The sequence below is a fragment of the Sinohyriopsis cumingii genome, chromosome 14 (assembly GCF_028554795.1).
Source record: "Sinohyriopsis cumingii isolate HCF-2022 chromosome 14, ASM2855479v2, whole genome shotgun sequence".
In the NCBI taxonomy this organism is placed as follows: domain Eukaryota; kingdom Metazoa; phylum Mollusca; class Bivalvia; order Unionida; family Unionidae; genus Sinohyriopsis; species Sinohyriopsis cumingii.
In genome coordinates this window covers 90429024-90658146 of record NC_142974.1, presented here as the reverse complement: position 1 = coordinate 90658146, position 229123 = coordinate 90429024, and the positions used below count along the sequence as shown (strand labels likewise).

Below are 229123 nucleotides of genomic sequence, written 5' to 3'. Positions count from 1 at the left end.
ATCTTGTTATCACTACTTCACCTGAATGGAAAGTCACATTGACAGGTGGTTTTTCACTGGAAGACCTTATGATGACTAGTTGGTCCTAAATGAAAATGGTATTAGTTGTGTGTCCAATATGGCTGCCATGATTGCTGTCCTGAAATCTGTTGTAATTACTTCCCTGAAGGGATGATGATTGTAACATGAGATTGTCAGCAAGTCTTTCCATGGTGTCTATTTTGTCCTTGATGAAAATGGTGCCAATCTGACATCCAATATGTCCACTACAGTCTCTAATTTGAAAATCTTATTATTACTGAAAAAATATCAGAGTTTCAACACTCTGCAGATAAAAAGAAGAAATGGTGTTATGTTGAATTCTTGTAAATTCATTTCCATCAGTAGAAGGTCAGTTCCTTTGAGGGACTCTTATTTACATTTTGCCATGGTTGTAAATTTATTTTAACAAGAACTGAATGTGCATAATGAATGAGACTAAAAAGTTGTTTGGTGTATTTGATAGGTATGACTTAAGATTTAGATGTGAAAATGGGATTTTAATAAGTTTTCTTTAAAACAAAACAAACAGTTCATTATGTACCACATCTAGTATTACATTGTTGCTACACAGTTATTTTAATTTGGTGCACAAATTTTATTAATCTGAGATCATGTCCACATAATTAGGAGAAAGCTCAGGTTTGGGTCTGCACAAAGATGTCTTGCTTTTAGCAAGGAGTCAGAATCTTCTATTTTAAAGAGAAATGAACCCATATAACATAAATTATTGTTCTCTTCCTACATAAAAGCAAACCATACACGTAAATGTACACTTGCTCAACAATGATTTTTGTTTGTCTGGGCTGGTTGGGAATGGTCATCCTCTGTCAGGTTGTAGTCATTATTGTTAATTTTGCTGGTATTGTACATACAGATTCAGTTTGGAAGTGCTTCAGTATTTACAGTTACAGTTTAAGGAGCTGATCAAATTCATCATTTATATTGCACTGACAGTGTAATTATTGCTCTTTTCTACACACTAAATAATGTACATACGTTGTGTAGGTATAGATATAAGATATACAGCAAAGTTTTTGTATATCTTTATTTAAAAACGTTCTGCTCGTCTAGTCTGGTTCCACCAGTAGTGGAAATAAATTTCTGTCATATTTTTATGAAAAATTGCTCTTGTACTTATAAGCAAGTCAACTACAAGTTCTCTTTAACTGATAAAGGGGTCAGTGGGACTCAAGATTCGTTCTTGGCAAAATGAAGCAGAGAAATATAAGATCATCCCCTTCTTCCATTTGCATATGTTACATCCCCATTGTGAACATTGTTGTACCATAACTAATTATTCTGAGAGTTAATTTATTGGTGGTCAGTGGGAATCATTTATAGTGGAACAAAACAGGTTAATTTGCTTTTAATGGTTTGTTGCAAATATTTTAAACCATTTCAAAATGATTTTAAATTGTAGCTTATAAATGTTAACTTTTATTTGGTTGTTATGAACATTTTTCACTTACTTTGCAGTTTTTTGTGTTTTTGCTTTTTTCTGGGTTTGCTTTTCTTGTTATCATGTGTACAACATGTAGATTAGGATGTCTCGAGTAGCAATTACACAAGATTTTCAGAATTCTGTATTGTGGTTGGATATGTCATTTTATTTGTTCATTGGCTAACTTTAGGTCTAAAACAAAATTGTTAATACATTAACAGTTAATTATACTACTAAATCTGTTTTGCTGCATTATTTAATATAGTTACCTGATCATGGTTTTATTTAATTGGGTTGCCTGGCCATGGTACTATTCAATCTAATTGCCTGATCACAATATTACTTAATCTAATTGTCTGATCATGGTATCATTTAATCTAATTTCCTGAGCATGGTATCACTTAATCTAATTGCCTGAGCATGGTATCACTTAATCTAATTGCCTGATCACAGTATTATTTAATCTAGTTGCCTGATCATGGCATTATTTAATCTAATTGCCTGATCATGGTATTATTTAATCTAATTGTCTGAGAATGGTATCATTTTATCTAATTGACTGATCATGGTATCATTTTATCGAATTGCCTGATCATGGTATTATTTAATCTAATTGCCTGAGCATAGTATCATTTTATCTAATGGTCTGATCACAGTGTTATTTAGTTCAATTGCCTGATCATGGTATTATTTAATCTAATTGCCTGATAATGGTATTATTTAATTTAATTGCCTGAGCATGGTATTATTTAATCTAATTGCCTGATCACAGCATTATTTAAACTAGTTACCTGATCGAGGTATTATTTAATTTCATTGCCTGATCATGGTATTATTTAATCTAATTGCCTGATCAGTGTTATTTAGTTTAATTGCCTGATCATGGTATTATTTAATCTAATTGCCTGATCATGGTATTGTTTAATTTAATTACTGAGCATGGTATCATTTAGTCTAATTGCCTTATCATGGTATTATTTAATCTAATTGCCTGATCATGGTATTGTTTAATTTAATTACTGAGCATGGTATCATTTAGTCTAATTGCCTGATCATGGTATTATTTAATCTAATTGCCTGATCATGGTATTGTTTAATTTAATTACCTGAGCATGGTATCATTTAGTCTAATTGCCTGATCACGGTATTATTTAATCTAATTGCCTGATCACAGTATTATTTCATCTACATACCTGATCAAGGAATTATTTATCCACTTACCTACCTGATCAAGGTATTATTTAATCTAATTATCTGTTCATGGTATTATTTAATCTAATTGGGGGCCCCCGAGTGGTTTAAAGCGCTCTCCGTTATGGATCACTGCCATCTTTAATCTAATTGCCTGATCATAGTATCATTTTATCTAATTGCCTGAGTATGGTATCATTTTATCTAATTGCCTGATCATGGTATTATTTAATTTAATTTCCTGATAATGGTATTATTTAATCTAATTGCCTGAGCATGGTATCATTTTTTATCTAATTGCCTGATCATGGTATTATTTAATCTAGTTACCTGATCGAGGTTTTATTGCATCTACTTACCTGATCAAGGAACTATTTATCAATTTATATCATTAAGGTATTATTTAATCTAATTACCTGATCATGGTACTGTATTATTTAATCTAGTTACTGATCAAGGTGTTATTTAATGTATTTACCTGATCATGGTATAATTTAATCTAGTTGCCCAATCATTGTTTCATTTAATATATTTACCTGATCAAGGTATTATTTAATCTAGTTGCCTTATCATGGTATTATTCACCCTGGTTGTATGATCATGGTTTTATTTAATCAAGTTGCCTGATAGCCAAATCATGTCAACAAAAATATAGTTTCATCAGAAGATAAAGAGGTCTTTACAAATACCAGTATGTTCTGAGTACATTCTGAAGGTCTTTACCAGTACTGATATTTATTCAATCAGATGTTTTACATTGGTGAGTATGTGTATGTCTTTGTTTCAGTTTGACAACTCCATGCATCACAAGATGTACGGATATTCAGATGAATGATATTGACAGTGTTAAATTATAATGCAAGATGGAAGTGTTTGAGAGAGAGATTGGGAAAATCATGTTATATCTATTTTATTATGACAAGTAATGTACATGCTTTTAATAAAGATTTTGTAACACTTCATTTTCAATCAGTTATTTATACTGTATAATATGTGTTACCAGAGTATGCCATCTTTTTGATCATATCTGATTTTAGAGCCCTGAATAATGAAATATTTTTTGTAAGATGCCTGTGGTCAACTTAAAAGTAATTTTAGCTTTTTTACTGGAAAAAACATTATTTCAAAAGCAAAATATTGATATGTCACTAGTCAGCATTGTTTAAAATATTTATGTCGCATACTTTCTTGGGGTTACACTACAGGTAAACCACCAATTTTTCTGTACCCATGGTTCCAAAGCCTTACTGGTATAACAGTTTTACCATACCAACAGAGGTCATGCATCACCAAAATAATGCAGTTTCATATGCATTTTACACCTGCTCAGGACTCGGGTGCTCATCAACTACGAGCTTCTGAAATTTGTCCACATACTCGGCAGCTCCTTTGTGGTCTGCAGACCGTTTTTCTCCACACACTTTATGCATGGAAATTCTATGAGGCTTCTTGAAACTTTGAAGCCATCCTTCACTAGAGTCACAATGATGTTCTACTTTAAGTTCTTTATGAAACAACTGAGCTGGTCCATTACTACCCTGCCCTACAAGTTCATTCCGTCACTCCAACGTTGCTGAAACCATTCCACAAATCACTTGGTCATGCTCAGTACTCTTACCATCTTTCATTGTTTTTCTAATGTTCATTCACTTCTTGGAATCACTGTCTGAATAGAATTTCAATATTTTGTCCCTCTGCTTCTTTATATCATAAACAATTGATGAACCAATACCATATGTGTCACACAGCTTTCTTATGGAAACATCAAGGTCCAGTTTTTTCAATAGTTCTACTTTATCTTGTATTGAAATTGACTGGTATTTATGCTTGACACCATGACTGACACTTATATCTTTCTTAGAAGCCATAGCTAGGGTTACATGTAAGTCAAATAAGCTAAGAATTGCACAAAATTCAAGTATAACCACCAACAACTGCAGTGTAAACAATCCAAGTGAGTGCACGCCCAGTAAACTAATTTGGCGGTGCCCTCTCATAATTTTGTCCTGATTAAAAGATGTGCTGGACCATCCGTTCCTGGAAAATCAGTGGTTTACCTGTAATTGAAAACTTGTGTCAACCAAATTAATTTCAGTGACATCAAGATACTTGTGATTCTAAAGCTCGAGTTGTAAGTGCATCACATTATCTAACTGCTGAAAGCCGCTTAGTATTGTTGCTGTGTATTTGCAGAATTCTTTGACCTTCTCCTGTGTGTCTCTGACACCTGTAGAAATTAAGAATATAAGTATGATTGTGTCTTCCAGTGAGTAACACAAGTGCAGGATAGTTCTATCCTACATCACATGTGACCTTTGTCTTGACTCGTGAACTATTTTGACTGTCTACAGCAAGCAAGTGCACACAAAGTAGCCAACAAATCATCACTTGAACATTCTTTCACAGTAATGGAGAAAAACATTATTTGCAACACAATTAGCACTATAGTGTGCAGTTAAATGCCCCATAAAACAGGCTGTTTTGTGCCACTCAACCTAGATGCATCTGCAGGTTCTTTAGTGTAATTTTGAGTAATAAAAGTTGCTCTAATTGTTAATTTTAAAGACTTTTACGTCATTTTTCTTTCTGAAGGGTTAATCAATTCCAGATCAAAACTGAACTGAGGACCATTTCATTAGTTCTTTTGTCTGTTTTGACTAATTTTATGGATAATAGTGGACTTTATTTTTTAAAACCTATTCATGTGTATATTTGTGCAAACAATACACAGTACTCCATTCAGCTGCATCTTATTCCATTACCATGGCGCTGTTCTTTGAAAGCTAAACTGTGTTAAAATGTCATTTAACCATTACACTGAATGTTTCATTGTGAACCTAACTTTTTACATGCTATCTTAAAGAAATTTTAAATGAAATTCACAATACAGCATTTTTTACTGTGACCCACATTTTTGGGTTCAGAAATGTGGAAAATGAAATTTTCATTATGTCTATGGTGGAATACATATAAAGAATTTTATTAACATCACTTTTAAATTTATGTCTCGCCTTCAGTGTTATGTAAGACAGGTGTCACTGATGGAGTATGACATGCAGATGTCTTTGAAGGTTCCTAAGAGCTGATTAGGTTTGTTGGCCCTGAACAACCAGTCCTTTTTAAGGTTACAGAGTTACATTTTATGATGTGAAACAGATTTTGACTTGTTTGCAAGATTTTCAATATTGCACTATGATTACTTTTTTGTGTACTGTATTGTACTTTCTTATAACTCGAGTCCAGCTATAAACAACATAGATGCATAGGCAGATCAGGGTCTATGGTGTTTGTGCTACTGATTAATCCTTATAATCTGCATAGACCCAGATTTGCTGGCACATTATGCAACAGTAGATTTGGGTCTGTGCATAATGAAATGATAATAAAGTACACAATAAAGAAAACCCCCTTTTATTGCAATCACCTTTTATTTAGCCAGAAAAGAGATACATATTGGGAATGTAAAAAACTGCACACATTCCTTATTTTTCCTGACTGATATCATACTAGTCATACTTCCTGATGGTGCAGGTGTCACGTGAGAACCTGAAGTCGGGGCTCTGGAGGGGAAGGATTGTTCATCTGTTTCTCCAAGTCAGCATATTCCTGTATGATGCTGTTAAGGGATTCCAGGCTCAGACTGAAGTCTTCAGCCTCCATCCCAGTGATGTGAGTGTAATGATGAATATGGGCCTGAAAATGAGAAACTTATTGAATTACTGGTTTCACCTATATTTTTTAACTTAGTCACTTTACTACCAGCTCAGCTGTGTACAGGTTACTGTACATTATACACCCACCATCTCAAGTTATTTTGTGTAAACCATTTTTCTTCTTTCAGTCTTGGTGACATAGACCTTTAAATACTGGACACCTTTCTTGTCTGAAATGCAAGCCATTCACAGAGTTGGTAATAATTTGTGGTACAGGACCTGATTTTTTTGTTTGGAAACTATTTTCTTTCTTGGAATCCATTGAGCTTGTAACATCCAAATCAGTTGCTGTCTTCCTAACCTCAAATGCAGGTAATCAACAAAGTTTTTTTCAGGCATGTGATATTGTTTTGTGGCATTTTTTTCTTCTTTTCTTACTGCTTTCTGTCTAGAATGTAGACCAGTAGGACATGCCCAGAAAGCTCTTCCCTATACTTCCAGGCTTAACATTATATAATTAGTAGATCCCTATTTTCTAGGTCTTCATTTAAAAATTGAAAAACAAAAAATGGTAAACAACAGCTCTATCCATTTCTGATTACATTTTGTGTCCATATACTATATAAGTCTGTTATTTTCACCTGAAATGACCATGCAAACAATACTTTTCTACATTAGTGACTGGTACACTCATTCTTGAATGATGTCACACATAACAGCAAACCATGTCTTACTCAAGGTTGGTAATGCAGTCTTTGGCTCTAAGTCCTCATTCATTTTATGGCAAATATTGGGAATTCTGTTGGAGTTCTTTTTACCCAACAAATGGGTCTACACAAAATATTAAAAGCATTTAAGGTCAAGCGCCAATACTATCTGAGGAGGCAGACAGATGGACCCTAACAACGCATGTGTACATTAAGCTATAGTTATTACATAGTTGATGACAAAAATGTTTATTAGTTGCAGAGATTATTTTCAACTGGCACATACAAAAAAGCAAAATTATGCTGAAGAGGTATAATGCTCTTATAAATGGTTGCTAACTTGGCACTTGTCTAACAGTCACCTTGCATACCTAATTACACCACCATGTAGAAAATTCATGCTGGGCTATTCAAGTTAAAGTCAAATGTCTACATGAAGATTCCTTGAACTACCTTTCTCTTGTACAGCTTTAGGAACCTGTCACGTAGATCTATGAAGCTGTACTGAACACAGGTGTTGTTGGCCAGGGTTAGCAGGGAGTGGGGCTGACCCACAGGTGGCACTGAACACAGCCCAGTCTTCCATCCTTCCTGGTTCCAGTGGATAAAGCGCAAACTACCCTTTAGTCTGAAAAAAAGAAAAAAAAAGATCTCTAGATTGTATTCATCATTAGCAAGAAAAAGCAGCCATTATCTAGATGTGGCTAAACCAGTTAGATCTTGGTGTGGCTAAACTAGTCAGATCCTGATGTGGCTAAACTAGTTGGATCTTGTTGTGGCTAAACTAGTTAGATCTAGATGTGCCTAGTTAAATTTAGATGTGGCTAAACTTGTTAGATCTAGATGTGGCTAAACTTGTTAAATCTTGATGTGGCTAAACTTGTTAGATATAGATGTGGTTAACCTTGTTAGATCTTGATGTGGCTAAACTAGTTAGATCTAGATGTGGCTAAACTAGTTAGATCTTGATGTGGCTAAACTAGTCAGATCTATATGTGGCTAAACTAGTTATATCTTGAAGAGGCTAAACTAGTTAAATCTAGATGTGGCTAAACTAGTTAGATCTTGATGAGGCTAAACTAGTTAGATCTAGATGTGGCCAAACTAGTAAGATCTTGATGAGGCTCAACTAGTTAGATCTAGATGTGGCTCAACTAGTTAGATCTTGATGAGGTTAAACTAGTTAGATCTTGATGAGGCTAAGCTAGTTAGATCTTGATGTGGCTAAACTAGTTAGATCTTGATGTGGCTAAACTTGTTAGATCTTGATAAGACTAAACTAGTTAGATCTAGATGTGGCTAAACTAGTTAGATCTTGATGAGGCTAAACTAGTTAGATCTTGATGAGGCTAAACTAGTTAGATCTTGATGTGGCCAAACTAGTTAAATATAGATGTGGCCAAACTAGTTATATCTTGATGTGACTAAACTAGTTAGATCTAGATATAGCCAAACTAGTTATATCTAGATGTGACTAAACTAGTTAGATCTAGATGTGGCTAAACTAGTTATATCTAGATGTGACTAAACTAGTTAGATCTAGATGTGGCTAAACTAGTCAGATCAAGATGTGGCTAAATTAGATTTAACAAATTATTATTGATAACAATTTAGTGTTGTGTGTGTGATTAGGATTTATAATGTAGCTTTAAAAAAAAATTCAGTCATATCTCTATGATGTCTGCAGTGTGGCAGTTTATAGTAATGTCTAGCACTGGGGCATCATGCTGCAGACACGTAGCATGATATCCCACCCAGTCACATTATTTTGACACCAGGCCAACCAGTTCTAACACTAACCTCTTAATGCTGAGGGCCTAGTGAGGCAGCTGTTAGTATCATTTTTGTTAAGTCTTTGGTGTGACTTAAACAGGGTTCGAACCCATGACCTCCCGCTTCCGAGGCAGATGCTCTAATCACTAGGCCAGTGGTGCAGTGATAACAATTTAGACATATGGAATGAATATATATAAAGTGGTGTCAAGATGCAAGTTTAGATATGTCTAGTTAGTCACCTCAGACCATGGCCTATAGGGACAAATCTGTCCCAGACTTCTGAGAATACAACCAGAACTTTTTTTTTGTTGTTGTTGGGTTTAAAGCCATTTTTCAGCACATGATAGGCTATGTATGGCAGCCAGTATTAAAGGTGGAGGAAGAACCCGGGAAAACCCTGGGAAGAACCACCGACCCACGAGAAGCTACTGGCAAGCTTTCTCACATACCCACATTGGCCGAATCTTAGACTCGAACCCACGCAGACAGAGGTGAGATGGCAGTGATCCGTAACAGAGAGCGCTTTAGACCACTCGGCCATTCGGGACCCCACAACCAGAACTAAACTAAAGAGAACATGCTTAACATCTTTTCAAATCTAAATTGTTTCACAAATACTGAAACAATGTTAAGAAAATTGTGAAATCTTAGTAATTATATCTTTTTGGAGTACAATTACTCAATATCATAATTTCTGAATTGTAGTTAGAAATAAAAAATGTTGTGTTCCACATATACTGTGATTATTGAGCCTGCAGAGGAATAAATCTGACACAGATAAATTAACTACCATTTTGTTTAATTAGCTGAATTTAAACTAACTTCATGAAAATGTACAACTAAACAACATGATGGATTAAAAGATGTTTCACTGACTTCTGATGACCATTCCCCATTTATATCATCCAGTTAAAATAGCAGATATCAAAGATCTTGACTAACATAACTGGACTGTATTTATCTTGTAATTTAGTTATGACCTGCAATACTTAACTTGAATATAGGCCCTACTGTCTCACAATCCAGCACTCCTAATGATGAAAATATGTCTTTTCTATCGATAATATATAGACAAAGACCAATAACTCTTGCTATTAAGCAACACAACTGAAGGCAATGTGTTTTACATTGGGAAAGATGAAATAATAAGATCTTTACCATGTAGAATTTCCAAGAAGTTGTGCTGATGTCAATCAGGTCGAGTTTGCTTGTGTGGCTGAATCTACCAAATTCAGAGTTTGTCATTGTGGAGCCAAGTCTCGTAGATAAAACTCGAGAAGGTTGACTGTGCATGCCAACCGATGGCCTAGATGATATCTTTGATAGAGATATGATGGGTAAAGCAAGTTTGCAGAGATTACTCTAATCTCATGAGGCGACTTTGTTCTAGTGATATGCATATTACCCACTTCATCCACAATGAGAAGGCTTGACATTTTATATCCTCTTACCCAGGTTTAGCTGGGAAAAAAGGTATCTTTGGGCTGCAAAAAGTGGTTCAAACCATTTCAGATAAAGTCTGAGCAAACATACCAGGTCCTATTTGAAAGCATCATGGGATGTGTCAATACAGGAAAGAGGTCACATGATGACTTTCTGAATGCCCACTGAGAGCAACGAATTCCAAGTGACAAAATAGGTTGCATCATAAGAACCACCAAGCCATTTGATGAAAACAAAAGGTAGACTGGGTTGACAGAGAGAGCAAGTAATTCACTGCAAGCCAAAGTGAGTGATATCATGAAACAGGTATTGTATAAAAGGAGCTTCAGTGAGATTCTGGCTAATGGCCTGAATTTATTTCAATTCAGCCTAGTCAGAACTCATGAAAGATTCTACTTAGGAAAATAATGTGAATGAATTAGGCCTTATGATGTCAAAGTCTGAGAATAAGTCAAGGTGGTCTTTGTTACAATCAAGATCCTCCCTAATATAATAATGGGACATGCCCTTAATAGCAACTGGAGCCAACCATTTCTCTTCAAACATGCAAAGAAAAAAGCCAGCTACTTCAGGGAACAGAGGCACTCAAAGGAAAGATGTTTTGACTTTAAGCCAGTCCCTAAAAATGTGCCACATCCTTTTGTAATGGACAAAGATGGAACTTCCAAATAGATCAAAAATGAAATGATATCATTCTTTCCTTTGACTAGACTGGAACTGATCATATGTGTCTGGATGATGTCTGCTAAATATGCTGCCATGGTGGAAATTGATGAAGCCTTAGGATATGTGGAATATGATACAGTGAGGAAGTTTCACAAAGGCCCAAGGAAATATGTTCAAACTAGAAGAGCCCCAGAAAATGAAAACAGTTTCCTTGGAATGTAAACCACAGGAATTTCCATAAATACAGATAGGAATGTGAAAGTATGCATCTGTTAGATCCAGACAAATGTAAAATTCATTCAATTGGATAGAGAGGCAGATTGATCTTGCCATCTCCATCTTGAACACTATTGGCCATCCTAACCAGGAAAGGCTTGGAGGAAATATCCAGGGATTCCAAACAATCACCACTGCCCTCTTCTTGATCAGCATCCAAATATGTTGCTACAAAAGTCTCCTTTGCCAGGTCTGATGGTACTTCTGTCAGGAATGGAGAGAATGAAAGAGGAGGAACAAAGTGAAAATCATAGTCTTTCTGAGACAATTTGGAGAGATGCAGGGGAAGTTCTTAAAAATGCCTGTTACACACTTCCTCTATCTTCCCATCAAACATCAAAGACAATCCAAAGGGAGGTTCACAGGACCTGGGCAGGATGTGCATGGCCAGCTTTGACTGCAAGCTCTTGATATAAACAATGTCCTTTCTGGTTTCTAGAAAAGTTGATTTCAGTAAAATCTGTGTCATTTGTATCCAATATTAGCTAAGTCAAGTTTTAATATTTCTAAAACAAACTGAACAAATGAAAAGGAGGAACTATTGTATACATGTGTTTGAGGAGATTTAGCTCCAAAATTATTTACATAATTACACCGCTCCCTTGATAACTCGCGCCTGGATAACTCGCGATCCCGCTTATAACGCGGTGTCCATCTTGGCTCCCGATTTTTACCAGAGAAAATGTATTTAAAATATCTTTAAAATATGCTGAACATGAAAAAATTACGATAAGAATTGATAAATTACACCTTGATACATTGCTCGTTTTATCATCGAAAATGGTGATTAATGCCCGTAAAAATATAATCCATATTTTGAAATTTGCAAGTTCTAAAGAAGAATTAATTTCAGAGATCTCGAAAACGCTTAATTATGCATAATTGGAGGCCAATTTTTGATCTGGGATGTAGAAAAGCACATCCTCCGTACGCATGTAATAGATGCACGGGAAAATTCTAAGATTTGCTGGTCCTGTTTCAGCCACCTGCTTTGTGGGAAAATGTGTTGATCAGTTAACTGTGCTGATATTTACAATGACAGAATTCAGTGACTGAAAGACTCTTTGATGTACTGTTGCCATTTTATAAGAGTACATTAAAAAAAAAAAAAGAACATGATGCAACAGCTAGGCAGCTAGTTCAAAGGCTTTGACTGGTGGCCGAGTGAGAAAATGTACTGATATTTAGTGATTGAATTCAGAGGCAGAAAGACCCAGTTTTAAAATCCTAGCGAGACCTCTGTTTATAGATATCATATATTATGTAAGTTTTTATGATAAATAGTTGTCAGTATACTGTAAATAAACAGTCTGGTGAAATAGCGATCAATGAAAACTTCTGGTAAATGCTAACAGGTGGCAACAGAGAATGAAATAAATACTTATTAAACGTCTTCCTGTGTGAAAGTCACGTTCTAATCCTTTAATTCCGTTTCAGTGTCAACATTATAATCACAACATATTCTGTTCACTGAAAACATGAAAAGAGTCAATCGACCGTCACATCGAAACCCGTGAGTACTTCTGTGAGAACCTAATTATATGTACATGCCGGCTTTGTTTTGATCAACAACTTGGGGAAGTGTTTGTCGTATAAAAAAAAATCGATTACAAGAGACCTCGGAAGTTGGATTAAGGGTCTTCGACGTAAAGCAAAACTGTAACAGAGACAATGACGATAATAGTGACTTCGAATGTTTCAGTGAAACTGATGTCATTAATGCCGAGGCTGTTTGGGAGAAATTCGTGCAGACTCATGGTCCTGAGATGGGCGTTTCTCTTGATATGGAGGAGTGGATTTGTACTGACAATGATTGCCCCACAGCCGAATACATGTCAGATGAAACTATAATTATTTCTATAGCGAACAAATTTGCAGCAGAAGACAATTCTAACTGGAGTACCACAAGTGTTGAAAGTGATGCAGACGCAGATGTTGCACCCCCCACCCCTCTGCACAGGAAGCAATCAAATATTTTGATATTGCCATAAGGTGGCTGGAGACCCAACATGTTGACTATGTAAAGCTCATGCAGTTGAGAAATCTGAGGGATTTTGCTCGGCGGCAGAGAAACCAAGGAGTAACACACACAAAAAAATATAACTGATTTTTTCAAAAAGTGAATTGATATTTGTCAAGCGTGGCACAAACGGCAAGTATTAACTTGTTCTAATTTACGTTGTTTTAAATTTGTAGACCAATTAAATATGTTAGTACTGATTAACCCTTGTTTTTTGTGTTTTCCATTTTACTTCTATCGTATTCAAATGTATCTATCTATCGTTCGATCGACACTGTTTCTCGAAAAGAGTCGATCTTTTGTATATTAAAAAAACATCTAATTTGGATCAAACAATAAAACTAGAATGTATCCAATTCAACATAAAAATCTGTGACGTAGTACACAATGTGTGAAGTGGTACACATGTTAAGCAAATGGAAACCACGTGGAATAATGTTTTCGATGATCGCCTCAATATACTGTAATTTATCCTGAAATTAATGTTGTCCTATGAGGAAATAATAAAGTACACCATTATGAAGAGATATTTATTAACAGTTAATCTCAGAACGATTATAAAGTGAGTATTCAACAGTATAATCTGCCTACCCCCCCCCCCATTTCTCCGTTATGTTGTCAATCACTTTATTGGTTTTGGGCTTATTTTATAGGTCCCTCAATAACTCGCACCTCACTTATAGTGCGGTCGATGTTTCTGGACCCCGATGTGCGCGAGTTATCGAGGGAGTGGTGTATTGAGATTATCAAAGATGTTGAAGTATATCGAATCTATTAGTTGAGAGATTAGACTTGACCATGCAAATACGGTGACTGTTGTAGTAAAGAAACTCCAATCTGATTTGAAATTCTAATGAAGTTGACTGTATTTACGATGCACGGGCAAAAATCAGGTTACATCATATAAAGTTTTGTGCATTTTTTATATCCTTGATGACTTTTGTTTTTGGAATTGTTAGGTACATACAAACAAATGCAAGGATGTGTGTAAACTTTAGACTATTTCCTCTGTTGGAAAGGGGTCACAATTCTTAATATAAAATAAAAAAACTGTAATAGTAAAAAATTCTTAAAAGTTTTACAGGGTTAGAAGTAAAATTAAATTTTAAAAAATCTGAGGTGTTTTCAAGGTTCTAAACTCATTTTTGAGGCTCAAGACACTAAACAGTTATAAGACTATCTTCATGGTAAGCATAACATTTATTAAAAATCTGATAAAGTAACAAATGAATGATAGAATAAAATAACTGAATGTCTTTAATTTGGTAATTTGCATGCTTTCTCAACCACCAGGCCTAATGAAGAACTATGTGGAAAAAAGCATTTTTTTTTCTGGGGCTGGGGTAAAGCCTTTCAAAACTTTTTCAAATTTTGCAAAAAATTTTTATTTATTATTTATGACTGTTCCATTTAAACATACATGGTGCCATGGGAAGGTGGTTTTACAAAAAAACGTATGCCAGGTACTTTAACTTCATAGAGTTTATTTTAAAATGATAAGAAAATTCTAAATTGCATCTATGGATGAGTACCCCACATCAAAAGTGCCTTCCCTGGGTCCCAGGTATGTTTTACTGGAACAGCCGTTAGGTTTCCTTCAATTTTTAAAAAGACTTTTTTTGGTTTCTAAGATCAAAAATTTTTTTTTTAGTTTTTCACTTTTGTTGAGGTTCACTTATAACCCTGCCAGTAATACTAACACCTTTCATTCTCACTAGGAACAAATGCTGTCACAAGTTTATGTTATCAGTTGTTTGTACAAAGCTACTTGTACAATTCTGTGACCCAAAGGGGACATAACCTCTCTTTCAATATTCAATGAAGGTATAGTAAACTATATTTATAAATAAATCAGAAGTAATCATGCATCAGATATTACTAAACACACCATATTACCATTGTCAGTGTTTTCAAATATTTTATCTCATTTATAACGTTATTCAGATATAATAGTATATTATTTGGACTTTATTATATATGGGGTTACTACTGTTTTTAGTGTTAATGAGTGTTCAAACAAGGAATTGCTTTCAATTTAAAAATGCACGGCACCCAGGGAAAGCAGTTTTTCAAAATACATGACAAGGTACTCTGATTAATCAAAGATTACACACAAAATTCCAAATTGTATCAATGGGTTGCCACTCCAGACTGAAACTGTGTTCCCTGGGTCCCAAGTAAATTTTTCTAGAACAGCCCAAATTGATACATTTTGTTAGGTAAGTACAGATGAACTAAAACAAGAATTCCTCAAACAGACTGACATTCTACTGGCCTAAAACAATTCCCATGAATTCCAAGATAACTCCATTTCTTCTTTTTAACTGCTGGGTATCAAAACCATCTAAAATATTTTTTTTTTTAAATTCCAACATACCAACTTTGGTAAACAAAATTATCTTCTTATGTTTGAGCCGACATATTTACAAGAAACCTGTAAAATTCATTATCAGTCTATGATCCTGATCCAGATATCTGGACAGAAGAGGACCTTTGATCTTCAGATATCATGTTTGACATGTTTGAGCTTAATCCAGATATCATGGACAGAAGATGGCCTTTAATCTTGAACCAGGTATCATGGACAGAAGATGGCCTTAGATCTTGATCCAGAAATCATTAACAGAAGATCAATAAACTTGTCTCACACAATTTAAAGACTTGTTACATCTTTAAGTAATATGTTTTCTCATGCAATTTAAAGATTGGTTACATCTTTAAGTAATATGTTTTGAGAACAAAAATTATTTTCATGGTAAGGTACTACAGTGGTCCCATATAAGGCCATCTCTTCTGCAGGGGAAAGGTACCTTAAAATTGGATGGCTTTTCCAGATGGGGACTAGATTTGTGAGAAGTACATGTAAGTAGTAAGAAAGCTACATGTAACTTTACAACATATAATATCTTCATTTAAAAGTAACATTAGTTATCAAAAGGTTTTTCTTGTCTTAATAATAGACTTGTTACCAGCCAGTACAGCTAAAAACACAAGTCAATACTATTGACTTTAAAAACAATGAGTGCTGACTATTAACATTTTCACTGGAATGCAGCTAAATACAAAATCTGGTCAAACTGTTCATATGCTACTTGAATTACAAAATGCAAGTAATGATCTTGCATTGATCCCATGGTCAATTATGTTTGGTCTTTAAAATTCCTTTACAAATTTGGATGTGTTGGATGTCAAATCAGTTTCAATCAGAACCACCAAAATATTGCAAGAATTGTTATAATGAAACTTGTCAATGCCATCATTTATGCAACAGAACTAGTGTTACCACGATTTTCAAGATGGCTATGGTGCCATATCTGAGGAACGATAAGTACCAGTTTAATTAAAACTAACTGCATACTGCTATTATAGTTTTTTTAAACCAAAAATCCATATTGATATCAGAAGTAGCCAGATAAAGATTTTCAGGATGGCCATCCAAGTAGACATTTTGCAGGTCGTGTCATTGTTTTAATACTTGAATAACTATGTACAGCAAGAAAGATGTAGTAATAAACCAAACAAAATGTTGGTAAGGCTATCGCTTCTGAAGAAATAGCTCTAAAAGATTTGTCAAATTATGGGAAGACAGTCATCATATTAAGACCATCAACATATATTGAGAATTGTTTTTGTGAAAACTGCATGTCAACATAATCATCCCTTAAAGAGACTGTGATAAAGATTTTCAAGATAGTCACCATGGCAACCATCAGGTCAGCATCAATAGGGCCATCATAAGAAGTCTTTAGTGAAAATCCATGCTGATATGATCATCCATTAAGAAGTAACAGTGTTAGCAAGATTTTCAAGATGGCTGTCTTAGTAGTCATTCTATATGTCCAAGGAGCACCAATTTGACCTTGGGGCCAATAGACTTTAGGATGAATTTGTTTTTGCAAAGTTTCATGGCAACTCTCCAAGTAGTTTGGGATGAATAAAGATAACAAACCTGTGCTAATGGATGCTGGATGCCAGACATGATATATTCGATAAAAGACCATCATATAAGCTCTTCTGGTCTAGGACCATTGGAGCTAAAAATAATCATATGCCTTTTTTTTCTCATAAATCTGCATTCAAAGTCAATTTCCAGTTATTTACTTTGGCAAAAAAAAGACTATGTGATAGAAATGTAAAATATAAACATAAACCAATGACAATTTTTAATTTTTTAATTTTCACTCTATTTCATATCACCTTTCAATATTTCTCCTGACATCAGATATCTCCACATCACCTCGGACCATTAGTGCACAAGCTAGATACAGACTGTGCTTGGGGTCTGCTTTCATTAGCTGGTGATCCTTGGAAAAGGCATCAGAAAACATCTGGTCCAGTCTGCAGTAGACAAAGACTATTTAACATAAGGATGACCATATGCTTAAGTACTGATATTTAGAATAGTTAAGGATCCATGACACCATGAAACCATGACAAAATTATTGGTAGATGTGCTAGCTTAAATAGCTTAAATATTTATCTGTGTCTAAGGGTCATTACATAGATTAATTTCATTATGTAATAATGTAATGACATACAGAGTTAATAAATAACCTCCAGAGGTAATAATGTAATGACATACTGAGTTAATAAGTAACCTCAAGAGGTAATAATGTAATGACATACAGAGTTAATAAATAACCTCCAGAGGTAATAATGTAATGACATACTGAGTTAATAAGTAACCTCAAGAGGTAAATGGGGAATGACATGCTGAGGTAACAAGTAACCTCAAGCGGTAATAATGTAATAAATACTGAGTTAATAAGTAACCTCAAGCGGTAATAATGGAATGACATAATGAGGTAACAAGTAACCTCATGATGTAATAATGAAATAAATGGATCTATTTAGCAAACACCAATTTCACAAAAGCAGACAGAAAAAAAAGCATCTGAAAAAAAAAACATTTGAGTTAAAGCCAATGATAGAATGATGGCTGCATCTTGGTGCTTTAAAATTTTGATAGAACTTGGCAATACAGAGTACAAAGCTAGATATGAAAATGATCATCAGAACTCCTCTTAGCACGTAGATGCAAGTTGATGGGTGATGACCTTGGTATCTGCATAATCTGCTACAGAGAATTTTAAACTCTGAAAATATTCTCATCAATGACAAAGAACTTTTCTAACATTTTCTTACAACAGACTGCCAAATAAATTTCAATTTACAACACAGGTCATGCTTAATTTATGCCATAAATTCACCCTTGTGAGATTATTACATAAATGGAAATAACTGATGTCTCTCTGTAGGCAATGAGATGATGCATGCTAGTCACAACACCATGGCACAAGCAATGGCACAAAAATCAAACACAGCAGTACAAATGGAAATAACTGATGTCTCTCTGTAGGCAATGAGATGATGCATGCTAGTCACAACACCATGGCACAAGCAATGGCACAAAAATCAAACACAGCAGTACAAATGGAAATAACTGATGTCTCTCTGTAGGCAATGAGATGATGCATGCTAGTCACAACACCATGGCACAAGCAATGGCACAAAAATCAAACACAGCAGTACAAATGGAAATAACTGATGTCTCTCTGTAGGCAATGAGATGATGCATGCTAGTCACAACACCATGGCACAAGCAATGGCACAAAAATCAAACACAGCAGTACAAATGGAAATAACTGATGTCTCTCTGTAGGCAATGAGATGATGCATGCTAGTCACAACACCATGGCACAAGCAATGGCATAAAAATCAAACACAGCAGTACAAATGGAAATAACTGATGTCTCTCTGTAGGCAATGAGATGATGCATGCTAGTCACAACACCATGGCACAAGCAATGGCACAAAAATCAAACACAGCAGTACAAATGGAAATAACTGATGTCTCTCTGTAGGCAATGAGATGATGCATGCTAGTCACAACACCATGGCACAAGCAATGGCACAAAAATCAAACACAGCAGTACAAATGGAAATAACTGATGTCTCTCTGTAGGCAATGAGATGATGCATGCTAGTCACAACACCATGGCACAAGCAATGGCACAAAAATCAAACACAGCAGTACAAATGGAAATAACTGATGTCTCTCTGTAGGCAATGAGATGATGCATGCTAGTCACAACACCATGGCACAAGCAATGGCACAAAAATCAAACACAGCAGTACAAATGGAAATAACTGATGTCTCTCTGTAGGCAATGAGATGATGCATGCTAGTCACAACACCATGGCACAAGCAATGGCATAAAAATCAAACACAGCAGTACAAATGGAAATAACTGATGTCTCTCTGTAGGCAATGAGATGATGCATGCTAGTCACAACACCATGGCACAAGCAATGGCACAAAAATCAAACACAGCAGTACAAATGGAAATAACTGATGTCTCTCTGTAGGCAATGAGATGATGCATGCTAGTCACAACACCATGGCACAAGCAATGGCACAAAAATCAAACACAGCAGTACAAATGGAAATAACTGATGTCTCTCTGTAGGCAATGAGATGATGCATGCTAGTCACAACACCATGGCACAAGCAATGGCACAAAAATCAAACACAGCAGTACAAATGGAAATAACTGATGTCTCTCTGTAGGCAATGAGATGATGCATGCTAGTCACAACACCATGGCACAAGCAATGGCACAAAAATCAAACACAGCAGTACAAATGGAAATAACTGATGTCTCTCTGTAGGCAATGAGATGATGCATACTAGTCACAACACCATGGCACAAGCAATGGCATAAAAATCAAACACAGCAGTACAAATGGAAATAACTGATGTCTCTCTGTAGGCAATGAGATGATGCATGCTAGTCACAACACCATGGCACAAGCAATGGCATAAAAATCAAACACAGCAGTACAAAGTGAATGTTATTTCTTCAAAATATATGGCATTAAAATGAAAGTGCAAAAATCAAATTGGCATAGAGTGAGCATCACCTGTACTAAATATTTTAGTTCAGATTTTAGTTCAGGTATGCAATGCTTAAATACAATCCTGAAACATATCATACTGTACAAATAGTATGCAGCAACACAGATCATACAGTATAAATATGATACAGCAACACAGATCATACAGTATAAATATGATGCAGCAACACAGATCAAACATAAATATGATGCAGCAACACAAATCATACTGTACAAATATGATGCAGCAACAAAGATCATACCGTACTTAAAGGTTACTGCATTTGTATGGGAAAATATGAATGAGTTTTTGGATGGAATACTGCATGAACTTGTGAGTGCAGTATATCCTTCCGACAAAACGAGTTCATATTTTCCCGTACAAATGCAGTAACTTTTTTATTATATGCTCATTTTTTTTATTCTACCTAAGGTTTAATTATATAAACAATGTAAATGAATGAATGCCGTATTCCAAACTAAATACACAAGCGCAGATTTGACATTACAAAATGACATCATTATTAATGCGCACATAGCTCCACCCAGATAAATTTGAACTTAGTTGTGCGCTCGACATAACTTTCGAAAGAAAATGGCGTGTGTTGTTAAAATTGAAATTTGCAGTCATATTGTGAATGAATGCGCATTGCAACAACTTTTCCATTTGATCTGGAATGAATATACTTTGGTATTTTGTTCCGATTTTTGTGATTTCAGACTGGATTCATCTGTGCAAATTATACACGAAATACATCTGATTGAAGTGGCGCGGGAGAAGCGTGTTTACGTCTGCAAATGTGTTTCTGTTTCTGTCACTGAATGTTTGAAATCATAACGTGGGAAAAATATGAAGTCTTTCAATTGCAATTATCAAAAAGACACTATGGAATTTAATGTGCATTTCATTTTGAGTGCAGTAAGGAGGATGCAATTGTACTTATCATCAAAATTACAGCACACTTTCAAAATGTGTAATCCAGATTGAAAACCTATGACATGGCTCATGTAATTCAGATTTGCAGAATTAAGAAAAAACATTTTGAGTAAATTCAGGATGTAAAACTGCAAGTATATTTTATTTTGCCATTCTTATCACCAGATAAAGAAGACAGTATATGCCTTGTCACTTGTATGTTATTTGGAAGGACATAATCATCCATCTTTTATATAATGTAGCTAGCCTAAATCCGAAACATTGTATCAACGCGGAATGTGCCAAAACAGCTGGCTTTTTTTTGCAGTCCACGAAACATGTTTTAATTCATTCAGAAACAAATTTAAATAACCACAACATAAAAAGCCTCTTACATGAGTGTATATGATTTGTTTACAAATCAAAAGTGCCGGTGTCTGCGTCATTGTTTGTTTACAATAGAAAGTAGTTCCTTTATTCACATGAATGCTATATGTGTATTGTCGCGCGCATTCAGTATGGGGGAATATTGAACGATTCTGACAATGTAAAGTTAATGGGGAAAAAAATGAGCATATAATAAAAATATAATTGCAATGCCAGTAGCTGGTACAGGAAAGTAACATTTCCATTGGTCAGAATGTTACCACGTGATCAAAATGAATTGCGTTCATTTCTGTATGAACTGTAAGGAGAACTACTTTTCCACTTCTATAAATAGAGTCACGTGTACAGCATAAGATAAACACTGCCAGTGAAGGCAGACATGAAGTAAGCATTAAAGGAAAACAACATTCTTACATTTTTTTAAATAAAAATATTTGAATACATTTGGTTTCTATTGGTTGAAGGACTGGTATTATGATGACCTTATTACGATCAAGCAGGACAATCTCAAGTGCTATATATAGCTACGTAACAGAAAAACCCCAAACATGTATTACTACGCTCAATTAAGATTTCTATTTTTTAATGATGCAACTAAAATAACATAACGAATAATTGAAATTTCAATTATAAGAGTTTAACGTTTTTTCTAAGTTTATCGTGGTATAAACTGTCAGTTGCCGACTCACACAGCTTACATAACGCCCTTTGAGCGTTATTTGCTGTGTGAATCGGCAACTGACAGTTTATACCACGATAAACTCAGAAAAAACGTTTAACGCTTACATGATACAGCAACACAGATCATACTGTATGTACAAATATGATGCAACAACACAGATCATACAGTATAACTATGATGCAGCAACACAGATCATACTGTACAAATATGATACAGCAACAAAGATCATACAGTATAAATATGATACAGCAACACAGATCATAATGTATGTACAAATATGCAGCAACACAGATCATACAGTATAACTATGATGCAGCAACACAGATCACACTGTACAAATATGATACAGAAACAGATTAGGCTGTACAAATATGATACAGCAACACAGATCATACTGTATCTACAAATATGATGCAGCAACACAGATCATACAGTATAACTATGATGCAGCAACACAGATCACACTGTACAAATATGATGCAGAAACAGAATAGGCTGTACAAATATGACACAGCAACACAGATCATACTGTATATACAAATATGATGCAGCAACACTGATCATACAGTATAACTATGATGCAGCAACACAGATCATACTGTACAAATATGATGCAGAAGCACAGATCAAACATTATAAATAATGCAAGAAGTAAACAAATCAGGTAAAAAATGTGTCAAGCTACAGAAGGAATCATTCCAGGAAACATGAAAAGAATTTGTTTTTTTAACTGCACATGAGATATATATGTTGTCAAATGACATACTGTCTGGGAAGAAAGTTGACATCAGCAGTGGCGTAGAGAGGTGACTGACTGGACACCAGGTAATGTAACCGTGGAAATGGGACCAGGTTCATGGTTATCTCATTCAAATCTACATTGAGTGAACCCTCAAACCTGGCAGAGCTGGAAAAAGAGTGGCAGGAATTACAATTTGATCAATCATATTTATATTTAACAAAAGTTTTTTTAAGTGATTGGTCTGATTTCAGATGACATCAGAAACATTTTATCATCCATGTCATATGTGGAATTAGAATTAAATAGGGACTCTCAAACATGCATCTGATTCCATAGCGTCACACAGCATCCAGTCTCATTCATTGGACAAAGTTCAAGCTTATAGGCATGTAACAATATATAATCTATATACCTGATATCAGCTAAAGTTATGGAGGCTTGCTGACTGACCTTGTCATGTTTAACAATAAGTTGGCCACAATATTGTTCATGCTGTCAAATGGTTTTTCATCTTTAGGCTTTGTGAGTCCCCCATCACCCCCTGTAATGGCAGTGTTGACTTTTATGTCCCCAGACACAGTGTTATAGGTACGCTTCCCCGTCTTCAGTGAGGGGATGGCTTCACTGATTTTGTTGACAATGTCCACAAGGGCCTGAAATAGCAGCAACTGTCTTGTACACATATATTTTACAAAAGTAATGTAAAGGAAAACAGATTTACTGTTAACTTCATTTGATCAGAGTACACAAATATTTAAGAAAAAAATGTTCCTGAAAATATACGTACATACAGCAGTGCTAAACAATTCACTGCCTGGATTCCTGGGACAAAAACCTGCAGAGCATGTGCACTTCTCCATGAGCATGCCCAGTCCAACAAGTTTTTTTATTTCTGCTGAAATATTTGTGTGTGCTTTCTTTCACTATAACATCTGTCCAATGTCAGTACCCTCAGGATTACACTCTAATTTCTTTTTTTAAAACTCTGCAACCGTTGTAATCATCATGGCTGTCCTTGATACAACTTATCTAGAGCTGGATGCACCAAACATTTCACTCTGTATGAGTATAATGTCGATAATACTGGAACACCTGATGGATATTTTTTTAAAACTATATCATGTAATCTGAGAATATTCAATAAATGTAATTTATATTTGGTTTTTAAAAAAAATCAATTATGTAAATCATTGTAGTGTTCTTCCCCAACGTGAGGTCTGATGAAAATAGTCAAAAGAATTTTTCATCATTTATAACTTTTAAAAACCATAAAATATTTAATAATTTCACCTTTATTTTAAGTTATCTTAAATGTAAAGGTTTTGTTTGGTTTTGTGGATTTAATACCATTTTTCTGTACATGAAAGGCTATACATGGTACCAATATATTTGATGCAGGAACAACCAAGGAAAACACCAGGAAGAACCACCAATTGTTAAGTTTGTTTGCATGCCCATATTGCCTGAGTGGAGACTTGAACCCATAGGGACAGAGGTGAGATTACAGTGATGAGTAAATGTTAGAACTTTGGGCCACTTGGCCACCCAAGGCCTCAAATTTAAGGGTAGTGAGATATTGATCTTTGAGTGATTTTGGTTTATACTGATTTCATTATCAGATAAGTTAACATGGGACAGATTCATTAGAGAAACATTTCATCTGACCAGAAACACATCCATTTAATATGTCAAAGGTCATAAGCAAAAACAAAATATAAATAACCTAAAACAATGCTGATAATACAGACTTAAAATCTGAATTAATGGATGTTGTTGTTGTTGTAAGGTTTAACACCACTTTTCAGCACATGATAGGCTATACATGGTGGCTAGTATTAATGATGGAGGAAGAACCCAGGAAAACCCGGAAAGAACCACCAACCCACAAGATGCTACTGGCAAGCTTTCTCACATACCCACATTAGTTGAATCTGAGACTTGAACCCATGCAGACAGAGGTGAGATGGCAGTGATCCGTCAGGTAGAGCGCTTTAGACCACTCGGGGGACCCGAATTAATGGATGAACAAAATAACAACTAAATTAACCATTTTCCAGAGTTACTTGAAAGTTAATGAAAAAGGAATATTCTCATGTATACAAAGTTTGTTCTTAATGCCTTTGTTTTTTTGTTTTTTTTAGGAACACAGAAAATTAAGAATGAGCTCTAAGTTAATGGATAAACAACAACAGTAATGAAAACAACAATAACAAAAACAATCAACATACCAAAATCAGGGGTTAGTAGTTATTTATACATTTATTGATACTTTCAGGAACAAAGTACTATGCAAAGTCCACTTGACTTTCTTAATCATTTTATGATCTTGTGAAGTTCCTCAACTAATAAAAAAAATTAATGTAATAAAAGAACTCATGAATTTGCAATTGGCAATATGGATAATTATGTGTTATGGTTTTTAAAAAACAAAGTTAAATGATTATCAATAAAATAATAAACTGCTAGAGTCATCCGGACCGACCTGATAACTCGAACTAACAGCAAGCAGAATTGAATTTGCAGACAAAGTCGAAAATATATAGAATCAATCAATAGTTAGCTAAACTTGTTGACTTTTAATTCCAGTATGCAGAGTGTAGCTAATGTATGTACTGTAGAAATTTCATAATTTCTTTTTATGTAAATTTCTTTGACCAAATTCCGATTGTTTCAATTCACAATGTTTACAATAACATTATATTGCTCTGTGTGTAAATGTACAGAGAATATATTGTTTAACGAGGGAACTGCAGAGTTATTCAGTTTGAATGCTTTGAGCTTCATGGCTTCATTGTAAAGATATAAAACATAATTATTTATCTCCATCAAGAAAGCAATCCCAATGATCCTACTGTGAGACATTTGATAATAATGTTCAAATATTATTCTACAATTATTGCAGAATTCATACAGGATAGAGTATTTCATGTTTGTTAACAGTGCTGTATGTTCATAAAAGAAACTATAACACTGACTATATTTTTTTTAAAGTAACATTTATCTTAAACTTTTCAAGAACTCCACAAGAATAAAGCATTACTTTCTCATTTTGTGCATGGGAGATTTGTTCGATTACATTACCACACAAACACTTTACCTGGTTTTCGATAGGGAGAATGCAATCAGCCCTCTCTGTCAGTTCCCTCATAGCCAAGACACTATTGTATGGGGAGGTAATCACATCATCCTCAGCCGAGGGGTAAACTGCTGTAACAAACCTGCCAAACACAAAACAGTATGTTTCATGTAATAAGCAAGTGTTGAAACTATACATACATAGCTGATGCATTATGTCAGACAATATTAAGTCTACAAACATTTAGAGTTTAGTACCCTTTCTCACAGAAGTTATTCAGGCCATACAATAAATTAAGTTTCATTCTATGGAAGCTGTGACATCTCGGTAGAGCCAGACACTCATAATCCCTTTTCCTTAGCACAATATAACCATTCATGTGTTTAAAGTGTCAATAAAACCAAGAAGAAACAAAACAATTCTAATTCTTGGGATGCTACAAACCATGAATGCAAAATACCAAATAACACAAACTGGACGTGAGAAGGTGGCTATGAGGTGTGTTTGGAATAAAAAATATTTCCAGTGATGAAGTGACCACATTTTTTGAGGTACATTCAAGTTCTGCTAATACTGTATAAAATATTCCAACTTTTAATGCAGTTATTTTTTAAATAAGTCAAGTTATACATGAACAATTTATTATAAACACTAACTTTATATTAAAAAAGATTCAGCACATAACAAAGACACTGAAAATTATATTTTCATTATTTTACAGATGTTAAAATCAGATTCCTTTTTGCATGATCTAAAACAAAAATATAGATCTCCTAATACTCCACATCGATATGTTGTTGAAGACATTGAAACAAGCTGTGTGCCTAATACCTATAGACATCAGGGTACTCTTCTTCAAGGAGGTTCAGAATATAAGTTCCAAGGCCTGACCCAGTTCCTACAGTAAGATAAATAAAAAGATGATGAGGATAAATGAGGCATCAAATGAAATAATAATAATAATAATAATAATAAAACTACATATTAAAACATGATTATATGAATCTGAGACCTATTACAATGTGCTCATATTAATATGATACACATTAAAACATGATTATATGAATCTGATACATATTACAATTGATCAGATTAATGATACATATTAAAATATGATTATATGAATCTGATACATAGTACAATGTGATCAGATTAATATGATACACATTAAAACATGATTATGTGAATCTGATACATATTACAACTGTTCAATGCCGATTTCCATTGCTCATCTGGCCAAGCACTGTCAAGAAACACAATCCACTAAAATTATGTCATTATTTAATGTGAGTGTGGGTCATGTTTTGATTTGGGTAAGTTTTGACTTGGGTATGTTTCCGTCTGGGTACGTTTTGACTTGGATACGTTTCGGTTTGGGTACGTTTTGACTGTAAACCCAATTTAATGGCGAGGTGGGGTGGGGTGTATTTTCTATCATATTAATTTTCTTTTATCTAAAAATAGTTTTCCCACTAACCAATATGATAAATAACATTAATTCTTTTCGAACAAAAAAGAGCAATAATCTTTTTTGAAGCCGACCCCCCACCCTAAACCTATCAACTCTCTTCCCAGATAGTCGGTCCCTTTGAAGCAGATCATTTAGTTGTACTTTTATTTTTATCTCAAGAAAAAAACATTTGTTTTCAATTAATATAACGCAGTTATCACAGTAAATACGAGACAGCATATTTCTTAAGTAACAGCCGATATTTTTATTTCAAAGGAGGTACATGGTCTCGGTTCTTTAATAACAACTCTTCTTTTTGAAGGAAAATTTGTACTTGTTGTACATTTTTTGTCATGCTTGTGCGCAGAAGTCACACGACAGTGATAGTCTCTTCGCATGTTTTGAAAGAAAGTATGCAAAAAAAGTAACTTAAGAACGGATTACATACTAACATTTCGTGTGCACGTATGTTTGCGTACTATTCACTTTATACGCTTCGTTTCTTGAGATTTATAAGCCTCACTTTGGAATCGACTTCCGTTGTATCTTACTCACCTTCAACCCCCTATTACTAACCGGTAAAGTGGGTCAAGCCGTCATATAGTGTTTAATGATAGTAGTATTTAACGGAGTGTAATTTTAGATAAATGAAATGTCAACACTCAGCCTAAGGATTCGCGACGACCACCTTACATGCACTATCTGCTTTCACATGTACGTCAGACCGAAAGCTCTGCCTTGCTTACATAGCTTTTGTGAAGCATGTATCAACGACTTCGTGGTCAGCAGGGGCTACGAGGAAATCGGAAGGTTCCCTTGCCCCGTATGTAGAGAGGACATTGCCATACCACCAGAGGGGGTCAGAGGTTTCAGAGACAACCACAACTTGAACAGCTTGCTGGAGACTGTAGATAGGAAGAAGTACAATCCTGAAGTTTCACCACAAATGCTTTCCAATATTTCTGAGGACACAGTTGCAGGCAAAGAAGAGCATAATTATTATGGTGTTCTCCCTGTGGCAAGTGCTCAATGGTCTGGGGAACCTGCAATGCCACCTGGGCGACAAAGTCCTAGACTATATCCTCATTTGTCTAGACAAGATGAGCATGCAGGCACATGCACAAAGGGTCTTGTTCTTAAATTTGGAAAGTTTGGTCCAGCAGTATCAGAATTCCTAAAGCCTTTTGGTCTTGCTGTTGGCCGAAATGGAGATTTTGTGATATCTGATAGAGGAGGGAATCGTATCTTTGTCTACACTAATAATGGGGAGTTGAAATACTGCTTTACCTGTAATGGTACAGTCAATGATATTACTTTCACCAAAGATAACAAAATTCTAGTTGCTGTTTCAAAAGCTGGATCAGCCATTATGAAAATGTACTCCATAGAAGGCCGTCTGCTAGGCACATTTGGAGAGCACTATCGATATGACAATCCAAGCGGTATTACAGTATTGCCATCAAGTCAAGTAGCTGTTACCAATCTTGAAGGAGATAATGTTTACATTTTTACAGAACAGTTCAAATTCAGCAACAAGATTGGTTGGAAAGGATTAGGAAATAATCATTTTATGCAGCCAATGTTTATTTCCTCAACTTCAAAAAATTATGTTGTTGTGTCTGACACAGGCAGTTGTACTATTAAAGTCTTGGATACCAATGGAAGTTTTAAACGAAGCTTTGGCGGGAAGGGAACACAACATGGCCAATTAAACCATCCCATGGGTGTTGACGTCGATGTCGAGGACAATATTATAATTGCAGATTCAGAGAATTTCCGTGTTGAAATATTTTCAATTAAAGGACATTTCTACACAACATTAGTCAGTGATACAAATAAGCTTGGGCCTGATGTGAGGCCTGTAAATGTTGCAGTGACACCAAAGAACAATGTAGCTGTGTTGCTTCTAGGGACTGGATTTGCTGAGATCCGAGTTTATCAGTGGAAACCAAGTAACTTTTATGCAAAGGGTTTGTCACAGGTCTGATTATAAATAAAAATATTAAATGTATGATGTGATGGACAAGCTAATCCAAGATCAGATAATGAGAGTTATTTGTGCTTTAGCCAGGGGGATATTCTAATACACCTCATTTACTGTACATTGTTCATTCTAACTCAGTATATCCTCATAACCTGTAAGTGGAAATGTTGCCCATGTGATAACTATTTGTGAGAGGGGAATAATTTTTAGTTCTTGTGAGGTCAGGTAGACAAAAATTACATTTACATTGACATTTCTAAAAACAATTGTTTGAGCTACATACAGTAACAGTAGGCAGACATACATGTAATGGATTTGGGTTATGACCCTTGGGACTTGGTCAGGGATCGGGAGTGGGGTATATAGTAACAACTGGGGGATTTGCCATAACATACCGATAATTTTCTTTCTGTGTGATCATAAGTTACACACCACGTACTGGTAACCATATGTATGATACATGGACTAGACAGAATCATTTAGAATTGTCCTTTCATAATCTACACATCCTGACACTCCTTCTGCCACAGTGGAAAGATCATGGTCATTTGGAGGCCAAGCCATATACTTCACTGTAAAATGAGGAAGTTCTATCCTTTCATACTCCTGCCAATCCTCAACCCCTAAGGCAACTAAGACAAAGTTTGCAAAAATCCTGTCAAATTTTATCTTTGAAGTCACTTAACCACATGCAATTAAAAGTTTCTCCTGGAAAAAAATAAAGAAGTTAATATTGTTTTGCATTGAAGTTATTGTGATTCCTGAATCCCCACATTTGCATGATCCCCCACCCCCATGACAGTAGTGTTCATTGATCACTTGGTTGCAGAAGTTGGATTGCAAAGAATACATTCATAGAGGTACCACTGCTGTTTGAATCTCCAAGTCCGGAAGTCAAGGCAACTGCTTACAATATAAGATTCTCTAATAGGCATAAGGCTTTACTGAAGCAACAGATGTCCCTTACAAGAGAATACATGTACGTGCACTTTGCATCTATTGTCAGATATTCTTTATCAATCTGAGGTGAAACAATAAATCAATAATTTTTCCATTGTGATACCAGAGGTGATGAATAGATACAAAACAATACTTAGTCTGTACAATCTTAATAGTCCTGAGTAATTATTAGTTGTTTGCCTTTTTTTGTTATCTTTAAATTGAGAATTCATCTAAGGCAGGTGTAATAGGTACATATACTCAACAAAAACAAAAAAAAACTTTTTAAACATCACTTTTCTACAGAATAAAACAAACTCAGAAAGTTCAAAATATCCCCCCCCCACTTTGTCTATCCTGACAGCATGTATAGCCACTGATAATGTAGATGATACTAGATCAACAGAAAGAAGATATTCCAGTTTTGTTCTTTTATGATTTATGTAGTTTACTGATAATATGATAAGCACTTTTATGTGTAAATTTTTGATTGCTTTGCATCTTGTCTACTTTGGTTGAATTTGAAGGCTACAATTCTTGTGTGTCATGCAGTGAAACATGTTACTTTCAGTTCCAGTTGGGCTTTATTATTTGTTCAAATTCAGGATAAAATAATAACCACCAATCAGAACTAACTGAAGCTTGTTCACTGCGAAACACTGGAAGTAGTGGTATCCAAACTCTACCAGTAAATAGATGCCAAGAACTGTAAAGTACTTAAATCATAAAACAAAATTTGGAATGTCTCTTTTATGCTGATATGTATAATCAGCGAGTGAACATGCCACTAGGTTATTTAAAAAATACTACAGAATCGGGAAAGGGGCATATTCTAATAGCTGCCTTGTTAATGTTTAGAAGAGGATTGGATGTTGTCATTAATATGTATCTATACACTGTCAAATCACAGTTCTGTTTTTTTTTCCCCACAGGGACTGTTATAGCTCAGTTTGTATAACATTGGACTTTCAATCCAATAGTTGTGGGTTCAGTATTTATATCTGCCTACCGATTTGCCAGCCTACGTTGGCTACCAGGGTTTGCTCTTGGGGGAAAAGTACATAGCTCTTTTTTCCTCAGATGATTAGAGCCACTAAGAACCAGCCAACCCATATCATAAATTAACAGCAAATAAACTATGCTCGACATGTATTCAGAATCAATATTTATAATTTATTACACTGGTGTTTTTTCATTTATAAATGGGTATCTGTTTTTTGATGGTATAGTTGTGAAATGTTACTGTATTCCCTGTACATAAATTCTTTGATTGTAAAGTTGAAAGAGTCGTATTGTTCACACAGAAGGATCAGTGTTTGTATGTTGGGTCTTTAACACTATATGCAGAGGTCATTAACATTATATGCAGTGGTCATAAAATCCAGAACAAATGTCGCAAAAAGAGACAAAGTAAATCCAGTTTTTGATAGAAGTTACTTGCAAATGCATAAACCGTCCTCATCACCATAATGCCTGAACATTAAAATATGGAACACTGCATATTGTCAGTTATTGCCTACACACTGATACATTGTCCAGTCCCATGTAAAAGAGCCATGTAGCTAAATATCCCAAAGAGTGCTTGCAGATTGATAATTTTGTGTTTGAGGCTAGATTTAAAAAAATGCGTGATTACATTGAAAAATAATTGGGTTGTTAGGTTGGAATAAGCTTTTTGTGTTTTTTTTTTTGTTGAGGGGGTCCAGATGGATTTTAATGAAGCATAAATTAGAATAAAGCATCTTTATACTTTGTTGCTTGCCCTAATCCACTTTGTATACAATGTATGACTGTAAAACAAAATTACTTGTTACATGTATTTTTGATGATGAAACCAGTAAAATCCACAATGTTAATTATTTTTCAATGCTTGAATTGTTTTCAGAATGCCTATAATTCACAATTCCATTACTCATTGTTTTTGTGACTTTAAGAGTTATTTCCCTTTTTTCCAAGTGTATTATTTTTTATATTATTGATAAACATGCAACAGTTATAAATATGTTGATAAAATGTGCTCTGTTTTGTCATAGTTTATGTAGCTCAACCTAGTCCACACATCTTTTTAAAAAATTAATCCTATCCACTTGGATGCCAACACAAACTCAGCCTACCCCTTCTCACCTGCCATTATTACACACCTTGGTGGGGAAAATATTGTTTTTCAGGGTCATGAGTGGATTTGTGTACCTAATGGGTTGTTTTGTATACCCATCCACAGTGTTTATAGGACAGTTAATATTTTTCAAAAAGAGACAGAGAGGCAGAGAGTGGAATCCTTCATATACATGCAGATCGATTGCTTGTTATTACATACTTCAAATTAAATCTTATACAGCAATAGGAATATGGAATTATGATATTTCTTTATGCAAAAAGGCAACCCATTATGTGAATGTGTCTTTGTCATGATTTTGTAATGAAACAGGCTTGTATGTTTAATACAGAATTTGTATTGATGTAAATACTACATTTTATGATTATTCACAGATTTTAAAAAAGCCTGTTACTTCCATGGTAAATAAATTTTGTAGTTTTAAGTGATTACATCATGCATTAAAATGTATTTCTCTTACATGAAGAGTGCCTTTCAGTGTTTTGTTTTGTTTTAAACCATATGCACTAATCAGTGTTTGAATCGCTTAGCTTCCAATGACTTACTTTAATAAAGACATAAACAGCTTCTTTGTAAGTTTGACAGTGTCTCTAGCATTGTACAAGTAACCTTTTCAAGTTGCGATGTGAAACATGCCATTTTCTTTACATCAGTTACAGAGGAAATATAGATCTTTTTTGAAAGACTGATCTGAATCCATATGTCTCTATCTAGTAATTGTGTCCTTTTAGTGTAATATCATCCATGTCTGTCTCTATCTACTAATTGTGTCCTTTTAGTGTAATATCATCCATGTCTGTCTCTATCTAGTAATTGTGTCCTTTTAGTGTAATATCATCCATGTCTGTCTCTATCTAGTAATTGTGTCCTTTTAGTGTAATATCATCCATGTCTGTCTCTATCTAGTAATTGTGTCCTTTTAGTGTAATATCATCCATGTCTGTCTCTATCTAGTAATTGTGTCCTTTTAGTGTAATATCATCCATGTCTGTCTCTATCTAGTAGTTGTTGTTGTTGTTGTGGGGTTTAACGCCATTTTTCAGCACACAATAGGCTATGCATGGTGGCCAGTATTAATGGTAGAGGAAGAACCCGGGAAAACCCCAGGAAGAACCACCGACCCACGAGAAGCTACTGGTAAGCTTTCTCACGTACCCACATTGGCTGAATCCGAGACTCGAACCCACGCAGACAGAGGTGAGATGGCAGTGATCCGTAATGGAGAGCGCTTTAGACCACTCGTCCACTCGGGGCCCCTCTCTATCTAGTAATTGTGTCTTTTTAGTGTAATATCATCCATGTCTGTCTCTATCTAGTAATTATATCCTTTTAGTGTAATATCGTATACACCCCCAAAAAACTTGTGTTGAACACAGTCCATAACCATTGTTATCAGGTGCAATACTCAAGACTTCTATGTGCATAAAGAGTATGTACAAAGTGCTTGAATGCACTGATGGTTCAATCCAAATCAAACAATATCAACCTAAGAATTTAGCAATGAAAGCTTGTTTATTTCATGACGCATTGTAACACAACCCTACCAGAAACAAAGGCTTTCTGGTTCAAATTCTCCATTTACTGTCAAGATTAAAATTTTGTAGTACACTGTTGTCTTTATTTGTTTCTCTTTTTCCAACTCGCATGCTTATATTTTAAACATGTATGCATTAACTTCAACTCTCTACAACAAGTTATGATCAGTAATCTGTGATTAGTAGATCACACAAAAATACATTTACCGTATATTTTGGAACACAATAAATTAATTTTGAAAGTAATCATTTGGTGCACTGTTTGTTTTGGGATACACTGTATTATTTTTTTGGGGGGTTGTTGTCATATGCTCTGGGATATCTTTTAAATCATTTCAAAATTACATGTCAAAAAATGCATCAGCCCAACCCTTTTGCTGCATACATACGATCCATCCTTTCGGTGCATGATGATTATTTTTAGTTTCCTCATCCAGTGAAAAATTTTCATTGGAGGTAACACATCTGCTGCAGAAACTGCATGGTCTAAAGTTAGATATTTGTTATCTGCACCAGATTTTAGAATTTTCACATTTTTAGGCCCCTTCTTATCAACAGTCCATCCAGGAATGAGATCAGTGTATACTGGAATTTCATCCATGTTAAATAATCATATTGTCAGCAAAATCAACCTCTCATCTTGCCTTCACCAAGTCGTCAAATGATTTCATTTTCTCCTCCAAGTCTCTGGGAGATGCTGAGTTATCGATGGCAGTGGATGACTGTCACTTTAAAAACTGTTCCATTTGTTTCAATTTATTTTAAAAATTCCCATGCATACCAGTAAAAATTTCACTTATTTCTTTATTCATGGAATTATAATGGACATTCAGCCACTTCATATATGCAACATTAACTTGCTTTAATAATACTCCTTGTAGTCCATGTTTGTTAATAAATTGTCATCTGCACTCACAGTGAATATATTTTCCAATAATGATTTTAGTTTGTGTGATACTGTGACATAGTTAACCTGGATGCAATACAATCTTGGTTATTTTTCACCTTACACTGTCGTGCGTGAATGGCAGGTGCTTTAAGCAATTGGTTGATATTTCTCTCTGTGTTGGATCCAGTCAGTGCCTGATTAAGGCCTTCCAGGGCCCTAACTACTGAAAACAGTACAGTGCCCCCTAAAAAATGTGAAACCATAAGCACATGCTTAATGTGCTTAATGGGTAATCCGGCACTGGATCCAGTTTTCAGTCTGATAACATTCAAACCGTGAGTATAACCAAACATGACTCGTTTCTCTATATTCAAGTCAATGAACAATAAGTCATGTGTTATCTGACATAAGCAATACATACTTAAATATGGATGCATACACATCATTTGAACTAGTCCAAACCACACTCACAATGGAGCAAAGGTCAGTCCATTTTTTTCTGCCTATACCGCCCTCCTCCTAGTAGAAAAAAACGAGCTGGCTGACTCTCTCTTTTTGGAGCAGTTTCTGAATCTCCTGGAGTATGGAAATTCGATAGGTGGCAACCTGATTATTATTAGAGATTTCAACTTTCACTCTGACTGTACCGGAAACCCAAACACATCAAAACTCATAGATTCCATTCATATTTTCAACCTCAAACAGTTAACCAACCCACCCATAAACATGGCCACATTTTAGACTGGATTCTTCATAGACCTGATGATAACATTCTACGGTCCTCTCTGGTATCCCATGACCTTGCATATCTGATCACCTCTGCATTATATGCCATCTTGACGTATCAGTCCCTAACCCTCCACCTTTTTCTGCTACTAAGAGAAACCTCAGTATGATAAATAGAACCAAACTAATGCATGACATACAAGCAAACCTAACAACTTGCTTACCTCCTACAGCAGAACAACTCGATAACTGCCTGCATTCATTGCTCGACAAACATGCCCCAGCTACCAAGTGCAGAGTATCAATTCAAAAGTGTTCTCCATGGTATAGCAGTGTTAGGGACCAGCTTCGCACTGCTAAAAGAGACCGCCGTAAGGCTGAGAGGCTTTGGCTTTCCACCAGACTCACTAATCATAAGCAAATCTATGAAGCCGCTAAGAAGAATGTCACAAATATAGTCCATGCAGCGAAATCAGCCCACTACACTACTTAATATCATAGAAAGTTCCAGCTGCAAAGAGTTTTTCGATATTACTAACAAGCTAATGTCAAGGAACAAATCTACACCACTTCCAACTACCTTCTTTCCAGTCGACCATCTGGACATGTTTGCAAATTTCTTCTGTGACAAAGTACAAACCATTAAAGATAAACTCGACACCACAATTTCAATTGACTCATGGTCACCATACAGTTGGGATACAGAATTTAAGCAGCAACAAATTAGCAGCATTTGAACTTATCTCTGGATTTTGTACGTACAATCGTGATGAAGAGTGCACCAAAGTCATGTGAACTTGATTCAATTCCAACATCACTGCTGCTTGAGTCTTAGATCCAGTATTACCTTCACTAACTGATGTTATTAATACCTCTCTCTCATCCGGGGAATTCCCATCATTTTTCAAAACTGCCATTGTAAAGCCTCTGCTGAAGAAACCAACACTAGACCATAACAATTTAAAGAACTACCGCCCAGTTTCTAATCTCCCATTCATATAAAAAATCTTAGAAAAGGTTGTTCTATCCCAGCTTGTATCTCATCTAAATTCAAACAGTCTTTTCAGCAATGTACAATCTGCATATCGCCCTTGCCACAGTACTGAAACTATTCTTCTAAAAGTGGCTAATGATATTCTCTCTGCGTTTGATAGCGGAAAGATTACAGTCCTCTTCCTCCTTGATTTGTCTGCAGCATTTGACACAATAGACCATGATAAATTACTCCACCGTCCCCAGCATTATTTGGCATTCATGATACAGCCTTACTGTGGTTCAAGTCCTACTTCATCAACTGTACACAAATTGTATCTCGAAATGGAATACACTCCAGCCCAGTTGATCTATGTTGTGGTGTTCCACAGGAGTCTGTTCTCTTCATTCTGTACACTCAGTCGCTCTCAAGTGTCATTGATCATCATCCAGTGTGTCACCAATTGTACGCTGATGACTCTCAAATATACAAATTTAGCCACCCAACTGTTGATGCTACCATCCAAGGTGTAGAGAGGTGGATTTCTATTGTGAAATCGTGGATGACAAGCTGCAGATGAATGATGATAAAACTGAGGTCATTCTGATCACAACACAAAGACTTTCTCATTCACATCCTTTACCTCAAACAATAAATATCAGCAACACCAACATTAAATTCACACAATAAGCATGAAACCTAGGTGTTACTCTGGACAGTACTCTCACATTGCACCAACATGTCATGAACATATGCAAGGCTAAATATCTTGAGCTGAGACGCATCAGCTCAATTCGCAAATATCTTTCAGTTGATGCCACTAAAACAATTGTGTGTTGATTAGTACTTTCAAAACTGGATTAATGTAACTCAATTCTGTCTGATTATTCTCAATATCTGCTCCAGAAACTTCAAAAAACACAGCTGCTTGGATCATACTTAAGAGTACCACGATCGGAGCACACCTCCCCGCTGCTCTGTACCCAACACTGGCTATCCATGCGATCCAGAATCAAACACAAAATTTGTTCTCTGTGCTACGTTTCACTGTCGGATTCTAGTCCAACATACCTATCTGACCTCACCCATGTGTACACACCAGCAAGATACTTACGCTCCTCTTCTGACAATCGTATACTCATTATTCACACTATGAAAACAAAGTCATATGGACAAAGTTCTTTTGCATACCAGGGCCCAGCAACGTGGAATGAATTGCCCACTGAACTTGGACATAAAGACACAGTGATCCCATTCAAGAGTGCTCTCAAAACTCACTTATTTTGACTGCAAGAACAAACTTGAAGACGTAATATTGTTTCCTAACTTAAATATTCTCAGCATGTTTTTTTATTTGCTAATTTCATGGTGTTTGTTTTTGTAATCATATCATTATATTGTAAAGCGCTTAGAGCTTCTAAAAATTAGGCTCTATTCAAAGTCCTCATTATTATTATTATTATTATTATATATGGAGTTTGTGAGTATTTTTTTCTTCAACAATTTGCTGAAGATGAGAAATAAAATGGGAATAAATGATAACAATACAAGGTTAGTTTCTTTTTATTATCAAATCATTTTGTTTATTTTATTGTAACATGCAGTGTGTTGGGATGGGTGGGACATATGACCTAGGTGCAAAAAGTTTTACTACAGTCTGGGACAGGAAAAACTTTTATTTTATCATGTCCCAATATATATGGTAAATACAATAATCTGAACACAAGTTAAACATACACTCAGTGTTTGGAGATATGATTTTCATCTGACCCTACAACACTGATCTGAACACAAATTATTATTAAATATTTCATCAGCAGAACTTGCATCATCCATTAACCATCTGACCCAAGCCATATTGATAAAACTTTTCTTCATTTTCATTGATCAATGAACAGGCTAGACATTCTTCTTAAGTCTGTCTCTATTATTCTATCTTGCAAACTGAAATAAAATGAATTTTCTTTCTAGTAGTGTCTGAACTTGAACAAAAAATTTAAAACACCTTCTGGTGATTTGAGCAAATGAGCACAAAATAGCTCTCTTGCACATGTCACACATACATTTAAATATCTAACAATAATATCATACTGTATTTGCTGGCCTATAAAACTATACTTTTTGACCAGAAAATCTTAGCTTCATCTTTTACTCAGATTTGACATATATGGATTATGTCATGAATCATTTTATCGTATGTCACATAATTTTGGTATGATTTTTTTTTCTCCAAAAGTACAACAAAATCTGTGAAATCATTTCATTTTGGGGAAGAGATCATGTATGAAAAAAAATAGAAGGATTTTAAACAATTACATGATGGTCAGTATTTAAAATTAACGTACATCAAGATGTAATTGCATTAAAGCAGCATGCATTAGTAATATACATTCTTTGTCCAAGAATTACGTGACTTTGTAGTGGCATTTTACATGCTAATTAAATATGATACAGCTGTAGTCTGGATTTCCAAGCTAACACCTGTTTGAGGTCAAGATTCAGCAGACCAGATCACATTACTGAGGCTACCAAAATGAAAATGAGGCTACCCATTGGTATTATGAATACAGTACCATATAATAAAAGGAAATGCCTGGTGGTTACTCGTGTACATTTCTCAACCAGTGACATCTTTTGAACTTGCCGATAAGACTGACAGCAACTACAGTAACATATAGCATGAACAAAGATAAAAAATAATTGCCACCTAAGTACAGGAAGAGTACATGCACTTTAAAAAAAAAAAATCTTATTTGTTTGAAATGGAGAGGTTGTTATACTTGCAAAGAAAAGTAGCATGTGCAGTGGTCATTCTTGGAATTTGACCTAAATGGAGTCTATATGGATATAACTATTGGATTATATAAACCCTGAAGGATTAAGGTATGTATTTATAGTTTACATTTACTATTTAGCTTATTAATGTTTTCTCTCTTTGACAAAAGCTTCAGCTAAATAGGACAATAAGGTATATATAAAAAAAACATGAAGAGCTGGAATCTCTCTCTCTCTCTTATAGATTGGGCCATATTTTATTTTGATAACGAGGTGCAAGAAGAAAAATATGATGTAATACATATGAATCTCTCTATGTATCTCTCTTCCCTCAAAAATATGGATAAAGCATTTTAGCATCAGTGATGCAATTTCCTTAATACAGGTAATCTGAAATAGCATATACTTTTAATATTTATGAAATTGAAGTTATTAGAGTTTAATACAACACAGCATCACAAATTTTATCATATCTGTAACTCAATAAATGTTCAGGTCAGCATAACTGTATGTAGCTAAAAGTAAATAATACATTTAAAATACCTTGTGTGAAACAAATTAGGTATTTTTAGTTACATTTAATGATCCAGACTGGAAAGGTTACTGAGTTACATTTAGGATAAAATTCACAATGCTTTGTAGAACGAAGTAAAAAAAACAAAGCCAAGGTGTTGATCTTGTCTCGTCTTATACTCAGTATCGATTTATATATGGATGAAGGATGGAAAATGTACCAAATCCGCTCATTTGACTTATACTCTGCATCGACTTATAAGCCAGCAAATACGGTAAATGTGAAATCATGTACAAGTCTTTATTTTTTTATATGCATCAATAGATGAATTGCATCCTTTGGATTTGGCTTTATGTAATTCATTTATTTTATAATAAGTACTAGAGTGGTTAACTGCAAATATTTAGTGATTTTTTAGAGGCTATACATACATAACAGTGCAATTGCATTTTTAAGCTTTCTTTAACAGACATGCACCTGAACATGTATATGAACTAGTCAAGACAAACATTCATAGAATGATTTGATTTCTATCTATTTTTTTACATACATGTAGTAGTGGTATGCTAATATCTTTTTCTCTTTACTGATCTAGATCAAAGCCTTTATCCCCCCCCCCACAAGCTTTTGTCTGCACTTAAGTTATTGAGGCCAGACAAATAAAGTTGCCATGAGGAGCACCTGCATGAGGAAATCCATGTGGGGTAGAAAACCTCAAGTCAGATCAGTAACCAAACAAATTATTATCAAACTACTTACACATCTCCAAGATTGTGTCATACACATGGCTGTTAACCCTCAGTATTTTGGCGTGAATTTAATGACTTTTTCAGTGATTCACGGATTCACGCAGCAAGCAAAAAATTAAAAAATTCTCTAATTCTCAATTATTTTAAATCTTTAATAAAATAACAGATTTCCTGTTAAGTGCTAGTCATGATACTGGCAGTTGCTGAAACGGTCCAATACTGGTTGCGATATTAGTAGAACTACAGCCGATTGGTACAGTTGGCCCAGTAGCAAGCATTTTAGTCTATTTTAATCTGCCTGTATGAGAGTAGTTTTACAAATGCTTTTGGTGAGAAACTGGGGCCTAACTGTAATTTTACTTTGCACATGTGTAACCCCCTCTGATTTGAATTACCATTCAGCATCACATCTAAGATCTTGAAAATGACTTCACCACCAAGGAAAAAGAAATGTATTGCTTAAAAAGTGAAGTTTAATTTGGAATATACAAAAAATTGGCTGTGCATTCAGCCATCAAACATTGATATACATCATGCTTTTTGCACACAGTGTGCCACAAATTTTAGTATTGGGCATGGTGGCAGAGACAATGTGAGGAGCACATCTGTCACAAAAAAACCCATAGAGGTTGGGAGAATTAAGAATTCACATATTTCAGCTCTGGAATATTTTGAGCCGTCGATGGAAGACCTACAACCTACCAACGCTGAAGCATTATTTGTGAGTTTTCATTTGTTCCGACAAATGTTCTCGGACTCGAAGATCGCTTACAAATTTTCCTGTTGAAGAACCGAAAGTGCTGCACTAGTTAAAGCAATGTCAAAGAACGCCACAGAAAACTTTGTCATCAAGATCAACCAGCAGGCAAGAAGCCTGAGCTGTTTTGAAAGCAAATTTACTATCAAGCAATTGAGGAAGTCTGCCACAGTATCATGCCTTGGTAAATAGCCACAAGAACAAGTGAAATTTATGAATACCAGAACAAATAGAAATGCAGATATATGTAGCGTTTTATTTTTATTTTGAGATCTTGATACAGTGTAGTATTGACTGTCAGAGTGGATGGAGTTATTGTCGTGGTATTTTTCACTAACTCGTGTCCAAATTCACTAATTTTTATCCCTATTTTCAATAATTGCGAGCCTGGAAGGTTTGCAGGTATGCATACACTTAACTGATGTGACAAGTACATGCATGCTCATTTATACAAACAGTGGTGAACAAACCGACCAATATTATTGGAATTACATTACACAAACTGTACACAAGTGAAGTTCTTGTAAGGTGCCTCAGTTGGACCAATGCACTGACTATATCTGTGTATAAATACCTCACCATAGGTAAAACTCTTTACATTGCGGATAGTCTTGTCAGTCAGAAGTCTACTTTAAGGACTTGCACATCTTCAGCTGTAGAGGTATGTAAGTTTATTAATTTCTTGTATACAAGATATAACTATGGTACTACCAGGTTTTCTTTTGAATGTTTCCTATGTAGCTTTGGTTTACGCAGTATAGTGCACATATTTCTATTCTTGTTTGCGACTTATTATTAGTAATATAAAGCTACATTTTTAAGAAACGTTTATTACAGTAAGATTCTTATCGAGCAGGGTTAGGTTTACTTCTGAACCTGTTGTTTTGTAATTATTGTGCCGATAATGTAATCTGTATAACTTACTGAGGGCTATTCCATTTAAACATACCCCTGGGGGGGGGGGGAAGGCACATTCAAAAATGGGTGACCACCCATAGAAGTGATTTTTTTCTACCACTACCAGTCAGAGCAGTGAATTTTGGACACCCATGCCCATGCATAGAAGCAAATTTTGGAAATTCATTACCGTGCGTACAAATTACTTTAATAGAAGTGAATGATATGTTGATTAATTTTTATTATTTGTAACTTGAATAGAAGTATTAAACTTAATAGTCAGAAATAAAATATAATGGATCTAATCAATATTTATAATTTAAGATAATATGATAAATAAAAAACATTTTGTGAATAGTAATAATAAAAAGAGCTGTTCATTTTTGATCAACTGGGTATTTATGGTTTTCAAGTTTAAGGACGAAACATTGCCTTGAGAGTTTATTTTGGATTAAAAGCACAATATTTACATAGCTAAAGATCAATATGATTAACAGTTCCTAAATAATAGTACCTAGAAATTATATATGAAATTTGATAGCAGGGCCATACATGTAAGTTTTAAAAATTATTTTCAAGTTAGACGAGGTTGACATTTTGAGAAAACGTTAATCTTGATCGCCAGTGCCCTCTAGTGGTGTCCCCTGTTGCTACTAACTATTGAAGAATCAACGCTGATAATTTAAGCTAAACTGCGCGTAGCGTAATAAATTTGGTAGCAATGTTTCACTCAGGCATTCGACTTCATACTCCTACTAAAACTTTTACGTAGTATTTATAAATTTACGGAATGCCAGACCATTTTCCCATGCTATCGCTCGACATGACCATGATCGCACCCATTTAATATGCTAGTGCAATGCAAAAAATGGAATACTGTCCCCGTTATAGTCAACTGAAAATCAGTTTATACCTAGGTTCAGTACCTCATTTTCAGTCAACCAATGAGAAGACAGCATTCCATTCTGTGCGGTGCACTTGCATATTAAGTAGGTGCGATCATGGCCATGTCGAGCTATAGCGTGGGGAAAATGGCCTGGCATTCCATAAATGTATAACAGTACGTCAAAGTTTTAGTATGCATACAAAGTCGAATGCCTGTCAGAGCAAAACATAGGTACCAGAATTATTATGTTACGTGCAGTTTAGCTTAAAAGGTCACATGAAAGTCGCATGAGAAAGAGCACAATCCGGTTTATTTCAAGGTCGTTTTATTTTCGGAAGCACGTACTTGTCATACAAATAGTTCTAACCAATCAAATTGAAGCTAAGAGAATGGGACTTTTTCCAAGTTTGTGGAGTTTTAAATGTACGATTTTCAAACTTAATTCAGAGGCTGAAGAATGTCTCAACCTTGTATCTATCATCAAGTTCTCACCTCTAAAAGTCAGCCATATTCCCACATCTTCGATGGACCACATGTTGCATTGTATTTCTACTGCCATTTTATGTCACGTTTTAAATATTCGGCTGCAGCATCCTTACCATATATGGCTACATCCGAAGACTTCTGGATATCCATGTTCCCATTGTTTCCGTATTTCCGTTACAATTCATCGGGAAATTGCCGATTTAGTTTTTATTTTCCCCGAAATCCCACGAATTATGATGAGTAATCCGCAATGACGTTATTTTTGTTAAGGGGGGGGGGGGAAGAAGAGAAAACAAACACAACGGTAGCATTATAGAAACATATTATTAAAATAAAATAGGCACCACCGATAGAAGCATTTTTTCTTTTGATATGACATGGCACAGAAGTGATTGTTTACTGATGACCATGCATGGAAGTTTTTTATTTTGCTGTCCGTGGGGTAGTGGTATGTTTAAATGGAATAGCCCTGAGCATAACGTCATTACGTTTTATCTTATATGCCAGTGTCATGTATAGTACACAGTATTGGATATATTTTCAGCTGTCCAGAGTATCGAGAGTATCTGGAGTGTATAGAGCTGTCCAGAGTATCCGGAGTGTGTAGAGATGTCTTGAGTGTCCAGGGTGTCTAGAGTGACCCAAGCGTTCAAAATTATCGGAGTGATCGGGGTCGACGTGGTGCAAGCTCTAAAGCCAACCACAGGAATTAACCATAGCAGCTGTGAAGCTGAACTGTAGCAGCCATGAAGATGACATAAAGTGTGCTGACGACAGAGTGTATCTTCTTACATATAATATTTCTGATGTGGGCTAATTTTGGGGTTCATAAAGCCCATTGTATTTTTCGGGACTGTAAAGATAATTTGTATATCTGTCCCTTTTTGTTTGCATAATTTCACTATCTGAGTGAATTCATTTTACTACATGAGTAAAATTCTAGATTGTTTACTAGTTGAGTAAACTATAACCATCTTATCATTGTGAAATCACTGTGAACCATTCACCCCTTCTCTTTGTATTTTGTAAAGTAATTTATCTGTATTTTTCATTACTAAGTCTGTGCATTCTTATGTTAATTAATCCAGTATTTGGATTATATATACACACATATTATTCATAATTAATTGCTCATTCAAGTCATTCATTATTAAACATTGTGTTTATATCATTGTCAAAAGTGTTCTGTTGCCCAGTTATCTTGTTACAGTGACTATAGTTTAATCTATACAATACATTTTGCCATGATTGGGTGAGAATATTGTGGCCAAAATCTATATTGTTTGCGAGAATATGATTGTGTGATTATCAACAGAATAAAATCTGTCCAGTTTGCCATACAAAAAAATTCCCACCAGAATAAAATCATCTTATTTTTAACATGGATATACACAATTATGAACAACTGGATTTATGATGTTCATGCATTTATACTGGTGTAATTTGATGAACGTTTGATGTAATAGCTTTGTTATGTGTGAGAATATGATAATAAACAATTACTGAATCAGGGTATAATAATATAATGGCAAAAAAACAGATTGATGCATATATTATTTTGGAAGTTTTTGTGAGTGTATTTAATCCAGGAATCATACTGCATAACAAGGAAGTGTTTGTAATGTCACGGAAAAGATCTTGGTATTATGCAAGAAAACTTCAAATTGCTGATGATAGTAACTAGTGAATGCTGTAAATCACATTTGTTCACATTAAGTGTTGGACTGTGCTTGACCAATGGGTAACAGGAGATCTTGGCCCATAATGGGAGTCAGCCCATAGCAGAGTTGGCCCATACAAATTTAATTAAGAAATTTCCCCATAACGTACTTGGCCCATTACACGGTTGGCCCACAGCAAAGTCGGCCTTATCCTTTATCTTACATGGCTTCATAACATCTGTTGCTATTGAACAATAAATAGCCAAATCTTGTATGGCTACCATTATTGAACAAGAAATGTTTAAACAAAACATCAAAGTCTGCCTTACCCTTGTTCTTACATGGCTTCATAACATCTGTCTCTATTGAACAATAAATAGCCAGAAATGTCCGTTTTGGACCAAAGTTAGCATTTTTGGTGATGTTTTATGGGTTTGTCACACTTGTTGTTATTGAACAAGAAATATTTAATCCAAGAAAGTTATTTACTAATTAGTTAATCATTAATAAGTATGCAAACTTTGCAGGTTTTATTAACCGTGAAGTGAAAGCAATACAGATTTTGCAATATAGATATGTTACAATCAGTTTTAGGTACCCATATTTCATTCACAATATCTTTTGCTCAAACATTTCTTTGTCATAATGAAAAATGAAGAAAAAACTATTTTAAAGCTTACTTGAAATTCTGCATTTGGTCAAACTGAATTCTAACATTTTGTCTTTATCGATTGTATGACAACTAGTATCAATTGGTCAAGGAAATCTGTATGGTCAAGAAAATCTGTACATCTAAACACTATAGGTCAGTATAATTTATATAATCGATTCATTAAAAAAACTGTGTTGATTATATTCAGTACTTAAAAAATTGTAGCTTCTCGTCGGTTTTGGTAAGATTATCACTTGATGAAAGATTAATAAAGCAAAACAAATCAACGCAGTAATAAATAAAATTTTCCTCGTTATAAATCAACACAGTAATAAATTCCACTTTTCCTTCTTGATATTAAAAATATAATGTCTTTCCTATAAATTCTGCTGGTTATTCATTAACTTCTCTTTATTTCATCATGATGCTTTGTGTCCTTTACTGTTTATTCTATCTTAGGAATCCTAGTGTTTATAAATTTCATTTTTATTATATTTTTATGTATTTCTCAAAAACAGTAACATCATATAATGAAATGTTTAATTACATTTTATATTGAAAGAAGGAATAAGACATGGCCAAGAGACACAATTTTATACTAAAAAAAATAAATATACAAGAATTTTAAATGTTTGCTTTGTCAATGTGCTCTTATTTTAAAGCAACAACAATATCTATTTAGGTCAATTAACATAATGACCTTACAAGGACAAAGACTTTTCAAACTTAGAATAATGGAAAATATTTACTGTTGATACAGAATTTAGGCTAATTGGATGAGAATTGCAACTGTAGTCAGATTTACCTGTGTCAACACATGTTTACAATTACAAATAGTACAGCAGATGTGCTATTGTAAAACTCAATTAACAATTAACAATGGAAAGAAAAGGACAGTCTCAAATGTTGATTATCCAGTATAAAATTTAATTAATCTTGGATTATGATTTTTTTCTCACTATATTTCTTTTGCCGAACAAATGACTGTTGAAAGAAATGTATAAGAGTATAAAAATGTAAGAAAAAAAAAGAAATGGCTGTTTAACAAAAACTATCATATAAATTGTGGATTGTAAGGATGACCAAACATAATGGGCACAGTATATAATGGGCTGAGTTTGTTATGTGAACTGAGTATTTTATGGGCCGAGTACATTATGGGCTGATTTGGGTAGGCCGAGTTTGTTCATGGGCCAACTCTGCTATGGCACAAGTAGTCCTGTAATCGACCAATGTGGTGTTGGAGTAAAGCTGCATAATTAGTTTGTCAACCATTCTGAAATGTTTGCAGGTATTATTGTGCACACTGGTTAAGAGTGAAATAATTGCAGTTTCTGATGCTGGTAAAGTAAAACAATGCAATGAAAATATATCAAGTAGGCAATGATTTTCCTTATATACCAGCATGCCAACTGAACCAGCTTGACAACTCACACAAGAGTGTGGGATATGAATACCAAGTAGTACTGCTGTATGTGAAAAGCAGGTCTACCTGTAATGTTAGATCTTTCTCCATAGGCAGCTGTGATGGCCATTTTGGATGTCCCGAGTGGCACAGTTGTCATTTAAGACAACCTAGACCATGGGAAGGATGACTGTAAAGCTTCATGGCAATTGTCCAAATAATTTAGGAAGAGATGTGATAACAACAATCTACCTACTAATCTAGTTTGCTATTTGACCAGTTGATGAGCATTATGCAATAACTTTTATTTTAGAGTAAATTCTCTGACAAAATATTTGTTGATGACTTGTACTGTAGGTGATAAAAATACTCAATAATTTTGGGGTCAAACAATCAAGGATAAGAGTCATGGTAAATCTGGTTAGAAAAGAATTATTCCTGCACAGTAAGTTTACTTCAAGGCAGACCTCGACCAGTCTCAAAGACGCTGAGATCAGTGATGCCCTATTAGTGCCTATGGAGAAGACTATTAAACAGAGGCTGGCATAAAAGGTGCCATTCACACTACTCATTCTGTTAGTGGTCTTGACCTTTAACCTCAAAACTGATAAGCTTCCTTACTTCAATTGCAAGCAATTTACAAAATTTTGTAACAGTATAGAACTTGAGTTATTTTGCAAAAACAAAATAGGGAATGGAGAGTCTCTGATGTCATAACATGATGGGTGCATACAGGTACTGGACAAATTAAATTGCAAAGTTCTAAATCTTTCAGCACACATGGCTGAATACAATATTGTTATTGTTGCTAAATGATGTTCAAGTTAATTCTGTTTTATGCAGCTGTAACGCAACAGTGGTACAGACACACAGTGTTATCCTAGTCTGTCTACACAATGGCTAATTTTATGTGTAAGTAATTTCAGGCCATCTTTGTACCATGAAAATGTGTTTTTAAAATGTGTCAAGTATTCAAAATGAAAAACCCCAAGTTTCTCAGGGTTGCTGCTATTTTAGATGAACTGTGGTTGTCATTATCTTTTGTCTGTAAGATATATTCAGCATTTAGCATCAATACTATCAGATGTAATATAGTAATTCATAGTATGATATCAACACTAATGTTAACTTGACTGTAGCCAAGACATTTTCTTTATGCTGTGTGTTTCAAAGAGATATTGTGAGAGAGAAGTGAAAGGTATTCTTTTCCTCCATCTAAACAACCTGTAGTCCTGTGCTTTAAAACTTTAAATTAATGTTACCTCCACCCATGGAATGTAGAATAAAGAAGCACTGTAAACAATCACAGAATTCGGCTGATCTCCGCACAGCTTCACTCAACTGATCATGGTATTGCACACCGTACATCTTGTGTCCCACAGCCCTGTAAACATATATCAGTGTCTACTAAAGTCAACAACAAAAATATGCTGGGTAGAAGATTGGAATTAATTAATGCAGAAAGATAGAAATAGTTATTGCTAATTTGTGATTATCAACTTGTGACATTTTTAGCCAATGTTGATTCCTAATAACTCTATATGTGACATGCATCCACTTGTAAAAATACAGAATGTGGATGTGACCTAGGGCTTTTTAACAACCTGATTTGATCTGTGTTGTACACACATATACATATATGTACATATCAGGTGTATATGGGTAGTAGATGTATTATGATCGGTTGTGCACATGGATACCACCTGCACATTGGTAGTAGCCACAGTCATGATGGTAGTAGCCACAGTAATGATATATTCCAGTCTGGTTCTCTGTGCCCACATGGATATTATATATATATATATATATATATATATATATATATATATATATATATATATATATATATATATATATATATATATATATAGTACACACCATGATTGTAACTGTAATGTACAAAGAATATGATTTTTTTCTGATGCAATGAAAATAAAGCCATAAAACTGGATCATTATTTCTATGCCATAATAGACAAGTTATTTATTTTAAGATTTCACATATAGAATGTTGTGATACCCTCTGACTCTGTCCACTGCCACATGCCATTCTGACTGTCTAAATCATTATTATATATCAGATTCTGTGATATTCACTGGCTGACTATCCAGTATCACTTCTCAGATGTAATACCCTGTACCTGTGTCCAGTGCTACATATAAGATGCTGTGAAACTATCCATCATCACGTCAGACACTGTGATACATTATGACTGTCTATCCAGTATCACCTCTCTGATGAGGCTGCAACACCCTCTGACAGACAGCATATCATTTTCATCATTACCACACCAAATGATGTGATATGCTCTGTCTTTCTATTCAGTACCAGTTCAGATGATGTTGAGATGTGCCCTGTCTATTCAGCACCACAACTCATGTGATGTGCTCTGTCTATTCAGTACCATAACTCATGTGATATGCTCATGTGATTCAGTACCATAAATCATGTGATGTGCTCTGTCTACTCAGTACCATAAATCATGTGATGTGCTCTATCTATTCAGTACCACAATTCATGTGATGTACTCTGTTTATTCAGTACCATAACTCATGTGATATGCTCTGTCTATTCAGTACCACAACTCATTGTGATATGCTCTGTCTATTCAGGGGGCCCTGAGTGGTCTAAAGCGCTCTCTGTTACGGATCACTGGATATCACCTCTGTCTATGTGGGTTCGAGTCTCGGATTCGACCAATGTGGGTATGTGAGAAAGCTTGCCAGTACCTTCTCGTGGGTCGGTGGTTCTTCCCGAGTTTTCCCGGGTTCTTCCTCCACCATTAATACTGGCCACCATACATAACCTATCATGTGCTGAAAAATGGTGTTAAACCCAACAACAACAACAACAACTGTCTATTCAGTACCATAACTCATGTGATGTGCTCTGTCTATTCAGTACCACAACTCATGTGATGTGCTCTTTCTATATATTCAGACATATAATGTTGTGATGTGCTCTATCTATTCAGTACCATAAATCATGTGATGTGCTCTGTCTGTTCAGTACCATAACTCATGTGATGTGCTCTGTCTATTCAGTACCATAACTCATGTGATATGCTGTCTATTCAGTACCACAACTCATGTGATGTGTTCTGTCTATTCAGTACCATAACTCATGTGATATGTTCTGTCTATTCAGTACCACAACTCATGTGATGTGCTCAGTCTATTCAGTACCATAATTCATGTGATGTGCTCTGTCTATATATTCAGACATATCTTATGATGTTGTGATGTGCTCTGTCTATTCAGTACCATAAATCATGTGATGTGCTCTGTCTATTCAGTACCAAATCTTTGATAATGATATAATGTCATTTACGACTCTCTCTCTCTCTCACACACACAAATACTTGAAGGCATGACATTCGTTTTGGAGATATCTTCTCTGCACGATAATATTGTGCAAGATGGATATTTCTTAGCTAACTTCACTGGATCTGAAATAGTCAAAGGTTAAATTTCTAACAATTTCAAAATTAGTGACATTGTGAAATAGTCTCATAACAAACTTATGCACACTTGATTAAGTCGCAGTGGAAGAATGATAATATTTGAAGTTGATTTTTGCTTATCACCCACCCATTAGTAGCATTTTGACTTTCATTAGAATAATAAAGAGGTCTCTACTTGTGAATGTTCATATCAAATATGTAAGTAGTCTTTGTCGCTGTTCTTTCTGTAAAGATATCAGTTCTTATTGAAGCTGACATTTATGAAATTAATCTGTAATGAAATATAAAAATAATAACACTAAATCTTCATGATTTTCTTAACGCATTGTGACAGCCTTACTGGACAACAGATTGGCACCATTTTCAAGTTGGCGTTTGTGACACCCTTACTGCACAACATATTGGCACCATTTTCAAGCTGGCCATTGTGACAGCCTTACTGGACAAAAGATGGCAGCATTTTCAAGCTGGCCATTGTGACAGCCTTACTGGACAACATATTGGCACCATTTTCAAGCTGGCCTTTGTGACACCCTTACTGGACAACAAATTGGCACCATTTTCAAGTTGGCCATTGTGACAGCCTTACTGGACAACAGATTGGCACCATTTTCAAGGTGGCCATTGTGACTGCCTTACTGGACAACATATTGGCACCATTTTCAAGGTGGCCATTGTGACAGCCTTACTGGACAACAAATTGGCACCATTTTCAAGCTGGCCATTGTGACAGCCTTACTGGACAACAGATGGCACCATTTTCATGCTGGCCTTTGTGACACCCTTACTGGACAACAAATTGGCACCATTTTCAAGCTAGCCATTGTGACAGCCTTACTGGACAACAGATTGGCACCATTTTCAAGCTGGCCATTGTGACAGCCTTACTGGACAACAGATTGGCACCATTTTCAAGCTGGCCTTTGTGACACCCTTACTGGACAACAAACTGGCACCACTTTCAAGCTGGCCATTGTGACACCCTTACTGGACAACAGATAGCACCATTTTCAAGCTGGCCTTTGTGACACCATTACTGGACTACATATTGGCACCATTTTCAAGCTGGCCATTGTGACAGCCTTTCTGGACAACAGATTGGCACCATTTTCAAGCTGGCCATTGTGACAGCCTTACTGGACAACATATTGGCACCATTTTCAAGCTGGCCATTGTGACAGCCTTACTTGACAACAGATTGGCACCATTTTCAAGCTGGCTTTTGTGACACCCTTACTGGACAACAAATTGGCACCATTTTCAAGCTGGCCTTAGTGGCCGCCTTACTGGACAACAGATTGGCACCATTCTTATTTAGGACCAACTAGACATCAGAAGAAGTCTTAGTAAAATCCCTTTGTTGATATGAACATCCATTGAGGAAGAGTAGCAATAACTAGATTTTATAGATGGCAACCATATTGAGTGTCAAATCGGCACCATTTATATTTAGGACCATCTACACATGGTTGATACAGATAGGAGAACTGAAATTCAGTGACTTTTCAATGACCAATTTGCAGTTTTCAAGGACTACTCTCATTATCAAGTGTTCTATTTCCAGTTGCTAATTTAAATAAATCAGTGTCCAGCTGGATTATTGATATTGGTGCATAAAGCACTAGACTGTGTAGCTTTAAAAATTGTTTCCTTGTTTCGATTTATTTTCAAAATTTCCATGAATACCAGTAAAAAAGAACCAAAGTTGTCTCCCTTTGTCCGCCACATTTGTGTTAACAAAAAAATAAAATGAAACTTAAAAGAATCAAAAGTTGGCTTCCTGGGTCGACTTGCTTTGTAATAATTTCATAATTGATATCCTGTTGTTAAATTTTAGCTTATTGATCGATGAACACAACGTTCATCACAAATGATACAAATGAGCATTGATGTCAGCAGGATAAATAGTGTACACAGCAATAAATTGCTTTAATAATACTTTTTGTAACCCATGCTAGCAAAAAGATTTGCACTCACAGTGAATGTATTTTCAAATAATAATTTTTAATTGGAGATACTGTCATATAGTTAAGCTGGATATCATACAATCTTGGTTATTTTGCACCTTAACACTATGTCAAGTGTGAATGGCAGGTGCAGTTGATATTTCCCTCTTTCTCTCTCGTTTGCAAATTTGTTTAATCCAGTTTTCAGTTTGATAACATATTCATACCTTTGAGTACAAGCAAACACAATTCGTTCCCCTATAATTTACATCAATGAACAATGTGGCAAGTATTATCTGACATAAGCGATACACACTACAGTATGGATGCATATAGAGTTCATGGATATATTATTTTCTTTAATAAACTGATCATGATGAAAAAGAGGAATAAATGACAACAATGCAAGCTTAGTTTGTTTCATATTATTATCAAATAAACATTTTGTTTATTTATTTTATTGCAATGTGCAATGGAGTGGGGGTACCTTCAACACAAATTTATTTTGTTTCTTAAGTATTGTTACATGTGATTTTGGTGGGGAAAAAATTCACCATAAGTTCTGGGACAAGAAAAAATTATTTTATCATGTCCCAGTATATAAAGTAATACAGAAGTACTAGAATCACAAGTATGCCATGGCAGGTTAACTCAGATGGCAGCCAATCATTATAGCTAATACTAAAATCCCAGGGGCCCCGAGTGGCCGAGTGGTCTAAAGCGCTCTCCGTTACGGATCACTGCCATCTCACCTTTGTCTGCATGGGTTCGAGTCTCAGATTCGGCCAATGTGGATATGTGAGAAAGCTTGCCAGTAGCTTCTCGAGGGTCGGTGGTTCTTTCCGGGGATTTCCCAGGTTCTTCCTCCACCATTAATACTGGCCGCCATGTATAGACTATCGTGTGCTGAAAAATGGCGTTAAACCCTACAACAACAACAACTAAAATCCCAAGCTTGTCTTACTGTTGGGTCTGAGGAACTTGTTTTTAAAGGTAACTGACATCTCACTTCTACTCATATGGGTCCAAGTCTCAGCTTGGCCTACATGGGTAGGTCAGAAAACTTGCCAGCAGCTTCTCATGGGTAGGTGGTTCTTCCAGGGTTTTCTCTCATTTCTTCTATCAAATATTAAAGCCAACATGTATAGCCTGTCTTGTGCTGAAAAATGCCATTAAATCTACAAAACCAAAAAACAAATGTCACGGCAGGTTAACCTCAGACGGCATATAACTGTTTGAACTAGTACTGAAATTCCATGCATGTCATGGCAGCCAATCATATCAAACCTACTGAATACCACATGTTGCTCATAAATCCATCAAAGTGCTTGTCTGAAAACAACTATCGAGCAAAAACTTCAAAACCACCTTGAACAATTCCTTTGTGTCACCACTGACAATTTTTGGCTCAGTATTCAATCTTTTTTTCCTCAACATGAGGTTCTTTTCCTTTCAAACACCACCTTTTATTGGTTGTAATTTGTGCTTCTGATATTCAATTTTTCTGTATGTGGCTTCTTTTTGGAGGTGCTGGCTGCTGCTACAAACTCTAACCACCATAATTAGCCTAATTTAAATCTTTCTTGCAAATATCACACAATGCCACTTCTCTGTTGTTCAGGTTCTTATGAACTGACCATCTACATTTCCATTGACTTTCCACTTGAAGCCATTCCCATTTCCACACATTTTTAAAACTATTATCCAAACTTTTTGTGTCCTGCTCTCTGTCAAAAACTTGAGATACCATGTTTTGCAAACATGCTTCTTTCTTTACATTTCCATCTATTTCCATTACATGAACATTCATTGGATGAGTAGAAACTTTAGACCAATCAGAATACTCTTTACAACGATCATATGTTAATTAATATACAGAATGAACACTTTACAAGGATAGATGAGGAATGGGACTGGACAGACATTTATTTATAACTGGATTGGAGATTATATAAAATATGGACTACATTAAGAATATGATTTTTCTTGTCATTGAGAAAAGCAAAATTCCACTTTAAAATGGAGAAAAAACATGTATGTATATAAAGAACATTTATGGAAAGAATTTCATTGAGGATTTCCAATGATGCATGTTGTGAAGATGTGTCCACTGTATGCTAAGGCAGCTTACACTATAATTTATAATCATATTAATATCAAATAAAACTGCATGTTCCAATATCACTGCAAATTAGGCAAGCTCTGTTGGCTGAACATTGCAATTGTTTTCTTTGTTTTTTTACCAGTTGTTTCCAGATCCTGAAACATCTGTGATGAGCTGCTTGAAGTCAAAGACCTCACGGAGTGGCCCCTTCATCATCTCACTGACAACCCCCTCCTCCATGTCTACCAGAATTGCCTGCAGGAAATAGCATACCTCCATCAGCTTTCTCACACAAGATCTTCCAAAATATTACCTCTAATAATTGCTGATTATCTTATATTGGTAAGAATGTGTTTGCTGCATTTGTAGGTAATGTACAAGGTGAACGTTTCTTCTGTATAACCTCAATAAATAAGGGCACCATACAACCCAGTTTTTTAATCAAGAACCTTTACCATGAATTTCACTTTTCCTTTACCCTTAAAATTCCCATCATATCGTAACAAATTTACTTTTTTATGTGATTTTTTTTCTCTCAAAATGGCATCTATAATTAAGGTGGTTCCAATAGTCAAAGAGACTGTCACACTTTAATACAGATTTGACTTCCTTCACAAATCTGGCAAATAACCATTGCAGATGCTTCCCCAGCACTATTAATTGGCCAGCTACAGAAAGAAAAAATCAAATATTCTTTTATAAATACCATACTAACCTATTCAAAAATGATATTTAACTTGTGTTTGGGTATGCCCTGTTACAAGATATTTCCCTGTTGAACTGTAAATAACCCTATGTGTATGCCCCTATGTGTTATCATTAAAAATAAATAGTGAAGAATAAGTTATTCTAAGTTTCAATATTTTAAAATGGAATTTTTTGCTTTAACAAAAAAAAAATAAAGGTATGATTTCTTGCATATATGATGTTCTTGTATTCTGTTGACTTTTTTATGACATTTGTTAAAAACTGGCATGAATCTCATAATGGCTTGTGTTTTAGACCCTGCTTATATCTCATACTGCTGCTCTAAGAAAAAGGTGATCCTTTTCCCAGGCAACTACCACTGGTTAACAGTAGTAGCATTTTTCTTATATTCTGCCAGCAGAATTGGGTGGTGATATGAAAACTTAATTTATCTCATTATATCCTGTGACATCATGAGTTGAACTGCTGTTCATTTCATGCAGCACACAAACACCCTGACTCTGCAAAGTCACAGGAGTGATAAATATACATTGATACATGAATGCCACATGATATAGAATGAATAATTTTTTCCAGCATTACATCTGGTTGGGAATTAAGATGCCATTTTTAACCAGTAAAGATAATCTGAGAGTTTGTTATCTAAAATGAAAACAATTATAACAAGTACAAAAAATATGGCAGTTTTAACATGTACAGTTTCAATTTACTATGGATTTATACAATTTAAAATTCTCATAAACATTTCAAAACAAGCATCTGAATATGGTTTGGTGGTAAAACTCAATATAAATTTGCAGTGCCGTAAAAGTCTAACATGAGAAATTGTATCATTAATAAGATGTTTAAATAAAATACATAAATGTAATTTATAAATGTTTTATCAGCCTTTTTTCATGATCGTTAAAAATATTCTTTTATCACATTGTGAAAAGACATGATTGTTTTCTTTCCCGCTGTTATGGCAATTTCATAGAAATGATGTAATTGTGTTATGGTAATTTCACAGAAATGATGTAATTGTGTTATGGTAATTTCACAGAAATGATGTAATTGTGTTATGATAATTTCACAGAAATGATGTAATTGTGTTATGGTAATTTCACAGAAATGATGTAATTGTGTTATGGTAATTTCACAGAAATGATGTAATTGTGTTATGGTAATTTCACAGAAATGATGTAATTGTGTTATGGTAATTTCACAGAAATGATGTAATTGTGTTATGATAATTTCACACAAATGATGTAATTGTGTTATGGTAATTTCACAGAAATGATGTAATTGTGTTATGGTAATTTCACAGAAATGCTGTAATTGTGTTATGGTAATTTCACAGAAATGATGTAATTGTGTCATGGTAATTTCACAGAAATGATGTAATTGTGTTATGGTAATTTCACAGAAATGATGTAATTGTGTTATGGTAATTTCACAGAAATGATGTCATTGTGTTATGGTAATTTCACAGAAATGATGTAATTGTGTTATGGCAATTTCATAGAAATGATGTAATTGTGTTATGGTAATTTCACAGAAATGATGTAATTGTGTTATGGTAATTTCACAGAAATGATGTAATTGTGTTATGGTAATTTCACAGAAATGATGTAATTGTGTTATGGCAATTTCATAGAAATGATGTAATTGTGTTATGGTAATGGTAATTTCACAGAAATGATGTAATTGTGTTATGGTAATTTCACAGAAATGATGTAATTGTTTGGGGATCTTATTCTCAAGCAAACCTTCTGCTGAAAAACATGTAATTATTTGGGGAGATCCATGGAAATTGTTCCTCTGGTAGAAGAACATATGTACAGCAGGTAAGTTTAACATGCTGCTAAGTTGTATTGATTTTTACATACCTGCTTCTTTAATAAAAATAACAGAAAATCACACTATCTGTTAATATGGATAAAATAAATGTGCAAAGAAAATTTTAATCATTCCTTTCCACTGAAATTTAGTAAATGGATTTTGGGAATATGGAATTGTTTATTAAACCCTTCATTCAAATGAACTAAATTTCAGTCTACAGCATGCATGCTTGATCCTAATAACGGGGGGAGAGATGGGTACAACAAATAACAAAATACAATTCAGACTTTTACAAAACAACTTCCATTTCTTGAAAGTGAACAAATAATCACTGCAATAATTTAATATGATACAAAATTCTTTATCCTCTCCAATAAAATACACCTGTTGCAGACAGACTGATACAGTGCTTAATAGAAGCAGTGTTCAACTTGTGATGTTATCAGCCCGGGAAACAACTACTAAAATTGCCTGAATGTAACAAATGACACTGCCTTGGCAAATTATATCAGTTAAAAACAGGTTTATAGCCAGTTTTATCTTTAATGGCTGGATTAGGCAGGTGTGCTTTGAATAAGGCACACAAGCATGAGAGAAAACACTTGATTAGTACTTATATGAAAAAAATTCTCTTATATGCTGTAGCAAAATTATTTTGATTGACAAGCCCAAACCACCTCAAACATAATGTACAACTTTACAGTGTTAAACTAAGTAATAAAAAAAGCAAAACCAACACGTTTAGTAAAATTCAACAAACAATTTATTTCCCTATAATAAAGTGTGAAAATTTTAAAAGGAACTTACTGCATTGGGAATTAAATTCCAAATAATCCTAAAAGTTCTAGCTCAAGTCCAAAAGTATAGCGTGTTCTTAATGAATTCCAGTCTTTAAAGTGTTGATGTACCAATAGTCTTGACATATCACAATAACATAATCCTGAATGCCTTTGAATGAATTCACAATAATCCCAAAGTCCAAAATGTCAATGAGCACTTTGTAATGCCAATTAAATAATTCCTCTCAAATTATATCTGAAATTGATTCCACAAAGACTGATATTAAAATAGGAATTAATAATTGTTCACTTGGTCTTCTTTATATACATACTGTCACCTGATTTATGACACAACAAAATGCCCTGGACTTAGATTATTACCAATGGAAATTACCACAAAATTTGTAAATGAGGCTAAGTCTGTTTACTTAAATTTTAGCAAACAACCTGACTAAAATCTGGTAGAGAAAGGTCTTTCCAAGGGTATAATTTATGTTCTAAATTAAAATCCAAGTAACATACTTTTTAAAAAGAATGATATTATTCAGTTAAGCCAAAAGTTCCTATCCTCAATTACGGACAAAGGTCAAGAATACAACACAAATTAAATACATGTAACACATATTAATCTGTTGTATGATCATAATCAATCATGATGCTCAATTCTGAATGAGACTGTACCCTGGCTTTCAGAGACTTGATTTTTCCCTTTCCTGTGCCAACTGGAATGTCCACTGGATCATCATAACGACTGTCAACATTGCGGAAGAAACTGCTCAGTGGCTCATCATACACTCCATTCTAGAACAAAACTGGTTGAATAAAATGGTATATTTTTGAAGAATAAAATAGGTATACTTACTTTTGTAGAATAAAATGGTATTTTCATGGAATAAAATAGGTACAGTTTTGCAGAAAAAATTAAGTATACTTTAAAATTACCATATTTTACCTAGATCATATGTCCCAAGACTAAAGAAATGAAATAAATTTGTGCAATCGTGCTCACCCCCCACTGCACATTGCAATAAAATAGATAAAATGCTTATTTGATAATAAAAAGAAGGAAACAAACATTGTATTGTTATCATTTATTCCTTTTTTTTATAACATGAGCATTAAAAAGTATATATCCACGAAATCTGTGTATGTAGTGTAGGCTTCCATCCTGTAGCATGTAACAAATATGTCTGATAACACATGCCACGTTTTTCATTGACATGGTGTGTGTGGTTGTGCTCAAAGGTTTGAATATGTTATCCAACTGAAAACTGGATCCAACAAAATCACAAAAGGGAAATAATCAACCTATATCTTGAAGACATCTGTCATTCACGCAAGACATGGTGATAGGTGCAAAATAATCAAGATTGAATTATATCCATTGCTACTGTATGACAGTACAATAATAATAATAATAATAATAATAAAAATAAAAATAATAATAATAATAATGAGGACATTTTTTTTGTATAGTGCATAATCTTTATTAGTCTAAGTGCCTTACAATATTAGACAACACGTAAAACATAAAAAGATATATAATGATATGAAAACATAAAACATGCAAAAATATTTAAGGTAGGAAACATTATTAGGTCTTTAAGTTTGTTCTTGAAGTCGAAATAGGTGAGTTTTAAAAGCACTCTTGAACGAAATCACTGTCTTGTGTCTAAGTTCATTGGCCAATTTGTTCCACATTGCTGGGACCTGGTATGCAAAAGAACATTGTCCATGTGACTTTGTTTTCATAGTGGGAATAATGAGTATACAACTGTCAGAAGAGTAAGTATCTTGCTGGTGTGTACACATAGGTGAGGTCGGATAGGTATGTTGGACTGGAGTCTGTCAGTGAAACGTAGCACAGAGAACAAATTTTGTGTTTGATTCTGGATTGAATGGATAGCCATTGTAGGGTACAGATCAGGAGGAAGGTGTGCTCTGATCATGGTACTCTAAGGATGATCCGAGCAGCTGCATTTTGAACTTTCTGAAGTGTCTGGAGTAGATATTGAGATGAACCAGACAGAATTGAGTTACAATAGTCCTGTCTTGAAAGTACTAATCAACACACAAGTGTTTTAGTGGCATCAACTGAAAGATATTTGCAAATGGAGCTCATGCATCTCAGCTCAACATATGCAGCCTTGTATTTGTTCATGACATGCTGGTGCAATGTGAAAGTACTGTCGAGAGTAAAACCTTGGTATCATACTGACTGTGTGAATTTAATGTTGGTATTGCTGATATTTATTGTTTGAAGTAAATGATGTGAATGAGAAAGTCTTTGTGTTGTGATCAGAATGGCTTCAGTTTTATCATCATTCATCTTCAGCTTGTTACGTGTCATCCATGATTTCATATCAGAAATGCACCTCTCTACATCTTGGATGGTAGCATCAACTTCAGTTGGGTTCTAGATTTGTATAATCAGGTTTTTTCACCTGAAGGGGTAAATTTCTGGTAATCTATGAAGAACACATTATGGGGACAGGTGCGTATCAAATCGCCATACTGCCATGACCGGTAATGTCTTTTCGAGGGGAGAATTTCATTCTTAATTAGTCATTCGTTTATTTAGCCCACGGAAGACTGGTGGAAACAAAAGCTAACTTTGATTCCATAGTGTAAATGTCAGGATTGAAAGATTGCAGAACTCTGTTACTCAAACTACAAGGTCAAGCTGATCCCAACTTTGGTGCCTCTAGAAAAAGACAGCAAATATATTTAATTCTGATTGGTTATGCTGAATAAGGGGGCGTGTTTCCCACACTAAATTTCCGAGTTTTAATATTGCCACATCGAAAATTTTAATCAGTCTAAGCTTTTCTGCAAGAGAAAACAAGTGTAGAAGCGAGGAACGCTGAAAGCTCAAAGGTATTTGTGATAATTCCATGTAATTTGTTAATGACATATATAATGCTTTGCTGAATTTATTTACTTATATTTGCATGAATATATTTGCTACATTCGTGTATCAATTTGCTATATGAAGTATAACTGTGTTGAGTTTATGCATAGGAAGTCGTACATTAATCTTCTTTAGATAAGTTTGACGAATTGTTTGAATTTGTCATCTAGTTTGCATAAAAATTAGGTTCTAAGAACTTCATGCATTACATTAGTTAATATGAGTTACAAGAATCCATGTGAATTCACCGAATTTAGAAGATTTCACGTATGATTATGGCTGAGTGTGTACTGACTAAAAGGACGTAGTAAGTCATGTATTTCATTTATTCACTTGTGTAAATTGAGGCTGGCTCATAACTGTTATGCCTCGTGTGGTGATAATGTGTGATGTTAATGTGTGATGAATTAGCCATTCGACTAACTAGGGTCATTATAGGACATGTGGGCCGACTTACAGCCTTAGCATCTGTTTAGCACTGACAGTAAGATCTGATAACGAGAGGGGGATGATTCAAGTCCCTGTATTCATAAACAACAGGAAATTTAGGTTGTCTCTATTTATTTTTTTTCAAAGGGAGAAAATAGCTCCTGTGACGTATTAATTCTGAGATGTATTCTGAGATTATCTCTGAGACGTATAGTGAGACGTACTAATCCTGAGATCTGGGCATCTGTGAATCTACGTGCTACGGACAGAGTGAGGACCAAAAGAGGTAAGACCAACAAAAGTCGAAGGAACAGCTACAGTGGAAGTGGAGTGAATGAAGAAACATGTTATGAATTGTACAAGGCACTGACTTCGATTGTTCACTCGATCCTATGATGAACTAAATCTATCAGTAAAACAGATCGGCTACTTTATTTAAATATATTTGTACTTTTTTTGTAAATCGGTGAAAGTTTTATATCTAAAACAGAGTATATTCCTGATGTAATGAATTCTCACAGTTGTTTTATGTAATTGATTAAATTGTTTGTTTCTATATATCTGGTCAGATCTCTATCTATTCCACCTATAAGTTTCACCACTTATATTTATATTTACTCGACTGGGCAATAACACTGAGGGTGATCAACCTCTAGATAAAGAAAACCAAATTAAGCAGACACCTTGAAAGAAGGTACAATCCGACAACCCAAACCTCTTGCAAGAAGAGGAAACTTTGTATAAGGTTTCTACAAAGTGAACCTGTGGGTAGCGTGATACTCGCTTACACATCAGCATACAATTGGTGAGGGGGTGTGTGTGTGTGTGTGATTTGGATTTTTAACATAGCTTTTTTAAAAATTAAGTCATATTGTTAAGATGTCTGCAGTGTGGCAGTTTATAGTGATGTCTAGCACTGGGGCATCATGCCGCAGACATGTAGCATGATGTCCCACCCAGTCACATTATCCTGACACCAGGCTGACCAGTTCTAACACTAACCTCTTAATGCTGAGCACCAAATGAGGCAGCTGTAAGTACCATTTCTGTAAGTCTTTGGTACGACTCAGCCAGGGATCAAAACCCACGACCTCCCGCATCCGAGGCGGACACTCTAACAACTAGGCGACCAGAGCGGTTTCAATTGGTGAGACATTGAATGATGATCTATGACACTTTTGAGCAGCTAAGTGTATGGGATGAACAGGTCCAAGAACAGACCCTTAATGAACACAACATAGATGAACTAGGCTGGAGTGTATTCCATTGGCAGACACAATTTGTGTCCTGTTGACTAAGTAGAACTTGAACCACAGTAACACTGTATCATGAATGCCAAATACATGCTGGAGACAGTGAAGTAATATATTATGGTCTATTGTGTCAAATGTTGCAGACAAATCAAGGAGGGTGAGGACTGTAATCTTTCCGCTATCCAAAGTAGAGAGAAGGTCATTAACTACTTTCAGAAGAGTAGTTTCTGTGGCAAGGGCGATCTGCAGACTGTACATTGATAAAAAGACTGTTTGAATTCAGCTGGGAGAGAAAAAACTTTACTAAGATTTTTTATATGAATGGGAGATTAAAAACTGGGCGGTAGTTCTTTAAATTGTTATGGTCAAGTGTTGGTTTCTTCAGCAGAGCCTTTACAATGGCAGTTTTGAAAAATGATGGAATTCCCTCGATGATAGAGAGGTATTAATAACATCAGTGAAGGCAATATTGAATCTAAGCACTCAAGCAGCAGTGGTATCGGAATCGGATCAAGTACACATGACTTTGGTGCACTCTTCATCATGATTGTACATACAAAATCTATAGAGACAGATTCAAATGCTGCTAACCGTTGCCAAATTCTGCATTGCAATTGAATGGTGACAACATGTCAGTTGAAATTGTGTTGTCAAGCTAATCTCGAATGGTTTGGAAGAAATTTGCAAACAGGTCTGGAAGGTCGACTGGAGAGAAGGTAGATGGAAGTGGTGTACATTTGTTCCTTGACATTAGCTTGTTAGTAATTTCGAAGAATTCTTTGAAGCTGGAACCTTCTGTGATCTTAGTACTGTAGTGGGCTGGTTTCGCTGCATGGACTATGTTTGTGACGTTCTTCTTAGCAGCTTCATAGATTTGAACAGTGAGTCTGGTGGAAAGTCAAAGCCTCTCAGCTTTACGGCAGTCTCTTTTAGCAGTGTGAAGCTGGTCCCTAAAACTGCTATACAACGGAAAACATTTTTAATCAATACTCTTCGCTTGGTTGCTGGGGCATGTTTGTCAAGCAATGAATGCAGGCAGTTATCGAGTTGTTCTGCTGTAGGAGGTAAGCAAGTTGTTAGGTTTGCTTGGATGTCATAGTTAGGTTCTATTTATCATACGGAGGTTTCTCTTAGTAGCAAGTAAAGGTGGAGGGTTAGGGACTAATACGTCATGATGGTATATAACAGAGGTGATCTGATGCAAGCTCGTAGAATGCCAGGGAGGACTTAGAGTATTATCATCTGGTCTATGAAGATTCCAGTCTGAAATGAGAATCCAGTCTAAAACAACAGTATCTCGCAAATAATAAGCATTATTTGAAAAGACATTCACTTGAGTGTAAGTGACAATCTTTTCACCAGCAGGGGTTACAAAAGTATCATTACTATTTACCCACAGACATCAATGCTCCTTTGTATTAATTGTAACTATAGATGCCAAGCACATAGAAGCATGGGTGGTGAATAACAATTTTTCACGGTATGAGGATGCTAAAAAAAATATTCATGTACTGAAAGAATAGATCATACATGTGCTGGAGAAGGGTTGTGTTGATGAGATGCTGCTGCAGTGGATTAAAGAGTTTTATCTCAAATACACAGTTTTATATTTTTTTAAATAAAATTTCAGTTGGAGTGCATTTTCCAACATGTAGTTTTCGATTGATTTAAAAGGTGTCCAACAACCTAAGACTCGAAAACAACGATGTGTCCCAGAACATACAATGCACAAAAAAATTCTTTTAAAATTAATTTATGGTGTCACAACAAATACAGTGCCCCGACATATACAGTAAATATGGTAGCAGTATAAAACAGGTATACTTTTATAGAATAATTTTTTTGTAGTTTTCTAGAAAGAACATCAAGATTTTTCTGTTAGACTGTTTCAATTACAATTTAATTTGTCTTTCATTAAAAAGCCTAAAATTTAAGTTAGACTTGGAAGAGAATCAATAAACAGGTGGGATAAATTGCTTGACAATTAATGTTGTGAAGTCAGCACATGTACCACAATGACAATTCCAGCTTGATCAGACATAAAGACTGCATACACATTTACATAAAAGTCATAACAGTTAACTGGACCGAACGTTTTCACATAAAATTGTTTTAAAAAAGGCTAATATCATTTGGGCTTTTAAAAAGACCCATTTTTAACAATGATTTGATCATTTAATAATATCAATAATCACTTTCAAAACCTCCAATAAATTAAAAGCAATAAACAGTTCACTATCCTGTAATTAATAATACCAGTTGAAGCTTTTCATTTTTCATGCAGTTGAGTTAATATTATCTATTACACACCTTGTTTACACCAGCATGCTCCCTGAGAGCTAGGTCCCAGAAGCGGCAACCGATCTGATTACCACATTGTCCAACTGAAAGAAACATTAAGTTCCAAGTCAATTACATTTCAGGACTAAAACACTGTGCTACTATTTATATCTTGATTCCAGGCATAATGAAGTTATTCTGATGTAATGAAATGGATTTCATGATGGTGTAGAATGCAACACTCCACAATACCATGAGTATCTGTTCAGTTTACATCACCATTCTGCAATATGCACCAAAACATTCTCCTAGTGTTTTTCTTGGGTTCCCTTATTTTCATCCTGAGATGAGAGGACACAGGATAAAACCAGAAAACATATGATACATGGACTGTCAAGGTCTGAAGATGTACATTAATTATATCTTTAACATAAAGAAATGATCTTCATTTCATTGTACTCCCAAATGAACTGCTATGGCTTTAATTTTTTGTACAGCAGCTATCTGTATGCATTACCTGGTAGTTGAGCATTCAATAATAACAAACCAATTTGTTTTGATTCAATTTAAAGGTATGAATTGATGGAAATTACTTGAATAAAATATTAATATAAAATATTAATTAGTCAAATCTGAATTTGAATAAAACGCCAAAATTTCCAGTGAGTATTAATGCTTGCAAAAATGATGAGTGATCTATCCAATTTCCAGCATTTTTAGAACTGATCACTGCATCTATCCCATCAATTAGGCCTGTATTTGTCAGGTTTTTGAAGATTTTTATTTTTTTGTGATGACTCAAAGCTCATTCTCATTATGCTACACCAAATAAAGTTTGGACTACATTAGGCCTGTACAATGTATTTATGACCAATTCTAGAAAGCCAAGACCGATTCTAGAACAGCTAAGACCAATTCTAGAACAGCTAAGACCAATTCTAGAATAGCCAAGACCGACTCTAGAACAGCCAAGACTAATTCTAGAACAGCTAAGACCAATTCTAGAACAGCCAAGACCGATTCTAAAACAGCTAAGACCAGTTCTAGAACAGCCAAGACCGATTCTAGAACAGCTAAGACCAAATCTAGAATAGCCAAGACCAATTCTAGAATGGCCAAGACCAATTCTAAAACAGCCAAGACCAATTCTAGAACAGCTAAGACCAATTCTAGAACAGCCAAGACCGATTCTAGAACAGCTAAGACCAATTTTAGAACAGTCAAGACCGATTCTAGAACAGCTAAGACCAATTCTAGAATAGCCAAGATAAATTCTAGAACAGCCAAGACTGATTCTAGAACAGCTAAGACCGGTTCTAGAACAGCCAAGACCAATTCTAGAACAGCCAAGACCAATTCTAGAATTGCCAAGACCAATTCTAGAACAGCCAAGACCGATTCTAGAACAGCCAAGACCAATTCTAGAACAGCCAAGACCAATTCTAGAACAGCTAAGACCAATTCTAGAACAGCTAAGTCCAATTCTAGAATAGCCAAGACCAATTCTAGAATAGCCAAGATAGTTACTGCAAACAATCAACCTACCATGTATCTTAATTGTTCCTGTACAACCTAAATGGTGTCTACTACTTCCAAGGGGATAGAAGTCTACAACAAACTCTACAAACTTATACCTGACTGTCACTAGATTGTAGTTTCACTCAATGCAGATTCTAGCAGAGATTGTTGATTGCCTAGTGACAATTGTTCCTTTGGTATACATGTAAATGTACCTCAAAATGCCCAGCACTTTATTTTAGGTTGTCCAAAATAAAGCCATATTAAAAACCGTACTATAGGAGCATTAATTTCTGCAAGAGTATATACATGTACCATATTCAACATAATATTAAGTTCACACTTGTCGTTTGTCGAAAGCCAACATAAAACACCTTTTTAAGCACGTTTTGATCACAATAAAGTTGAACAAAAGAAACTGACTGTTACAACCTGTGTCAGACAATGATTTTCATGGAACTTACCAGGTATCATAACTGTATCTCATTACCACATAACTCTGTGCATAAAACAAATCTCTAAAGTCATTTATTCAGCAAGACCATACTAAAAGAGAGAAAAACATTTTGTATGTGCTTTTTTCAGCAGGATCATAATGGAGATAATACACCTCAAAAGATGATAACTCACAGAATTGTCAATGATAGCTATTTTAACTCGTCTAATATGTACATGCATATGATTATGTTGTTGTTGGGTTTAACGGCATTTTCAGCACATGATAGGCTATACATGGCGGCCAGTATTATTGGTGGAGGAAGAACCCGGGAAAATCCTGGAAAGAACCACCGACCCACGAGAAGCTACTGGCAAACTTTCTCACATACCACATTGGCCAAATCAGAGACTCGAACCCACTCAGACATAGGTGAAATGGTAGTGATCAGTAACGGAGAGCGCTTTAGACCACTCGGCCACTCAGGGCCCCCATATGATTATGACACTGTTGATGATATTGTTGGTTGGCACTTGTTATGATACAATTAACTCACATGAATTTACCACATAAGTAACTTATTAGGTCTGCATTGTGGGTATTGTCAAATACATTATAGGGTTTAATGGCACATCAGCATAGTAATGGCTATACAATGCTGAGTAAGTTTAAGTATCCCAAAATGATGTACAGCATACACAAATCAAAGATAATACAAAAAAAGTGGTAAAATAAAAAATCCTTCAAATATAGAGTCCAATTGTATGACATAAACAGCGCACTTTTAAGACCTCAGTTAGAACTTAGTATGGAACACAAAGCAAGAAGTTTGCCTTCATTAGTTGCCTCTCATGGCCTGCAGGAGGACATATTGGGGCTATTCTACTTCTACAAGTCCAAAGGAGGGAAACTGGAAACGGACACATATTAACAGTTAACAGAGAATATCTTACTATCCCTTTATGCAAATGAAGTGATATCTGCTGGTTCAAAAATGTATAATAGCAACCAAAGATTTACTTAATTGCTTTTCTTTTACCACTTCCCATATATGATCTTTATCAATATGTTTGTAATATCCATCAAAATACAATACCAAATGCATACACTAAAATGTTTTACACATATTAATCCACCCACCCACCTCATTAGAATCTTCAAATAATACTGCTACAGTGAGCCACAAATAAGTATCTTAATATGTATCTTTACATTTTTCCTATGTAATTATTTAATATCACTGTCTGATATTGTGTCTTGAATCCTGTCAATCAGTTTGAAAAATTCATTGGCATCATTACAAAATTTCTTGTTACTGAGGAAATAACTTAACAGAGAATACTGGTATGCATATTTACTCGTTGTCCTCTGTACAACGATGTATTTACACATATACTATTATGATAATATGTAATAAATGTTGTTTATACCAAATGAAATATGGTATTAGATAGGCAGCAGCAGTATCTGAAATAATTGAATAATGGCGAATGAGATTTATACTGCAGTCCTAATCATTCATTTAGTTTCTGTTTCTAAGAAATTCTGCCCTGCATTTATCATACTTAGGATTATCGACAGATATTCTTTAAATTTACCACCCAATAATAGTTCTATTTATGTGCCAGAATTCATAGCAAACCCTTATGATGTCCACTCCTTTTATTCTTCATAGTTTTAATAGATCTATGCAACGATGCTTGTAATGCTGCCGTACATACTATACAATATTAAAGTAGAATTCTATTGAACAACAACAACAACAAGAAGCAAAAACTAGTAATAATAATATTATCTTAAATATTTAGTGAAAGACATGCTCTATTGAAATCAAATTATTTATATTAAGTTTTTCACTGTCAAACTGATGGAATTTGTGATCAAATTACTGACAACAAGCACAAGTTTTCACTATAAAATTTATGGAATTTATTATCAAATTATTGATAATAAAGACACATTTTTCATCATCAAACTTACATATTATCAAACTATTGACAAAATGGATGAGTTTTTCAATGTCAGACTAATGGAAATTATGGTCAAATTACTGACAATATAGACATGTTTTTCAATGTCAAAAATAATGGAATTTATGGTCAAATTACTGACAATAAAGAAATGTTTTTCAGTGTCAAACTGATGGAAATTATGGTCAAATTACTGACAATAAAGTCACGTTTTTCAGTCAAACTGATGGAATTTATGATCAAATTATTGACAATAAGGATGACATTTTCACAGTGAAACTTAAGTAATTTTGATTCAATTACTGACAATAAGGACAAGCTTTTCATCATCAAACTTATGTATTATCAAATTACTGACAATATGGATGAGTTTTTCAATGTCAAACTGATCAAATTTATGGTCAAATTACTGACAATAAAGACAAGTTTTTCAGTCAAACTGATGGAAATTATGGTCAAATTACTGACAATAAAGACAAGTTTTTCAGTGTCAATCTGATGGAAATTATGGTCAAATTACTGTCAATAAAGACAAGTTTTTCAATGTCAAACTGATGGAAATTATGGTCAATTTTAATAAGCTGATACATCTTGTCTCTTTAATTTTTGTCTGAATGATTCTAAAATGTTTCTAACTACATGAAGATAAGTTTTGGCAAAAGTGTATTTTCAGTTAGTTACGAATACAAATAATCACATCTTTATTTCATTAAACAGTTTCAATACACTTCTGTTTGTATGGAATGCAAAGCTAATACACTGAGGCAAAACGATTCAATGATGAATGCTGGTTATATTGAAAAGTACAAGAAAAGATTTCCACTTTCCATTTCCAGTGTCAATTAACCTTAAATGGCATCCTTTCACTGTGTAAATTGTTTTTAAAAATGTCAGGTATGCTGTTACTCCAGCTTTTAAAAAAATGGCATGTATATGACATAATCTAATCTTCTTGTTTTACTTTTGCTACTTACCAGTAGATTCATCTCAACCGTTAGATATTTGTCAGTTTTCCAGTCATAAGAAACCTGCTCATTTATTTGCTTTACATATTTATATTAAAGTGATAATGGCCACCAAAGAAATGTTCAGTTTATTATTTCTTTTGTCATTCCAACAACCGCAAAAATTAGGAAAATGTAAAATAGCAGCATCATATATTAACAATGCTGCAAAATTAAGAGATGCATGAATCACTTTATGATTAATGAAGCTTCCTAACCATATAGCATTAGGGTATATATTTTTCACTGATCTCATATTCAGACCCTTCAAGGGTCATGTGTGTTATTGCTGAACACTTCTGACAGCAGTATGCATACTGCTAGACACTGTCATTCACTAATGTGCTGCAAGTAACTGCAGGGTTTTTGTAAGAGTCTCTGAGTCTAAAAAAGGACCCCCTACCCCATGAGATTTCAAAAACTCTAGAAATTTACTCCAAGCAATTTTTTTCCAACCTGTCTAATTCTTTACCAATATGATGGGCCCAGCTTAAGGCACCATTCACACAAAAATTGCCTAACCATTGTTAATACACATATAATTCTTACGAATATTTACACTGCACAAAAGCATTAAAGCATTTGTCTAACAAACAATGCCAAAACATGGATGAAATACAGTTTTTAATTATCATTCTAACGACATTCCCTGAAAAGTGAATTGTTACTTCCATAAGCAATATTATTTCATATTACAATAATAATTTTTTTGTTTCAAAACCAATCAAATTATTATCAGGACTTCTGGATTAGAGTTAAACACTAATATTACTTGCATCACAGTTTTGGATAACTGACCACAAAATAATCTGATGGCAATTCCACTTGTATCCTGGACTACCCTGCTTTAATGCACTTTAGCACTTACCAGTACTTTTACCTCTTTAGAAATACACTTCTTTCATAGTGATACCTCTCTTTACTTTGAAAACATGTTATTTGTGCAAAGTATGGGTAATAAATGACAATGATATATTCCCTCATAATCTTCTTAATAAGCTTGCATCCAGATAACACCTTGTTGTAAAGATGTATAGTAAATCAGCCATTTTGATGAACCTCACAGAAATCTATTTTTCCTGTGACACTATTGCAGAGCAACATCAATGGCACATAGAAAACTCAAGTTTATAAGAAAAATTACATTAAAAGAAATTATTTAGAATTCCTAAAGTTTTTCTTGTATTTTATCATAATCTTCATTTTGGAAAAGATTTTGTTACAAAAGTTAAAATAATCCACTTAAAATCATTATTGTATCATGATAAAAATGTTTACTTATGATTAAAATAATTAAATTTAGTGTAAAACTGTTTTCCAACACTTAATTGGTATAAATACAAAATTGGTCAAAATAAGTTAAATATTAGAGATTCTCTTTAACACTGATTGAAGGTAAACTTTCTAACTTATCAGATAGAAAATCCTACTATAATCTTTCAAATAAGAAATAATAAACAGAATGCCTTTTTAGTTATGAAATATGTCATATCGTTATGTTTCATGTAAGTTTCCACAAAAAGTAATAAAAGAAGCACCTTATAATATCACTAAGGACAGATCAATATACAAATTTATATGAATGTACAATATTCTAAAGTGTTACTGATGCAGTTTACCAGCTGTAAGAAACATGGCTAACACATGCTGAGCAGTATGCTGAATGTTTATTATGGCAGGAAGTTCATTTACCCCACCAGAACAGCTGACACTGATTGGAAAAAAGATAATTAGTGAAATATGTTTTTTTCATGGTACAGTGTAACCCCACCATAACACGCTCTGTTATAGCATAAATTCGAATTTGGATATAAAATGTCATGGTGTGGCTCCCAAAAGTTTATTTACATGTATTTTTCTGATACACGGAAAATAAAAAATCCTTTTTTAACAGTACCCCCCAAAAATGTAGAAAGTTTATTATCATTTTGGGGAAGAGATCGCGTATGAATAATACTCGACAATTGTGGCATGGCTCCTGAAATTTTATATGTATTTTCTTGTACAAGAAAAAAGTATGAAAAATAACATGAAAAAGTTTATTCTTGGCCAATGTCGCAAATTGAGATTTTTTTTCTTATTGGAGGAAAATATATAATCTGCAGATTTCTTTATTGGTGATATTGATGGCTGTTTAAAATTGTATATACAACCACTGGTTTGGAGTGGAGAAATTCTGATGCCCCATGAAAGGAAGTTGCAAATTTGATATAAAATGAACTCAAATTTATCTATTGCTACATTAACAAATTCTTTGTCCATATTGACAAACCATCTTAAGAGTTTATTGTTATATCATAATCTGCTTATGTTGACATCTAGTACAAGTACTGTATGTTGTGAGATATCTGCTTTTTTGTTGTTGACATTTCTGGTAGTGGAGATCAGCTGGGCATGGCATTATCTCATAATCTTTCTTTCATCGGATTTTCGGTTGCTCGATAGTAATTAATATATTTACATTAACTGACATTTGTATGTGGATGATAAGTAAAATTCCTCTTCTTTTCACTCAGAACTAAATCCTTCAAACACTCACATTTTCTGTAGTATCCCTGTCATCAGACAAGAACACTTGCATCTCTATTGTCCGTTGACCCTTTGTTAAATTTGTGATGCATGCATGAAGAGCCGCACCACAAATGTACCAAAAAAAACCAACAAAAAACAACAACAAAAACCCATGTTACCATTCAATAGGCAGGGAGGAACAGTTACTAAAATCGACCGAATGATGGTTAATTCCTTTTCTAAAAATATATCCAGATAAAATAATTTGCTGAAATTTCAAAGAAAACATTACCTTTGAAGCACCAATTATTATGATAACATACTAAGTAAATGGGAAAAAAATCAGTCTCAATCAATTATTTGATGTTGCTGCCTCAAATAAAAATGGGTATTTGTTTGGTTCTCCAAACCTGTTCTTTAGCAATGATTTCAATTAAGCATACATGCACCCTTGATCAAAGAAAGGTGTCTACAATCTTCAATAAAAAAAGAACCTTTCTTCAAAGGAAGTCAGTACCAAACTTAAATAAAAGCAAAGGAATCTGATGGATTTTTCATTTTCCAACGTGACTGGAACACATTTGCTGTGCTGTGAAAGTTTTCTTTTTGCAGGGAAAAAGTTTAAGCTTACAAACGCTACCAACGTCAGAACAGGCTAAACAAGGCCGTTCTCTGGATAGTAAGACATAGCACTAAATCAAATTACATGTGCTATGTCTTACATTGTAGGATTATAGGACATGACCTGTGTGACTTTTACTAGAGATGTGTATGGTGACTTAATCATGATACAAGGCGCAAACCATTAAGATAAATCAGCTATTTTGTGTATGTGCGTATTTTGTTTTCCTTTTTTTAATAAAAATTTTGTTTCAGGAATATGCCAGTTAATCATGCACCTATTCTTTGGCCTCGAATTCAGGTAACAGTGGCTAGTACCATCAAAAACATGCAGTTGGTCAAACTTACCTTGTACAACAATAGATTGTGTCATCGTCAGACTTCTCTCTTCACATTTTTTTCTGATCTTAAGACCTTTTATTAGAAATTATTATGAAAGAAAATTGCAGTTTACATGTTAAATAAAATTAAGGATTCTGTATTTGGCGGCCATGGTGATATGTTAGAGGCAAGAAGGAAGTCGAATATACATATCGAAATAGGTGCCCGAGGTCACAACTTGCAAGTATGGATGGACGAAACAAAATACACACACACGAAAGAGAGAGAGAGAGAGAGATTAAAACTATAACAGTGCATGAAAATGTTACGAAAATTGTTTGTATAGTCTAGTGAACGGATTTTCATTGCACCGTACAGTACGGTTTCGTGATTTAGTTTTGATCTTATTCAGTACCAATATGTCAGCGTCCAGTAAAACATGCAAATATCTTTTCTGTTTTGCTAACGAACATCTCGAATTCAAAATAGCGGTTTGTTTATTCCCATTTATGAAATTCTGTAAACAACAGATCAGATTTATATATATATATATATATATATATATATATATATATATATATATATATATATATATAGGTACCCGGACGTTTCGCCCCATGGACGTTTCGGCCCAAGACATTTCGCCCCACTTCAATGGACAATTCGCCCCACATGGTACATGGACGTTTCGCCCCATGGACGTTTCGGCCCAGGACATTTCGCCCCACATTAATGGAAAGTTCGGACAGTTATAGAAATTCATCAGCATTACACCACGTTCTTCATTTTACTTTAAAATGATCAAAAATATAATTAAGTGTCCCTTATGATCTGAATTCTTTGGCATTATTCTAAATAGTTAAAGAGACGGCATGCTCCAGTCGGGAGAAGTACAATTAAATAAAGTATGGACCGTCACTCGAGTACAGCCTGTCTCAGTATAATGGGAATGCGAGAAATGACACACATCATCAGTCATACAAAACAATATGGTTTATTCGTCGTTTAAATATAATACACCATTTATTTGCCCAAATACCAAATTAAATTTAAAATAAAAATCCCAAATTAAATTTAATATGATAAAACAATGACAAATTATCATTGGATGGATTGTATCCAATAAGAAAAAATAATAATAAAACATGGATAATTTGATTTAATGGCTGTCCCTTCCTCTAGCCAAGGTCAACTTGAAATTATGGGGAGGGATTTCGAGTAAGGTGACAAAAACCGGACTAGGATGAACAACCCTATAGATTACACTAGGGAAATACATAAATACCCCGACAAAATTTTGAAATTTTTTGTTCAAAAATGTTTTATAAAGTAAACAAACGACATACCTTTGGGGAAAATATACACATATAAAACAACTTTTATTTTTATAAGTAGGGATGCATCTGTCTGGTGCCATAAAGAAAGAAAAACTGTTCTGGCGTTCACTGTTGCTCCCAGCAAGTGTTAATAGGACTTATTTACAGCCAGGTAACTTCTTTGATCTTCATATTTAAATAATCTACTAAATGTGGTATCAAGGTAATTAAGCTGCAGCCAGGGTTTTGAGTAAGTCATGTAAGTTTTTATGAAAAGAAAATTACAATTTAGCACAGATGTTAAGGCGTTCACTAATAACAAAAACAATGACATATAAATAAACAACGTTTGATCTTAGTATATCAAAATCTGAGTTTCAGGATACAAATTATGATTCTTCAAGTGCATTGTCTGACAGATCGTTTGGTGTAGAAGCTCGTGCACGTGTTTGCATGGAAATTTATCAGTGGCTCTATAACTTGCAGTCTTTCCTTTTCTTGGTACTAGTTGTTTTAATATCACGTAAATCAATAGATTGAACAATGTCCAGGAATCCAATGGGAGAGAATAGAAGAGGGTAAAGATTTTAAAGGGAGACTGCTACATATCAAAATGGCGAAAATAAATTTTATTAACCTCTATATGCCTTCCAACAGATATCCAAGACAGGAATTTATTAGAAATCTATCAAAATATCTAGAAAGATATACAATGGAAGACGTACTATTAGGAGGGGACTATAACTGGGTAGGGGATAATGTAGATAGGGAGGGGGAACTAACAACCAATGATATAAGATTTAAGATAGAAATGGAAAACTTAATAAATAGGCATACATTTAAAGATGTATACCGACAGTTAAATATACTTAGGAAACAATATACATATGAATATAAAATAAAGAAAGGGAGTAGAATAGATAAATTCTTGTGTACAAACTTTAATGAAGAAACACACAAAGAGGCAGGAATTATTGAATTTAAGATCTCTGATCACAAACTTACATTCATGACAGTAAATTTTAAAGCTATAAATAACGGGGGAAACGGGGGCTGGACATTTAACAATAAGTTATTGGAGGATCCCAATTTTATAAACGAAATTAAAAATGAATTAAAAAGGTTTATTGAAAGAGGAAACATGGATATTATTAGAGAATGGGATAAATTTAAATTAAAAATAAGAAGTATAGCTATTGAAACTTCAAATATCAGAATTAAAAAACTAAAAATGGAGAACGAGGAAATTGAACTGCAGTTAACGAAGGAAAACACAGCAGATATGGAAAAAAAACTAAATGATAGACTAAACAAAATAATAGAAGAAAACATCAGGGGTACAGAAATGAGAGCGGGAAAATTCACACATATATACAGAAAAGCGGAAGGGCTGTATAAGCGAGAAGAGATTGGGGGGGGAGAAAAAATTATGGAGACCTTGAAAATTAATGGGGAAAAAACTACTGATAAAAATAAAATACTCAAATACATTGAAGAATATTACATCCAAATATATACATCTCAAAAAATTGAAGTCTACAAAATTGATGACTATCTAAAAAATATTCAGTGCGAGAGGATATCATCAGCACATAAAGACTTATGTGATGAGTTCATCTCGCAAAAAGAAATAGTGGAAAGTATTCGAAGGCTCAGCAAAGGAAAATCCCCAGGTGGAGATGGACTCACCATGGAATGGTTGTATAATAACATTTTACTTAGAAATGATGTTATGACAGAGAGTATGAGGGAAGGGATACTAACACTACTGTATAAAGGGAAGGGGGATAGGGAAGATCTTAAAAACTGGAGTCCCATCTCCCTCCTAAATACGGACTATAAAATACTAAGCAAAATTTTAGCGAATAGGATTAAAAAGGAAATGGGGAAAATAATATATATAAATCAAACATGTGGTCACAAAGGCAGAGACATACAAAATAATATATTAAGTATAAAAACAATTATTGAACATATAAATGATAGTGGACAAAAAGCTGCTATGGTACTTTTTGACCAAGAAAAAGCCTTTGATAGATTATGGACTATGTACAAAAAGTCAAAGTAACAATGCCAATAAATGGCAGGCGATAAAAAGCCAATTAACCCAAGCTTTAAAAAAATGAGTGAAGTTCAACATTTAAAAAGAAATAAGCTATTTTGCGGGCGACTACAAGTCTTTAAGCATCGTAGTTTTTATGTTTCACGAAAGGAATAAACCTAACTCCATATATACGATCTTGATATTGACTGTTAGAATTACAAAGCACACTTTTAAGTTGTGTCTAATTTACGCTCACTGATTGGGTAAACGAACAGCATGATTGATAAGTGGCGATATGCCAATTTCCTACAAACGGTAAAAGTGGTTTTCATCAGTTTGTGTAACAGCGAAAATAAAAGTATTGCCGTATAGAAAATGATCACTGCAAACGATAGATTAATTTTCTGATCAGACTTATTACATAAATGAAGAAAATAAAAGGAAAATATTGTCTGATATAACGGCACGTTCATTGTAATTGAAATGGATGAGAGTGATGGGATTATGGGGCATGAAATTAAATCTTAACGGTAGGCCCCTAAAGTAAAATGAAGACAATGGTGTAATGCTTGTGAATTTCTAGAAATGTCCGATATTTCCATTGATGTGGGGCGAAATGTCCTGGGCCGAAACGTCCATAGGGCGAAACGTCCATATACCATGTGGGGCGAAATGTCTATTGAAATGGGGCAAAATGTCCATTGAAGTGGGGCGAAATGTCCTGGGCCGAAACGTTCATGGGGCGAAACGTCCATAATCCATATATATATATATACCTAACCGGTGCCGGGGGTAATCGAGGCGAGTGGTTTCCTTGTTGTGCAACTTGTGGGCTCCACGAATCAACACAGACTGGGGAGGGGGTGAGTGGGTCATATTTTTGGGACCACGTCTCCTCCAATGTGGGTATGTGAGAAAGCTTGTCAGCATCTTTTCACGGGTCTGCGATTCGTTCTGTGGTTTTTTCTTCAGCAAATATACTGGCCGCCATGTATTGATGCTTCCTGATACGGTCACTAACATGATTTTCTGCCCATTTTACCTGGCAGTTTCTCCTATAATTGATTAACAAAACTGACAGTCGCAAATCAGCACAGAAATTATGTATAAGGATACTTACAGAAAGCCTATTTTGCGTTATGTTTATGTATGTATGTTTTTTAACTGTAGCTTGAGATTCAATAAAATTATTTAATCTTCCAAATACCATATGAACTTAACTGTAAAATTCTGTCAGCATACCACAAATATGGCTGCTGATAACATCATTCGGGATCTATCTTTAGTCTATTATTTGATGAAAAATAGCGTTAAACCCATAACAACAAAAATAACTGAACATTTGAAATTTTTGTTATCATTGTCATTTATGTTGGTGGATATGCAGATAGAAAAATGTTACATAGCAGCATTTTGTATAAAAAAACATCAAGATTATTGATCAGTATAATTGCCTAAGAAAAGATTAACATTAGATCAAGAAATTAATCCTTAATTACTGAAAAATGTGGTGATGATACAAGTCTTGGTTCCAAACAACTTTGTGAAATATGTCTGTTATTGACTTGTTCCAAACAACTTTATGAAATACATCTGTTATTGACTTGTTCCAAACAACTTTCTGAAATACATGTTATTGACTTGTTTCAAACAACTTTCTGAAATACATCTGTTATTGACTTGTTTCAAACAACTTTCTGAAATACATATGTTATTGACTTGTTCCAAACAACTTTCTGAAATGCATCTATTATTGACTTGTTCCAAACAACTTTCTGAAATACATCTGTTATTGACTTGTTTCAAACAACTTTCTGAAATACATCTGTTATTGACTTGTTCCAAACAACTTTCTGAAATATGATAATGATTTTGGCATAAATGAACTTGACCCAATTCTCACAGTTGGTCACTTCTTGATAGTTGCTAGATTTAATTTTTATCACAAAACTAAGTAGATTTTATCTGTTGACAATAATGCATTTTCACAAAACTAAGATGACAAGAAAATAGAATTTATTTTTTAAAATATTGATACGAGTAACCTAGAAGAGATAGTAAGGAAGACTTGGGAGTGTATGTAAATGAATGCAATCCATGTATCAGAATAATGACATCGATATTCATCTATTTCATCATTATTTAATGGCACTACTAAATGTGTTTAAATAATAGCAATCCAGTTGTAATAAAATAACAAAATACGTATATAATCTGACAAAGAGTAAAATTTGTATCCATCCTTATAAAATTTATATGGATCAGGCAGTCCTTTACAATTTAACTTTGTAATTCATGTGGTAAACCATTGTATAATATGAGAGTTCATCTCATTCTTTCACTGCCATATTGGTTCTGCCAACCAGAGATTCAATGATCTCTATTTTGGCCCCCCTCTCCCACTCCCACATAGTATGGGAAGAACTTGAAAAATCCCAAAGTGTCATCAGTACAACTTATTACATCCAATTTTTACTACACACCACTCCTGGAGTAATGACCTCAATATTATATAAGTTGTCATGGAAACCCTTTAACCAACATAAATTGGAAAACATTAATACCTACAGTTTGATTAAATGGAAAAAGAACTTTTTATTAAAAACGTTAATTCCATGCAGTTCATTAATATCTATGATGCAGCACTGAACTAGTCAAAATCACATGTTTTATTTGAGGAGAGGGTGGGGCTTATGCTTAAATAATTGCAGTCCTCAGAGGAGACATAGTCATAGATTTAGGCTAAAAGGGGAAAATGTCATAGAAATATTTCCATATGTGTAAATAAAATGACTGCACATAAAAGATATATTTTGCATATGATTAAAGTATAATGGTTTTGGATTTTTAACATAGCTTTAACAATTTTAGTTCTATCACTATGATATCTGCAGTGTGGCAATATATAGTAGTGTCTGGCACTGGGGCGTCATGCATGATAACTCGTAAGCAATAGGGTTTAAAACTATTGACCACACTATAAACAGGGGTGTGAATTACAAAGTAAGAAATGTTAGAAATGGAGGGAGGGAGCTAACAGTGTGGGAGTGGTGGCAGGATAGATTGTTGAATACTCATTTTATAATTATACTGAAGTTACAGTAAATAAATATCTCTTTATGATGGTGTAGTTTATTTTTCTTCATAAATTATTTTTAATTTCATGATAAACTCTTATGAAGAAATAATGAATGATATTATTTGTATTGGTTTCTGCGAATGTAACGTGTACCACTAAACATATTGTGTATTATGTCACTACTTTTTGTGTTGACTTGGATACATTCTAGTTTTATGGTTCATTTAAAATTCAACGAGATTTCTTTCTTGAAAATGACTTATATTCATTTTGAGAAACATCAAAGTTTGTGTTGATTTCATTTTTTTATTATTCTATAACTAGATAGATTCCAATTTTAGTCAGAAATGTATTTTTTGTATAAAATTCTGTGTAATTTGAAACCATCAAACACTATGGTTTGCCTAAAGTGGCAACATAAAGGTAGTTTATAGTATTATCATTATATATCAATCAGAATTCTTTTCCCCACTTATTTTTGGAAGAAAAAGAATTCATGATTTTAAGTTAACAATAAATAAAAATGTAGATAATCAGTAGATTTATTACTCAAACTTTTACTGTTCTGCATGAAATGATACTTTTTTGTTGCAGGAGTTGAAGTCTTTGGCAAGTCTATTCAACATAAAGCTTGATGTTGATGAAGCATGTATTGATAAGAAGGTGGGGAATAATCTTATTTTGGTTTATATTTCAAAATACATCATATTTTCAGTCAATTTTCATATCTTTGCCAGATATACCTTATACCTTATAACCTTGTTACAAATTAATCATATTTTCAGTCAATTTTTTTCACATCCTCATTTCAAAATATACTATATTGTCAAATTTCATATCCTCATTTCAAAATACACCTTATTGTCAGTCAAATTTCATATCCTCATTTCAAAATACACCTTTTGTCAGTCAAATTTCATATCATTTCAAAATACACCTTATTTTCAGTCAGTTTTTATATCCTCTTTTCAAAATACACCATATTGTCGGTCAGTTTTTATATCCTCTTTTCAAAATTCACCATATTGTCAGTCAGTTTTTATATCCTCTTTTCAAAATACACCTTATTGTCAGTCAAATTTCATATCCTCATTTCAAAATACACCTTATTTTTGGTCAAATTTCATATCCTCTTTTCAAAATACAGTGGAACCTGTCTTGAAAGACCACCCCTTCTGCCAAAACATAACGGTCTCTCATGACAGGTGGTCTCAAATAACAAGTTATAGCACTATATAATCTCTAAATTTGTACATGGAGAACCTGGTCTCTCAAGACAGGTGGTCTCTCATAGCAGTGGTCTCTCAAGACAGGTTTTACTGTACACCATATTGTCAGTTTTTATATCCTCTTTTCAAAATACACCATATTGTCAGTCAAATTTCATATCCTCATTTCAAAATGCACCATATTGTCATCAAATTTCATGTCCTCATTTCAAAATACACCATATTGTCAGTCAGTTTTTATATCCTCATTTCAAAAGACATCATATTGTCAGTAAGTTTTTATATCCTTTTTTCAAAATACACCATATTGTCAGTCAGTTTTTATATCCTCTTTTCAAAATACACCATATTGTCAGTCAGATTTCATATCCTCATTTCAAAATCCACCATATTGTCAGTCAGTTTTTATATCCTCTTTTCAAAATACACCATACTGTCAGTCAAATTTCATATCCTCATTTCAAAATACACCATATTGTCAAATTTCATATTCTCATTTCAAAATACACCTTATTGTCAGTCAAATTTCATATCCACTTTTCAAAATGCACCTTATTGTCAGTAAGTATATGGAGGTAGGGTAACTTCCAGGTTGATATTTAAAAAAAAGGCATGAATAAATAATCACACTTTCACAGGGAAAAAGTCCCAGACAATTAATTTGGATAATTTAAAATTGTACAGGATTTGAGGTAACATAAGTTTCTTATTTCATCTATAATCAAATGTAAACCAAAATAGTGCATTTTAACACAACTTAAAAAGGTAAATATTCAGATGAACTAACTAATGACTCTCGTCAGCTGTTGAATGGTGAGGTCATTAACTCATACTTGGTACTTGAACAGGTCCACGATTAATCACAATGTGTTAATCACCTTTCAGGCCATGATCTAATTAACCCGTGAGGGCAGGACAAAGAATTTCACATCAAATCAAAAGTCACTACTAAAATCTTATGGTAGACTTTCAGACACTGTTACCTACATGTAGCAAATGAGATGACTGATACTGTGTGAATTAAAACTTAATGCAGTACTTGATTAGGTACATACAGCACCTCAGTGGTCCATCTCTATCTCATGTGGGGGGCCCCGAGTGGCAGAGTGGTCTAAAGCGCTCTCCATTACAGATCTACTGCTATCTCTCACCTCTGTCTGTGCCGGTTCGAGTCTCAGATTCAGCCAATGTGGGTATGTGAGAAAGCTTGCCAGTAGCTTCTCGTGGGTCGGTGGTTCTTTCCGGGGTTATCCCAGATTCCTCCTCCACCATTAATACTGGCCGCCATGTACAGCCTATCATGTGCTGAAAAATGGCGTTAAACCCAACAACAACAACAACAACTCTATCCCATGTGCCATTTAGTAGCCATGAAAACCAGTATGACAATTTATAGTTTACATTTCACCAAGAAATCAAGAAGACTTAAATGATAAGGTTTTCTTGATCTCCCTTGAAAATATTGACAAATTGAAATGATGCTAGCTAGCTCTGCAGGTATTCTAATTAATCCCTGTGTTTTATTGTTATTTTTATTTTCATTATATATTTCTCAGTGCTGATTATCATTTATGCAAGTGAAAAGACTATGACAATAAAGGGTCTACTTTTTTGGCAGTGGCTTATTGTAGCCATGTTTGATATTTTCATTTAAATTTCCTTGTCTGGTTCAAGGTCATGTTTGATCAGGTTTTGTGCTTTCTGTTGTTTGTTTTTGTTCTTTGTAGGCAGTTAACAAGCTGGAAAATAAATTTAGTCAAACAGTTGATAGTTTTTTTGAGTTATTTGAGACAAGTTCATGTAACTGATATAATTCAGTCAACTTAAATATGTGACACAAGCATCAAGAGTTTTATCATAGATACATCAAACTGATTACACATTTTACCATAGGTACATCAAACTGATTACACATTTTACCATAGGTACATCAAACGGATTACACATTTTACCATAGGTACATCAAACGGATTACACATTTTACCATAGGTATATCAAACTGATTACACATTTTATCATACGTACATCAAACTGATTACACATTTTACCATAGGTACATCAAACTGATTACACATTTTATCATAGGTACATCAAACTGATTACACATTTTATCATAGGTACATCAAACTGATTACACATTTTACCATAGGTATATCAAACTGATTATACATTTTATCATAGGTATATCAAACTGATTACACATTTTATTATAGGTACATCAAACTGATTACACATTTTATTATAGGTACATCAAACTGATTACACATTTTACCATAGGTATATCAAACTGATTACACATTTTAGTATAGGTACATCAAACTGATTACACATTTTACCATAGGTATATCAAACTGATTACACATTTTATTATAGGTACATCAAACTGATTACACATTTTACCATAGGTACATCAAAATGATTACACATTTTATTATAGATACATCAAACTGATTACACATTTTATCATAGGTTTATCAAACTGATTACACATTTTATCATAGGTACATCAAACTGACTACACATTTTATCATAGGTACATCAAACTGATGACACATTTTATCATAGGTACATCAAACTGATTACACATTTTATCATAGGTACATCAAACTGATTACACATTTTATCATAGGTACATCAAACTGAATACACATTTTATCATAGGTACATCAAACTGATTACACATTTTATCATACGTACATCAAACTGATTACACATTTTATCATAGTTACACCAAACTGATTACACATTTTACAATAGGTACATCAAACTGATTACACATTTTTATCATAGGTACATCAAACTGATTACACATTTTATCATAGGTATATCAAACTGATTACACATTTTATCATAGGTTTATCAAACTGATTGCACATTTTATCATAGGTACATCAAACTGATTGCACATTTTATCATAGGTACATCAAACTGATTGCAAGTTCAATAGTTGAAGCACACTGTTTGGTCAGCTAATCTCTATTTTGTCTTACAAGTATGGCAATCTATGTGTCATTTTGGCAGTCTGTATGGCAGTATATGTGTCTGTATGTCAGTTTGTATATCTGTACGGCAATATATGTCTGTATGGCAATCCATGTGTCTCTATGGAAATCTTTGTGTCTGTATGGCAGTCTATGTGTCTTTATGGCAGTCTTTGTGACTATAGCAATCCATGTGTCAGTATGGTAATCTATCTGTCTTTATGGCAATCCATGTGTCTGTATGGTAATCTATCTGTCTTTATGGCAATCCATGTGTCTATATGGCAGCTCATGTGTCTGTATGGCAATCCATGTGACTTTATGGCAGTCCATGTAACTGTATGGCAATCTTTGTCTCTATGGCAGTTCATATGTCTCTATGGCAATCTCTGTGTCTGTATGGCAATCCATACAGACACATAGATTGTCATACAGATATAAAGACATAATCATGTGTATGATTACCAGGTTTTATGTTATAATACATACAGATTATTAATAGTTGTAACATATAATACATATGATTACCAGGTGTAACATGTAACACATAAGATTACCTCATGTAACATATAATACATAAGATTACCTCATGTAACATATAATACATACAGATGATTGCTGATAGTGCATAAAATATAGTGGGAAGGAACATGCAGAATAAGAATAAAGGTGATATTAAATAGTTACACTAATACTGAATAAGGAGTAAAGTCATTATTAGGGCAAATTTTACATCTTAGATTTATCTTTCTGTTACACACATAAACACGTGCAATTATTTTTGGCATAAATATACCAGAAAGTCTGTGTGTACTTTATGTACACTTATTTTCACACAAGTGCTTATAACGCAGATTTGATGATATGTATTCCAAAAACACTGTAGTTTTGGTATAATCTAGGATCGTTTAGTCTTCATGTGTTTGTCCATTTGAGGAGCTTTGGTTGCAGCAAGCAGTGTTTTCAGTAAATTTCATCTCTCTACATTGTTGTTTTCAGGATCCATTTTTGGTGGTGGACCTGCCTTCTGAAGATGGGGCCAGACAGATAATGAGTCGTACAATGCTTGTCAGGTAAAGAAGTATTCTCACACCTTAACCTGTTACCTTCAAAGAATCAACATACCATTTGATATTCATTTATTTATATTGAAGCCATTCTGTACATGTTCTACAGCAGTCAGAACAATTTCCTGAGCAATATTTGGCTGTACTTGTCATAGACCAGAAGGTCTTACATGATGGCATTTCTTTTATCATTTATAAAAGACATAGACCAGAAGGTCTTACATGATGGCATTTCTTGCATCATTTATTAAAGACATAGACCAGAAGGTCTTACATGATGGCATTTCTTGCATCATTTATAAAAGACATAGACCAGAAGGTCTTACATGATGGCATTTCTTGCATCGTTTATAAAAGTCATATACCAGAAGGTCTTACATGATGGCATTTCTTGCATCGTTTATAAAAGACATAGACCAGAAGGTCTTACATGATGGCATTTCTTTTATCATTTATAAAAGTCATAGACCAGAAGGTCTTACATGATGGCATTTCTTGCATCATTTATAGAAGTCATAGACCAGAAGGTCTTACATGATGGCATTTCTTGCATCATTTATAAAAGGCATAGACCAGAAGGTCTTACATAATGGCATTTCTTGCATCATTTATAAAAGACATAGACCAGAAGGTCTTACATGATGGCATTTCTTGCATCATTTATAAAAGTCATAGACCAGAAGGTCTTACATGATGGCATTTCTTGCATCATTTATAGAAGTCATAGACCAGAAGGTCTTACATGATGGCATTTCTTGCATCATTTATAAAAGACATAGACCAGAAGGTCTTACATGATGGCATTTCTTGCATCATTTATAAAAGACATAGACCAGAAGGTCTTACATGATGGCATTTCTTGCATCATTTATAAAAGTCATATACCAGAAGGTCTTACATGATGGCATTTCTTGCATCATTTATAAAAGACATATACCAGAAGGTCTTACATGATGGCATTTCTTGCATCATTTATAAAAGTCATATACCAGAAGGTCTTACATGATGGCATTTCTTGCATCATTTATAAAAGTCATATACCAGAAGGTCTTACATGATGGCATTTCTTGCATCATTTATAAAAGTCATAGACCAGAAGGTCTTACATGATGGCATTTCTTGCATCATTTATAAAAGTCATAGACCAGAAGGTCTTACATGATGGCATTTCTTGCATCATTTATAAAAGTCATAGACCAGAAGGTCTTACATGATGGCATTTCTTGCATCATTTATAAAAGACATAGACCAGAAGGTCTTACATGATGGCATTTCTTGCGTCATTTATAAAAGACATGGAAAGTGTTAATGCTTCTCATATAGTCACTTGTTTTTAACTGAAAAACAAAAATAATTGAAATCTTCAGAAGGCTTGGTTGAAAAATCTCACTGATGGAAATGTCAAAATTGCATCAGAAACTCAACATATATATCACAATAAATACTGTAAACATAGATATCACAATAAATGCTGTTAACATAGTCAACAAAGATATCACAATAAATGCTGTTAACATAGATATCACAATAAATGCTGTCAACATAAATATCACAATAAATGCTATCAACATAGATATCACAATAAATGCTGTCAACATAAATATCACAATAAATGCTATCAACATAGATATCACAATAAATGCTGTCAACATAAATATCACAATAAATGCTGTCAACATAAATATCACAATAATGCTTTATGTACTGCTAGGTCTGCATACGAATTGTGGGGCCAGGGAACAAGCCATGAGGAAATGTACAGAAATCTGGCCACATTTCACACATTCAGAATGGTAAGTCTGTCCTTGTTTCTAGACTAAATTAGGAAGAAATCATGTATTGCTTCACCTTGAAAAATATATTTGCAAAACGAAATTGCCTTCATTGTTACCAAAACTGTTAGGCTCAGAGTATGCTTTATCTCCACTTAGCTTACTCTTGTATGCCCTATTGGTTGGCAGGCATGCTTTTTCTACACTTAGCTTACTCTTGTATGCCCTATTGGTCGGCAGGCATGCTTTTTCTCCACTTAGCTTGTATGTCCTATTGGTTGTCAAGCATGCTTTTTCTCCACTTAGCTTATATGTCCTATTGGTTGTCAAGCATGCTTTTTCTCTACTTAGCTTTTATGCCCTATTGGTTGTCAAGCATGTTTTTTCTCCACTTAGCTTGTATGTCCTATTGGTTGTCAAGCATGCTTTTTCTCCACTTAGTTTTTATGTCCTATTGGTTGTCAAGCATGCTTTTTTACACTTAGCTTTTATGCCCTATTGGTTGTCAAGCACTTAGCTTTTATGTCCTATTGGTTGTCAAGCATGCTTTTTTACACTTAGCTTTTATGTTCTGTTGGTTGTCAAGCATGCTTTTTATCCACTTAACTTTTATGTCCTATTGGTTGTCAAGCATGTCTTTTTTATCCACTTAGCTTTTATGTCTTATTGGTTGTCAAGCATGTTTTTCTCCACTTAGCTTTTATATCCTATTGTTTTTCTCCACTTGGTTTTTATGGCCTATTGGTTGTCAGACATGTTTTTTCTCCACCTAGCTTACTCTTTTATGTCCTATTGGTTGTCTGGCATGCTTTAGGTTGTATGTTGTTTGGTGTACTGAATAGACTTTTATTAGCTGGCACAGTATATGATGACAGCTCTAGGTCTGTAATGCCTTCATTTGGATGTAATTTATGCATAAGCAAAAATAGTGAACAAAAAAGAGTGGTTACATGAGAGATTTATCACAGCTTATTAATCATATAAAATATATGCAATACACACAAATGTGTAACCAGCTAGTGTAGTTGCAATGAGTAGGTTATGATTATCAACTTAACCCTTTATGTAGTTTGGAATAAACCTGAGAATGGAATAGTCAATACATGAAATATTAATGTCCCACCCTATCTTGTGATAGGAATTCAGGGCTACTAGAATTCAGGGTCTGAGCTACTGTATGCTTAATTCATGTTGCCACAATAGACCCTGTATGATAAAATGACATATTCTGCATTTGCCAGAAATATACAAATATTTCACAAAGGAGAATGATTACTTAATACCCATCTTTAATCTCTTGGCTGCTGAAATTTTGCTGCCAGGCTAGGTTTTTGTCCTGATGGCCATCAGGTTAACATGATTTTGACATATTTTAGACCCTAAATTCCATAAGATACAGGTTAACTCAAACAGCAAATTCAGTTGCCTTACAGATAAGACCTGGCATAGACAAATCAGCTTTCACACCCTGGGGTCTGACTATAAACTAATACACTTAGCTTTTTAATATTTTCTAACATTTAACTTTTTATAGTGGGGCCCTGAGTGGCCGAGTGGTCTAAAGCGCTCACCATTACGGATCACTGCCATCTCACCTCTGTCAGTGTGCGTTCGAGTATCGGGTTCATCCTATGTGGGTATGTGAGAAAGCTTGCCGGTAGCTGCTCGTGGGTTGGTAGTTCTTTCTGGGGTTTCCTGGGTTCTTCCTCCACCATTAATACCGGCCGCCATGTATAGCCCATCTCATGCTGAAAAATGGCATTAAACCCCACAACAACAACAACAATAACTTTTTATAGTAATTGTCTGCTGACACCGTAAACTTGTGTAAATAAGACATCAGGTGTTTCTTATGCATGAATTTCTTGTCTCTGTTTTAAAAATGTCTCACAATCCATTATGTTCACATACTGGATTTATATCTTAACAAAATTTCGAACCTTATATAGTCTTGTTTTTCACAAAATTTCATTTGCTTATATGTCTGTTAAGAACAACACATCTATGGCAAAAGAAAGTACAACAAATTTAATATGAGAAAATTTAAAATGATTAAACAAAATATATTCAATTATACATCGTAGGATTTGATAGGATGAGTACAAGCTTAGCAATGTCATCCACCCAAGTTCGCTTTATCAGTGCAAATTAAATCTACCGTACGCATACAATGTGAAGAGTGATTGAAATGTTTCACAGATATATATCAGTATATAGTCTGTACATAGTAACTTTTATTACCATCTCTACTCATTTGTAAGTGTAAGCTGCATAGATATGGATGTGTCAGCAGATCTGGGTCTGTTTTGTTTTACTGATTACTCCTAACAGGCTGCGCAGACCTAGATCTGTTGGTGCATTATTTGATAGTAGATCTGGGTCTGTGCAGTTTGCAGTTGGACTTCCCACATAAGCAAGTGTAGACAGTAACAAATTGAATCATTGACATAATGACAGACTGATTATATACATTGATTGCTTCTACACATAATATTTTCATGTTTATGAAGAAGTGCTGATATAAAAATAAATGGATTTTTAATTCAGTATATGCTAATACAATTTACTCCCTAATTATTAGTTCATAAATAAAACATACAGCTGTTTATGTGGTAATTGTTGTTTAAATTGCAATGCCATCATTAATTTAAATATCCAGACCCTTTAAGTTTCTATCCACCAAAATTTTGAAATTGTAATAATTGTCACTAGTGCATATTCCAAACTTCAATTACATTTTTAAAGTAGCTGAAAAATGCAAAATTCAAACTGGAACAGAAATTAGGGAATTTTTACCTGTATTAAAAAAGTTTATTGAATAGATGACCATTAGACCATGAAACCGTATCGAAATCTCTAATTATCACATTGATTAGCTGAAGGTGTTGCTGTTGGCAACAGTAAGAACAGTTGACACACTCCATAACTTATAACCATACAGTTTCAATTTTTTTAGATTATTTTTAGGACTTCTAAAAGTTATTATGACTTACCTTTCAAATTGTAATTATGGCTTACCTTTCAAATTGTAATTATGACTTACCTTTCAAATTTTCATCTGAGATAATTTTGATAGATGTACATCATTTCAGCAATACACTGTGTTGTCAGAGCCAATTTTTATGCTGGAAAACAATATGAGTACACCACTCCCTCAATAACTCATGCCCTGGTAACTCATGAATGCACTTATAATGCAGGGTCAGGTGTGGATCCCATTTTTTTACCAGAAAATAATAAAAAAAATTGATTCCTGTTTGTTGAACTGATATATCACTCGTTTTATGGTCAAAAATGGTGGATAGGACCTGGAAATTTGAATAAACATTATGAAATTATCAACTTTTAATAAGAAGTCATATAATATGTTACATTTTCTTTCCAAACGACATTCTTAGTACACCGTAATTAAAGATATTCAAGGAAATTTCGAAAATGTCACTTAATCCTAGCGTAGGCAGTACAGTGTGATCCTGCCATAATGCATCTCGCAATAACGCGAATGGATATAACACGGTCATGGTGTATCCCCCGAAATTTCATATATTCATTCACACATGAAAAAATATTTTTTGTTCCAAGTACTTGAAATAGTGTATAAAAATTTTATTATCATTTTGGGGAAGATATCATGTATGAATTCAGATATAATACGATCGTGGCATGGTTCCTGAAATTATAAATACATGTACGTGTATTTTTCTCATACGGGGAATATTTTTTTAAGTACGAGAATAGTGGGGAAGAGTTTGCGTATGAATTTGAATATAATATGATAATGGCATGGTTCCTGAAATTTTAAATACATGTACGTGTATTTTCTTGTACTTGGAACAAATATTTTTTTTAAAGTACGGGAAATATTATCATTTTGGCGAAAAGTTCGCACATGAATTTTAATAAAATGCAATCATGGCATAGCTTTTGAAATTTAACAATTTCACCAGGTTTTTGAAGTGTTATGCCAAAATAAACATTATCATAAATGTTACTTATTACTGATCCATGAGTAAAGCCAATAAGTCATCTTTGTGATTTTCTTCAATTAATTCTGTATACAATCATTGCTCAAACAATAGCCAACATGTGTTTCTTCTTTAACTGCATAAACAACCAAGCAGCAGACAACGTGTTGGTTGATAAAAGAGTCTGAAATTTTAATAAACATCAAAAACTGAAAGCTGCCAACATGTTTGCTGGGCTTGGCAGTGTTATCAAATGCAATCAGTTGACCAGTAAATAATTTTGGCTTTATTGGCTGGAAATTAAAAGGGTATGAAATTGTACATGCATTCAGCTTAAAAATTTTATAAAAGTGACTCGTGAGCATTGCAGGCCTACTGCAATTAATTCTCTGGTTTTACATGGGTATGGGGTTGTTTATAAACTCGTTATTAATTTTCTATTTTTTAAAAGAATATTTTATTGTTATGGAAAAGCAAGTTCACAAACGCAAGTCATTCTCTGCACTTTGCTCAATGATTAGTATTGTAGTTTTCAAACATAAGTTATATGCATGCTGAAAGCATGTGTTGATTGTTAATTATTCTTGCTTTAGTTGTTCAAATGAATAGGCATACAAGCATTAATTATTGGAAATTTGCAATGGATAAATGTACATGGAACCCATATGAGAAAATTTTATCAGTATGAAATTTGTACAGACACCATTCATAGACCCTTGAACTTAATGAACTGTACACGTGCTTCATCTTTCTTAACCTAATTTTGCTGTTAATTTTCCCCATTGAATTCAGATACATAATGATCTGTGACAAAATTACTGATTAGTTTAAATATGTATGCAGTTTTTTGCAATGGAATTACATCTATTATGGATTAATTGCAAACCCCGATGGAATGATATCAGACAACAAGTAAATAGCGTTAATACTCTGTTTATGCTGTATATTAGACATTGAATTCAGACACAAAGATCTGGGACAAAATTATTGAATATTGTAAATCTGTGTGCAATTTTTCATTGGAATTGCATGCATTATGGAAGAACTGCATGCCACGACGGCACAGTAGTAAATGGTGTTGATACCCTATTCATCACATACATTAGACATGACTACATGTATATGTACCAATGAGTTGTTCTCTGAAAAAAGTAAAATACTGTAAAACCCTGCATTAATGTGACCCTGCTATTAACGCGATCCAATATTTTGGACCGCAGTTATCATGTTTTAGCAGGGTTCCACTGTACATTAATATTTAAATGCCAATTAAATAATTTGTATCAAGTGAAATTTGTGTTTTAGTTCTATCTTTTAGTTCCTCTTAAGTGTTATCATAAATACAATGTGTATTTAAATGTAAAATGTATGAATCTACTGTAACAGATATGTCCCCACTGCTCTGTACCCTACACTGGCTATCCATTTGATCCAGAATCAAACACGAAATTTGTTCTCTGTGCTATGTTTCACTGTCGGACTCAAGTGCAACATACCTATCTGATCTCACCCATGTGTACACACCAGCAAGAAACTTACACTCCTCTTCTGACAATCATATACTCATTATTCCCACTATAGTGACGTACTGAATTAAAAGCTGGCTTCCTTTGTATTATCACATTAATTACATCTTTTCAATCAAATAAAGGAGATGGAATAAAAGAAAAGTTTAAGGCATGTAAATCTTACATTCCTAAAATCTATTGTCCCCGGTCATATGACAGACGAACTCACTTTAGTTGATCAATCGAACACTGTTATAAATGTTACTGTCTATGTAACATAATTAAACTACCTTAAAATAACTAATTCATAACTGTGATCAAAGATAGCGAGGCAGCCAAACTAAATGAATACTTCATTAAATAAATAGCTTGTTTACACAGATACAGACCATTGTGGGCAAACACAGATACAGACCATTGTGGGCAAACAAGTTTCAGAGAATTCCTGAACTGGCATTTAGATGATAAAAAGTTTCAAAATTGCATCCATTGAAGTCCCGACATCAATATTGTATTAACTGAACAATACAAAATTGAGTATAAACGTAGACAATTGACTAATGAAATAAATGTTTCTAGCTTTTTAAATAAATGGAATCTTGTTTGGTAGTGTATCTACAGTTAGTCTAGTTCCCAGCTATATTGAATCCCTCCTTATCACTATCCTATTAAATACCACCCCGGGAACCAGACTCATCAACAAAACAAAAAGCAGTGATGTTATATACAAATATTTTTGTACACAGGTGATGGTTGTTGGAACTACAATGGATGAGTGTTAACGATCTTTCACATGCTGGACATTTTGAACATAAATGTAATTTGTACAGAATCACCAACAACTTCATCAGAAAAAGTGTTATAAACAGTTATTATACACTTATCAACGTGATTGTAAAATGAGGATTTAGTAATTAAACAGACCAGCTTTCTACCCCCTGCAGTTTTCTCAATGTCTAGTGGAGTTTTTGGAGGTCCCTTGGTAACTTGTGCCCTCACTTACAGTGCGATCTATCATTGTGGACCCCATTATGCATGAGTTATCAAGGGAGAGGTGTATTAGAGCTCACTCCAGTCAACAGTTGCATACATTATTGTAATAGTGTCATTTTTATTCTACTTCATGTCCATTTAAACAGATTAAGCAATATCATATCTGCCATGGTTTGTGAAATTACCCATAGTTTATGAACATTAAAGTAATTATATCATTTATGACCATTCCCTTAGGATATTTGGGTACTGTGCACATTTTCACTAATTGCAGAACATGTACACAAACTGACCTAAATAATTTTATAAACAGAGAGAACATAAAAAGATCAAAACTGGGACTGAGTTCTTTATTTGCAATAGAAAACATTGTTATGTAAGTGCTTTTTATTGGGACGCAAGGATATATTGGAACCAAGTTTAACTCTCTCATTTTCAAGCAGCATTAGAACTTGCTGGATACATCAATACACATTCCTGATGATGGAGAAATTAATTTTCCAGACAAGATATTTGGGAATTTTCCTGACAAGATATAATTTTCCAGACAAGTTATAATTTTCCAGACAAGATATTTGGGAATTTTCCACACAAGTTATTTTTAAGGGAAAAATTAGTTCATAAATTAATGAACAGAGAAAAATAACTATCTTTTTATGTCTTGATATATCTCTTAATGAGAGTTCTTCTTTTTTTACAGGCTTCATACTTTTCAGCCAACACTTCATTTAAAATCATGGTGGAATCCTTTAATAAGACAATAACACAAAAAGAAAAAGTACAGAGGATTGAGGTAACACTGTAACTTCTGTATTTCACTCAGTAAATTTTATGGTTGCTACAGCTAACATATTTAGAGATCAAAGATCAGTGATTGCTTTGTGAAAACAGTATGACTACTTTCCCAGTTTACAAATTTGATAACAAACGTAAAGAAATTTTTCTTTTTCTTCATAGAACCATGAAAATTGATACCCATGAAAATAAATTAATTCATAGGACATCACAGATATGAGACCTTGGCTGTGGGATTGGAGGATATTGACATGGTTAAATTGGGCTTCAGGACAGTGGGACTGTGGAATTGGAGGATATTGACATGATTAATATGAGCTTCATGACAGTGGGACTGTGGAATTGGAGGATATTGACATGATTAAATTGGGCTTCAGGACAGTGGGACTGTGGAATTGGAGGATATTGACATGATTAATATGGGCTTCATGACAGTGGGACTGTGGAATTGGAGGATATTGACATGGTTAAATTGGGCTTCAGGACAGTGGGACTGTGGAATTGGAGGATATTGACATGATTAATATGGGCTTCATGACAGTGGGACTGTGGAATTGGAGGATATTGACATGATTAAGATGGACTTCAGGACAGTGGGGCTGTGGAATTGGAGGATATTGACATGATTAAAATGGGTTTTAGAACAGTGGGGCTGTGGAAATGGAGGATACTGACATGATTAAAATGGGCTATAAGGCAATGTGGCTGTGGAAATGGAGGATATTGACATGATTAAAATGGGCTTTAGGACAGTGGGGCTGTGGAATTGGAAAATATTTACATGATTAAAATGGGCTTCATGACAGTGGGGCTTTGGAATTGGAGGATATTGATATGATTCAAATGGGCTATAAGACAATGTGGCTGTGGAAATGGAGGACATTGGCATGATTAAAATGGGCTTCAGGACAGTGGGGCTGTGGAATTGGAGAATATTTACATGATTAAAATGGGCTTCAGGACAGTGGGGCTGTGGAATTGGAGGATACTGACATGATTAAAATGGGCTATAAGACAATGTGGCTGTGGAATTGGAGGGTATTGACATGATTAAAATGGGCTATAAGACAATGTGGCTGTGGAATTGGAGGGTATTGACATGATTAAAATGGGCTTTAGGACAATGGGGCTGTGGAAAATGAGGATATTGACATGATTAGAATGGGCTTTAGGACAGTGGGGCTGTGGAAATGGATGATGTTGACATGATTAAAATGGGCTATAAGACAATGTGGCTGTGGAAAAGGAGGATACTGACATCATTAAAATGGGGTTTAGGACAGTGGGGCTGTGGAAATGGAGGATATTGACATGATTAAAATGGGCTATAAGACAATGTGGCTGTGGAAACGGAGGACATTGACATGATTAAAATGGGCTTTAGGACAGTGGGGCTGTGAAAATGGAGGACATTGACATGATTAAAATGGGCTTTAGGACAGTGGGGCTGTGGAAATGGAGGACATTGACATGATTAAAATGGGCTTTAGGACAGTGGGGCTGTGGAAATCGAGGACATTGACATGATTAAAATGGGCATCAAGACAGTAGGACTGTGAAATTTCAGGATATTGACATAATTAAACTGGGCTTCAGGAGAGTGAGACTGGAAAATGGAGGATATTGAGCTGATTAAAATGGGCACATCCCTAACCCCAAAGACTTAGCTTCCAAGGTATGACCCAGAGACTGTAAGAATCCCCACCCAATACTTGTATATCCATACTTGCTCAGCAGACTCTTTTATATAGACTTTTCTCCTCAAAGATCATTAAACAGAATTATTTGGTTGTATATCATATATGCTGGATTGAATTGAAATATAATGCATGCTCAGAGTTCAAATTTCAAAGGCATGTAATAAAAGTTACTGTATTTTAGCAGTGGAGAAAGTCAAATAAATTTGCAGGCAGTGATAATGTTTCATTGATCTTCATTCTCAGTATACATAGTAAAAGTCACTCCAAGATTACTGTAGATACTATCTACAATAAATATTTCTTCTTTATCTTTGATGCTTGTACATAAACTAAATAAATACAGAGGAACCTTGTTAATCCAGACTACATTTATCCATGCCGCCAGCATGTAGCATCATGTCCCACCCAGTCACATTGTCTGACACTAGGCCGACTAGTCCTTACACTAACCTTTTACAGCTGAATGCCAAGTGAGGCAGTTGTTGGTACCAATTTTTATAAGTCTTTGGTATGACCTGTCCAGGGTTTGAACCTGCAATCTCTCACTTCCGAGATGGACACTCTAGCCATTTACGCCACCGGAGTAGTGGCAACACTATCAAGCAAGCATAGATGAAGAGAGAGACTGGCCACCATAAAAGAAAATTTGCCAATAATTGTTTAAACTTATTTATGTACATGTGCATGTTGTAGTAAAGTGAAATAAGCACAAGTCAGTAGATGTATTCATTAATTTATTTCAATTAGTATTGAATATACATGTACAGGTAGTTAATACATGTATATGTGAGTGATTCAGTTATCTGAAAACTCATTAATCTGGACATGATCTTTAAGCAGAATTTATTTGTTAAAAAGACAAATTTTGGTGGCAGTAGAAAGAACCACTGGTTGTACCACTAAAATGAAACCTTGCTTATTTCTGCGGTTGTTACAATGTAACTTGTCAAAATTTTATAATTTTATTTTTGGACAAAACTAAATTTACATTTTCCAAGGTATACCTGGTCTATAGTAGTATTTATTAATAAAAGTAGTAATGTCATATTTGTTAAAGCCATTAAAATGACATAGAATTAGGTCTTCTGTCTTTAAGTATCAATTAAATAGTGTCAGTTGAGTCCGTTAAATAGATGCTTACTACTGTGATTAAACCAGTACACACATTCCTGATTTACTTTGCATTTCAGGAGCTGCCGCAAGACATCCTCAGATTTGAGGGGAAAGTAAACCTTAAGAACCCAATGCACATCTTTACTCTGATGGAGTATTATGGTCATGTTGGGACTACACCCCCTGACAAACCGCTGGCTGTCTACTTTGGAAGATGGGTCAGTAGCATTTTATTTATTTACTTTAGTTGGAAGCATGCAGCATTTGGCATCAAAAGTTTAAGATTGTTTACTAAAGGTTTTGATTTGCACATATTTTCTAAACCCCTTGATATTTTGTCTTCATACATTGCATGAATCATCATGAAGCTAAGGTAATTCATTCTGTGACATGACCACTTGCCCCACTTACCATGGAGTCATGCTCACATCCACATAAAATTTACAAATTTTGGTTTAAGGCAGATCAAACAGTGTTTTGATATTGGTTGTTCATCTTTCACTTACCAAATTCATTTCATTAGAATAATTTGATTTGTCCACCATCTACAGCAGGGATCTCAAACTCTAACCACCCTGAAGTTTGCATGAGAACATTTTTGAAGGCACAAAGGCACACCACCTTTGTTATCTCTCACAACACCTTGTGACACCAATCATTTTGTGGGCCACAGGATACAGTTTGGCAGGTCGCTTGTGGACTGCGGGCTGCGTATTTGAGACCACTGATCTACAGGTACCAGAATTTGTGGATGGCTTGTTCTTGGGATAAGGAGGAAACCTGTTGATTTTGGGGGAAAATGCTCAAAGGATACAGTTACAAATATAAGAGAAAACATTTCCCCACAATAAATCAAGTTCTTTAGCATCTAAATTTATATACTTTATGAAAGATGTGTATTTAGGGTAGGAAGAAGCCTCTCAGTTTCAGTGTCAGTAGGTCAGAAGTGAAGGTGAATGAAAGAAGAAAAATCGTTCTGCTCAATCACATTCATACTCCATCACAGACAGTGACCAAACTTTTCCTATATGCCATTCACTTGGGGTAAGAAAGAAGCATATTGACTTTTGGGTCAAAGGTCATTGTTTGTGTGGCTGAAGAAGAATGCATTGTAAATTTGGTTCTAGTCAGTATACTGTAACCAAAGTTGTGGAGGGTTTGTACTTAAGGTATTGAAGAGATCTATTAATTTTGTGATGAAAAGTCAAAGGCCTCAGCTGAAATTAGGCTTTGACAAGAACTTTTTCTCTAAAGTAAGTGCTTTGATGAAATTTTGTGAATGGCTTGCACTTGGCCAGGGTCAAAAAGCTGAATAAGAAAATAATGGTTTCTGCATGTTAAGTTTAGTTCAAGACTGCATACTTTGCATACCAAAGGTCCAGATTAGTACGATCCAGCTTTAGCCTTATCCTGCTGATGCATACAAGGAGGACTGTCTATTAAATATGGGATGTGCATATAATGCATACAAGAAGGACTGTCTATTAAATATGGGGTGTGTATATAATGCATACAAGGAGGACTGACTATTAAATATGGGGTGTGCATGTAATGCATACAAGGAGGACTGTTAAATATGGGGTGTGCATATAATGCATACAAGGAGGACTATTAAATATAGGGTGTGCATATAATGCATACAAGGAGGACTGACTATTAAATATGGGGTGTGCATATAATGCATACAAGGAGGACTGACTAATAAATATGGGGTGTGCATATAATGCATACAAGGAGGACTGTTAAATATGGGGTGTGCATATAATGCATACAAGGAGGACTATTAAATATAGGGTGTGCATATAATGCATACAAGGAGGACGGTTTAGTAAATATGGGGTGTGCATATAATGCATACAAGGAGAACTGACTGTCTATTAAATATGGGGTTTGCATATAATGCATACAAGGAGGACTATTAAATATGGGGCGTGCATATAATGCATACAAGGAGGACGGTTTAGTAAATATGGGGTGTGCATATAATGCATACAAGGAGAACTGACTGTCTGTTAAATATGGGGTTTGCATATAATGCATACAAGGAGGACTGTCTGTTAAATATGGGGTGTGCATATAATGCATACAAGGAGGACTGTCTGTTAAATATGTGGTTTGCACATAATGTGCTACTCACAGTCCTGCCGTTTCATTTCCTGAACTGCCTTATTGATTTCTTCATACTTTGGATGAATCATTATGAAGCTAAGACAATTTATTTTGTGACATGTGTGCTCACACCTTTTGACCTTGTGGTCAAAGTAACAGTAATTGAAAATTTTGCTAATACTTAAGGCAAAGTGCTTTCATTTTTTTTATATTTCTTGAATTCCTTGATGGATTGTTTTGATACTATGGGCAGAATCTTCATAAAGCTAAAAAAAATTCATTCAGTGATGCTCTTACTTGCCCCATTGAGGTTGAGGTCAAGGACACAGTCATAGAAAACTGGTGTCATACTTTTCAATAAAGTTTTTCTTTTATTTGCTTACATTTCAGAAACCCATGGATCGAATTACTTTGAAACTATGACAATTCATTCCATTAGATGCTGGCTTGTTTCTTTAGACATTGGGGTCAAGGTCATATGTTTTACAACATTGCTTTTGTAATGAGTGCAACATGGCAGACACTGGCTTCTTCGTTTGTTCAAATTGCCATTTTGTTGCATTATTTTCTTGGGTCTCAATTTTCATGGTTTTAGAAGCAAAGACATTTTAGTGGGTACTTAAATGTGTGGTTTTGCCTGTCAGAGTTCATATATTAGTAATTATAAACTTTCATGGATTAATCTCAGCAAACACATCTGGTGAAGAACACAAAGGAACAAAGCTATTAGGACAACAAGTGATGGTTGGAAGGGAGCTGTCACAGCCAACAACACTACAGTACTAATCAGTTGTTAAAGGTCATATCAGCTTGGATTATGTCATCATTCCACATGTGAACCAAAAATTTGACAGTGCAGTTAGCAAGAAGTGTCAACATTATGATTGTTCAGAACTAGTAAAAGTACAAAAGCAATTACTCCTTTGTGATGCTGCTTGAATGGTTTCATCTGAACCTCAGCGAACTGTGTGCTTCAATACGTTGCTATAATTAGTGCATATACACACTGTTTCATTAGAAATTATGCCTCCTGGAAATATTTAGTTATTGACCGTCATGTAGTTCATTGGGATTAAGTATGCATGGACAAATTCAGATGTGCTTTCATGAGGATGTCAATTTTTGGACAACAGTTTCACTTAAATGAAGAATTTATTTGAATAATGAATAATTTGAATAAATATTAAATCTAATTTTCATTTTTATAGTATCATTTTCTATTCTTTGTTCTTTTGCAGTAATAACAGTGTTTGAGTACCTTATGCTTGTTCACATTTCTCTCCATGTTTATTTATCTCACAGCATATTAATTTAAGGCAGTGAGTGAAAAGTATGGCTAGTGGATGTTGTATAGTTATGTGTGCATTGAAACAATGTAAAACACTTTATACTTTGTTTTATAAAAAAAGGTTGAAAATAAAATAGACACATCTAAAAGCTAAAATTTGTAACCAGATAATAGAAATAATGTTGATTTGTCAAATAGCTTTGTTGATCTCTAGGTCTAAAACAAAGTATGAAAAAGGTGTGGACTTTTTTTATTATATATGGCTAATTTTTTGTTTGGTCTTTAAATTCATGGTTAAGGCAGCAACCAAATACTACATTAGATCATCTTTTCTTGTTTCTTTTTTAAGCTGGTTGAATGCCATTCACAGAATGAGTTTATTTCCAGTCTTCTACCACTTTTATAGGAGTTATGTCCCCTGAATGCTCAGCCTTGAGGCTTTGGTGCAACTTTACTGGTGGTTTTTGGATATTACAGTCCTTAAATGTCCATTTTCCTACTTTTGTTTTATAACACGCATTTGTCAGTTTAAGGCTCTGGCAAGCAGAATGTAATGAGTGTTGCAATTTGTTATTCATCCCCTGGTAATAGCTCTAGTTTATTCTTTGATTTGGGTATTTTTCTTCATAAAGTGATGCTGTTTGTAAGATAAGTGTCTATTTTAAAGACATGTTGTGCCTTATTTAGCCCATAGGGTAGCACTAATACTAAATTAGTATCCAGTTTAATTAGATATAATACATTGATTGCTGGGTTTGCCAGTATAGTACAGTGGTCAAATGGTTCTGTCACATTTTTGCCAAAACACTGCCTGCAGCAGCCTTTTCAGACAATAAACATATTTATGGCATTGATTTTTTTTAGATTTGTGATGGGCAGAGAGACAAGATAAGTTATTTCAACTTGCAGAAGAGACATTTTATAGGTTAGTTACAGCTATATCACATTTTATAATCAGGATTGTGTCTGTGTATTATTACAGCATTAATATTATTACATCTTTTAGCTAGCTAGACTGGCCTTCAAACAGGGTCATGTCATTTTATGGCTCACCTGTACTTAAAACATTGTGTAGTATGCTGATACTAAATATTAATTAGAATCAACATTCTTAGTATTTGTTCATATTTTATTAACTCAAAGCATGCTTGATTCCAGATTTGTTAAATCAAGTTTTATGAGAAAAGACCATTGACCCACAAAAATAAATGACAGGTGCTTCCATGTGCTAAGTCAATCATAATTACTAATTTGTAAACATTTCTGTCAGTTTCATCAGTATTTTCTGTATGTTTCTGTAATGGATTTCTAAATATCATGATTTAATTGACCTGATGTGCTCAATATTAATAGCTAATACAACCATGGACCCTGGACTTTCTCTGATCATGTCCAACCTAGCCAGAGTCAAGCAGAACAGCCTAGTCTTTGATCCATTTGTTGGTACAGGTTAGTAACTTAAGCTGACAGAACAGACAAGTCTTTGATCCATTTGTTGGTACAGGTAGTAACTTAAGCTGAGTCTTTGATCCATTTGTTGGTACAGGTTTGTAACTTAAGCTGACAAAACAGACAAGTCTTTGATCCATTTCTTGGTACAGGTAGTAACTTAAGCTGACAGAACAGACAAGTCTTTGATCCATGTGTTGGTACAGGTAGTAACTTAAGCTGACAAAACAGACAAGTCTTTGATCCATTTCTTGGTACAGGTAGTAACTTAAGCTGACAAAACAGACAAGTCTTTGATCCATTTCTTGGTACAGGTAGTAACTTAAGCTGACAAAACAGACAAGTCTTTGATCCATTTCTTGGTACAGGTAGTAACTTAAGCTGACAAAACAGACAAGTCTTTGATCCATTTCTTGGTGCAGGTAGTAACTTAAGCTGAGTCTTTGATCCATTTCTTGTGTACAGGTTTGTAACTTAAGCTGACAGAACAGACAAGTTGTTGATCCATTTGTTGGTACAGGTTTGTAACTTAAGCTGACAGAACAGACAAGTCTTTGATCCATTTGTTGGTACAGGTTTGTAACTTAAGCTGACAGAACAGACAAGTCTTTGATCCATTTGTTGGCACAGGTTTGTAACTTAAGCTGACAGAACAGACAAGTCTTTGATCCATTTGTTGGTACAGGTAGTAACTTAAGCTGAGTCTTTGATCCATTTGTTGGTACAGGTTTGTAACTTAAGCTGACAAAACAGACAAGTCTTTGATCCATTTCTTGGTACAGGTAGTAACTTAAGCTGACAGAACAGACAAGTCTTTGATCCATGTGTTGGTACAGGTAGTGACTTAAGCTGACAAAACAGACAAGTCTTTGATCCATTTCTTGGTACAGGTAGTAACTTAAGCTGACAAAACAGACAAGTCTTTGATCCATTTCTTGGTACAGGTAGTAACTTAAGCTGACAAAACAGACAAGTCTTTGATCCATTTCTTGGTACAGGTAGTAACTTAAGCTGACAAAACAGACAAGTCTTTGATCCATTTCTTGGTGCAGTTAGTAACTTAAGCTGAGTCTTTGATCCATTTCTTGGTACAGGTTTGTAACTTAAGCTGACAGAACAGACAAGTCGTTGATCCATCTGTTGGTACAGGTTTGTAACTTAAGCTGACAGAACAGACAAGTCTTTGATCCATTTGTTGGTACAGGTTTGTAACTTAAGCTGACAGAACAGACAAGTCTTTGATCCATTTGTTGGTACAGGTTTGTAACTTAAGCTGACAGAACAGACAAGTCTTTGATCCATTGTTGGTACAGGTTTGTAACTTAAGCTGACAGAACAGACAAGCCTTTGATCCATTTGTTAGTACAGGTTTGTAACTTAAACTGACAGAACAGACAAGTCTTTGATCCATTTGTTGGTACAGGTTTGTAACTTAAGCTGAGTCTTTGATCCATTTGTTGGTACAGGTAGTAACTTAAGTTGACAGAACAGACAAGTCTTTGATCCATTTGTTGGTACAGGTTTGTAACTTAAGCTGACAGAACAGACAAGTATTTGATCCTTTTGTTGGTACAGGTTTGTAACTTAAGCTGACAGAACAGACAAGTCTTTGATCCATTTGTTGGTACAGGTTTGTAACTTAAACTGACAGAACAGACAAGTCTTTGATCCATTGGTTGATAACTTAAACTGACAGAACAGACAAGTCTTTGATCCATTTGTTGGTACAGGTTTGTAAGTTAAGCTGAGTCTTTGATCCATTTGTTGGTACAGGTAGTAACTTAAGCTGACAGAACAGACAAGTCTTTGATCCATTTGTTGGTACAGGTTTGTAACTTAAGCTGACAGAACAGACAAGTCTTTGATCCATTTCTTGGTGCAGGTAGTAACTTAAGCTGAGTCTTTGATCCATTTGTTGGTACATGTTAGTAACTTAAACTGACAGAACAGACAAGTCTTTGATCCCTTTGTTGGTACAGGTTAGTAACTTGAGATGATTTAAAAATGTTACTAATTCCAAATAGGAGATTGAAACAACATGATTATTTATTCATGGTAAGGTTAGGCAACTCTTCTTGCTGGCTGTTCACCTACATCTCCTGTGTTGCCACTATTGGTTGCCAAAATAGGCATTGGCTACAAATTTTCAAGAGGCCATTAAATTTGGTGAACTATGCAATTTTGGCTACAGCATTTTCCTTCTTTGCCCTTTTAGAAAAGAGAAGTGTTGTGATTGCCTATAAAATTTAGATTTTTGATGTAATTTTGTCTCTTGGAAGTTTTTAATCAGAACCTAGAAACCAACAAACAATTTTAAGATGATGCATCATTCTTTTTATTGCTGTGATTATTATTGTTATTATTATTATTATTATTATTATTTCCTCTTACACCATTGTTTTCTTCTGACCTTCTTTCTATCGCATGTTCATTTGCAAAAATGTTTAGGAACTTTTGAACCAACCAGATCTAATTGAATATGTAGATGCCTAGAAAGAGTCTCAAAGCTATGTTTTGGCAACCTTGACTTTGTTTTCACAAGGTTAGGTTTTGGCAACTGTGACTTTGTTTTCACACGATTAGGTTTTGGCAACCGTGACTTTATTTTCACAAGGTTAGGTTTGGCAACCTTGACTTTGCTTTCACAAGGTTAGGTTTCGGCAACCTTGACTTTGTTTTCACACGATTAGGTTTTGGCAACCGTGACTTTATTTTCACAAGGTTAGGTTTTGGCAACCTTGACTTTGTTTTTACAAGGTTAGGTTTTGGCAGCCTTGACTTTGTTTTCACAATGTTAGGTTTTGGCAGCCTTGACTTTGTTTTCACAAGGTTAGGTTTTGGAAACCTTGACTTTTAGCCTAATGGGGTGTTGGGAACTTACTAAGTTGTCTGTACTTCAAATTTTATTAGATAAGGTATTATGATACTGCAAATAGCAGACACATGATAACCTTGACAGTAGAAAACTCAGTTTGAGACAACTAAGCCAAGCTTTTTGGTAGAATTTAGTCCAAGTCATTATTCAATTTGTGCCCCATACTGAATAACTAATACTAAATAGGGGTGACTCAAACCAATTGTGAAAATAATTCAGTCTCAATTAAGTGAAAAGTTTGCAGTTTGCACTCAGGACACTTCAGACCTTTTGACCACATGATGTGACATAATTTTCATTTGTTTGACAAAAGCATTGGATAGAAATGTAGTATAGTTCTGCTTGTTTACCATACAATATTTGCAATTTTTGGAGAATTTACTGATCCTTTTATATATACTTGTGTATATAGTAGGGATATTTTTGTTTTCACCATAAAATTTACATTTATTTTGTTTCTTAAGACCCCATAATCAGGTTGGGGATGATATATTCCAAATTACCAAAGATGCTGTGCATGTTCAGGCATACAGAGATCTATCCCAAACTGAACTGAATTAATTTTTTTTATTCCCCTCTTTTGCACTGGGAAAGGGGCCTTATAAGAGGGGTGCCATTCCAGAGGGAGACAATATCTGTGAGAGGTGTATGTATGTTTATGAAGTAAAAAAGCTACATGTAACTTTATCTTCATTTAAAGTTACATTAATTAGTCAGGTCTTCTTGTCTTAAGAATAGACTGTTATCAAGTGAACATACTTTAATAGTTCTTGATTAATCTTTATAGAATATGAGTTGGAGTTCTTTTCACATGCATTGCAAAATCATAAAAAAAACTTCATTTAAATTTTAGTACAAACATCACTTGGATTTAACATTTATTTATCTTTCCATTTACTCCATTTTTGTACTGCTGCAAAATATTCTTCTCCGTTATGATGTTGAATTTTCTTGAATTCTCCCCATTGTAGTTGAGTAGAATAATTTTTACTTTTTCTTGTAAATTAAGAATTTTCCATTCATGTGATGTCATGTTAAACTTTTGTGATTATTTATTCCTGTTTTGCTAATTGTAGTGCAGTTTAATCATGCAGATAAATCTTTTTGTAGAGTAGATGAAATGCCTTGTTTATAAAGTTATACTTAATATGTAACATGATTTAGCAATCTTGTCCTGTTTTGTTTTGTTCAAGGTTCATTTCTCTTTGCATTTGAATATATGAAAGCTATATTTAGCCTGTGTTGACCAAATTATGAACTTGACAGATACCTCTGGTTTTGATCATCAGAGAGATAAACATAACAGCTGTGTGAATTCAGTCACAACATTAGTGAGTCCTTCCTGTAAACGTTTATAGATAATTGTGTAATATTCACTGTAGTGGTACATTTTAAAATGTACTTTAGCAAGCAGTTATCTCAGTAATGAAAGCTTGACATCGTGAAACAGGCCAGTAAAGATAATTTGAATACTTACCATAATGTATAAATTAAATATTGGTTTTGGACACTTATATAAAATGTGGCTGCTTATGGGGGATAATTTTGACTCTTTTGGCTAAGCTGCTAGACCAAATGCTAAATCAGAGGGGCGGCTGCCCATGAGGTATACTTTTGTACACAAACTTGTCAGTGCTGAGTATGTGGCCACTGGTGAGTGGGGTGTCATATCAAATTAGGACCATTGCTCGGAAATGATCCAAGATGTGTTGTTCTCAAACTGAAGGCCACATGGTGGTCTAGTGGTTAGAGCATCCATCTTGGATGCGGAAAGTTATTGGTTCAATCCTCAGCCGAGTCATACCAAAGACTTACAAAAATGGTACTAACAGCTGCCTCGCTTGGCACTCAGCATTAAGAGGTTAGTGTTAGGACTGGTCGGCCTGGTGTCAGGATAATGTGACTGGGTGGGACATCATGCTACATGTCTGCAACATGATGCCCCAGTGCTAGACATCACTATAAACTGCCACAATGCAGACATCATAGCAATATGACTGAAACATTGTTAAAGTTATGTTAAAAATCCAAATCACACACACACACACATTCTGCAACCTTGACATTTTAGGAACTTTTTCACTCCTACCAAAGTTCCTTGACTCCTCACAGGTTTTCATAATTATATGTAACATGGAGCTTGACCTTGCTGAAAAAAGCAACTAGAATTACTTCTGGGGCTGAATTGTTGCCATTTTAATGCATGTTACCAAGTCTCTTTTAATTTCTGATTTGGAGATGATCCACAGTGAAAAATGGATTTTGATTTGTGCCCTATTACATTTTACTTCCAACCACATTTGTCACATTTGTTAAAATAAAAACTTCAAATGGTGATATAACAAGTTGGGAAGATATAAAACAATGTATCATTCTGGGTTATTTATTTGCTGGTACTTTGGTATTAGTATTATCTTTCAATGATTCATTTGTTTCCTCTTAGACATATTACATGTATTTGTAAACCAATTTCTTTCTTTAAAACATTATGCTATGGAATTTTATTCAGCAACATTAATTTATTCCACTCTGCTGGTTTTAAAAATTATTAATTTACAGGCTGACACCCTACATTGAAAATACATGATATTTAATTGAATCATAATAAACAGGCATTTCCTGTATAGTCGGATAGTGCGGTCGTAATCAGGTCCAGAAATAAATCTTTCACAGATGATAGTAAAAATTAGTTGTTGCAATATCAGTTTTCTTAATTTAGGGTAAGACTTATGTAATGTCAGTAGTATAAACCCTGGATCAATCATTCACTTATAGGGCTTTTAATAAGTCATGGGGATAAATTTTCACAATTCTATCATGTGTTTTGAGACCATAGAGTGTTTAAACAATTCTGAAAACATAACGACCAGTCATGCTTAAATGGCAACAAAACTACATGTTTTGACTGTCTGATAAAAATACAGTACAGTCACCTTTAAACAATATCTTTATTGGTATTTTAACAAAGAAACAATCTCCAAACTAGACCTAGGAACCACCTGACTTTACTTTATTAACGTGTTTATTTGGGAGTATAATGAATGCAGAAATAAAAGATAAATTGATATAATTATATTTGAGAACTATGATGTGTGGTGTCACAGAGTATGTGCCAGTCAAAACATTTGATCTGCCAGACATTCTCAGTAAATACACATATTTAAAGATATCTGATTGTTTTTGTTTTTAAAATGTTTCAATATTATTATTATTATTATGTGATATTTGCAGGTAGTTTGATGGTTTCTGCTGCCCACCATGGAGCCTACATCATTGGTACTGACATTGATTATCTTCTGCTCCATGCAAAATGTAAGCTTACTCATTCAGCTGTATGCATTATGTATGCCATCCTACCACACCATAGAAATACAATGATAATGTGTATTATGTATGCCATCCTACCACACTATAGAAATACAATGATAATGTGTATTATGTATGCCATCCTACCACACCATAGAAATACAATGATAATGTGCATTATGTATGCCATCCTACCACACCATAGAAATACAATGATAATGTGCATTATGTATGCCATCCTACCACACCATAGAAATACAATGATAATGTGTATTATGTATGCCATCCTACCACACCATAGAAATACAATGATAATGTGCATTATGTATGCCAGCCTACCACACCATAGAAATACAATGATAATGTGTATTATGTATGCCATCCTACCACACCATAGAAATACAATGATAATGTGCATTATGTATGCCATCCTACCACACCATAGAAATACAATGATAATGTGTATTATGTATGCCAACCTACCACACCATAGAAATACAGTGATAATGTGTATTATGTATGCCATCCTAACACACCATGTGTATTATGTATGCCATCCTACCACACCATAGAAATACAATGATAATGTGCATTATGTATGCCATCCTACCACACTATAGAAATACAATGATAATGTGTATTATGTATGCCAGCCTATGATACCATAGAAATACAATGATAACATGATGATAATTTTAGATTAAGAGAGAGTGTGTATTACAGGTATGTATGCCTGCCTACCATACCATAGAAATACAGTGATAACATGATGATAATTTTAGATTAAGAGAGGAGTATTACAGGTATGAATGCCTGCCTTCCATACCATAGAAATACAATGATATCATGATGATGATTTTAGATTAAGAGAGAGTGTGTATTACAGGTATGTATGCCTGCCTACCATACCATAGAAATACAATGATAACATGATGATAATTTTAGATTAAGAGAGAGAGTGTGTATTACAGGTATGTATGCCTGCCTACCATACCATAGAAATACAGTGATAACATGATGATGATTTTAGATTAAGAGAGAGTGTGTATTACAGGTATGTATGCCTGCCTACCATACCATAGAAATACAGTGATAACATGATGATGATTTTAGATTAAGAGAGAGTGTGTATTACAGGTATGTATGCCTGCCTACCATACCATATAATTACAATGATAACATGATGATGATTTTAGATTAAGAGAGAGAGTGTGTATTACAGGTATGTATGCCTGCCTACCATACCATATAATTACAATGATAACATGATGATGATTTTAAATTGAGAGAGTGTGTATTATATGTGCCTGCATAACATCTGTATAGAAATGCAATACTATAATGACAACAATTTTAGGTTATTAGTTATGCATTTCATGTAACTGAGAGAAGAAAATTTGTTTCTGCACAATCACATTATATCACAGAGACCAAACTTTGTGCATAGCTTTCACTTGGTGTAGGGAAGAAACTTATCAATTTGTAGTCAGAGGTCAAATTTACTGTGACTGACTGAAATATGAAAACAAATACATGTAAAAGCTAATATTTTATTACCACATTATAGCAATAAAGTGATTTATTGAATCCTATATTTGGTCACAAAGACAAAACAAGTACCAAAATGTCATGATTGTTTTCTTAAAACGTTTGTTGTTACACCCAATGAGCAGTGAAGCCCATGAATATGCAGTTAAATGGGTGCAAGCACATGTAATGGGGTGAATGGTGTTCAGCTGGGTTGACATGATTAATAGCTTTCCCTTGAGACATGAGTAACTACAAGAAGTAAATGAAATATGGAAATTCAATGCACTTCAATGCAGTCTTTGTTTTCTGTCAAGTGCAAGTGCCAAAGGATGAATTGCTTTGGTGTTACCTACAGATTGAAGAATTCAACTGCAAGCATAAAATGTATGACCTCTACAGAATAGTCTGACAAATGACCTCTAAAATTAAAATGTATGACCTCTACAGAATAATCTGACAAATGACCTCTAAAATTAAAATGTATGACCTCTACAGAATAGTCTGACAAATGACCTCTAAAATTAAAATGTATGACCTCTACAGAATAGTCTGACAAATGACCTCTAAAATTAAAATGTATGACTGCTACAGAATAGTCTGACAATTGAAAACTGTATAGGGAGGTAGCTCTTCATCCTACAGGTTACATAAGTATTGATACACAAAGAATTGATAGGGGCCCCGAATGGTCTCAAGCGCTCACTGTTACAGATCATTGCCATCTCACCTCTGTCTGCATGGGTTCGTATCTTGGATTCAGCTAATGTGGGTATGTAAGAAAGCTTGCCAATATCTTCTCGTGGGTTGGTGGTTCTTTCTGGGGTCTTCCTCCACCAAAATACTGGCCGCCATATATAGCCTATCAGGTGCTGAAAAATGGCGTTAAACCCAACAACAACAACAACAACAGCAACAAAGAATTGATAATATTTGTACAGACTATCTTAGAAAATATTAGTAATGTACCATAAATGTTAACATGTCAGCATACAGATATGTAAACTGAACTGTGTTTGAATTTAGTGTTTATTTATGTCAAATATAGAAACAGTTGTCACGTAAAACATTAATAAACCACAGATTTTATATACAGGGAAATTTTATCCCATGAAGGTGAAAGAAGAAATTTCTTAAAGACTTTTAAGAAAAGGGGGAATGACTTGTATTACAATAAAACATTTTCCTTTAAGAATAGTTTGTATTTGGGAGGTGGGTGGATTAGTGATGAATTTTGGAATCATTTTTAGCTCACCTAGATCTATGGGGAAACAACCAGGTGTTTGACATTGCATATCTGAACATCCAATTTTGCATGAAGGAAAGCATGTCATCATAAAGAAGTGACTCATTAAAATCAAGGGAGATTGACAGTTCATATCATATATTTCATATGCCTTGCATGCCATTAGCTACCAAAGTAAAGAAAACTTAAATAGATTTACATATTTTGTAGCCAAGCCATCTCGTGCGAGGCAGAAGAAGAGAGCATCTGATGAAAGTGTGCAGGCCAACTTTGGACAGTATGGACTGGAAAGTCAGTACCTCGATGTCCTTGTAGCAGATGCTTCTTGTCATAAACTGTGGAGGCCAATGATTCGTTTTGATGCCATCATAACAGACCGTAAGACCATTTGATTATACAGATTGGTTTCACAGAGCACACAGCTTAATCTCACCAGTAATGTCTTACTTGCCTCTGAGATCACTTAATTAGCTCTCCCCAGTTTATTTCTATAAAATATTTATGATAAGATGCATCATAAAAATTTTAGATGGGTGGAATTTAATAACATATGTAATTGAAACAGTTATTTTTTTCATATCTGTAAGTAGCAGCCTATTTTTTTCATACAGATTCAAGAATGTCTTTCATTTACATTGATATTTATCACATTGCTCCATGACACAAGGTTTGTGTGAATAAGTTGTCATAGTTACCATGTGAGGTTAATAAGATCCTTCCATACTTTCTGTCAAGGAAAATATAGTGGACAAAAGAATGGTGGATCATCAGTATGAATGTACCCCTAGAAATCAGGAGTGTTTTCAGAATTTTACATCATTATAAAGAGCATTGAATTTACAAAGCAACCTTTGTTATAATCAGGATTAGTGGAATTGTTATTACTCTGCCATGTTCTTCCTGTCTTTCAGCTCCCTATGGAATCAGAGAGGGGGCCAAAAGAGTAGGAAAGGATGAAGAGAAGAGTAGCTTGCAGGAGGAGTAAATATCTATATGCATTAAAGACAATTTACTCTGTACATTTGCTTTACAGATTACACAGTTTTATTTACATGTAGCTGTTGAAGTCTGTGCAGTGAAATAATTGTAAACTATATAGAATGTCATACACCTATTCAGATTCAATGTCAGAGAATTAATGAACACTGTTTGCTAGTCAGAAAATGGTAATACATTTATGAATTTTATTATCTGAACCTTATTGAATCCTTTATGATAGCAAAAAGATACCATATTTGATGTAATAGCCAGACAGTGAGTCTAACAAATTAATACTTCATAGGTTAAAGGTCAGGATGATATGCATGAATGATTTTATAAATGATATCAGGTTCAAAGTCAGTAGCTGTGTTAACTCAGACATTTAAGCAAATAATTTTTAAAATAAAATTTAGTATGCAGGAGTTTCGTGAGAATATTATAAATATATTTTAACATGATGCCACTTTACCTTTGTCTGTACTTTTGTACTAAGGTGCCATTAAACATGACTAAATGCATACATACATGTACTCTGTGGTTAAAACAAGAAAACATTATTATCATAGATTTCTGGAAGTTCTTTCTGGCCAGTGTAGAATGCAATCTTTTGACTGACTCTTGCTTGATGTGTTAAAAGAATAAAGTAATATCCTTCATTTAGGTGATAGGAAGATCGACTTAAAATGTTCTGTCTTCTCCAGATTCCCCCAAAGAATCCCCAAGCTGAGAGATTATCACCTGTCAGACATTTTTCTGGACCTGCTCGACTTTTCTGCCAAACATCTTCACATGCATGGCCGACTGGTTTTCTGGCTTCCTGTAGACAGACTTGAGTGTGTACTGATTTTCTTTTCTAAAGTATTTGCTTTACATTATTTTAACTTGTGAAAGTCATCATTAAGAATAATCAATGTTGAATTTACATTGATTATTTTTCCAATAAAATAACTTAAGAAACATTTTTTAACACCAATTCTCATTGGACAGTCATTCTATAGAAACCACAGAATAATTATAGTTCCAGATATTCAAGCTGAGGCATGTATATACACCACTCCCTTGATAACTTGCGGCCGGATAACTCACGAACCCTCTTATAACATGGGGTCAGGCATGGATCTCATTTTTTAAAACCAGAAAATAACTTTAAAAAATTAATCCTATTTTTTAACTTTAAGAAAATTGTGATCAAAATTGTAACTCAGATGTTGATGTATCACTCGTTTTATAGTCGAAAATGGTAGATAGGACTTGGAAACTTTAATCAACGTTCTGAAATTATCAACTTTTAATAACTAATCATATAATTGGTTATATTTTCTTTCCAAACAACATTCTTAGTATACCATAATTAAAGATATTCAAGGAAATTTTGATCATTAAAAATGTCACGCCTAGTGTAGACAGTACATTAATACTTAAATGCCAATTCAATTTGTGTTTGAATTTTATCTGTTAGTTCCTCTTAAGTGTAATCATCATAAATGCAGTGTGTATTAAACTTTAAATGTGTCAATCTGCCATAACAGCTATGTCCACTAGCATTCCTTTGAGAATGTAATTAAGTGCGGACAGTGTTTTGATAACTGACGTGCATATGCATTTGTCGTATTGTTGCACTGAATTAAAAGCATCCTTTGTATTAACACATGGTGTATGACAGTCTAGTTCCCTGCTACTGTGACTCCTGATCTGGCAGAATCCTATCAAATACCACTCCGGGAACCAGACTAATCAGCAAAACAAAAAACAGTGATGTAATACACAGATATTTTCACATACACATGATGGTTGTTGAAACCAGTTCGAATGCTCTTTCACATATTGGATATTTTGAAAATAAATGTTATTTATACAGAATAACGAACAGGTTCATTGGAAAAAACGTGTTATTAACAATTATTATCAACCTGATTGTAAAACGAGGATTCAGTGATTGGACAACCCATTCGCCTACCTCAACTACCCCATGGTTTTCGCAATGTTTAAGTGGATTTTTTTCCATCTTTTGTTACGTCCCTCTGTAACTTGCACCCTTGCTTATAGTGTGGTCTGTGTTTGTGGACCCTATAGTATGCGAGTTATAGAGGGAGAGGTGTGTGTGTGTGTGTATATATATATATATATATATATATATATATATATATATATATATATATATATATATTGTAATACCTACCTCAACAAACCAAAATACTTGGCACTATTAAAAACTACATTCCTTTTCCAGTAATAATACTAATAACAATAATGTAAAAACATGAAACAAAGTCAGAAAAACATGAAGCAGTTCAGTATGTTGTAATACCTTAATGGTATTGTGAATGGTATTAATCATTGCAACAGCAGTATGTTGTACTCTTGCTCGATTCGCATCGAAATTCACTTGTGTGTTTTGTTCACTTCTAATTAATCATAGGTATGAATATATAAACAAGATTAAAAGTAAAAACGCACACCACGGACATTGAGAGGACATCTTTATTCTTTCTAAATTTTGTGTTTTGTGGGATTTTTCCATGCAGTTTGAACAGTTGACTTGGTTACTGCCATGGCTAACCCCGAGAAGCACAAACATTGATTGGCTAACTAAGGTCATGTGATGTGAATAGGAGTTTATAAAAACAAGTGCAGACAGTGCAATGGCAGATAGCTGTCACAGCCGCAAAGTATCAACTTCCAAGTAGACAAGAATTTTGTTCGTATTCTAAAACCATCACATATATTTTTACATAACCGATATTAACTTTGGCACTTTAAAATCCAAAAACTGAATCAAATTGTCATGAGAAATTTTAAATAGATTTATTACATTATTGCTATTGAATTTAAATGCTTTATAATTATTATATAATTCTTTATAAAGCCGCTGCTATCTCCCACCACACTGCTCAAGTACACTAGTACTAAAAAAATTTTTTTATTGAGATCACGCTGCTATGTCAGAATGTATTACAGTCAATCTAATAAATTTAGCTGTTAATATACACAGGAATTTAATAATCGAATTAATTTCACCATAATATGGCATTTAGACAAACAAGTCTGATCTATATTATCAAAAGTTGACAGTATTGTGACGGACACTGTGTTTATGTAAAGTCACTATGCAGTATTGAAAAGCATGTTCTATCTCACCTTTATTATTTATAAAAAGCATTTTTAGTCTTGAATTCTGGTCTTTTTTATATATAACACATGGTGTGTTACAATATATTGACCTGTTCTATGAACTTTGTACATGATGCCTCCCATAAATAGGAATTTGGACCTACTGTTTGTAATAATCGTTCCTTTGCAGGTGGTATAAATTATTTTTTACATTTTTCCAATTTTTGAGTGTGAATTTGTCTTATTTTCAGATTTCTGCTGTGTAGACCTTTTATGCAACATGCTATTACTGAACACATGTATTATCATAGACCATATACTCCTTTTTGTTCCTTCACTCCATTAGTAATGGGTGTTGTATTCATGACATCTTAATTTACTGAGCTGTTAATTTATGTTTTTTTCCTTTTGTGTAATTTCAGTATCTGTACAGGTCAACCAAGTTCATTAAATGTAAGAAATTTAAGGTAAAGGAAGAATTCTGTTTATTAAGGACCAATGTACTTAATATCTTTCCTGTAGTATGTACTCTGTATGCTATAAAAGTCTGGACTGTAGTTTTACAGTATAAAGGTCTGGACTGTAGTATTACAGTATAAAAGTATGGACTATAGTATTACAGTATAAAAGTCTGGACTGTAGTATTACAGTATAAAGGTCTGGACTGTAGTATTACAGTATAAAAGTCTGGACTGTAGTATTACAGAAACTGTGGTATAAAGGTCTGGACTATAGTATTACAGTATAAAAGTCTGGACTGTAGTATTACAGTATAAAGGTCTGGACTAGTATTACAGTATAAAAGTCTGGACTGTGGTATTGCAGTATAAAAGTGGACTGTAGTATTACAGTATAAAAGTTTGGACTGTAGTATTACAGTATAAAAGTCTGGACTGTAGTATTACAGTATAAAAGTCTGGACTGTAGTATTACTGTATAAAAGTATGGACTGTTGTTGTTGTAGGGTTTAATGCCATTTTTCAGCACACGATAGGCTATACATGGCGGCCAGTATTATTGGTGGAGGAAGAACCCGAGAAATCCACAGAAAGAACAACCAACCCTCGAGAAGCTACTGGCAAGCTTTCTCACATACCCACATTGGCCGAATCCAAGACTCGAACCTACGCAGACAGAGGTGAGATGGCAGTGATCCATAACGGAGAGCGCTTTAGACCACTGGGCCACTCGGGGCCCCAAAGTATGGACTGTAGTATTATAGTATAAAGGTCTAGACTGTAGTATTACAGAAAGCAAAAAGCAAGCAGATCTCACAAAGACAATGCTGACATCTTAAGTATACATTTGAAATCAACATCTCTTGAAAGCCTTGTGTGCGATGTTGCTGGAATTCCCACCTCATCTAAAGTATGACATTGACAACTTCTGGTTACCATTACCTCATTGAACAAAAGTTTACTGCCTTTGAACAGATACACTGTCCAGCTCAGGAGATGACAATGCAGTTATTAAATTCAGTTTTGGAAGGATTGACTTTCAAGAGAGGATGGTCTGAATTATGTCAGACAACTATATCGTGGTAACCTATCTCCTCAAATGCGGGGTTGGAGTGGGGCAACCAAATCACCTGACCTGTGCTTTCTGATTTGTCAGGTTTTATGTTAGTCAACTGATTCCTTATCAGTGTACAAATCAGGCACATTTCCAGCAGACTTAATGTCCTGGCTGGCACACTATCCAGTAAAGACTGAGTCATTCATATGGAATGGTCTCTGCATCAGTCTTTCACTAGAGTTACACACTTTGGGGGCATCCAATGATCGATCTGTTTGTGTCTAGGTGAATCACAAGTTTCTCACTTTATCTCTCCAGGGAGATGATGGGTCTGAACTGCAAGATGATTATGATTGCCCCATTAAAATGAGACAAATCCTCATTCAGATTGTCACTCAGGCTGGAGATAGATCTAAGATGATTCCAGCCATCTTCTCAAATGGCTGCCTGTTGCAGGTGTTCAGCTCCTGCCCAGACTGTCTTCTTCTTCACACCTGGCTTTTGTCCACATAATCTTTCTAGAGAAAGAATTTAAACCTTCAGTTGTGGAGAAAATTGTGAACAAGAAGGCCCTCCACTGTGACAGCTTACAAGGGAAAGTGTCAGGGACTGGTGCTGAGCCAGTAACATCTGTTTGAGCCCCTTTGTCCCTTTTGAGCCCCTCAGTCCCTCAACTGACCAACTTTTTTCTCTGGCTCCACAAGAAAACAATTGACCACAGTTGTCATCAAAGACTACCACTCAGTGATATTGGTCTCATTTTGGCATCATGGCAGATGTAATATCAGTCATGATAAAGATCAACTGGACCTTTCTGTCAAGTTTGATCTGAATCAAGCTGAATCCTTTACCCTGTTTCCAAAGTGGAACGACTCCTGGGTTTTAAATTGGCTCAATTCAGATATATTTTATCCCATATTTTGCTGAAGCTACTATCCTACAAAACTTTTTTCCTGATAGCTTTAGTTTCATCATGCAGGGCGACTTACATGCCCTTTCTGTTGACCCGCACCATCTGCAGTTCATTTTGGATGGTACAGTGGTCCTTTTGATGCAACCAGGACTTGTAGCAAAAAATGTGTTACTGCCAGTCAGTAATCAGAACGTCATCATATGCTCCCTCTCATCCATAGATATCTTGAGTGCGACAGTGGCAACGCAGGATCCTGTTAAGGCCCTCAAGCACTACATGAAGTGAGTCAAGTTGAAGCATCAGCAAGCAACACTATCCCAGTGAAGGTAATAAGTATGATGTCACCCCACCCCCAAAGTCTGTCTTTGTGGCTGAAGTGGGTTATATGCTCTGTGTACTCATTGGTCTCAAAAGATCTGAGTTGCCTCATGAGGACTTCAGCTCATGAAATTCACAAGACCCAGTGTACACATTTTGTCAGTGATAAGATTTTAATAGAATATATTGGTCACAGGTCATGTGACCCAAAGCTGTGTTGCCTGTCAAATTAGGAGAATGGATTATTGTTTTGCATGAGGAATCAAGTCATTCTTCCCTTGTAGGATACCGGAAGTATAGGTCAGATACTCAAAATTCCCACTTCCTACTACCTATTCTTCTATTGTGATTAGGGATGGTAATTGAAGAAGAAAGCAAATTTTTCAGTAAATTATGTTTCTCCAAGAATACTTACCCAATCACATTACTTTAAAAAAACTTTCCAACCACCCTGCTATATGAACATCCACATTGGTATATCACTCAGCTATACAAATTAAAAAAAAGCAATAATTGGTGGTGGCAAGGGGAGGTAGTGGGCAAGAGTGATTGACCTTTGCTTATATAAGCTACAAAAGAGGAATTGTTTCTTTCATTAGGGTTGGATTCAGGAGGTAGCAGGCTTATGTCCCCAGACATTAATGTGATCTGGTAAATAATCTTGGAGAATCTAAATTTATTTTAACATTTTCTGTCACAATATGCAAGAGCTGTTTTACTGCTCATAAGACTGTTTTGTTATGATAATTGTGTTGTTAATATAATTGTGTTGTGATTGCAATTTGTTATAGCTATAAAGAGGAAAATTTGCCATTCCATCCATGCCTGCAGCTGATAGCAAACTGTGAACAGGTTCTAAACAGTAAAGTATCCAGAAGGCTCATAACCATGGAGAAAGTCAGGGAATTTCAGGTTGGCCAGAAATAATGATGCATTCTCTAGTATTCTTGTACGACCTAGTATATTGTAAAATATGACAAAAAGTGCATACATGACAATACACATGCAGGAAAAATAAGGTGCAATGCAATTTTCATTCAGCAAATATAATTGCACATTCAGGACATTATGAACCCTTTTAGCTGGCAAATATTTATTTATAACCTCAGTGCTTGTAGCTGGAATATCTTGATTGGTCATGGCTTTCAATGCCAAGAAATTAGTCAGCAGATTATGCAAAACTACTTTTGATTTAGACACATATAGGCATGTTTGTATAAACATGGTGATGATTTGAATAGATTTTTGTTTTAAAAAGATTTATTATAAAAATTTAGACTTGTCAACATGATGGTATATGTAATTGACTTGACATAGAGTAGTGAAATCTGATGGGATCATTAGCAATGTATATGTAGTTGACTTGACATAGACTAGTGAAATCTGATAGGTTCATTAGCAATGTAAATGTGGTTGACTTGACACAGACTAGTGAAATCTGATTGGTTCATTAGCAATGTGTGTATAGTTGACTTGACATAGACTAGTGAAACCTGATAGGTTCATTAGCAATGTATATGTGGTTGACTTGACATAGACTGGTGAAATCTGATATCATTAGCAATGTATATGTAGCTGACTTGACATAGACTAGTTAAATCTAATAGGATGATTAGCAATGTATATGTAGTTGACTTGACATAGACTAGTGAAATCTGATAGGATCATTAGCAATGTGTATGTAGTTGACTTGACATAGACTAGCTAAATCTAATAGGATGATTAGCAATGTATATGTAGTTGACTTGACATAGACTAGTGAAATCTGATAGGATCATTAGCAATGTGTATGTAGTTGACTTGACATAGACTAGCTAAATCTAATAGGATGATTAGCAATGTATATGTAGTTGACTTGACATAGACTAGTGAAATCTGATAGGATCATTAGCAATGTGTATGTAGTTGACTTGACATAGACTAGTGAAATCTGATAGGATCATTAGCAATGCATATGTAGCTGACCAGGTTATATTTTTATGTCAGCAGTGCGGTTATTTTTTTCATTCTTTTATAGATTGTTGAATTTTGTTATTACTATTTGACTGAATTCTTAGTATATAAATCTTGGTCTGAGCATGATTTGTATTCAAAACACTTAAAATGTTAAGCTTTGAATTTAAAAGCTTAAATTTTACTCCTTTGATTTGGTTTTGTGTCAGATTTATTGAATGTTTTAGTTATAATATGTTTATTTTTATGTGTGTGTTTGTGTTTTAGATTTTTAACATAGCTTTAACAATTTGAGGCGTGTCTGCAGTGTGGCAGTGTATAGTGATGTCTAGCATGGGACATCTTGGTCAGAGTTGCACTATTTTCAAACATAACAAATTAAATATTTATTTATAGACTATTAAAAACTGCAAGAAGTATTTTAGTGTAAACCCCATTTTATTACCACCATTAATACAAAAGAAGTTTTGATACCAAGATTTTTAGATGGCCATATTGGTGCCATGTTGGAAATCTGATGAGTATCATTTTCATTCAGAGCCAGCTACATACTACAGTGTGACCCCGCTGTAACACGGTAGTTGGGAGCCATACAACCCGACTGTGTTATATACCGAACCGTGTTTTATGCAGCCAAGTCAGTTAGCTGAAGAAAATGTACTCCCCAAAAAATTGGTGGGGGGTTAATAAATGCAGGCGGTAAAATATGTGCTTCTTTGCACAGTTACCATCTTAAATTGATGCACCTTAAATGAGAAATACACCTGTAGTGAAAACAGAGAAGACATAATATAATAGTTAACTTTATTTAGAAAACCATGAATTGGTACATATACGTGAATCCTGTTTATATATAAATGTCTAATGTATAGCATGAATAGAATATCAACACCGTGAACTCACCTGCGAACCTCATCATATACATTGAATCTACAGTACAAGTGATTCCATCGAAAATATGCACACACACAGCTTTAAAATATTCAATAATTTTGTAACAGGTCATATTGGTCTGAATTCAGTGGAAAAACATAGCACAGTCACGTAATGAATAACGAAACACATTTAAAGTATGTTCCAAGTCGGTAAAAGTTTGCGTTTTAAGCTGCCATTGGTAGCATTTGTAAGCATAAACTTTTTCCCTACAAAAAGGAAACTTTCACAGCACAGTTAACGTGTTCCAGTCACGCTGGAAAATGCAAAAATCCATCAGATTCCATCACTTTTATTTAAGTTTGGTACTGACTTCCTTTGAAGAAAAGTTCTTTGCTGTTATTGAAAGATTGTAGTCGGCTTTCTTTGATGAAGGGTGAATGCGCTATTGAAGTCATCACTAAAGGACAGCTTTGGAGAACCAAACAAATGCCCATTTCTTATTGTGGCGGCAACATCAAATAATTGTATTGCATGATTGAGAGTGATATTTTTTTCATTTGCTGAGTACGTTTTCATAACAGTCGGTGCTTCAAAGGTAATCTGTTTCCTTTTAAATTTCAGCAAACTTTTTTATCTGGGTACATTTTTAAAAAGGAATTGGCCGTTTAGACTATTCTAGTTACTGCCCCTCCATGCCTACTGAATATACCAATAAGTAAGCTGTATTTTTTTAAATAACATTTGTGGTAGCAGCGTGATGCTGCCTTCCACACATGCGTTTGAAAATTAACAAAGGATCAACAGACGATAGAGATGCAGGTGTTCTGATGACAGGGATTATTACAGAAAACGTGAATGTTCTGAAGGATTTAATTCTGAGTGAAAAGAAGAGGAATTTTACTTACCATCCACATACAAATGTCAGTCTTTTTAAATATATTAATTACTAGTGAGCGGCCAAAACTCCAATGAAAGATAGATTACGAGACAATGCCTCATCCGGTTGATCTCTGTTACCAGAAATGTCAACAACAAAGAAGCGGATATTTCACAACATACAGAATTCATGCTAGATGTCAAGATAAGTGGATTATGATAAAACAGCGCACTGTTTAGATGGTTCAGTATGGACAAAGAATTTGTTTATGTAACAATAGATAAACTTCAGTGCATTTTATATCCAGTTTGCGGCTTCCTTTCATGGGGCCTCAGAATTTCTGTACTCCAAACCAATGGTCGTATATAAAAGTTTAAACAGCCAGCAATGTGGCCAATAAATAAAAAGCCACATGGTATGTAAGGAAAACCAATCCAAGTTTGCGACATGGGCGAAGACCTACGCGATCCCAGAATAAACTTTTTATGCGTTTTATTCTTCTTCTTACTTTTAAGAAGAAGAAAATACTTTTTCATGTATGAGAAAAATGCATATGGTGGCGCTCACCAGATAATATGTACTTTTGAGAGGGTGACGTATGTAAGGTGAAGTAGTTCGCATTTAAAACATGCACAGTGGAGAGAATGTTTGCATACCTCTATGCCACATTAATGTAATGTGGATGATATTTCTTTTGGATATTGTACTTTTGGAAATTTTACATGATTTAAGCACACTGCTAACTAAAATGACTGCTCCCTTGTGTTAAAAAATCAGTCTGAATTAGTCTAAAGTACACTATACATAGCAGCTATTAAAATAGGGAAAATGAATTTTGCCAGACTAGACAATACCAGCTTCTGAAAGTGCAGTGAATGAATTACCAAATATGTAAAATGTAAAAAAAAGTTATCGGCTCTTTTTTATACAATTTACCTCTGAAGTTCAGGAAGTGAAAATGACCAAGTAGAGCTAGCACTTTTTTGAAAGGTGCACATTTGAAGTAAGGCCAAGCTGTATACTCTATAACCCATAGTACACCCATCAATCATACACCAAAATAAAGGGAATTAAAGGTTCTTTGCATTAGACCTAAGATATACAAGGTCTTTTTTAAATAGCCAGTATAACCAGTGAGGAAAGCCGGGGACATTCTTTTTCTTTAAAATCCTAACCCTATGCAAAATGTGAAACTGTATAGCGCCACCTATAATATTTCAAAATGAGATAGAAATGTATCTGGAAGATTATGATGATTGTCCGGAAGATAAATCGGATAACCAGGAAACCAGAATGGAAACATGAAAAGATCCAAAGCCAACAACACCGCTAGATGAAGAATTAAACATAGACGTAGAGGGAGAGCATTAAAGAGACAAAAGGGAGAAGAAGAGACAAAAATGAACGAAACCTACCTTCTGGAAGACAACAAATACTTTGAATAGTATTTTCATCTTATTAAAAAAAAAATACAATATGTATACAAAAAAAAAATCAAAACAAAAATCAATACTAAATATAAATGTATACAAATATTATAACATGAGACTCATATCAAAGTGGAAAAATGTAAATAAAGAGAAAAATATAGCACATACAACCACAAGTAGGGCAGGAGGGCCTCCCTAAATGGTCTGAGAATATCAACCAGGGAGAGCACCCTCCCTAAAAAAGATATAAAAAGATTCACAAGAAAAATACATGTATATGAAATTTCGGGAGCCACTCACGACCGCATTATATCCGAATTCGCGTTATAATGGAGCACGCTATAGCTGGGTCACACTGTGTTTGAGTGAAAACTACCTTGTTGATATACTGCTATGTTTGAGTGAAAACTACCTTGTTGATATACTGCTATGTTTGAGTGAAAACTACCTTGTTGATATACTTCTGTGTTTGAGTGAAAACTACCTTGTTGATATACTGCTGTGTTTGAATGAAAACTACCTTGTTGATATACTGCTGTGTTTGAGTGAAAACTACCTTGTTGATATACTGCTATGTTTGAGTGAAAACTACCTTGTTGATATACTGCTATGTTTGAGTGAAAACTACCTTGTTGATATACTGCTATGTTTGAGTGAAAACTACCTTGTTGATATACTTCTGTGTTTGAATGAAAACTACCTTGTTGATATACTGCTGTGTTTGAATGAAAACTACCTTGTTGATATACTGCTGTGTTTGAGTGAAAACTACCTTGTTGATATACTGCTATGTTTGAGTGAAAACTACCTTGTTGATATACTGCTATGTTTGAGTGAAAACTACCTTGTTGATATACTTCTGTGTTTGAATGAAAATTACCTTGTTGATATACTCATAACTGCCAACCCTCATGAATTTGGCGTGAATTTCACGACTTTTTCAGCGATTCACAGATTCTCGCCGCAAGTAAAAAATTCACGAATTCTCCAATTCTCAATTATTTTAAATCTTTAATAAAATAACCGATTTCCTGTTAAGCGCTAGTTGTGATATTCGCAGTTGCCAAAATGGTCCTGTACTGCTGGTCGCGATATTAGTAGAATTACAGCCGATTGGTATAGTTGGCGGGGTAGCAATCATTTTAACCTATTTTAATCTATATGTATAAGAGTAGTTTTACAAATGCTTTTGAGAGAAACTGGGGCCTAACCGGAATTTTGCTCCGTGCATGCATCACCAACACTGATTTGAGTTACCGTTCAGCATCGCATGTAAGCACATCGGTTACAAAAAACACATAGCAGTTGAGAAAATTAAGAATTCGCAGATTTCAGCTCTGGAATATTTTAAGCCATCTGCGGAAGACCTGCAAGCTACCAATGCTGAAGCATCATTTGTGAGTTTTCTTGTTGAACACAAACTACCTTCACCAGCTGGAGACCATGCTAAACATTTGTTCTGACAAGTCTTCCCGGACTCGAAAATCGCTTCCAAATTTTCCTGTGGAAGAACCAGAAGTGCTGCAGCTCCTGTGCATTCCTCACAGCAACAGGGACAGCGAAAGAGTATTTTCTCTAGTGAGGAAAAATCAGACAGACTTTATGGCCTCCTTAGCTGCAGAAAATTTGTCAGCAATTTTAGTCACCTAGATCAACCAGCAGGCAAGAAGTCTGAACTGTTTAGAAAACAAATTTACGATCAAGCAGTTGAGGAAGTTCAAGTCTGCCACAGTGTCATGTCTTGATAAATGACAATAAGAACAAGTGAAGTTTATGAATACCATAATAAATAGAAATACAGATATATTTCTGCATATATGTAGTGTAATACAGTTTTAGTTTTATATTGCGATCTTGATATAGTGTAGGATTGATGGTCAGAGTGGATGGAGTTATTATCATGGTATTTTTCACTAATTCATGTCCAAATTCACGACTTTTTATCCCTATTTTCACTAATTGTGAGCCTGGAAGGTTGGCAGCTATGTATATTGCTGTGTTTGAGTGAAAACTTTCTTGTTGATATACAGCTATGTTTGAGTGAAAACTACCTTGTTGATATCCTGCTGTGTTTGAGTGAAAACTATCTTGTTGATATGAAAATCTGTGTTTGAGTGAAAACTATCTTGTTGATATTAAAATCTGTGTTTGAGTGAAAGCTACCTTGTTGGTATGACAATCTGTGTTTAAGTGAAAATTACCTTGTTGATATGAGCATCTGTGTTTGAGTGAAAATAAACTACCTTGTTGATATACAGCTGTGTTTGAGTGAAAACTACCTTGTTGATATACTGCTGTTTGGGTGAAAACTACCTTGTTGATATGAGCATCTATGTTTGAGTGAAAATAAACAATGTGTACCTTGTTGATATGATTATCTGTGTTTGAGTGAAAATAAACTGCCTTGTTGATATGACCATCTGTGTTTGAGTGAAAATAAACAATGTGTACCTTGTTGATATGATTATCTGTGTTTGAGTGAAAATAAACTGCCTTGTTGATATGACCATCTGTGTTTGAGTGAAAATAAACAATGTGTACCTTGTTGATATGATTATCTGTGTTTGAGTGAAAATAAACTGCCTTGTTGATATGACCATCTGTGCTTGAGTGAAAATAAACAATGTGTACCTTGTTGATATGATTATCTGTGTTTGAGTGAAAATAAACTGCCTTGTTGATATGACCATCTGTGTTTGAGTGAAAATAAACAATGTGTACCTTGTTGATATGATTATCTGTGTTTGAGTGAAAATAAACTACCATTTTGATTTGAAAATCTGTGTTGGATTGAAAACTTCCTTGTTGATATGACAATCTGTGTTTAAGTGAAAACTGCCTTGTTGATTTGACCATCTGTGTTTGAGTGAAAATAAACTACCTTGTTGATATGACCATGTGTTTGAGTGAAAATAAACAATGTGTACCTTGTTGATATGAGCATCTGTGTTTGAGTAAAAATAAACTACCATGTTGATATGACCATCTGTGTTTGAGTGAAAATAAACTACCTTGTTGATATGGCAATCTGTGTTTGAGTGAAAATAAGCTACCTTGTTGATATGGCAATCTGTGTTTGAGTGAAAATAAACTACCATGTTGATATGACCATCTGTGTTTGAGTGAAAATTACCTTGTTGATATGGCAATCTGTGTTTGAGTGAAAATAAGCTACCTTGTTGGTATGGCAATCTGTGTTTGAGTGAAAATAAACTACCATGTTGATATGACCATCTGTGTTTGAGTGAAAATTACCTTGTTGATATGACAATCTGTGTTTGAGTGAAAATAAACTACCTTGTTGATATGACCATGTGTTTGAGTGAAAATAAACAATGTGTACCTTGTTGATATGAGCATCTGTGTTTGAGTGAAAATAAACTACCTTGTTGATATGGCAATCTGTGTTTGAGTGAAAATAAGCTACCTTGTTGATATGATTATCTGTGTTTGAGTGAAAATAAACTACGTTGTTGATATGACCATCTGTGTTTGAGTGAAAATAAGCTACCTTGTTGATATGGCAATCTGTGTTTGAGTGAAAATAAACTACCATGTTGATATGACCATCTGTGTTTGAGTGAAAATTACCTTGTTGATATGGCATTCTGTGTTTGAGTGAAAATAAGCTACCTTGTTGATATGGCAATCTGTGTTTGAGTGAAAATAAACTACCATGTTGATATGACCATCTGTGTTTGAGTGAAAATTACCTTGTTGATATGACAATCTGTGTTTGAGTGAAAATAAACTACCATGTTGATATGACCATCTGTGTTTGAGTGAAAATAAACTACATTGTTGATATGATTATCTGTGTTTGAGTGAAAATAAACTACCTTGTTGATATGGCAATCTGTGTTTGAGTGAAAATAAGCTACCTTGTTGATATGGCAATCTGTGTTTGAGTGAAAATAAACTACCATGTTGATATGAGCATCTGTGTTTGAGTGAAAATAAACTACCTTGTTGATATGGCAATCTGTGTTTGAGTGAAAATAAGCTACCTTGTTGATATGACCATCTGTGTTTGAGTGAAAATTACCTTGTTGATATGAGCATGTGTTTGAGTGAAAATAAACTACCTTATTGATATGACCATCTGTGTTTGAGTGAAAATAAACTACCATGTTGATATGACCATCTGTGTTTGAGTGAAAATTACCTTGTTGATATGACAATCTGTGTTTGAGTGAAAATAAACTACCATGTTGATATGACAATCTGTGTTTAAGTGAAAATTACCTTGTTGATATGAGCATGTGTTTGAGTGAAAATAAACTACCTTATTGATATGACCATCTGTGTTTGAGTGAAAATAAACTACCATGTTGATATGACAATCTGTATTTAAGTGAAAACTACCTTGTTGATGTGGCCGAGTGGTCTAAAGTGTTCACTGTCCTGGATCACTGCCATCTCACCTCTGTCTGTGTGGGTTCGAGTCCAAGGCTCTGCTAGCGTGGGTACGTGGGAAAGCCTGCCAGTAGCTTCTTGTGGGTCGGTGGTTCTTCCCTGGGTTTTCCAGGATTCTTCCTCCACCAGTTATACTGGCCGCCATGTATAGCCTATCTTGTGCTGAAAAATGGCGTTAAACCCTAGAACAACAACAACAACCTTGTTGATATGAAAATCTGTGTTTGAGTGAAAATAAACTATGTGTACCTTGTTGATATGACCATCTGTGTTTGAGTGAAAACTACCTTGTTGATATGGTAAATGTCATATAAAAGACTTACAAAAATGGTACTAACAGCTACATTGCTAGGCACTCAGCATTAAGAAGTTAGTGTTAGGACTGGTCTGCATGGTGTCAGGATAATGTGACTGGGTGGGACATGATGCTACATGACTGCAGCATGATGCCCCTGTGCTTGACATCACTATAAACTCTCACAGTGGATACATCTTAGCGATAAGACTGATAAATTTTTAAAGCTACATTAAAAATAAAAAAAACTACACACATCACACACTCATTTTGATATAGCAACAACTATACATTTCAGGAAATAAATGTGTTATTTAAATGTTGGTACGGTTGTCAATTCAGAATTGATCTTAATTTTAATGAGAATTTTCACATTTTAGGCATTGACATCATTAGGTCATTGAGTACTAGATCATTATGGCCTATATTTATGACCTTTCTCATTACTCTGAAGTCATGATAGCCTGTTCATTGCCATTTCACACAAATATTGGTAATTCCAAGTCTGTGAATGTTTGTAAATAAATTGTCAAGTTGACAATAAAGGAAAATTCTCATACAAACAAAATAGTGATGCATTTTATTACGTGTGTATTTTGTCCTCATTACCCATAATTAGATTCTTTCAGTAGATTTACATAAATGGGTGCCACACCTTTACATACTTTTCCCTAGTCCCAGTTACACATTTTATTATGTTTATTTTGCTATCTTTGCAGACTGAGTTTAATGTCAGATATTTTTATAATCATTGGCTTATGTTAAAGTTCTTTCAGTAGACAGACATAAATAAGTATCACAACTCTACAGACATTTTTCTAGGTATGAAGTTTCAGATTAGTGAGTAACCGTTGAGGAGTTCCCCCATAGGGCCAAAATTCAGAAAGGCTTTTATATATTGGTTTGTCCCCAAAGATCTTTCTTTTTCTGTAAAAGCTCAAAAAGAATTTAGTTCAAAATTTATTTAAATGCATGTTTTTGAATTGGGGTTTATCTCTTTTCCTAGATGTTTGATGGGTCAGTACTTATCAGGGATCCTGGTCTAAGGTTCCCTAAATTTCCTTTCCCTTTTCTAAATTGATTGAGATTGTAGAGGTCATACTCTCTTCCAAAGGTAAACATGCCATAGGCTGGTTTCTTTCCCCTGATTCTCCATAATTTATGTTCTTGGCCAAGAGATCTTCCAACTGTCATGTGTTGAATGTGTGTACACTATCCCTGTGTTTGTGTAAGGACTAACCTTATAATTAAATTCAAATAGTGATTTTCTTGTTTGGTGTGTATGTTTATTTGAGAAAAAAAATGGAAACTTCTCCTTTTTCATAGTTATGTTTTCCTTTTCTCCCAGTTGTTTTTATGTTAATTTTTCATTTCTCAGTTTATTTGTTTTATCTGTGGGTTCCCCCCACCCCGTTTTGTATTTTTTCTAATTGAGAGACAAATGCCTGTGAAAGAAACACAAAAACATAATAAATTTAAAATAAAGCCTACTCCATGTTTTTTTTATTGTGTTTGTGTGCTGTGCATATGTTATTTTCTCTCAGTTCCATCTATAAGGAGCTTCAGGTGTTTTTCTTTCTGTTTGTTCCTCTCAGATTAAAGCAACAAGAAAAATCAGTGATCTAAGCAGAAAGACCTAAGCAGAAGAAAAAAAATAACATAGAAAAAAAAATGTTTTAAAACAAAAAATTATATAGTGAAAGTTTAATTAGGTAGAAAATGAGCATGGAATTGTTAGTGAACAGATTTTCTTTATGTGATCAAACTCACACCGCTTTGAATGTGAGGACATCTAACTCATATATCCAAGACATGACCTTATTAGCACATGTACTTGTATATAACTTATTTAATACTTGTTTATTATCAGTATATAGTTCTGTGACAGTAAGTTTTGCAACTTATTAGTATATAGTTCTGTGACAGTAAATTTTGTAATCTAAGAGGAGTGAATTCATGTTGAGATCAGTAAGTTTTGTAATGTAACAGGAGTGAATTCCTGTTGAGATCAGTTGAAGTCCTCTGTTGACATGTTTTAAAAAGTGGTTCATTGGATCAATGTAAACCTGTAAATGTTGGTATCTGTGGCTGTTAACAGTGAAGATAACTTTGCTTTGGCATGGTTTTTATAATATATGATCATTTTCTTGTTTGCAGGATAATGGAGGGATGACTGCCAGGGTGGAAGTGGATCATTATCAAGATGCTACGTTTCGTGAGCGATACTTCAGGCCTACAAATTTGACTAACGATGAGGATGCTTGAAAATTTATTTTCATTTGTATCATTTGGGAATATGAAGAGAATTGATACCCAGTTGTTAGTGATCAGTAAATGTGCATCTGTTTCGGCACCACTTACGTACATGTTTTATTTAAGTAAAGTATACTACGATGAATTTCATCAGGATCTAAAAGTTATGTCAGGAAAGGACGGTGTTTTCCCAGCAAGAGCATCACTCCATTGCGGTCATGGATCAAATAGAGTGCTGGATAATCAAGAGATATGACTGGACAGTGTTTGTACTTGGTGACCTGGAGTGAAGTATTTTGAGCTGAAGAGGAATTGAAGCAGATGGATGCCTGCATATTAGTATTACTGTCGCAGATGTGACTAATGTTTGGAAATGTATTTTTTCAGAGTAAACTGGTCTCTTTTACCATTTCTCATTAGCTTGCATAGGGTTTCAAGGATAGAAATATATTTATAATAAGTTTGCAAAGGTTAGTTATCTAAGAAGTCACAGCAAGCTGATTGAAGGCAAAAGATTAAAATTTGTTTAAAAACTTTTTTAAAACCTTATGCTGTACAAAAGCTTGGAAAACAGTTCAGCATTTAATACACTGCTATGAAAGAGGAGACTTTCAGACAGTATGGACTTTGGATGAGAATGTTAAGGAAGACTTTCAGACAGTATGGACTTTGGATGAGAATGTTAAGGAAGACTTTCAGACAGTATGGACTTTGGATGAGAATGTTAAGGAAGACTTTCAGACAGTATGGACTTTGGATGAGAATGTTAAGGAAGACTTTCAGACAGTATGAACTTTGGATGAGAATGTTAAGGAAGACTTTCAGAAGGTATGGACCTTGGATGAGAATGTTTTCTGAAGACTTTCAGACAGTATGGACCTTGGATGAGAATGTTTTCTGAAGACTTTCAGACAGTATGGACCTTGGATGAGAATGTTTTCTGAAGACTTTCAGACAGTATGGACCTTGGATGAGAATGTTAAGGAAGACTTTCAGAAGGTATGGACCTTGGATGAGAATGTTTTCTGAAGACTTTCAGATGGTATGGACTTTGGATGAGAATGTTAAGGAAGACTTTCAGACAGTATGGACTTTGGATGAGAATGTTAAGAAAGACTTTCATACAGTATGGACTTTGGATGAGAATGTTAAGGAAGACTTTCAGAAGGTATGGACCTTGGATGAGAATGTTTTCTGAAGACTTTCAGATGGTATGGACTTTGGATGAGAATGTTAATGAAGACTTTCAGACAGTATGGACTTTGGATGAGAATGTTTTCTGAAGACTTTCATACAGTATGGAATTTGGTTGAGAATGTTTAGAAAGACTTTCAGACAGTATGGGCTTTGGATGAGATTTCTTGTGATTAACCAATTTTCTGAAAATGTGTATAAAAAATTATAATATTTACCAGTTTACCAAGTTTTTATTTGTAGCACTTTTGTAATATTTCTGATTTAGTTTCCACAACTAATGACTTTCCTGATGAACTTGATATTGACATATTTATAAGCAGTAATTGTCCTTGTTGGAATATTCTTGAATCCATTCCAGTTATACAACAAAATTTTGTATTTCGTTTTGGATATTGTCACAAAATGGACCAAATGGATGGTTGGAATGCTACATATGAAGAACACAGAGAACGCAAAAATATTAAGATAATGTAATTAAATGATTAGAGTGAATTTTAAAAAGTATTGCATAATTGTTGTTTTATATATAAAAACCCTCTGCAGTTATAATGTACTTAAATGTTATTCGCTGTTCTTAAAGTTCTTAAGAGCACTTTATGGTTCACTGATACTACATGCACTCATTTTTTCCCCATGCAATGGCTTCACTGTATAGGTACACATTTAAATGGCTTCACTGTACAGGTACACCTTTAAATGGCTTCACTGTATAGGTACACCTTTAAATGGCTTACCCACTGTATAGGTACACCTTTAAATGGCTTCACTGTGTAGGTACACCTTTAAATGGCTTCACTGTATAGGTACACCTTTAAATGGCTTCACTGTATAGGTACACCTTTAAATGGCTTCACTGTATAGGTACACCTTTAAATGGCTTCACTGTATAGGTACACCTTTAAATGGCTTCACTGTATAGGTACACCTTTAAATGGCTTCACTGTATAGGTACACCTTTAAATGGCTTCACTGTACAGGTACACCTTTAAATGGCTTCACTGTACAGGTACACCTTTAAATGGCTTACCCACTGTATAGGTACACCTTTAAATGGCTTCACTGTGTAGGTACACCTTTAAATGGCTTCACTGTATAGGTACACCTTTAAATGGCTTCACTGTATAGGTACACCTTTAAATGGCTTCACTGTATAGGTACACCTTTAAATGGCTTCACTGTACAGGTACACCTTTAAATGGCTTCACTGTATAGGTACACCTTTAAATGGCTTCACTGTATAGGTACACCTTTAAATGGCTTCACTGTATAGGTACACCTTTAAATGGCTTCACTGTATAGGTACACCTTTAAATGGCTTCACTGTATAGGTACACCTTTAAATGGCTTCACAGTATAGGTACACCTTTAAATGGCTTACCCACTGTATAGGTACACCTTTAAATGGCTTACCCACTGTATAGGTACACCTTTAAATGGCTTACCCACTGTATAGGTACACCTTTAAATGGCTTCACTGTATAGGTACACCTTTAAATGGCTTCACTGTATAGGTACACCTTTAAATGTCTTCACTGTATAGGTACACCTTTAAATGGCTTCACTGTATAGGTACACCTTTAAATGGCTTCACTGTATAGGTACACCTTTAAATGGCTTACCCACTGTATAGGTACACCTTTAAATGGCTTCACTGTATAGGTACACCTTTAAATGGCTTTACTGTATAGGTACACCTTTAAATGGCTTCACCATTGGGTATAGGTGCACCCTCCAATGACTTCCCCACTATAGGTACGCACTCCAATAGCTTTTCCACTGTATAGGTACGCACTCCAATGGCTTCTACACTGTATAGGTACACCCTCAAATGGCTTCTCCATTGTATAGGTACACCCTCCAATGGCTTACCCACTGTATAGGTACACCCTCTAATGGCTTCCCCACTGTATAGGTATGCATCCATTGGCTTCCCCACTGTATAGGTACACCCTCTAATGGCTTCCCCACACTATAGGTATGCATCCAGTGGCTTCTCCACTGTACAGGTACGCACTCCAATGGCTTCTCCACTGTATAGGTACACCCTCCAATGGCTTCTCCTTTATATAGGTACACCCTCCAATGGCTTCCCCAGTGTTTTCCTTTACGCACATTTGTGCATCAGGGATGCATGCTGGAGAAAATTGATGCACACATATTTTTGCCGTGCGTTTTTTGATGCAAAGGATTCGCATAATGCGATCAGGATTTATTTAATATCCAATGCACTGGACAAGGGTGGCATCGTGTATACTTCCAGCATAGGCATTGACTGGTTGCCTGCTTTGTTTACTGCCTGCATTGCGCTCCTCTATTCATAAAAGGGTTAGGATTTTAAAGAAAAAGAATTTTCCCCGCTTTCCTCACTGGTTATACTGGCTATTTAAAAAAGACCTTGTATATCTTAGGTATATCTTAGGTATAATTCAAAGAACCATTAATTCCCTTTATTTTGGTGTATGATTGATGAGTGTAATATGGGTTATAGAGTATACAGCTTGGCCTTACTCCAGATGTGCACCTTTCAAAAAAGTGCTAGCTCCACTTGGTCATTTTCACTTCCTGAACTTCAGAGGTAAATTGTATAAAAAAGAGCCAATAACTTTTTTTTACATTTTATATATTTGTTCATTCATTGCACTTTCAGAAGCTGGTATTGTCTAGTCTGGCAAAATTCATTTTCCCTATTTTAATAGTTGCTATGGATAGTGTACTTTAGACTAATTCAGGCTGATTTTTTAGCACAAGGGAGCAATCATTTTAGTTAGCAGTGTGTTTAAATCATGTATAATTTCCAAAAGTACAATATCCAAAGAAATATCATCCACATTACATTAATGTAGGATAGAGGTATGCCAACATTCTCTCCATTGTGCATGTTTTAAATGCAAACAACTTCACCTTACATATGTCACTCTCTCAAAAGTACATACTAACTGGTGATAAAAAAAAATAAGAGTCAGAGAACATTTTTCAGTACATTTTTGACCACCACATTTTTTATTTTGACCCCCCTAAAAAGAATATAGGTATTATTATTGTATGATTTAATTATGATTTTATGGCTGAAACATTTAAGTCGCAAGCATCAAAACAATCCTTCTGAATAATTCTCCTGCATTTCCCCCCACAGAACAGTATTTATGAGTGTCAGAATCTCTAACAAGTTCAGCCCCCCCCCCCCCCGATAAAAAGCTATTTTAAGAATGCACATTACATTTTGTAAACATAGCAACCAATGTTATGCTGAATTACAGGAACATGAAACTAGCCAGAATTATTTCTGAGATATCAACAATGAATTTTACAGTTTGAAAAGGGAGGGAACACATCTGGTTCATAAAGGTCAAAGGTCAAAGTTTAAAATATTTGCCTATTGTTTAATATGAAAAAAGTGAATTTACTTTCTCATCATTTATTTTTTTATTTCATTGTAAATAAATGAAAAGAAACATTTTCACTATATATTTCTTTTACTTATTGCAACAGTTTTAAATTTAAGTTTATTCCTATATTCTAAGACTTCTAATTTCCCCATAATTAAGGTCACTACTCACACAAACATGCCTCATGGCAAATTATGTAAGCAAGAGCAAAATGAGCATAATTTGCTTATTTTCATGCTTAACATTAATATGAATGTACCATTTTATTCAGAACATCATACATAATTATATGAAAATAAAAAAGAATTGCATACATTTTTATATTTGCTTTAAGGTGGCGCTCTACAGTTTTGTATTTTGCATAGGGTTAGGATTTTAAAGAAAAAGAATTTTCCCGGCTTTCCTCCCTGGTTATACTGGCTATTTAAAAAAGACCTTGATTATCTTAGGTATAATTCAAAGAACCATTAATTCCCTTTATTTTGGTGTATGATTGATGAGTGTAATATGGATTATAGAGTATACAGTTTGGCCTTACTCCAGATGTGCACCTTTCAAAAAAGTGCTAGCTCCACTTGGTCATTTTCACTTCCTGAACTTCAGAGGTAAATTGTATAAAAAAGAGCTGATAACTTTTTTAAAATTTTATATATTTGATAATTCATTCATTGCACTTTCAGAAGCTGGTATTGTCTAGTCTGGCAAAATTCATTTTCCCTATTTTAATAGCTGCTATGGATAGTGTACTTTAGACTAATTCAGGCTGATTTTTTAGCACAAGGGAGCAATCATTTTAGTTAGCAGTGTGTTTAAATCATGTACAATTTCCAAAAGTACAATATCCAAAGAAATATCATCCCCATTACATTAATGTAGCATAGAGGTATGCCAACTTTCTCTCCATTGTGCATGTTTTAAATGCAAAAAACTTCACCTTACATACTTCACTCTTTCAAAAGTACATACTTACTGGTGAGCACCCCCACATACGAAATAAGGAACCAGACTAGCACAGGCAATGTTATGATGAAGTAGTTTCCCCATCTCTCGCAAGATTTCCATCGAGCTCAGTAAAATGTCGTCCTTATGTTTAACCTCAATGCTTGTTGCACTAGAAAGTGACCTCCAGATTAAAACGTTGTGCACTAAGAATCATAAGAATCATTAGCAAAGAAGTGAAAGAAGCAGAACACGAAAGTGTAACTGTGAATTTAACTTAAATGAAAAATGGAGAAAATAATTCCCTTGACTGGAATACAGTATTCATACATTAGGATTACCAGTGTGACTTACGATCGCATCATTGCACAGACTGTAAAAGTGAATAATCCTTTCATGACAGGGTTTAAGAATTTTTAAAAATCTGCCTTCATTTGCCACAAGATATCTGGAGAACACATTATAACCCAAGACATTCTTTCACAACAAAGAAATCAGTAAACTTGCCCAGAAAAATGTGTTTATTTGGATTACAAAGTCAGGGGGTCAGTGCAGATTTTGTTGGTTTTTAACTTTGCTGCAATAATATAGAGATCTTAAAGTTCAAGTGTAACTTATTAGAAAAAAGATGAATCATTAGCCTCCTTGATTTTTGGATAAATTTGTTCTAAGACGAAGTACAATGAAACCGATGATAGTACACATTTTATGACAGGCAGTAAATCAACTGCCATCTGGTTACAAAAAATTTATTAGGCTTTTTGTATTGGCTTGTATGTAATGTGTTGGTCTATAATATTCCTTCAAAAAGATTATAAAGAGACTGTTAAAAGTATGACTTTAAAAGAAAAATGAACTAATAAAACGATTCTTTGAATGGACAATGCATTTGTGTGTTAATTGTGCATGTTGGTTTATTTGTATGTTGAGACAGAAAGTATGCTGCACAAGTTGCATTATCCTATTTCAAGCTTAAAAAAATATGAGTCAGAGGAACATTTGTCAGTACATTTTTGACCCCCACATTTTTTATTTGACCCCCAGTTCTGACACCATTGGTTTTCTTTACCCTCAGTTTTACCCCCCTGGGGGATACACTGCTTCCCCTCTGTATAGGTACACCCTCCAATGGCTTCCCACTGTATAGGTACACCCTCCAGTAGCTTCCCCACTGTATAGGTACACCCTCCAGTGGCTTCCCACTGTATAGGTTTCCCCACTGTATAGGTACACACTCCAATGGCTTCTCCACTGTATAGGTACACCGTCCAATGGCTTCTCCACTGTATAGGTACACCCTCCAATGGCTTCCCAACTGTATAGGTACACACTCCAATGGCTTCTCCACTGTATAAGTATGCACTCCAATGGCTTCTCCATTGTATATGTATGCACTCCAATGGTTTCTCCACAGTATAGGTAAAAACTCCAGTGGCTTTTCCACTGTGTAGGTATGCCCTCTTCACTGTATAGGTATGTACTCCAGTGGCTTCTCCACTCTATAGGTACAAACTCCAATGGCTTTTCCACTGTGTAGGTATGCCCTCCAATGGCTTCTTCACTGTATAGGTACAAACTCCAATGGCTTCTCCACTGTATAGGTACACAATCCAATGGCTTATCCACTGTGTTGGGATGCCCTCCAATGGCTTCTTCACTGTATAGGTACAAACTCCAATCCCTTCTCCACTGTATAGGTAGGTACACCCTCCAGTGGCTTCTTCATGGTATAATGAATTAAAGAGTACTTCAGATGGATGGGGTGCTTATGTCCTGATGATTTTAGGATGTCCCGGGTTTGTCCACCCTTGTGGCAGTATTCCCTGACTAGCACAATCAACCTTTAGTAATCTCTCAACCTGGCCTTCACTTGCCAAGGTTGGAAGCAGCTACAAAACGAAAGTCATTTTATGTCATTCTGCAAAGTACTTTACACTATATGTGTACATCACACTGAGTAACCTTTACATACAGTTCCTTCATGCTCTGTTTTATACAAGTGCTCTCATTATATCACATCTACAATTACTTCTCATCTCCTAATACACTAAATGAAAAAACCTTACATTTTATAAATGCAAGACAATGAAAATGTGAAGTATTTACATTGCAGCTGATCTGTACAGATAGGTTACAACTTGAAAGCATAACATATTCAAAGTACTAACATAGCATAATTTAATATAAATGACAGTCAATATATTTGATAAACAATAGTCTGTAAGGTATACAAAATGACATGTGTAATAAATACCTAAGTAGTGATAATACAGTTGACTAGAATGAATTGTAATGAATAAAATAGAATCCTCAAAAACAATTCCTATTCTATATAAACAAGCAAAAAACTTTACCTCCCACATCAATAATTCCAGACTGTATACAGTTAAAACACTTTATCAGACATTATTCAGAACACTAAAAGAAATGAAAAAATTTCATTCCTTAATCTGGTCATATTAAGTGTCCAGGTTGTAACTCCTGGTCACAGTAAATGTGACTGCCCAAGTTTTACCTTGCATATCATCGCTTTATACAGACCCTTGGTTATATATCATGAAGTGCATGAGCTTCTCGTTTTGTGAGAACTATGAAAACTATTACACCACTGTCATGGTCCTATTGCTTACATGAGTTTGTATTCTACAGTCAGCTTTGGATAATTTGGTTTTACCACAGTCAACTTCCAGTAACTTTTGTTGACTTTCTAATCATTCAATTTAATCTTATTTAAAGCATAAATAAAATTTTTTAATAATTTAAGTCATTTTGTGGTAGATATGCAATAATACCTGTCTTAATCGACCAGATTCTCAAAGAAAAGATTGGTTGATTATATAGTATTTTGACCTGTAATGAGAGTCCACCTGTCTTGACAGACCAGACATTTGTGGCAGAAGGGGTAGTCTTTCAAGACAGGTCCTACTATAAGTGGACTTCTTATGAAAAATGAGCATATCTTAGCAGTGTCTTGGAGAATGTTGATAAAGTTTTTGAATTTACCAACTATTGTTATCTTAAGGTAGTGTAAATTGTTTGGTCCTAAGAGTAAAAAATCGGACAGTCTTAGAAACTCAGTTAACATACATGCCAACCATTACGCTTTTTCCCCCACTAAATTATGCCTAAACATATTCGGATTACACAATTTTGGCATGTCCCCTTCTCCAAAAAATTATTAATTTCTTTTCTTTTTTAAAAAAACTCCCATTAATCTTTCAGACCGTATTCTAGAAGAGACGGCTTCTATGTAACTACGACATAAGAGTATGCTTGTCTGTAGCCATGCTTGCACTTTCCTAACAGTATTATGTTCTATTTATAGCAGCTGCCCTATTTCCAAGAAACATGCTGGTCTTACTTTCAAACTTTTAACCTTGATTTCTATTTATAGCAGCTGTATGGCTTAGTTAGGAGAGAACAGACTGGTTTTCTAATTTTTAATCTATGGAGATTCTTTGTTCTAATTCATACCTGATACAGAACCAGTCTGTAGGTATTTAGCACTTAAAGTCAAATCAGATTTATTCAAGTAGATGCGTGTGTTAGATCAGAAATGTTTTTCAAATAATTTCACAGATGGATTAGAAAAGGACAAAAAAAACGATTTAAAGATGAATACATGAATTACATAATACAGCGTTCCATTCTAGGGCAGCTTCATGCCCACTGCAGGCTGTGTGGAAATGATTTTAATATTGGTCATGATGGTAAAACAAAGAAACCTTCAATTAGCTTGTTTTATAAACTCCAGTACTAAGCTAACTTGTAACCTCTTTTTTAAAGCAGAACTAATAAACGGAGAGGCGTTATGTACCGAGTTCTTAATAGAACACGTACTACCCCTAGCAGTAGAAGACTATATTGGTCCTTTGTTCAAACGAATGTTTCCTGATTCCATAATTGCAGAAAATATGCACGTGCAAAAACAAAATTGTCTAATATTGTTAGGTGTTTAACAGAAGATAATTTGCTTAAAATTGCAGAAGCCATGAAATTTGGGCCATTTAGTATTGCAACAGACGGGAGCAGTGATTATGATAAAAAAAAGTTGTACCTAGTTTGTTTAAGAGACTTTGACAAGGAAAAGGGCAAAGTTAGAGTGCTCTTCTTTCATTACCAGAATTAACAGTAACAGTAGAATATCGGTTCTTTACAATTCTAATGCTGACTTTGAGAGATTGTTCAGTATTGTTAACAAAAATAAAACCGAATTCAGATCCAGGCTTGGTAACCCAGCATTTGGTTCTCTGCTCTTGTGCAAAAGATTCATAGTCTCAGCTTGTACAAAGTGTTTTGAAATGCAGTATGAGAGACTGTTGCTTTTTAAAGCTCAAAGTGCTATATATGAAAATTTGAAGCAGTAGTTGATGTTAAAAGACAAGAAGGGCTAAATAAATCATTTCGTACATATGCTCATTGAACTTTATTATGTTATATGTGGATTACTCTTTTTCTGCTTGGATTACTCTTTTTATCGACTTGGATTAAACTTTTTCCTCACCAGGGGTTGGCATGTATGAGTTAACATCATTCTGTGTGTGTGCATGCATGTCTGTGTGTTTTATTTAACAATTCCAAAATTAACTTTGTTGCAATAGTAATTCAGTAAATTGATGTATTGCTGACAGACCAGTTGCAACTTAGGGACGTCTCAACTATATTAGACATGGCAACTATATTAGTCATGGCAACTTTCATAGCTTGCTCAGAATATCAATGTGAATGTTTGAAATTGAGTTGCCATAAAAACGGTTCAGTTTATTGAAATTAAATTTTGGTATATTTTCATTCATTCAGGGCTGTTCCAGTAAAAAATCTTTATTAAAAGCCAAGTTGATGAGAAATGATTGTAGCACAATTTACACAGAATTACACATCAGATGAATGTACTAATAATTCCTACAGAATTTATTTAAGTACATTATTAATAAATATCAGCAACACCAACATTAAAAACACACAATCAGTACGAAAGCTAGGTGTTACTCTGGACAGTACTCTCACATTGCACCAACATGTCATGAACATATGCAAGGCTGCATATCTTGAGCTGAGACGCATCAGTTCAATTCGCAAATATCTTTCAGCTGATGCCACTAGAACACTTGTGTGTTTATTAGTACTTTCAAGACTGGACTATTCTAACTCAATTCTGTCTGGTTCATCTCAATATCTGCTCCAGAAACTTCAAAACACAGCTGCTCAGATCATACGTAGAGTACCATGATCAGAGCACACCTTCCCGCTGCTCTGTACCCTACACTGGCTATCCATTCGATCCAGAATCAAACACAAAATTTGTTCTCTGTGCTACATTTCACTGTCAGACTCTAGTCCAACATACCTATCCGACCTCACCCATGTGTAAACACCAGCAAGATACTTACGCTTGTCAAAGTCATATGGACAGCGTTCTTTTGCATACCAGGGCTCAGCAATGTGGAATGAATTGCCCACTGAACTTAGACACAAAGACACAGTGATCACATTCAAGAGGGCTCTCAAAACTCACTTATTTCGACTGCAAGAACAAACTTAAAGACCTAATAATATTTCCTACCTTCAATATTCTCAGCATGTTTTTTTATATATAATGTTTTCTAATTTCATGGTGTTTGTTTTTGTAATCATATCATTATATGTTTTTTATCTTATAGGTGTTGTCTAATGTTGTAAAGCGCTTAGAGCTTCTAAAGATTAGGTGCTGTACAAAGTTCTCATTATTATTATTTATCTTTAAAAACAATGTTTGCTAACAGAACCTCTGATTGGTAACATTTATTTCAAAGAAACAACACAGTTTTAAGTTTTTTTGCTACTGTATGGTTTCTTAGTCATTATAAATCTTATAAAAGCATCCCATCTGCATCCAAAGAGTTCACCATGTTGCCTTATCTTCTTTTAATTTTATTTATTTGTATTTAGCAGTAGAAAACAATATCACAATGATCCTTTGTTTGTTTTACTTCTATTATCAGTGATATTCAACAAAGACAAATCTTACATAATGAATTCAGTCATAACAAGAGGTAAAATACAATAAATCAAATAAATCAACCAAAGATGATTCAAATATGACATGCACATTATAATAGCATTCAGCTTTTTTATTTTAATCATTACGATTAAATGGCCATATTTCAGTTGTTGAAAACCATGAGCACTGAGAAATTTTGGTAAACATTGCAAGTCTGGCCTGTGCATCGAACACTGGTTGGTATTTCACACCAGTCAAATACACCAGAGTCTTTACGGTAGTCCACCTTTGTAAAATCTCTAAATTACATCATGATTACATTATGATGTCACTGATATGACATTCTTGTCACTTTTACCAAGAAGTACCTTAGTACTGTGAATTCAGGAAGACGTGTAACAGGACTGTGACTCATTTCTCTTATTAAATAAAGAGAAAGTAAAAATTTGTAAATTAAATTTTGGGTGATTTTTTACCATTACAGTCTGACAAAATATCAACCACATGGGCATGCTGTGGGGGAAAACTGATGTGCTCATAATAATTGTGTCATACAGAAAAATATTCTCTCACCAACATATAGATTTATTTATGTACTTGATAAGAAGAATTGATGACATTCAAAATTTAAGAATTTTTTTAATTCACTTGGTCCTTCGTCAGTCATGCATCATCCAGTCATAATTGCTATTTTCATTTTCTTTTTAAAAACTGAATTTGACCAAATTTGACAGAAAACATCCTGGCATGCAGTTCATTAAATGTTTCAGAAATGCCAAAATTATCATCAAATATGGCTACCATTGCTAAAAATAGAAAAACCTTAATACTTCTCAAGAACTTCTCGGCAGAATTTGTCCACATTATGTAGAAGCATCCAGGCATAAAGCTTTATCAGACATGTTAAATTTATGCCAGTACACCATCAGATATGGTCATGGTGACTAAAATATAGAAAAGGCATTTGTACTGATATCCCAAACCCTTTGCACTGTCAAACATATAGGGAGCAACTATTGTTAATAGTGGTGCAACGATATACTGATATATTGTGTTTCACTGTTCTGGCAATACATATTGCAATATGACAAATTTTTCATGGTCTTGTTTTCATCATACAAATCGATGTATTCCTCACAATATGTCCAATTGAATTCAAGAGCCATATCTTCTTTTTCTCTTAGATCTTTGCTTACCATGATATTGCAAGAGAATATACAAGGTAATGCACAGTACCAGTATTCGGGCAAAGTTTTATTTGGGGGGGGGGGGGCAAGACCAGGGGATATTTTTTCAGTTAAAAAATAATTTATAAACTTCACTTTGCCTCACATGTTTATGTCATGTTCATAAGATACACTAAATGAACAGTACTCAATCCAGACTTCATAGAGTGAAGCATGAGGTTGACTTGTTTGGGAATGAATCCCTAATAATGTTGGATGAGAATCCTTTGAAACAGTGGAATGCTCAGTAGTACAAGTTCCTCTCCTTGCACAAGTAACCAGGAAAAGGCTATGCATTCCTGCAACTTCAGTGCCATTGAAGATAGTCTTTATTACAGCTGGGGACATTGTTTCTGCACAGAGAGCAGCTATGAGTTAGACACTATCAATATGTTAATTTTCCTCATGCAGTGAATTTTGTAATATCTTGTTAAAAAAATTAAATAAGATAGTTCAAATGTATTGAGACAGTTAAAACAATGCCCCTGTGAAGTTTACATTAAATCACAGACAAGAAATGACAGTGAGATTTTTATTTGCTGATAAATCTACTGCTTTCAGTTGTTTGTAAACTTGTTTCATTTTTATGTTAATTATTTATTCATTTTCACTGACATTGTGTTAGGGATGACAACCAGAGTATTATATGTCTGGGTGACCAGATTTATGCCATATGGGTATTGGATGAGTGACCTTGCTCTTTGAAACTTGTTCTACCTGTGCATACAGGTTATGCTGCTAGTGTAGTAGTTGTTATAATGTTTTTCTTGAATTATTTCAATTTAGTGAATGTATGTTTGTTTTCCTTAATGGTCCCAAACAATTGACAAGTTCTCTAACAAAAGGTCCTGTATATGTTTTGTTTTCTGTTTTTTTATTTCTGTTTTCTTTGCATGAATAGATATTAGTGTGTTCTTTGCCTTGATTGTAATATTACTGACCAACTTCTCTTGCATTGGCTCTTTTGCCTGGTGGGGGGAATCTCAAGCCCATTTGAACCTTTTGTTTCTTTATAATTTTATTATGTTTTATTTTAAGATTCATTCAGTGAAGTATGACAAACACACATGTAAATGTACAATTACATGTATCTTGAAAAGATGGGAACATTAGACAGTATGGCAAACATGTGTATGAACAATTACCTGTATCTTGAAAAGCAGGGAACATTGGACAGTATGGCAAACACGTGTATGAACAATTACCTGTATCTTGAAAAGCAGGGAACATTAGACAGTATGGCAAACACGTGTATGAACAATTACCTGTATCTTGAAAAGCAGGGAACATTAGACAGTATGGCAAACACGTGTATGAACAATTACCTGTATCTTGAAAAGCAGGGAACATTGGACAGTATGGCAAACACGTGTATGAACAATTACCTGTATCTTGAAAAGCAGGGAACATTGGACAGTATGGCAAACATGTGTGTGAACAGTTACCTGTATCTTGAAGAGCAGGGAACATTGGACAGTAATGACAAACATGTGTATAAACAATTACATGTATCTTGAAAAGCAGGGAACATTGGACAGTATGATAAACATGTGTATAAACAATTACATGTACCATGAAAAGCAGGGAACATTGGACAGTATGACAAATATGTGTATAAACAATTACATGTATCTTGAAATGCAGGTAACATTGGACAGTATGACAAACACCTGTATGTAAAATTACATGTATCTTGTAGAGCAGGGAACATGGACAGTGAACTGGACAGCACTTAGAAGTCCTGATACTGTTGTACCAAGAATGGAACTTGAGCCGGCTGAAAGAAGAGAAAAGATTACACAAATTAAATCATAAAATAATGGAAAATAACTATAATGAAAGTCTCTCTCTCCCTTTTGACACACACACACATATGTGTGTATGTGTATATATATTACTTTTTTCTTAGGAATTTTTGTGTTGTTTTTTTTTCACTAATGAATTCAACCTTATTATCCCATACATGTGGCCAATCCCCACTGCAAATAAAAAGAGTCCATGCTTTCTTTTTTTCATTTCAGTGTTCCTCAGAAAATGTCCTGGAAGCTTTCTTCATTTCAATGTTCCCTCAGAAAGTGTCCTGGAAACATCTTTCATTTGAATGTTCCCACAGAAAATGTCCTGGAAACATTTTTTCATTTCAATGTCTGAAATGTGTTCATAGAACATGAAATGACCCACCACACTGCCTCAGATGTATTCATAAAACATGAATGACTAACCAGTGTATGAAATGTGTTCATAAAACATGAATGACCCACCACATTGTCTGAAATGTGTTCATAAAACATGAATGACCAACCAGTGTATGAAATGTGTTCATAAATCATAAATGCTTCACCATACTGTCTGAAATGTGTTCACAAACATGAATGACCCACCACACTGAAATATGTTCATAAAATATGAATGACCCACCACTGTCTGAAATGTGTTCATAAAACATGAAAGGACCCTCCACACTGTTTCAAAATTTTTCATAAACATGAATGACCCACCACACTGTCTCAAATGTGTTCATAAACATGAATGACCCACCACACTGTCTGAAATGTGTTCATAAAACATGAACTGACACATTACACTGTCTCAAATGTGTTCATGAAATATGAATGACGCACCACACTGTCTCAAAATTGTTAATAAACATGAATGACCCAACACACTGTCTCAAATGTGTTCATAAAACATGAATAACCCACCACACTGAAATATGTTCATAAAATATGAATGACCCACCACTGTCTGAAATGTGTTCATTAAACATTAAATGACCCTCCACACGGTTTCAAAATTGTTCATAAACATGAATGACGCACCACACTGTCTGAAATGTGTTTATGAAATATGAATGGCCCACCAAACTGTCTCAAAATTGTTCATAAACATGAATTACCCACCACACTGTCTCAAATGTGTTCATAAAACATGACTGACCCATTACAATGTCTCAAATGTGTTCATAAAACATGAACTGAACTGTACATTGACTCAGATGTTTTCATGAAATATGAATGACCCACCACACTGTCTCAAAATTGTTCATAAACATGAATGATCCACCACACTGTCTCAAATGTGTTCATAAACATGAATGACCCACCACACTGTCTCAAATGTGTTCATAAAACATGAACTGACCCATTACACTGTCTCAGATGTGTTCATAAAACATGAACTGACCCATTACACTGTCTCAGATGTCTTCATAAAACATGAATGACCAACCAGTCTGAAATGTGTTTATAAATCATAAATGCTTTACCACACTGTCTGAAATGTGTTCACAAACATGAATGACCCACCACACTGAAATATGTTTATAAACATGAATGACCCACCACACTTCATAAGTATTTTAAAAAATAAGTTTCAAATCTAGAACGTCTTGGTTGGCAAGCATGACACAGAAAGACTAATTTGGATGTTTATATATAAGATCCTTTATATAATTTCCCAATATTTCCATATTTAAAGTGAATTTTTTTCTGACCATTTATTTCACAGAGTGGTTTGGTTTGTTATGTGTTTCTAGAAAGGCTATTGGTCACTTCTCTTCTTGAATGATGAATATGAGATGTGTACTGTTCGAAACAGTTCCACTCATGCTTGATTTATATATTAAGAAAAACGAAAAAGTATATAATTGAAGACCAAATGCTATGTATACATAACAACTATACTTAAAAATTGGAAAATAATGAAATTGGACTCACATAACTTGACTTTCTCGAGGTGATATATTCTTTTAAAGATTTTCCTAATCTTGACCTTTGTTAGTTTGGTGCTACATTATAGAATGATTATTATCACACCGCGTAGTGTCAGAATTGAAAAAAGAACTAATTTTAGAAAATGTACTAATTATCAGTTTTACTTTCAGAAAAATTAGTTGTTGTGGTTAATATTTTATGCCAAAGGGTTCCAATCTTTGAGTGTTCTGGAGGGGGTTGGGGTGGATAAATTTTGTATGAGGTAACCATATTCATGCTATTTTCTACTGGCTGTTTTTCTTTGATTACATTCTACAAAATTATTATTTCTTTGATTGTTTAACCATGGTAAAAACAAACCAAATATAAAAAACAACCAGCAACAAAGATATTTTATTCTCTTTTCCATTGTACGTTGCTTAACGGTTTCAAAGACAACTTATTCAATTTAAAGGCCATAGGTTATAGTCATAATTAGTTTTAACAGCCGATTCATAGCTTTTGGATCCCCCCCCCCAATTTCAACATGATAAGTGTTATATGATGGACAGTGATGTAATTCTTTCTGTAATTCTCAGTTTAAATCTAATTCAAATCAAGAACTAGTGGAAAATTGTACATTGCTCTAAGACCATGTCACTTGAATCATAATGTACACGCACGTCACTTTCTGAGCAAATATTAACTTTGCAATCTGTTATTTGAAAACCGAAATGTATTTGAAATGTGTTTACATTTAACGAGTGACAACCTCAGGAACATCAATATATCAACAAAAGTATCTAACGATCAGTTGTTGTATAGGCTTAGGATATGCGTATGGCTATAACTGCCTTACGCCGCCATATTCAATCACCAGGATCTGTCGTTCCAGTAGGTGGCACATAACTGGAAAGTGATGTTTCAACGTATCATATATCTTGTAAAGAAAACATACCTGATTTTGCATCCGTGGCAGAAAACCAATGTCTTGTGATGGTAAATGTACATGATACGGCAATCGGAACGGTGGAGGACGTGGAAATACGGCCATTGGATGATGCCATGGCAATTTGTTTTGCTCTCTCATAGCTTGATGGATTGGCAAATCATATGGAGTTCTCAAAATTGGTCGGCGGCTTTGCCAGTTGTCCTGAGGGTGCCTATACCACCCTCCTGCTGGTATGCCGGCAGGATATCCAGATGGGTATACGTGAATACGTCTCTGGTTATTAAGAGCCCTGGAGTCGTCCAATTTAAAGGGTAGGGGGCTATCTGTTGTCGATCTGGGACCTTCCGGATGCCTCACAGTCCCAACAGCCGAAATCGCTCTCCCTGTATCAGGTTTAGATTTATTCTGTTGCCGTCCTTTTAGGGTAGGTGCTGAAGAAACTCTAGGACTGTCTTGCTGTTTTATCAAAGACTTGTCGATTTTGTTTCCCCATGGTCCCTTCAGGAAATGGTCAAACGAATTTTGATCACACTTTATGTTTCCATGAGTCCCGAGTGAGTCCTTGTTTCCCTTTGGCAATTTGCCCCATCTAGGATTGTCCAAACAGCACACCCCCTCTGATTTCAGTCGAAAGTCTGGGCCGATCGGGCGGGAGTAACACTCAAATGTATTTTTGTCCATGTTCACATCGTCTCTCTAAAACCTTTTAATAAAAACCCGAATAAGTAAACAAATAACTGGGATTGTATTATAACGTGTGTGCAACATTTGTAAGAATAAAATGAAATGCATGTATTAAGTTTTGAAGAACTTACTGCATACACATAATGATTTGAGAAAAACTGGGATATGGGCGTTTTAACTTGACAAACTCGGACACAAATGCGGTCAACATTTCTGTGTATGAAACATTGAGCCATAAAGTGGGTTACATTGCTATTGTCAGCAACGGGATATTTGTTCCATTATGTGGCTACTGGGAACATGCATTAATCAACCCTAAGAAGAAGTTGTGGAATGAAGCTCGGTGATTATTTATTGGACAATCTCTCTCTCTCTCTCTCTCTCTCTCTCTCTGTAAATGACAACCGAATGCATAATCACGAACTTAATAGTATGTGTCATGGAGCGCTGTATTAATTTGGGCATTCGTTTTGTACTTCGTTCAGCGCAGATGTTCCGATTCACTATAGGGACTAATGTAAGTAGCATACGGGTTCTTTGTCCAAGGCCCAGCGTTAGTAAAATTAATGGTTAATAAAAAACCAATTTTAAATTGCTTACGCTTTTAAGTTATATTAACAACCGATTAACGTGGGAATTTGAGCATTATAAATTTTTTGGTTTTAAAATTATAAAAGCATACCATTAATAGGCGTTCTAATCCTCCATGAACAGCCACTAACCTTTTAAACTACCAATTATGAAAAACATTATGTCAAACAAAAATGAACCCCCAAAATTTAATTAATGTTTTAGACAACCATAATTGCAATTATCAGCATAAAAGCTCGCTCGTAAAAATATATATTAAATATACTCAGAATTAAATAAAAGTATTTACAAGCAATAGTAATGCTGAACCATGTAGGCTTCATAATTAATTCCTGATATAAAATATTAATTAACAGAAATCTTAAAAAATTATGACACTTAAGATTTAAGAAATCAACGATCTGTTTTCAATATCCATGTCTTGCAAGCCAGTGTAAGCTACGATTAACCGTCTTATTGCAAAATCGGTTAAAGCCATGAAAGCTTACTACGCTGAAAAAGATTAGCTCACATACAAACCGTTAAGCATTTTTGATAACTTTATAAGATGTAATAGTTGTCACTCTTTTAACAGATGAATCGTAGTGTAACATGATATTACGGCAGAGTTAGCTTGTCCAGACATTGTGGATGCGGAATATTTTATTTCGCATTTTATAGATCAAAGTAAACAAGTTTGTGTAACTATTTATAAATTAAATTCCTACTTTTAAATGCAAATTTATTCTCTGATTGTGTAGTATGTTACCAGTCGAACAAACACTGCATTCAGTTCGAATGATAATCATGTATATTGCCTGAATGTGTTGTACATTTACAAGTCGAACAAGCATTCAATTCGAATGATAATCATGTATATTGCGCGAATGTGTTGTACATTTACAAGTCGAACAAGCATTCAATTCGAATGATAATCATGTATATTGCGCGAATGTGTTGTACATTTACAAGTCGAACAAGCATTCATCTCGAATATTAATCATGCATATTGCCTGAATGTGTTGTACATTTACAAGTCGAACAAGCATTCAATTCGAATAATAATCATGCATATTGCCAGAACAGAATGTGCTGTACATTTAATAATCTAACAAGCATTTAATTCGAATAATAATCACTTATCTTGCCTGCATGTGTAATACATTTACCAGTCGAACTAGCATTCAATTTGAACGATAATCATGGATATTGCCTAAATGTCTAATACATTTACCAGTGCATCAAACATTCAGTTAGAATAATAATCATGTATATTGCCAGAATGAGTTGTACATTTAGCAGTCGAACAAGCATTCAATTCGAATAATAATCATATAGATGTAACACGAACAAACATTCAATTCAAATTATAATAATGTGGCTATCAGACAATTTAATTATTTATAAACGAAGCTTGGACATTCCTCCTTATCGTGATCAAGATACACTGAAAAAATTAATGAGGGAAACGATGATGTAATTAATAAAGATATTCAAGATTGGGGATTTTGGTCTAGCAAAATTATATATATATATATATATATATATATATATATATATATATATATATATATATATATATATATATATATATATATATATAAGAATAATTTCGATCCAAATTAATTTATTGGTTAGACGTACTTACGTACTTCTTTCTGCAAGACAGATACGGATTCACATGTGAAAATATTTCATGGTTAAATAAAAACATTCGATAATATGCGGTTTGTATGCTAGGTGGTGAAGTTCGAAAATAAATACATGTTGCACAGTATGTTTCAACTGTTTCAAAGTCGTCAAAAAGGTTATTTGAGAAATTAATTTTACCTATTGCAGGTTATACTCGGATGAAAACATGATTCAGTTTCAGTACTATGCTTCTTATTCCAATGCTAAACTATTATGCTGTTGGATGTGAGTGTACGCTTTTGGAAATTAATAGAATTGTTGGTCACAACAGTAACTTAAAAAATCATCTAATATATTTACAATAGGATTGAACGCAACTATAAATATTGTTGTTTAAAAATGATAAGACTACAGCGGCTCATAAAAAATCAGTAACAGTTCATCAAAACACGGACAATGAAATAAAAGGAGAGAACGTGGATATGAGCTATGTCGACAAGAAGGACACACGTTGTAATAGTCTTGAGATTGTATATAAGTTTGAAAGAGAAATCTCTTGAAGTAAACAATTATTTTCTATTAGTGTTGATGGCTGCAGAAGCTGATATAATTTACATTTTAGAAATTCTTAACTCTTCTTCGATCATTGCAAACACCTCTGACAAAAACAGCAAACAACATATCAATTACTGATGCCAGAACAGGTCGAATAATATGACCAGCTAAGAAAGAAGCAATTTTTTTTTCTTCTTCTGAAGTAAGCTTACTGTACTTAAAAGCAATTAAAATTCAGGTGCACTTTATTTCTGGAAGAGGCCTATTGATTTTGAGTTCATAGTGTCACAAATCACGACCATTTGACTAAAATCAAAATTAATTTCATTGAACTTTTGTTGTGGAGCAAGTTCCATGACCAATCGTGTAGGACGACTTTCCCTTAGGATCAAAAAGAGATGTATAGATCCTGGGGTCGAATAGATCGTGTAGGACGACAAGCCTTTAGGATCAGAAAGACATGTATAGATTCTAGGGTCGAAGAGATCGTGTAGGACGACTAGCCCTTAGGATCAGAAAGACATGCATATATTCTGGGGTCGAAGATCGTGTAGGAAGACTAGCCCATAGGATCAGAAAGGCATGTATAGATTCTGGGGTCGAAGATATCGTGTAGGACGACTAGCCCTTAGGATCAGAAAGACATGCATAGATTCTAGGGTCGAAGAGATCGTGTAGGACGACTAGCACTTAGGATCAGAAAGACATGTATAGATTCAGGGGTCGAAGAGATCGTGTAGGACGCCTAGCCCTTAGGATCAGAAAGAAATGTATAGATTCTGGAGTCGAAGAGATCGTGTAGGAAGACTAGCCCTTAGGATCAGAAAGAAATGTATAGATTCTGGGGTCGAAGATATCGTGTTGGACGACTAGCCCTTAGAATCAGAAAGACATGTATAGATTCTGGGGTCGAAGAGTCAGAAGTCACAGTCAAGAAAATAATGTTTTAAGCTGCAGTTAGTTCAAGGCTGTATACCACGACCAAACGTCGATGGAACTGAGGCTCGTTGGTCAATAATCTACAAGGTGAACCATATCATTCTAGTGGCTATATAGTGAACTATTAAACCTCGGCAGCCTTATAATGTACCGTTCACAGTACTCTTGTAATGGTGGTTGGCTCCAGTGTTGTGATCAACTGTATATCGTCCATGTTCTATTTCTTTTTAACTACACACTATTTCAGTTTCACCACTACTGTTATAACGTCATTTAATCGTACCTATACTACATAGTACATATACTTTTGTCGTTCATATTTTCTGTGTCTAAAATCTGTTCAACATTACACAAGACATTGTTTTTATCATTAAGGTACAACTTATCGTAAAATATCATATAAATGTTTCCTCTCTTTATATTTCTATATTTAGACAAGAGTATCATATAGTATCAACTTTCTCACATTAAAATACTTCTCTATCAAATTAGGCAGGTACCGCTTTGGGTACATATATTTATATTAAACTATTCTAATCGTTTCACCTATTTTACATGAATCAGTTTTCATGTAACCCAAAAAGATAATCCAGGCTTACATATATTATTTTCTTTCGTTGATTAGGGTCATGTATATGGAACCCTGACAACTGTCATCATATCCTTTCGTTGATTAGGGTCATGTATATGGAACCCTGACAACTGTCATCATATCCTTTCGTTGATTAGGGTCATGTATATGGAACCCTGACAACTGTCATCATATCCTTCCGTTAGTAAAATACTACCACATTCTAATTTTTAAAGTTTGACTAAACCTTCCTTTTACAGATGCTATCTTATTAGAGTACACAGGAAAATCAAGTTCTCTTTTTCAAGTAGCTCATAACCTTTGAGTTATTACAGTCCTTTACTACCTTACGTTCTATCTTTTCTGGTTTTCGTGCTTTAAATACAAGTGCTTCATATATATCGATACCTCCTGCTAAATTCTGTTAGGAACAGGTAAAGAAAGATTGTCAGCAACAACTCTGTGGTCAATCCTCGAACGTATTCCGATAGCTTAATTCGGCTATTCATTAAATAATGATTGCCCGAGAAGTTGCGAAATGCATCTTATTTTTTTTCATTCGTAAGTTCTCGGTAAATATTAAATTAATCTAATGGTAGAAATAGCCGAGGTAGCCCTAATATACTCTTTGCTGAGAATTTGTTGGGAACAAAATTTATGATTCTTCTGTACATATTTTTGTCTTGCGGAAATACTGTGTGTGTGTGTGTGAAGCCGATTCATGTCGGTCAAGCACTTGGCTCTGAGACCTCAAAACTAAATAATAACCAGGGTTCCTCTTATGAATACTGAAAATAATCTAGGAGGAATGTTATTTGAAAGGATTTCCGAAAACGTGCGCACTTGATAGTTTGTAAAAAAAGATGGATTTACTCTCCAAATTTTATCAACACCAACAAGAATGATCTGAATTGGCTATTTTGATATGACCAGAAAGAAAGAAAAAATCCCGTTTAAAAAATTATCTTTTTTTGTTAACACCAAAAAACACATTCTGATCAAGTAATAAAAACATTCCGCTAAGTGCAAAATTATGTTATATTATACCATTTATTCGGCTAAATTATACAATATTACCGGGATGATAAAATAAAAAAATTGTATCAAAGAACATAGTCGTCAATGGATTGATTGATTATACGGTTTTCGAATGGCAGAGTACTTGCTCAGAGCAGCAAAATAATATGTCGTTCTGACGATCAAAATTTCAAGCGATTTATGTCAATGCTCAGAGTGTACAAATTTAGCATATTTGACAATATTCTCGTAGTAGCGTTTTACAGTGTAACACTAATGAGCGAATATCCATTAAAGAAAACATGCTCCCAGCACTTAGATAAGGGATTCTGGAAACTGCTACGAGACCCATCAGAGAGAATGCTAAAATCGACGATACATTTGTGTGTTTGCATTATTAAATCTTGCCTCGGAAACGTTCACGCCATGCAGTCATTACTGAAATGATCCAGAGGGCCTAATTTGTTGGAGGTGAGCAGACACATGATATTGCCCCAGAGGGCCTAATTTGTTGGAGGTGAGCAGACACACGATATTGCCACAATCGATAACTAATAGTATGATCGCCAATGCTAAATTTACTTTGAGCAACTGTGTTGACACGCCAAATGTGATTATTTAATGTGCGCTCTTGTAGCCAAAATCAGTATTAAAAAATAAAATAAAATGAAAGCAAACTAAAACAAACAAGTAAACAAATTTTACCAACAGTATTCACACACACACACACACACACACACACACATGAATAAATGAATACGGAGAAAATGTCTCTGTTACTTACCCATTAGAGCAATTGCTGATAAAGATTCTTTTATCCTAAATTCGTACGAACCATATTCTGTCCATCCTGGTTTCCCTGTCACCATTGTTTTAATACACATGTATGTATGTATGGAGCTAGACAAGTCATGGAGACATGGAGATAACATGTACACTTCAGGGGCTATTTTCCACATACATACATTCAGAGACATTATGAGATCCAATAATGCAATCCGCCTTTTCAGACATATTTCTTTACAGTTATATTTAGACTTAATGGAGCGAAAATCGATACCTGAGTGCTTTGTTGATGCCTGCTTATTCTGAAAGTAAATATCCGCAGTGTGAATTGAGTGAATTATTCGATCAACACAATAAAGTATACATACTAGTAGACATCGGGTGTTAAGGAGATAAAAACACGGGGACCCATACTGTGCGAATGTGGTGGTTTTCATGCATGTTTATTCGTTCGCAGCGTTCATGGACAAATTGTTGAAGATTTCTTAAAATGTTTATCTAGAAATTAATTAATTTACTATTAACTACTACGTACATGGATGCCCCCCCCCCCATTTCGTTTCTAAACGTTTTTTTGGCTATATCTGTAAAATTCAATAGCTGTCCATTACAAGTTTACCCCCACCCCCCGGCCAGCGCAGTGATTTTTCTCAGACCGTTGTACAAACACAGGTTACAATATGTGAGCACGCTTTGTTCAGTATATAAATTTATTTTATGCTCATTTTTTTCTTCGTTAACATTACATTGCCAGAATAGTGCTGTATTTTACGATACCGAGCACCTTGATATTGCACGCACGTATTTGACACTTGTGCCTAAATTTATTATAGTGTATTAATAACTACTTTGTAAGCAAACCATGTACACTCATGTAGTAGAAGCGTTAGATGTTGGTTGACTAGATTTATTTGTGAATGAACTCAAGAAGCTGTTCCGTCCATTTGAAAGTAGAGATGATTAAGTTAACAATGTGGACGAGTCCACTGAGTCAGAATTTGAAACTTTCAAACAAGCAAAATAATGAACGCGATATTAGAAATGTCAACAAGAAACGAGAGAGACGCAGTAACTGAAAATACTGTTCTGATCATTTAAACAGTTATTCAGGAGAATATTCATATCTTATTCCAAATATAATGGTTAAGAGAATGATGAGTGATATCTAGGGTCAATAGCATAAAGAGATTATGATGAGTGATATCTAGGGTCTGTAGCATAAATAGACTATGATGAGTGATATCTAGGGTCTATAGCATAATTAGACTGATGACTGATATCTAGGGTCTATAGCATAAATAGGCTATGATGAGTGATATCTAGGGTCAATAGCATAAATAGATTATGATGAGTGATATCTAGGGTCTATATCATAAATAGACTATGATGAGTGATATCTAGGGTCTATATCATAATTAGACTATGATGACTGATATCTAGGGTCTATAGCATAATTAGACTATGATGACTAATATCCAGGGTCTATAGCATAAATAGACTATGATGAGTGATATCTAGGGTCAATAGCATAAATAGATTATGATGAGTGATATCTAGGGTCTATATCATAAATAGACTATGATGAGTGATATCCAGGGTCTATAGTATAATTAGACTATTATGACTGATATCTAGGGTCTATAGCATAAATAGACTATGATGACTGATATCTAGGGTCTGTAGCATAAATAGACTATGATGAGTGATATCTAGGGTCTGTAGCATAAATAGACTATGATGACTGATATCTAGGATGACTGATATCTAGGGTCTGTAGCATAAATAGGCTATGATGAGTGATATCTAGGGTCTATAGCATAGATAGACTATGATGAGTGATATCTAGGGTCTATAAAAATATAGCATAGAAAAGCATATTGAGGCCAAGTGATATCGTGTATCTATAAGAGCCGTACCATTTTACAAGTTTGTCAAAATACTAGATTCGAGGAAAAAACATGCAACTTTAGGTTTTGATAGGAAACTAAGAGCCTCAGAGTCAATAAGACAAGAAGACGAAAAAGTCTTATTACCACTGGCTAAATGATCTGTCATACAACATCTGCTTTTCAATTTTCCTCTTGATCAATTCAAATTTTCTCATTCCTTATAAAAACAAAAGATCTGTTACTTTATTTGCCGAATATTCACATTGTTCACATGACAATTGTGGGTTATAACTTTGTTTTGGGAATCGATGACACATCATCTCTAATTAGTTGAACCACTACTTAAGAACTCTACAACATCTTACAATTTGAACTGGTATTCTTCGTAAATCGACAAATGTATTTGGAGTGTATTTTGTAATGCCAATAACATATTTAAAAAATTGACTTATGCACAGCTTTAATGTCATTTGCTTTGTAAAAGTCCCAAACTTCTGACTCATAATTCAAAATTGGCGCTAATATAATATTATCTGTTTCAAACTAAAAAGTGTCTTTTCTGCTTGTGTTGCTAGCGTGTTTTGAAACATATACCATATATATTACCGTCTCTTTCAGAGAATCACTATAATGCCAATTTTCTTATCCTCTCAGTTTTAGTTTTTCCCAGGTTTATCTTTAGTTTCCAGATGTTACAGTATTCTGCTTACTATAAATTTTCATTGAAGTTGAATATGTTGCTCCGTAAGAAACGTGTGTGTGTGTGTGATTTGGATTTTTAACGTAGCTTTAACAATTTTTCAGTCATATTGCTACGATGTCTGCAGTGTGGCAGTTTATAGTGATGTCTAGCACTGGGACATCATGTCGCAGACATGTAGCATGATGTTCCACCCAGTCACATTATCCTGACACCAGTCTGATCAGTCCTAACACTAACCTGTTTAATGTTGAGCGCCAAGGAAGGCAGCTGTTAGTACCATTTTTGTATGTCTTTGGAATGACTCGGCTGGGGATCGAACTCACGACCTCCCGCATCTGAGGCGGACGCTCTAACCACTAGGCCACCGGAGCGGTCCGTAAGAAATGTGTCTTTGAATCATTAATAAATGAAGAAAATAAAGTATGTGATAAAACACAACATTGCCTTATACCAACCGGGCAGTTAAACGTTTCTGCCAAGCCGTCTCGTATTTTCACATAAGCTTTGACATTTGCATATATGGCTTTCGGTATAGTAGGCAATTTATTAATAATATTTTCATTTACTAATTTATGACAAAAGAAAGGTATATCAATCTGGTCAAATTATTTTTCATCAAGAAAAAGAACATGATCGTGCTTCTTTGTTTTCTCAAGAATTTGCTTATTAATGACGTGCTTAAGGTAAATATATTATCTACAGTGGAATCTCCACTTCTAAAACCAGCTTGTTATTCACCTAGAATATCATTTTTTTTTCACTAAGTTTGTTGATCATTCTTTTAAAAGTGAAGCAATTATTTTGCTGCTGAATTGTAAAGGCTAATCCCTCTACAATTGTCAGGCATATTGACATTTCATTGTTTTGTGAATGGGTACGATAACAGCCGTTGTCCAGCACGCCAGGAATTATCCGAGATCAAATAATTTATTGAAATATGTACTAAAATAGGTTGCGTGATATTTCCAGTTGCCTTTGAAAAATCACTCGAAGGGCCATCAATCACACATTATGCTCCCATTTTGTACCATGTTGCACTTTTTCATTTATTTTACATTCCAGAATTTCAGGAGAATATTAATTGTTTCATGTAATCTGAAATTTTGGTCCTTTTCATAACGTGTGTTAAATAATTCTGGAAAGGGACCATCCGGTGTGGTTAAGTTTTCCATCTAACGTGGTATTTAGACATTTTAAAAGTCTCCAGAGGCGTTTCGAATCTTTATCTGAAGCGCTTCTTCAATACGTGCCTTTTCCTTTGTTCGATATTAAATGCGTTTATGATTTGGTATCATTTTGTACATATTTATGTGATGCTTATATGAAGCTACGTTATCTGGCATATTATTATTTCTTAACTTTCTAAGTACATCAAGTGTGCGATATTTTGCTGTTTTACAGTCTGTATCATACCAATGTCGTTTGTTGACCAAAACGCGATCACTTTGATCTACTTTCATCGTCTGTGCTGGTTCACAAATATTCACCTTGAAAGAATTCAAATCAATGCGCGCATATTATGAGATTTTTCTGATAGTGAAGAGATGAGGTTTAGGACAAATATCTTTCTTAGTGTTTCATTCTGTATATATCTTTCCCTTGAATTACTTCATTATTTTCAGCTGCAAAGGTAACAGGATTAGTTATACCCATGTGAACTATTACTGGTTGATGAATAGAGTCAATCCTACTACCGATCCTGAAGGCAGTCATACATGCAAATATTATTTGATGTAGAAGTATTTAGTCTAAGGCTGTAGCATAATTATCTTATATACATGTCAATATTCCAATGCCTTTATCAACAACTGCCTCCAGATAGCTAAAAAAAAACTGCAGTAAATTCCCACCATAGTTAACTTCTGCCATTTTCAGTAAATCTACATCATCGATAGTAATGGTCTATGTTCTGTTATACATAATAAAACCAGGTTATATGGAGGTATTGAAACCTCCACCAATAACAAATGTCTAATTTGGATACATAACTCCATAATGTGCCGTTTCGTTTTCTTCTGCACGTATTGTAGAGTCTTCAGGTGATGTAGATACCAAACTAAAATGAGATCTTCCTGAACGGTTTTTATATAAGATACGATTTCAACCAGACAATATTTGTTATTTACTCTCAAGTTGACAGATATTAAAATTATGCGAGGTATGTTATTTTGCATAAAAAGCAATACTTCCAGAATAACGTTTTGCATTAAGTCTTTAATCTTTAACACTTATGTATTTGAGAAACCGATTGTAGCAAGTTTATGAAGTCTTGACCAGTGGATAATATCAAAATAGCAAATCAAATCACTGCTAGGCTTGCTCTTTCAGGGCAGTCTTTAGATACTCGTATATGGAGTTCCATTACATCTGTAATATTTTGATACTCGTAGTCAGTTCCAGTTCCTTCTCCTTCTCCTTCTTTCACCTGTATCTTGTTTCCGGCTGTCTTGCTAATTTCTCTGTACTTCTTCAAAGCTGTTTCTTTATATTTGAAACATTAACAATTGCAGGACTTGGACTCCGTTTTGAATGTAGACTGAGAGCTCATTCGATTTCAATTTTCGACTCTTCTATCTCCTGTGTTTTCTATTTAATACTCTCTGATCGTGTTTTCCGTTTCATTCCATATTTCATCCCTTGATTTCTGAAGGTCTTCCAAGATTAAGTTGTCTCTACGAGATTGGGCTTCTTGATTCTCAAGTTTCTTTTCGCTAGTCATACGTTTTAATTCAAGATTTAACACTGATTCAGTGAGGTCATTCACTTTTTTGTAAACTGATATCGTGCGCGTTTAATTCCTAATTTGATTTTTTTTTAGTTTTTGAATTGTATGCTTGAAGCATTCGAATCTATCGCTCATGCGTCTTAAGTTAGCATGGATATCACTCATGATATGTATACGATTATCGAATATTTGCGGACTTTAGGGGCGAAATGCCGCAACAGGTTATTGCTGCAAAAATCGATGAAATCGTGGGGATGTTACTCTCGGTGGAACAGCAAGCACCAGTACTGGTTCATACCTGAAGAATTTCCAGTATGCATTTCCAAGTCTTGATGTGAATCGGTGCTAGATTCTCTAAAACTGACATTCAAACGTGTTTGATTTCTTGGTAGTCATCCACAAACAAATCTACTAAACCAAAACTATAAAACATGTACTAAATAATCGTACATTTTTTGTTTACAATGTAGTTCCTAGTAGAGTCAAGTAGACTATACTATTTTTAGATATTCGTGTCGTGCAGTATAACAAATTAGCGAAACATATGCAAGAATCTTACAATGAAAAGTTAACTGAGAAAACACTGAGCACACACAAACACACACACTCGCATATACATGCTGGTATCTTTTTTTCTGCAGAGTCGATAGTGCGCCGTATTATATTTTTTTAAAAATTATTATATGCTCATTTTTTCTCCGTTAACTTTACATTGTCAGAATCATGTAGTATTTTTCTATACTGAACATCTTTATACTGCACGACTCTTGTGTCTAATAATAGTATTGTGTAGTAGGAACTACTTTGCAAACATACCATGTACACTCATCTCGTAGACGCTTTTGGTTGGTTAAATTTATTTTGTAAGCACTTTACTCAAATGAATTAATGTGATGTCAACAATATATGTGAGAATAAATCTCGGATATAGATAGGGTTGTATCAGGAGATATTATTGATTATACTGTCAACAGATGTGGATGAAATTTTAATAGATTTTATTACGAATCGTGATATGTGTATGTTGCGATGACTTGCGTATATAAAAAATTACATCACGCCAGTCTCCATGAGAGGATTTTCAGTATTCGACCATATTTTATTATTCGTCAATATTTGGAATTGGATTTTAATGCAGTCATTGGAACTTATAATAGGCTTGGTATATCAGGAGTAGATGTCGTTGTGAATATGTATTTCATGCAACTCTTGTTTTATATGTACCCAGACAATGTGGTATTTCATGCAACTCTTGTCTTATATGTACCCATACAATGTGAGTAGTGAATAGGGGTAGTTTACGGACAATGGGAATTAGCATTAAAAACACCCTTGGGTCAGATTACGGACAATGGAAATTTAACATGGCGAAAAATCGTGGGTTAGATTACGGACAAGGGGAATTAACATGGCAAAAAATCGTGGGTCACTTTACGGACAAGGGGAATTTAACATGGCTATAAATCGTGGGTCACTCTACGGACAAGGGGAATTTAACATGGGATTTTTTTTAAAAATTTTTTTTAAAAAAAGGGTAGGCAATTCAAAGACTATCTCTTTTCGAGAAATATGGGGGCCCTGAAAAGGGCCTTTGGGTTTTTTCTTCTTTTTCTTTTAACTTCTTAACTTCTTCCACCATCCTCTTATTTTGTCCATCATTCCTTTCTTCTTTTTCTTTTCTGTTTCCGGCAACCAGTCCGGATGGCCCATGGCCCGGAACTTCTCTTGGATTTTCATCCAGTTTGTGTTCAGTTTTTCGAATTCATCCCTTTTTTTTCTATTTTCTTCTTCTTTTCTTTCCTTTGACCACTTTTCTTTGATCTTCTTGACCTCTTCGGTCAGCACATTCCTCATTAGTTCTTCAGCTTTCTTAAGTTTTTCTAACCCCCACTTCGCGAAACACCAATCTGTCCATTCTACAATGTCTTCTAGAAAGCACCTTGCACTCGTCACATGATCTATCGCTTCTTTTAACTTACCCACTTTGACATACGGTGGGTTAATTAAACCTCTGATTCTCTTCTCCTCATCCTCTATCATTTCTTTTACAATATTTACGGATAAGTGGAGGCTGGTTACTTGTCTTGAGACGAAGTCTTTTGTCACTGCATACCTCCATTCCTGTTCAACCCTTTCTACTACACTCAATCCATCTACCATCCAATACCAACTTCCCATAAGATCGTTGTATAAAGCTGAAGCTGCTGGCATCTTCTTGTTTGCTTATTCCGTAGAATGGGTTCCAATGGCCAACACTGTTAGTTTTATACTCAAAGCGCGAACGTGAAGGAAAACATCCCCCTAAAACATAAAATTGATCTTACCTAGATCATGACCCAACAACGCGCGGACGTGAAGGAAAACATCCCCCTACTTTCTCATTTCATATAATAAAACCCTAACTATACTCTTCACATACGCTAAGAAACCCATAATCTACTATTCACACAAACATACCTGAGCTCTTACAAACACAAACACACAAACACACAAACGCATACCCTCACACTATCTTAAAAAAGAGTTAGTGTTTATATACACACTACTCTACCTACACACATTGGCAAATTGATCGTTATTTCTTTTCTAGAGTATTGGGTAGCCCTGAAAAGGGCTGTTTTTTTGAACTCCTGATGCACCTATCTAATGGTTGCACCTTCCTGGCCTGGCGCCGCACACGCATCTTCTTCCCCAGTCTTCTTTCACCTTTCTTCTGGGAGCGCAGAGGGAGGATGATTCGCTTCAACACCCCAATCCTCTGTTTCGGGAATATTGAACGACATCCTCTCTTCTCTTTTCTTTTCCTCTTCTTCCCTCTCTCTTCTCCCCTCCTCTTCCTTCTTTACTCTTGCTTCTTCTACTATAGCCTCCGCTGATAGTTCGTTTACTATGCGCCTGGCATATTCCAGGTGCATCTGGAGTTCTAACAGTTTCACTATTCTGCTATTCATTCTTCTGGCTGTGTTGATCAATCAACAAGGGTAGCTGGACTGCCGAACGAGTTTCAATTTATACTGAAAGCGCGGACGTGAAGGAAAACATCCCCCTAAAAACATAAAATTCATCTTACCTAGATCATGACCAAGAAAAATAAAACAACAACGCGCGGACCTAAAAGAAACACTCGCTCACTTTTTTATGCTACCCATCACTTCAATAGACTATCCACATACGCAAAGCAATCCAATCTAACCCAAAATATACACCTCAAGCAGCCCCAAAAAAACAAACATCATTTTAATCTACTATTCACACCAACCTACTTTATCACTTACAAACACAATCACACAAACTCATACCCTCACATTTTTTTAATAAAGAGTTAGTGTTTATTTTCACACTACTCTACCTACACACATTGGCAAATCTATCGTTATTTCTTTTCTAGAGTATTGGGTAGCCCTGAAAAGGGCTGTTTTTTTGTTTGCTATGGCATTCTTTTTTAGTTTCTAAGAATGCGATGTCCTCTGAGGATAGACTTTCTGGCGATAGGTCTGCTTCTTCGGAAAGAGAAGAAGAATTCTTTGGTGTCGATACGACAATCGACAAAGCCTCTGTCAGCTTCAGGTTGCTGCTGCTGTTGCTGTTGTTGCTGCTGTTGCTGCTGTCTCTGAAGTCTGTACTTCTCTGTCCATTCTTCTTTCTCCCTGTTCATTTCTTCTCGGAAGAGCTCTTCTATCAGGTCTTCAGTGATTTTTAACATTCTCACATTCTCTATTTCTTCTGGCTTCGGTATCAGACTGTGTCTGACCCTATGCAAATTCACGTAGGCTTCGTTGAGCTTAGCTAGTTTGGAGCACATCTTCTTAGGAGGATGAGTCGACAATGGATGGCTAGACTGGGAACAACCCGGTTCTTAAAGTGAAAGCGCGGACGTGAAGGAAAACATCCCCCACAAGGTTTTCGAGTCGCAACGTTCATGAGAGAGATAGTAAGAAATGAAAGAGCATCAATCCAACATTCTTATAGCTAAACAAAAGACAAAGGCATTTTTTTCTAAACACAACATTTTTTATTCAAAAATCACTTAACACTAAACAACAACTCTAACATTTTTAACAATAATCCATCACTATAACATCAAACATTTTTTTCTTCCAATACTAACTATTTTGAACAAGGCTGACAACGTTGTGAATGAAATTGTGATTTCCACTGTTGAAAATCATTAGGCCATTGATGGACACTACGTTTCCTAGCTTGAGACAAAAGATAAGCATAATGGTCACAAAACCATCGATCTACTTTCACATCGTTTCTAGCAGAAGAACGAGGATCGAAATGAGTCACTAAATGTTCTAAGGAATAGCCCAGGCTGCGATGATGCAGAAAATACACACAATATTGTCCACACACCAAGGAATCTGTGCCTTGTAATTTCACATTATTGAATCGGGTGGTTTGAGCATTTCTTCTCATAAAGTCGATGATATCGTCTTCCAAAGGGGGCAATCCGTACGAATCGAAATATTCCACACATCCTTCTTGAGGAAAGTAGACGGCTACCCAGTGGGTTCCTGGGAGATGACTGTCGTCCGTGTTGATCACGTAAGCTTGATGGTCTTTAGGTTTGCGATGAGGGAGTTCATCTTTAGCACAGACGACAGGATTCCAAGAAGCCGTATACGAACTGTGGTTCAAAAGGTAATGAAGTTCCCAGGTATCCATTGATTTGTGTGTGCTTTTTTCTTCTTCACAGGTAATAATAAGTTGTCAATTCGATCCTGACTTTTTGCTTGAAAATGTCTGACGAATAAACGGTTATTTGTTCTGTTTCCTCACTTTGATTCAGGAGAGCTTCGATACGATGGATCTCTTGAGTGGTTAATGGTGGACAAGAATGTTCACGCAAGTCTTTATACCACTGGTGCAACACGTCTTTGTTTGAGATGAGACTCCAAGCTTCGTCCAGATACTCGTCCAATTTTTCTTCTTGACTTAACATCAGGCATTTATCGTGTTGAATTTGACTGGGATGATCGTTTTGACATCCATAGCAATTTTTCTTGATCAATTCCGTCATTTTGTCGACCAAGTGTTTGGCAAAACAGGAGACTAAATGGGCTTCTTGTTCTGGCCATCTCGACTTCATCATGACAATTTCTTCGTCTTTGTCTTGGGATTCTTCTCCTTCCACGGTCTCCTCACATTCCATGTCCAAAGTTTCTTCACTAGGTAAAGAGGGATAACAGTCTTCCATGGCTTCTAGTAATCTAGAATGACTTCTCTCAAACTGTTGATTTCTATAGTATTATCGAATTCTGCATACAGGATGACGTTCAACGTTGGATTATCTTCAGCACCGGTGTCTTTGATTGCAAACTGAATTTCCACACGAATCTGGCCGGATTTTATAGGGTGGAAATGTCCCTCGTCGCTGCCTTGGTCTGGAGTGAAATCGAAAGCCCACAAAGCGTAGCCTCCTGCATAATCCTCGTACGTAATGCCGTGACTGGTGTTGGTTCCTAACTGTCCGGTGGCTTCGTACAGGGACAAGTACGACCTCAAGTAATTCTTCTCTTTAAACTTAGGTTCGAAAGGTCGGGTACACAAGGTCTTGCCATCTCGACTGACTTCGATCTTGGACACGTCAAAGTGTTGAAAGTTGAAAGGATTTTTAGCGATAGCTCCGTTGAAGGCTTCATTCGAGACCATACCAATGATTAAACGCTTGGGTAGCTGTCCTTGGAACAGATGATCTTCGATCATGGATCGCTGTCCCTTAGGAATGGTGAAAGTTTTCACTTCTACACGTCGTATGGGATACTTGGCGTTCGTTCTGCTCAACGTCTGACTGATGTCGTTACCTACTTTAGGTAGCACTTCCACACGTCGCACGTAGAGTCTGGCTTCTTGGATTTTGGTTTTGTAATTGTCATCATTAGCCAATAAATGGAAAGCGGTACTGCTCCGATTCAGTCTCAGGCGAACATTCACTCCGTTCAGCAAATATTTCTCTTGCAACCACATGTCCAAATGTAAACGATCCATCAGTTCTAAACTTTTGTTGACTCCTTTGATTCTGTCTCTTCGTTCTATAAATCCGTCATTGTTTGGTGTTTTGGTTACATCAGTTTCGAATGTTTCAAACTGGTTTGCTTCGTCAGCTTCCCATACCACACAAGCATTGAGATGAGTGTTCTTGGCGTCTATTCCGTACGTCAAGAGATTTTCCAGGTAGGCCCGATAAGGGTAAGTATCCATGCTGCTACTGACCAGTTTGTTATTCAAGTACAAGTCCACTCCACTGAACAAGGAATGCATGAAATTGTTGACGGGAGCTACTGCTTCATCGTCTATAGGACCTCCAGTCTTATCTAGAATTTTGACTTTCAGGTACAAGTAACTGCTATTCAGATCGATGTAATCTTCGGGCTGTCCTTTGATTTCAAACTCGATGGGAGCGGAATCGGTCAGTGAGGAGACGGGGTGAAATTCCACCCACTGAGATTCTTGCATGGTCATCATGGTGGGGGGCATGGCAAACAGATCCAGTTCCGTCTTGGAACAAGCGCAAGACTCTCGGTGCATCATTTTTTTTTTTGTTCTGTGTCTCAATAATCGAAAACGTCTAAGTCTCGAACGGTTCTTCTTTTCTTGGCCTTTCTCGCTTGAAGTCTGGTGAAAGGGTGTTTTCTTCGTCGTCTCTTTCTACCTTGTCCTTGCTGAATGCCTGATTCGGTAGCGTGCAGGGCATTTATAGGTGTGTCTCGTCGGCCTAAAATGTCTTTACCCGTTTGCAGCAAGACATTTTTGCCTGCCCTCATCAAGGCTTCTTTAGGGTTTTGTTTGTCGATGATGACATTTTGGAGAAATTCTTTGCCTTGCGTCAGTGCCGCATCTTTCAAGGCGTGCAATCCGCGTGTCACCATCGCTTTCAACACCGGGGCCACCGAACGAAAGGCCGATTTTAACATGTCTCCTAAGCCGTGTCCTCGCTGTCGTGCAACCCCTCGGTACACTGGATACATGACTTACTTACGAGTCGTGAGAAAACCGTTTTCGAAAATGGAGTTTCACCGTGACTTTTCCTTTGGTGAATGGAATATTTTGTCCCAAATCTCCTTTTATAGCAATGTTGACTGTGTCCAAATACGACTTGCTGACAGGCAAATAGTGAGGATGGACAAATTCGCGGTGGACGTGGTAAGTGTTTCCACCTTCCTGGTCGCTGGTCGTGGTACTATCCACTTTGAAAGGAATGACACGCAGTAATGGCACGGAGGTGTGTCCCACCACGTTGTATTCCACCACATCGGAGTACACGAATATCAAATTCAGTCCTTGGTTCAGTTCTACAGGGAATCGAAAAAACTTGTAAAATTCCGTATTGCTGTTGATCTTCGGTTTAAAATTTGGAGCCATTTTTGTGTCTCCACCTAAAATATCAAACAAGTCACGATTAAAACTGATGGACAACGTTTGGGTATCCTGAAATTTCATCAGTAAGCGACGAGCCACTTTATGGTACTCCAGGGTGACACTTTTTTTGACTCTGTTCAGGGCTTTGCCAAAGGCGAACTCGAACCTGTCCGCAATGGTGTCCACCAAATGTTGGCCACTAAAATAAAACCCTGCTGGAATTTTCACGGTGTAGATTTTGAAGGCTGGATTGCTGGTGGATGTTGTTGTGATCCCTGAAAACCCGATGTCATTCATGGCTTCTTGTAATTGTTGGTTCAGGATTTCGACCTCAAAAGTGTTTTGATTTTCGGTGATGTTTTGGATTTGTGTAGGGTGAATCATTTCCACTAAAGCCACTTCCCAATAGGCTTCGTGATCTAAGGGGATGGCCTGAGGTAATTTGGCCGTGTAACAGCACAGCGTGTTGTGGGGAAACACCTCCATGGAACTGTCACTGGGTAAGGTTAAGTAAAATTGGTTTTCGTGACTCATAATTCCAGAGTTCTGTGGCTGTCCGAGGGAATATTAGTGGATGTCAGAGGTGTGTCTCCGCCCAAAATGGGGTTCTGGTTGTGGTTGTTGTTGAAGTGGTGACTGGCACTGGCACTGGACACAACGTTCCCGTTCGAGGAGAATTTCAGGGAGGGATTGGGAAGCAGGTAACCGATGCAACTGCTCAATAAAATGGTCCACAATTGTTTGTCTCCTTGTTGCAAACTCAGATTGGCGATGGCTGCCCCGATGACGCAATACACCACGAAGATTTGGCAGAAAAAGACGATTTGCGTTTTAGGCACACGTTCTCCACACCACACCCACAAGGGTTGTTTTTGTAAATCTTGCACAGAAGAACTAGGGGAAGAAGGAGTGGTCGACGTAGCTGCGTCTGCTGTGTGAAAGGGCATGATGGTCACTTCTTCTTTTTATAGTCGATGACTTGCGAAGCGTCGATCCAAGAATCGAAACTGGGTGGATATCCTTTCCAACGTACTTTGACTTCTTTGACACGTCGTTTGCCCACTTTACGGGTTCTGCGTTCGAGAATGCTTTCGATGTCGTACACGTCGTCTTCTTTTTTGGTGACACGTTGTAACTCGGGCAAATAAAACGTTCCTTTGAGCACTTCTCCGTTCATGTCTTCCAATTTATAGACGGCAGGATGACGGCCATGCACTCGTCCAGTGACGCGAAACAGTTCGGTCGTCCAGTTAGGTAAGTAACCTTTGTCGAAAGTGCGTTTGGTTTTGCCAATGCGCACCCAATCTCCTACGGTCAACTCTCCACTTTTCTTGGGGACAGCCCTCGTCGGGGACGTACCAAACAGGCGCTCGAACACCAGCACTTCGTTGTCGGGAGTCACGTCTTGCGGGGCACGTCCGATGCTTCGATGGTAAGATTGGTTGTACGCTTGCACCAGGTGCGGTAAGATGTCGATGTACTTCAGAGTGTGGTGATGCGTAAAATATTTCCACATGCGTTCTTTCAAAGTGCGTTGAAAACGTTCCACGATGCTGGATTTGGTTTCGGGATTCTCGGTGGTAAAAAAATGAATGTCACGTTTCTTTAATTCTTTTTGGAAAGCTTGGTTCAGAAATTCGGTGCCTTTGTCCGTTTGCCATCGAAGAGGGTGACGACCGCTTTGTTTCAACACCCGTTGCAGGGCTCGCACTAACTCGCTGCTCGATTTGGAAGTCAAGGGCACGACCCAGGCAAATTTGGAAAAGACGTCGATGACACAAAACAAATATTTGTAGCCACGATTGTAGCTGGTCAAATGAGAGACATCGGCTAAATCGGCTTGCCATTGATGATCGATGCCTTCCACTCGGGTGCGACTTCTGGCAAACTTGCGTCGAATGGGTTTGTGTAAAGTGTAGGTAGTTTGTTCTTGTAACCATCGTTGCACTTGAGGTAAACGGAGACTTTTCAGTCTAGTTTTGGCAGCACGATACAATTTTTGAACTCCTGCGTAACCTGCAGGATGGGAGGGATCGTAGTAAATGCTGGCTAAGACTTTTTCCATTTTTTTGTGTTGATTGGTGTGTTAATAAGTCACCCACTCTTCGGTGATGCTACTTTGGGTGGGTCGAAAGGGTGGTTTGGAAACGGATTTACGTGTCCGATGGGCTACGGGAGTAGAAGTCGAAGGTAGTGGTGGTGGTGGAGGTGGCAATGGAATGGCTTTGGTTTTCTTTTCTTTTTTCGCTTCTGGTTTCCCTTCTTTCTTTTTCACTTCTGTCGAAGGAGGCGTGGACATCATCTTTTTAACCCAAGCTTTCATTTCTTCTCGTTGGGGTGTGGGGGACGGGGTCAACAAGGATGCTGCAATCTTACTAGAAATGGGAGCTGCTGACGGTGTTTGAAACACTTCGCGCGTCTCTTCTTCCTCAGGTCTTTGTGGGGTAGCATCTCTGGTGACGGTTGGGGATGACAGTAGTGGTGGTGGTGGTGGTAATGATGGTGCTGGACTTTTCATCAAGGTCTTAAAATCTTTTAGAGTGGGTAAAGCTGTTTCGTCTAAAGCTTTCTGGTGAAAGAGTTGCAGTCTTTGCAAGAGTTGACCGTACTTTTGCGATTTTTCTGTTTCGGACAAATCTTGGCGATCCATCAAGGATTGCAATTCGTGTTGTAACTGGGACATCTCGCTCAAATTGGGATTGGGAGGTAAATGCGGGGTGCGTTGTTCTTGCCACCGATGGTATTCCATCCATCGTTTGTAAGGCACTAAAGCTAGTTTTCGTCCTTCCATGGGGTTGTCAGGGGTCGATTCTGAGATCTTGGGACTTCCGAGGGCCTTTTTATCTTGCTCCCACCAGTCCTCCCAACATGGTTCCCAAGACTCCTTTCAGTATGGGGCCTAACAAGAGAGGTAAAATGCCTCCACGTTGGACCAACATCTTCTTTTTTTGACGAATGGGAATTTTCTTTTGAACCATTTTCCGAAGAACGTGACGATGTTTGCCTAAGCATTGTTTCTGGTGTTTGGACAAAGGGATCGTGCCTTTCAAGACGTTCAAACAACATTCGCACACGGTATCGATGACCTCTTTGGAGGCCGTTTGAATGAGTTTTTTTCGTAGGGGTGGAGAAGCTTTGGACAGGACAGATAACATGTCCCCATGTTTGGCTAAACGTGGTGGCAGTCCTTTCCTTTTCTTTCCTTGGGGTTTTCTGGAGGGTGACATCTTTGAGTCTTTAGGAGCACCAAAAAAACACTGATACCCTACTTGGTCACAGGTCTTTTTTATACTGGAACGCGTCGCCATTGATTGTCTTTACGTCGTATCAGTTTGAGGACAGGCATGACACGTCGTGCAGGGGTACGCAACGGACTAAATCGAGCCAGTTCTTGCTTGGACAAATCCAGTAAACTTTGTAACATGCCCGATCTTTCTTGGACTTTGATTTTGGGAGAAGGTACTTTGTGAGCAGCAGCCACTGCCGCTAAATTGGAAGGTCCTGCCACTGGGGAAGTTCTTTTGGGGGTCATCAACGGAGAAGTTCTTGGTGTGATCAACGTCTCCAAGTACTCTTCAGTTCCTGGTGACATCAACGGAGAAGTGGACAAACGTGAGGCTACCGGAGACGCTGTGGCAGGTCGTGGCTTGCGAGTGTAAGGTTGCGTCCTGACCGAAGTGCCTCTCTTGCGACTAGTTTTCTTCTGTGGGCTTTTCTTTTTCTGGGGACTTTTTCTCTGTTTCTTTTTCTGGGGGCTTCTTTTCTTTTTCCGGGGTGATGGTGGTGGTGTCTGGTAAGAGGAGGGTCCTGCCACTGGAGAAGTTCTTCTTGGGGACTTGGTCTTTTTCTTTTTCTTCTTGGGGCTTCGTTGAACTTTTGTCTTAGGGATAACTTTGGGGGCATTAGGATCCCATCTTAAGAGTGAGCGAATGATGACCCCTCCTAGAGTACCGCTCCCTCCAGGTTTCAAAATGATTTGTTTTTTGGTTTGAGTGTCGATGCGGGGATCGGCCAGTTGGACCAAAGCGACTTTGTTTCGATCGAAAAAGCGTTGGGTTTGATGAGGAATCTGAATGATTCCTTGGAGTAATTGACGTGCCGTCACCGTGAACCATCGTAAGACTTCTTTGAGACTAGCTTCTAAGACACGGGCTCGTGTTTGTGGATCTTTTTCTCGACTGATGCCATACAAGGCACGAATCAATTTGACGGGAAGATGCGACTGAAGGGACGTCATGTTCACACTGTGTGAGACAGACGAAAAAGGGTCTGAGGTTTTTATAGATTTTTTTCATGGGAGGAGTGAAATGAAGTCGAGGACGGAGACGTGTACAGGACAGGCCCTCCGTCTTGGCACCAGTGGTGAAACAAGTGGGTACGAAATCGCAAATCCTCGGGGGTCGTAGGTTTCAAATCGACGAGTAAATAGGCGTGTGGCGTTTGAGTGGCATCGTCGTACGCCTGAGTCAACCAAGGCGTTCCTAACTGTTTGGCTAAGACTTGCACTTGCGATTTATCTCGAGGGCTTTTAAACAAGACCACGTAATGCGCATTGAGACTGATGGTGCGATGGGCTTTACTTTGTTGAAACAAATTTTGGGTGATGTAAACGACACTGGCATTACGGTGATGCCCTTTGCGCGTAAACCACAATTTAATTTCTTCTTCGTCTTCTCCTAACATGTCGTCGAAAATGACCAAATGGGTTAGACGGGAGTCAGAGACGATGCCGTCGTCTTCTTTAGGAATGCCTTCCACAAACACGATGGAATCGCCTTGACTTTCACGCAAGAGGTTGTACGCCGATTGCCACTCTTTGTAACACCACACGATCCGTTGAGGGGGCCGATCGATCAAATGATGTTTATGTTCGATCAAACGTTTGACGAATTCAGTTTTGCCTGAACCGCTAGGTCCAGCAATGAGCATGTTAAAGGGATGGCGAAGATACAAAGCCTCCCAACTGGCACGATCTAAGTGTTCGTCGATGACTCTGACAGTAGAGGAAGAGGGAGCAGAGACAGCAGAGGTAGCCATGGTATGAGAAATGTCACTTGTGACACGAAAAAACAAACAAGACAAGAGTTTATATACTTTTTTTCAGAACACGTTTATTGAATGTTTCAAATATGAACACGAAAGACAAAAATACATACAACCCAAATAGTGATGTACAGGAATAAAAAACACATCAAAACAATCAAAGTGGAATATAAACAAGTGTCTGTACAACATGTTTTGGGTAACCAAGATGTCCTAGGGACAGTGTGTAATGTTCTTACAGTCTCTACATGAGGTATTGTCACACAAGTGTCCTCCCGGAATGACCTTTCAGGAATGTCCATGACAGTCCTGTCCTGAAGCGAGTGGTTGTTCTCGGTGACGGGTTCTTCTGGCACCGTCACTAACACGGGTTGAAAAGTAACTTTTTTCCTTGAACAACTCTTGTGCATACTGGGCCACTTCTTGGGTCCAAGCCTCAAAACCCCCCTTTTTCCAATCACGAACATCTGTCCAATGAGGGTGTAAGTCACAAGCTACACACACATCGTCATACACGTCTTGGGTAGCTAAAAGTTGACGAATCTTTTTTTCCTGTTGAGGTCGAGAAGTATCCAGATGAAACCGCAAGGCTTTGAGCAAAAGGAGTTTTTCGTGACCATTTAAGGCCATGGAGGTGGTAAGTACTGATCGTAAAGAGTCCACAAAGAATCGGCTGGTAAACGAAATCCCAAAAAACAAGTCACTAAGACACACACCACTTGTCGTCCCAAATTGAATGGATACAGTTCTTGTAATAATCGATGGTAATGATCCACGGTTTGAATATGGTCATTGAGTTCCTTCCACGGAATCTGTTGGATGACATGTAACATAAGTCGTGGCATGGCAGCCTGTTTTTATAGTCTCTTTGTTTCGGAAACAATACACGTACTTTCTAGCCAGAGATCTTCGTTCTCCAGTAGGGAATCTAAATCTTGCATACTGTAACCGAAACTTCAGAGTTCGTTTAGAAGTTTCCTCTTCCTCTAAGTAGATTCCACGTAAAATATGTTGATAATCCTTTAACTTGTCTTCCTCAATGTATTGCTGTAGGTGAATCTCGAAGTAACCAAAATAATGAACATTTCGATCATTCACTAACTCAAAGTGTTGAACAAGGTCTGACCACTGAAACAATTTCTGACGAATCAGTTCTCTTATACCATTCAGGTACCAGTGGTTAAAGATCTGGTGACGTAACGGATGCAATTGTTCTTTACGTTTGACTTGTATTTTCACCAGCTCTCGGTAAATGCGTTCTCTCAACTCCACAGGCAAAGCACGAATGTTCTCTAGCAAAGTATCCATGAATAGGTCATACTAAATCCTCTTTGGTCTGACACAAGAAATGTACTCTTTGCACAAACATGGTTTCACTTCAGTGTCGAATTTAAATCGTTGAGTCACTAATCTACACATTACAATTCGTTCAGAAGTTTCCTCTTTCACCAAGTTGACATTGTGTTTAAGATGTTGGTAATTCGTTAACTCTTCCTCTGGAATTCGATGCAGTACGTTTACAATGATGTAACTACAATCGTCCATACCAAACCAATCCTTTTGAAAACTAGAGGATCGTTGATCAATGTCTGTCCAATGGAACACTTTCAATTGAATCAGTCCTTGTATAGCCTTCAGGTACCAGTGGTTCAAACACCGGTGACGTAACGGATGCAATTGTTCTTTACGTTTCACTTGTATTTTGACCAGCTCTCGGTAAATGCGTTCTCTCAACTCCACAGGCAAAGCACGAATGTTCTCTTGTAAAGTATCCATGAACAGATTATTATGGTAAGAAGTTACTTCAATGTCTCGGTCCCACTAAAGGTAAGTAATGACAATTCGGTGACCATCGAGCATGTTCAACGTAGGCCGAATCTTGCGGTTCCCAGTGGTGAAGTGACACACCGCAACTGAAGCACTTGACTTTATCTCCTTCGCCCAAGTAGAAAAATCCGGCTCTGGCTAATTCTTCAGGGGTCGGTCCTCCCAGATACTTTGGCCATTTTCCTTTGAACGATTGAAGACGATTTTCAAAGTCGCAGTATTCCGACAAACGCACAGGGAACGAATATTCGTCTTTCACAGCTTCGTTTCGATGAGGGTTGGGTGACAGGAACAGGAGTTTGCTCAGGGCTGGATGACATCCGTAGGGAGGTAAACGTGAAGGTCGACATTCCCCTTTAAACCCGGTAAAATGTCTAAGAGGACGAGCGGCATCGCTTTCACATCCCTCAGGTTTGACACGCACAGCATCACTTTCCATGACAGGGGCAGTGAGAACAAAGTTCCCATGATGCTTTACGGCATCGCTCAGGTCACAACGTACAGCATCGTACACATCGCAAGGCTCACAATCGCACTCGTCTGCAAACTCCGTTACGCAATTACAATGGTAACCACATGGACAATCGCAGTTTCCTTCCGGACATTTTCCGTCGCAATGCATGGGTCTTATCCATCCAGTATTAGTCACACTAGAGGAAGATACAACTTTTTTACAATCCCCAAACTGGAACGATGTCTCTTTCAAAGTATTCATCTTGTTCGCTCAGTCTTGGTAGTCACAATGAACTATCGATCTTGCCTAGGGTTCCTTTTTTATATACAGACCAATACCAACGTGACCGTACGGTAAGGTGAAATGATTGGGAAGTCGAACTCGCTTCTGGTATACGATTTGATAGACTTTTTCCAAGGGTCGACTGACGATGTGGTGAGTGGGTAAACGTACAATTTTGTTCGGTTGGTAGGTGGTCACTTTAAAGTTTGCATCCTCTCCAGACTGCAATGCTTCTTTCAATACGCCAAAGTTGACCACTCGACTGGTACGATAATTCAGAGTCAGTCCTTTCACTTTGCACGTCGTGTGCACTTCTCCTTGTTTGTCCCGGTATTCGTAACCGTAATTTTTGGGACCACCACTGACGAAACTTAGAATCTTGTCGTCGGGATGCTCGTCTGTCCAGGCTCCTAAACGGTCTCCTTCGATGTTAGGGTGATGTTGAATCGGGTGATGGATGTAAATGCAACTGTCCGTGTCAAAGTACAGGACGCGTTCTTCTAACAGTTCTAAAGCTTCGTACAATTTCAAGCGAGCATGAGCTGTCACGTAAGCCGCAATGATGACATTTCCAAAAGGGTCGTCTTGTACAAAGTCCAGATCTTCTTCGTAATTGACCAAGATTAAATTCTCTCGAACGACGTCCACGTGTTTCATGTATTTGGTTTTGTCGTGAATCATCTGGAAGTAGCGGGAAGGTTCTGTCAAATATTCCGTCTTGGGTAAACACGGTCGTTGTGCCATTTTACCCCACAAGCAATTGAGCATCACTTTGGCAAACGATCTCCTGCCTTCGTTTTTCTCGATGTGGTCTAAAGTGATGCCTTCTTGTTCGTAGTATTTCTCTTTGAATTGTATTTGGTCTTCGGGAGTGTGACACCAGGAAGGATAGCCGCTGGCTTCTTGCTTCAGTTTCAAAAAGGCATCCACGTAGTCTGCGAAAATGCCTTTCTGACTGGGATCACCCTTGCGGTACTGTTGTGTCTTGGGAAAGTGGCAAATTTCGTACACTTCTAACAGTTGGTATCCCATGTCCAGAGCTTTGAACAATTCTACGCTGACCCAGGTTCCCGTCAAGGCCCGTTCTTCCTGGCTGTGCTGACAAGGTTGATCTTGGTTGCACGTTTCGGCACAAGTACGGCACAAGGGAAACATCAGTTTGCCTTGACAATGGTGAGGTAAGACGGAATGGTATAGGTTCGTGGGAGGCAAAACTTTACACTTGATCAAGCCTTCGTATTGTCGAATGTTTTTCAGGTCGATGTGTTCCGTGAACAATTGCGGGTGCCCTACAGGAAAGCGACAATATTTGCAAACGTAGGGATACAGCGAACACACGTCCAAGTATTTGATTTCTTCTCCTTTCTCTTCGTCGGCTTGGTACAGCAAACAGGTGGCATTGGTCCTTCCTCCGTACAAACTATCCCTTGGGTTCAGCGGGTCCATGAACTGGTAACTTTCCACGAGGCGTTTAAACTCGGGATCGGTTTTCAAACGGTGATCGTACTCGTGTTCCCACATTTCCACCACTTGGTATCCTTGCTGTTCTAACTTTAGGCGTCGCTGACAAGTGTCCTGGTACAAGTCTTCCATGGTTCGTTGTAAAAACTGATTTTTAGTGCCACGGTCAGGGTAACAGACGGGACATCCGTGAAATAAGCAACCGTTAAACTCGTACACGATCTTGGGGTTTTCTAAGTCCCAGCCATCGACCGAATACGTTCCGATGGTCTTTTCGCCCCCTCCGTTGCGAGCATGCTGAATCCACTTGTCTTCCTTGTCGCACAAGTAATGTAACCAACGTAGGGCTTTGACCGAGTATTGACGCTTGACATAGTTGGTCGTTTGAGGACTGATGACAGCCACGGTGTTTTCAGGCATGAATCGTTGTCGATACACTAAGGAACACGCTTTGGCAATGGTGCAAGCTTCTTTCAAAGGATCGACCCCTCCGTGTTCCATGAACAGTTCTCGAAATTTTCCACAGCAACGTCGTAAAATGTCCACGTCGGAACGACAATACTTTAACATTTCTTCCTGAAAGTCGAAAGGGTCCGAGGCGTGAGCCTGGTACCAAGCGTAGAAAGCTTCTCGTTGTTCGGTACGCATGTTGTCGGGGTCGTAATAGTGAGCCTCAGGCAAATGGGGTAGAACGGCATGTTGATTGGCTTCCGTATTGAAAAAGTGTGGAAAGTACCCTTTAGCCATTTCTGTCATTCCAAACGTTTTAGGCATTCGACTCAAAGGCATGGCCAAATAGCTCATCGAATCTTTAAACTGTACTTGTCCCACTTGCATGAAAATGATTTTGGCTCCGTTCAAAGTGACTTTAGGACGTTCGGTGCCTTGTTCCGTATAGTATCTGAGAAGAAACTGTCCATCGTATCCGGAGAAATTGTGAGCCATCACCGTGGCATGACGATGACAATCTCCGTAACGTTCGATGTCCTCTTGGCTCCACGTCTTGTCGACGGGGTCTAAGACCCATTGGGCAAAATCGGCTAACGTGTTCGGTCCCCGAAAGATTTTTTCACGCCCTCCAGGAATCTTGCTGCAGTGAGGGCAATGACTGAAGATAGGTTCTTGAATGCACTTCTCGCACGCTCGATGAGCCACGCAGAAATTAGGAATGTGAATGCCGGTCTCTTGCATGCATTCGAAATCGAAAAAGATGAAATTGCCTTTCTTCTTGTGACCGTCCTCTTTCTCTGGTGGGGGTTGGTATTTTTGCACGTAACATTGGTGTTCCAAGTCCACGATGTGGTGACAAATGTGACATTTTTTCTTTCCTCGACATACGTGTGCCTTGGCAGCATTGGTACATATGACTTGTTCACACGTAGGGCACAATCTCAGGAGTTGACAAGCACATTTCTTCTGTGAACCTTGCGTTTTCAGATGTTGTTGGTAACAGGTAGGGCTGACAAACGTGCGCAGACAAGTGGAACAAGGCACTGGTTCTTCGCTCAGACAGGGTGAAGAGACCAAACATCCTGAGCATTTCGATCCACAATGCTTGTGTTGCTCTCGATTGTTATAACCATGGTCACATTTCTCACAGTAATAACTGTATCCCAGGAATCCAGTGATAGTGGTAATCGTATCGAAATGGTCATCGTGATAATAGACATGAATGTATTTTCCATCCTTAAAGTCTTGCCCTCGAAACAATAGAGGTCCGCGCACTTCTTGAGGGTGCACTTTCAAGGTGTATCGTGGAGCTAGGACATCTTGCAATTTTTGCATCTCAGGAATGCCACAGGGTGTGTCTTTGGACAGTCCGGCTTGTTGTAACAGGAGTTCTGCTTCATTTCGTTGTTTGGCTCGGTCGGAACGTTGAATAGTGTCCCAGGTTCTTTTCCATTCTACCGTGTCGTTCTTGTCGGCATAGGTTCGTCCCACCACGATGGCACGGGCTAAACACATCTGGTCATGAGAGTTGTTAATTCGGACGAGACTCTTTTTGGTGTTGCGAAGGTCGTCCACCAATAACATCTTTTTGCGTCCTGTCCCTTGAGGAGGAGAGACGTGGGTCATGTCCAGTGTGGCTTTACCATCGGTGATGTCAAACTGATCATTAGATTGTTGTACGTGTTGAATCTTGTCCATGACTTTGGAAGCAGTCAATTCTGCAGGGGTGCTAAACTCGATCCAAACAGGGGATTTCAAACCGTCGTGTTGTATGGAAAGTCTCAAACGATCGTCTTCTTTGGGTTGACATTGTCGCTTGAGTGCAGTGAGCAAAGAATCCCACACCTCAGTGATGAACACTTCTGCTTTCTCTAACGGCACTTCAGCCTTGAAATCTTTAAACTTCACCGTGTATTTGTAAGCCGTGGTTCTAAATTTTCTAGAGGAGCGCTTTTCCGTCTCTCGAATGGAATAGTACTTTTCAGGGTTGACTAAGGGTGGTGAACTTGGTTTAGAGGGTTCGGATTCTGGTTCACTCATGTCCTCTTCAAAATCACTGGCATGAATTTGTGCCAAGATTTCAGCCCTGGTACGAGGCGATAGATCACGTTTCTGCCTCTTACTTTCTTCTTCTTTCTTCTCGAATGAATGGGATCGTTTCATCTTGAAAGCAAAAAGTCAAATGACTCAAGTTCAAACACCATAAACTACTTTATAGTCATAGCAGACCAGCGTATATAAAAGGGTGTGTGTCTTGTCCTTTCACTATTCATTTCACTCTCAAGCCGAGCACAACGATGGAAGAGACTAACCAGATGGAACGTTTCGTCAGAGCTTTGCGAGGGGTCATTAGAAAATTCTCTTCAGACCAGCCTACGGACTTCTCTCCTTCCTTTCGAGATAAAAGTCAAGATACTTGCTATATCTGTCAGAAGAAAGGGCATTGGTCTTCAGAGTGTCCAGACCGTCAAAAAAGAACAAAAACAGGGACTAAAAAAGACAAAAGTCAACATACCTGTTATTATTGTAAAGAAAAAGGACATTGGTCTCCAGATTGCCCAAAAAAGAAACAAGAGGAGTCAGAAGAAAAGAGGGATTCTTCAGAAGAAGAGAGGGATTCTTCAGAGGAAGAAAGCAGCCAGGTAAAGAAAAAGAAACAGGAGAAGAAAAGAAGAAGGGAAGAAAGTGAGGAGGAAGAGGAGGAAAAGAATGTGACGGTGAAGAAATTTAAAAAACAGAGAGAGTAAACAAGGAGAAAGAAGAAGTCAATGAACTTTTGATTAAAGTGATGTGATGTGAATTGGATTGTAAAAAAATGGATAAAAGAATAAATGAATGATAAAAGGTAAGTGTCTTTGAGTTGTGATTTTAAATAAGAAGCTACACTCACGCACTCATACACAGACACGTACTATAAGGGTAAAATGGGTGGGTTTTTTTTTTTTTTTTTTTTTTTTGAGTTATTGGCAAATTGAAATTGTATTTCTTTTCGAGAAATGTGTCTGGCCCTGAAAAGGGCCTTTTTCTTCATGGTGAAGGGGTGAGTTTAAGCAATCAACTTTAACTGCCTTATGCCTTTGCCACGGCCAAGGCCTACTTCTGGACTGCGTACTGTTGATGATGATTGGGTTGAAATCACTAAGGGTGGTACGGTAGGCTTAGTCACAGGGTTGACGTGTTTAGCTCGGGAAGGTCGTATTCTCTTCGGTCGTGATAAAGAAGTCTGATACATTTGTTTCAGACTTCTTAACTCCGCTAAAATGTCCAACAGTACCGTGACCGTTTGATTTTCACCCTCTTGTTTCTTTGCTGCTACTTCTTCTTGCTGTTGTTGCTGTTGTTTTTTTCTTACCTCTTCTTCTTGTTGCTGTTGCTGTAGGAGAAAAGCCTGTTCCGCTTCCTTTTGTCGTTGTATAAATTTCTCCAATTCTTCTTTCTGTCTCTGTCTAAAATTCTCCACTTGCGGTAATGAAGAAGGTAACAAAGGTTCCGGAACAAATTCTTGCGAGGAGAGAAAATCCACAAAATCCCAATTCACCTCTTCTGAAAGTAAGTCCGGGTTCCCTTGGGCGGTCTCCCCTGCTGGTGCACCCCACTGGATCGTTTTCTGAGTTTCCGTCATGTTGAATCACTATTGCATAGATTGACTGCACACAAGCGCTAGCGAATCTATATTGACTACGTGACGTCACAGACTGCTCTCTTCGGATTGGATGCAGGCTGACTGAATTCTGTAACGCGTGTTCGGATTGGTGAATGAACTCAATCCGTTTCAATCCTTCCTGTCCCTATAAATAAGCGCCGTTCACTGCATTGATTCACCTATTCTCGGAGCCTCAACATGTGGACAGACGTTGAATCTTCAACCCTTGTGTCAACAATGATGTTCAGGACGGACATGCTCATGTATGTCCGATCCAAGTGGACCGTTGTCCACAGGACCAACAGCAGTCTGTGGATAAGAAGAGTCTATATAGAGAGACAAGGTTGCCTCAAGAGGACTCTGATGTATGGCCCTGCTGTAAGACGAAGTTTGAGGAAAAGAAGATGTCGCAAATGCCCTTTATGTTAAGGGCATATTAACATAAACCAAAGGCCCTTTTCAGGGCCAGCCATATTTCTCGAAAAGAGATAGTCTTTGAATTGCCTACCCTTTTTTAAAAAAATTTTTTAAAAAAAATCCCATGTTAAATTCCCCTTGTCCGTAGAGTGACCCACGATTTATAGCCATGTTAAATTCCCCTTGTCCGTAAAGTGACCCACGATTTTTTGCCATGTTAATTCCCCTTGTCCGTAATCTAACCCACGATTTTTCGCCATGTTAAATTTCCATTGTCCGTAATCTGACCCAAGGGTGTTTTTAATGCTAATTCCCATTGTCCGTAAACTACCCCTATTCACTACTAATGTGGTATTCATGCAACTCTTGTCTTATATGTACCCATACAATGTAGTATTCATGCAAGTCTTGTCTTATATGTACCCATACAATGTGGTATTCATGCAAGTCTTGTCTTATATGTACCCATACAATGTGGTATTCATGCAACTCTTGTCTTATATGTACCCATACAATGTGGTATTCATGCAACTCTTGTCTTATATGTACCCATGCAATGTGGTATTCATGCAACTCTTATCTTATATGTACCCAATGTGGTATTCATGCAAGTCTTGTCTTATATGTACCCAGGCAATGTGGTATTCATGCAACTCTTGTCTTATATGTACCAATACAATGTGGTATTTTATGCAATTCTTGTCTTATATGTACCCATACAATGTAGTATTCCATGCAACTCCTGTCGTGTATGTACCCAGACAATGTGGTAATCATGGGATAGAGATAGGTTTCCACATTCCGTGGGCTTATTTAAGCTCAATTCTAAACAAATATCACGGTCATTTCAGACTGACAGTGAAATTTTCTGGAATTAGTTTTGTTTGTTGGTTTTTAACGGCACCTTGTGCACGTTATTAGCTATATGCTGTGAAAACGGGACCTTTAGTTTCTGCCTAACCACCTCCAGCAGCAGAGGAGGGGAGCAGACCACTTAAGGGAAGGGTCACCCTTGTTATACAAAAAAAATAGTGACCCTTCATAGAGGTCAAATACCATGTCTACAATTGTTTGTCCCAAAATAATTGTAGACGAGCCTCCTCTGCTGCTATGTTATTCTGAATAATCTTGGGAATCTTCATCTGAATCTTGGGAATCTTCGGAATCTTGGGAATTTGTTTTATGTTTCAAGTAATATTCAAGTTCTGATGGTGGTTTTTCTATTTTTGGATTTATGTTTTTTCTTTTTCTGTAATATATCATCAAACTTCTGTATCGATCTCCACCGCAATTTTTGCAAATCTGATATAATCCTCTAACGCCGTTGTTACATCCAACACATCTTCGTGGACCGGCATGAGGGTTTTTCTTTACAAGATAATTATGTTTTTTGCAATATTCTCCACGACATTTTTTATCACATTTGTTAGTGGTTCCTTGACGCAGCCACGCACAATTGTTCATTATATTAATGATATCAGTTTAATTTTATCATCACCCCTTCTGCTGTTATAATAATTAAATCATTATGTTATAATAAAATGGTACATCCGGAATCTCATACTGCAAGGATAGCTCGAGAACGATTAGAAGCAATTAAAAAATTTCTTCCTGTTAGAGATTCATTTAGAAAAAATCTACAAGCGCAGCAAGAAGCACAAGTTGAGTACGAAGAAGAAACTAAAAAACTGTTTAAGCCCGTCACTGCAGCTACTGAACAAGTTGCAACAGTCATCAAAGAAGATCTTCTTCCGGTATCAGAAAAAATAGCAAGAAGAACTAAAAAAATAGCAAGAAGAACTAAACAGGCAAAGAAGATTTTATAAGACCTTCCACCTGGCATAGCCAGGGAAATAGCTGCAGCTCAACCTCCACCTGTCGGTGAAGAAATACTTGAAGGTATTGGAAAACTTCGTGCTGAGATAGGTGATATGAAAGATCGTGAATTAATAAAACCAGAAGAAGAGGTACCCGATGAAAGGGAAATGATTATACTGAATAATAAATTTACCAGTTCGGGTATCAGATTCATAAGAGAAATTAGGGATGTTGATACGTTATCAAAACTTGCAGCAGAAAGTAAGGATAAAAAAGAACAACTTTTAAAGCCTGAATATAGTTCCGCTCGTATTAGTAATCCCGAAATCTGGTATAAATGGATATATCGTATATATTTTAATAAAGATAGAGTTTATTCCAATGATGAAGTATATAATGATTATCGCAGAAACATAGACATGTATCTTGCACAAAAAGAATCAAAAGTATCATCACAATCTCTCAGAACAATAAGTGAGGAAGAAGAAGAAGTATCACCCTCAAGATTATTTAAGAAAAAATCTCCCTTAAGACTATTTAAGAAATCAGAAGAAGAAGGAGCAACGGGAAGTGGTCTGGGAAATAATTTTGTTTGTCCTAATAATATCCTCAATGACGTGTCACGGTTAGAAGTTCTCATAGGGGGAAAACGTGCAGGAAATAACTCAACAGAAATAACCAATGAAATATCTGATATTTGTCGAAGATTATTTCAAGGTGGTATTATGGATCGCAGCATTTATCGTTCACTTATTGATGAATTGCTGATGATTATCACAGCGACTAAACAATTAATCAATCAGTATATAAAAATGATTATACATACTGCTCAACGTGGACCGATCATGGTCAGGGTAGTAAACTCACGACTGCCAAATTACAAAGTAATTTACGGAGATGGACTTGGTGATGTTATTCAGGGTTTATTTAGAAGGATGGCTCCAAAAGCAATACCGATTGTAAAACAATTAGGTATGAAGGCTATTGAGGCTATTCGTGAAAAAGCTCCTGGTGCAATTGTCAATGTTGCTGGTAAGGCGTTCTCGGCGATCAAAGATAGACTAGCACGATTAATAAGACGAAAACAACCACCAGTGAAACTGGCAAGTACTGAGGTTATGCCAGCAAATGTCAGTAAAATAATAAATCAGGCTGCAAATCAAAAACTAGCGGAATTATCTGAGGAAGCAGAAAAAAATATAACAGCGAATTTAATAGCGGGAAGCGGTCTTCGTCGACGATGATTATCATTTGGAAAAATGGTAATTACAATAAAATGTTTAAACACATGTCCGACCCAGCATTTGACATGGATGCACCGGTCCTCAAAGATGAATCAGTGCATGATTATCAATTTTATTCCTATGACGCAAGACAACCAAATCAGTGGGGGAGAATCGAATTACAGGTTCATGATACAAGTAGATATTTCTTGCCCGCTGAGGCGTTTATTGAAATAGAGGGTACAATTGTAACAAATGTTGTAGCTAATACGCCATATAATGCTAATTTGCGTGTTGGTTTTGTCAACAACGGGATTATGGCACTGTTTGATAGCGCCACATACATGATTGATGGAAAAAATATTGAATCAATTCAGAAGGATGTCGATGTTGCTACAACAATAATTGGTCTAGCCAGATATTCTGATGATTACACAAGATCAGCCGGTCCAACAATGATGTTTGCTAAGGATATCACTGACAGCGCTGATCATGTTCAATATACTAAGTTACGAGCACCACGAAATGTTTCAGTTGATCCACAACCGGTTGACTTTGAGCACGAAGATAGACCAGGTGGTGAATTTGATGTTATAAAAAGTGTTAATGCGACTTACAACCTGGGATTTGCAACACGCCGAGCAGCGTTGTCAGGAAATTATAGAAATTTTTCATGTGCAATTCCATTATCTCACATCTTTGGATTTTGCAGAAATGTTAGAAAGGTCATCTTTGGAGCTAAACACACAATTGTGCTCGTAAGAAAAAGTAATGATAATAATGCAATCTGGCGAGGTGCTGATGTCGCTGAGGGTAAAGTAAATATATCAAAGCTTTCATTGTGGATGCCAGTAATGATTCCATCTATTATTGAAGAACAAAAATTACTATCTTTTATGGATCAAGGCGGTAAATCATTGATATCATGGTTAACAGCAACCACAGATGCTATTCAAAGTTCTGTTAATGGTTTATTTACATGGAATATAGCATCACAACAGGGTGTTTCTGCACCGAGACATATTTTTATTGCGCTGCAAGATAATGCTCGGACGAGTAATCAAGAACGTTCACATATGATATTTGACAACCTTGGAGTTAGTGAAGTTTCCTTGCGGATAAATGGACATCAAGAACCGGCTGAGGATATATTGTTAAATTTTGATCAAAATCACGTAGCGCGTGCATATCATCGTTTGATGTCATTCATGGGACGTGATCAAAACGTAGATACTGGGCTGCAAATATCACAGTTAGATTTTACAAAACTATATCAGATTTATTACTTTTCGTTGGAACATCTTGATTTATCCAAACAATCTGTCGTTGATATACACTTTCGAGCTCGTGTTACTAACCCTCCTCCTGATATAGCTGGTCCACCACTTGTTCGCGGCGCCTACAAAGCAATCGCGGTTATTCTCAGCGATAAAGCCATGTTACTTGAAGGTGGTAGTGGTCGAATGAGAGTCGTTGATGCACCAGTGGAAAATCTTTAATCGTGTTATTTAAAAACACGAGTATTATCATAAAATGCCATATCAACACGTTAGTGTCAGTCTGACTCACGGTCAGATTAAAAACCTTCAATCAAATTCAGCAAAAAACTGCGGAATGAAAATATCACTAAAGCGTGATCAGATCACGGGTGGTCAAAATAAACTATCATTATCAGAACGCCAGCTTAAACATTTCAACGACGCTAAACAATCAAAAACAGGCGTCAAACTCAATCTCTCTGCGGGTGCGGTTAAAGACTCAATTAAAACAGGCGGTATATTTCCACTTCTTGCGGCTATTCCAGCGTTAATAGCTGCTGCCGCGCCAGCCGTAGCAAAAGCAGCCGCGTTAGGTGCTGTTGGAACAGCTGCTGGAATGGCTCTAAAGAAAGCAACAGGGCAAGGATACAAAAAAAGGGACGCGGCTTAAGATTGCCAGGATCTCGTTGGGGAAGAGGTCTAAGGCTTCCACGTTAGACGTTCCAGCATCAAATTTTGATTTACTTGATGCCGCTAAACGATTAAAAATATCTGCCTTTAGAGGTGTTTTCATGCGAAATCAATTACCAAAACAACCAAACAAACTCGAAACAGGTATTATTAATCTCGACGAACGTTCCGGACCTGGTACTCATTGGGTATCATACGCGGTTGATCCACGTGGAATCGTTTATTTTGATTCATACGGGTTAGCTCCGCCTGTTGAATTTATCAAGTATGTTGCACCACTTCACGCAACAACCAAAGTTTGGTATTCAACGCTACCCACACAAACAATGACAGATCCGCCAATATGCGGCCGTGAAGTAATTAATGTACTCGATGCTATATCAAAATCATCCAGGCCACCACATAAGGTCGTGCATGATTATACAAGCAACCGATTCGTTTTAAACAACAGGTCTTATTATAATGGTTGATATTTACGGAAGATCTTCCTCACGTGTTAAGAAAAAGCCCGGCGACGTTGATCTATCGAAGTACGCGACTAAGGATGACCTCGCTGATATTATGAACCTGGCTGGAGTTGACCCAGATGAGGTTGTTATTTTTCAGGATCGACATGGTAAACTAAAAAGCAGCAATATCAAATGGAATGATATAGTTCGACGAGTATTTGGTGCAGTTGCGGATAATATACCCGTGTTTACTGACAGCGGCAAAATCAGGGATTCAAGTATTTCGTTTACAACCATTAGAGATGAAATTGGAAGAAGCGTTGCTAATTGCGTGAAAAACACCGGTGACACAATGACGGGTGAACTTAGCATGAACGGAAACAAAATAGTAGTTTTAAGAGATCCAACATCCGACGAAGATGCTGCAACAAAAAGGTATGTTGACGCCGTAGATGGTAAATTATCCACGCTGAGAGCCGAGTATGATGTTCACGTAGGCGCTTTTGGAAGATTTCGCAGAAACCATCAAAAAACCACAGAAGAATTCTTCGGAACTCCGCTTATCGTCAACATAAAACTCGTTGATATCAAAACCAACATCGACACGATCAAACAAACACAGCAGGATATCAAGACCAACATCGACACGATCAAACAAACACAGCAAGACATCGTAGCGGGAATTCCTGAAATCGTTAATAAAACAAGTCTGATTAAAATCCCAGCCGGAATAACTTCCGGGCATATTACCAACATCGTATGCACGGTATCATCGGGATTTGCAACATGGTCGCAGCAAAATAATACTATCAAATATACCGCAACAGTCACTGGCGTGTACAGGCTGTCTGTGTTTAGTGCTGCAAAATTTGAAATATTTACAACGTTTCCATGGCGTCATTCCACCGACAGGTTTTCCGGGGTTGTATCTGTTATATTAAATAGCGGAACCGAAGAAATATTTATTCTGGAAGCAGCTGATAAGAAATTAACCGCAACATCCTTCTGGTGGTGTTTGGAATTTGTAGCTGGAACACCTCAATTGGTTACGGCATAAAATATAATGAGTGCTATCGACGTTCAAGGATTTAGGTACAATCAAACGCGTGAATGGCAGGCAGCGTTGAAAGATCGAGTGGAACAATATACAGTAAAAATAAAAAAGTATCAACGACGATTAGTTATCATCGACGTTGTTGTTTATTCGGTATCCGCTGTTGTTGCCGGAAGCGGAATAATATTATCCGCGGTAACAATGATGGCACCAGTAGCTGTGACTATTTGTGTTTGTGCAACTACGACAATTGCAGGTGTGCTTAATATCGTTGCAAAAAAAATATGTACTTGCACGAACGAAAAATTATCCGATTACAAGATAAAATTACACATAGCAACTGTCGCATACACGAGGTTATCCTCGTTGTTATCAGCGAGTCTCAATGATGGAATTATATCCGATTTTGAGTTTTCAATGATGATCAGCGTATACAATTGCGCCGGTATTAAAGGTACAAGTATCAATAATGACGGAATTACTGCAGTAGATCGTGACAAACACAACCCCGCACAAAACCACGATGATCTCGCTAAGTTCGATTAATCCTGAATTTAACATCAATTTTCCAACAGCAATTCGCGCGAATGAAATTGCACTAGCACAATTACGAGTATATTACAGCTGGCCAAATATCAGATCAAAATCATTTAATGGTACACCAGCAAATAATTCGCTCGTATTTGCTGATAAAAACAAACCCGATGGAACACCTGACTGGGTTGTTGTTGGAATACCAACTGGTAGTTATGAGGTCGAACAAATCAATGATGAATTTGCTCGTAGAATAAAATCAATAACAGGAAAAGAATCAAAAATATCAATTAATGTTCATGAGCCGACCCTGTCCTCGACGATTGAAATAAACTCGCCTGATTACGTCGTTGATATTTATCAGTCCACGATAAGATCCGTGCTAGGCTGGCCTGATATTGTGTCAGTGCATGAAGGACCACCAGAACCAAAATTAATTGATTTTATCGCTGGCAGTGCCGGGTTTATAACAACTCCAGAATACCGAAATTTGTATCCATGGACTGGTAGGGATTTTCGTATTATTAATGATGGAAAATATTATCTTATGACACCGTTTTCTATCATTGATTTTGATGCAAAAACATCAACTAATATCGTTTATGAAAGAGAATTCAGATCAAGGGCTAGCGAAATTAGAACTGAATACACAACTACATTAACGACACTAGCACAGTTGTTTAAAAACTATATCCTGGAATATCCTAATGACGATCTAAGACATCAGATCATTGCAACGATGCAACATTTAAATCAAATTGTATTAGATCTTAAATATTTTAATCAGACCATTATTGAGGTAATAAATGCTAATAATTATATAGATTCAGGAAGAAAAAGTATCAAACAAGCATACATTGATCATTATAAAATAACTGAAGCAGATTTATTAAATTTTACACTACCAGGATTTGAAACTGGCGAATTGATAAGATCACTCAATGATCTTGTCGCGAAAAACTTTTCTGAAATACTAGCTATGTGGACAAAAATAACACCACCAGCAACTGTTCTTAGATATGATAATGATCCACTCGGAGGCGGTAGGCACATATCTCCGGGAATCGTTAATATAACATCGACGATCGCGGTTAACCTAGTTTGTGACGTAATTGATGGCAGTTATCAAATAGATCTCGGAAGATCAAATCAGGCTCAACAAGGATACATCCTATACACGTTCACACCACAAGTTCCCCCTGGCGATTTGATCGTGCAAGTACCAACCAATCCTGTCTATCTACGCACACATAATCAGTATTTGTCACGAATAAATTTCAAACTCACAGACCACCTTAATCGCTTAATTGACCTACGTGGAGAAGAGCTTGTAATAAATCTGTATGTAAAGTCGTAGAAAGATCCAGCACGTGAGGGTTTTTATACACCTGAAAACGCGCGTTTTCACAAAACATAGAACAATTTAGCCACGGAAACGAGGATTTCTTATTAACACAATGAACTCCGGCGCACTCCTGCATCAAAGTCGAATAAATATATCTGATGAGGTAATTCATCTTTTTTAAAATGTTTTATTTTTTTCTGAAAATTTGATCATTTCACATAAATCTGAGTACCAACTCACCCATCAGAGTTATAAATTGCATAAATCTGAGTACCAACTCACCCATCAGAGTTATAAATAATAATTCAGAAATAAAATAATAATTCAGAATAAATAATTTGTAAAATTAAGAAATTTGTACAATTTTATGAATTTGATGGGGTAAATGGTAGTCAAAATTAAGAAATTTGTACAATTTTGTTAAATTTCAGCAAAAAAAAAACAAATTAATTCAGTAAATAAATAAATAATAATTCAGAAATAAAATAATAATTCAGAAATAAATAATTTGTAAAATTAAGAAATTTGTACAATTTTATGTTTTTGATGGGGTAAATGGTACTCAAATTAAGAAATTTGTACAATTTTGTAAATTTGATGGGGTAAATGGTAGTCAAAATTAAGAAATTTGTACAATTTTGTAAATTTGATGGGGTAAATGGTAGTCAAAATTAAGAAATTTGTACAATTTTGTTAAATTTCAGTAAAAAAAACAAATTAATTCAGAATAAATAAAATAATAATTCAGAAATAAAATAATAAATCTAAGTACCAACTAACCCATCAAAGATCTCAGTCATCTTCAAAATTACTACTTTGGACGGGGTTACTCGCTAACATAATTTTTCTTAATAGTCTTATGCGAGTACTAAATGTTTTCTTTTCCTCGTACTCGTGGGATAACAGCGATCTAATTTTTTCAACTGCGGCAGAGAGAGGAACGAATTCCTTCACCTGATTATCTTCTACGGTAGCTAGCGACTGAAACATAGCTGCCTGAATCCGCTTTATGAACTTATATTGAGATGATAGAACGTACTTATTTTCATTTTTAAGCTCTTCCAACGTTTCAAAATCAGATATTATTTTTTCAGGATTTAGTTCATCAGATATATTAATTCTGTTTTCTTCTAGTTTTTTGATGGCAGAAATAATGTCTTCGATATTTTCATGGTTCATTATATAATATATAAATCTTTAAAATAAAAAAAAATATCCCTAGAACACCTATCGAGTGTTTAGCGAGTTCGTCGGGATGTTTCAAGGACAGTACAAACATATAATGAAAGACAGTACAGCCAAGAACTCATAGATTGCCATCGCATTCTATCAAGTTCACCAGGCACATGAAATATTCCTTCTACGAGAGCTTCTAACCCGTCAAACAACGGTCTAGAGGCCCAAGAAGGGGGACGGCACAAACATATATTATGAATGAACCTCTATTCGAGTCTTTTAGCAGGTTCAGTAAATATGTAATGAATGAATGAATGTAATGAGATGTAATGAATGAATGAAATATATATAATGAGATGTAATGAATGAATGAAATATATATAATGAGATGTAATGAATGAATGAATGGCCATTTTCTCCGCTCAACAGAACCACCTACCCCAATAATCAACCCGTGGGTGGTACAAAACATGTATCAACCACCGGTGATACGTGGTTTGGATGGTTTTGAGAGCGGAGAGAGGCTGGCGGTGCCCCAATTAATTATAAAAATCGCTAATATGCGTAACCACCGACCAATTGTCAGTCATGGGATTCGATCCTGGACCGCGAGCGTCACAGTCCAATTCGATACGGATTGAGCTATCAAATCTTATTACAAACATATGTTTCGGAAGTTAATATATAGCTACAGCAATTCTGAATTAAAACAGCGGAGTAGTTTCTACATTTAAATAACTGTTTCTACATTAAAATGACGGTTTCTGAATATAACAGTGTTTTTCGTAACAGACTGCAAATATAAACCTGCGTGCAGTGATCGATTTGTGCATAACAACGGTTTGTAAATGCAGCATATACAGCTACTTGCGGATCAATAACAACGGTCAAGTTACCTCAGTTTCTCGCTATGTTGTATGATGGGAAATTTCTATTTTGTAAGTTATAAACCATAAATATACTTCTACGAGTAATTAATTACGACGTAAATGGTTAATCTGACCATAAAAATCGGAAATTTACGAAGAAAACTATATATTACAAAGTAATCTCCCTTTTGCATAATTAAAAATACAGTAGTATAAGGGGGACATACAGCAACTAATATAATTCAATGTGGTTAAATATAATTCGAGGTGGTAATGATAGTTAACAATATTGAAAGGTGATTTTCTGCTTATATTTCTTTGAGGAAGCAGATTTGGTTATATTTTCTGCGACGTATTTCACCGCACGCGAGTTAATATCAAAATATTTCGCAGCCGCGTTCATAGACTGAAATATAATTTCTTCGCCAGTTTCTGTGTTTGTAGCCTTGATCACCCTTCTAGAAACTGTCTTACATCTTCCAGTATTACCACGCGCAGAGTTCACGCTTTGCGTGACAACACAAAGGTTGGATAAGGAGTTGTTCTGAGGATCCCCGTCAAGATGATCAATAACAAGACCGTCATTGATCAATCCGTTATGACACTCATAGGTAAATCTATGACACGGATAATGTTTCTTTCCAGCAGTAAACATTAGATAACCAGTATTAGTGACAAAACCAACCGGCATTTTAAGCATACAATTTCTGATGATACCATTAATATTTGATTCGTAGTTTGTCACGACAGGGTGTGGGATAAATATATTTTGCTCCATATATGATAATATTATTTGTTTAAATTATTGTTTGTCTGAAAACTTAGTTAGATAATCCTCCACGGATTTTATAGCATTTTCACTATTATTATTTTTTTTGTCATAATATCTTTTAAGTTCTCTGAACCGTTTTCCCCCGCACTTTCCACATAATTTTGTTTTTCCTCGCACTCCAGTACCACATCGCAGACATGGTATTGGTCCTAAGCTTCCACGGTTAACGCACTGCATGTGTTGTCCGCAGAACTCCCTTTTACAGGATTTATTACAACGAGTCAATGAACCCACCATGAGCCATCTGCATTGAGACATTGTATACATAATATTTTAATTTAAATACTTGTCTGAAATATAGTATGAACGAATTCGATAGATTATCCCGAATAAAGCCCTGGAGCGTGGATAAATTCAACCTCGACAGAATATCTCCAGACTTACCAGTACGAGATCTGGTTGATCCGAAAAATAAAAGTCTGATCTCGAAAATTCACGACGCCAAGAAAGAATTTCACACAGATGGTGCATCTCATGTCTGGTCAACGTTCAAGATTATACGCAACGGCGCCATTAACGCAATGATGAACGACAAACAAGCAGCAATTATCATTAACTACCTCTTTGATATTCATCAAGGTAATCGCAAGTATCTTTTCAAAATAAAATTTGTCGTGTTGACAGAAACAAATGATTGGATTATCCGTGACAAATATGATCCTGTCCATGGTAATAAAAAAACTGTCGTACTAAGTAAAGATTCCAAACCAGGTCTATTGACAGGTATTGACAAACCGTATTATGAACGAGCATATCCTGTGACCGCGGTTATTTATGGAATCTATGTGATAAATGAAAAACCTAGCGTTGATAAACTAGCGCCGATGAAATTTTCAAAAATAAATTGTGTAGCTGAACGAGTAACAGAACATTTTACCGTTTTGACTCGTGGAAACGGTCTAACGGATAAGAGACGTAAAATAATAAACACGTGGGGAGAAATGGTTAAAGATACTGGTGCGTCTATGAAAGATGTCGCTGAGTTAGGAAAAAGATTAAAATTTCCAATAACCGTAGCGACGATAACTGGAGAAATTTTGTATGAATCAAAATATAGATCAAAAGGAGCTTCGATCGAAATTATTGATCGTAACTCACACGCGTGGACTAACGCAGTAACAATATTTCCACGAGATCGAACTGTTAAATGTTATCCCCCAGATAATTCTGGGGGAGGCATGTTTGATTTTATTAACGAAATAAGTAAAAACGATCCTGTGTCAGTATGGTTATTTCATTCTTGCGTGGAAGAAAAATTTGATCAGTTTGTGAGGCCAAATGGTGTTATTTATCGAACAAATCATCTTCACGAGAAAATGAAAAATCTTGCACTGCAATACACTGATGACACTGACGAATTATTGACCAACTGCTTTACTGTTCCGTCCGTTGCGGCTCATTTTGCTAGAAAGAAAAATTCGTGGAAACCAACTCGGTTTGATTTTCTCAATGACATAGTATCCAGTTGTGTCGAATATGGACACGGCGGACTATGGAATACTAAATACGATCATAGAGATGTTATTTCAGTTGATATGGTTGCGTGTTATCCGGGAAGTTTTCTTGGATACGGAGATTGTTCTGTGTATTTTGAGCGATTCGGTCATCCCACGCACGAAATGACGCGAGTATCGATAAATGGACCATTACCGGATTTTGATCTGACTGGATTTGCTCGTATCGAGTCATTCGAAATGTCTAAAGGACTCCATGCAATTTGTTATGTTTGGTTTGGAAAACATTTTTCGGAAAAAATGTGGACACCAATAGTACTATTACGGTATATGCTTGATTGCACGATGTTAATATCGCTGACGATCAGCGAAGCAATTATATCATATCGAAAACAAACCGAAGTTTGGTTACCACATTCGGATGAAACCGATTCGAAGGATCTTGGTAGAAAAATAATTGGCAAATTTACCCAAGGAGCAGCATATGATCACAGACAACATTGTACAAGATTGATCATGGACGACGCTGAGTTAGATTTTATAATCGCTGATACAACGAACAAGAACACGTTTGTAAGTCGAGAAACAGCTTTCTTGTCAAATGGAAATAAACTAGGTACAATTGTGAAGTACATGGACGGTGAGTCACCTCAGTATACTCATTTAAGATCATCGATGCTCGCGTATGTTTCAATAAATCTATTATCGATGATAAATAAGGTTTCTACGCACGCCGTCAGAGTTGCTACCGATTCGTTTTATATAAGTAAAAAACATTCAATGCTGTTAGAAGGATTAAACATAGGCACTTATGCATCGTGGGGTTCGTGGAGAATAAAAAATGAATATATGCTCGATTATTCCGAATCCGCTGATGTTGCGGTTAAAGATATTTACTGTAAAAAATATCAAACGTTGACAACTTCGTTGTTACCATCGGTATACGATCCAATAACTAGACACAAAACGGTTTATCTAAACGGACCTGGCGGCAGTGGTAAAACCACTCGAGCTATCGAACTATTTCAGAACTCGGATATGATCGTGCTAACACCCACACATAGACTCGCGCGAGAGATGAAACAACGCGGTGTTAATTCCTGTACTTATCACAGCTTTTTTCGATGGAAGGGTGATACATGGACATCTTCAAGGATGGGCGAGAAATACATTCCAAGGATTATAATATGGGATGAAATATGCACTGTACCGCAAGAAACATTAAAAACATTTCTTGATTGGTTGTTAACAAGAAATACTGCTGTGATAATGTGCGGCGATCACGGTCAACCACCACCTGTAGCTGGACCATCTCCACATGATTGGCTAAAGAACTTTGTCGACCACTACGAAGAAATAACTGATGATCATAGAGCACTTGATGCAGCATTGAAGGAATTTAAAAAATTAATCAGACTACAACCGAATAAAATTCAATGTGAAATAATGCGCGAGATAATTTCAGAAACACCCATGAAAGACTTTATGCAAACGTGGCGACCAAACGATTTGATAGTTGCAAGTAGAAAGATAGTTCGTGATACACTTCAGCGGGAGTTGTTTCAGTTACAACGAGAAAAGTTTCCAACGTTGTCAGTTCCACTATGTTATCGACCAGCAGATACGCGACGGCAAAATATCGACGTTGATATACCAGGAGAGTCAAAGAGGAAACAGAATCTTGTATTGAATGATATTGTTGCCGTCGACGTTGATGTTGTTGAAGATGCTCTACGTGCTGATAAATCCCCGTGGACGCTCGGATACGCGATGATGATTCATTCATCTCAGGGATTAACTATTATCGATACAGTTGTTTGGATCGTTGATGATCACATCGAATGGTCGAACTTGGTTTATCTCGCAGTGTCTCGAGTTAGAAAAATATCTCAATTGAGACGAATCGTCATGGACTCGTCAGTGATCAATGATGATGTTGACGGTGATATAATAAGAAAAAAATTTTCTGGTTATAAACAGTGTGATAAAAAAAAAATAAACGCAATTTTGATCTTGATGTTGATTTTATTAATGCGCTGAAACAACAACAGAATAATCATTGTGCAAGTTGTAATTGTATAATGTTATGGCGGTATCTGAAAAATGATCCAAGACAATTTACCATAGATAGAAAAAATAACAATCTTGGTCATACACGAGAAAATATCATGTTGACCTGTCTTGAATGTAATCGACGCAGAGGCGCCAGTGCTAGTTAAGTGATTTTGGTGGTAATTGTGTATCCGTAGGGATTACTTGTAATTGTTCACGCACAAATCCGCGTTGAGGAGCAGCCGAATCTAGTCTGTAGATTGCGGGTCTACCTGGCGATCTTGTCACGGTGGATATCTTATGCGTGGTAACACTCCAAATAGGATCAGTCGCTCTCGCTTTACCACCTTCAAGTTCGCCGGGCTCATATAAATATCTAACTGTAACATCACCCAATATTTTTTGTTTTTCAATATCTTTTCGTTGTGTTGGTATATTTGTTTTGGTAATTGCATTAATGGGTTTCATGTTGGTTGTTCGTGTAAACTCATTATTTAATGCAGCTATCACGCTTGGTAATCTTGCCACCCATTCACGAGATCTTTTATCCTGAATCAATTCCTTCGCGTATTGATATCCAAATAACCGCTCAGCGAGTGTTCGATTAAATCGCTCAACAATCGCCTGATCACGATGAATTGCAGTATGCCCTCGTCGTATTTTGGTATTATGTTGTTTCATCAACGATGATACTGGACCAAGAAATTCCTTGCCAGGATCAACCTGTAGCAGCTGTGGCCATCGCAGACCACTTTGTGGTCCACCACCTCGTTGATAAATTCGTTTAAATGCGTCGGCTACTTCAGCGGCTGTTTTAGTCGTCAACGGTTCTGCTTCTTTATATCTACTTGCAACGTCAATGACAGTTAGCGCGTATTTGTACGTTTTTCTACGTACAGTATCATATGGTAAAAATAAAATATCAGCTTGATGAACTTCATTAGGAACACTGACACTGAAATACGCGTACTGAATTTGTTTAGGACGTGGTAGATAAATTTGCCATATTGCCTGCCTGGACAACCACGCGCTAGCGGCAGAATGTTTAACCGCTGCTGCATCAGCGAGTTTACTAATTGCTGATTTACCCTTCCAGTATCCAATTGGTGAATAATAAATCGATTCCATTATATATTACCAGCCCCTAGCGCTAATTTACTTTTCATCGCGGATCTTACTAACCAATTAGCTAATGATTCTCTGATATTTTTATTTTTTATGGAATTTAATGAATGCATTAATTTCACATCTGCGATATGCCTATCTTGTAGATTTTTACTCTTATAAGCTACATCATGAACATGACAAGCTCGATCAATGGCGTTTACTGGTTCCTCGCCTGGTTTTGGTTGATCCTGATTATCAAGCCTGATATCGAGTCGAGTACCAGGACCGCAATAATTATATCCTGGTAGATGTTTTTCTCCGCTGTATTTAGCCCATGGAGCACCTGGAAACTTTGACATCAAATTAGCAATATCACCACCGCGCCTATTAGGTAAAAACGAAAATTTCTTTCTACCGCATACAGAACATTTTCCACCATACGCTATTTTTTTATTTTTTGTTATAACCGTAGCTAAATCAGTGGTTGGAGTTTTAACTTTACAGCGTAAACAATATAAATTCATGTTATGATATATATGGATATAATTGATTTCTCAGCAACTCGGCAGCGAGAGCCAGTTAAACACCATCCTGCACTACCGAATTCCATCCGAATGATTATCATGGGACCATCTGGATCGGGTAAGACGCAATTATTACTTAATCTGATAATGAGATGGTTGAAATGGGATAAGTTGTATTTGGTAGCACCATCCGCTGATGATCAACGATGTTATGAAGTACTTAAAGATTTTAACGAAAACGCGCGATTACTGGACGAAAATAATGATGTTATAGAGTTTATAACAGATATTGATGAAGCACCGTCCGTTGATGTTTTAAACGGATTTATTAATAATTTAGTTGTGTATGATGATGTGATGCTAGATAAACAGTCAAATCCAGCTAGGATTTTTTCCCGTGGTAGACATAAAAATACCGATGTTATTTATGTTACTCAACGATACACACAAATACCAAAAGTGATCAGAGATAACTGTAACATTTTAGTTGTGTTTAATGGCGTAGACACACACACGTTGCGAAATATTCATCAAACCTGGTGCAGCGGAGATATGGATATAATTAAATTCAGAAACTTCTTTTCACGAGCGCAAACTACTCCACACGGGTTTATAACAATAAATTTGCACGATCCTAGAACAAGATATCGTATTGGACTTGATAAAATATTTGGATAACAAGGTGATGATAAAATTAAACTGATATCATTAATATAATGAACAATTGTGCGTGGCTGCGTCAAGGAACCACTAACAAATGCGATAAAAAATGTCGTGGAGAATATTGCAAAAAACATAATTATCTTGTAAAGAAAAACCCTCATGCCGGTCCACGAAGATGTGTTGGATGTAACAACGGCGTTAGAGGATTATATCAGATTTGCAAAAATTGCGGTGGAGATCGATACAGAAGTTTGATGATATATTACAGAAAAAGAAAAAACATAAATCCAAAAATAGAAAAACCACCATCAGAACTTGAATATTACTTGAAACATAAAACAAATTCCCAAGATTCCGAAGATTCCCAAGATTCAGATGAAGATTCCCAAGATTATTCAGAATAACATAGCAGCAGAGGAGGCTCGTCTACAATTATTTTGGGACAAACAATTGTAGACATGGTATTTGACCTCTATGAAGGGTCACTATTTTTTTTGTATAACAAGGGTGACCCTTCCCTTAAGTGGTCTGCTCCCCTCCTCTGCTGCTCCTCCACACCCACCCCGGCAACTTGTATCCTCCCACACCTATTTTCAAAGTGATCAGAATCAAAGCAATACAAACTTACTAATTGTATTCACTGTTTTATAATTTCTAACTCGATTGACACCAAGCGGTCCCTAACATTATCATCTTCTCCCGGTCCATTTCCGGTTACAGGAAGAGTCCATCTTTAATGAATGGGTGGTAAAGATACATAGGCGGTAAACACTATTGTCTGTAGGTGTATCCAATATATGCAATGTCTAATTCTAATATTTCGTAAAGAAGAGAATAAAAATACTCCCTTACATGTCAGCGTTATGGAAATTTACGCAGAAATCTGGAGTTTACTCAACACTATGTAGTACATTACTCCCGTTGTGTGATAAAAAAAAATCAAGCCCACAGAAATTTGAAAACCGTGATAGTGTTGAAGTTCCGTTTTATTTGAAATGCTAAAAGAAGACGATAATGTGTGGGACCTTTTGGTGACAATTGAGTTAGAACTTATAAATCAGTGAATGAAATGAGGAAGTTTTGTGCTTTTTTTTAATATCGTTGATCCTATTGGTTTTACAAATTTGGTACAAGTTGAGGGTGGTAGGTGATAGCGGAAACTGTAGGTTTTCTTCAGGTCATACCGAGGTAGCCGATCAGGGCTAGCTTGGGCGGGGATTACAAACCTTCTACCAAATATGAACGCGAGCTGGTATACATAATGTGTAATTTATGCATGCATGTGCTACAAGAGACGTTTGACAAGCTACCCCACAAAACAGGCAACGCAGAGAACAGTGTTAATAATAAACGCAGAATGCTCAAGAAACGATAATAGCGGGGTACACTAAGGTGCTCTGAAATAAAGATTGTGAAAAAGATCACCAATGGGTTCACTATCTGTTGGAATTAGTACTCGAACAAGTATCAGGCATGGGGCATGATTTAAGCCGATTATGTTACTGTCTAAAAAAAAGTTTGATAGGGAAGTTGTGAGAGATTATATTGATGAAATGTTGAATAACGTCAATAATAATCCGCCACTGTTTCGATGAAGATGGCCCAGTTAATCAGAACTACAGTTAAATATTGGATACGTGGAAATCAGATCTCAGCTCCCTGCATAATCTTAGCACAGTTCGGGATTGGATCTCAGCTCCATGTATAATCTTAGCACAGTTAGGGATTGGATCTCAGCTCCCTGTATAATCTTAGCACAGTTAGGGATTGAATCTCAGCTCCCTGTATAATCTTAGCACAGTTAGGGATTGGATCTCAGCTCCCTGTATAATCTTAGCACAGTTAGGGATTGAATCTCAGCTCCCTGTATAATCTTAGCACAGTTAGGGATTGGATCTCCGCTCCATGTATAATCTTAGCACAGTTAGGGATTGGATCTCAGCTCCCTGTATAATCTTAGCACAGTTAGGGATTGGATCTCCGCTCCCTGTATAATCTTAGCACAGTTCGGGATTGAATCTCAGCTCCCTGTATGATCTTAGCACAGTTCGGGATTGGATCTCAGCTCCCTGTATAATCTTAGCACAGTTCGGGATTGGATCTCAGCTCCCTGTATAATCTTAGCACAGTTAGGGATTGGATCTCAGCTCCCTGTATAATCTTAGCACAGTTCGGGATTGGATCTCAGCTCCCTGTATAATCTTAGCACAGTTAGGGATTGGATCTCCGCTCCGTGTATAATCTTAGCACAGTTAGGGATTGGATCTCCGCTCCCTGTATAATCTTAGCACAGTTCGGGATTGGATCTCAGCTCCATGTATAATCTTAGCACAGTTAGGGATTGGATCTCAGCTCCCTGTATAATCTTAGCACAGTTCGGGATTGGATCTCCGCTCCCTGCATAATCTTAGCACAGTTCGGGATTGAATCTCCGCTCCCTGTATAATCTTAGCACAGTTCGGGATTGAATCTCAGCTCCCTGTATAATCTTAGCACAGTTCGGGATTGGATCTCAGCTCCCTGTATAATCTTAGCACAGTTCGGGATTGGATCTCAGCTCCCTGTATGATCTTAGCACAGTTAGGGATTGGATCTCAGCTCCCTGTATAATCTTAGCACAGTTAGGGATTGAATCTCAGCTCCCTGTATGATCTTAGCACAGTTAGGGATTGGATCTCCGCTCCGTGTATAATCTTAGCACAGTTCGGGATCAAATAATGGATGATTTATCTAATACTTTGTTTTTACCCAACCAATGGAGATGCAGTTTGTTTTTAGCATCTCTATTTTATTTACAGTAGCGCTAAGAAAGGTAAAGCGTGTGGCGTAGACAATATCACAGCCGATGTACTTAGAAATTATATATCGTTTCAGCTTGCACCTCATATTTATTCTTTGTTTTTAAGCAGGGTAGATTTATTTGGACTGGAGTAAGGGAATAATGAACTTCATACCAAAGCATGTGCCACGAACCCGATGGACCCCATCTTATATTGAGGCATCTACCGGTGTAAACCCAATGTATAAATTGTATTCATGTATCATCAGCGCCAGGTTATAGTAATTGTCGAAGAAAATGATAAAGGTAATGATGAATGAAATCGTTTGATAAAGAATGTTAACATTATTAAACTTGTATATTCTTTAGTAAATACTATAGACGCAAGTAAATTGCTTAAATTATCCACATTTTTGTACTTGTCATGACTCCAATAAAGTTTATGATTTTATTAAGAGAGTTTGAAAAAGAGTGAAAGAAAATGGAGGCGAATGGAAACACGTTACGCGTCATTAGTACATGATTCAGTTTTATCATGTGTGCACACGAATGAATGCTTTCCAGATTAGTTGGAAGTTACACCCGGTCTTCAACAATGTTTTATACTCTTACCATTAGTTTCTGAAGTCTTTTTTTATTGACTTTCGCTTAAAATTAAAACCAGCAGTAACGATATTATAATGGATAGCGTGTTTATCTGTATGTTATTTTATACCGGTGGTATAGCCTTGCTAGCGGAAAAAGATACTGATTTGAAGCTGTATATGTAAGATGTTTATACCATTAGTGTGCATACTAGGAAATAAAAGTCAATACTGAAAAGGGAATACTGTGTGGTTCCGTCAGGTGTCAATGACAAGGTCAGTTTTTGCTTTCAAACGTTGAGATGATTGTTTAGATACTGTAGACTGACATAAATAATAACAGGGCTTTGTTATCCATGGGTAGCTAGACCATACTGTTACTACGCTAATAGTTGCCAAAAGTGCTAGTAGATCTGGGTGTGTGTCAATTGCTAAATTTAAACCGACGAGTAGATTGCCTTATTACGTGTTCATCAATCTACACATCACTCAGTGGTCTGGTAGGTCCTGTCTTATGAAACTGGTTTGGCCGGCTATATCGTATAGGGCAGTGGTGTGGAGTGATTTAAATTATACCAGCAACACCAGATTTGTTTTATTAGATATGCAATATCGGCTGTGTCAGACAATTATATTTTTATATAAATTCATTCAGTACTGTAACACCTGTTTAAATTGTACAGATACTGATACCTGCTCATTATTATTTTAATAAACGTATTAACTAGGAGTAATGTCAAATCAAGGTTTGGTTGACCCCACGCTAACGAAAAGCAATTCATAGCAATACATTTGTAAAAGAAGCTTGCTGGTGAACAGCTTGTTCAGATATATTTTAAAGTCATTCAGTAGCACGCCTTTCCTAAACCCCTTGAATAACTCACATCGTATTTGGCACCAATCATTATAAAATTAGATCAAGTTATTATGCGACACTCTTGTTTGGATTTGGATATTTTAAATGAAGTAGTGGCCTTGTATTTAACTGAGAAGTTGGCGTGACTTAAAAAAACAAAACGATGTTTTTCTCTGATAGGATATATCACTCTTCTGTATTTCGTGCCTTACGAATGAAATTCAAAATATCATTAAATAAAAGAATGTTATTAAACTATGAGTTTATTTAACTATTTATGCTGTTGAATTTGATTTTAATGAAAACACATTTTGCACATCGTTTTTCGGTTCATACTTCGTTAAATTAAAAAAAATAAACAGTCAATCCTTAAATAAAATCCTATTTCCTAAGTTTTATCTATAGATGGCATATTTTTAATGTTAGGCATGTTAGCAAGTTTGTCTTCTTTGTGTTTACACTCTCGGAACTAAAGTCTCTAAGTAATTGGAAATAAAGCATGACATTGTTCATTTTATTGTAATATTATTACATGCTATATGATGAACAACGATGAAACATTAATGAAAAGAAAGGGATGTTATATGTATTGAATTACTTGTAAACAAAAGGGAGAATGTACCCCGAGGCCCGTATAACGGAATGACGGATGCACCCAGAGGCCAATATAATATAATGATGGAGTCACCCCGAGGCCCATATAACCGAATGAGCATTGCTTATTTAAAGCGAACGTGTATCGTTAATTTAAAAATGTCAAACCCATTTCCTTATCAGGAATAGATATTTACAGATGACTTCAGATTACAACAATAAAGTGTACAAATATTTCAAAAGAGCCAATCGTATACCTCAATTGTTTTATACATTGTATTTGTATCTTTCCATTTATATCCAAAGTGCATTTTAGAACTCGAGAAATCAAAACAGATTTTGTAGTGTATATTCATGATGAATGTGAAATGATTTCTTTTTATTTACATAAGAATAAATTAAACATATTCCAAAAAACGACCGCAGGTTCAAATACAAAGACATGAGAGGTAGATTCTTAATCGCAGTAGCCTGAGATTTAATTATTTGGTAGCTCTCATGTATTACAATACATCATTGTTGGAATATATCTTTTCGGCTTTTTGACTACTGTGTGTTTTGTATATCTTTTGTACATTTTCCAAATGGTCGTTCTGTGGGCACATTATTGGTATTCAAACGTCATAAACAAGTGCTACCAGTGACAATGGATATCTTATCTCATTACTAAACAATAGTTGGCTTGTTTCAAATGTCTTAGTACACACCAACAGCGGGAGAAAGAGATTCTGTCCAGTCTCTGGGTTTCCCGCGTTGAACTTTCCGACCTGTCAAGTTATATACTCATATGTACATTTAATATAACTGTTATTTAATTCACACACGTCATGGTCACGCATTTCAAGCAAGAACTGAAAAGACGGCCAAAAAAAAACAACAACAAATAAACCCCAACAAAAACAAAAAAAAAACAACACAAAAAAAAAAACAAAACAAAAAAAACCAGCTGGTATAGAGTGTGAGAACTTGATTGAAAAGTTTCTCGTAATAAAATTACTTCTATGTCCTTATCCTCTGTTCCTTAAAAATAGCGAGGCGATATGTGATGTACAATCTGAAACAGAGATGAGAAACACAGTGTTTAGTACGAGTGAGGCAACATGATAGTACACAACAATAAGTACGAATGAGGTAACATGATTAGTATACAGCACGAAGTATAAATGAGGCAATATGATTAATAAACATCACTATGTACGAATGAGGTAATAGGACGAGTGCACACCACCAATATGATAATACACATCACTATATACGAATGAGGTAATAAGACGAGTGCACATCACCAATATGATAATACACATCACTATGTACGAATGAGGTAATAGGACGAGTGCACATCACCAATATGATAATACACATCACTATGTACGAATGAGGTAATAGGACGAGTGCACACCACCAATATGATAATACACATCACTATGTGCGAATGAGGTAATAGGACGAGTGCACACCACCAATATGATAATACACATCACTATGTGCGAATGAGGTAATAGGACGAGTGCACACCACCAATATGATAATACACATCACTATGTACGAATGAGGTAATAAGACGAGTGCACACCACCAATATGATAATACACATCACTATGTACGAATGAGGTAATAGGACGAGTGCACACCACCAATATGATAATACACATCACTATGTACGAATGAGGTAATAGGACGAGTGCACACCACCAATATGATAATACACATCACTATGTACGAATGAGGTAATAGGACGAGTGCACACCACCAATATGATAATACACATCACTATGTACGAATGAGGTAATAGGACGAGTGCACACCACCAATATGATAATACACATCACTATGTACGAATGAGGTAATAGGACGAGTGCACATCACCAATATGATAATACACATCACTATGTACGAATGAGGTAATAGGACGAGTGCACACCACCAATATGATAATACACATCACTATGTACGAATGAGGTAATGCGATTAGTATAGCGATACTGTCTTTAAATCCTCTATTTTTATGTTTGTCTAGAAATACGTTTGTCATGTTCAAATTGTAAGTAAAAAGAAACACGAACTCATTTAAATTAAATGAACTGTCTTTGTCTCATCATATTAACGGTTCTGCATGTTCGTTTGTGTTCTGTCACACTGGAGAGGGTAGTTGTGATGGATTTCAGCGCTTTATGCTGGTTTGCATTTCTTTAATTTTTTCTTTGGCATATTTTTAAAATCGTATTTGCAAATCATTATTTCTGAAAATCACAACCTCTATAAGATTTTAACACATTTAAGAAGAAGACTTTTAACGACAGAATATGTTACTTTTATTTACATTTATGAAGGCAAATTTTAAAACAACAGCTAGGTAAGCTTGTCAGACAAGAACCTAAAGAGTAGAGTTTCTTTTTACTTTTTTATTTATTTACTTATAGTTTACGGAGATACAGTCTGAAAATGTGCATTTGATTGGGAGACTGTTTTGGACAATCATACCAATGTACTTACCGTTGCTCTGTAAGGCATCATGGGCCTGACAGCTGCATACGTCCAAGGTATAGGTCCTCCCTGGAACAAGACAGACTTTGAAGTCTTGCAACTGTCCACAATACAGAGTAGCTTCTTTGATTTTCAGTAACGAAAAGAATTCATTTGATACTTAGATACTTAAATGTTCCGATAAAGATCTCTAAGTGGATAGGTCCATCAAGGTTTCTTGACTGTAATTGATTGTAAACGAAACCACTTCATAAGAAGAATACGTCTGAGATTGGACATGTGTTCATCAAGAAAGTTCAAACATCTAAATGACCTTCTGTGATGTTATAAGACTAGACAAACTATCCCCAACTTATATATATATATATATATATATATATATATATATATATATATATATATATATATATATATATATACAACCAGGATCTTTTTGGTCTGATTTTATTTGTTTGCTAATAAAGAAATGATTAAGTGGATAAGATGGCGGTATTTACTTTCTCAAAATATACCTTTTAGAAGTTAATCATTTGTTCATCCAAGCTACCTCAACTTTGGATCATTTTTCTTCTTACATTTTTGTATTTATTGCTATATTATTGTACGAATTTTCTCCCACTCACCATTATTGGTTGAGATGATATACCCCTCGCAGTAGGCATGCGCATAATCGGCATCTGCATGCCAGGAAACTGTCTCGACCTAGAGGCGCCAAATCTTCCGGTGATAGGTTGACCTTGGAATTGATGCGAACCATTACGATTACGATCAAAGGAACCAGCACGCTGGTTGCTATAGTGTGGGTCTATGTAGTAATTTGCGTTAACAGAGAAAGGTTTTGGCGGTGGCACAACGGACCCTGTAGACTCAAAGCTACCAAAGGTTAGTTTCAACATTGATGAAACTTTGTTGGCTGCCATGGAAACTGGCTGAATCTCCCTGTAATGTCTTTGAGATGTCTCGACTGTCGGGGAGTACCGTTGTCTGCGCGAAGGAGATATCGACTCTGTTAGTGGGCGGTTATGTCCATCTACACTGCCCTCTACAGATCGGGTTTGTCTTAGTAGACTACGTCTTGGAGATGCAGGATACGTCTCTCTGCGTTCGTCTGGCTCGATGACATCTTCCTTGGCATATTCCCTTTCGTCTCGTTCTCGTATAAAATCTGTATTTTCCTCCTCTCTTTCTTTTATATCTCCCATTTCAATTGATTTACAGCGATGGAGAACATATGTTTATTTTCTTGACCCGGGGTCAAAGTTTTGTTTTTAGACAGGTGAAGAAAGCCACACAGTCACAATAGGTCCGGTTTCGCTAAGAACGTGTGAAACAGAATAAGCACTTGTTGTTTGTAGTCACTATTCAACAAAATACCTGACTTGATTCATAACAGGGTCTAAACATTTCATTTAATTTCCAATACATGGCCCAAACAGGTATGTATATTTCATTACATTACTGCCTCCGCTTTTGAGAAATTCAGACACGTCTTCTGTATACTCAGTAAACACAAAACACCATAAACTGTCTTTTCCACGCAAAATACGACCTGCTGTGATTTCTAACACTATGGCTTCAACGAACGTCTTTAGAGGGTGTGTAAGTTTTATGTTAGAAAAGAAAAGATTTTAATATAAAACGTTTACCTGTTTATTACAGAATAATCCAAAAGTCACAGACACTCATCCAGTTTGAAAAAAAGCTCATGTGCCTCAGGTTCTGCTGCTAAATTATTACAACGTTGCGAATGTTATATCCCTTGAACTTGCATGTCAAAGTACTGACTGTTAAACCGTAATGGTCGTTAGAAATTTGCGTATTACTATTTGCCTGAATTAAATTATACCATAATGCATGAATGAATTCGGAAAGAAGGCTGGAGTATTTTTTGAATGACACACGAGTGTGAAAGCTTGTGATTGATATTCATCGTACATCTTCAAAGTAAATATTCAATAATCGGTATTCAATATTATATTTTTCCTTTCTATGGAACGAACAGAAATCGCATATAATGAATGAAGCTTATTTCACATTAAAATACAGTCAAATACGTCCACATATTGTAAAGGCCAGCCACTAATAAACAGAGTAACCGAAACTGCTCAGTTTTAAGAAATCATTATTTTTTGACACCGATAGTCTGACAATGGAAACAATTTCTAGGTGACAATTCAAAGTATTCTTAAGCTATTACCACACGAATATTTTTTGGTTGTGAACGTTCCTCAAGCAGTATATATAATTTTAATGCACCTTTTTTATATTTTTTTAAAAATATTGCATACGCCAAAAACTGTACACGCTAATAATGTGTTAGCAACCAATAAGCTAATATTTATCTTCTGTGTACCTTTTGTGTACCGGGAAGACACAATTCACTAAGTGTTTAGTTCTACAGTGGCACGTCTTTTTATTTCATAAATTACTGAGAGGTTTGCCATGAAGCTTTTCAATGAAAATGGTGCCCTTAAATATTTGTTATAGCCGCAACGGCAGCAAGCTTCGTGTCACTACCATTACTGAATAGATCTTCATATTGACATAAGATGTTCATTGAAAGACGTCTTATGATGTGGTTCTAAATTAAAATGGTGCCCCTCAGACTTCCAACATGGCCAGCCAGGCAATCACATACAGTTTTGTTATTGCTACTAAATAAATACTTATATTAATATGGTGGTTTCACCGAAAGAAATACTATGACATCTAGTTGAACCTAAATATTGTCCCTTCTTTCTTCCATGCGATCCCTTTATTTCTTCCTGTTTATTTGCTCTATTATTCCTCATAATTGTAAGGATCATTCTGGAAAAGAGAAGGTTAGTAGATTTTTCTGCTTGTACATAACCATCGTCTATTTTTTGGAAAGACAACGACAAAATCACTTATTATGTGTTTTTTCCTTTGTAAATGGTTAGATCGGTTTTTTTGAGGTTCGGGATGGATCTTAGACTAGTTTCGTATTTCAACATGACGGAAGTTTGTAATGTAAACACAAAGGGTGTCGGAGGGAGCTCAATCGACACGTTTTTGTGCCATAACATAAACGAAGTGCGCTTACGAAGCCGATATTATATTCTACTTATTGGGGACAACGATGTGAACGCCGATACATCGCCAGAGGCACATAAGATGGTCACATTGGCTACGCTTTTACATAAGAAATGTGGTGTTAAATATATCGTTCTTTGTCAGCTCATACATGGACTCCCGGCGACGTTACACCAAGTGGGGGTCGCGGAAATACTTAACCATAACAATGAAGCGGCTGATAAAAAACTACATGGATATGTCCTGTCACTTAGCAAAGGAGGTCAGTGATACGATCTGAAGTGTATGCTTATCCTTATTTAACATTTTGAGACCAGAATAACAAATTTGCCTTCGATAGGCCTCAGGTCAGGCAAAATTTTGCTCAGATGGCATTCATTTGTCCCATAAAGGACAGTGGCACCTTTATAAGTCACTTCGGGGAGCTCTTCTCACTGCATGTATGCAAAAAATATTTAAAAAAATAAAAAAAATAAAAAAAATCAACGATAACTAGGCTAGGCTGTTCTTGTACTAATTCCGCTTTTCAATTTCAGTTGTATCTGCCCACAAAAGGGAGATATCAGTCCCGGTCCTGTACCTGTTCCTTTGTTTTTCGTAAACATCCTTAGTGTCTGCCATTGTGGAGGCACTGGGTCAGGTCCCGTACCTGATCCTTTTGAATGTGTTCCTGGCAAGTCACTCTGGCCTACATAACAGGGGGTCCCTGTACTATTTTGGTGTTTTGTCTCCCCCCCCCCCCCAATATTAATGATGTCCTTATTTATATTTCATAAGGGGTCTTGTATGAGTGGCTCCCTGGAACATGTTCCAATGTCTTTTGTTATCTGTCCTCTTTTTCTTTTGCACTATGTATCAGCCTGTTGGCCTGATAACAGGTTCGGTTGCATACCGGACCGCCACCTTCAATACATGTGCCATTTTGTTAAGAAAAAATTGATCACACTCATAATGGCTTAAAATGTAAGCATGCTATGTACTATTTTTAAAAAGTTAGGTAACCATACATACATCAGTTTGCCAATGACAATTTGTTCCTGCATAGTCCATTAAATAATAAACATGTCTTGTGCATAGTACACAGACAGGGCAGACCAGGTTACCCGTTTCTTACTATTCTGTTCAATACTGCATGCTTTATTTCTTCTAACTTTACCAGATCATGCCATCCAAGCGCAAAGTATCAGCAGGGGTTAAGCAGGCTGTGAAGAGAGATTAGTTCCCCAGTTCACGGATTATGTCAGTTGATCACCATAAACAGTAGCATGGATCTGGAGCAACACATGCAGCAGATACAGTCTGCCAAGATACCATTGATCGGATAACACAGCAGATGGTACAACAGATTACACCAGTCATCACCGCACAAGTGGACAGAAAGTTGGACCACACCCTGGAAATGTTGCATGGGACCATTCGTCTTCAACAACCTGCCATGTTGTCGTGGGGGCCAGAGCAAGGGCCATCTGCCTCCTCCAGCGCTCAAACAGAAAGCAATGTTCAACAGTCAGTCGGGGGAAGCATTGCACAGGCTACCTCAGCCTTAACAAGACTCTCGCATACAGGTATAGGTACTCTGAGTGATTTCTTAACACCTATTACTACATTGGACACACACAGTCAATCCAACTTTGTAAGAACATCAATTGCCTCTGTAACTGAAAAAATTAAGCAGCAGATTTGGGCTGGGACACGCATATATTTTCAAACTCTCCTTTCCACGTCCACGGACAATACCTATAGATTACAGTTCGATATCAAATCAAACACAGCTGAATTGATCCTAGGCTCCATGCCCAAGAAGTTCCTGCTCTCCATCACTCATTGGTTGACAGCATGGAACAGATTTTCTACAATAATATGCATGAAATTCCCAGATGTTTAGCACTGTGCTATCTCACCACATGGAAGTCGTCATGAAGCTGGCTGAGCGCAGGACCGATTGGAGATACTACGATGAGCAGTTGACGCATGCTAGAGAGGGGGGTTCCACCTTCCTTGAATTTTACTTGCGATCTATTATTGACAATATGGGTGACAGGACACAATAGTCATAGCTTTAGAATCGGAGCAGCAACAACTGCTTCGGCGCAGGGCTTGTCTGATAGATCCGTCAGTTAGGGCTATGAAAATCGGATGCTTTCAGACGATATATTAGATGTTCTGAACGTCATTCCAACCTATAATTCATTTCTGTATTCAAATATGTTAGCACGCAAAATAGAATCGGGGTTTCTTATCAACACTCTTAAATCCACATCCAAGCACATTTTCCATTATAATCATAATCTGAGTACTGGTAAATATCTGATTCACCATTCATTCCTACATTTTATATATAAAACGTTGCTTTCCATTTCCGGTCTAGTGGGTACACAGACGTGAACACAATGTCTAATCTCATCACGTGGCAAGTGGGTTTGCTGCACATGAATATGACAGGAAAAGTACACAGGAGGAACCTTGGGCGAATAATTAAAACAACCACGAAGCACTGAATAACTTGTTTTTGCGGAAGTCAAGAAACGTATAACTCTAACGCAGATACAACGGCATTGATATTTTTTCATTTTTTACAATCTTCACAGTTGTCACTTATATCCTTCTCACTTGGAAGACGCAAATGTCTGTGAGAAGAATGCGAAAGGAATGGTTGATGCGGGCCACGGTCCATTTAGAGGCTGCACAGGCCCCATGCAAAGTGGGTGACTTGCATGGTTCCTGTGTTATAGCTGTCTCAGCTCCCAAATGGATTGCTTTTGGCTTGATGGTTTACAAATATACGTTCAGATCTGAATTTCAACTAAGTATTTTATTACATACTATGTTAAAGTAATTTTGTAAATAACTTATGCGTTTTAGATCATGTCAACACAATATTATTTTCAGTTGTCTCTTATGTGGCTTGCATCAGCAAATCGTTTTAAAGCGTTTTTCGTTCAAATTCTTACTCTCCTCCTTACCTTTCTCCTTGCTGTTGTTATTCTTTCATAAACACCTCAGCACAAATGAATAATTATATTAATATGGAGGTTTGACCGAAAGAAATAATATGAAATCTAGTTGAACCTAAATATAAAAGGTGCCGATCTGACACACAATATGGCCGCCATATGGGCAATCTTTAACATCTTGTTATCACTACAACGCCTGAACAAATGATGATATTTCTCTGAAGCTTCATTTAAATGGTTCTAATAATGTCCAGTATTCTAAATGAAAATGTAGCTGGTCTGGTTCCCAACAAGGTCATCTTGGAATCGATCATGAAAAACTTGTTATTGGTACTACTTTTTAATGGGTGGTCATATGGACAAGAATATCCACTAAAAGACTTCTTATAATCCCGAATCTGTCCTAAATAAAACAAGTGTATCAAGAACATAACCTTGACATTCATATATGGCCGCCACGGCGTCCAGCTTAAAATTCATGTTATCAGCGTTCATCCTGAATGGACGGCCATATTGACGTGGAGTTTTCACTATAACACTTAAAATGATGTTACTTTTTTGCTTGTTTTTTGCCTTCGCAAAGTTTGAAACTTTGCATATATCGTAAATCCCTCATGATTGCTATGTCCATTCACAGCAGTTGTTAATTTTTTTTTTACGAATTTCCCAGCGGAAACATGATGATAATGTAAATTGGAATTTCATCCTAACATAAAATAGTGAAAAGAATTTTAACAAATCGAAATCGTACCCTGGGTTTTTCAATTTAAGTTTCAGAGTTGCAATATTACTTTGTTGTCATCAGCTTCTTATTCTTCCCTCATCCAGACCCACACACTGCAATGCATACATAGTGTTGATGTTTACATACCTACGGGTCTGCAAGGAATAACAAGGTACTCGAAGTACCCTTCAGCAGACATGGAGGGCCATGCATGGTGGCTTCTTGATCATTTAACGAAAGCTGTGGAACCGGAAATACCTCGTGATTTTCAAACGAATGCCACAAGATACATACTATTCCATTTTAGAATTAATATTATTCAATAACACTATATCAATGACTATAGCGATTATTATGGGCACAACAATCGGAATTCTTGTTTGAGTCAATAGTAGCTGTCAGAACTCTCGGCTCTTGTAAAATAATTTCGTTACGGTTGTATCCACGAATACGTTTCTATTCGTAACTTCTCGCGGCGGCACAAAATAGTCTCCGCACAATTGCCAAGCTTGCTAGCATGGGTGAGTTCGAACTGATGCTTGTCACACAAAAACACGAGGTACCCGCGCCCAGATAAAGTCATCTGGCAAAACGTTCCGCACCGGAGTGATTTGCTTTTAAAACATAAAGAGTAAATAAATATGTCAAGAAAACAAGCAGAACGTCTGCAGCAAAATATTGTTACATTACTGCAAAAGAAGTTCAAGAAAAATATGGAATCAGCTTAACCCGATTAAATAAGATATGGAATGCTCTCAAATATTTCCCAGCTGTAAATACACTTGATAGTGTTAAGTCAGTAAATACATATGATATGGAGAGAACAGATCTACACTCTATAAGTGGAGTAGTATTCAATCAGCCATGCTTGAATCGATGATAAGGAACTAAAATATCAAAGCTCTATAAAAATGAAATGGAAGATAATCTTTCAAAGCCATTTTATAAGCTCGTACTACTTTCAGCCATAGCAGCAGTAACGGAATGCTTTATCATAAAATCTATAATATCTTATGTAGAACAATGATTTGGAAAAAGAGGTGAACGGATGGCAAAAGACGTGGTAAATGAAATTTAGGAAGAAATTCAATATCAATAGGATTCTTATTTGGGCAGCTTGCGGACCGTTCGGTGCACCGATTATGTTGTTAGGCGACTCAGTGTCAATCCAGTATTATGCAACTACTGGACATATTGGAAGTTAAGGCGGTTACCGCCCCATCAGACGTTATTTTGAAAGACTATTATAGACAATATGCGCACTGCTGTAATGTTTATTTGCATTGGCATATTTATCTAGTGAAAAAAATGTATTTATTAAAGTAATGGTTGGCTCAAAAAATCACACAGCATACTGGTCAACCAAAATGAGAACTATTCATTCCAAAATATTTCCTGTTTTATATTGAGTTTCACTACAAATACATTTTTGCTCAACACCTGTCAAGATCTAGTGTGAGCAATTAGAGTTGATCTGGGTAGTTCTTCCCTAGGCTTTAATATAATCTCACAATAAATTCAGATGATGATGACATGACATTAGACCAGTTTATACAGCCTATAATGAGCGTAGCCAAAACCCGTTTTTATGAGTTGCCAATCAATTGGCGAACATTCATACACACACATATGATGGCAGTTTCACATTCAGTTTCTTATGACCAACAGGCTGTCGTCATGTACCAACAAGGTCATTAACAAGCATTCAGTCCTCCACAGCGACAGTGAAATTCCTATGTTGATTACACTTAGCTGGTAACTGGAAGTTTTTGTTTGATCTCACTTAAGTTGATATGAATTATCTTATCAGACACTAAGTCTTCGACAATACGAATATCCAGTAGGAATCTCGCGAATCCTTCATCATGTTTTCCCTCTTGTACCAAAACACCTCACGTATAGAGTTGCAAATATTGCAGTGTAATAATACTTCAACCTTGCTGATATCAGTAAATCCTACGTGGTATATTGTAAGAATATTGTGGATACTGAAAAAGAAAGTGGAAAGAATGTATAAAAGATCGGCCATAACAAAAATGTATTTTGTAAAGTTTTGGATAAAACAATAGTTACGTACATGGATTTCTCCGAATGCTCGTGTGAAAAATATTTTGCAAACATGATTCAGTTTAATTTTATTGATAAAGATATCTCTTATGCACAGTTTTCACATGTGTCCTAAACCTCTTCTAATTTACATAAAAATGTATCTCATTCGTTTTGAAAAAAATATTAGCACTTTTAAGGGACAAAATGAGCGCCTTGAAACTTTTATTACGAAAAAATTATCTAGGAAAGTTTAATGTTATTCTTATAACTTATATAAATACGTTTTTAGTCTTCCGTCGTTTTTCGTTTTAGTACAATACAACCAACACTTTATTGGTGAGCAAGCTTTGTTTGATTGTGGGTTGTGAGCAAATTGTTTATGAAGAAAAAAATTCTTTCTTCAAGTTGGGAGCCAGATCCACACAAGTCTGGACGTGAAACCAAGTCTGTGTTGAGTTCAGGACCAAAATCTTTCAAGAACTAGAAAGCAACATTTCTCAAAGTCTCTATGCATAATCAATTATCTCAACAATGAATTTTGACAAAAATCCTGAATAAAACTGAGAACAAAATTCATGCTAGTACTACATTACTTTTTGATTGCGTCGTAACACAATTCCTCCAGGGACAAGTTGTAAAAACAAAATCTTTTACAGTTAGGTTTGAAGTAGGTCCATCACAATTGAATTCGATGAAAAACTCTGGATCAAGCTAGGATATACAATACAGCCTACAGAGATGAAAATGATATATTGTAAGTCCATCAGTTCAGTTCGATCCAAGTAATTTATGATTTTGTGGTCGAAAATTTTCCGAATATATACTCCTTTTCTCGACTCATTATTTATAAAGGTTAATGTATGCAATGCTGTGCTCCATTCGTTAGTTAATAACAGGAGGGTGATATTCTTAACGTAAATGCAGGTGGGGTGGGGTGGGGTGGAGGATGGACAAGTTAAACCGTCTTTAAAATTTGATGTTATTGTATATTTGTGTTATATTTTCTTTGCAAAAAGTTACGAAATCAGCATATTCTATTCAGCTCATGAATTATATCTCAGAGTACGATATTTAACATGTCATTATCACTAACTGGTCCCGCCACTGTATCGATTGTTCAGAAAGATTACCCACCATTGGCGAGACATGTTGTCCGTACATTTGTGTGAATGAAGAGGGTCTCACGACGACCGTCGGATCCACCTGTGCGAAAAATGAATTATAGTTCAATTATATTTTCTAACGTTTTATTTGATTCACAAGACCATTAATCACAGATACCATTAATCAGAAATACCATTAATCACAAACACCATTAATCACCATTAATCACAAATACCATTAATCACATATCATTTATCACAAAGACCATTAATCACAAACACCATTAATCACCATTGATCACAAATACCATTAATCACATATCATTTATCACAAATACCATTAATCACAAACACCATTAATCACCATTAATCACAAATACCATTAATCACATATCATGTATCACAAAGACCATTAATTACAAACACTACTAATTACAAAATCCATGAATCACAAACACCATTAATCACAAACATCATTCATCGCGAACACACAATCGAAACTTGTAGCACTATCTGACTAAGGAGAAATAGGATGTTAAGATTTCTTCTGAGGTTAAATCTCAATCTTTAAGTGATCGGAATAATTTTCTTTTCTTGCAAGCAAAATCTGTTATTTTTCTGTAAATTACTGTGCCAGCATGTATCAGACATTTTTTCTCTCGCAGAAATAGCCAAGGTCGTCCAAATGGTAACAAAATATTAACCAATTATTCCTGTAATAAACAGCAGCTGAAATAAATTACATTAATCTAGTGCATAGTGATAAGCACACGGTGACATTGTTTTACATTAATCTAGTGCATAGTGATAAGCACAAGGTGACATTGTTTTACATTAATCTAGTACATAGTGATAAGCACAAGGTGACACTGTTTTACATTAATCTAGTGCATAGTGATAAGCACACGGTGACATTGTTTTACATTAATCTAGTACATAGTGATAAGCACACGGTGACCTTGTTTTACATTAATCTAGTACATAGTGATAAGCACACGGTGACCTTGTTTTACATTAATCTAGTCCATAGTGATAAGCACACGGTGACCTTGTTTTACATTAATCTAGTGCATAGTGATAAGCACAATGTGACATTGTTTTACATTAATCTAGTACATAGTGATAAGCACACAGTGACCTTGTTTTACATTAATCTAGTACATAGTGATAAGCACAATGTGACATTGTTTACATTAATCTAGTGCATAGTGATAAGCACACGGTGACATTGTTTTACATTAATCTAGTACATAGTGATAAGCACACAGTGACATTGTTTTACATTAACCTAGTATCACATTCATAAATACACATCCATACGTATTACAGTTTTCTATTAATTTCTTTTCCATATACAAGATTGATATGATCGCATACATTCTCCTTAAAACTAGCATCAACAATTCCGGGCATGTACGATTAAAATCCATTGTCTTTAGTCAGTTTGGAATCTGAATTATATTCGTCCTTTTGTCGCCCTATGTTAAAAATTATACAACTAGATGTGAAAAATGTATCTTCTATCTATTTATCTAACTCGCAGAAGATGGACACCTATGCAGTCGGCAAAAAAAGTAATGACTTGATTCATTTGTCTTATTTACATGGTTTTACGTCAAGATAATGACGATTCACGTACTGTAGTCCATTACCATTACATTTATATATTTATATTTTCACATCAAAACCATTCTATGTAAGTATTATTATGAATACGCAGGTGCCATCAATAGAAACTTTTGGTCGTTTCTGTTTCAAAACGAGTTATGATCAAACCGCCCGTAATGCAACTCTCTGTTAATAATGAAGGACGCTATATCAATATTATAGCCAAAAAATCAGTTATGTCATTTCGTCTAAGCAATATTCTTAAATTCATATGTAATGAAATCCTTCCACATCGTTCGTGGAATAGTGGCTGTTCATATCTAACATCGAGTATAGACTCTCACTTACAGAGCTTTATTCCGAGAACACGGCATCGTCACCATCCTATGCATCTTTTCATCACATAATTTTACTCAGCAAACGAAATTTAGTTTGCCTACAGTATAGAGTAAATACATTTTGAAAGGATGACAACGGAGCGTGCAGTATTGTGTAAGCATATTTTGAAGGATGATAATAGAGATGTGCTTTTAGTATATATTATTAATTTTAATGCATTCTTTGACTTTGTGACGCACACTAAAACAGAGCAACAACAACAACAATAAAAAAGAAAGCAAGAGAGCGTAATCACTATCATAGCTATCGTACAGTTGTGACTTGGAAAAGAGTTCTTTGGATCACTCACAAGGCAAATGCCAGTATTCCTGTCTCCCGTTGACATTTTACTCATCCTGTATGAAAACAGCCACTGTCAGTGCTTACGTCTTGGGGGGTTCGGGTTGTGGGGAAGTTTGGGTGGCTGGGCGGGTTTCTTGAGATATAACATTACCATTTCTATGCACCGTTCTCTGGTCTTTCTTCAAAGCAAGTTTACTGAACTCTGTGGTGATGATTATGATAAAAATGATTTATTGGGTTTTGGGGGTTTAACGCCATTTCTAGCACATGATAGGATATGCACTGCGGTCAGTATATTTAGTGGAGGAACAGGCATGGAATACCCTGGGAAGAAGCACTGACCCACGGGAAGCTACTGACCAGCTACCTCACATAGCAGAATTGGGCAAGCCAAGATTAAACCCACACGGACAGAGCTGAGTGGTCTGTAAAGGAGAGAGATTAGACTACTCTGTCACCCGGGGCCACCAACATAAACGTGACGTTGGTAAATATATAGGTTGGAAAAGTAAATAATTGTTCAGTAGTTAAAGTTTACAGTTTCTTCGACATTATAACCAACTTGGGTTGAGTAGCTTTAAACAATTTTTCACTGAAATTAAAGAGACCTGCCACGCACTTTTTCAATTTATTGTTGATTTCAAATCACTACATTTGAAATAATTATTAGAAATGTGTCTCAGCTTGTTATTTACATCATTGCATGTTGCTGTATGCACAATTTCTTGTAACTGTTTTTGTAGCATGGTGTTTGTATGCTCTTTAGTATCTTTGCACAATTTCTGACTTCAACCGACACTCGCAAACCATACCCATATTTAAGGAAATACAGTCTGCTGCGTTATTTAAGATGACATTGTTCTTACCACTGTCTGGGAATGTACTATCTCTTGGTACCTCAGTTAGCATTACATAGCAGCGGGCAGTATGGTCACTTGGGACCTCAGACCGAAGACACGGGGCCTGTGTCAGTTATATAGGTTAAGTCCACATACAAAAATTAAGCAGATGGAACATAGCGTTGATGTTACTGTGAAATCTTTTTCGATTTTATTTGTCCGCATATTGCCACACAACTAGCACATTTTTTTCTCGTTGAATATGCTTTCGAATATATCATACCTTATTGTTTCCTCTGATCTATTTTAATTCCATTAGAACATAAACAGCTGAGTAAGTAAGAGAATCGGAATATCTTTACTTGCCCTATAGAACAATCAATTCTACATTTTACTACTCCCTTATTTTATAGATTTCATGGTCATTGACCTCCTCTCTGATATAAGTTGTGTGATTTTAAAAGGTGTGATGTATGCAGCCTTGCGTACGTCCATGACATGCAAATCTGTTACACGTAACCTTTCGAACACATTCAATATCACAACAAGAACTTTTTAAACAAACTTTCCATTAGAAACTGGTTGCAGGAAAAGCTTATGTTATGTCTGGAACGTTTAGTCTTCAATCTCAAAGTTGACATACACCTAAGTAAACTGTAGAATAATTTAATCATCAATGCTATAATTGAAAATATGAGACGAACCTATAGCATTATGAAGTGAATCCAAAATAATCCTGATAAAGTTCTATGAAAATCTAAAAGATTGAAAAGTTCTGTATAAATTTCAAGACCGGATGTTCTGGTCCGCCAACAATCATGATTTTGTCAAGATGGCATTCACAATAGTTCCATATTTATATAACAGTCCAAAGAATGAATACTGTCTATTTCCACCCAACAGTCCAAACAAATGTTTCGTCTCGAATAATGTCCAAGAACAATATAATACACGTCTGCAGACTTACAACGGGAACACAAGAAATGAGGATGATTGAAAACTAAGAATGAATCTGATTGCTCAATTCTCTCCTTATATACACCTTCTATTACGACTATATTTCGAAACATGCCCGCTACTCAGTTTATTTAAAAAAATACGTATTCATGTGACCTGGACCAACCAATGGGAAGTTACTTAACTCTTCTAGAATCGTCCAAACCTCGCCTGTCAATGAAGAAATTAGCTCAAGTAGTTATCACGTTTGAATATTAAGAGTATTATTAGTAATTGTCAACACGTACCTAAGCATCTATTTAAAGATCTTATTTAATTTTACGCTTTCAATATTCCTAAAACAGACCCTAGTCATCTAGGCAAAATCTAATTAAAGATAATCTGTACCAATTATAGCAATGAAAAATAATTACAATATATATGTATATGGACCTAAATCGCCTATCGGTACAACGAGAGGCAGGGATGTTAAAACGTACAGGGGTGCAATGTGGTCATTTTAGCACACAGCGAAATTGCGAATAAAATTCAGATTTGTTTGCAATATTCTTCGCGAATTGCTTTTTCATAATATAATAAGACATTATAGTGTTGAATACGAGTTAACATTGTTTCAGACCTTTTCTCAGTGACGTAATGCTTACTATTTTGCAACGTTTATGGCATCAAATCTAAACTCAGGAAGAGCGTGCTTACCACAGCCATTTACTGAGTATTCACTGTTGACAAGACGATGTACAGTCTGAACCATTCGATGCAGTAAATAACAAAGATACCAGTAAGATTTGCTCAGGCACTAAGAAAGAAAATTTCTGAAGAAAAAATTTAAAGTCATTTTCTCAAATGTTCAGCTATATCGACTAATTTAGTGGTTAGTCATATCATATATGTTAAATGTTGATTCATATACCCTATTTCAGGATACTCACTACTGGTATTGCTTCTATACGTTCTGAATGTACATGCCGTTTCCCCATAACCCGAGACAATGGTTCCAAAGGCTTGTGCTGCTGTCCCATACACAATATCTTTTCTTGAGCACACATGAAATAAAGTTCCAGTCATCGAGTGTGTGGTCCCAGGTGTCGGTACTAGGGTACTGTATGCTGATGCTACGACCCTATATCCTGGTATAACTGATGATCTATTTCCATAATATGTTATAGCTGGTACGGCCCTCGTGATTACAAATGGTACTGATGGAGGAAAAGGTATTATAATTACACGAGGTACCATTGATTCTATTCTCTGCCAGACCCTCCGCCCCGTGATCGGATGCAGATTCTTGGGATAGCTGGAATATAATGCTGGGTTGTCATAATCAAGCTCCTCTTCAGCCGACATGCCCTTCCCTGGTGTCCTATTTGATTCCAAACGAGTCTGAAGAGCTTGATGCTGTGACACATGCTGTTTTCTGCCAGACACAACGGATGCAGACTTGGAAGAGGACCTGATCACACCAGTTTCCGCCAGGAAGTCGAAAGGACTAGGGCTAGTCTTTGCAGCCTCTGGGGTTGGATTGTCAAGTATAGTGGGTTCCTTAGTTTTCTCTCTTATTTTCACGGGTTCCTTATTTACGTTTGCCCCCATCTTTAACCCATTCATATATGTCCTTCTGTCTTTTCTGATCTATTCCTCATTGTTATTGCTGGTCTCTGAACCAGTCAATTTAGTCGAAAGCTATATATTAAAGACGCCACTATTTGCTATAAATCAGCACAATCTTTACTATGCTTTCAAATCAAAACTTTGTCCTAAATCATCAGTAAATAGTCTTCTGAAGTATCGAAATCTATCTCACCCCATGGTCTTTGAAGGTGATTGGTGTCTGGTTGGGCATACACAATTCATGTCAGGATTTAGGATAATATTGGAATGGCATAATTATTTCAAATGTTTTTCTTGTAAAACTGATGTAATACGAGTAGGTTGCTATGTAGACGCCATTAAACAATTGCATTTAATACAGTAGGACCACCATTACGGACCATTTACAGAAGACTGGCTGGATACATTTGCGCAATTATCGTTGCAACATAAATAATTTTACGAAAGGCTTGGCAGAGATTAATCGATTAAAGTTATTTTTACTTTCTTTGCTCTTAGTATTCTACCGTGCTGACTACGGGATGTCACAACTCCATTTTGTCAAATGTTATATTTACAGCAATTTTTAAAAAGCGCTATATTTTTATTTCTATTTCTCCTTAGAGAATCTGTTTATTTTGGTGAAAGATGAAAGCGTCCTCAATACATAGATTGGATGGAGTTTCTTATCTGATTCGTGGCAATCAAACTGTTGACAAGCAAATATTTACACCGTTTTCAAGAAATGTGCAGTGAAATTAATTTGTGTAAATTACATTGTTTGATATGAACATACTTTCATTCGTTATCATCTCACATATTTCAAAACTTTAAATGGGAACTAGATGAATTTGAACCTAACACTTGAAACTTAAAGTGCATGGGCTTATAGTTTCTAGTGAACATTTTCATCTCTGATTTCTTAACAATAACCACCCGTTCATCGAAAGCTAATTTATTTAAATTGCTCTTTTTCACCTCGATTTATCAAAAATCATTTGAAGCCGTTGTTTTTAATTCAGATAACAATAATTATTATTGTCATCCTATTATAAATATCAAATATCACATTGTACACAAAAATGAGTGCAAACTATCATGTGTCTGATCGATTTTTTTGGTGATTTGATTCATAGCCCTAACAATAGAACACACATATTTCGCTTGTTGATGACATCCAGTGAATCAAGGATCATAGCAAACGCTCTCATTTAGACTGTATAATCAATTGCTACTGAAATCCAGTAGACACGAAAATAATTAAGGATTGATAAAAATCTATCAAGAGACAAAATTTAAAATAGAAGAACAAAAATACAGTCTATAGAAGAAGAATATGTGACACCGAACTCAATGTAGATCGTAAATAGCTAAAAAGTTCAGACACAGTGTCACTTTTGCTCAGCCCAGTTCGTAAGTCGTGTATAACCTAAGGCAGGGTGGGAAAACTACGGCCAAATCTATATCATAATAATTGAATCATAAATGTATTGTTGACGAAAACTCTAGACGCGGTATTATTGGGTAGGAAAATATCACTTAAAACAGCTTTTTTTTATAAGAATATTTTTTCAGAAGTGTATACATGCCTCTAAAAAGAATGGTTTAACTACAAGCCGTTTGCAGTATATGGGCATTTTCTGTTTTATGAATCCTTTGAAGTAATGCATTTTGCTAGTAAATCAATAATCTCTGAACTTGGCACAAATGTAGATTAAATTACCTTGATGGTGTAACACAAGGGTCGACAACCTACAGTACGCGTATCCACAAACTGGCACGTCAAGAGGTTTTGTGTGGCAAGCGAAGGGCAGCCAAAAAACTAGATTTTAACAGTGTTACTCTCTTACTGGTTTTACTTGCTCGTTCATTTTGTAATTAATCCTGAAAAAAAATGGCATGATATGTAAAATAGGTTACCGACCCTGATATAACATCGTGACTGTATGTAGTCATGGTATATTGCAGAGGTTACATCCTGTCATGCTACAATCTCAACCTTGAAAAAAAGAGCTTTGCTTACTTTAAAATACGTATACCAATCAGAATTATTTTTTGCATTTACATTGTTTATCATCACCAAGTGTTAACCATTTAAAAATAGAATCACACTGGAAGATAATTTAAACAACTGACTATGCTAATCTTCTAAAATGGTTTTAGTACTACGTCTCTGATTATCCCAGTCTTCTAAAATGGTAGTACTCAGTCTCTGACTGAAAGTGATTCCCAAATGCCCACTCTGCATATAAATGTAATTAAAATATCAAACCGTGCCACCTAAAGCATTTAAAGTTTAAAATAACACATAACATCAATTTTTGGTTCATATTATATTTTTAGGAAATATTACATTGAGAAAGACAAATTTTCGAATACCAATTTCGGTACATTTTTATAAGAATATCAGACATTTTAGACGTGTATAAAATTGTCGATATTATTCGTAGAACTCTGGATGTGATATTGCCATCTTACATCATATACGATATCGTGTTGACAAAGCATTCAAACTACTTATTACACTTCTATAAGTCAAAAGTCCTTACTTGTCACACTACTTGTCATACATGTATGTATCCATCGTGAATGTGCATGTATTCAGTTATTTTATATTATGGCTATGCTTTCCAGAACATAACGTTGTTGTAAATGAAACTCTTTGTTTTGGGAAAGCTTGCTTTCAGTGTCGGCTTAATTTCGACTTTGCTATCTTACATATTTTTTACTAGAAGTCCTTTGTACATGGTAACTTCCTCTGTATCTATGTTTTATAGTTGTAATAATCATGACACATGGAATGATAGCTTCTGGGTATCTAAAATTGTGAATTGTGTAAAGCTCATTGAAATTTTCTTACCCAGTCGGATCGTTGTAGCAGAAGGTGTTTCATGTTCCTGAAGTGTGAACATTATTAGTCAGTCTTTTCATTTTTATCTTATAAAGTTATTTGACTTACCACTATCATCTGCTTTTGCATCGGATAGTATGGTGAATCCATCATGGAGAGAAGACCAGGTGGTGGAAAGTTATGTGCCACAAATCTGGGAATACGCATAGGTTCACTTATCTGCCACTCAAAGCGCGGGCGTACCTGATAGGGTGTCTGCCAGGCATGTAGGGGCCTCTGGTAATTAGGGTACCGTTCTCCAGTTTGTGGGTCTATGTAGAATTCTGGGTTCCCTCTTGGAGTCCTCTGGTACGACTGGGTGAAGACATCAGTGGTCTTCGCTGGCTGCTTCACTTCCTCCTCTCTCGTAGCTGCCACTGTCTTTGGACTTTGCGTTGATATTTTTGTGTCTGTGGGAGACATGCTTGTTTTATAAATACTTGTCTCTGTGCGAACAGCATTGTTTCCGTTGGTGACAAAAGATTTCGGCTGACCTAGTGGAGGCTTTTGTGGTATAGGCGTGGATTTTGCTGTAGCAGCAGCAGGCTGATCTGGCTTTTGAGCTAATTGTTTTCTTTCAATGGGAGGAGGTGACGCTTTTGTCTTTGCTAATTCTTTCGTGTTACTCTTAGGTAACACTGTGGTTGCATTCAGTTTGTTCTCATTTTTCCAATTTCTCAATCCTAAATTATTTTCCTTTGTCAACTTGTATTCCGCGGATTTTATTTTGTTGTCGGCATCTTTCCAATTTCTTATCCCAAAGTTATTTGCCTTTGTTAACTTGTATTCCACAGATCGAAATCCGCCGTCCATTGCCTCTGATATATTTATTTAGAAAATACCGTTGCAGGGGTTGAATAGTCTTTTTCCAAAGGGTGGATGCTTGTTTTCAGCAAAATAATTTGCCAGAATGTTTAAATAATGTTGAAAACTCATATTACCATATTATTTAAATCTTTAACAACGAAGCGTTATGCCACATGTCAGACACTTGGTTTGTCAAAAGCGTATATTCCATGCGGAAACTTACCGTTATTAATGTATTTACAAGTTTACAGTCCGAGATGAGTTCATATAACTTCATATTAACAATCGTCAAAAGGTATTCTGGCAAAGCATTGGTGTTTCAAGCCAAAGGCCAATAGGAATCACCAATAAATAATGTCCTAGGAACAATAACACGTTTTCCAAAGACTTCATTCAGGAAACATTATATATGTGAATATTTTGTCCAAGCGGTTCCTGGAATGTTTGACGTAGAGGAATGCGTTCAAATGTTTCCAATGAATTTAGAATTCATATATATATATACATATATTTTGTGCACAGGTAAACTCAGTATTCATAACAGCTTATCTTTTGAATGTTGGCCTGATTTAACGTGCTGAAGTAAAAGCTTACATATACCTTTTCATCCGAATGTAAAGATATATTCACATATTCAAACGTACCTGTAACCGAACGGGTGGTGTTGAATGAATATAATGGAGCTGTCTGATCAAAGGCAAACTTGAAATTTAAATCACAACAAAAAATTAAACAGTGAATTGTCCTATTGACAGTTGTTATGGAGTGCAATCAACAGTTTCAAGCCCGACATTAAAGTATAGCCTTTGAATGGTCAACTTTGATGTGAGGCATACAAGGTGATAAGAAGAAAATTGTCATAATTGTCATCTTTCTCGTTTTTCAGAAGATAAGATTATTTAAGCTTCATTGTTTGAGCATACTGTAGAATTGAAGGCTTATAACAGGTAAAGTTATGTATTGCTTTTGCCCGCTCTGTTTTCTGTTATTTACCTTTGTTTCTTTTCACTCCGAACTATTCAACTTCTTACATGTGTAGCCTATTAACAGGTATGTATTTCAAGCCTTGTTTAGAACCTGTCTATATTATTTGAGACATTGCAAATAAGGCGTATTAAATTGTGTCAAACTCAATCGGCCTTTTATTAAACAACTACGCATTATATTAGCTCTCTCTACAAATGAGATTGCATATTGACTGATGGCAATCCATACAAAGGCAGAAGACATCTTCATAGAATATATTAATTTGAAATTAGTTTGTTCCATCCGGTTTATGCAGTGATGATTTGGTTTATGCAATGATGATCGTGCTGTATAATTCGCAATTTAAAGTGTTGGATAACCAAGTAACTGATTTAATTTCCTGTCATATTTTCACACAAATAGTAAAAACATATTTTTTCCTATTCTCCTTAAATGAGAAATCTTATGTTAATCTAAAAAACCATAGTTTTGATCTATTATATCTTTAAGTACTGTATCACGATTTGAAATGAAAATTATTTCTTTGCTTGTTTTGCCCCAATATAGATGCAAAGGCTGTTTTAAACGTAATATAATATTTATTTAGGACTATGATATTGAAGTCTTACATATTCGTTAAACATATGTTTTTTCTTACAAATCTGCATTGATAACAACTCATTCTTACCATCGTCTTCATGCATTGGGTTATGGGCGAAAACAAATGGCTATTATATCAATCCATATTTTTAACAGCCATAAGGTTATACATCATCGTGTAAATTGCTGTTTCACTGTACCATAGTAGTAGTAAATGGGGGCACCATAGCGACAATGGGAATTAGCATTACAAGACCCCTTGGGCAACTCTAGCGACAATGGAAAGTTAACATGGAGAAAAATCGTGGGACAATCTGGCGACAAGGGAAATTAACATGGAGAAAAATCGTGGGTCACTCTAGCGACAAGGGGAATTTAACATGGAACTATAGTGTGGGTCTGTCTAGCGACAAGGGGAAATTAACATGGGAATAGAGTTTGGGTTTGTCTAGGGACAAGGGGAATTGAAAATGGGATTTTTTTTTAAATTTAAATTTAAATTTAAACAAGGGGTAGGCAATGGAAAGGCTATCTCTTTTCGAGAAATATGGCTGGCCCTGAAAAGGGCCTTTGGGTTTTCTTCTTCTTCTTCTGCTTCTAATTTCTTCTTTTTCTCCACCAAGTTCTTATTTTATCTCCAACACTCTTTCTCTTCTTCTCTTTCTTTTTCTCCTGCTCTTCTTTCTTCTTCTTCTCTTCCTCCTCTTCTTTCTTCCTCTTCTCATTTTCTTCTTCTTTTTCAATCTTTTCGTTCCATTTGCTTATTCTTATTCTTTCCTCTTCATCCTCCTTCTCCTCCTTTATCTCTTTCATGACACCACTAATCTTGTCCTTTACCTTTTTTAAGTTATTAATTTCCATCTTTACACGATGGGGACTATAGGAATAATGGTCTTCAACCAGTCTTATTAACATCTGCTCCATCATTCCTAAGTTGTCTAAAACGTCTTGTAATGTTTGTATTTTGTCCATTTGGTTAGAAGCCATCTTCTTTTTTTATTCTTTGCAGAATGGTTTGAACGACGAATACTATGGGTTCTTATACTTAAAGCGCGTACGTGAAGGAAAACATCCCCCTAAAACGTAAAATTGATCTTACCTAGATCATGACCAAACAACGCGCGAACGTGAAGGAAAACATCCCCCTACTTTTTCATTTCATATAATAAAACCCAAACTATACTTTCTCATTTCATATAATAAAAACCCAAACTATACTCTCCACATACGCTAAGAAACAATAAACAAAATCCATAATCTACTATCCACACAATCTTACGTGAGCGCTTACAAAACCCAAACTATACTCTTCACATACGCTAAGAACAATAAACAAATCCATAATCTACTATTCACACAATCGTACGTGAGCGGGTACAAACACAAACACAAACACACAAACACAAACACACAAACTCAAACACACAAACACATACGCTAAGAACAATAAACTAATCCATAATCTACTATCCACACAATCGTACGTGAGCGCTTACAGAACCCTAACTATACTCTTCACCTACGCTAAGAAACAATAAAGAAACCCATAATCTACTATTCCCACAAACATACCTGAGCTCTTACAAGCACCAACACACAAACACATACCCTCACACTATCTTAAAAAAGAGTTAGTGTTTATAATCACACTACTCTACCTACACACATTGGCAAATCGATCGTTATTTCTTTTCTAGAGTATTGGGTAGCCCTGAAAAGGGCTGTTTTTTTTTTTTGAACTTCATGGACACCTGGTTAATGGTGGCACCTTCCAGGCCTAGCGCCACATACACATCTTGTCCCCCAGTTACTTTTTACCTTTTTGGGGGAGAGAGCAGAGGCAGGATATGTCGCTTCAGAATCCCAATTTTCGCTCTCTGGGATTCTGAAATTTCTTCTTCTTCTCTCCTTTTCCTCCTCCTCCTCTTCTTTGTATCTTCTCTCCTCCTCTTTGTATCTTCTTTCCTCTTCTTCTTTATATCTTCTCTCCTCCTCTTCTTTGTTTCTTCTTTCCTCTTCCTCTCTTATCCTTCACTCCTCCACAATGGCTTCCGCGGCCAGTTCATTTAATATGCGCCTGGCATATTCCAGATGCACATGAAGTTCCAACAGTTTCTCCAGTCTCGTGTTCATTTTTGGTGTTGATCAATCAACAAGGGTAGCTGGACTGCCGAACGAGTTTCAATTTATAGTGAAAGCGCGGACGTGAAGGAAAACATCCCCTAAAAACATAAAATTGATCTTACCTACATCATGACCAAAAAACAACAACGCGCGGACCTAAAAGAAACACTCACTCACTTTTTATGCTACCCATCACTATTTTAAAATTTTTTATAAATCACTTCAATAGACTATCCACATACGCAAAGCAATCCAATCTAACCCCAAATTTACACCTCAAACACCAAAAAAAAAAAAAAAAAAAGACATCATTTTAATCTACTATCCATACCAACTTACTTAACCACTTACAAACACAAACACACAAACACATACCCTCACATTTTTTTAAAAAAAGAGTTAGTGTTTATTTTCACACTACCTACACACATTGGCAAATCGATTGTTATTTCTTTTCTAGAGTATTGGGTAGCCCTGAAAAGGGCTGTTTTTTTTGTTTGCTATGGCATTCTTTTTAGTTTCAAAGAATGCGATGTCCTCTGAGGATAGACTTTCTGGCGATAGGTCTGCTTCTTCGGAAAGAGAAGAAGAACTCTTTGGTGTCGATACGACAATCGACAAAGCCTCTGTCAGCTTCAGGTTGCTGCTGCTGCTCTTGTTGTTGTTGTTGCTGCTGTCTCTGAAGTCTGTACTTCTCTGTCCATTCTTCTTTTTCCCTGTTCATTTCTTCTCTGAAGAGCTCTTCTATCAGGTCTTCAGTGATTTTTAACATTCTCACATTCTCTATTTCTTCTGGCTTCGGTATCAGACTGTGTCTGACCATATGCAAATTCACGTAGGCTTCGTTGAGTTTAGCTAGTTTGGAGCACATCTTCGTAGGAGGATGAGTCGACAATGGATGGTTAGACTGGAAACAACCCGGTTCTTAAAGTCAAAGCGCGGACGTGAAGGAAAACATCCCCCACACGGTTTTTGAGTCGCAACGTTCAGTGAGTGTCATGAGAGGGATAGTAAGAAATGAAAGAGCATCAATCCAACATTCTTATAGCTAAACAAAAGACAAAGGCATTTTTTTCAAAACACAACATTTTTTATTCAAAAATCACTTAACACTAAACAACAACTCTAACATTTTTAACAATAATCCAACAATATAACATCAAACAATTTTTTCAAAACACAACATTTTTTATTCAAAAATCACTTAACACTAAACAACAACAACTCTAACATTTTTTAACAACAATGCAACACTAAAAGTTTCTCCACTAGGTAAAGAGGGACAACAGTCTTCCATGGTTTCTAGTAATCTAGGATGACTTCTCTCAAACTGTTGATTTCTATGGTATTATCGAATTCTGCATACAGGATGACGTTCACCGTTTCATCAGGGTCTCGGTCTTTAAACTGAATTTCCACACGAATCTGGCCGGATTTTATAGGGTGGAAATGTCCCTCGTCGCTGCCTTGGTCTGGAGTGAAATCGAAAGCCCACAAAGCGTAGCCTCCTGCATAATCCTCGTACGTAATACCGTGACTGTCCGGTGGCTTCGTACAAGGACAAGTACGATCTCAAGTAATTCTTCTTTTTAAAGTCAGGTTCGAAAGGTCGGGTACACAAGGTCTTGCCATCGCGACTGACTTCGATTTTGGACACGCCAAAGTGTTGAAAGTAGAAAGGATTTTTTTCGGCAGCTCCGTTGAAGGCTGTATTCTCGACGATACCAACGATCAAACGTTTGGGTAACTGTCCTTGGAACAGATGATC

At 35.9% G+C, this 229123-nt stretch overlaps 6 protein-coding genes across 11 annotated transcripts; 2 read left to right on the top strand and 4 right to left on the bottom strand.

The window, feature by feature from the left end:
- Positions 1–6083: 6083 nt before the first annotated feature.
- LOC149784362 (tubulin epsilon chain-like) lies at positions 6084–73583 on the bottom strand. Its single transcript, XM_089932419.1, has 12 exons — positions 73412–73583; positions 65034–65107; positions 58812–58931; positions 54962–55077; positions 48572–48693; positions 26747–26813; positions 25937–26057; positions 23290–23492; positions 22864–23004; positions 17413–17553; positions 7488–7662; positions 6084–6367 (listed from the first exon to the last, which is right to left on the bottom strand). Exons 1-12 carry the CDS (start codon positions 73434–73436, stop codon positions 6209–6211), a joined length of 1464 nt encoding a protein of 487 aa, XP_089788545.1. The 5' UTR covers positions 73437–73583; the 3' UTR covers positions 6084–6208.
- On the top strand, positions 27914–32874 carry LOC149784363 (uncharacterized). Its single transcript, XM_089932420.1, has one exon. It carries the CDS (start codon positions 28018–28020, stop codon positions 29350–29352), a length of 1335 nt encoding a protein of 444 aa, XP_089788546.1. The 5' UTR covers positions 27914–28017; the 3' UTR covers positions 29353–32874.
- A 209-nt stretch (positions 73584–73792) lies between the features above and the next one.
- Positions 73793–131095, top strand: LOC149784361 (tRNA (guanine(10)-N(2))-methyltransferase TRMT11-like). 5 transcript variants are annotated; one of them, XM_089932412.1, is made up of 14 exons: positions 73793–73875; positions 80418–80486; positions 85033–85106; positions 86812–86893; positions 94039–94131; positions 97024–97164; positions 101208–101268; positions 101697–101792; positions 107899–107979; positions 110957–111124; positions 111658–111727; positions 112429–112560; positions 118376–118496; positions 129589–131095. In XM_089932412.1, the coding sequence occupies exons 1-14, from the start codon at positions 73804–73806 to the stop codon at positions 129694–129696; spliced, it is 1368 nt and encodes a 455-aa protein (XP_089788538.1). In that variant the 5' UTR covers positions 73793–73803; the 3' UTR covers positions 129697–131095. The 5 variants fall into 5 exon arrangements, with proteins under 5 accessions (XP_089788538.1, XP_089788539.1, XP_089788540.1 ...); XM_089932413.1 differs by lacking the exon at positions 94039–94131; XM_089932414.1 differs by lacking the exon at positions 112429–112560.
- An 11355-nt stretch (positions 131096–142450) lies between these two features.
- LOC149784360 (uncharacterized) lies at positions 142451–154104 on the bottom strand. The gene is made up of 3 exons (XM_089932417.1): positions 153809–154104; positions 147063–147759; positions 142451–144189 (listed from the first exon to the last, which is right to left on the bottom strand). The coding sequence occupies exons 2-3, from the start codon at positions 147735–147737 to the stop codon at positions 144145–144147; spliced, it is 720 nt and encodes a 239-aa protein (XP_089788543.1). The 5' UTR covers positions 147738–147759; positions 153809–154104; the 3' UTR covers positions 142451–144144.
- Positions 154105–201834: 47730 nt separating this feature from the next.
- On the bottom strand, positions 201835–208396 carry LOC149784359 (uncharacterized). The gene is made up of 3 exons (XM_089933258.1): positions 205036–208396; positions 204422–204481; positions 201835–202982 (listed from the first exon to the last, which is right to left on the bottom strand). Exons 1-3 carry the CDS (start codon positions 205612–205614, stop codon positions 202950–202952), a joined length of 672 nt encoding a protein of 223 aa, XP_089789384.1. The 5' UTR covers positions 205615–208396; the 3' UTR covers positions 201835–202949.
- Positions 208397–212068: 3672 nt separating this feature from the next.
- On the bottom strand, positions 212069–224217 carry LOC149784358 (uncharacterized). Of its 2 annotated transcripts, XM_089932410.1 has the most exons (3): positions 222928–224217; positions 214328–214396; positions 212069–213132 (listed from the first exon to the last, which is right to left on the bottom strand). In XM_089932410.1, exons 1-3 carry the CDS (start codon positions 223669–223671, stop codon positions 213091–213093), a joined length of 855 nt encoding a protein of 284 aa, XP_089788536.1. In that variant the 5' UTR covers positions 223672–224217; the 3' UTR covers positions 212069–213090. The 2 variants fall into 2 exon arrangements, with proteins under 2 accessions (XP_089788536.1, XP_089788537.1); XM_089932411.1 differs by lacking the exon at positions 214328–214396 and having other exon boundaries at positions 222928–224216.
- Between the last annotated feature and the right edge of the window lie 4906 nt (positions 224218–229123).

Excerpts from the sequence above, each read along its gene's own strand:
- LOC149784359 (XM_089933258.1), bottom strand. The coding sequence starts at position 205,614 with ATGGGAGATATAAAAGAAAGAGAGGAGGAAAATACAGATTTTATACGA. Across the intron at positions 204,482-205,035 it reads TATCATCTCAACCAATAATG|GGAGGACCTATACCTTGGAC; the intron begins GTGAGTGGGAGA and ends GTCTTGTTCCAG. Across the intron at positions 202,983-204,421 it reads TGATGCCTTACAGAGCAACG|ATTGTACATCACATATCGCC; the intron begins GTAAGTACATTG and ends TCTCTGTTTCAG.
- LOC149784361 (XM_089932412.1), top strand. The coding sequence starts at position 73,804 with ATGTCAGCGTCCAGTAAAACATGCAAATATCTTTTCTGTTTTGCTAAC. Across the intron at positions 86,894-94,038 it reads CATTTCACACATTCAGAATG|GCTTCATACTTTTCAGCCAA; the intron begins GTAAGTCTGTCC and ends CTTTTTTTACAG. Across the intron at positions 118,497-129,588 it reads AGAAAGTCAGGGAATTTCAG|GATAATGGAGGGATGACTGC; the intron begins GTTGGCCAGAAA and ends TCTTGTTTGCAG.
- LOC149784362 (XM_089932419.1), bottom strand. The coding sequence starts at position 73,436 with ATGACACAATCTATTGTTGTACAAG. Across the intron at positions 48,694-54,961 it reads TCAGGATCTGGAAACAACTG|GGCTGTGGGACACAAGATGT; the intron begins GTAAAAAAACAA and ends ATATGTTTACAG. Across the intron at positions 26,814-48,571 it reads TCTACATTCCATGGGTGGAG|GAACTGGGTCAGGCCTTGGA; the intron begins GTAACATTAATT and ends ATCTTACTGTAG.
- LOC149784363 (XM_089932420.1), top strand. The coding sequence starts at position 28,018 with ATGTCAACACTCAGCCTAAGGATTCGCGACGACCACCTTACATGCACT.
- LOC149784360 (XM_089932417.1), bottom strand. The coding sequence starts at position 147,737 with ATGGACAAAAATACATTTGAGTGTTACTCCCGCCCGATCGGCCCAGAC. Across the intron at positions 144,190-147,062 it reads TGCCACGGATGCAAAATCAG|CCGGCTCAAGTTCCATTCTT; the intron begins GTATGTTTTCTT and ends CTCTTCTTTCAG.
- LOC149784358 (XM_089932410.1), bottom strand. The coding sequence starts at position 223,671 with ATGGACGGCGGATTTCGATCTGTGGAATACAAGTTAACAAAGGCAAAT. Across the intron at positions 214,397-222,927 it reads TGCAAAAGCAGATGATAGTG|GTGGATCCGACGGTCGTCGT; the intron begins GTAAGTCAAATA and ends TTTTTCGCACAG. Across the intron at positions 213,133-214,327 it reads GACAACATGTCTCGCCAATG|TATCCACAATATTCTTACAA; the intron begins GTGGGTAATCTT and ends TTTCTTTTTCAG.